Source organism: Chionomys nivalis, chromosome 3, assembly GCF_950005125.1.
Source record: "Chionomys nivalis chromosome 3, mChiNiv1.1, whole genome shotgun sequence".
Taxonomy (NCBI): Eukaryota; Metazoa; Chordata; class Mammalia; order Rodentia; family Cricetidae; genus Chionomys; species Chionomys nivalis.
Window position 1 is genome coordinate 114872563 of NC_080088.1, and position 288358 is coordinate 115160920.

At 47.2% G+C, this 288358-nt stretch overlaps 1 protein-coding gene across 2 annotated transcripts; it reads right to left on the bottom strand.

Moving 5' to 3' along the window:
• Nucleotides 1-39802: 39802 nt before the first annotated feature.
• Ccdc60 (coiled-coil domain containing 60) lies at nt 39803-222178 on the bottom strand. 2 transcript variants are annotated; one of them, XM_057765818.1, is made up of 15 exons: nt 222089-222178; nt 220702-220733; nt 138640-138690; nt 96007-96177; nt 89758-89865; nt 82925-83032; nt 69760-69850; nt 63450-63669; nt 59604-59688; nt 54910-54981; nt 52491-52553; nt 51758-51880; nt 49562-49693; nt 44981-45170; nt 39803-39978 (listed from the first exon to the last, which is right to left on the bottom strand). In XM_057765818.1, the coding sequence occupies exons 1-15, from the start codon at nt 222176-222178 to the stop codon at nt 39877-39879; spliced, it is 1638 nt and encodes a 545-aa protein (XP_057621801.1). In that variant the 3' UTR covers nt 39803-39876. The 2 variants fall into 2 exon arrangements, with proteins under 2 accessions (XP_057621801.1, XP_057621800.1); XM_057765817.1 differs by lacking the exon at nt 220702-220733 and having other exon boundaries at nt 138640-138722.
• Between the last annotated feature and the right edge of the window lie 66180 nt (nt 222179-288358).

Consider the following 288358-nt stretch of genomic DNA (forward strand, 5'->3'; position numbering starts at 1 on the left):
AGATGTGAATAGGATGCCAGAATACAAGAGAGCCTGTGCACACTAGCTAGTGAGAGGGAGGGGGAGGGGGGAGAGGACAAAGAGGGAGGGAGATAGCAGAGGGAGAAAGAGGGTGGAGCGGGAGGGCGGGCGAGAGAGCGCCCTATGAATCTGCTGATCTGTGAAATACGAGTGAGCGCAGATCTTTAGGAAATGGCATAAGAGGTCCAGTGTGTTTGTTGCCAGATCGCACATTAGTCTCAAGCACCAGTCTTTAGCAGTCGTAAAGTAACTGCTGTGGTCTCAGGGGTTTGCTCCAAGAGAACAGTGCCTTTTTGGCTAATATTATTAGAATACCTCCCCAGTTTCCAGCAGCTTTTCACGAGAGAGAAAAAGGCCAGGCCCAGAGAAAGGGCCTATGAAAGCAAAGAGACTCTTCCCGAGTTAATTCCTTAAACTGCGTGATTTAGTGAGGACCAGTTCAGGACAGTGGAGCCCCAAAACCAAACCCGCTAAAGCTTAAAGTGCAATTCCTCCTTCCTTAGCCTCTGCTGTACTCAATAATAAAGCGCCTGTCCATCCCATTGCTCTTCCTGCTGACTGGTATAAAGCCCTGCATCTTGGACCGCACTCTACAGAGCAGGATGAACCCCTGATAATAATCGGCCCAACAGAACAGTGGTGAGGGACCGTGCAACTACTCAGTGCTAGTCCAACGCCCAGGCATCGCCTCGCATCTAGAAGCACCTACTGTGTGCACTCTGGGTTCTCTGTGTGTTCTCCCTGGGTCCCCACCACAGCTTCTGTAAGCGAGACTGTGAGTGTCCCTCTTACAGATGGGACATCTAGTGTCAGGTCAGGTCCCAGAGGCAAGGAGAGGGGCCAAGCCTGGGGCTAGAGCTAAGACACTTGTTCAGGCTGCAGAAGCGGACAGACAGAAAACACACTTCAAAGACTCCAGCCATTGATACCTCCCACTATCATCCTTGCAATAAAACCATGTGCACGATTCTGTGTCTTGAGCTTTTACAGCTCAGTGCCTGTTTCCCACCTTATTCTCTACCTACACATCTAGGCATTTTAATGACTTTGGTGTTTCATGATGATTTGACTGTTTCTTTCCATCCTAAACAGTGTTGGAGAGTGTTCCCTTTCATGCCTGAAGTGAGGGTGTGGGGAGTTTCAGAGACTCTCATCTGCCCATTCCTTTTCTTTCTTCTCCTACCACTCTAACCACGATGCTGCCTTGCTTCCCTGGATGAAATGGCAGCTAAGAGCAGTTTTATTTATTTATTTTTCTGGTTAGCTACATTGGGAGGATGGGGGAGAGGCCCCACAAAAAATTATTTCAAAAACATTTGCACTCTAAACCACTTACAGCCTAAAAGGCTGAATGCTGACATGGGGAATTGCATCCTACAGTAATGGACAGTGGAGGTGCGGGAGTAGGGGATGGGCGAGCTTGGTGCAGAGAAGGCGTTTGGAAGATAGAAATGAAGTCAACGAGAATCGCGCTAAGTGTGGTCCAGGAAAGGAGAGAGTTAGGTGTCTGCATTAGGAGCCTATCACTTGGTGCATACAATTCAAGGTGACCAGATAGTCTGGGTTTTTGTCAACCTGTGTCATTTAAAGGTGTTTATTTGACTGCCAAGCACCAGGCACTTATTGGGAGCCATTCATAGAGTTAAGAGGACAAGACCCAGGATTCCTGTGCTTTTAGATAGATCAGATACTTATAACTTACGATCTAGGGTATGAAATAAGATAATGCGGTATTGTAGAAGGGAGTACTGTGTATCCTAGTCTAATTGTCAGCTTGACACAGCCTGGAGTCATCTGCGAAGGGAGCCCTAATTGGGCAACTACCAAGATCAGATTGGCCTGCAGACATCTGTGGGGGACTGTCTTGCTTATTAATCAATGGAAGGGGATCCATACCACTGTGGGTGGCACCATTCCCTTGGCAGGCTATTCTTGGCTATATAAGAAGACTAGCCAAGTGTGTGTGGGGGAGCAAGCCAGCAAGCAGGGTCTTCCACGGCTCCTGCTGTACTTCCTTGATTGTGAATGATGTCCCTGGTCGGAGGTAACACTTCACAGGACAGCGAGCAGCCTACCGTTAGGTCCCTGCCCTGACTTTTCCCAAGTATGGAGTGTGAGGTGGAGGTGTGAGATAAAACAAACCTTTCCTCAGTCGCATCTGGTCGGAGTGGTTTGTCACAGGAACAGAGAGAGTTGAAGCCCAGGGTTAGACAGGTTTCTGTCACGGTAACAGGACAATCAACCTGAAGTAGAAAAGCTTTGCCTCACAGATTTGGAGGTTTCAGGACAGGGTCTGTTGGCTCATGGGGACTGTGGTGGAGGGAACTCACGCTTCTCACAGATGTGGGCATAGAATGAGGAAGAAGAGGGCTGGGCATAACAGTCCTCTTTGGGTGCACATTCCATCTCCCTGAGCGCCTCCCGCCAGGTCCCTCCTCTTACAGGCTTTGCCATCTCTCCATAACGCAGCTGCACTGAGGACCAAGCCTTAACACATGGGCCTTTGGGAGACATTTAACATCCAAATTATAGCAAATGCTTTGGACAGGAAGTTTGGGGAAGCACGCTAGGTAGATTTAGCTCAACCCCACAGTCATTGCTTTCCTGTTTCTACCTTATCGTCCGCTCCAGAATATCACCGTTAATGTTCTACAATAAAGGCCTGAAAACTATGGCCTATTGTCTGTTTCCATAAATAAAGATTTGTCTGATAAAAGATATTTTATATTTTTATTTATTCTTTGAGAATTTCATACAGTATATTTTGCTAGTCTTTACTCCCTCTTCCTACTCCTTCCAGATCCTTTCCCCCCCTCCCTACCCACTCAACTTCATATTATTCCTTTCCCTCCTCCTCTTTCTTCTCCTTCTTGTTTACAAACAAATGATACCACCCAGATTGTGGTACTCTTTCTAGGCACAAGCCTGTCCCAGAGTGTGGTCGATGTGCGTGGTGTCGCTCCACTGAAGGACACTGACATTCCCCTTTCTGCTGTCAAGAGCGCCTTCCTTGGCTGGGGTGGGACTTCATGCTCCCCTCCCCTCTTCTATGCTGGGATTTTGTCTGCCTTGAGCCTTGTAGGGCCTGTGCACACTGTCACAATCTCCCTGAGTCCATAGGCATATTTATTGTTTCATCCAGAGAATACTATTTCCTTGAAGTCACCTACCACCTCTGGCTTTTATAAGCTTTCTGCCTCTTTTCTGCATATTTCCATTATTCTTCAAAATTCCATTCAATGCGTTTTGATCGTATTCACACCACTCTTCCCATAACACCTTCCAGATCCGCTCCCATCTCCCTCTGTGTCCTCTTTAAAGATAATCCACGGAGTTCAGTGTGCGGTGCCCATGTAGTCGTGGGTACGGAACTGTCCACTGGAATGGGGTTGAGCTATCAGGGACCACACCCTTAAAGAAATTTGGTTCTCTCTTTCCCAGAAGCTACTAACTGTTAATAACTCCTCGGTTAGCATGGGGTTTATGATTCTCTCTTTCCTCCACGCAGAATGGTGACTGGCTTGATCTTGTGTATGCAATCATTTGGGTGTAGAGGTTCCACCACGTCCAGGAGTTACTGTTTCAGTTCCGCTCTTCCGGATCTCTGGCTCCTGTAATATTTCTGTCCCCCATTCTGTGACAGTCCATGAGCCTTGGAAGATGCCGAGCACGCCGCACACACAATTCTCCGCATTTTGAATTGTGAGTTTCTGCATCAGCTGCCACCCACTGCACAGAGAGACCTCTCTGGCGAGACCTGAGCTGCACTTAGCCTATGGCCAAGGAGCTTAACTTAGTGATTTGATGCTCTTTTAACTTAAGAGAACAGTAGTAGTAGGCTATGCTTGGGACGTGTGAACTCCTCAACTTCAGGTTGTTGGCCATAGGTCCTCTTATGGAGTGTGCCTTAAATCCAATTAGGAAGCGGGTGGTGACTCCCATAACGTCCACACCACCATTGTGTAGTTGACTGTTGTTGATATTTTCCCCAGCATCGTCCAAGACACCATCTGGTACTCTGAAAGCTGCCTACCAGGAAGCCTGCTCTTGGTCAGCACCAACTTGACTTCTCCATGACCTGTGATAGAGAGCGTGATTCCTTCAGCAGTAGAGTCTTCCCATGAAGCTCTGGCGGGCAGCCAGGAAGTAAAGATTTGCTGGGACACAGTCACACTCTTACATTCATCCATTCGCCGCTGTTTCCCTCAGGGCCACAAAAACAGAGTTCAGTAGCTCTGATAGCGACAGACTCAAAAAGTGGCAAATGTTCGTAGGACACATCAGTCAGTTTCTAGTCTGTGACAGCAGCTCTCCTGACTTCTGGTTTCGCACGGACTGGGCAACAGGAAGTACTGGGGAGCGTGAATGGAGGAGGAGAGACGCTAGCATGTTTTCAGAGCTGGGTGAGTCTCTGGGTTAAAGACCCCTGAAGCAGCTTTCTCTGTGGAGTTCTCCCTTTGCGTCCCAGCGGCCCTGACCCCTTCTCTCCGGCTGTTGTTCCACGGCGGCTATCCATGGCCTTCAAATCATTTGCCGATGTTCCAAACGTGAATCTGCCAGTTGAGACCGGCTGGACCCATTGCTGACAGAGTGTTTCTCCGTAGCGGTGATATTTCCTGTGTGTGTGTATGTGTGCACGCGTGTGCGTGTGCATGTGCACATACCATGCATGGCATATATGTAGAGATTTGAAGTGGCCTCTTATTTTGCGTAGCTGGTCTGTGAACTTCTACTGATTCGCTAGGATTACAGAACTACACGACCCTGTCTGTCTTTGCACAAGTTCTATGGTCTAAAATCAGGCCCTTATATTCACATGACAAATGATTTACCCACTGAACTCATTCCCTATCCTAGAAGAGACATTTGAGTAGCGTCCTGATGACTAAGGAGAAGTCAGACACCTGAAGAATTACACAAAGAATATTCCAGGCAATGCACATGACACAGGCAAAGATCCTGAGATGAGCAAAAACTCAAAGTGCTTAAAGAGAGTGAGAAAAATCTGTAAATGTCCCAACACCAGCAAGAAGCCCTCTGAGGGAAAGAGATAGGTAGAAGAGATGAGGAGACTTGAGGCCAGGACATCAGGTAGGAGAGATGAGCATTGCCGCAACGGGTCAGGCCTTCCCGGATCTGGTGTAGGCTGGATTTTATTTAACATTTTAATGTTACCATCAGGGTAACATTAAAGTATTGTAAACTCTATTTGGAGATGAGTTAATTAATGTCCCTTTGTACTAATTACTGCATTAGTCAGCTGTCAGATCTGGAGAGAGATAGACAGGCAGATCCCAGGGCAGCAGACAGACTGCTTGACCAGTGGGTAAGCAGACAGAGCTATGGACCCACCAGGAGACTCGGCCCCTTCTCATCTGGCTCTCAGTGAAGAGCCTGTGTCTGTGGATCAAATTCCAACCCCTCAGGAGAGAGTTTGCCTTGACTCGGGGTGATTGTCTTGAGTCTGCTAATGAGCAGGTGGCCAACACAAGGAAGAGAAGAGCCGCCTCTTCCTGAGTTGCTTGTAAATGCTGCAAATGCCCTGAATAATGGTAGAGCTAGGGATGCGTGTCATGATAAAATAAGTTATATTTTGCTGCTAAGTAGGCACCTTTCTAAAATAAAAAATTATTTCAAGAAGCATGATCAAATCACTTCAAAATGCTTCTCAGCTCTGAGCTTTTATCTGGCCACAGATGTATGTTCAAAGCCTAATCCATGCCTGGCATATAGTAGATATTTGGTGAGGTTCGGTGAACTGATAACTGTCTGAGTTACCTTCAGTCGTCGACTTGACACAGTTGGGGAGGGGTAACCTCCCAAATGACCTCCATCAGATTGGTCTGTGAGCATATCTGGGGACATTTTCTTGATTACTAACTATGGTGATGTGAATAAGAATGGCCCCCATAGGCTCATGTACTCAAAGTTTAGCCTCCAGGGAGGGGCATTATTTGAAAGGATTAGAAGGATTAGGAGGTGCGGCCTTGTTGGAGAAAGTATGTTATTGGGGGTGGGCTCTGAGATTTCAGAAGCCCCTGCCACACCCAGTGTCTGTCTCTACCTGTGGATCAGCATGTAGCTCTCGGCTACTGCTCCAGCGCTGTGTGTGCTGCCACGCTCCTTACAGTGATGAGAATGGACTAAGCCTCTGAAACTGTAAGCAAGCCCCAATTAAGTGCTTTCTTTTACAAGAGTTGCCATGGTTATGGTGTCTCTTCCCAGCAATAGGGCAGTAACTAGGGCACTATGTGCTTTATCCCAGCAGCGGAAAATCAAATTAGAATGCCTCCTGAGACAGAGGATAGTAACAGGGTAAGGATTGCTCGGTGGTAGACTGCTTCACCTCACATTCCTCCGGTCTCAGGGTCCATTCCCCGGGTGACGAGAAAGCAAGGAAGTGGGAAGGTCTCGCCCAGATATTAACTAGCCATTTAAGCGAAGCCATGTAGTAGAGAAGAAGTAGGTGGGGAAAGAGGCAGGGTACCAGCCTGAGAGGCAGGAGAGATGGAAATGAGTAAGCAGAGGTGTTGATGTGTGGTGGACTTGGCTATGTGTCTCCCACGCACATATGCATGTGTACACATGTGTGAGCATGCATATGCACGTGCGCATGTGCGTACACACATATGAGCAAAGCTCACTGGACTTAATTAAGCTCTGTAAGCCTGAGTTGCTATGGAAACAGGAGATGAGACCTAGAGCGCAGGTTAGCAGTCCCTGGGGCAGCCCCAGACTCAGGTAGACCCCAATGCAACCAACTGTAAAGAGGCGGAATTGACTTATTAATGACTACATTGTTACAGTTATCCTAAAATGGAATTTGTACAACTGACTCTAGTGTTTCAGAGTTAAAGAAATGGGGTATTTCCCTCCTACACCCACTCAACCTTGTTTTTGAAATACACCAAAGCAAAGTTGCCTAAACTTGGGGTCCAGAAGTCTCAAGAGCCCTCTAGGACCACATCCCTGCTACCCTGCAGTCACAGCAAAGAGAGTGTTCCTTCCCCTGTTCTGGCTGTTATTCTTTGGTTCCCATGTCTTTGCTAACAGTTGAGGGGAGAGATATAAGTGCTATATAGGTGGTTAGTTACAGCAGCCCAGTTTCTCAGAACAAGGGCAGAGAAGGGAAGGGAGGCAGGGAGATAGGGAGAGAGATTTTACAACTTAATCTCAGAAGTGACTTCCATTGGTGTTGTGGTATCCTATTGCTATGAGCAAGTCATAAGTCTGTCACCGGCTCAAGTGGAGGGACTTAGCAGGGCCAAGACTTGGGTGGGAGTCTTGAGGTTACCGTAGAAGCTGACATGCACTTTAGCTCTTATTGTCCACTTCCACAGCGACTCAGACTCACGAAGTCACCTGCCCAACATCCCACCATTACTGAAGCACAGAATTGGGGGGTCTGTACCCAAAGGAGTTTATTGTCCAGGTTTGCCCACCCTGTCTTTACACCATCATTTTCCGGGTGTCCATGCATCCTGCCAGGAGGGTAGAAGATCATCCAGTCACAGCCTCAGATTGATGCTAATGCACCCTTGGCCATCCAACCCTCAATAACCTGCCCTCTAACTCAGAACTGACCTCAGATCCAACGTCTTGGGAAGAGCACATAATGGTAAACAGTAAGAACAAGTGTTAGCGTGTCCACATGTGTGCAATTCAGGGACAGAATTCAGATGATGATGTTTGCATGCCTCCTGAACCATCCAATCAACCCTTCCTTCACACTCTTTCTCCCCACGCTCACCTGCTCAGCCGCTCACCCTCCTAGTTTGCAACTTTACTGTGCTCTCCTTTGGGGGTTTCTCGGCTCTGTTGATGTGTTAGGGCAGGGCAGTTCTCTGGTTGTGGGGGCAGTGTTTTAGAGAACCCAGGGCAACAGCCCCTACCTCCTGCTTGCCAGGAGCTGTGACAATCAAGCATGCCCGGTGTCCCCTGGGAGACACAGTCATGCCAGTCACTGTGCTAAAATGGCATTTTGCACTTCTAGAACATTGCAGTTACCCCTGGTGTGTGGACCAGACATTGAACAACTCTGTTCCAAGCCCAATAAGATAGCCATTCCTTCTCTGCTTTTGGAGACTCCATGTCACAGTTACGATGTAAAATTGGTACATTTATGGACCAAGTTAGGTTTTGTGTGCAGAAGATGGGTTCGACCACCAACCTCTCAGAAATGAATTGTTCCTCAGGGATCAGGACCACACGTAGCGCAGCTTCTCTTCCTACACACGACATGTTAGAAATCAGCTGGATAATGAACAGGAAAGGCTTATGAGGAAAATGTTCACGTGCCTCACCTACACAGTGAGGGAGGGGTGCTGCCCAAGGAAATGGTGTCAGAGTGGAAACAGCTCTCAGATGTGCAGTCCACACAGAGGCTGGGAAGGGCTGAACCTCAGAATTAACTGTGTTAATTGCTGTAGAGAGGCACACGAGGGAGCCGTACATTAGCTGAAGGCTCCAAAGCCAATCCGTGTGGAAGCAGGAAAGGTTGTCAGGCCATCCTGAATGTATTCAATTATACATGATAAAGGGAGCTCGGACGCTCTTTGGGTGCTCCTAGGGAATTTTCTGCATTAAGGATTTGAACTTTCTTGCATCTTTTTTGGCCAATGGAAGAACAGCATGCTCTCACTACAGGAAGAATTTCTGTTGTTCATCTGAGCATCGTCAAAAGTGTTTTTTTTTTTTTCTTCCCCTGAAGTCAGCACTATGGTGGTCAGCAGAACCAATTTGACCTCCTCTCTGTTTTCTTCCTGTTTCTGTTGGTGGCCTCCTCCCCCATCTTCCCTCCTTCAACTTGCTCTCTCTGTCGGTACATCTGATTGCTTTATTTTTTTCCTGTAAAGTAAGTATAATGAGGATTGATATACACTTTTCCTATCTTATCATTTCACTCTGTCTGCTTTCTTCCTTCTTCCCTCCCTCCTTCTCCTTCTTCCCTCCCTCCCTCCCTCCCTCCCTCCCTCCCTCCCTCCCTCCCTCCCTCCCTCCCTCCCTCCCTTCTCCTCCTCCTCCTCCTCCTCCTCCTCCTCCTCTTCTTCTTCTCCTCCTCCTCCTCTTTGAGATAAAGTCTTTTACGTTCCTTATGTAGGCCTGGAATTCAGTAGTGTTCTAGGCTGGTCTTGAACTCCTGATATCCTGCCTCACCTATGCAGTTCTGGGGTGGCAGGTTTGTACCACCTGTTTCTCACGGTGCTTGTTTGTTTTTCTTATAAAACCCAAACAAGTCATCATGCAGATCGAAGGAGGGTGTGGAATCACCAACTGTAAGGCTGTCCCACCCAGCCACTGGTGACTTCTACATCTCCAGGGAGCAGAAGTTTGGGAACAGCAGAAATTCAGGTAGAAGAAAATAGTTTTCAACTCTTAGTATCAAAGTGGAAGCCCCTGGGGTTTTCCTGCGTCGGGTATGTGAGATGCTCATCCTCCTGGCCCCTCAGCCCAGTGCCCAGGAGGATCTTTCCCTGGCAGTGGATGTACTTTTCGCCTTGTGCCTGAGTCTTGGCATTTCTGGTTATTAAGATTCTCCTTAGGGACACAGGTGGAGTTCACCTGCCTCCGGTCTCAAAAGGCTTTGCGGGGGATGGTAAATGAGGACCCTTTCTTTCAGGGTTTCAGCAACTAGTTTAGGTCAAGTCTTGTAAACAACAGGAGGGATAGTGGTATAGGCTGCCCACTTGGCAGGGCATGCACGTGGATGAGTTGAAACCCTGGTCTCCCACGACTTGCTTGGGAGACTTGAATGAATCACTTTTCTTTTTTTTTGGTTTTTCGAAACAGGGTTTCTCTGTAGCTTTGGAGCCCGTCCTGGAACTAGCTCTTGTAAACCAGGCCGGTCTCGAACTCACAGAGATCCGCCTGCCTCTGCCTCCCGAGTGCTGGGATTAAAGGCATGCGCCACCACTGCCTGGCGAATCACTTTTCTTTAAGAACCTTGATCTTCTTGCCTAACATTGGCAGAGGCTGCTTGTTCATTCCTGGCTGCCCAGACCACGAAATAATCACACAAAAACTATATTATTTGCAGTACTATTTGGCCAATAGCTTAAGCATATTTCTGGCTAACTCTTGTATTTTCAATTAACCCATTTCTATTAATCTGTGTATCGCCACATGGCTGTGACTTACCCGGTAAAGTTCCCTCCAGCGTCTTTCTCTGGCGGGGCTACCTGACTTCTCTTCAACTCTGCCTCCTCTCGCCTCCTCTATCTGCTTGCAACTCCCGCCTTGCCCTATTCTTAAGCCACTGGCCAAAACAGATGTATTCATTAACCAATAAAACCAACACATAGACAGATGGACTTCCCATACCAAGTGACCGCTGTGATGGGGCCATTGTGGGGGCTAAAGGAGACACTGCCCAGGTAGTGGTCAGCAGGGTGCCAGATTCATGGAAATAATAGGGGCTCCAAAGGACAAAGTCATGTTGATCAGGAGGACGAGATGTGCCGTGGAGCCATCAGGGTGCTTCAAGCCAGAGGTCTGAACTGAGGTTAGTTGTGGTCAAAAAACTCGACAGGATAAGGGGTGGGGATGCTGCTTGTTTACGAGAATGAAGCTACTCCCTAGTGCCCGATTCAGGAGACTTGGTTTAAACTGAAAGAATATATTGTTCTGGATGCTTACTGACCTTTGATACCGGGAGCCTTTATCTTTTTATTTTATTTTATTTTATTTTTTTATTCTTTTTTAATTAAAATTTCCACCTGCTCCCCGTTTCCCATTTCCCTCCCCTCCTCCCAAATATTGCCCCCTCCCCCCATTCCCTTCCCCCTATCCCCACTCCTTTTCTCCTCCCCCCACACCATTCCCCCTCCCTCTCGATACTGAAGAGCAGTCCAAATTCTCTGCCCTGCGGGAAGACGAAGGTCTTCTATCTACATCCAGGAAGGTGAGCGTCTAAACAGGCTAAGCTCCCACAAAGCCAGTTCATGTATTAGGATCGAAACCTAGTGCCATTGTCCTTGGCTTCTCATCAGCCTTCATTGTCCGCCATGCTCAGAGAGTCCAGTTTCAACCCATGCTTATTCAGTCCCAGACCAGCTGGCCTTGGTGGGCTCCCAATAAATCAGTTCCACTGTCACAGTGGGTGGGTGCATCCCTCGTGGTCCTGATTTCCTTGCTCATGTTCTCCCTCCTTCTGCTCCTCATTTGGACCTTAAGAGCTCAGACCGTTGCTCCAAATTGAGTCTCTGTCTCTACCTCGATCCATCGCCAGATGAAGGTTCTAAGGTGATATGTAAGATATTCATCAGTATAGGATAGGGTCATTTCAGGTTCCCTCTCCTCAGTTGCCCAAGGTACCAGCTGGGGACATCTCCCTGGACACCTGAGAACCCCTCTAGAGTCAAGTCTCTTGCCAACGCTAAGATGGCTCCCTTAGTTAGGATATATACTTCGCTGCTCCCGAATCCACCCTTCCTATATCCCAACCATTCCAATCCTCCGAGCTCCTCCCATCTTCCCCTTCTCATGTTTCTCATCCCATTTCCCCTTTGCCCCTTGCCACCTCACCCGCAAGTTCCCAGTTTTTGCCCTGCAATCTTGTCTACTTCCCCTCTCCAGGCAGATGACTATACGATTTTCTTTGGATTCACTTTCTTATTTAGCTTCTCTAGGATCACAAATTATATGCTCAATGTTCTTTATTTATGGCTAGAAACTGATTATGAGTGAGTACATCCCATGTTCCTCTTTTTGGGTCTGGGATACCTCACTCAGGATAGTGTTTTCTATTTCCATCCATTTGCACGCAAAATTCGAGAAATCATTGTTTTTTACCGCTGAGTAAAAACTCTAATATGTATATATTCCACACTTTCTTCATCCATTCTTCCATTGAAGGGCATCTAGGTTGTTTCCAGGTTTTGGCTATTACAAACAATGCTGCTATGAACATAGTTGAACAGATACTTTTGTCATTTGATGGGGCATCTCTTGGGTATATTCCCAATAGTGGTATTTCTGGATCTTGGGGTAGGTTGATCCCAAATTTCCTGAGAAATCGCCACACTGATTTCCAAAGTGGTTGCACAAGTTTGCATTCCCACCAGCAATGAATGAGTGTGCCCCTTTCTCCACAACCTCTCCAGCAAAGGCTATCATTGGTGTTTCTGATTTTAGCCATTCTGACAGGTGTAAGATGGTATCTCAAAGTTGTTTTAATTTGCATTTCCCTTATCGCTAAGGAGGTTGAGCATGACCTTAAGTGTCTTTTGGCCATTTGAATTTCTTCTGTTGAGAATTCTCTGTTCAGTTCAGTGCCCCATTTTTTTATTGGGTTAATTAGCATTTTAAAGTCTAGTTTCTTGAGTTCTTTATATATTTTGGAGATCAGACCTTTGTCAGTTGCAGGGTTGGTGAAGATCTTCTCCCAGTCAGTGGGTTGCCTTTTTGTCTTAGTGACAGTGTCCTTTGCTTTACAGAAGCTACTCATTTTCAGGAGGTCCCATTTATTCAATGTTGTCCTTAATGTCTGTGCTGCTGGGGATAAACGTAGGAAGTGAATTTTTTTTTTTAAATTTTTAGATTTATTTATTTATTATGTGCATAGTGTTCTGCCTGCTTGTATGTTTGTAGGCCAGAAGACACCAGATCTCATTACAGATGGTTGTGAGCCACCATATGGTTGCTAGGAATTGAACTCAAGACCTCTGAAAGAGTAGCCAGTGCTCTTAACCTCTGAGCCATCTCTCCAGCCCTACCGGGAGCCTTTAAATAGCCTTTCGCACCCCAGGGCCTTAGCACATGCTGTTTTCTCCTCCTGAACTTTATATGACTGCCTCTCTTGAGGTTCAGACTTCAGCTAGCCGGCCGGCACATGAGTGATCTGTCTGCTCCCACATCCTCAGTTCTTTTGGAACTTTTACAACACCATCATCAGTTCCATAGTGTCTGTCTCCTTCGTTTATATGGAAGATTAATGGAACCAGAAAGTTCTGGGAAAGGGCCGCTCTCTTAATATTTAACATGTGCTTACTGTGTTTATTTAAATGTTTTTTTTTTTTTTCCTGACCAGGTTTTTCTGAACTCAAATAATCGTCATTGGCTCATTGCTTTCTTGTTAGATTTGTGTATAAAAGTCGACCTGACCCGAAGGGAGGCTGTGCACAGCATCACACTGTTTTACACTGCAGTCCGCCCCCTTCTTCCGGGTCCTCAGTCCAGGTCAGGCTGACAAGATCTGCACAGGTCGGCCATTAAGTCAACACCCCATGGGGAATCCTCTGGATCCTAGCACTAGCGTTGATGCCGTCAATAGTGCGGCCACATCCGTTTGCGCCTCTATTTCTTTCTTCGCAGAATCTTCAGTCTTGGTTCCTTTAAACCCACGATTGTCTTGGGCCCATAGAGTTCCCTTTATCTTTCTTTAGTATATCAGGCCTCTTGAGGCGAATCCTTCAGCATTTGCTTGTCTGACATATGACTATCTCACTTTTCTTATTTACACTGAATTTATTTTGAAATAATTTCAAACTTAGAAAAGAGCATCCATTTCTTGCTTAGCCAGAGTTCCAGTCTCTCTCATTTCACACCAGTGGTTCATTAACTTTCTTCCTGCTGTATCCAGTGTGTCTGTGTGATCTTGTCATGAGTGAGCCAGCGCTGTTCTTTGCTGTACATTTTTCCTAAAGGAGAACTCTCCCATGGGCTAGAGAGATCGCTCAGCTCCTAAGAGCACTGATTGCTCTTGCAGAGGACCTGAGTTTGAGTCCCAGCACCCACATAATGGCTCAGAGCTGCTCGCAACCCGAGTTCCAAGGAATCTGGTGCCCTCCACTGGCTTCATGGGCACCAGGCATGTACACAGGACACAGACATAGAGGGAGGTCAAATGCCCATACACATAAAAAAATTTAAAAAAATATAAAAAACTGTGTCGTATATGATTTGCCATCTTTTAAACACCAAGTTGTCTATGTCTTAAGTCTGAAGTAGCGTGTAGTTGGTTCTTGCTTTGTTATTCCCTTTTCAGTGTATTGAGTTATTTTAATTTTTTTTGGAACATTTATATTTACGGTAATTACTGCTATGCTAGAACTTAGTTTAACGCTTTATCAGCGGCCTTCTGGTGGGGCGCTTGAATACTTTTTAAAGATTCCATGTTAATTTACTTTCTGTGTTTTATAATCTGTTCTGTCTGTTGTTTGCAGTTGCTCTGTGCATTCCTCATACGCGCACATTGACTTATGATGGCTTCGTTGTTCTGCTAGACCCATAGTTGGCTGGAGGTATCACAAATTAAAAATACGTCTAGGGCAGTGGTGGTGGCGCATACCTTTAATCCCAGCACTTGGGAGGCAGAGGCAGGTGGATCACTTTGAGTTCGAGGCCAACCTGCTCTACAGAGTGAGTTCCAGGGCAGCCAGGTCTGTTGGACAGAGATATCCTGTCTTGAAAAATCAAAATAAAAAACAATGAAAATTTAAGTAGATCTAGAGTGTAAAGTTGAAAGGTTGGCTGGGTGTGAAGGGGTATGTTTAGAGTCCCGGGGCTCTGGAGAGGAGAAGGAAGGGTGAAGAGCTAGAGGCTAGCCTGCCTGAGGAGGGAGGACAAAGAGCTAGAGGCTAGCCTGCCTGAGGAGGGAGGACAAAGAGCTAGAGGATGATAGCCTTGGCAGCAAGGCAAGATTCCACCCCTGCATATACTCTAACGATTCCTTTTGTTGTTATTTTTGTCTGGTTTTGGCTTCAGTGGTTTCTTTTAGATTTAAAATATTTAGGATGAATTTCCTCTTGTTTCATTCTTTGGCAGAATTTGTATAAACTTGGAATCACCAGCCAGGCAGTGCACGCCTTTAATCCCAGCACTCAGGAGGCAGAGGCAAGTGGATCTCTGTGAGTTTGAGGCCAGCCTGGTCTACAGAGCAAGCCTTGCCTTGAAAACAAACAAACAAACCAAAACCAAAACAAAAACAAAAAAAAGCCAAAACAACTAAAACCAAAATGTAATATGTAATATTGTCAAGCTTTTCTTTAAGAATTTCATGCACATACACAGTGTATTTTGATCATATCAGCCAATGTTTTTAACACAATAATTGTAGGAATATACGTTATCCTCAAAGTACTTCATTAATTTCCTCTCAGCAAATTTAATCTGCAGCATTTTATCATTTTCGGGAGTATTTTAAAACTTCCGTTGCCATTTCCCTTTGTCTCGTGGCTCACACAGGAGCAAGGTCTTAAATGTCCAGCCCTTTTGTTTCCTCATGGCTGCTGACTTAATTGCATTATGACCTGAGATTGCAGTCTATATGGTATCGATTCTTTGAAAATTGTTAGAATATGCTTTACTGCCTGGAATGTAGTCAATTTTTAAAATAAATGTTTTATGTGCAATTGAGAAGAATCTAATTGTTAGATACTGGCTCTGTATACTCTGCCCATTAATTGAACTTTTAGATTGTGTTGTTCAAGACGCCATTACTCTGAAGCTGAAATCCTCCACTCTGGTTACAGCCTCCTCAGTTTCTCCTCATGTTAGCTCATTTTTTCTTTATGTATATCAATGCTATTTTATTAGCGTCCTATGAGTTTACAGCAGTTAAAGATTTTTGATGAATTAAATTCTTTATCATTAAATATTGTCCCCCAAATTGTTCTAGCAGACCCTGCGGTCTGTTTTGTGAGATAGCAGCTTAGACTCTGTTGTGTTCAGTCACTACATTTGTCTCAATCTTTCTCTGACCTCTTGTTTCTTACCCTTATTTTATTTTCATGTTTTTAGTTTTCTTTTTAACACACAAGGTTTATTTATTTTTATTTTTTCTGTGTATGGTTATCTTGTCTGAATGTCTGTCTGTGCATTGCCCAAGGAGGCCAGGAGAGGGTATCAGATTCCTTGGAAGTGGAGTCACACATGGTTGTGAGCCACCACGTGGGTGCTGGGAATTGAACCTGCATCTCCTTGAAGGGCAGCCTGTATTCTTAACCTCCAAACCATATTTTCAGCCTATCTCATTTAGCCCAGATTGGTCCCAGTCCTCTTGTCCAAGCCTCTTGAGTGCTGAGATTCCAGGTGAGTGACCACACCCATCATTTTAGACAGACTATAGCTAGTTACAATATCGTTTTATTTTTTAAATAATCTATGTACTTTGAAAAAAAGATTTATTTTTATTTTATGTGTATGGGCATTTTGCCTGCATGTATCTGTGCACCATGTGCATGTAGTGCCTGCAGAGGCCAGGAGAGGGCATCAGATCCCCTGGAACTGGAATTACAGATGGTTGTGAGCTGCCATGTGGGTGCTGGGAATTGAACCTGGGTCCTCTGGAAGAGCAGCCAGTGCTCTTAATCACTGAGCCACCTTTCAAGCCCCAACTTATATGTTTTATTGACTCTCTATTTGGACTATTTTTTATTTTCCATGTCTCCCCCATATTTTCTTTCCATAATTTTTTCTCTTTTGTTTTTGTTTTGTTTCCTTTTTATAACGATGCCTTGATGCTTGCACCAGACTAGAACGTGAACTCCCGAGGGCAGATGGCAGGCAGCTGGCTTGATATAGACTGGGAGCATCTTCAGAGATTTTTAGGCCTGACATTCTCTCCAGTTTTTTAGAGCCAGCAGCGGGCTTGGTACCCACGTGCCCTCCCCTCCCAGACCTCAGTGTTCCAGATCCTACACCATTCAAAGACCACCTCCTCACACTCATTCCCAAACACCGTAAGGTCCGCCCGGGAGGACCCTGCAGATAGTGACTTCTCAGTTCTGTCAGTCCAGGTGTGTGTCTCAGAGCTGGGACCTTTCATCTCTTAGAATTTGGGTCTTCATTTGGTAGTGTCTGCCCATATAGTCCCACATCTCTGTGTCTTCCTGGAGGACCATTTCTTGGACGAGGAGGTGAAATGCATCAAGAACACACACACACATACACACACACACACACACGAGCACACGCATACACACACAACAATTTAAAAAAGAAAGACTACAAATATGAAAGAGAGTGAGAGGGGGCATATATGGGAAAGTTTGGAGGGAGGAAAGGGAGAGACATGATGCAATCATTATTTCAAAAAGATAATTAAAAATAACAAAAAAGATAGGCAACCCACGACCTGCTGTGGGACAATGGTCTTGTACCCTTAAAGATTTGTCAGTTGTATTGATTTAATAAAATACTAATTGGCCAGTAGCCAAGCAGGAAGTATAGGCAGAGTGACCAGAATAGGAGAATTCTGGGAAAAGGAAAGGCTCAGTCTTCAGTCATCACCCAGATGCAGAGGAAGCAAGAGGAGAATGCCTTGCTGATAAAATGTACCAAGCCATGTGGCTAACACAGACAAGAATTATGGGTTAGTGTAGGACATAAGAGTTAATAAGAAGCCTGAGCTAATAGGCCAACCAGTTTATGATTAATGTAGAACTCTGTGTGTTTCGTTAGGGCTGAACGACTGTGGGACTGGGTGGGACAGACATCTCTGTCAACATTGACCAACCTCTGTAGTCCGGCTAGGCAGCCACCATGGTAGACTGGTACGTTGCTGGGCTAGCCTCCCTTTCAGAGGCTAGCCCTCAGCATGGCTAGGTGCCACTTCCAAGAAGCACCCCTCCTACCCACTGTATTCTATCCCAGACAGTCTCAGGACCTCTCCCTGAACCTCTCCAGGCACTAGGCAACTTTGTAGCTGCCCACTAGTCCCCTCCAAGCCTTGAGCCAAGTGAAGATAAAACTTTCTCAAAGAGGAAACAAAAGCATTCTTAGCAGTTTTCAAGAACGTAATAAATTGTTATAAACCACATTTATAAACCATGTTACAAACCACGTTACAAACCACGTTTATAAACCACATCATAAACCATAGCAGCCATGGTACAAAGCTCCTGACGTCATAACTGTTTAAGACAAGGTCTCACTGAATAGCCCAAGATAGCTTTGAATTCAAGGTCCTCCTGCCTCAGCCTCTCTATGCAGAAACGACAGGTGTGTTCTACTGTCTTCCTTGAAAGTATTTTTACTTTCCCATATTTGAAGTCCAGTTTTATAGCTCACGAATAAAACCTTTTTTATAGATAGAATTTGTTCACATTCACTGGTGTGCTAATATCTTTGCTACTGCACTTACAGTTGAGATTTTCTTTGTGGCACCATCTTTCTCCTTCTTGAACTCTCTTCAACGAGCTGTGCCAGAGAGCTCTGCTGGTAGCGATGATTCCAGGGTCTGCCTTTCTGAAATGCTTTATGTAGCTCATATTTCTGAACGATGTTTTTTTTCTGAGCACACATCACTGGCGTGACAGGTATTTTTCCTTCATACTTTAGAAACACTATTTCACTTGCAGCAGGCCGGTGTCCCTGGCGAGATGTGAGCTGTCTGTTTATTGACCGTTTCTTTAGAAGTGATCTGTGTTCTTCCTGACCGCCTTTAAGATACTTGTTTTGCTCGTTGTAATTTTATGATATATAACATTTTCATACTCTTATTTTTTATCTTTTTTTTTTTTTTACATGGTTAGTTGAACTTCCTAACCCAAGCATTTTTAAACCTGTTAAAGTCAGCGGAAATCCCATCATGGGCAGGGGAGGGGTTTATGAAGTCCCATCCCTAGTCCCTGGCAGAGAAGATCCCGACAGCTGCCAGCTACATAGGAGGGGAGCCAGTTTTCTACAGGGACAGGCCTCCCTACACCCCAGGAGATGGCCCTGTGGTCAGTCGTATACACACAGGTGGTATTATATGACTAAGTGGGCACAGTAGGTTTGAGAAAGGTTAGGAGAGAAAAGGTGTGGGGGATAGGGAAGGGATTGGAGAGGAGAGAATGGAAGGTGGATTAGATCAAACCCATTATATGCATGTATGGAATCATCAATGAAAAACTTTAAAAAAATTAATTCTGAAGGCTGGAGAGACGGTTCAGTAGTTAGGAGCACTTGCAACTTTTGCAGAGGGCCTGGGTTCCATTCCCAGCACCCAGATTGAGTGACTCACAACCTGTAACTACAGTTCCAGGGGGTCTGGCTTCTCCTTCTGGCCTCTGTAGGCACTCACATGCAGAGAGGAGGAAGGGGAGGAGGAAGAGAAGGAGAGAGGGGAGGGTTGTTAGTTTCCGTCCTTCTTATCCTCAGAGACAGTGTTACTACAGCTAAACAAACACACCTACAGACCTTGGAGAGTGGAGGAGGAAACACATACTGAGAACTAATTACCACCATACTTATTCCCAAGCAGAAGGTACAGGCCTGGCGTTGGAGCCTGGACTTTCTCCCTGAGTGTGCTGCTTAGCTTTCTGCCGCGGTGACGAAATACCTGAGATGGCCAAGTTAAAGGAGAAAAGTTCATTCTGGTCCAGGGTCACCTGGTTCAGTTGTCTCTGGATGTGTGATGACAGTGAAGGGTACATGGTAGAGTATACCAGCTTACCTCGTGACAGACACGCGGAGGGAGTAGAGAAAAGAGCCTGGGCACAGATATATCCTTCCAACACATACCCCATGGATTATGTCGTCCAACGAAGCTCCACTCGTAATAACACCACCATATGGGGATGAAGGGTTCCCCATGAACCTTTGGGGGAACATTCTAGATTTGAGATATAGCACAGGGGAAGGGCATCTCCCAAACAGATGAGACATTCCCCTGCTGGCATGGAAAATGTCTTGGACTGTTTCTCTGGTAGGTTTCTGCGGTGCTGACTTTTCCCCTGCCTGACTTCAGAACCCCACAGTTCCTCTTAGCAGACAACAGCTGCTGGAACGGGGGCTTGCCAAAAATCTCCAGAGGTCCCCAAAGAGCCCTTACTTTGGCAAATCATTGCCCATCAATAAACAGGGCCAAGCACCCTGCCCAGAAGCCTGTTAAGTTCGCCTCTTCTCTTGGCCAAGTGTTTCCTCATTGAAAAGGATGCCCTCCCAGTCTCTTGTCTTCCCTTTTGCCAATTTGTGCTCTGAAGCCATTGGAGGTGAGGGGAAATGGTGGCCAGTGGGGTCAAGAGAGGTGATGAGCTGTTGGCTTTGTGTAGAGTGCATTTCCTGGAACTCCCTCTGAGTGTTTTCCTTTCGTCAAATAGCAAGGTGGGACCCAGTTCCTTCCTGTTCGGCCTTGGGTGAGCCTGAAGCATGGTAGCCAGGGACACTTTTAAAAGTGTGCTATTATAATATCATTGTCGTTGTGTGTGTGCACCTGTGTGTGGATGTCAGAAGACAACCTCCGCAGTGGTTCCTCCGACGCCTCTCTCTGATCTTGAACTTAACTAGTCGAGGGATCTGCCTGTCTCTGTCTCCCCAGCATTGAGGTTACAAACACGTGTTTCCATGTCTAGCTTAAAAAAAAAAAAAGTGTTCCAGGGATCAAACTCGGGCCTTCATGCTTGCAAGGCAAATGTTTTACTGACAGTCATCTCCCCGTCCCTTAGGATTGCCTTTTAAAAGAGAAGGAAGTAATAGGTGGTGTTCACGAGGGTGACCACGCCCGCAGTTACGATCAGTTCTTGGAACAGTGGCCACAAATGCCCTTAGTTTTGTCTCACTTGACAAAGTGCATCAATCAGAGGGCTGAGCTTTACCCCGAATATTATCATAGTGAAATATACTTGCATGACACCAGGTACTTAGCAACGCTCAAAATCATAAGCTATTTTAAATTATTATTTATGTTTTAGGCTTAACCTTGAACCAGAGTAGCCAAACTACACTTCAAGGTCTAAATCCAGTCACCACCTGTTTTTCTGTGACCCGTGCGAACCACGGATGGCTTTTGCATTTGGAAGTAGTTGGAGAAATGCATGAAATGCAAATATTAAAAAGGCTTCACCAGAACACACAATGCCTTTTTTTTTTGCATTTTGTCTGTGATTTTTTTGTTTGTTTGTTTGTTTTGCACTGAAACAATTGAGTTGAGTTGCTGTAACAGAGACAAAATAACTCGTTTCAATTGTTTATCTGGATCCTTATAGGAAGAGCTTGCCAAAATGGTCACTAGATGTTCATATCTGTCGAAGCCCACAAGTATCACATATTTGAGTCTGTGTCATGCCTGTGATGTTTAAGATCATGTCTGTCTTTAATTTTTTAAAAAAATATTTATTTTTATGAGTATGTGTCTTGCCTGAGTATATGTGTATCATGCCCATGCAATACCCTTGGTGGCCAGAAGGGGCTGTTTTAGCTCCCTGGAGCTGGAGTTAGAGACTGTTGTAAGCAGCTGTGGCAGTGTTGGGCATCAAACCCAGGTCCTCTGCAAGAACTAAACATGCTCTTAACCATTGAACCATCTCTCCCTCCCCAGGATCATGTCTGTTTTGCTCACCATTGCCTTTCTGGTTCTTGGTATAGATTTTTGATAGTCAATTAGTTCTGCCAAGTTCCTTCTTTGTAACCCAGGTGTATGGGAGCCTTCAGCTTCCCTGCATGAATGCCTAACCACTGTTGGAGATCTCGTCCAAGATTTTCAGTCTTGAACCGGGCCATCCTCAGGAGGTTGGGACCGGGGATGGGGTACCATCCTCAGGAGGTTGGGCCAGGGATGGGGTACCTGAAGAGTTCTTCTGTGGACGCCTGATGGAGAATTCATGAAAATATATGGAGAATACAGATCCTTACTCCTGAAGTTCACACGTGTCAGAGTTCATAGGTCACACTCATGAGCACCCCGAAGTGGGTACTTTCCTCCCCTACCTATGTCCTGGGACTGAGTCAAGAAGTTTCCCATGCCTTTGAACCCCTCCCCTCCCATCAGACTTAAAGTCCTTGACTCCTATTTTGTTCTAGAGAGAGGAGAATTCTTTGTACCCAGTCACACAGATATAGCCTCCCATTCAAGTACCAACCAGGCCTGACTCTATTTAGATTGAGCATGTTTAGAGTGGTATGGCTGTAAACACAAGAGATATTCTTTCTTTGTTTGTTTCTCTTCTCACTCTCCCCTTCCTCCGTCCCTCCCTTCGTGTGTGTGTAGGTGTGTGTGTGTATGTGTGTGCGGGTGTGTGTGTATACGTGTATATATGTGTGTGTATGTAGGTGTATGTGTGTGCACGTGTGTATGTAGATATGTGTATGTGTGTGCATGCATATGTGTGTATGTAGGCGTGTGTGTAGATGTGTATATGTGTGTAGGTGTACGTGTGTATGTATGTAGGTATGTGTAGGTGCATGTGTGTGTGTGTGTGTGTAGGTGTGTGTGCGTGCACGCACGCCTGCAGGGCCCAGAGGAGGGCATCTATGTAGAAATAGGAGCAGCGGGCCGCTTCCTGCCACCCGGTTAGCTTTACCTGAAATAATTACACAGAAACTGTATTCTTTCAAACACTGCCTGACCCATTAGCTTTAGCCTCTTACTGGCTAATTCTCACATCTTGCTTTAACCCATATTTAGTAATCTGTGTAGCACCATGAGGTGGTGGCTTACCAGGAAGGATCTTAACCTGCATCCATCTTGGAGAGGAGAGCTATATCGTCTGTCTGAATCTGCTTCTTTCTCCCAGCATTCTTTTCTGTCTACTCTGCCTACCTAATTTTCTGTCCTATCAAAGGGCCAAGACAGTTTCTTTATTAACCAATGAAAGTAACACATAGACAGATGACCCTCCTCCATCATTTCCCCTTTTTCTGTTTAAACAAAAAAGAAAGGCTTTAACTTTAACATAGTAAAATTACATATAACAAAACAATTATCAAGCAAGAATTACAGTTACAATATTTATATCTATTTTATCTTTTATCATAACTAAGGAAAACTATAACTAATCATTCTTCAACTCCATCAAAGACTCCAGAAGGATATAATATTACCTAAGCAAACAAGAAATAAGCAACTTCCAAACTCTAGAAATGACAGAGACATCTCACTGCCTGGACAGTCACCCAAAGTTCCTCTGTACCGTTGGGGCATCCATCTTCAGCCTACAGACCCATAGTTTCTAGCAGACATTTCCATGAAGCAGGAAATTTCAAAGGCAGTTCAGTCACTTTCTGCTGTGTCCTGCAGAATGTCTCGCAGACTCTGTCATGAATCAGGAACCCTGAAAGACCATCTCACCTTTAGGCAAGTTCAGCAGTCCTCTCTCTGGGGCTTCTTTATGTCCAGTTTATGCATCAGTCCAGGCAAGGGCAGTTTCTTGCCCAAATGGATATCAAACTCCATAAGGAGCCTCTTCGATGCCCATCTTCCTCTTGAAGTAGATTGTGCTGCCAGGAGCAGATGTGTCTCATTGTCATGAAAAGCCCTAAGTTATTAAAACATTTAAAATGCCATATTCTGCAGTCTTTGAAAGATATGAAGAATGCCTATCTAACTGAAATATATCTCTATATATCTAGAAAATCTAACTAACATGACTACAAGCTTTACTATTATTGATGATTATCCATTAGCAACCTATATTTCCTAATTATACATTACATTTTTAAATGAACTACACAATCACAATACCTTAATCAAGATCAGAAATACATATACATAAAACAAAATTGACCTTAAAATCCATACCAATGTAAATTATTCATATCTATATCACATCTAATGCCCTGGTGCTGGGTTACAGGTGGTTGTGAGCTGCCTGACACAGGTGCTGGGAACCACACCTGCAAGAGCAGTAAATCGCCTTGACCACGGAGTCATCTCCCAGCGATAGGCGTGTTCTTAGAGAGCTGCACTCTGCTCTCAACGGAGACGTTCCCAGAAGAGCACTGACTACACTTTTCCTGAATTCAAAGCCTTCTAGCAGTGATTTTCCCAGAACCAAACACCTCCTTCACCTCCTTCCTCCTCAGATTTCCTATAATGAACCCGACCTTTCTCCAAAGAGCAGCTGAGAAATACTTTGATGGCTTGAAGAATCTATTTGCATCTCATGGTAAAAGTCTATTTGTTCCCCGTGATGAAAATCTATTTGCACCTCCTCCTTTAGTCTACAAAGTGGAATGAAATATCAGGGCCAAATTTTAAATCATAAAGCAATACATGAAGGTGGGTTGTGCCTCTTCTCTATATACTACACATGCATAAGGCTTAATAATCAGTGTGACTTTAATATATACATATACATACACTTTTCTATACATAGCTCATCAAGAAATAAAATGTATTTACCATGTAGTCAACTCTGTGCGAACTCACTGTAGGATCTTGAGTGATTTTAAATCATTGGTGCTTTTTGCCTGAGAAACCTCAGAGGGCTTCTGGCTCCAGGGTGGGTCATCTTTGGTTTAAAAATGCTGGGCTCAATGCTAGGTGCTAACACCCCAGACTGCAATGGCTTTCGGAGCATGCTACTTGTTGACTCCATTCTGCTTTTTCTAGAGACACAGCCTGGCATCCTTCTCTGGTATTAGCCCCCTGTGGTGTTTAAAGATAATGTCTATCTTGCCCCGGACTGGGGCAAGGAGGATGGGAAGTGAAGGTGGGAGACAACCTTCTGACTAATGGCTTCTTTCTGGAGAAGTCTCCCAGGTGCAGCTGTAGTGGTGGGCAGGTTGTCTGGGAGCCAGGTCTATGCGGGCATCAACAAGCTCTCCCAGGTGCAGCTGTAGGTGTGCAGGTTACCTGGGAGCCATGTCTATGAGGGCATCAACAAGTTCTTCCTATGTGGACTCTGCATAGAAGAAGTGGACACTTGGGGAGCTGGAGGAAGGGCACATTGGGAGGGCTCATAGAAGGAGAACATCTCAATGACATTTTACTAGTCATAGTTTCTGATGGTGGCCTGTGGACTTGAGGTTCTTTTTGGAGACACAAAAGAACAACCAAAAGAGCCCATTAGTGTTGGTGGAGGTGGTGATGGTGGTGGCAATAACAGCTGTTTGTCTCTCTTCTCTGCTACTTTTTCTTGTGACAAAACTCATAGACACATATGCACACTTAAAACTATAGATACGGGCTGGGCGGTGGTGGCGCACGCCTTTAATCCCAGCACTCAGGAGGCAGAGGCAGGCGGATCTCTGTGAGTTCGAGATCAGCCTGGTCTACAAGAGCTAGTTCCAGGACAGGCTCCAAAACCACAGAGAAACCCTGTCTCGAAAAACCAAAAACCAACCAAACAAACAAACAAAAAAAACCTATAGATACGGAAACAGAGTTCTGCTCCCCCCCCCCCCCGAGAGAGCCATCAGACAAATCTGGGAAATGTCTCCTGCTCGGGGATGGTCCCGGGAATGTGGAGAGAAGGCAGCACGAATCCAACGAGTGGAATGTTTTCAGGCAATGACAATGCTGATAAAGAAAATAAAATAGAACTCCCGAGTAACCTGATGGGAGGCGAGTTTAGCAAGACACGGCCATCCTTCACGGGGCAGGGCAGGCTGCTTTCAAGGTCCTCTACTCCTCCACACCCGCCCTCCTCTTCCATTCAGATCTAATTATGTGTCATCTGTCCTACGATGTGATTGTGATGGACGACCTGTGTTGTAACCTTATTTTTTTTCACTTAATATAGTGTGTGAAGCTTTCTGTTTCATGATTTATTCATCTGCATCATTAATTTTATAGCTGCAGAGCCATTTATCACACATAACATCCTTACGTGAGCCCCTGTGATTTCAGGTAGCTGCTGCAGTGTGTTGAGGGGACAATGCCTCTGAGGGTCTCTTTTGTTAGTGGTACTCTTGTCAGTTCACGCTTCAGTGGTCCCAAGCTTAGACCATCACAATGAATTGGCTCTCTGGCTCCATCTTACATACTTCTGCTAAGGTTTTCTTTCTTATCTCTGGTCATATCCTTCTCCGGCTTCCTGTACAACACAATCTTCTCAACTTAGTTTGATCACTTTGCCTGGGGCACCAATACCAAGGGGTGACTTGAGTAAATCCACACAGGAAAAATATTCAACGTCCCTAGTCACCACGGAAATGCAGATCAGAACCACAAAGGAATGCCACCTCCCGCTGGTTAGGATAGGTGTCCAGACCAACAACAATACAGAGGATAACACGTTGGTGAGGATGCAGAGAAACCGCTAGAAAGGTTGCTTTATGCTTCAGTGCTGGGGAAAGCAGTGTGGTGCTACCTCAACAGGCTAAACACAGAATTCTGCCACATCCATCAACTCCATTCCTGCCTGGACACCCCGCAAGAACTGAAAATTATTCTGATAGGTACGTGTTCACCACTGGTCCCTGACGCTTTGCTCAGAATAGCAGAGAGGTGTTGCAACTGCAGATAAATGGACGAGCAAGAGGTGGCTTACCTACATAAGGGGATACTGTTCAACAAAGAGATGGAGTTTGGTACAGTTCGTGAAAGCCCCGTGCCAAAGGATAGAAACCAGTTCAAGGAGGTGGAAACGAAACCAGGGGTTAACATGATCTTGGGGGTGGAAAGTCATTGCTCAATGGGTAGAGCTTCTGTTGATGTGATGGAAGAGATTGAGGAAGCAGGTGGTGGTGATGGCTATACAAAAACATGAACGTAATTAATGGCATCAAATTATGCACTTAACACGTATAAAAGGAAGCCTGGTATAGTGCTGCATGGTGGTAATTCTAGCACTCAGGAGGCAGAGGCAGGTAGAGCTCTGAGTTCAAAGGTAGCCTGGTCTACACAGTGAACTCCAGGTCAGTCGGGGCTATGTAGAGACCGTGTCTCAAAAGCAATGTTAAAAGGGAGAATTTTATGTTACAGATATTTTACAAGAAGAAAACTGGGTGGCTTGACCACTGTCTCTGTGGTTGGCTGGTGTGGCTTTTTTCACCCTGGTCCCTTCCAGGAAACTCCCCTCCCCTTCCTTTCCCTCCCCTTCCCTCCCCTTTTCTGTCCTCTCCCCTCCTTTCCTTCCTTCCTGCAGAGCCAGAGGGGAACAATTGGATAACCTGCTCTATAGCTCTCCACCTGTCCCCTTGAGGCGGGGTCCCTTCACTGAACCTGGAGCTAGGCTGGCAGCCAGTGAGCCCCAGTGATCCTCCCTCCTCCCTCTCCTCTCCCTCCTCCCCATCTCTTTTCCTCCCTCTGTTCCTCCTTCCTTCCTTTTAATAGGGTCTGCGCATTCAACCCAGGCTTGCCGTGAGCTACAATCCTTAAATCCTCCTGCTTCAGCCACGTGAGTGGTGGGTTTGTGGATTTGTGCCACTGTGCCTGGCCTTGTTTTTGTAGTGCTGTAGATGTCCAGAACTAGAGTCTTGCGCATCCAGAGCCAAGCAGTCTACCAGTGAGCCACGCCCATATCCTTGGTACCCGTCAGTCTTTCATTTCTTCTTACAAGTTGCATCTCCAGTGGCAACTCCTTCCTCAATGACTGTCCTGATTGCCACACTCAGTGTTCTTAGACACACAATCCTTCATTTGTCTGCCAGGGTCTGTGTTACTTGGACTGTTGGCTTGAGAGTGTTCAATGGACAGAAGGGCCTGACCTTACTCATTTCTACACGATGCATTCAACAGATATTTATTGAGAGTATATTAGATGTCATCCTGAAACACATACTGGTTCCTCATAACAGTGTGATTAAGTTAAGGGACTGGGGAGATGGTTCAGTGGTTAAAGCACTGGCTGAAAGAGTTTGAGGATTAGAGTTCAGCCCCCCAGAATCCACATACATTCCGAGTGGACATCACCATGTCTGCCTGTAATTCCTGAAAGATCTTGAAGATGGGATCCCCAGAGTGAGCTGGCTGAGGAAATGAGTCATATCAGTGAGCTCTGGATTTGGTTGAGAGACCCTGTATCAGTGACTAAGGTTGAAAACTGACAGAGGAAGATTCCCAGCATCATCCTTGGGCCTCCACACACATGCCCACCACACACACGTGTGCCCCCAAACATGAAAAAAATGCGTACCTACACACATGCGCATGATGAAAAGAGAGAGAGCGATGCAGCTCCGCAAGGGACTTCAGGTCTGTGTTATTCTCAGGAGAACTCCCTTCTTTTGTGCTTCCTGTGCTGAATTTTGGAAGCGGTGGGCTATGACAAGTACTTCTTCCTTCTTTCTGGGAAAAGATGGCCTCTGTGTTTGGGAAATAATTTCTAGCTTTAGTCCATGTGATTTGAACCACCTGACATGTTTGCATATGGTCTTTCCCTATTATTGACTGTTGATGGTGAAATACAGATGGCCTGAGCTGATCACCCAGATCTGCCCTGGGATATTTGAAATCAAATCAAACAGGAGCGGAGGGAACCTTCCCATCCGTGGCACTGAAGATCTATGAGCAGCATTGTCCTTTACTGTCTTCGTTCAGGTGATACAGTCTTGTCACACTCTCTTCTCTCTGAAATTGCCCCGAGTTAGGATTCTATTGCCAGCAGCCATGTCGCTGCATCTCTCGGAGCCACAGTCTCCTGGCTGGAAAGCGCCCATGCTGACTCCTCCCTCATAGGGTTGCTGGGGAGACAGAGCCTGGCAAGGCGCCTAACAAAGGTGGGTGCTGGTTGGCAGTTTGGTTTTTCATTATTTTACTGGAGTGGAGGGATTGGTCAACAGTTAGCACAAACTGCTCTTGCAGAGGGCCCAGGCCTGGTTCCCAGCACCCATGCAACCATGTGTGTGTGTGTGTGTGTCCATGTATGTCCATGTACATATGTGTGGAAGGCACATGGGACAGGATGTCCCACTTTCCATCTGTTTCCTTATGGCAGGGTCTCTTACTGAGCCTGGAGCAAGGCTTATGACCAGAAACTCTCCTTCCTGTTGGGACCCTCCTTTCTTCCCACAGCACTGGAGTTATCGGCCCATGTGCAGCCATACCTACAGAGGACAGATGGGGACATCAGTTCCCCCTTGGAGCTGAAGCCACGGGTTGCCGTTGAGCCAGCTGAAGTGAATTCTGAGATTTGAACTCTGGTCTTCTTCAAGAGCAATAAATGACTTTAACCACTGAGCCCTTGTTCCAGTCCCTCCATTCACTTTTTTTTTTTTCAGATGTCTTGCAGGCCAGGAACTCACCAAGTAGGCTGGTCTGGCTGGCCAGCAAGCCACAAGAATCCTCATAGCTCCACCTTCCCAGTACTGGGATTATAAGCACATGCCACTACACCAAGCTTTTATGTTTGTTTGTGGGTCTGGAGCTGGAACTCAGGTCGTCCTCCTGGCAGAGCAAGTACTTTACCAGCTGAGCTATTGCATCTCAGGTAGCCCAGGCTTGTTGTAATAAAAGCGGCGGGGCTGTGTTCCACCACCCGGCTAGCTTTACCCGAAATAATTACACGGAAACTGTATTCTTTTAAACACTGTCTGGCCCATTAGCTACAGCCTCTTATTGGCTAGCTCTTACATATTGATCTAACCCATTTCTAATATTCTGTGTAGTACCACGAGCTGGCTTACCAGGGAAGATCTTAACCTGCGTCTGTCTGGAGTGGGAGAATCATGGCGACTCCTCACTCGGCTTCTTTCTCCCAGCATCCTGTCTGTTTACTCCACCCACCTAAGGGCTGGCCTATAAATGGGCCAAGGCAGTTTCTTTATTAAATGAAAGTAACTCTCCATCACAGGCTAGCCTTGAACTATTAGCTAAGGATGGTCTTGAATTTCCAATCCTCCTGCATCTGCCCCCTGAGTGCTGGGGTTAGAAATATAATCTTCTATGGTGTAATATCGCTATTTATAGTCATTGTGCGGCGGCAGAGAACCAGGCCTCTCTCCACCTAACTACCTGCAATTTTGTGTTTTCTGACTGGCATCTCTTCCAGCCTTCCCTGATGTCTGCTGATCTTCCTTGAGCTTTTCTGATACTTTCCACAGAAGAGAGGAGAGGGATCAAGTGGAGTTTGTCCTTCTGAGCCTGGTTATGTCCCTTGACTCATGCATGTTATGGTATGGTAGGATTTCATCTTTTATGAGTGGATCATATTCCATCATGTATATTGGTTACCTGTTCATCTGTTGGCAGACACAGATGATATGATATGATGTCATATCTCGGCTGCTGGGGAACAACACTGTAATAAGCATGGATGTGCAGATGTGTTTTTGACATGCAGATTGCACTTCATTCAGATACATCTCTGTAATGTGCCTGGTGAATCCCTGAAGGAAGCAAGGAGTCGGTTTACGATTAGACAACATGACGCGGATACGGATACCCACTGAGCCTGCTGAAACAAGGCTGCACCAGATGTCTGCAGGACCATGGCAAGGTAATTATAGCCGGTATCAACTGTCCAAGGGAACCCAAGTAGTTAGTGATGGAACTGGTTCTATAACTGTTTCTGCCAACATCCCACTGTTGTGTGGGCTTTATATGATATGGTCCTGAGGTCAGAGAGGTGAGTACCCTTGCCTTCACTTTTATAGCTTAGGTGCCAGCTGGGGTGTCTGTGTGTGGCCCGTGTGTCAGTATGCGCCTGCATGGCTGTGTGTGTTGGCCTTCCTACCAGCCTGTGCTGGCAGATCAACCATGTTTTATCCGCCCATGTCTCCTCTTCTACCTCCTGACCGTCCATCACCATCCTTTGTTCCTGGGCTCAGAGCTAGGACCTCATACACACGATAATTTCTAATTTTTTGGGGAGCATCCGTTCTGTCTGCTGTAGTGGCGCACATTAGTTTACATCCTGGGTAACTGCAGGATCTGTACTGTTTTCTGTGATGGCTAATGTTAGCTTACATCTGACTAACCCTGCAGGGATCTGCTTTTCTCCACACTCATTCCTACCCTGGCTTTTTTTTTTTTTTTACACTAGCCATTTTGATAGTATCGTGATAACAGCTCCTCCCTGAATCAATGCCCATCGTGCACGAGACCATGTCTCTGGACTGTGGGACTCTAGTGCATGAAGTGACGGGTTGGCTCCCGTCAGCAGAGCTGAAAAGAGAGATACTATTTATGTCTTTTTGCTGGTGTCCCTATCGGGCCCGTACGTGTCTGTCTGATTGACGACAATCTGGGTTCTGAAGACCCCTCTCATTTTCAGTCACTTCTCATGCAGTGTCTCCACTGTGGGGGTCAAGACACAGATGGGCTTGCCCCTCTGGCCGCGTCCCCACTACTCCAGCTGCTAGGTTCTCAGTGCGTATCTCCAAGGCTTAATTGAATTCAGCTTCTCTGTTGCCAAATTCTGAAAACTAGTTGGGATGAAGTGTTCGGGGAAATGGGCTCTACTGTTTCGTCAGTCAAAATTTCAAGAAGTTGAAAGTACCGAGTGAGCTGCCAGGCCTGAACCTCATCTCTAGTTGGCCCACCCGTGCTCGCTGGAGAAGGCACGCTGATGTGTCTAGTAGGCACTCTGGAAATACACTTGGAAGAAGTCTTGCCCCTGCTACAGCATTTAGTGGCACCCTGTAGGTCTGGGTTGTGTATTTTAAATATACTGTGAAGTTTTCATGAGCATAAGAATAGCAAACGCTGACATTACAGTTACTGTGTGCCACATGCTGTTTGTCCTGAACAGTCTACTCGCTCCTAATGAAATGGTTAGACTCTCCCGAGCAGTTAAAATGAGTCTTGATGCTCAGACAACACTTGGCACCACTGGAATCAGAATCTCTGGACTTGGGAAGATTCTAAAGCTCTCTAAGGGATTCAAATGTGAAGTCATGTGCAAGAATCATTTAATCCTCACAGTGAGTTCATTAACCAAGTGTTCGCCATTCCCACTGCGCAGGTGTGGAAATTAACAGTGACTTGTGACTTGCCCAAGGTCACACAGATGTTAAATGTCAGAGGTATGATTGGAATCTGTCTGGTCCAAGGGCAAGCATTGGCAGAGCCCGAGCCTATGGGAGTACAAGGACATAAATGAGTCTTTCTCTATCTCTTTGTCCCTGTCTGTCCCTCTGTCTCTGTCTCCCCGTCTCTCATTAGGCTGGAGGAGCTGGAGCCTTGGGGCGGTGATCTACCTCAGGGTATCTCCAGTGTGAGAAGCAGAGAGCAGGTGTGAATACAGGTGAGAGTTCCTTCTTCAGGAGGAAGATTCAGTCTCCCTTATCTCCAGGAGCAAAGAATTCAAGCTGCCGGAGGTAAATTGCACCTGATTGGCTGTTGCTGGGGATTTTTCAGTCTCTGGTACACTGTTTTCCTAGGCAACACAGCGTCTGTTGGGAGATAAGCTGGGATGCCCAGGAGGAGACAAAGGAGGAATGTGACTAGGAAGCCAGTGAATGAAGGACAAGCCAGGATCCCCCATCTGGCTGCGCTGCTCTGGTACAGAGGGAAGAGGGTGACGCCCATAGGCACACTTTATGCTTTGGATAAACGGGAAAGGGACCTTAGAGGGATCGCAGACCTGTACAGTATCAATCCTGTTAGGATTAATACCAGCCAGTGGTTCTATTCTAAGTGCAGGATGAGTGGGGGCACCAGAATGCAAGGGTTTGAGTGGAAATGCTCCCCCACAGGCTCATGTGTTTGAACACTTGGTCTCCAGATGGGGACGCTGTTTTGAAAGACTGTGGAATCATTAAAAGGTTGAGCCTTGCTGGAGGAAGTACACTGTTGGGGGGGGGGGCAAGGGGAGGATCTTGATGTTTTAGAACCAGTTCCACGCTCTGTCTACACTGCTTCCTCACTGCCCAAGCAATGGGACCAACCACTACCACTGCCTTCCTAACCATGATGGACCGAATCCTTTTCAAACTGGGACAGAATCAACACCTCCTTCCTGACGTTGCTTTGGTCCAGTGTTTTGTCACAGTTGGGAAATGTCACTAATGCACAGAGTCCATCACATCCAAGCCAGAAAGGCTTAGACACCCTCTCACTAGGACAGCTGCGAATATGGTGTGGCATTTGCTTCTGCTCCCTAACGAGCCATCCTGGACGTCTCCTCTACTCCAGAGACCCTTCAGCTAGGAAACTCAGACGCTGGAGCAGATCTCTGCACAGCAGACACACAGGTTGACTTTGACGGCAACTCCTGCCTTATGTGGGTTTCATGCTCTTTTACATACAAATTGGCACTGTCACAGCTGCTGCAAGAGCGTGCAAGAGCGAGCAAAAGAATGTCCACATTCCTCTCTTTTCCCTTCTCTCTCGATTGATGTGGATTTAACTCAGGATTTTCTCTCAGCTTCACTTGCATGATCTGATGATGGCAGACTCCCCTCCTTCCTCAGGAGAGAGTCCTAGAATTCACCTGCGCCCCTACACAGGTTTGTTCTCTCTCTCTCTCTCTCTCTCTCTCTCTCTCTCTCTCTCTCTCTCTCTCTCTCTCTCTCCTATTGCACTTATTAGGCATCTTGTTGCGACTGAAGAAAAACAGGTTGGATCTGGTTTAAGCAGAGACCAGTTTGTTATTTCCTGTAGCTGAACAGTTTAAGGGTGTTCAAGGAAGCCCAGATTTGAAAATTTCTTGACTTTGTCTTTGATGGTGTCCTTGTGTGGTAGCTCCCAGAAGCCTTAGTAGAGTTTTATTTTTTGTTTTGTAGGGACAGGGTCTTTTTCTGTAGTCCAGGCCCATCTTGAATGAGAGATTCTCCCGTCTCTGCCTCCCGGGAGTGAGGACACCACCCCTGGCTTGCTCTGTCTGTGGTCAGCAGTTCCAGAAGAGAACAAGCAGCCTTCTGGATTCAGGAAGTCCAGGGACTGGCTTGCACTGGTCCTTTGAGTGATCGTCCCAGATGCACCCACTATGAGCAAAGAACTGTAATGCCTGGACTGACCAGGTCTGGGTCACATGACCACACCAAACCTGGGTTGGAAACACTTTCTGATTCACAGTGAAGGAGAGTCCAGAGGTGGGAGGTTTGATACCTTTGATGGCTAATCTTGGTTGTTAATTTGACTTAATTAACCCTCTGGAATTAACCAAAGAACACTTCTGGGCACTTCTTTGAGGGGTTTTCTTGATCGGTTTATCTGAAGTGGGAAGGCCTACCCTAAGTATGGGTGACTCCTTCCACTGACAACCCAGGCCACAGGAAGACTGCAGAAGAAAGCCTTGCTTTTTGCCTGCTTGCCTTCACTCTTGTTGACAAGTTCATCTATCCTGTTTGTGTGGCTGCCACATTTCTATACTGATATTAGATGCTTCTCCAGGCTTCTAACCAAAGACCAGTGGCTTTCCAAGACTCCTCCAGACCATTGATGTCATACTGGCACTGACACATCCAGTCTTGTGGACCTAACAGTGGATTCTCAACCTCTCCATTGTGAGTGAGCCATTGCTGGACTACCTAGGCCATATTGTGTAAGCCAGATTAATAAATCCCCATTAATATGCTGACATGTTTTAGTTCTGTTTCAACTAAAGAAGACATGCTAAGGTGGGGGCAAACTGTGCTCTTTCCTTTGGCTTACTTTTCTTGCCAGAGGCTCACGGGCAGAGTTGGAAGGGCATGAGCCTTTGAATGACAACTTTCTCCTGTCATCCACCTGTGTTGCTAAGTACCCAGAGGTAGGTTGTGCGTCACTGGCTTGTCCTCGAAATACAAGCTATGGCTTCAGGCATCCTTAGGCTACATACGCTTTTGCCCAACTTCGGGGATTCCCACTAGTTACCCTCAGGTCTAAAAACATTTATTAGAACAACTCGGAACACTCAGCAAAGCATGGCAGCTATGTTGGTGGTCTATTGTTGTTACAGTAATTACCATTATTATTATTATTATTATTATCATCATCATCATCGTCATTACCACCACCACCATTGTCATCGTCCTTGGCGTGAAGGGTTCTCTCCCTGAATGGACACGATGGACTGGATCATTGATTCTGTGACTGAACTTGGTCTTACATGACTATTTGATGGCTAGAAGTTCCAACCTTCTAACACATAGCTGATCTTTCTTGAGTGACTAGCCCTCAATATAAAAGTAGGAGCCCAGTGTGGATCGCCAATCTGCAGGAACTTAAGGGTGATTTCTGCAGCCTGTGAGGAACTAAGAAACATCACTTGAGGAGACTGAAAGTTTAGATGTTCCTCTCAGGGACTGGGAATAAAGATGAGATAAAGAGGTTATTCCTTACTCTCTTCTGTGCTGTATGCCAACTTCTCTCCAGGCCTGGAGGTCAACTCCTGGTCTCTGTTTGCTTTCCCTGTTGACGCCTCTGGGTGTAGACCCAACTCTAGCGTAGACTTCAGCCTCTTCACACACCTCATAAGGGCCTCCTCTGGGGTGCCCTCCTGAACACTACCCTCATTCCCAGCCGTGGTTCTTCCCATGTCTGTGACCTTGGAAACATTAGCTTTGCATGCCTCAGTTTCTTCATCAGTGAAACATGGGTGCTTTCAGCTCACCTAAGATGGTTCTTTGTCTAGGACGTCTTCTCTGGAGGGTGCTTTTGGGTATTTGTAACTGGGATTCCCATCCCTTCCTTTCCTTGGAAATATTTTACTCTGTGGGCTTAATTTTGTTCCCATCATAAAAGTGGTGCATATGAACTCTCAACATGTGGTTGCCTAAATAACACCAGCATAACCAGTATGCCCAGTATGCCAACATGGATGGGGGACATTTCACAAGGCCCCATCCCTAGGTGAAGAGCTATAGGCGATTGGTGGTTGCTGAGAGAGGAGAATCAGTCTTCTCCAGGGATGACAAACCCCTGCTGGGTTATCCAATCCAGTGGTCAGCCTTAAACACACTATAAGCAACACCTGCTGGACTTGACAGATTATCTGTCTATCTATCTATCTATCTATCTATCTATCTATCTATCTATCTATCTATCTATCTATCTATCTATCTATCATCTATCTATCATCTATCTATCTATCATCTATCTATCTATCTATCTATCTATCTATCTATCTATCTATCTCTATCTATCTATCTATCTATCTATCTATCTATCTATCTATCTATCTATCATCTATCTGTCTATCTATCTATTATCTATCTATCTATCTATCATCTATCTGTCTATCTATCTATTATCTATCTATCTATCTATCATCTATCTGTCTATCATCTATCTATCTATCTATCTATCTATCTATCTATCTATCATCTATCTATCTATCTATTGGAGGTCATGGATTTGAGAGGGAGTGGGTGCCGCAGAAGGTATTGGAGGGAGCAGAGGGATGGGTAAAAATAATGTAAATCCAGTACTCATGTGTGAAACTCTCAAAAAAATTTTTAAGGCCAGATAGATGTATTTTTGGTCTCTGGGTTGGGACCATGTGGCTTGAGCTTCATAATCAGTCTTTATGTTCTCAGAGGTAGTGACGGAGGATTCAGAATCAGACACTCGTGCAGGCATGTGAGGGCAGTGACTGGTGAATTGTCCTTGACATGCGAGACTGGGGATGTGGGACTGTGTGCTCTACCCACACCCCATTCCCTGTCTCCACTGCCACTGTTGCCATCTCTAGTGTGCACTGAGTTCTTACTATGAGCTGGATACTGCACACAGGCATCCTCATGGGCTCTAGAGTGTTCTCTGCACTTGTCAGATGAGATGCCCTTCAAGGCCATATAGGGAGTGGGAGCTGGAAGTTTAAGTAATAATGAAAACAGTTTTCTGGTTGGGGTCACCATGGCGTGAGGAACTGTATTAAAGGGCTGCAGAGTTATTGAGGTTGAGAACCGCTGGCTTAGGGCCATGCCTGGCATGTGGCACACAGAGACATCCTGCTCACTCCTTCGTTCATCACTGTCTCTTGCTGGTGCTCACACAGAATATCTCTGGGTTGACCCCAAGCTACTGGGTACAGTGTGGCTGCTACTGTCATTGAGGGTGGGCCCGTGAGGTGGAGGGGATGGTTACTACCTGGTTGGCACTGTGAGGTTTTACCCCGTGCACATGTTCTTTTCCCATTAAAGACAGTCAATGCCATCTAAACATCTAAGCAGATACTGAAATCATTCCAGTTTGTCAGTCCTCCCAGTGTGTTCTTTTGGAAACAATAGAAAGTGTGTCTTCTTTAAACTCACCCTGAAGCAGGGGTCCACAGACTATGACTTCTTGGCCTAAATCTGGCCTGTGGATTGCTTTGATGTGATTTTGTTTTAATGTCTTTTAAAGACATATATAGAACTGGGCATACTGGTACACACTTGGGATCCCAATGCTTGGGATGCAGAGGCAGGAGGGTCAGGGGTTCAAGGTCAGCTTCAGATATGTAAGCAAATTCAAGATCCCCATGGGCTTCATGAGACCCTGTCTCACAACCAAATGAAGAACTGTGTGTATAAACAGAAAATCCAGACAAAAGACGCAGTTTTAGAAGCTATAATAGCAGATACACAGATGGCTTGGGCAATCTAGGGGGACAGTGACTTTGGGGACCAGACTGTCACTGCTCTCTCAGATTCTGTTAAAGCTTTTCACTCCAAAGTTATTTCTCCCTGGGGCTCTTTGAGCCCGAGAGCTGGGGATATGATGCGTTGGCTGCTGTCCCTTGTTCCTGGCTATGTTTTAGTACCCCTTCCCCCTCATTCCTCTACGTGAGCATGTTACTCCTCGTCTGAGCTTGTAGGTCTCATAATTGCTAACAATGGCTGCCTTCCTTTTTGGCAAGACAGTTACGCTTTGCTTGAGGGCATAGTGAAAGCAATCCTAACGGCTGAGCAGCTACCACTAGATGGCGCTATAGCTCTGAGAACTAAGCTGAGAAGGCATCTAGCGTGGAGGAAGTTGGAAGTCCTGTGGTTTTAGGCTATTTCCTGTCGCAGACAGATCTCATTCTAGACTAGACTCTGGCACAAACTATGTGTCGGTCTTCATGTGCTTAATTATAAAAAAAATGGGTATTTTAGTGACTCCCTCGTTACCGCTGCGGAGTTGCCGTGAACGCCTGGGAAACGAGACTTTGAGGACTGCACGAGACAGAGCACCCGTGTGCTCGCTAAAGCCATTCCTTGGGCACACTTCTTCAGACACAGCAACCTTTGTGACCTCCTTGTATGACAACAATGAGAACCTGGGACAGGGGTGGCAGTGGGGAAACTGGGAGAATTAGCCAAGGACGAGCCTGACCAAAGGGGTTCGGGGGCACAGCTACGTAGAGGCAAGAAAGTCTAGGGTGCCATAGTGCACTCAGGACAGCTGCAGCTGCAAATGCTGCACTTTTATTTCAAAAGACCACGGGGAAGGATTTTGGGTTTTTTTTTTTTATTATAAATGATAATCATTTGAGGAGCAAGCTGATTGAACATGATAGGATGTATGCAAGTTATAAGAAAACCTCCTGGTATAACATGTACAGTTCTAATGTTTTTATGGAATTACGTGTCAGCTGCAAATAAGTTCAGAGGTTAGGGAGATGCTCCATCAGGGAGGCACTGCAAACCTGAGGCCCCACTCCAGACCTACAGTGCCCATGTCCAGAAGCCAGGCAGGGAAGCAGGTGCTTAGAATCCCTGTGTTGGGAGCAACTTGCCAGCCAGTCAGCCTAGGTGACTCAGCAAACCCCAGCTTCAGTGAGAGACCCTGCCTCAAAAATATAAACCTGAAGGATGTTGTGTTTGCCAACCTGACACAAACCTGGGCATAGCTGGGAAGAGAGACCGAGCTGAGGAACTGCCCTCACCACTTTAACCGGTGGGTGGTGGGCCAGTCTGCGGGGGATTTTCTTGATTACTACTTGATGTGGAGGGCCCGATCCACTGTGAGTGGTGCCACTCCAGGCAGCCGCAAGCAGTGCTCTTTGTGGCCTTTGCTTCAGTTCCTGCCTTGAGTCAATGTCTTGGACTTTCTTACTGATGGATGGTTCCTTGTAAACCAAATAAATCCTTTCCTTTCCAAGTGGCTTTTGGTCAGTGCTTTATTTATTATTAGTTTCTAATCTCTCTGGATGGCCTGGAACTAAAGGTGTGTGCCACCTGACCTGACAGAGTGTTTTATCTTAGCAATACAAAACAAACAAAGACAGAGAGTGCTGGAAAAACACACTCAGCTTTGACTTCTGGCCTATGTGTACGTACATACATGTGTGAATATATGTACACACACACACACACACACAAACCTATACAAGCAAAAATAAATTTAAATAAAAAAGAGTGCAAGAATTCTTGCGAGCCTCTGCCTCACTGTCTGCAGAATAGGAAGGATGAAAGAGCCAGTCTGTAGTGGCTGTGCAGACCCCCATGGTCCATGTCAGGTATTTGCACGCTGTGTAGAAGGAAGCAGCCCACTGGTAAATGGCACACTGTGAACAGTGGCTCTGTGCTTTTGTGATTCTGTCCTCAGGCCCCCCTCTCTCCCTCATCTCATCTCTCCTCTCACACCTTACTTATCTGTCTCTACCCATGGGACAGGACGACATCCTGACATCAAGCTCTGACTTCTATATGTGTCATGCACAGCTGCATACACATGGGCATGCATACATGCCACTTCTTTATGGACATTGCAGTTATCCATCCATCCTTCCATCTGTCCATCTGTCCATCCATCATCCATCCATCCATCCATCCATCCACCCATCCATCATCTACCCATCCATTTATCCATCTAGCCATTCATTCATTTATTCATCCATTTTCCATGCATTTATTCATCTCTTTACCTATCCATTTATTCATCTGCCTATATTTATATTTATTTCTTCATCCACCTATACAGCTACCTATTTATCCAGCTCTCTACCCATTCATTTATTCATCCGTTTGTCCATCTATCCAAAACAGTACAGGCGACCGAAATACTGAAAACAACATTCCAGCTCCAGTGGCATGGAATGGGTACATCATTTGTGTCTACTCAGGAAAGCTATCTTATATGCTAGTATACATAATTATATGAGACAGCACTGGGCTGCCAATACAAAACCTCAGCAAGTGATAACTTGTTCTCCTAAGATCTGACTGCCATAGCCTGAACTCTTCCATAGGCAGATATGAAATATCCAACTCGATTTTATTAAATAAGATTTTCAGGTGTGGTGAAAGAGCAGGCAGAGTCAGAGGGGGGCAGTGAGCAGAGGCAGGGGAGCTGGTGGGGGAGGGTCCGGTCGGGTCACGTGGCACCATCATCTCTTTTTAGACGTGTCTTCCGCCCCTCTCACTGCTCTGTGGTGGCCCAGGCTGGACTCAGGAACACGGCGCTGACTTGCCCCCCTCCACAGGGCCTGGCCCCGGCTATGTGGGGAGAATGTAATGCCGGAGAGGCGTGTTAACCCGGGTCTGGAGCCAGCTGATGTAGTCCTCTAGCGGCATATGGATGATGTGTTCGCGCACAAACTGCGGAGTAAACAGAGCGGTACTCAAGGTCTGGTTTGAAAACTAGACTAGACTTCCCCTCCGCCAGTCTCTGTTTGATGTAGGGGAGACCTAGTCAATCACCTTGCTTATAGGGCGAGGATATTTTTTACTTATAAAGATTGAGGGCATGCTCCCGGCCTGCCTTTCTGCTTTCCTGTTCTCTGCTTGAACTTTGGTTTCTGTGAGTCTTTCCCTAATTAAAACTAAATATTTTACTATAGTTTCCGTCTGTCGTTCATTTATGCCGCTACACTTGGCGCCCAACATGGGGCTTTTTGCTCCCCGCCCCTGAGCAGCCCTGGGGGCGCAGGCTTAAATTTTAGTTTGAGAGAGCTGCATGCCCCAATCTCGCAGCCCTCTGCCTGGGTCCTAACTACACAGCACGCTCCTGGCCCAGCTGCCAGGTGCCCCATAGTACGTGACTTGGGCCCCAGTGCGCTAGAGTCCGTGGTACAGCCGCAGCTCGGCAGATTGGCGGCGGTGACTCGGCCACGCACACCATAGCCTGCGGGCCCTGCCCCGCCCCGCTGTTTTTAAAAAAATTGTATTGGTGCTGATTCTTGTATATTGATATATTAAATATTAAATGTAAATGCTGCTACCTCTAATTTCTATATAAGAGTATGCTTATAACTTTGTCTATATTGTATTGATACATTTACCATATTACAATGTACATTTCTACCTCTGATATTATTTATATAATAACATTGTTTACACTTGATATGTAATGACATCGTTTACAGTTGGAGATCATTGTCTTCATATATTAAACAGTTGTTTATTCTCTTAGTCTTCAAGTTAGATAGGTATTAAAAATTATATGTTTGTCATATTTATTTTTAAGATAATCAGGTTTTTTAGATACATAAAGATTATATTTAATATAGATAGTATAATCTTCAGCCTCTTCGAAGACCTATAAAAAATGGCCTTTAATCTAACCTAAAATTCCGTGCCAACGAGACACAATCACTCCTGACAACACCACTCTACTCCTGACAGAACGTTGAGCACCAAAGATACTCCACTGGGAGTTTGTCTTTTTGACAGAACTGGCCTTTGGGTTAAAAAAACCCCATACCTCAACTACTGATAAAGATACAAAATATCCATAAATGGATAAAACAAGATTGTCTTATCTTGCCAAGACAGGGTAGGATAGTTCTAAAAAAGTTCTTTGCCTTTAATAATGGTATGTCAGTTATGTTAGTCCTTAGCCAAAGTTGGTTGACTCAATATTGCAAACGAAACTTTGGGTGATTGCCCAGGTAGTCAGTTGTCTCTGTCATTTGTTACACATTTTGGATATCTCTCATTTGTTAAGTAATATTAATTCCCTTCTCAGATCTTTAACGGAGTTAAAGATTAGATAATTGTAGTTACTCTCTACATTATTTAGACTCTTTAAAATAAAATGTTTAATATATTTATTATTTGTTCCTATTGTATATAGTTATATTTGGTTTGGCTCTGTCTTATTTAGACAAAAAGGGGAGATGTAGGGGAGACCCAGCCAATCACCTTGCTTATAGGGCAGGGTCCCCCAAGGATATTTTTTACTTATAAAGATTGCGGGCATGCTCCCCACCTGCCCTTCTGCTTTCCTGTTCTCCACTGGAACTTTGGTTTCTCTGAGTCTTTCCCTAATAAAGCTAAATATTTTACTATAATTTCCGTCTGTCATTCATTTACGCTGCTACAGTTTGACACTCCAGATGACTTCGTCATTGGAATCCAAGATGACCCTGATGATTCAGACATTCATAGTTAGGTTGCTGCAAAAGTAGTTGAGACTTTTGTGCTGTTGAAATTTATCATTTGACACGAATACATTCTTAAATAAATGTGGTTATGTCATATACCATTTGCTGCCTAGTTCTTCATTTAATTGACGATGATTTATTGTTTATTTTATACTACAGAAATGATGTTAGTCAGGACACAAACTTGAGTTATTTTCTTTTCTAAAAACATTATTATTTTATATGTATGAGTGGCATGTATGTGCCCATGAAGACCAGGTGAGGGCATCAGATTCCTAGGAACTGGAGTTACAGGTGGTTGTGGATGGCCATGTGGGGGCTGGCCATTGAACCCAGGCCCTTGGTGAGAGCAGCCAGGGATCTTAACTGCTGAGCCATCTCTGCAATCATTTGAGTGATGTTCTGATTTGAATTTAAAATAGGTCTTAAAGCAGCAGAGAGGAGGTATTTGGTCCAGGACCTTCTAATGAATGTCCAGCGTGGGGGTGGTTCAAGGAGACAAGGCAATGGCTGATTGAGGGCATTCATTGCAGCTGACTCTCTACAAACAAATCGAGAAGGTTCTTGTTTGAGTTGTTAATTTCTCTTATTGTGCCCAGCAACAACACCCATTTCTCAGTTGGATTGTGATAACAGCCAAAAACAGGACAGGATAGGACAACTATGACCTATAGGAAATGCTGACCATTTCCGTAATGTGACTAGAAAGACAGTCTGAAGAACGTCCCAAAGCCAGACTTGTCGTGGCCACTGTTTGTTGAGCTGCTGCCAGTCTGGCCCACAACAGAATTCTGAACCCATTACACTTGAGAACCTTCCAGGGGATCTGGTGCCTTCTTCTGATTCTTGCAGGATCGAACATTCTTGTGGTGCTCATAGATACACATACACAAAACACACGTGCACACAAGTAAAAATACATCTTGAACAAAGAGAACCACTGAACTTTGCTGGGATGCCTGTTCTTGGCTGCCAACTTGACTACACCTGGAATTAACTAAAAGCCGAGCAGCTGGGTATACATGTGAGGGTTTTTTCTTAATTAAAGCAGTTTAAGAGAGAAGACCCCCTTTTAATCTGGATCTTTTGAGGTGGTAAAATATATCTTTAATTCGGGCCACACCTTCTGCTGGCCGCCTGTGTAAAGGACATGGAGGAAGGAAGTACTCTGCCCGCTTGCTCTTGCTCTCACCGGCATTAGAGTCTACTTCTTGGAGATTTGAGCATATACTGGAAAACCAGCTGAGACACCCAGCCTCATGGACTGAGCAATGACTGGAATGTTGTGCCTTCCATGGGTAGACAGTCACTGTTGCATTGGCTGGACTACAGCATGTAAGTCATCCTAATCCCCCCCCCCCCTCTCTCTCTTTCTCTCTCTCTCTCTCTCTCTCTCTCTCTCTCTCTCTCTCTCTCTCTCTCTCTCTCTCTCTCTCTCACACACACACACACACACACACACACACACATACACACACGCACACACACACACACATTCTATAAATTAGGTTGTTCTGGAGAACCCTGGTTAATGCATTTGCTTTTTGCCAATAGGCCAATGCTTCAAAAGTTGAAGGAGGCTGGGTGGTGGTGGTGAACGCCTTTAATCCCAGCACTCGGGGGGGAGGCAGAGGCAGGTGGATCTTTGTGAGTTCAAGGCCATCCTGGTCTACAAGAGCTAGTTCCAGGACAGGTTCCAAAGCTACAGAGAAACCCCGTCTCAAAAAAAAAAAAAATGAATGAAGCGGGCTATGGAGTTTGGGGCTCTGGAGTTTGGGGGAACTGGAGTTTGGTCTATGGAGTTTGGGACTATTGAGTTTGGAGGAATTGGAGTTTGTGACTATGGGGTTTGGGGTTATGGAGTTTGGGGCTTGGGGTTTGAGCTATGGAGTTTGGGACTATGGGGTTTGGGCTATGGAGTTTGGGGCTATGGAGTTTGGAGCTATGGAGTTTGGGCTATGGAGTTTGGGCTATGGAGTTTGGGGCTATGGCACTATGGGGCATGTTCCCCCACCACATTTCCCTAACCTGCCAACTGATGACTGCTTCTTCAGTTGTCTGAAGAATCTTAGAATGAGACTGAGCGCTGCATCCTCCTGTTTTATAATGCTCTCTAGTTCTGGGATTAAGGGTGTGCACCACTACTGCCTGGTTTCTATGGCAAGCTATCATGGTTACTGAAATTAAAGGTGTGTGTCATCGCTGCTTGGTCTGCAAGGCTGGCCAGTGTAGCTGTTTTACTTTTCTGATCTTCAGACAAGCTTTACTTATTAAAATACAAATGAAATGGCACTACAGATATGGCTAAGCTGTCAGGGGTGACCTTGGGCTCGCCTGTAGCCCAGGCAGGCACTGGACTTGTCATCCTTCTGCCAGCCTCCAGAGCAGCTGGGATTACAGACCTGGACCACCTCTGGATCCATAAGTATCTTTAATCTTTTTTTGACATCCTACTGCTGTTATCTTAGACGCCCCGTGCCTTCAGGGATGGCGGTGATGGGAAAGCTTCTCAGCGCCCTTGAAAAGAGCCCTGAAGCTCTCCCTTGACCTGCACAGGTCTTCTTGGGCTGACAGTCACCTCCTTGATCACTTTCTGCCACACCCAATGACTTGCAATGCATTTCTCCAACAACTCAGGCCGTGTCTTGCTGGTGTGTGTGTGTGTGTGTGTGAGTGTGTGTTACATGTGCCATCTTCTCCTTACTCTGCTCTTTTGCCTTCTCTTCACGATTCTGACTTCTCAGTGTTCAAGTCCAAGATTAAACCTTAGCTTTTCCTTTTGCCCTGGTTAGTGAGATCTTCTATAAGTTAAAGCAGATTTCCTCAGTATCACCTCATTAAGATATCAATTCTGTGTTGGCAAATTTGGTCTGGTGCCTGAGGTTCCTCATTCCCCACAAACACCCAGTGAGGGCCACGCTGCTGGCCCAGGAACCGTCTGCAGTTTCAGAAGCACACTCTGAGAAGTTCATTTGGATGACCAACCCACCTGCATCCCTTCCTAACCTCCTAGTCTCCAGGGAGTACTGCTTACATTGACCCTGTTGAGCCTTGGAGCTGCCGCTGAACAACCAAATAGAGCAGAGCTCGCAGAGGGCAGGCTCTCGCTATCTCGGGATGGTTGGGTTCACTGCACTTAAGCAGTGCTTGGATGTTGGAAGATGACTGAAGGAAGGCACCTGAGGCATTGGGAGGGAAGGAGCAATGGTCATTACCTCGATGGCCACCGCAAGGTCTGGAGAGCACAGCTCCCAGATCCGCAGGTCCTGGAGCACCTTCAGGAGGACGTGCGGCCGGATCCTCAGGTCTAGGTTCTCTCCAAACTTCTGCAGTTTTGTCAGGACCTTCTTTGCAGGCCGGAAGTTCTTCAGATCCTCAGGGAGTTTGGATAACAGATCAAAGTACCTTCAAATCCAAGAGGAGAGAGCTGGTTAGAGAGGCCCTGGTATGTGGATGTGGGCCCCCATCACCTGTCCCCTCCAGTTAGAGAGACCCTAGGATGTAGATCTGGGCCCCCATCACCTTAGAGAGGCCCCGGGATGGGGTCTGAACCCCTTGGACCCTCCTTTATTTTCTTTTCTACTCTTGGGATTTTTTTGAGGCATCGTGACACTCCACGTGGGGCACTGTCCTCTATACCCAGCTTTTGTAGGGTCATCCACAAGGCAAGGATTTGTTTAAGGGTAGCCAGCTTCTGTTTCACTTGCATGCTTTAAAAGACTGCATTCCAGAGAGACACAGACAAGCACTGTGCTGAGCTCCCAGAGTCTTGCTGAAGAAAGGGAGGAGGGATTGTACCAATCGGGGGGGTCACAATGGGGGAACCCACCAACAGAGACAGCTGACCTGAGCTCGTGGGAGATCATAGACACTGGACCAACAGTTAGGGAGACTGCATGGAACTGACCTAGCCCTCTGAATGTGTGTGACAATTGTGTAGCTTGGCCTCTTAGTAAGGCTTCTAACAGTGAGAGCAGGATTTCTCCCTGGCACTTAGCTGACTTTTGGTAACCTATTTCCTGATGGAGGAGGGTCATCTGTCTATGTGTTACTCTCATTTGTTAATAAAGAAACTGCCTTGGCTTTTTGATAGGGCAGGATTTAGATAGGTAGAGTAGACAGAACAGAATGCTGGGAGAAAGAAAGCATAGTTGGTCAGATGCCATGGAGCCAGCCACCAGGTCAGACATGCTGAATATTTCCCAGTATGCCACCATCTCGTGGTGCTACACAGATTATTAGAAATGGGTTAATCAAGATGTGAGAATTAGCCAATAAGAGGCTGAAACTAATGGGCCAGGCAGTGTTTAAATGAATACAGTTTCTGTGTAATTATTCTGGGGCATAAGCTAGCCGGGCAGCAGGAATGCAGCCCGCTGTTCCTTCTACAATTTCCCATGCCAGATTACCTCATCCCACTTAGATATAAGGGGAGGAGCTTAGTCCTGCCTCAACTTGATGTGCCATGCTTATTGCAAGCCTGTGGGACTCCTGCCCCTTTCCGAATGGAAATGATGATGATGGAGATGAAGAAAATGATAGTGATGATGATGGTGGTGGTGCTGGAGCTAATGGTGGTGATGGACATGATCGTGGTGATGGAGATGATGGTGGTGGAGATGATGGTGCTGAAGATGATAGTAGTGATGGTGTTGATAGTGGTGATAGTGTTGATGGTGATGATAGAGTTGATGGAGTTGAAGGAGATGATAGAGTTGATGGAGTTGAAGGAGATGATAGTGATGATGATGATTGTGGTGATGGAGATAATGGTGGTGATAGAGATAATGATGGTCATGGTGGAGATGATGGAGATAATGGAGATGATGGTGGAGATGATGGAGATGATGGTGGAGATGATGGAGATGATGGTGGAGATGATGGAGATGATGATGGAGATGATGGAGATGATGGTGGAGATGATGGAGATGATGGTGGAGATGATGGCGATGATGGTGGAGATGATGGAGATGATGATGGAGATGATGGAGATGATGGTGGAGATGATGGAGATGATGGTGGAGATGATGGTGGTGATGATGGAGATGATGGAGATGATGGTGGAGATGATGGTGGTGATGATGGAGATGATGGTGGTGATGATAGAGATGATGGTGGAGATGATGGAGATGATGGAGATGATGGTGCAGATGATGGTGGTGATGGTGCAGATGATGGTGGTGATGGAGATAATGGCCTGTGCATTTCCCATCTCCATGATAACAAGCTCAGCTGACAGGCTGTGTGTTTCACGCTACCACTGGGAATGCATTGAGATGGTAGAGACAGTTGGGTCCTGGCCTATTTCTGTCTAACCTATTTACCCACCTTAGATCTATGAGCATGCTTTAACTGTGGTCAGGGCTTACATAAGACAAATGGTGGTATGTGTTTAGAAAGTGCTTGTCACACACGTCTGACAACCTGAGTTTGATCCCAGAGCCCACAAAAGGGTTGAAGGAGAGAACAGAACCCATAGAGTTGTTCCCTTAACTCCGCACGTGTCCCCATCTTTCTGTCTCTCTCAGTCTCCCACATGCACTAATAATAATAATAATAATTCAATTATAGAATTATGACATAATTTATAATAATGGTGATGAAAAGTGCCTTCTTCCACCTCATATGTACCACTGTACTTGTGTACTTATGTATTTGAAGACTAGCCTGACCCAGCAAACATTCTTGGATACTCATCTTTGTACTTGTGGTATGCATTTGTATATTTAATCATGTGTCTTTGTGTATCATGAGTCCCCATGAAAGCATGAACTTTGTCTGAGCTACTCAGCACATAGTGCTGAACTAACTGTGCCTGGCAGATAGTAGGCGTCCAATAGTTATTATCAGAAAGAGTGGATGAGTGAGAAGCCCAGCTGAGCACACTTGTTGGCAGGCTGTGGTTCATTTGACTTGATTTTAACGATGCTATGGAGGGCGCTTGTTTCCCCATAATGATACCAAAAGCCCCATCATTAGAGACGCTGGCTGAGCCCCACTGTGGGAGGTTCAACACTAACTTCCCACTCTAATATCTTCGTGGGGGTTGGTTTATTACCCTTCCACTTTCCTTCCCAAAGGGGAGGCTATAAACTCACTCTCCCTCCCCCTTACATAAGGCACCTTTGGGAGCCCATGTAACTCCGGGGACAGTTGCTACTCATGAGACGGCAAAGACCTGGGCGTGTGAGGCAGTGTGGGTGGTTCCCACATCTCCCCTACAGCTCAGGGTCCCTCTGGCAAGTTCCTACTTCATGTAAATAACAATGTGGGAGGGATTCTAGGTCCATCTTTCCATTTTCTCATCTTTTAAAAAAGATTTTGTTTTCCTCATCCTGGCAGAATGGGGTTCACGACACACAATGCGTCAGACTCTAGTTCAATATTACATGTGAATGTGCAGTTCTGAGACCAGACCGAGGTTCATGTCCTATGCTCACCACTTACAGACAGTATGGCCTGGGACAAGTGAGTCGACTGCGCTGAGACTCGGTTTCGTATGTATCTTTAAGGATTTGGGGGATAAAATATGAAACATTAAATTTTCTTAGGGCAACCTCTGCCATCCACCAGCCACACGGTTCATGGTGATTTCTTACAGTTGGTCAGTATTTCCTTTACATTTTGAAATATCTTATTTTAATTGAAGTCATCACTGAACCTTTTTCTAGGGTACTTGTGTAACATATCAGGACTTTTTTTATTTGCTCTTTTGTCTTTTTGAGACAGAGCCTCACTATGTAGCTGGGTTACCTGGAACTTATTGTGGAGACCAGACCGGTCTTGACGCCTTCTGAGTGCTGAGATTAAAGCAGTGTGGCACCATACCCAGCAAGTGTCAGAACTTCTATGCAGTGTATAGTGTCCCGACTGGATGCATTTGTGTGCAGCGCCTAACGTCCCAATGTAGATGCTTAGTACATCCACCAAGTATTCATTGCTTCTCCACAGGGAGCAACTCAACACCCTCCCTCCGGTCATTCTGAAATACTCAGGGCCATCACTGTGCCATGCAGCAGACCCCAGCCCTCCCCTGCTGCTATCTGTCTGTCTTCTCGCATGTGCTGGGGCACAGTGTTCCCAGGGGTATGCAGTGATAACCTCAGAGAACTAAGGCTCTGTTGCTTTCATTGGTTAACTAATAAAGAAAACTGCCTTAGCCCATTTGATAGGCCAACCCTTAGGTGGGTGGAGTAAACAGAACAGAATGCTGGGAGAAAGAAGCTGAGTCAGGGAGTCGCCATGATTCTCCCACTCCAGACAGATGCAGGTTAAGATCTTTCCAGGTAAGCCAGCTCATGGTACTACACAGAATATTAAAAATGGGTTAGATCAATATGTAAGAGCTAGCCAATAAGAGGCTGGAGCTAATGGGCCAGGCAGTGATTAAAAGAATACAGTTTCCGTGTAATTATTTTGGGTAAAGCTAACCTATTTCAACAAGGCTCTGTAGATATTTGGTTGACAGATGTGTGTGTGTGTGTGTGTGTGTGTGTGTGGGTGCACGTGTGTGTGTGTGTGCGCGCGCATGCGCACATGTGCATGGGAGGGGTGGCAAATGAGCTCTCCTTATTTCTAAGTCTGGGTCAAAATCTCAGTAACTATGAAGACCAGGACAGGTTTTATGACACATGGTTGTGAAGCTGACAGGTTCTTTCCTGATTGTGTTTAGATTTGGGGGACCCAATTGGGGCAGACAGTAGTTGGGAGGGAATACCTCTAGGCCTCTGAAGAACCCTGGAATTGACCGTGATGTGATGCTAAGGGGCCATCTTGTCTGGTCCTCAGGGTCTTACCAGTGGTCCGCAATCTCTTCTGCGTCCCCCTTCACCACCGGGACCTGGTGCCTCATCTTTGATACATCCTTTTGGAAATTCGAGGCAAGAACAAAAGAATGGAACTTCAGGAGACCCCGCTCTTCTTGGCGCCTATGGAGTGGTGTGAAGAAGTGGGAGAGGAATTAGAGACACCCCCCACCCCACTTTAGCTACAGGCGAGCCCTTTCAGAAGCCGTAGCTCTCTCCAATGTGCTGAAGTGATTTCACCGTCTCTCAGAGACGACAACTGAATTCTGTGTGCAGAGCACTGAGCGTTCTGCAGGGCACACAGGAGGTGCTGAACTCACGCTGGTTGTTCTCTTCCACATTTTCCTAATTTTGTACACAGCCCTCTCTCCAAAGAGAATCCAGGTTGTGATGATGCTCGAGCCTAATGCCCCTCATCCAGCATCCAGTGCTTTCCATCTCACTTGGAATAAGGAATTTAGAGGAACTTATTCCTAAAAGCCCCAGCTAATCCAGTTTCTATACTTTCCAACCGCACCATCATGCTCAGAATTCTGAGCCTCTTCCTCACAATCAGGGCCTTTGGGACAAAGTGTGATCTTCGCACTAGGAGGGGGCAGGCCAGCGAAGCTGTTTGGATCTGGACTCTGTCTAGCTCTCTGATCTCCCCGTAAGCATCCCAAGAGCCAGTCACAGCTGACGCCTGGCAGTTCCATTCCATGCTCTGGGACTGCTTTTCCTTGGAGTTCCTCTTAATTTTCTAGCCAGATTCTCTGGGTCTGGACCCTACCTTTATTGTTTTGTAGCAACACAATTCATTGTGTTGTCATGTACAGGGCCTTTGGTACAAGACTTCTCTGAGTGTGCTTATAGTATCTGTAGGGGGATTAAAGCCCCTCACCTGTGGGGCTGTTGGGAACCATAAATGGTGCAAAACTAACTGCAAAGATCTCCGCTCACTGAGTGGAGGACATTGCCTAACATGGTACCCTGGAGATGGCACTGTCATTAGTTAACCTGAGAACCTCTCCTTCATAAAGATGTTCAGGTCGCTTTCCCAAGTCAGCAAGTGTGTGAAATTCTCCTCTGTATGCTATGAATATGTTTTATTACCATTGGTTAATAAATAAGCTGATTTGGCCTATGGTAGGGCAGAATAGAGCTGCGTGCAGGGGTGGGGGGGGACTAAATTGAATGCAGGAAGAAAGAAGGCAGAGTCAGGGAGAAGCCACATAGCTGCCGAAGGAGAGACGCCAGAACCTTACTGGTAAGTCACTGCCTGGTGGTAATACACAGATTAATAGAAATCGGTTCATTTAAGATATAAGAGCTAGCTAGAAATATGTCTGAGCCATCAGTCAAGCAGTGTTGAAATTAATAAAGTTTTGTGTGATTATTTGGGTCTGGATGGCTGGCAAATGAATGTGCGGTCTTTGATTACAAGGAAGGACACCTGCTCTCCATGTTTCTGAGTCTTCTGCTCATCCCCATCATTGCTGGCCCTCACTGCCCTGTGTGGTGGATTTCCATGTACTCACCTGTCTCTGTAGATGGTGAGTTTTGAGCAGGAAGGGAGTGTGAAGGGTCACCTGGGAGTGTGAGCTCCCTGGGCCCATGGTCACCTTAGTTAGGGGAGGGCTTTCGTGGGGACGAGGAGGGTTCCTGTGGCCTGTTAATGTTGAACTCCACTGACGGCATTCTGACGGTGTGTGATGTGGTGGCTCCTATCAGAGTTCCCAGGGGCCTGCCACCCGGAACACTTCTCGTCCTAGTTTCTTCTCTTCTGGGTTCCTCTGCTTCCTTCATGGTCATCGTAAAGCCACTTCGTCAGAAAGGACTTCCCTGTTTACCCAACCTGAATCGGGGTCCCTAGTTTCTGGCCTTCTCCCTCTCTCCTCTCTCTTCCTCTTCCTCACCTTCCTCCTCATCCCCTCCTGCTTCCCTCTCCCTCTTTCTCTTTTGCTGTCCCCTCCCTGTCCATCCATCTTTCTCAGACATAACACCTGTTTTCTTCCCACGTGGGGTGAATCTAAGTTGTGTCTCTCTGCGGATGCAGTGATTTTGTTTCTGTTTCTCAAGAGGCAGAGTTCGCTCCCCAAGGGTGGCGAAGGTGTCTCCCTGTCACTCCAGCTCCAGCACTGGATACATGGTGAACATGCAGTACCAGGTACAAGCCTTGCAATGGGCTGGACATGTGTCTTCCCTTACTTCATGAGGATTTCCATCTTGTCTTGTAGGCAGAAGCCGGCCTCCTGGGCTACGCTGTAAAATTTGGCCCGCATAGTGCTACACACGCCACTCTTGCATTGGATGATGTCCCGGTTAGCACGGCTGTGGACAAGAGAAACCATTGAGAAATGGGGTCCAATGCACACTCCTGGTAGCCTCATGGGTCTCACTGGCCTCTATGAGCCCAATATACCCTCAAGTGGGAACTGCTAGTGTCCAACTGTGCGCTCTGTTTCCAATTGGCACCCCCACCAGCATCCTTTGGAGGTTGGAAGAATGAAAGGTGACTCAGGCCTTATACACAAGCCACAGTGAGCTAGCTTCATGCCAAGGATAGCGAGCCTCCAACTCCAGATTCTCCCCTTCTCAGCTGTGTGACCTCAATCGGGACGTTGCGTGTGGCCAACTCTCAACCTGTTACTCTGTAAAATGAGATGAGGCTGTGGCCAGGCAGGTTGGGCTTGGGGAATAAACGATGCTGCAAATGTAGGACGCAGCCCGGGGTGCTTGGTGCTGCAGAGGGATTTCATGTCATATTCCGCAGGGCTGCTCAGGATCTGGTCTGTGAGACCCTTGTTCCTCTTTCCTGTCTATGGATTTGGGGAACCTGGTCTGTACTGAGCTTTTCCCACACACCTGGGAGACCAAGGATGCAGTTACCATGGTGAAGTCTCCCTCCTGCCCATGACGTGCCGCTCCCCACCTGGCTTACCCCTTTGACTTCTTCTGCGTCACCAGGATGTGGCTTTCTCCACTGGTAGTGCTGGATCTCTCACTGAAACACCAAGGGACAATTTCCAATTGTTTTCCATCAGAGGTTCCTTTGAGGCCCTGCTGGCATGAGCTAGTCCCCCAGAACTCAGGTGCAGAGAAGACTCTTCCCTGGGGACCAGGACTCAGTGCCCCTCATTTCCAATCTTGGACTTCGCTTCTGTCATCTTTCTGCCTGGAGTGCCTTTCTTGTCTCTCTCCCACCATCCCTACTGCTATTTTGTCTCATGGTCCACAGTGAGTCCTATATCCTTAGACTCTTCCACTTTGACCTTTTGCGTCCGTGTAGTGTGGGGATCACATGCTATCTTCAATAGCGACAGGTGCATGCCAGGACAGGGGTAGCTGAGTCTTCCCGTGTTATGTTTGGTGTTCCTCACTCCAGACCGACACTTCATTCGAGGAGACACTTTGCTAAACTGGGTCCCTGTGGTGGCTAATTTTACTACACCTGGAACTAACTAAACCCAAGTGGCTGGGCACACCTGTGAGGGGGTTTTCTTAATTGCATCATTTAAGATGGGAAGACCCACACTAAATCTTGATTGTTTGAGGTGGGAAGACTCACCTTAAATCTGGGCCACTCCCTCTGCTGCCATCACACAGAGAAGGAAATGGAGGGAGGAAGTCTGCTTTCCCTCCCTCTTGCTCATCTATCCGGCTGCTGAGTCATTCCTTCACTGCTGTTAGAACCGCCTTCTTCGGGATGCCAACATAGGCTGAGGGTCAGCCAAGACGTCTGGCCTCGTGGACTGTACAAGTACTAGATTCCTGGCCTTTCCTTGGGGGGGCAGCTGCTGTTGGATGCGCCAGGCCACAGCCTTAGCCAGTCTACAAAACTCCCCTTTAGAGAAGCAGATTCTGCTCTCAGTTCTGTTCCTAGGACCTCTGACTGACATCCGCATTGAGCTGAAGACTCAGGTGATAAGAGTCCAGAGTCTAGATTTAGAGTCCGGCCTGGCTGTCAGTCACCTCTGGAATCACTCAGTTTATCACATCCTTGGAGCCTTTCTGGGGTATGGGCCAATTAGACCCCTTGCATGACTGTTCCACCCCGTGACTGCAGCCAGACCAGCTTCCACAAGGAGATGGCCACTCCACATCAGATCCAACACTCCATGCTACCTTTCTGCCTTTCTCCCAGGACATTTGAATATCAGTGTGTGTGTGTGTGTGTGTATGTCTGTGTTATAAACACATGCTGCCACACCCTGCTTTTAATGTGGGTCCAGGGATTAAGATTCAGGCCTTGATGCTTGCATGACAAGTGCTTTTTATCAACCAAGTCATGTCCTGACCCATGAGTACCAGTTTTGCTTTTGGAGCCAGGGCCCTGCTATGTAGCTCTGGCTGGCTTGGAACTCCCTATGTTAACCAGGCTGGCCTTGAGCTCACATATACCTGCCCATCTCTATCTCCTCAGCGTTAGGGTCAAAGGTGTGCGTCAACCACACCTGGCACACTGAGTGACATTTGTTTCATTAGCGCTTGCTTACTGTATTATCAATTCTCAAAAATGGGGATAATTCAGGAGACCCCTGGAGGCAAACAGAGGAAAACATCTTCATCTCTATTTTAACTGATTTCTAACTGAGATGGAAATGACGGGCATTTAGATGTCACATGGCAATCGTGGGATAGTCTCAAGAATCATTTGCACTCGATGCTAATCCAAAGTCACAGTGTTTGCCAGCCCTCCTGTGAAGTCTTACTCTGTAATGCATCAGTGAGCTTTTAGAAGACTATGCCTCAAACTGGGAAGTGATCTAGTGACCTCACCACTGTAGATGCCTTCAGAATCCTCACAGTTTATAACGTGCATTTATAACATCCTTCTGGAAGGCACCCAAGGGCTTCCTTGGACTATCTAAGGCCCCAAAGCACAAGGACGCTCCAGTCAGGTGTTTGGGTATGCAATGTATTTGTTTCATTTGCTTATTGAAGCTTCCGGACCAGGGCACAGCTCCTGGGCCACAGAGGGAACTGACTGCATGTCATATGACAGGCTACTCAAAGGGAAGGAGGGAAGCTGATTCAGAGTGAGGTCCTCCAGGCCCGTGCATATGTGGCCCACAGTGTCAGGCTGCGGATCTCAAACAGGCAAAAACGGAATTACACCTTAAAATGGACAAGAAGGGGGCCCTGGGCCATGTTTCGTCATGGATGGAAGAGCTTAGTGGAAAGCATGGAAGAGAAGTGTCTGGGTATTTGCTGCCAGCCCAGCATCAAAAGGATCTTACTTGTAGTGAGGTCAAAAGAAGCCCTTCTGTCCCAGCATCTGTGCGCTGGCCCTGGGTCAGGACCGGCTTCCCTGCCTCTCCACCCTGTTTCCAGTTGCTGGAGGTTTCAGAATTCCCTACCTGGACTTGTAGACGATCGGCCAGTCCTTCCAGGCAGAATCGCTCTTGATTTGCCTGACTACGTTCAGGATGCTACAAAACAAGAGGAGTCTTGTAACAAAGGCTCAGGTGCCAGGTATCCCTGCGGCAGCAGGTGTCTGTGCTAGGACCAGGTGTCTCCTCCCAGAATGAGTTACAGAGTCACAGTGGAGGGAACACCTGGGGAGTCTGCTGAGAACACAGATTCTGGGCCACATGTATGTTCAGAGACTTGGCTGTGCTGGGCGAAGTTGTGCTCACAAACCGTATGTAGAAGCCCTCATTTTCCTAGACTCAGACACACGGACAGATGCCAGCATGATCCACCTACTCTGGAGAATTGTAGAACCCCAGAATTGCACACAGACACTACAGAATTGTACCATACTCAAAAACTCACAATTTAATACACACATATACACACACACATGTACACACACACACGGGCACGCATATGCATGCGTGCACACACACCACAATTATATACACATTTTTAGAATTAAAAACACCCAGAATTTCACAGTACACAACAATTGCACACACACGTACGGACAGATGGGGAATCTGAAAAACATACCTAGAATCCACACTTGCCTAGAGTTACATCCTTCTCTAGAGTTCCACCCTCATCTAGAATTCCACCCTCACCTAGACTTCATCTACCATTTCACACCTCTAGAATCACAGTTCTCCTAGAATCCCCCATCACACTCCTCACAAAAGCCAGAACTACATACTCCGTGGAAATCTATACTCAGGAGTGTCCCCCAGACTCTGAGACAGCGCCCACTTGAAGCACTTATTAGAACCAGAGCTGCCATGGGGTCCGAGATGAGGTCTTGGCACCAGCGTCAGCAGTTCTGATTCCTGGGCTCGAGCACGAGCTTCACTGCATCTCACAATGATGCCATCTTCCTGCAGCCCGGAGGCTGAGGGTCGGGCTCAGAGGTCTCTCTCCATCAACCTCGCAGCCTGTCAGGGACCTCAGTGTGAGCTGGCATGGTGTGCGTCCCTGCCCGTCTCACATAAGCTCCGATATCTAATGCTTTACTTGATTGGGGAGATTTTATTTTTCCTAGAAAAAATTAACGAGAAAGGGAAATTTCTAGTTTCTCTGTACCTATGGTTATTGTTGAATTGAATGCAGAGTTTACACAGGACAGGGCTCCCCGAGCCATGGGCTCTATGTACCATATGGAAGTCATCATGGATTTTCTCCATCTGTGAGCGTCTGTGAGGTGTGCTGTGCTGGGTCATCTGTGAGAGTCTGTGAGGTGTGCTGTGCTGGGTCATCTGTGAGCATCTGTGAGGTGTTTTGCGCTGGGTCATCTGTGAGCGTCTGTGAGGTGTGCTGTGCTGGGTCATCTGTGAGAGTCTGTGAGGTGTGCTGTGCTGGGTCATCTGTGAGAGTCTGTGAGGTGTGCTGTGCTGGGTCATCTGTGAGAGTCTGTGAGGTGTGCTGTGCTGGGTCATCTGTGAGGTGTGCTGTGCTGGGTCATTTGTGAGCATCTGTGAGGTGTGTTGTGCTGGGTCATCTGTGAGCATCTGTGAGGTGTGTTGTGCTGGGTCATCTGTGAGAGTCTGTGAGGTGTGCTGTGCTGGGTCATCTGTGAGAGTCTGTGAGGTGTGCTGTGCTGGGTCATCTGTGAGTGTCTGTGAGGTGTGCTGTGCTGGGTCGTCTGTGAGCGTCTGTGAGGTGTGCTGTGCTGGGTCGTCTGTGAGCGTCTGTGAGGTGTGCTATGCTGGGTCATCTGTGAATGTCTGTGAGGTGTGCTGTGCTGGGTCGTCTGTGAGAGTCTGTGAGGTGTGCTGTGCTGGGTAGGTCTTTTCTTTCTTTTGTCTTTTTTTTTTTTTTGTCAATTTGACAGAGCTTAAAACATTTAGCAAGAGTTGAGTCTCAATTGAGAAAATGCCTCCCTCAGATTGGCCTGTAGGCATGTCTGAAGGGAATTTTATCGATTAATGACTGATGTGGGAGAGCCAACACCACGGCGGTGCCATCCTCCAGGCGGATGGTCCTGGGTGGTCTAAGAAAGCAAAGCAAGCAAGCCGTGGGAGCAAGCCAGTGGGCCGCGTTCTTCCTCGGCCTCTTCTTCAGCTTTAGCCTCCAGGTTCCTGCCCTGACTTCTCTCAGCACTGGGCTGTAGCCTGGGGTTGTAAGCTGATTTTGGTCAGTGTTTCATCATGGCAGGAGAAAGCCACCTAGAACATGTGACCGTGGTGACAGCTGATCCACCTGCCTCAGCAAATGCTGTAAAGGTTGTGAGTCCTGTATAAAGAGCAGAAGTCATGACTGCGCTCACTGCTCCTGCTGCAACTATTGGCTGCTAACTGAACGCCAGGAAGAAGCTGGAGTATTAATAAACACATTATATCCCTAGATGCTCTGAGGACTCATGGAGATAGACCCAACTTCTGGAAAATTCCTAGGATTTTGCAAGAACAGTATGACTTAATTCTCACCACAGCCATTTTGGGTAAGTTGCTGACAAGACTCAGGGGAAGCAACGTGATCCCACAGAAACTGAGTAATGGGATGGAGATGCTCGTTAGTCTATGGGATCCCAAAGCTGTGCCTTGGTGCTTAGGACTGAGACTTCGGTCCTCAGCATCAGGCTTCATTTGACTCAGAAGCTCTATTCAAGCCTTTGAGCTCGTCACCTTTGTCTGTCACTTCTGCTGACAGGGCCAGTGCCTTACAGGTCAACTGTCTCAGAATGCCTCCACATGCATTCTCAGGGGTGGGTCCGAGTTGAGGCTGCAGCGGACAGATTCATCATTAACACGCGGAGGTGGGGAGTGATGTATTCGAAAACACCGGAGAAGGGTAATTACAACACTAACGAGAACTAATAAGTCATGGCTGGTGTCCCAGTCGGCTGAGGCTCGTGATAAACCTCTTCTTGGGCTCCGTTTATTTTCTGTAAGTCATTTGCTTGCTTGGGGGGGTGGGGGGGATTTACACTGGAGACGGGATCTCTGACTCCACCCTGCACTATCTCTGGAGAATTTATAGAGGCCGCAGGTCCACGGGCAGGACTTTTCCCCAGAAGACGGACACCTCAGCTTCAAGTTCAACACTACTCTCTTATGAGCCAGCTGTTCTAGTAACTGTGGAGGCATCAAGGGTGCCCATGCTTTTTGGGGTGAGACTACAAATCCTCCAGGCGAGGGTTTCCAAGATGAGGCCCCTCACCAATGCATGCTTTCCTCTGCCCCCATTCTGGCCGTGTCCCGCTCCCTGATGCTGCTGCACACAGCTGACTGTGCATGGCTGACTGAATGTTCCGCCCTCCCTGCCACGTGGGTCTATCACCTTTGACAGGCAGGCCTTTCCGACTGACCTCATCTCAAATCTCAGCTTAAAGTTTCTCCCAGACAAAGAAGAAACTCTCATGAGTTTCTAGACCAATGACCCCTTTTGTGTTAGGGTCTTGCTGTGTAGCCCAGGCTGGCTTCAAACTCAAGATCTTCCCACCTCCCCCTTCTGAGTAATGAGATCACAGGCATGTGCCACCATGCTCGTATTATATTTTGTTTCTCTGTCTTTTTTGTTTTTTCTCCCTGCAGTGCTGGGGATGGAGCCCAAGGCTTTGCACACTGAGTGATTTCTAACTCAAAGCTCTTTTGCTTATTTTTGTCAACTCCATCCCTGGAGACAATTTATCTTGACCATATTCTTCCAAACTCCTTCCTCCTAACCCCCCTACTGGAACCCTCAACACATGCCTTCCAACCTCCATGTCCCCCCTCTCTTTATAAAGATTTATTTATTATGTATACAATGTTCTGTCTGCATACCAGAAGAGGACACCAGATCTTATTACAGGTGGTTGTGAGCCACCAAGTGGCTGCTGGGAATTGAACTCAGGACCTCTCTGTAAGAGCAGTCAGTGCTCTTAACCTCTAAGCCATCTCTCCAGCATTCCCTCTCTTTTTGTGTAACCCACTATGCCTATTTAATAATGCCAGCTGGAATGCTGACTGATCACGATGGCTTGATCTTGTTCAGATCTTATGCGTGTCACCATAGCTGCGGTACATTTATAAACCACAGCCATGCCTTTTCCTGAAGACTGCATTCCAGGGCACCCCTCCCCACCCTCCAGCTCTTACCCTCTTCCAACCCCCTCTTTTGTAATGTTCTGCGAGCCTTGTAGGAAGTTGATAGATGCGTCTCATTTAGAACCAAGCAATCCAAAGTACAATCACTTGTGCTCATCGCTGTGACTGGTTCTGAGTCTCTGGGTTAACTACTGCCCACTGCAGAAGCAGCTTCTCTGGCCAACACTGACAGCAGTATTGTTTTATGTCAAAACCCCAGTTTTTAAATCCTAAGTTTCCAAGTTCTTCCTTGCGCACATAGTTTATACATAGTCATACATACTCACGGGAAGGGTGAGTACCAGCCCACAGGATCCTGGACAGACAGAGCAGTCAAGGCATCAGAAATTTCTAGATTTACATCACCACCCACTAGCTGTGTAGCCATTAGAAAATAGTTTAGCCTCTCTGCCTCCTTTGTACAGATGGTTGCTTCCTCCTCTAGGGGTTGCTGTAAGAATCCAGGGCAGTCCACACATGCAAAGTTCACAGCTCAGTGGACTAGCTGGACCACGAGCTGGTGATAGTTACTGTGGCTGTCATGGCTATTTGACTGGATTAAGGGAACGTACCTGGGAACTTTCTTCTGCAGCTCAGTCATCAGCATGATCGCTCTTCGGGCATCTTCCCGGACCATCTCCAGGAGCTTCTGCAAGTCTGATGGAACAGGAGACAGTTGGGGGGTCAGACGGGGACCCCATTCTGCCCCAGAAGGGGCAGCTCATAGGGTCTAGGAGGTCACACTCCCTGACTTAAAACTATCCCACGATTCTTGGCTACAGAGATCTACCTGGTTTGATAGACTTTGAAGGGTTTTTTAAAATTAATTTATTTTTACTTGTGATGTGTACCTGTTTCTCTCTCTCCCTCCCTCCCCCCGTCTCTCTTTGTTATACATACTCACATGTGGGGGGCATGCATGAGGCCAGAGGCCAATATGGGGTGTCTTTGATCTCTACCCCATGTTTTGAGACAAGAATCTGTTACTAAACCTGGAGTTTCCTGACTGACTAGACCGCTTGGCCAGCAAAGCCTAGAGAGCCTCTTGTCTCTCTCTGCTGCGCACTGAAATTGCTGGTAGGCACCAGCACACCTGGCTTTTTCGGTGGCTGAGGGGAATGAACTGATATCCTCATGCTTGCTTGGCACGTGGTTAACTGACTGAGCGGTCTTTCCAGACCCTCTGCTGCAGCCAGAGAAAACTGTCTCAGATTCTGACAAGAAATATTGTTTGGGAAACCCCGACTATTTTCCAAACTGGCCGAATCCAGATCACAATTGTATTTTGCCTGCTTTGAGGAGAGTGTCAGCCTTTGAAAACAAAGTTTTTGTGTCAACATTCAGATCCCTACAGTTCTTTTGGAAAGAATCTAAGTCATGACCTCATTGTCCTCATTCCTGCCTCTCACTGGCTGATTTTTTCAGCAGGCTTGGGGCTTCCACACCCTTCCCCATGCCAGTGGACCCTTGTCACGATTTTGAAGTGAAATAACCCTCCGTGTGTTGAAGGCTTGGCTCCAGTGTATGGTGCTGTTGAGGACGGCAGGAGTCACGGGGGTGCAGGCGTTGCCAGTGTGCTAATCCAACAGCGACTCACGCTGAACGAGCTTCTAGGAGCCCGGGTGGAGTCTGAGGAAGTAGGTTAGTGGGAGCGTATATCTCACAGGACTCGCCTTGGTCCAGCCCCTTCCTTTCCGCTCACTCAGCTCCTGTCGCTGCGTGGTGGGAGCCTCTGAGTGATGCTCTCATTTGCCATATTCCTGAAGCAATGATGTCGGTGCCTGTGAAACGAAACCCTTGCAGCACAACAAACCCCACCTCTGTCAAGCAGTTCCTTCAGGTTTCTTAGTGATGGAAAGTGGTGGCAGCCCCATCTCTTCAGGCCTCAGCTCAATGATCGGGGTGCGAGACACTTCTGTGAACCATCCTAGCTGGGCTAGCACCACTCCAACCCCATGGGAAGACGGAGGCATCTCTCCAGCTCAGCCCTCACGGCCATCGTCCTCCTCTTACCTGTGACCTTAGTCATCCTGCTACTCAGAGCTTCCCTGTTTACTGCTGTCCTTGTTTTCCTTATGTGCACCACCACCCATTCCTTCCACATCCTGCGCTTGCAACACACAGACATTGAAGGAAGAAGGTTCCAGAAATTCAGAGGAATCAGTGTCTCACTCACTCCTATCCAGAGTGGCTCTGAGAGCTCTGAGTCTTCCTTGGGTCTTTGTTGACAGGTCCTGACTCTCTGAACTTCTGGAGTTTGCACTTTGGCTCTGATAAGCCAGGGACTGTCCAGACCCTAGGTCCACTCTGATCTCCTTGAATCCAAACAGCACCCAGTCTTTGCCAGTTCTTCCCAGGCCAGCCTGCTTCAGATGTCAAACTTCATCTTCCACCTGTTTGGGACAGGCTCTCTTTGCCATTTTCCTCCCGTGTGTATGAGGCAAGCTAGCCGATGAGGTCCCAGGAATAATGTTGCCTTGGCCTCCTGTCTTTCTGTGGGGATGCTGGGATTACAGAGACTTGAGCTATGCATCCGACTTTTGTATGGCTCTGGGGATTTGAACTCAGATCTTTGTTCTTGCAGGGATGGTACTTCTACCCACTTAGGGCCCTCTACATATCTGATTGAGCATATACTTGCTCAATGCAGGAAATCCTGAGGTCGGAGGTCTCCTTACCCTTGGATAGTATTCATGGTTTTGGATTTCTTCCTTAAATGAAGACCCATAGCTTTCAATAGACTCCTAAGGACTCTAAGTCCAAACGTGAATTACTAAAGATCATGGATATGAGAAAACACATCTCTGTGCAGATTTGTGGCCTCTGAGGTTTAGACTGAGGAGGGACAGGGACAATGGATGGGCATGTCTTCTGATGAGTTGATAGAAGCATTTTAAAGTTGTTGTAGAATATTATTTTAAGATGTGTTACATTTGTTTATGCTGTAGAATATTTGTTTAATGATGCAAAGATATGTGGCGTTCCTTTATGTTACATTTGTTTAATTCTGTGAAGCTGTGTTACTTTGACAGCCTAAAACACCTGATTGGTCTAATAAGAGTGGAAGAGCCAATAGGGAGAAAGGATAGGCGGAGCTGGCAGGCAGAGAGAATAAATAGAGAGAGAAATCTGGGAGGAGGGGAGGAAGGAGTAAGAAAAGAAGGGGCCAGCTCCCCAGCCCCCCAGTCACCCAGCCCCCCAGCTCCCCAGCCCCCCAGCCCCCCAGCTCCCCCAGCCCCCAGTCCCCCAGCCCTCCAGCCCCTCAGCTCCCCAGCCCCCCAGCTCCCCAGCCCCCCAGCCCCTCAGTTCCCCAGCCTCCCAGCCCCCCAGTTCCCTAGGCCCCAGCTCCCCAGCCCCTCAGTTCCCCAGCCTCCCAGCTCCCCAGCCCCCCAGCTCCCCAGCCCCCCAGCTCCCCAGCCCCCCAGCCCCTCAGCTCCCCAGCCCCCAGTCCCCCAGTCCCCAGTCCCCAGCCATCCACCCAGCCCTCTAGCCCCCCAATCCCCCAGACCCCCAGACCCCAGCCACACAGCCACACAGCCAGGCATGGGGCAGGAGTGAAAGGAAGATTACAGAAGTAAGAAAAGGGAAAGGCCTGGAGGCCAAAGATAGATGGGAGAATTTAAACCAAGAAAAACTGGTGAGAAACAAGTCAAGCGAGGCCAGGCATTTGTAAGTAAGAATTATGTCTCTCTGTATTTATTTGGGAGCTGGGTTGTGGGTCCCCCAAAAGAGCAAAAGCAAAGAACCAAAAGAGTAAAAAAGTAAAAACAAACCAACAAAAAGCAACGGCAAAAGTCAGACTGTGACGATGGATGCAGAGATGTTTTGTCAGCGTTGGGACATTGTTGGCGCGTACATCTGACAACGTATGACTAAGATGAGCAGTGTCTTTAGCCGGGCGGGGCGGCCTATATACACCTTTAATCCAGTGTCCGGGAGACTGAGGCCGGAGGACTGGGAGCCACAGCTCACCCTGGGCTTTGTAAGCAGTTGTTGTATCTCTCTGACACAAAAGGGCCCAAGCCAAGCAGAAAACAACACATCTGTAAACCTGTGGAAAACCAGGGGCTGAATGTGAAGAATGTGGGAAAATAATTTCTATACGTATGAAATGTGGAGAGAATAAAACTTTACAGAAAAACGAGATAAATAAGAATAGAGTTTCAAGTGTTATGAAAGCAAATGGTGATTGTGTCTGTGTCTGCGGGGGAACGGCTCAGTGTGACACAATTTAAAGGGGACATTTTCAGCCTTTTGGGGCAGGCAGGGCTGTCAAGGAAAGGGACTCAAAGATACTGAATAAGGTGGAGGCCTTTGACCTCTGTATCTCTGCTGAGAGGGGCTGTGGGTAAGGCAGGAGAGGTTCAAAGACTACAAATAAAAAGGCAGACAGTGGTGGGATCTTAGGTAGGACTTACGGACGTGGAGAGTTTCTTCGTCTTGCTTAGTTGACCATGACTCATTGTCTTCAATGTCTTTGCTGGCCACACTTGGGGGTTCATCAGAGCCGGGGTTCACAGACAACATGCTGCTCTGGGGAGAAGAACCCCCACTGGTCCGGGTCAGACTGAGAGTGGAGCCCCGCCGGCTGGGTTTGCGGCTGGCTGTGCGAATTGTGGGGATTTTGAATTTCTTGGTCTGAAGGAAAGAGAGAAAAGAGAGGATGTCAGAGAGGATGGGGGAATACAGGAAGGGGGAGGGGAAGGAAAGGGGGACAGGAAGGAGGAAGGAAGCAAGGAAAGAAAAGGAAAGTGGTATTTCTTTTTTTATATTTCATATTTTTATTGAGTTAATTATTTTTTTCACCTTTTTATTGATTTTATTGAGCTCTACATTTTTCTCTGCTCCCCTTCCTTTGTCTCCCCTCCCCTTCATCCCTGTCCCATGGTCCCCATGCTCACAGTTCACTCAGGAGATCTTGTCTTTTTCTACTTCCCATGTAGATTAGATCCATGTATGTCTCTCTTAGGGTCCTCATTGTTGTCTGGGTTCTCTGGGATTGTGGTTTGTCGGCTGGCTTTCTTTGCTTTATGTCTAAAAGCCACTTATGAGCCACTTTGTCTTTCTGGGTCTGGGTTACCTCACTCAAAATGATGTTTTCTAGCTCCATTCATTTTCCTGCAGATTTCAAGATGTCTTTTTTTTTTTTCCTGCTGTGTAGAACTCCGTTGTGTAAATGTGCCAAATTTTCCTTATCCATTCTTCAGTCGAGGGGCATTTAGGTTGTTTCCAGGTTCTGGCTATGACAAACAAAGCTGCTATGAACATAGTAGAGCACAACATAGTTGAGTATCCTTTGGATATATACCCAAACATGGTATTGCTGGGTCCTGAGTAAGGTTGTTTCCTAATTTTCTGAGAAATCGCCACACTGATATCCAAAGGGGCTGTCCCAGCTTGCATTCCCACCAGCAATGCAGGAGTGTTCCCTTTTCCCCACAACCTTTCTAGCATAAGTTGTCATCAGTGTTTTTGATCTTGGCCATTCTTACAGGTGTAAGATGGAATCTCAGAGTTGCTTTGATTTGCATTTCTCTGATGGCTAAGGATTTTGAGCATTTCCTTAAGTGTCTTTCAGCCATTTTAGAGTCCTCTGTTGAGAGTTCTCTGTTTAGGTCTGTACCCCATTTTTTAGGTCTGTACCCCATTTTTTATTGGATTATTATTATTATTTTTTTTGATGACCAGTTTCTTGAATTCTTTGTATATTTTGGAGATCAGACCTCTGTCTGATATGGGGTTAGTGAAGTTCTTTTCCCATTCTGTAGGCTGTCGTTTTGTCTTGTTGACCATGTCCTTTGCTTTAGAGAAGCTTTTCAGTTTCAGGAGGTTCCATTTATTAATTGTTTCTCCCAGTGTCTGTGCTGCTGGGGTTATTATTTAGAAAGTGGTTCCCTGTGCCAATGTGTTCAAGTGTACTTCCCACTTTCTCTTCTAATAGGTTCAGTGTGGCTGGCTTTATGTTGAGGTCTTTGATCCATTTGGACTTAAGTTTTGTGCATGGTGATAGATATGAATCTATTTGCATTCGTCTACATGTTGACATCCAGTTATGTCAGCACCATTTATTAAATACGCTTTCTTTTTTCCATTTTATATTTTTTGCTTCTTTGTCAAAAATTAGGTGTTCGTAGGTGTGTGGATTGATATCTGGGTCTTTGATTTGGTTCTATTGGTCCTCCTATCTGTTCTTATGCCAGTACCAGGCTGTGGGAAGTGGTATTTCTAATCCCTGATGAGGTCAAGGTGAGGGGGTCAAAGGACTCAATTCCTCCTGGCTCCTTGAAAACACCATGGACAGAGACTGGACCTGGAGTGACCGGTGTCACCAACCAAGATGATCAGAAGATGTTCTTTTCTGTGTGTGTCACTGCAAGTCCCCTTGACCCTGTACTAATGATTTTTTATGTCACCTAAGATGCCATGGAGATTGCAGAGAGGTGACAGAGCTTTAGTGTGTGTGTGTGCTTGTGTGTATGTGTGCATGTGTATGTGTGCATGTGTGTGTGTGTGCATGTGTGCTTGTGGGTATCTGTGCATGTGTGCATGTGTGTATGTATGTCTGTTAGTGAAAGAAGAGGGCAGAGAAAGACAAGCAGAGTCCTGCTCTATTGTCCTCCATCTTCTTCCCTTGAGGAAGGGTCTTTCCTTGGTCCTGGAGCCAAGCAGGCAGCCAGCAAGTCCCAGTGATCCTCCTGTCTCCATCACTCTCTCCACAGTGCTGGGGATGTAAGCACCATACCTGGTGGTTAATCTAAGTGTTGGGGATTCGAACTCAGGTAGTTACGCTTGTGCGTCATGCCTTCTTACTTAGCGAGCCATCTCCCCAGCCCCAGAAATAATTTTCCTTGAGAGCTTTTAAAATGAAAGTGCTTTGGAGAGTCAGGTTGGTGCCATATTTGTATGCAACTCCTAATATTTAATGTTCTGGGAATGAAGGCAGCAGGGAGCAGAGGGGATCCTGAAGGCCACACCAAGATTTAACACCATGACACTAGGTGAGAATTACACTCAACACGTTTGCTTCCAGCGATCAACTGCACTGAAACACAAGTGTTGTTGGTAACGTTTTAGGGCCTTGAATATAGGCGGAACTTCCCTGTATTAGAAGTGGGGAGGGACTTCTTGGTTGCACAGAGGAAGGGAAAAGGTGCGGGAAGAGGAGGGGGTAGGGTTGTGGGCATTCTCCTCCCATTTCTTCCTTTGCTTTGCTTCTTTCCCCATGTTTTCTGGCAAAAATTTGCACAGCCAAAAGGCAACTTCAGCATGCAACAGGCTGGGGGGGCTGGAGTTTGGACTGGCTTTATCCTGTTCTCCAAGTCAGTTTCAGGGTTACAAAATGATGGTGCTGGGGAATTCCACCTCGAGAGCTTCTGGCACTTAGGAGGCTTCCCTTGTCCTGACCCTGCAGCTTGACCAGGACCTGGTCAGCCTGACGGGACTCTCTACACCCCGCCACCCTGAGAGAGAGGATGTCAGAGCTCAGGAATAGCAGGGACATGCAGAGGTCACCTTCCTGCTTCAGCAGCCACTTCTGAGTCCCAGGCGCTGGGGGACAAGAATCTTTAGACCAACACCTTTGTGGAAGGTTTAACAGATTGTGTCTCCAGGGCAATCTGGGGTCTTGCAAGGAGCCCTGTACTCAGAGTCAAGGGACTAGATCACTCTGCCTCAGTTTCCTCATTGATAAAACAGTGGGGATGGACCGAGGTGGACACAAAGAGAACATGGTAACTTGATGGAGGAAGGTCATTGGTTAATTAATAAAGAAACTGCTTGGCCCTGATAGGTTAGAAAATAGGTGGGTGGAGTAAACAGAACAGAATGCTGGGAGGAAGAAGAAGTGAGGTAAGATGCCTCAGACAGACGCGATGCCGCTCTTCTCCAGGGCAGACACGATGAAGCAAGCCGCCAGGTCAGACATGCTGAATCTTTCCCGGTAAGACTGGTGCTACACAGATTATTAGGGACCCAAGTGAAGGGCTGACTCTTCTGACTGAGAGTGAGGGAAAGATAGAATGGTGGGGGGATGTGATGGGCTTCAGCCTGTCATTTGCCCTTTATCGAACTGACTTTCCCGGACTTCAGTCCCATGTGCTTTTCTGGCTTTCACAGTTTGCTCAGGAGTGATGTGACCCAGCTGCCACATTCTGTCTCAGGGGGAACTGGCTTTTTCTCTTCTCTTCTCTTCTCTTCTCTTCTCTTCTCTTCTCTTCTCTTCTCTTCTCTTCTCTTCTCTTCTCTTCTCTTCTCTTCTCTCTCCTCTCCTCTCCTCTCCTCTCCTCTCCTCTCCTCTCCTCTCCTCTCCTCTCCTCTCCTCTCCTCTCCTCTCCTCTCCTCTCTTCCCCTCCCCTCCCCTCCCCTCCCCTCCCTTCCTGCTCCCTCCCCTCCTGCTCCCTCCCCTCCCCTCCCCTCCCTTCCTGCTCCCTCCCCTCCTGCTCCCTCCCCTCCCCTCCCCTCCCTTCCTGCTCCCTCCCCTCCTGCTCCCTCCCCTCCCCTCCCCTCCCTTCCTGCTCCCTCCACTCCTGCTCCCTCCCCTCCCTTCCTGCTCCCTCCCCTCCTGCTCCCTCCCCTCCCCTCCCTTCCTGCTCCCTCCCCTCCTGCTCCCTCCCCTCCCCTCCCCTCCCTTCCTGCTCCCTCCCCTCCTGCTCCCTCCTCTCCCCTCCCCTCCCCTCCCCTCTCCTCTCCTCTTCTCTCTTCTCTTCACCTCATTCCCTCCCTCCCTCCCTCCCTTTTGGGGGAGGGTGTTTCTTTTTCTTTTTTTTTAAAGGGGAAGTTTCCCCTGAGTGAATTTCTATGCTTTCGAAGAAGCAGGGATTGGGTGTCATGGGGAGACATATTTAGCTATCCAAGGTTTTGTTTGTTTTTGTTTTGTTTTGTTTTACAAATTCGGAGACTTTTATAGAAAAAAAAACTTAGTGTTTGGCTTTTGTTGAAAATAATGCAGCCTGCCTGGGCTCCCGTTTGCACGCCCTGATGAGAGTCTCTCAGCCCTCCTTTTGGCTGGGTTTCATTTGGCCACAGACTTCACCCCCCCGCTGGTTCCACTTAGCTTGGTTTTTCCATCCACAAGATTTCCCTCAGGACACTGTCTGCTACTGATGAGGTCTAAACATGCCAAAAACCCAATGGGGGACTGCTGGCTAGGGTGTCTTTCCAGGGCTCCACTTTACAGAGGGATAAACGGAGGTCTGGTGAGGAGAAGAAAGGGCTTGTCCAAAGTCGCAAAGTGGGACGAGCCAGAGTAGGTGCTCCAGAGTCCTGCCACCCCCAGACTGAACTACACCACCACCAGGGCGTGACCCACACACTCTGCAGGAGACTTGATTGGGAGAATTCTACAGTAGCAGTACTGAACATTCTGGAAGGACACTTTTTAAATTTTTTTTTTTTTAATACAGAGGCTCATGGCGCCTGCTGCTTTGTGGTCTCTAGAGACAGATGCACACAGTGTCTCCATAGCAACTTTGTGTGAGAAAACAAAGGCTGGTGCTTTTCGGGTCCTCGAGGATGCTGATGACAGAGCAGGAAACAACGGAGCAGTCCTATTATGGGGAGTGTGACCCTGAAGAACCTTATGTTTAACACACAGGCCCGAGGTGACCCTCTCTAAGAGTGGGGCCCTCTGGGATGTTAGGACGGTAGCGTGGAGTAACATTTAAAGAAACTGGCCTTTTTGTCAGTATGCTGAGAAGTGTTTCCCAAAACATACACATATTAGGGGCATGTGTGTGTGTGTGTGTGTGTGTGTGTGCGTGCGCGTGGTCAGAAGGCAAACTTGCTGGAGTTGGTTCTTTTATTCCACCATGCAGGTCCTAGAGATCAAATTCAGGGCATCTGCCTTCACGGCAAGAGCCTCTACTTTTGAATCTTCTTGTCTGCTCCTTCTTCACACTTTCCAGTGAGTTTGCATATCCTTTCCCTGAGCTGCTCACTAACGCTGTGGTAGGTGGGGTGGGCACTGTGTGTTTGGTGAGGTGGGCACTGCATATGAGGTGGGGTGGGCTCTGTATGTTAGGTGGGGTGGGCACTGTGTGTGGTAGGTGGGGTGGGCTCTGTGTGTGGTAGGTGGGGTGGGCACTGTGTGTGGTAGGTGGGGTGGCACTGTATTGTTTCTGTGTGTGAGGGACAGGATCTGTATCCACCCCAGCTGCATAGCTGTGTTCTCCATAAGCAGACAAAGATCTATTTGTTGTCGCTACTATCTGGGTGTTCATTTGCTGGGTAGATGTCCTTAGGCATTGGGGATGGGCAAAGCTTGGGTTGAAGGTAACAGACTTCAAAATACCTTCTTAATAGTGAAGACATATGTGACTTGGAAGAATATCCTACATAGTGAGTTGATGGGGAGAGAGAACGAGAGAGACAGACAGACAGACAGAGAGAGAGAGACAGAGAAACAGAGAGAGACAGACAGACAGAAAGACAGAGAGACTATTGACTAAAAGATAGAGTTGAGTCCGTTTCTTTCTAGTAACAGGTGCCCATCCCCGCCTTTCCTCTCTTTTTCTAGTGTGTCTGGCCAAATGTCGTTTTTCCTATAATGCTCAGATAACTATTTTAATTAAAATTATATAAAAAAATCCAGTAGCATGTGGTTTTTCCTCTGCTTGGGAAATCACCTAGGCTTTTATAAAGAACCTTTCCCACGGTAGACTGTCTGTGGGATGCATGCTTCTCCCCCTGGCTGGGGCTTGGGCTCTCAAGGTCGGGTGGGCTCCTGGTTACCTTTGGCGCGGTGACAAAGTGATCCCACCTCTGCCCCATGGACTTGTCCTTGTTGATCTTCTTTATTGTGCTCTTGCTACCACCTGGGTCCCTGCGTGACAAACAGCTTTAATGAGTTTTCAGTTTACAGTCTTGGCTTATTACAAAGCCCCCCCCCCCCGCCCATCCTACAGGAACACAATAAATTCAGGCTGAACAAACGGTCTCTAGTATGATTTTTCTCCCCCTACTGCTTTGTTTTGGGAGGGGGAGCAGTTCTGCATCGGTGGGGTTTTTAGTCTGAGAGACCACCCTTTCCTGGGTGAGGACTGTGGGAGGCAAGGTATATTTGTATGAGTTCTGGACTTGGGCTCTTTTATGGAGTGAGTCCAGGGTGAGGCTGCGGTTATGGTGGTGGCGGACAGGAAAGTGTCCTCCTTTCTGCATCTGTGCCTTGTCCGCTCATCACTGGCACCAGCATCAGGAATACTTAGGAGCATCCGAGAGCGCAGTGTGACAGGATGTCCCGGGAGGATGGGTGTGGGCGTGCAGAGTCACACAGTGACCAGAGTCACTAGAGCACTCTGTACCAGATGCTTCTGGGCTCTCAGGGAATCATCCCCATCGCTGCCACCTTGAGCCAGAGTCATTAGCACCGCCCTCTGCAGCTCAGGGGAGGACCAGAACTCCAGGCCCCTCCCTCACCTAGGTCCCTGCCACGGGGTTCTGTACATCTCTTATTCTGTGATCTTGAATTATTTTTATTAGAGTGCCCTCCTCCTCAGCATCATATTCTTCCCTCATGGCCTGGGAACTTTCTGGATAAAGACTAAAGCTCAACAGGCTTTGTGGGTGACTCCCTTCCTCACAGAGTGCCACCAAATTTATCATGTTGGCATTTTTGAATGCGCTATGTTGCTTGTGTTTCTATAACCCCTCCAATGGTCAGATGAACTGAACTTAAGGTCGGGGTCTCATGATATGCAGCTCCGAGAAACAGACCCACAGGCTGTCACCAATCAGGAAAGGGACTCTTCTTAAGGAAAGGGACTCTTCTGCCCCTCGAGGCAGGGCCTGTTGGGTATGTAGCAGTTCACAACCATAACACAAGAAACAGACCCTAAGGTAGGAGCCAGGCTGGGGTGGGAGTAGGATGTGCCTCCAAGCTTTTTGTAAGACTTGGTGCTTGATTATACAATAAAAGCTCTGAATAATTAACAGAGAAGTTCATTTGAGTCGGTTCAGCTTGCTTGTCCCCTGAGTAATCAAATTAGGGAATATTTAAAATCCAGCCGGAGGAAGGAGCGGAGCTCCAGCCGTATACACAGTGTTTAAACAGTGCCGCTTCTGAAGCCCGATTTCAGGCTAACCAACAGGCAGCTTTGCTGTTCCATGGTATCTTTCATGACCACGGGGCTTTTGGCTTTCTCCTTTGCTAAGGCAGCCCCTGCTGAGCTGCCAATGCCTTCTTGAAGTTCAAAAGCAACCTCCTTCTCCTTTCAAAATTAAATCTGGGCCCAGACAAGCTTTGAAATCTTAAATATTCAGGTCCAATCAGGAAGATAGAAGCCTTCCGCTAATGCTGACTTCCAAGGCGACCTGAAGTCTATTGCGACTTCAAGCGGCAGGCTAAAGGAACTAAAGCGGCGTCCGGATCCCTGCAGACCTCGGAAGCCCTCATAAAGGAGAGGCCGGGTTAGGCAGGACCGGTCTCTCTGATGCTTCATTCTCAGTAGCAAATAAACCCCACCGGAGGATCAACAGGCGGGGAGGAAAGATCAAAGGCAGCTGGAGCAGGGAAGTACACCCTGCACCTTGCCCGGAGGCTAAAAGCGAGTTGATGAACCCTCCCTATGAGCGCTGTTCACCAAATGGAACCCCACTTCCCTGTCCCCTGAATTTGGGTGTCTCTCTGTGATTTGCTTTGTTAAAAAAAATACATGGCCATAGAGTGACAGTAACTCTTGAGGCAGATGGGTTCCTAGCCTGTCCTGAAGGAGCAGATTCATTGTTCTGCTGATGGTGGGAGCGGAGTTAGACAGGATCTCTATCTTCCGGTTCCCTGCGTGGTCATAATGAGAAAGGCCCTGGTGTCGGGTGTGGAGGCTGAGCCAAAAGCCAGTTTCAGAGATGAGGAGGACGAAGGGATGACTGCTCATTTAGCACATTTGACTGATTTGTTCCGGGACTTTGGGTGTCTGTCCTTGAGTATCAGAACCTGCTGTTCTGCTGGAGTTTACCTGACCCGGCCTTCTGCTGTGTGTGTGTGTGTGTGTGTGTGTGTGTGTGTGTGAGAGAGAGAGAGAGAGAGAGAGAGAGAGAGAGAGAGAGAGAGAGAGAGAGAGAGAGAGAGAGAGAGATTTGTGCAGGGTTATTTAGCTTCTCCAAGCCTCAGGCCCAATCTGTAAGATGGGGCTAAGGGCCAGAGCTGGGCCCATAGATCGTGTGGGTGTGAAAAGAAATGAGTCTCAAATGGGTGAATCCAGTTCAGCTATTACAAAGATTACACACTTTCATCAGAGGAGATCCTGGCATGGCTTTGAGAAGGAGCTGGCGATGGTGGGAAGCCAGGTGGGGCAGGCAGCTCTTAAGGGGAGAAAGCTATGATTTTCAGACCATCATTTTTCCCCTGCCGGTGCTTTCTGGGGGTGATCATTTCCCAGAAATCAAGGGGAGAGAGCCCTGGCTCATCTCTTTAAACGGTACCCTTCAAGCACATTTTGTTCTCAGAGGTCACTTGACGATGTCTATCTGTCGGGGCAATCAGAACAATTTTCGCACACACTTACTCTCACTTTCTCAGCTCCAATTTAGGGTAAAGTGTGTTCTTCTCAAGATGAAAATCTTGTGGGCTGGTTAGAATATGCTCCAGGCTCTGTGGCCAAGGGGAGGAAGTGCTGATTACATGCCAGGGAGGCTGCGGTGGTCCAACCTCTTGGAATCTTCCAGGCCTGGTAGCCCTGTCCTGCTTTCCTCCGAAATAAGATAACTGGATGACCGTGCTGTGTTCTTCCACTCCTGAGGTGTTGACTTGAGTATCAGAGCAAGGAGGGATGCTCTCGTGTTGGCTGGGAGGAGGAGAGTGGGAGGCAAAGCAGGTGTTTCACTCAGAATGCCTGTGCTAAGAGCATCTGCCTTGATGATCAAACTGAAAGCAAGCCTTTCCCCTCACTGAAATATCACCCACCAGATTCCTTGGGATTGTGCTTTTGCTATTGCAGATTTTTAAAAATTGCACTTATTTTATGTATATGAGTGTTTGCCTGTTGTCTGTGCACCACATGCTTGCCAGGTTCCCATAGAGGTCAGAAGCAGGCATGGATTCCCTGGAACTGGAGTTACAGATGGCTTTGAACCACCATGCGGTTGCTAGGAACCAAACTCTGGTCCTCTGCAAGGACAAGTGCTCTTCGTCTGTGGGTTGTCCCTCTAGACTGGCAGATTATCTTGGTCTTTGCATGTTTATTATTGATTGCATCCTTCAGTCCCTTCCCTGGGATGGAAGGTCCAATGGGCAGTGGTGTGGCCCACTTCCTTTACCGTGATAGTCCCAGCAGTGATTGGGAATGGCCCCACATGATAAAGAGCCTCATTTAAATATAGAAATAGTTAAATCAGAAAATTGCTTATTATGTGGGCTGTTCAGAATACTGCTGCTTGTTTTCACAGGGATGAAAACTTAATCTCTGGAGTATAGTCATTGATAACCTCCAAGGCAGGGAGGGTTCAGATGCAGAAGGGTTCTTCTTCTGTTAAGTCAAAGAGCACACATTTACACGCAGTCTGCAATTTCAAAATTGCATGTTCAGAACAGCTTCTGAAACTATTTTATAGGAGAAAACTTACTCTATATGTAAGGTTGGATCAGACCCAGCAGGGTCACATTCTGGAAGCCTGTCCCAGATGGTGGTGGTGTTTTAGATTTGGAACCTTTAGGAGGAGGCACTGCTGGTAGCAAGAGGTCCCTGGCCCTGAGTGTATGGACTCAAAGTTAGGATTAGCGGGAGCTTGCTAGAATGCAGATTCTCGGGCCCCACCCAGATCCACGAGCTCAGCAGTTTCACTGCACCAAGATCTTCAGTTACTTTGCTATACTGCATAGATCGAGAAGCCTTGCACTCACAGGAATGTTGTACCCAGTATAAAGCAAGCAGCATATACGTATCATTGACTCATAAAAGCCGGTCTTCCACCCACCTGGTTTTCTGACAAGGCCCATGCTGTCTGTCTGACTTAGATAACCACACTGCTTTTGTGTTCTTCCTGCATGGTAAACCAGTGACTGTTGACTGCCCTCTCTGCTCCTTGAGGCTTGCCACCATTGGTGAGAGCTGCCGTGACCTTGTTCCCCAGCCTTTAGTGTCTTGAGTTCCCAGTAACCATGGATATCATCTATTGGTAGTAGAACTCTCTTCATACCTCTTTCTTTCTCTCTCCTCTCTCTCTCTCTCTCTCTCTCTCTCTCTCTCTCTCTCTCTCTCTCTCTCTCTCTCTCTCTTTTTCTTTCTTTCTATTGCTGGGTCTTGAGGCAGATTGATTCCCAATTTTCTGAGAAACCGCCACATTGATTTCCAAAGTGGCTATATAAGATTGCACTCCCACCAGCAATGGAGGAGTATTTCCCTTACTCCACATCCTCAAGTTGTCATCAGTGTTTTTTATTTTGGCCATTCTTACAGGTGTAAGATGGTATCTCAGTGTTGTTTGATTTGCATTTCTTTGATAACTAAGGATGCTGAGCATTTCCTTGAGTGTCTTTCAGCCTTTTTAGATTCCTCTGTTGAAACTTCTCTGTTTAGATCTGTACCCCATTTTTTATTGGATTATTTGGTCTTTTGATGTTTAGTTTCTTTGTATAATCTGGAGATCAATTCTCTGTCTGATGTGGGGTTGGTGAAGATCTTTTCCCATTCTGTAAGTTGTCATTTTGTCTTGTTGACTGTATCCTTTGCTTTACAGAAGTTTTTCAGTTTCAAGAGGTCCCATTTATTGTTTCTCTAAGTGTCTGTGCTACCAGGATTATATTTAGGAAGTGGTCTTCTGAGCCAATGTATTCAAGGCCACTTCCCACTTTCTTTTTTATGAGGCTCAGTGTGGTTGATTTTATATTGAGATCTTTGATCCGTTTAGACTTGAGTTTTATGCATGGGGATAGCTATGGATCTATTTTCATTCTTCTACATGTTGACATCCAGTTATGCCAGCACCATTGGTTGAAGAAGCTTTCTTTTACCCACTTTATAGTCTTAGCTTCTTTGTAAAAAAAAAAATCAGGTGTTCATAGGTGTATTATAGGGTTGATATCAGGGCTTCAATTTGATTCCTTTGGTCCACCTGTCTGTTTTTAATGCCAATATCAAGTTGTTTTCATTACTATAGCGCTAGAGTAGAGCTTGAAGTCAGGAAGGTTGATGCCTCCAGAAACTCCTTTATTGTACAGGATTGTTTTGGCTGTTCTGAGTTTTTTTTTTGTTGTTGTTGTTTTGTTTTTAATTGTGAAGCTGAGTATTGACCTTTTGAGGACTGTGAACAATTTTGCTGGGATTTTGATGAGTATTGCATTGAATCTGTAGATTACTTTTGGTAAGATTGCCATTTTTCTGTGTTAATTCTACTTATTTAAGAGCATAGGAGTTTGTTCCATTTTTGATGAGTTCTTCATTTTCTTTCTTCAAAGACTTAAAGTTTTTGTCATACAGGTCTTTCACTTGTCTTATTAGAGTTACCCCAAGATATTTTATGTTATTCATGGTTATTGTAAAGGGCGATGTTTCTCTGATTTCTTTCTCAGCCCCTTTGTCATCTGTATATAGGAAGGCTACTGACTTTTTGAGTTAATCTTATATCCTGCTACTTTACTGATGGTGTTTATCAATTGTAGTAGTTCCCTGGTAGAATTTTTGGGGTCACTTATGTATACTATCATATCATCAGCAAATAGAGAAAGTTTGACTTCTTCTTTTCCAATTTGTATCCTCTTGGTCTCCTTTTGTTGTCTTGTTGCTCTAGCTAGAACTTCAAGTACCATATTGAATAGTTATGGAGAGAGTGGACAGCCTTTCCTTGTTCCTGATTTCAGTGGGATCACTTTGAGTTTCTCTCCATTTAGTTTGATGTTGGTTGTTGGCTTGCTGTATATTGCCTTTATTATGCTTAGGTGTGTTCCTTGTATCCCTGCTCTCTCCACAATCTTTATCATGAAGGAGTGTTGAATTTGTTGAAGACTTTTTCAGCATCTAATGAGATGATCATGTGGTTTATTTTCCTTCAGCTTGTTCATGTGATGAATTACTTTGACGGATTATTTTATGTTGAACCATCCCTGCATCTCTGGGATGAAGCCTACTCGATCATGGTGGATGATTTTTCTATGTTCTTGGATTTGGTTTGCCAGTATTTTATTGAGTATTTTTTGCATCAATGTTCATGAGTGAGATTGGCTTGTAATTATCTATCTTAGTTATTATGTCTTTGTGTGGTTTGGGTATCAGGTAACTATAGCCTCATAAAATGAGTTTGGCAATGTTCCTTTTGTTTCTATTGTGTGGAACAATCTGAGAAGTATTGGTGTTATCTCTTTCAAGTTCTAGTAGAATTCTGCACTGAAACCATCTGGCCATGGACTTTTTTTGCTTGGGAGACTTTTGATGGCTGTTTTTATTTCCATAAGGGTTATATGTCTATTTAATTTGTTTATCTGGTCTTGATTTAATTTTGGTATGTGGTACTTATCCAGAAAATCATCCATTTCCTTTAAATTTTTCAATTTTGTGGAGTACAAGTTTTAAAAGTATGATTTGATAATTCTCTGGATTTCTTCAATGTCTATAGTTATATATCTTTTTTCATTTCTGATTTTGTTAATTTGCATATTATCGGTCTTTTAGTTAGTTTGGATAAAGGTTTGTCTATCTTGTTGATTTTCTCACAGAACCAACTCTTTTGTTCATTGATTCTTTGTATTGTTTTCTTTGTTTCTATTTTATTGATTTCAGCTCTCAATTTGATTATTTCCTGTCATCTATTCCTCCTGGATGAGTCTGCTTCTTTTTGTTCTAGAGTTTTCAGTTTTTCTGTTAATTTGCTAGTGTGGGATTTTTCTAGTTTCTTCAAGTAGACACTTAGTGCTATGAACTTTCCTCTTAACACTGCTTTCATTGTGTCCCATAGATTTGGGCATGCTGAGCTGTCATTTTCATTGAATTTTAGGAAGTCTTTAATTTCTTTATTTCTTCCTTGACACAATAGTGATTCAGTTGAGCACTGTTCAATTTCTATAAGTTTATGGGCTTTCTGCAATTAGTGTTGTTGCTGAATTCTAACTTTAAGCCATGGTGAGCCCATAAGATACAGGAGGCTATTTAAATTTTTTTGTATCTGTTAAGGTTTGCTTTGTTACTGACTATGTGGTTGATTTTAGAGAAGATTCCATGGGGTGCTAAGAAGGTATATTCTTTTGCATTTGAGTGGAATGTCTTATAGATGTCTGTTAGGCTCATTTGAGTTAGGTCTTTTATCTCTCTGTTGATGGAGGAAGGTCATTGGTTAATTAATAAAGAAACTGCTTGGCCTCATAGGTTAGAACATAGGTGGGTAGAGTAAACAGAACAGAATGCTGGGAGGAAGAGGAAGTGAGCTCATATGCAGGGCAGCTCCTCTCAGAGCCAGGCGCGATGCAGCAGACACGATGCAGACAGCCGCCAGGTCAGACATGCTGAATCTTTCTCGGTAAGCGTACCTAGTGGTACTACACAGATTATTAGAAATGGGCTAAATTAATACGTGAGAATTAGCCTAGAAGAGGCTAGATATAATGGGCCAGGCAGTGTTTAAAAGAATACAGTTTCCGTGTAATTATTTCTGGTAAAGCTAGCCGGGTGGCGGGACGCAGCCCAGCCTGCAGCTCCTACAACACTCTGTTAGGTCTTTTATTTCTCTGTTAAGTTTCTGTCTGGAAGACCTGTCCAGTGGTGAGAGTGGGTGTTGAAGTCTCCCACTATTAGTGTGTAGTGCTTGATGTGTGATTTAAACTTTAGTATTTTTTTTACATATGAGGGTGCCCTTGTACTTAGGGCACAGATGATCAGAACTGCAACTTCATCTTGATAGATTTTTCCTGTGATGAATATGAAATGACCTTCTTCATCTCTTTTGATTGATTTTAGTTTGAAGTCCATTTTGTTAGATATTAGGATAGCGACAACAGCTTGTTTCTTAGGTCCATTTGACTGGAAAAATTTTTCCCAACCCTTTATTCTGAGGTAATGTCTATCTTTGTAGTTGAAGTGTGTTTCTTGCCTGCAGCAGAAGAATGGATTTTGTTTTTGCATCTAATCTGTTAGCCTATATCTTTTATAGGTGAATTGAGTCCATTATATTAAGGGATAATAATGACCAGTGATTGTTAGTTTGTGTTATTTTTGTTTTTGTTGTTGCTGGTGGTATTGCATGTCTGTGAGTGTGTGTTTCTCTTTTTAAGTATTTGCTTGTGTGGTATTATTTATTGCCTGTGTTTTTGTGAATGTAGCTAAACTAACTTCCTTGGGTTGGAGTTTACCTTCTAGTACTTTCTGTAGGACTGGATTTGTGGATAGGTATTGTTTAAATCTCATTGTTTCATGGAATATTTTGTTTTCTCTGTCTATGAATTGACAGCTTTGCTGTTATAGTAGTCTGGGCTGACATCCATGGTCTCTTAATGTCTGCATAATGCCTGACCAGGATCTTCTAGTTTTCATTGTTTCCATTGAGAAGTCAGATGTAATTCTAATCGGTCTGCCTTTATATGTTACTTGGCCTTTTTCCTTTGCAGCTTTTAATAATCTTTCTTTATTCTTTATGTTTAGTGTTTTGATTATTATGAGGCAAGGGGACTTTTTTTTGGCCAGTCTATTTGGTGTTCTGTAAGCTTCTTGTATTTTTAAAGCTAGGAAAATTTTCTTCTATGATTTTGTTGGGAAAGTTTTCTTCTATGATTTTGTTGAATATATTTTCTATGTTTTTGAACTGGGCTTCTTCTCTTTTCGTGAAGTCCCAGATTTTCTGGATATATTGTGTTAAAAATTTGTTGGATTTAACATTTTCTTTAACCGATGAATCTATTTCCTCTATCTACCTTCAACACCTGAGATTCTCTCTTCTCTCACTTATATCCTGTTATTTATGCTTGCATCTGTAGTTCCTAATCTTTTACCCAGATTTTCCATTTCCAGAGTTCCCTTGGTTTATGTGTTTTTAAAATTGCCTCTACTTTGGTTTTTAAGTCTTGAACTGTTTCCTTCATCTGTTCGTTTGTTTTTTCTTGGTTTTCTTTTTTTTTTGTTAAGGTTTTTTATTATTATTTTTATTCTTTTTTTATTAAAATTTCCACCTGTCCCCGTTTCCCATTTCCCTCCCCCTCCTCCCAAATGTTGCCCCCTCCCCCCACTCCCCTTTTCCTATCCCCACTCCTCTTCTCCTCCCCCCACTCCATTCCCCATCCCTCTCGATACTGAAGCGCAGTACAAATTCCCTGCCCTGCGGGAAGACCAAGGTCCTCCCACTTCTATCTAGGTCCAAACAGGCGATGGATCGAGATAGAGACAGAGACTCAATTAGGAACAACCGTCTGAGCTCTTAAGGTCCAAATGAGGAGCAGAAGGAGGGAGAACATGAGCAAGGAAGTCAGGACCACGAGGGGTGCACCCACCCACTGTGACAGGGGAACTGATTTATTGGGAGCCCACCAAGGCCAGCTGGACTGGGACTGAATAAGCATGGGTTGAAACTGGACTCTCTGAACATGGCAGACAATGAAGGCTGATGAGAAGCCAAGGACAATGGCACTAGGTTTCGATCCTAATACATTTTCTTGTTTTCTTTAAGAGATTTGTTGATCTCTTCCATTTTTTGTCTTTTCTTCCATTTCTTTAAGGGAATTTTTCATTTCCTCTTTAATGGACTTAATCATCTTCATATAGCCATATTTAGTGCCATTTTCTTCTGCTTCATCTGCGTTGGGGTGTTCAGGTCTTCTTGCTTCTGGGGTTGTATTGCTCTTTGTGTTGTTTAGTGTGTTCTTACCTTTTTGTCTACCCATCTCTTCCTCCGATCAGTATGGGTGGAGCCTGTGCTTCAGGGCATCCCTCTTCCTTCAATTGGTGTGGCTGGGGGCTGGGACTCCACTGAAAGGTCCTTCAGGTGCAGGCAGGGCTGAGCCTCTGGTGATCGCTTCTCCAGGTGCAGCTGGGCCCATGGCTCCAGTGGTCACTCCTCTAGGTGCAAGTAGTCTGGCTTTTTCGGTGATTGCTATTCTGGGTATAGGTGGGGCTGAGGCTGAGGCTGAGGTTTCTGTGGTTGGATAGTTTCTGGAGGCCTCTGCTGTTGCCAAGGCCCAAGGTGGGCAGGGATGCTCTCTCCCGGCATGGCCCTACTGGATTGAGGTCTCAGGGGCACTGACGAGCACAGCTCTGTCTGCTCTCTAGAAATTTTTATCTTCAATGACATCACAGAATGAACATTTACTGTACTTCTAGACATAAACTTGTCTGATCTTAGGAATAACTCTTTTGGGTCTGCAATGCATTTGGTAGGCGCTGAAACGCAGGCTAAGAGGACAAGTGACATGCCTGTGACCACACAGGTAGCAGGTGGCAGGGCGTGGACTTGTCTATGTGGAATCCCAACTCTCAACTTTCTCCTCCAGAATTGGATGTTGAAGCTAGGGCTTTTGCGCCAGGGTGTTACCCATGATTGACAAAGGCATTGGCAAAGATGAATACTCAAGGGCTCTTTCCAGTCTTCTGTTTTCAGACACAGTCATGTTAAGCTGCCCAGGCAGTCCTTGAACTTGAAATTCTCCTGCCTCAACTGCTCTAATTAGCTGTAGTAATGGGTCTAGGATAGAAGGTTGAACTGATGCCCAAACTCTTGATCCCAGTCACTCAGATCCACCTGGTTTTAGTCTTGGCTTCAGGGTGAGACCTCAGAGATGCACTAAGTATCCAAGAGAAGATGTTCTGCTTTCTGACTAACTCAAAAGATGTTTTCATGTACTTTCTAGGGAACTTAACCCCATAATTAACAAAAGTAACAACATCTGTATTTATGAATCCTATATGTTGGTGTGCTGGGGCCAGTTCATACTCGTTCTCACTGGCTATTAATAGTTCATGCACATGGCTTCTGTATTAGACAGGGTTCTCTAGAGTAACAGAACTTATAGAATGAATCCATCTCTCTCTATATAGAAAGGGGATTTATTAGAATGACTTAAGGCTATGCTCCAGCTAATTCAACTATGGCTTGTGAACAGGAAAGTCTAAGAATCCACAAGGCTGGATATATCAGCTGCTCTTCAGTATATTCTGGAATCCCAAAGAAGTAGTGTCAGTGAAGGAATGGACCTGCTAGCAGGAGTGAGGGCAAGCAGGCAAAGAACAAAAGCTCCCTTCTTCCATGTCCTCATATAGGCTTCCAGCAGAAGGTATGGCCCGGATTACAGACTGGTTTTCCCAGCTCAAAAGATCTGGATTAAAGGTGTGTCTTCCTGCCTCATAGATCCAGATTAGAAGTAGTACATCCCTCACAGGTGTGAACCTTCATTTTGGAGTTTTATTTAATTCCAGATGTAGCCATATTGACAACTAAGGATAGCCATCACAGAGCTTCTCAACTCCAAGTTCAACCACACACACCATATTCATGAGGTTGAGATCAGCCATGGTGGGGTCCTCACATATTTAAATTACAGAGATTGGCACTGTTATAAATCATGATCTCTGGGCCTTGAGAACAGGTAACTTAAGCCTTTAGAAGCATGTCTCCAACAACAAGTTAAAACATCCCCACACGGAGAGCAGGCTCTATCGGAATACACCAACTCTAGCAAATACCCTGACTTCTCGTGGAGATCTTCCTGGGTGGCATTGCTTCCTCTGGTGGCCAGGTCTGGTCCTGGTTCTGTCTGCCAGGAGCCAGGCACACTTATATCTTCAATGGATTCTGCCTGATGTGTCCTGGTAAAATATTGGCTCCTAGTGTGATCTTACTTTTTTTTTTTTTTTTTTTTTAAATTGAAATTAGCAGCTTGGGCCCCCATTCTGAGGCGTGGAGACAGATGGATCCCAGGGACTCAGTGCTGGGGAACTGTTCTATTCTACTTAGCCAGGGTCTTCAGGGTACAAATCCAATTCCTCAAGGCAGGGCTCTCTACCCTCTTTCTCTGCTGTTGTTTCATTCGGGCAAACAACTGGGCCTCCCAAAGATGGTGTCTCTACAAGCCGAAAGCTATCTCTACAGCTCCTGAAACAGTGACTTCAAAGCTCTGGTGTGAGCCATCCCTGTGATGGCACTGCTTACATTTTCATGGGTTGGTTAGTCAGCATTCTCTAGAGTTTCCATCCAGGTTTACCTAGCTGCTCCAGAACCTGGAACAAGTACCTTAGGTCTAAGTGAGGAAATAACCTTCAACATATATTTAAAAAACCAACAGAACAAAATTCAAGCCAGTCAGCCAAACAATGACCCAACCAACCCACCCACCAACCAATAACTAATTAACCAATTCACTTATTTAACCAGCCAATGAACCAACCCAACCAACCAACTTGCCCACCAATGAACCAATAAACCAACCAACAACCTACCCACCAACCAACCAGTGAACAAACCCAAACAGTCAACACACTCACTAATGAGCCAGTGAACCGAGGAACTAACTCAAGCAAGCAAACAAAATTCCGTTGGACTAAAGGAGGAAAAAAAAGAAAAAGAACAAAGAACAAAGGTGTATGTGTGGGAGGCAGTGGTAGCAGAGGTGGGGGACATTCAGAAACAAGGTTGAGGGGACACGGAGATCAGGAGGAGCCTGAAATCTGGTTGTTGGTCCACAGTATGCTGGTGTAGCTTGTCCAGTTCTGTGGTGAAAATTTTCCCTCTGTGCCCCATTTTAAGCTACTGGTGCATTGCCACACGGCATCAGGAAGATGCTTATAAAGAAGTGTGTACAATGGACTCTGGAGAAAGTGTAGGAGCTGGATCCAACTTACCTGGGTTTGGATTCATAGAGAGAGCATGCCAACTCCTAAAGCCAATCACCCACCAAAAGCACCAAAGTGAGGGAGCGGGTGGGAAGGGTGAGGTCCCCACCCTTTACCATCCAGGAGAATGCTAGTTTTACAGTAGGATGCAGGGCCGCTGGCCTTACTTGGGGTTCCAACAGGAAATCAAGGGCCTCATGGTATGGTGGGTGTGGTCGATAGTCAGGGCCTCGAGGAGCCAGTGGAGCGCACACAGCTGGCGGTAGAGGGAATCCCTGCAGAGACAAGGGAGGAACACACTATAGAGACTGCAGCTGTGCTCGCTTCAGTGAGCGCGCTGGCTTCAGTGAGCACGCTGGCACATGGGTAAGTGTTTGGCCACATTGCACACGAGGACCCTGGAGTTCAGGGGGCTTAGGGAAGCCACACAGTCATGGCTCGATGACTGAAGCAAATTCAGTTCCTCTGAATTTGTGTGTAGTGGGTAGCGTTTCTCCTGGCTGGAGACCATGACTCAGGCAAATAAAATGAGAATTGAAGGCAATTAATACTCCACTGATGTCCAGTTATTTATCTTATAAAAATGTAATAAGCCTGAGGGCATAAGAAAGCCTGGAAATGGGAAACAGTATTAGCTGGGTTGAAACATAGCTGGCTACTGGAGAAAAACACACTGAGTGCATTATTTGAAAATGAAACAAAACCACTGCCTAACAATATGTCTGATGGACATTTCTCACCGCTTGGAGACCTTACACTGTCCACAGCAAGCCAGATATCGACTGCTGTGCTTTTTCCATATTATTTAATGTTTCCAACAACCTGGTGGGGTATGAATTATTATCTCCATTTTAGAGAAGGGGTTTTAGAGTACAACCAATTTTGCTCAAGATCATACCATGCATTATGTTATGCAGAGATGGTGTTGAGGTGTTTGATTTAATGTTCAGGCAACCATTGTACCTGGGAGAGAGCTGAGACTCAGAGAGGGACAGTGAGTCACCTGAGGTCACACAGCCAGCATGGGTGAGGATCTGAACTGCAGAGTGATTGCCCTAGACACAGTGCCTTAGGGAGCTGAGCTCTGACTAGGAACTGATGAAACCAGTGTGTGGTGGTCCCTCTGCTGTGAGTGAGGCCAGGAGAGGGTTACCCCGCTGTCCGTGGTGTTCTCGGAAACAAGGTGCATTCCTGGAAGCTGTCTCTCCACCCCGCTTTTTCATCCTGCACTAATGGAAAGGAACCCTCTATTACCGAGCATCCTGGTAGCTCTTTCCTGAAAGTGTGCTGTGCCCAGATGCGGCTCTCCCCAGGGTTCCCAGGCCCCGCTGCTCTCAGGAGCAGGAAGGGATGGTTTCTCAGTGTTCAGGGAGATCTCCCCTCTCTTACGGTTTCCCCCGTCCATGGACCCAGATTGGATTAGAGCAGTGCCCCCCTCCAGCCTCTCCTGCTAGGGAGGGTGTAGCTACCATGTCTGAGCCACCTCACCCCATGTGTGTCTTCCACACACCCCTCGGGATGAAGGAAAAGATTTCCCTTCTCCTATTTCCTAGGTAGGACTCTCCCACCTTCGGTATTATCTTGGGTCCCACTGCAGGTGACAGCATCGGCTGGTAGCTCTGTGTCTGGCAGTTAAACAGTGAACTCCCTCCTTCCATGCTTCTCTGTTCTTCCCTCCTTTCCTTCTCCCTTCTTTCATCTCGTCATTTCTCAGTTCCTTTGACTTCTTCCTTCTATCCTCCTCCTTCCTTCCCTCCCTCCCTCCCTCCCTCCCTCCCTCCCTCCCTCCCTCCCTTTCTTCCCTTCCTTTTTCCACCCCCTTTCCTTCTCCTCCACCTACGGTCTCTCAATCCATCCCGTTTTATTTTTGCCACCTCCATCCTAGTGACTTCTGAAAGTGCCCCAAACAAGTCAAAGCTGACCGTCTCTACCCTTGCTCAAGCTCTCCAAACTCCCTAACCCACCTGTCACAGGCTTCATTGTGGGCCCAGCCTTTTTAAGCATGAGTGTATTTGGAGATGTGACCTCTGAAGAGGCACTTCATTTTAGATGAAGCCATTTTAGAAGGCTCTAACCCAGCGTGCCCGATGTTCTTAGTGCAAAGGGGAATATGGACACCTAAAGATTCTCCATGGCTACCACACAGAGAAAGGCACTGTGAAGACACAGAGAGAGGACTGCTGTGTGGCCATGGAGAGATCAACCTCTTAGACTTCCAGTCCCCAGAACTGGGGGACAGTAAACCCCATTGTGTAAGGGATCCCTCCAGATCTAGGTTAGGCTATTCACAGGTGTGCCTACATCGTGTCCCCTTGTCTCTACACCTCAGGTGCCTGGCTTTATCACTGCTGCCTGCTGGTTTACTGTCCCTGCATGCACACCAATGGGCTCAGCATCTTTCTGGTTACTGGATAGAAGCTGGTGGGAGTCAGTTGCTTCGGATCTGACATTCTCATGTTTGGGACGACTGAGACAATGTGTAGTGACAGCAGTCCCCCACAGGCACTGTAAGCACCCCAAAGAGCACTGCTCTGAATGCTCACTCTCTGTGGATCACCCTCGTCCTCATGAATCTGGGAGGAGGGCACCATTAGCATCCCTGTTTTGTAGATTAAAAAAAAAAAACCAAGGCACAAAGGACCATGAAACTCATCTACAGCCGGTCAGACGCCAGCAAACAGAGGGGCTGGAAACCGAGTCCAGCCTCCTGAATCCCTGCTGTAAATAAAACTGCTGACGTTTCCTGCTCGGGGGTAGAGTCATTTGGGGTGGGGTGTCAGGATCTGATAGGTCTAGATAACTTACATAGAGTCGCAAACTCGACACTCTCTCACCTAACCTTTAATGAACAAACTGGGAAATAAGCGAAAACAAAGCCTTGAAGCGCGCTTGATAGAAATCTGCTTTTCCTCTCCAGGTTACAGAACTATAGCTCAGAGAAAACACTTGAACGCAAGGCACAGTGGGTAAAAGCTCCATGCGGGCTTGCGCAAAGCTCACGTCTGTGTGCCCAGCGGTCACACACCTGAACAACTCCAGTAGGAACAGGTGCATGTGTGTGTGTGTATGTGTTTGTATATGTGTGTATGTGTGTGTATGTATATGTGTATATGTGTGTATATGTATGTATATATGTATCTGTGTGTATGTGTTTATGTGTGTATGTGTGTATATGTGTGTATGTGTGTATATGTGTGTATGTGTGTGTCTATGTGTGTATGTGTGTCTATGTGTGTATGTGTGTGTGTATGTGTTGTGTGTATGTGTGTATATGTATGTGTGTGTATATGTGTGTATGTGTGTGTATGTGTGTATGTGTGTATGTGTATGTGTGTGAACATCCCGGGCGGGGGGGTGGACAGGGAGACAATAGTTTCCTCTCACCGGCTGCCAGACCGCATGTACAGTGCCGTCACAGCCATCTATGCCAGTATTCAACGGCAGATCTGGACACGGGGTGTAGGCACGCTTTACTGAGCGGGTATTTAGAAAAGGCTGCTAGGGACAGCCTCGTCATTTTAAAGAGATGGCAGGAATCTGTGTCTCAGTCCTCTAGACTGCCCCTCCCATTGGAAAGATAAAAGCCAAGACTCCCCTGAGGTGCTGGGATTGCTCTCCACAGTTAATTCAGGAGTAGGAGCCAGCGTTGGCATCAGTTGTGCTGGGATGTGGGGCTAACCAGGCTCTGATCTACACCAGCTGATGCAGTGGCTGACAGCTGAAGAGACGACAGGCAGAGCCTGCCCTCGTGTTCCCCACGGGCTCAGGGCTTGAGCTGGCCTGGGAAGACTGTGAAACCTCTGGGACACGACTAGATGGCAGACAATGGGCCCTGCGAGCTGTACCTCGGCTTGGCTCAGCTCGCACTCTTTGTTTTGTGATCAGCTCAGACTTAAGCAGTCTGCACGACACACCTACTGCCCTGCCTTCCCCTCTAGGGTGGGCTGAATTCCTTCAGACTCAAGCAGAGTGATTTCTTCTTCCCTTCATTTTTTTATATTTTTACAATGTTTTAATTATTACATTAGAGAATAACTAAATAATTAATCACTTAAAAGTAATTAATTAAATCATTCTTACAATTATTTAATGTGCTGGGGAAGGGAACAAGAGTTGCATTTGTGGGGGTCAGAGGACAAACTGCGAAATCAATTCTCCCCTTCCACCTTGCAACTTGTAGGAGCCACACTCAGGCCATCAGACACGGCAGCAAGTGACTTTACCTGTGGGGTGCCTGTGTTACTTTTGGTTAAGTATTCTGTCACAGGGGGAAGAAAAACGAGTAATACAACTGATTACAAAAATGCTCTAGTTCATCGAGACGGGGCTCAGCGGTTAAGAGCACTGGCTGCTCTTCCAGAGGACCCAGGTTCGGTTCCCAGCACCCACAAGGGACTCCTGTAACTCCAGTTCCAGGGGATCTGCTGCCCTCTTCTGAGTCCTGAGGACAGTGCACTCATGCACATGCGTGCACACACGACCCACAGATACACATACGTTCACAGTTCAAGAGTAATAAAAATAAATCTTTAAAACAGTCCAGTTCCTCCCCACTCTTGACTTTCTGTATTGTGATTTTGCAGCTTTGTTTTTTCTTTCCCTCGCGCCTTGTGTCTGCTCTGGCCTTTTGACTGGCTTGGCCAACAGAATGGTAGAGGACCACTGTGTCTTTTGTGAGCTTCGGCCTTAGGAAGCCTTGTGTTTAGGACCTTGTTTTTAGACTTCCTCTCAGATACAGTGAGAACAAGTCTATACCAGCCTGTGCTAGATGCTGAGGGATGCATCTGTCATCCTAGTCACCAAGGCAACCAGTCAAACCGAAGACTGGTCCTGCCAAAGCCAGCCAGCCTCCAGTTTATCCAAGAAATGAATACAAACATGGAAGTAGAACCAGCCGGAAGCAGCCAAGGTGGGTTCACCCAGCAATCTGTAGACGTGGAATCAATGAGAGGGGGGTCCAAGTCACTCCAAGCTGAGAAATACATTTATGTCCTTTCTATTCAGTATGGCTAGAACATTTCACTAGTCAAGGAAAAGAAATGGCCATCTTTAGTTTAGGGCAAGAGATGCCAAGCTATAGCCCGGGAGTGGGTTTATCGCTTGTTTCTATAAAGCAAGCCTTATTGGAACACAAACTATACAATCCATCCTTTTGTCTTTCATACTCCAACTGTAAAGTAGTTCTGAGAGAGACCATGTGATGTGTAAAACCAAGACCTTTACTAGATACCTCATAGAATAACAATAAATGTATACGATAGCATCCACTGTGGGTTCACAGCCACATGGTAGTTTATCTAATATACCTGAGCTTGGAGCCAGGGAATCAGAGTCCTATTGTGAGACCTCTGGCAGGGTTCACCTACCCCTGAAGTTCACTTTCCCCATTTGGCATTGAAGGAAACTATTTCTGCTCACTATACTGAAGCCTCATTGTTCAGATCAGATGAATGGGGAGTGTGGCCCATTTCTCTAGGCATCTCTTCCCATCTCCGAATGTATCCGTGGGAGTGGTGGGGAGACGGGGGAATGCTTCCAACAGACACTGAGCAAGCGTCACAAGGCCTGCTTTCCCAAGGGGGATGCTTTAAGGGTTTCCAACTGAGGCTGCCACTTGGAGTGCTCATCATAGATAGAGCACCAAGAAACCAGATAATGTCAATCAAAGGTGGGCAGGGGGCCAGTGTGATAAGGTGGGGCTAACCTGGATATTGAGAAGGGATGAGGGTGTGTTCAGTGTGTGGTGCTGATGACAGTGGTGATGGGAAACGGTGATGATGATGATGATGATGATGACGGACGATGATGGTGATGGTGGTGGTGGTTAATGGCCGCCTGGATCTTCTACCCGTCAACTGAGTGCTTTTATTAATAATTTTAATATCTATCCCTGTGACTTTGTCCCTGGGTTACTCTGTGTGCAGAAGCCTTGACTTTCAAAATATGATGTGAACTCCCCAAAGGCAAGGCCTTGGGATTTCCTTCCTACAGTGCACATGAGGAGAACTCAGAGTGTGACATCAGACAGACCTGACCTAAAACCGCAGAGGGTGACATGCTGTGTGTGCTCCGTGAACAAAGAGGTGGTCCATCCCTTCGAGCTTCCCCTTTCTCTTCTGCAGGGAAGTGAGGAAACACCTACGCAGCAGGGATCCCGAGGGCTGAGTGCATGTGGTGTCTACAGAGTGGTAGTTACTGCTGCAAAGGTTGTGGGAGATGAATAAATCAGAGCGTGCTGCAGCGCTGCCAGTGCCTTACCCTGAGGCTTGGAGGGACCGTGTAGTTTTGGACCAAGGGGCCATCTGTTCGTGTCTGCAGACATCTGTGGTCGTCGCAGCTTGCGGGGTGAGGAGTGCTATTGACATCTGCCGGACATAGGCCCGGGACGCTGCTTTTAAACATCTGGAGAGCCCTTGACAGCAAGGAATTGGCAGTCTCCAGATGCCAATAGTGCTGAGGTAAGAAGGTCATGCCTCTGCCTGAACCTTTCCAAGTGGGAAGCTGTGGACTTGTACCTCTCAGAACAGACAGGAGAAGAACCAGATGAGGTTTCAGAAAGCGAGTGTGTGCTTTGGAAGTGTGACTAGTCTCCATGTGCTATAAGATGAGGAGGCCAGGCCTTTAGGCCTCAGACCACAGAGACTTTCCCGGGAAACAGCTCTCTGCGTCCTTGTGGGGGGGTGGGTGGGTGGTGGGATAATTGTGTCCCCCGAGCCTCAGCTGAGATGTGTTTTTGTGCAAGTTCTGCAGCGAGAGCTCAAGACGGATTTATATCAAGCTTTGCAAACTATTTGTCATTCAAGGGTCTGCCTGGTGAGGGAAGGGGTGACTCTGGCCACATCTGATTTGCCACTGGGGTCTAATCCACCCAATTTATGGTATCTGTTCTCTGTTATTTTTTATGAGCCAGGTTTGCTGGCTCCAGGTTCCTGGTCCCTTTCAAGAGGACAAAGGAGCAGCTAGGTGGCTCCTGACACGTTAACCCGTGGGGCCTGCTTACACGTGTGACTCAGGCAAGGAGGGAGCGATGATGCAGTTGTGGATGGGTGTGTACGGGCGGATAATGATGCCAGCCTCCAACTTCTTCAGCTTCTCACTCTCGTAGGCCCTGAGGGAGGAGCAGAGGGAGGAGTGGAGTGAGACAGAGGGAGCAGCTTTAGACGGCACCTAGCCAGAGCTTGTCACCTACAGTGTGCCTGGCAACCATGCCAGCTTTCTGGGTGACAATTCTAGAGGCAGTCCATGAACAGAGCACATTAAGAGAAAACTACGCTTGCCCCACCAGAGGAGCCAAGAAAATAAACAAGGAGGTGAATCCTTTGTTCCAGAAACACCATGCTAGGTGCTGGAAACGCTTCCTCAAGATTAAGACATGAAATACTTTTGTGTTGGTTCCCACTGTTGTGACAAAATACGCAAGCGAGGTAGATTGCTGGAGAAAGGATTTGCCTTGCTTGCCTCAGAGTTTCAGTCTATTGTGGCAGGGAGGGATGGCGCATCATCTTCCCCTGCAGAGGCCCAGGAAGGAGGAGGGAGAGGGAGAGAAACCTGTGGTGACTTGTTCTTTCAATCCCCCCCTTTTATTCCATCTGGGCCCCCGGCCTGTGGGATGGTGTGGCCCACACCCAGGGTAGATCTCTGGGGAAACCCCCCTACCAGACACACCCAGAGGTGGGCACTGCAAATCTCCTAGGCGTTTCTCAACTCAGTCACGCTGCTAGCTGCTAACCAGACTGACTGGCATGCTCTTTGGCCTTGTTCTAGGAAGGGTGTTTTGAAACCATGTTTCAGTGCTTTTTTTTCTTTGACCCTCACAGAACTGGTTATCTCAGTTATAGAAAATTGTTTTCTTTCAAATATTCCTGCATCACAGACATTTTTTTTCTTATAACTGAATTGAGCCTGCAGGTGTGTTTTAATCAGACTTACGTGTGTGTATGTGTGTGTGTGTGTGTACACATGCAACTTAACCAACCTTCCACATTTTAAATTTGAGAAACTTCATGTAAAACTTGTAAAGCTTTAGTTCTTAACACCTTACAAGAAGGCTTCACTCGGGGCCGTCACCACCCAGCATCAGCAGCAACGGAAGACTGGGGTGGGGGTCACTGCTTGTTTGGCTAGGGTCATGCACCCCAGGCTTGAGCATCACTGTTTTCCCATGAAGGGTTAATTGTTCAGGGTTCTTATCTGAGTATTTTCCTTACAGGATGGCTGATGGACTCCAGCTTCACTGCTAGCGATAGCTACTGACAGTCTTCTCTACGCAGGGGCAGGCAGCAGATGCAGCAACAAAAGAGCCTGACACACCCCTTGCCTCCTGAGGTTTAGAGTCTTGTGGGGGTGGGGGGAGTGGGAGTAACTCAGCACATAATGGGACTCAGGGTGAGTAGGGAGAGTACAACATTGGCTGTAGTGCCCTGAGGGAGTCATGACAGTTACAGAGAACACCACCCAGGTTCCTGGATAAACCTCCAATTGAGAGGTGGGTCCCCATGCTTTTCCCCTGTCCTTAGATCATGGCTCCGTGGTGGGTCAACTCAATAGAAGTTGCCAAGAGTGACTGTCATGTCTTCCCTGCATCCTGTTGTTAGCCTGCTCTGTGAGGAGGCCCACGGGGAGAGGCAGCAGGCCTGTGGGAGGGAGCCATCTCCTTGAGCCTAGCTCACCCTAGCTGGCGGCCAGTGAAGCAGCGACAGTCCTTTGACTGCAGACCTGTGAAAGTAGTATTTGTTGCCCTGAGTTGGTAAGTTCTGGAGCTGGTACTTCATAGCTACAGCAGTGGGAACAGAAATAAATACTGAACTGAGATCTGAGGTGGAACGGAATTAACTAGGTAAATAGAGGGGAGGATGGACTTGGACTGGGAGGCAGCAGCAGGGGGCACGTGGCCAGAGGGGCAGGAGGAGGCTGTGTGCCACTGAGGCAGAAGCAGCCATCCACCAACAAGATTGCCTGGGTGGGCCTGTAAGCTCCGCCCATACTTTTGCCTTTGTCCCCTGAGGAATGGACACCCTCCAGAGGGTGCTGTGAAGCTCAATTTCTCACTTCGTGTGAGGTCACACTGGCACACACGTGAGAACCGAGCACCTTCCTCTAGGGAATTTGAGGACAATCTTGGGGTCACATAGATAATTAAAAGAATCTAGGTGCCCCATTTTCCTTGTCCATTGACTTCTTGTTTGACCCTAGAGCTGGAAAACAAACAAACTAGAAAAAAAATCTCACTAGCAAATACATCGCCGTGTTCTGTTTTACCAGCCTAACCATGTCTCCCGGAGTAAACAGAAATTAAGCCAGCCCTCATAGTTCTGAATCTCTGGTTTGATGCCTTCTCTTGGCTCCAATGGTAGACAAATTCCACTCCCCCCCCACCTTTTCCAACTGAATCTACAGCTGAAAACCCAGGTCACTGAGCGCAGCGGAGCTGAGCTTGCAGGAAGTGCTTCATTCTCCCATCTCCTGGCTTACTTTGTCAGGCTTGAAACTTTTGAGGGGAATTGCTTAGATCCCAAAGTGTGTGTGTGTGGGGGGGGGGCAGGATGGGGCAAAAATAATCCCTTTTGCTTTGTAAAAGCAAAAGATCAAACACTTGGTTAGAAAACATTGAGGAAGGAACACTTGCATTCTTGAGACTCTGTATTGGAGTCATATTTGTAGAAGGGGGGAGGTCTTAGATGTAGGCTACCTTCATGGAAAATAAGATTTTTATGCAAAAATATAAGGTTATCAGAAGCCCAGAGAGATGAAAATCACTTTGTTGTATTAGAGTCGCTGACAGGCGCTGAGCAGTCTTCACACGCTGTGATCTGGGTTGAGCTGCGCATCATTTCATGTAATCCTTATAGGAATGTCTTTCAGAATATCACCATTAGTTGTACAGTAAGAATGCGTTAGATTTGTTTGAATGGGAAATGTCCCCTGCTCCCCAGGCTCACAGGTGAGAACACATGGTCTCCAGCAGGTGGCGCTGTTGGGGAAGGTTGTTGAAGGAGGCGGAGCCCTGCGGGAGGAAGTGCAACATTGTAGGTGGGCCTAGACCTTTCACAGACCCATTCCACTTCCTGTTCACTCCCTGCTTCCTGAGGGTAGGTGCTCTGTGAGCAGACAGTCTCCTGCTCCTGCCGCCATGTTTCCCCACCACTGTGGCCCCAATCCCTTTGGAACTTTAAACAAAGAGCCCAAACAAAACCTGTAAACTGCTCTTGGCAGGGTGTTTTATCACAGCCATAGAAGAGAATATGATCAAGACAGATTCTTTTTCCTGTTCTCAGTTTTACTTTGAACCTGGTCTGAGACCTGATAAATAACCGTTGATGTTTTACTTAAATCTTATGGTCTTACCTCACGCCATGAGGGTGCCCTCAGCTCTCCTCTCTTGGCTACTCTCAGTCTACTTCTGGAAGGCGGCTGTGCTCAACACTGTTCTACCAACGTCACCCACCTGGCCTGTTTCCTGGGTGTTCCCATCATGCTCTCCTCTGCACTGAGTGTGTCGAGTTCACTCAACTCTCCAGCACAAGTTCACCCCTGGGCGGCTACTCATTTAGATGAGGGATTGTGAATCATGAATATTGTCCTCTGTCTCAGAGTGAACGCATGTTTCATAACTGATGAATGAATGACAGCTAGCTTATTTTGAACAACCCATTGGATGAAAGAAATAAACATGCCGGACAAAATAGAGACAGACAGACAGGAAGGAAGGAAGGAAGGAAGGAAGGAAGGAAGGAAGGAAGGAAGGAAGGAAGGAAGGAAGAGGAACTTGAGGGTGGTATATAGCCTGGGATGTGGCAGGAGAACCGCTTGGGCCCTGATCAGAATGGAAACCCGAGCCTCTGCCCAGCAGGGGCGATGACTTCATCCCAGTGACACTGAGGATTATTTTCCCACAGCTTCGGAGGGCAAGGAGGACAGGAATGACAGACAGTTCAGGGTCTGCACCCAGGAGACACAAAGGAGGCTGGGATGCTGTGGGACTTACACAGAGAGAGGAAGGTGAATCTGTGCCCCCATCATAGGATCTGATAATCTAGGTTCTCCTTTATCACCTGGAATGTTGGGCTTTTAGGAAACACCTGACCCACAGGGCTACAGATTTCCCTCCTCTGGAGAAGAATAATTAATTATGAAGATGAGCTGAGGATATAGCTCAGTGGTACAGCATTTGCCTCAAACACGTAAACTCCAGGTTTATTCTCAGCACTGTGAGAAAGAAATGCTTTGTCATCATCACATGACAGAATCACCTACCTGTACTGGTCCTGCAGTGACTGAGGTCCTTCCACTCACCCAGGCCTCACTCTGACTCCATTTTGTGTCACACGGGAGACTTTCTCTAACCCTGACCAAGGTCCGGATGTGGAACCAGAACTACTGCTGTGTTGTTCCAAAACAGAAGCTCGGGGCCCTCCTGACCTACACGTGACAATGTCGTCGCTGTGGTTTTCGCCTTATAAACACTGTTCTCCTGAAACTCAGTGCTGAGAGCTCTTTGGGGCAAGACCCTGCCCTCAGTCCCCAGCTAGTGCAGACTCCGATTTGGCCTTATATTTGTGGTGGTTTGTAGCTTTCTCACCTGGACCACGACACCCCCATTCTGATGTATTTATTACATTTGATTTGTTGTGCAATCACCTCTTCTGTGTAGTTCCCAGCATTTCACCACCCAAAAGGAGACCCTCCAACTTCCCCTGCCCTGCTATCTTCCAACCCCTGGCTGCCACTCACCTTGTCCCACCTATAATGAACGCCAAACACACTGTGCTAAGTGAAGTAAGCCATAACTTTCTTTTCAATGTATAAAACATGTGTATCAGTCTATAAGTTAACACCATGGATGGCAGAATTTGGGTAATGGTGCAGAGGAAATGTGCTCAACCATGGCTTTTTTTGGAACCAGTGAGGGGAACTTAAAAATGCTATGAACATGTAACTCTCCCCAGCCCATGACAGAATCCATGTCACTGGCCTGGATGTAGCCTGGGCGCTGGTGGTTAAAAATCTCTCCGGGCCATTCTTGTTATTATTATTTTTGGCTGGGGTCTTCTGATCGCCTGCTTCAGCTTCCTTGGTAGCTGCAAATTACCAGCAGCTACCAGGTGATTCTGCTGGGCTGCTCGGGCGAGCATTGCTAACCGGTTACGGTTGCAGCCGGTTTCTATTGCGTGCCTCCCCTGTTTGCTGTAGCGTTCCCTTTTCATCCCCAGAGTGTGCTCTGTCTTCACAGGATAAGTTTCCTGGGGCATTGTCCATGATGACTGGTGAAGCCCATAGGCTTTGGAACCACTGGGTTTGTGGCTAAGGATGCTTCTAACCAGTGACGTTAGGGAAAACCTAACAGGTACCGTTCAGACCATGTTTCTATATCTCTCAAATGGCTAATGAATTCCCGTTTCATAGGAATGCTACACAGCAGACACTTGCCATGACTTCTGTGTTGGTGCTATGGTTCCTCTTACTGTCTTATCTATGTGAGCACCTCATCACAATGGAGCGGTCTGAGGATGGTCCTTCCTCCCCCAGCTGGGAGAAAGGCTTCCTGAAAGGGAAGGGGCTTTGCTCAGAAAACAGACCCTCTTCTGTGTACTGGATTTGTGTGAGACCAGGGGCTGTAGCTGGGGGTGTAGGGCAGAGATGCTGACGTGGGGTAAAGTGATAAACGCAGGTGCGCATTATGAGTGCCCGGAGAACAGACGGCACAGCAGGTGGTCGTCTGAAAGCTACAAGCACCAGGAGGAGCAGTACTGAAATGGGTGTTGAGCTGGGTGGTGGTGGCACAAGCGTTTAATGCCAGCACTCAGGAGGCAGAGGCAGGTGGATCTCTGTGAATTTGAGGCCAGCCTGGTCTACAGAGCTAGTTCCAGGACAGGTTCCAAAACTACAGAGAAACCCTGTCTTGAAAAATAAACAAAACAAACAACAATAAAACAAAACAAAAAAGGAAAAATAAGGAAAATGGGGAGTAATGAGCTTTGGTTGGAAGGGGATATGGGGTGGGATCAAGGAAGGAGATGGAAAAGATGGGGGAGGTGTACTTGGGAACAAGCAAGATTCTTCTGTCGCCCTTAGTATCATCAGATAGAAGGGTGGAAAGTGTGTTAGAAGATTCTGCACTTAATGTCAGAGAGTGAGGATGGCCAGGCGGGTTGGACAAGGCTGAAGAAGGAACTGAGTACCAGTCTAGGAAAGGGGAGCCACCCTGACTGAGCCATCACTGCTCATGGTTCCTGAGGCTGCGGTCACTTACGTCAGCAGAGTGTCCCTGCACTGGAGATCTGAGAACTTCTTGGCTGGTTGGAATTTATTTAATTCTTCCTCCTTCAGCTTCTGGAGTAGCTGTTGCCTCTTTTTCATGGCGCTTTCTTCTCGCAGTATGCTAAAATACCCACGGCCTATCTTCACACACTGGATCAGGAAGCTGGAGAAAGAAGCAGAGGTGGAGGTGGAGGTGGAGGAGGGAGGCAGAGTCAGACAGACATGCAGGTGGATATAAAATGAGGGAGAATAACAGGTGGATGGATAAACAGATGGACAGATAGATGGAGAGGTATACAGAGAGGAGGGGGATAGAAAAGACAAGCTCTTAAATATATTAGGACAACATCCTTCAGTCTTAGGATCAACCATCTCTGAGGTCCCCCTCATGCCCACAGAACAAGACCCTTATTAATGGATTGAATGTGACATGTTCCTCACAGGCTCTTGCTTTTAGTATTTAGCACTCTCCAGCTGGTGGTGCTACTTTGGAAGACTGTGGGGCTTTTGATATGTGGGGGAGTAGCTGGTAAAAGTGGAGTAGCTGGCAGAAGTGGATTGTGGAGGACCTTTGAAGGTCTTGGTTCAGGTTCCTCTCACTGTGCTTCTTGGTTGCCTGAGATGTGAGTGGACTCTCTCCCCTGCTCCTGCCACCAGCAACTGAGCTGCACTGTGTCCGGCCATCCCTGCCATGATGGATTGACACTGTGAGCCCAAGGAGACCTTTCCTTCCTCAGACGGTTCCTGTCAGCTGTTTGTCACGGCCACATGGAAGAAATGAAGATCCCCTCTGCATTTCCAGAGTCAGGCAGACCTCAGCTTGGGTGCTGCATCTGTCTTTTTCTAAGATCAGGGGCAGGGCATTTCATCCCCGGGAAGCTGTGTTCTGCCTCCCAACTGGTGTTTACGGGGTATGTTTCCTATAGTGAGCTGCTAACGGATGCTGTGAGGAGACATAGAGATCCACAGCCCAGGCCAGGAGGTGACTCAGTGGGCAAAATGCCCACCATGCAAGTGTGAGGACTGGAGTTCAGGTCTCTGGAACCATGTAAGAAGACCAGGGATGGCAGCATGCTCCCAGGAGTGGCAGAGACAGGCAGGGCCCTGAAGCTCACTGACCAGCTAGTCAAGCTGGATCGATACACACAGCTGCAGTGAGAGACCCTGCCTCAAAAACTAAAGATGAAGAATGACCAAAGAAGATACCCAATGTTGACCTCAGGCCTCCCCATGAATGGAAGTCACATGCACACACCCCAGCATGCATATGTGCAGAATGTGCACACACCCACAGTACCCATCACACACACACACACACACCAGCATGCAAATGTGCACACACCCACAGCACCCATCACACACACACACCAGCATGCAAATGTGCACACTCCCACAGTACCCATCACACACACACACCAGCATGCAAATGTGCACACACCCACAGTACCCATCACACACACACACACCAGCATGCAAATGTGCACACACCTACAGTACCCATCACACACATACCAGCATGCAAATGTGCACACACCCACAGTACCCATCACACACACACACACACCAGCATGCAAATGTGCACACACCCACAGTACCCATCACACACATACACACCAGCATGCAAATGTGCACACACCCACAGTATCCATCACACACACACACCAGCATGCAAATGTGCACACACCCACAGTACCCATCACACACACACACACCAGCATGTGAATGCACACACCCACAGTACCCATCACACACACACACCAGCATGCAAATGTGCACACACCCACAGTACCCATCACACACACACACACACACCAACATGCAAATGTGCACACACCCACAGTACCTATCACACACACACACACCAGCATGTGAATGTGCACACACCCACAGCACCCATCACACACACACACACACACCAGCATGCAAATGTGCACACACCCACAGTACCCATCACACACACACACCAGCATGCAAATGTGCACACACCCACAGTACCCATCACACACACACACACACCAGCATGCAAATGTGCACACACCTACAGTACCCATCACACACATACCAGCATGCAAATGTGCACACACCCACAGTACCCATCACACACACACACACACCAGCATGCAAATGTGCACACACCCACAGTACCCATCACACACATACACACCAGCATGCAAATGTGCACACACCCACAGTATCCATCACACACACACACCAGCATGCAAATGTGCACACACCCACAGTACCCATCACACACACACACACCAGCATGTGAATGCACACACCCACAGTACCCATCACACACACACACCAGCATGCAAATGTGCACACACCCACAGTACCCATCACACACACACACACACCAACATGCAAATGTGCACACACCCACAGTACCTATCACACACACACACACCAGCATGTGAATGTGCACACACCCACAGCACCCATCACACACACACACACACACCAGCATGCAAATGTGCACACACCCACAGTACCCATCACACACACACACCAGCATGCAAATGTGCACACACCCACAGTACCCATCACACACACACACACCAACATGCAAATGTGCACACACCCACAGTACCTATCACACACACACACACCAACATGCAAATGTGCACACACCCACAGTACCCATCACACACACACACACCAACATGCAAATGTGCACACACCCACAGTACCTATCACACACACACACACCAGCATGTGAATGTGCACACACCCACAGCACCCATCACACACACACACACACACCAGCATGCAAATGTGCACACACCCACAGTACCCATCACACACACACACCAGCATGCAAATGTGCACACACCCACAGTACCCATCACACACACACACACCAACATGCAAATGTGCACACACCCAAAGCACCCATCACACACACACACACCAGCATGCAAATGTGCACACACCCACAGTACCCATCACACACACACACCAGCATGCAAATGTGCACACACTCACAGTACCCATCACACACACACACCAGCATGTGAATGTACGCACACCCACAGTACCAATGACACACACACATTTCGCAAGCAACAGGATTAGAGACTTTCATATATCAGAAGAGCAGCGGGTATCAAGTCCTCAGAGGGACTTGTCCGTGATCATCGATGGCAGAGCAGGTAGCACTCAGGGTCTGGGAGCTGGCTAAGGCTTCCTTCTTTTCAATCTATATACATACTCATTTCTGTGAGATGCTTAGACATCTAAGTTGTTACATGTAGATGCCTGCTGTACTATGTGACCTGTGTTGACATTATCAACCACAGTCCCTTGATTACCCCTGATGCATATGGCTGCCCTCCTGTCTCTGACCCATCTTTACCAGAGGTAGAATTTGACAACAAAGAGCCGCGTAGGAAGGGGTACGTGGGTGTCGTCTGCCTGAGGTACTGTCGGGCAACACAGTGAACTACTGCCATGTCTCCTATATTTACATTTTGGGTGTGAAATTTAATTTGTTCTTCAAATCTTGAGAAGCAACCTATATGTGGTCACTTGGGGATACGGTGTGAACAAGACACTAGGGCCTTTTGTACTCATGGCCTCTTACGAGAAAGACACAGAAAGTCAACAATAGCCCAGAGTCACAGGGAGAGAAGATTCCGGGTTTTCAGGGAGGGGCACCTAATTCAGACTAGAGGGAAACCTCTTTCAGGAGAAAGTGATATTTGACTTTCTTTCTTCTTCCTGGTGTCTCACTGTGTAGACCACACTGGCTCCGAACTCAAAGTTCTCTTGCCTCAGCCTCTGAGTTCTGGGATCATAAGAATACACCACCATTCCCTGGAATTGTTTAATTTCAGATGGAAATCTCAAGCACTGTGTTACTTTTTGCTGTGACAAAGCACTGGGCAAAAGCAATTTTATTATTATTATTATTATTATTATTATTATTGTTTGGTTCTCTGAGACAGGGTTTCTCTGTGTGGCTCTGGCTGCCCTGGGACTCGCTCTGGAGACAGAGTATCTCAGGTGGCAGGCAGATGATAATTGGCATTTTGTCTGTGTCTCTGGCTGGCCTTGACTGAAAACCTATTTCAGACATCAGTGTTGGGGACGGGCTGCACCAAGTATCAAGCATTGGCGTACGGAAGGTTCAGATAGGTGGGAAAGAATTGCACACAAACAAACATGCTCCCCACAATTGCCAAAAGGCTGTTGGGGGGTTTACCTAGAGAAGGGAGGAGGGCCTTCCTGGAGGAGGTGACAGGTATGGTTAGCAGGAGCTCACCAGGAGGAAGTGGGATCGGAGAGCTGATGGTGAACTGGCCAGCTAACATGCAGAGCCCAGTCCGCAAATGGCTTGCTGTGGGGGAGCTGAAGCCCAGACCTTGAATGGCAGAGGCCAGGAGCCTTGCTTCCTGAAGTGAGCCTGGATTTCGGAGCTTCAGGGACTGTGCCTTCTAAAGATGTTTCGGGAATCTGCGAACATCTCACTGAGTGTTTGTGGGTGACTTTCTAAGCTAGTGAGTTCCACAGACAGGCTGAAGCTGGAAAACTTGAGGAAACGACTGAGTTTTCAGCCCTTCTCCAGCCAAGGCAGTCTGAATCCCAGATGCTCTGGCTTCTGGAAGGGCCCAAGAGACAGGTGAACAGGGTTGGTGCGGGGAGAGTCTAGACCGGATGCCAGACATCCCAGTCTATTCCGGGAACTTTAGACGGTGGGATCATTGAATGAGGTGTTCCCCAGATACCGCAGAGGCCCATTTAAAAATGCTTAATTTTATTTTGCAGATTCTCACTTAATTCCATGTATTCATTATTGCTGATTGCTGATTACTAGGCTGTAAGCAGGATGAGAGCTATTTGCGGGGAAGAACAGCTTTTGGCTTTAAATCCATTGGGGGGGGGCTTTTGCTCACTGCTTCACAGGGTGGAAAGCTCCCTTAGCTGACATCAAAGAGAAGTGACACGCAGGGGGTGATTGTCAGCACCAGGGAAGGAGGCAGCTTATAAAATGTAAAGTGTCCTCTGCCAGACACAACTTCCTCACTGTTGCATGGGGCGGTGTTTGCATTTTCAAGGGCCATATGTTCTCTGTAGGGGAGTTCAGGAGTCCATTGGAAGCCAATGGGAGGATGGCTTGCTGTGCTTAAGGAGGACTCTGCATGGCGCAGGAGGATGGGGCAGAGGAACAGAAGCATGCCATGAGAAGACAGAGGAAGGGATAGGTTCAAGTGCGAGTTTTGCTTTGTTACTTTTTGGGGTGGTGTGTGTTGTGTGCATATGTGTGTGCAGTGTATGCATGTGTGTGTGCACGTGCCTGTGTGCAGAGGCCAAGGGAGGATGCCATGTGTCCTGCTCTCTATCAATTTGCATCTTATTTCCTTGGCATAGATTCTCTCACTGACCCTGGAGCTGGCTGGTGACCAGGAAACCCCAGCAGCCCCCCTGCCTCGTCCACGATGGTGGTGTTACTGTCACAGGCAGGACACTACCCTGGCTCCTTACGTGGGTCCCTGGATTTTAATTTGGGCCCTCACACTTATGCGGCAAGCGACTGAACCTGCTGAGCCGTCTCTCCGTCCCTTGGATGGATTTCAAAATAGCATTTGTTTTTATTTTTAATTGACATAACGATTGCACATGGTTTTGGGGTGCAGTGTGGTATCTCTGCACAAGTATGAATGGGTAATGACGTTTCAGGGTAGGTGGCATGACCATCACCCCAGATGCTGCCTAGTTTTTGTGTTGGGAACATTCCAGCTCTCCTCTATGAGCTGTTTGCAAACACTGGTTGTCAATCAGCTACAGCCTTCAGTGCTGTGGACCCCCTGCAGTCCCACGGCACCCCTGCTTCATTAGCTGTCCTTTCCCCATCCTCCCTCGCTCATTCCCAGCCTCAAGTAATCACCATCTTGCTCCCTAATTCTAAGCCACTGACATTTTTAGCTTCTGCTTATTTTAGGGCACCCCGCATTTGCTGTCCTGCACCTGATCCACTGTGCCTAACACAAATCCCTGCGCTTTCCCTGGGATAATTATAAATAGTAAGTTCAGCACTTGGTTTAATTGTCAACTTGACCTTGTAGAATGACCTGGGAGCTGGCCCTCTGGGCATGCCTGCGGAGAATGATCTTGATTATGGTAACTGAGATGAGACAAGCCATCCTGATGATGGGTGAGATCATTTCATGGGCCGTGTCCTGTGCTGTATAAAAGTGGAGACATCTGGCTTAGTACTAGCATACTCAGTGTATGCAGTCAAGCTGTCTTTTTCCTGGCTGAGGGTGTGGTGTGGCCAACTGAAGACTTGTCACCGTAACTTCCCCGCTGTGACGGACTATAACCCGAAGCCGTGAGCTGAAATCAATCCCCTTTTCCCTTGCGTTGCTTTGGTCAGTGTATTTCATCACAGTCGCAGGGGAAGACTACAAGAGACACATGTGTACATATTAATTTGAAAGCATCTCACAGTGGAATCCTGGCTGGTCCCTCCATCTTGGGATCCTGCTGCATCCAATTCCCAAGTACTAGAATTACAGGCTTGGCCACCTCAGCTGGCTAATGGAGCAGATGAGCTTCAACTGCTTTAGTTCCAAATAGGACAGGCATTCATTAGCTCATGCCTCAAGGAGCTGTTGGGGGGATTCAGTGAGCCCTTGAAGGTAGTGAGTTTAGTTTAACACCTATGACGTAGGACCCAGTCATGGGGAGGGATGCTTTTTCTTTTTTTAAGATTTATTTATTTGTTTTATGCATGAGTGCTCTATCAGCACGCCTGACTTTATGCCAGATGGAGCATCAGATCCCACTAGAGATGGTTGTGAGCCACCATGTGGTTGCTGGGAATTGAACTCAGGACCTCTGGAAGACCAGGTGAGCCATCTCTCCAGCCCCGGGGAGGGATGCTTATTATGGTCAACCTGCTTAATGGTCCAGAGAGGCCAGTGTGATTGACAGATGAGAAAACAGAGGGGGAGGGTCATATCAGGTAAAAAGTACAAGAGAAGACATTAGAAAACCCAGGCCTTTAATGAAACCAGATCCCAAGCAGACAGGGTTGAGAGCAGGGTTGGAGCAACATCCACCCCAGCTGCCCTCTCATTGTCAACATAACTCGACTTTGGATACACAGTATCCAAGACTCACATCCTTACCCAGTGACCCTGTGGCCACTGCTACTTAGTCTAAAGTTATGCTCCCAGAACTCTGTCATGTGGCACAGGTCACACATGAACCAAGCTTGTTTCCTCGGGGTGCAGGACTGCTCCTTCCTCTGGGGGCTTTGAAGAATAAACACTTGCTTGGTCTCTTGTGTCTGAAATTCTCTGCTTCAGACCTCTTCTGTAGTCAGTGCTTTAAAGACCCTAAAAGGATGATCTGATTTCTTTGCTTCTCTCTCCCTCCTCCTCCCCTTCCCCCTCTCCTCTCCTCTCTCTCTGTCTCTCTGTCTCTCTCTCTCTCTGTCTCTCTCTCTCTGTCTCTCTCTCTGTCTCTCTCTCTCTGTCTCTCTCTCTCTGTCTCTCTGTCTCTGTCTCTGTCTCTCTCTCTCTCTCTCTCTCTCTCTCTCTCTCCAGTGCCAAATCTACAGAGAAAACAGTAGGATTGTTTCCTAAACACCATCTCCATCTCCAGGTTCCAGGCTCACATATTCAGTGGGAAGCGCTGGGTTTTTGTATCTCTCGCTGCTTGGTAAGCCCAGCTTACCCCTGGGTCTGTGCTGTAGAATATTATTTTAACACATGGTGCGTTTGTTTATGCTGCATTTGTTTAACTCTGTGAAGCTGTGATTCTTTGCCTGTCTAAAACATCTGATGGTCTAACAAAGAGCTGAACGGCCAATAGTGGGGTAGGAGAAAGGACAGGCAGGGCCAGCAGGCAGGCAGAGAGGGTAAATAGGAGGAGAAATCTAGGAGAGGAGGATGCCAGGGGCCAACCACCCAGCCAGCTAGAGAGTAAGAGTGGAAGTTAAGACATACAGAAGAAAGTTAATAAGCCCAGAGGCAAAAGATAGTCAGGATAATTCAAGAAAAGCTAGCCAAGAACAAGTCAAGCTAAGGCCAGGCATTCATAAGTAACAATAAGACTCCATGTGTGTGATTTATTTGGGAGGTGGGTGGTGGACCCGCAAAAGAGCCAAAAAAGTTCAAAGAGCAAAGAGCTAAGAGTAAAGCAACCAACACCAGGTGTACAGTCAGCCTTCCTCTCTTGGGGTCATGTTCTGCCTGTCTAAGACCAGGCCGTAGCTCAGCAAATGTTCTCCTTTTCCGTCCTGTGTATTCAGGGTGGGGTCTCCTTCCCAGTGGGGGCTCCTGGGCTGATTAGACATGAACACGGTGCTGTGCATGTGTGTGGAGGAAATCTTCTCACCCGGGCTCATGAGAAGAGTGATAGCCACAATTATCTCACTAGACCCAGAAGAATGAGAAAGGTGGGGAGCATGTGCACAGGATCCCAAGAACCCCAGCCGAGATCACCTGACCCCAGAAACCTACATCTTACAAAAAATATGTATTGAAGATACTGAATTTTGGGAAGGCAGCTTATTACACAGCCCCAGGGTGAAATGGATGATTAAAACATCTGCTGTAAAAACGAAATATTGTCTTATTGAAAAAAAAAAAAGAAAAAGAGATGATGTGGGAAGTCTTTCCGTGTATGTGTTGCTCTTATTGGTTAATGAATAAAGGTACTTTGGCCTATGGCAAGGCAGAATATAGCCAGGCTGGAAGAGATATAGAGAGAGTAGGCAGAGTCAGGGAGATCCCATTTGGCTGCTGAAGGAGGAGGACATGCTGGAACCTTACCGGCCACAGCCTCGTGGCATTACACAGATTCATAGAAGTGGGTTAATTTAAGATGTAAGAGTTAGTTAATAAGAAGCCTGAGCTAACAGACCAAACACTGTTGTAATTAATATAGTTTCTGTGTGGTTATTTGGGTCTGGGCTGCTGGGAACAAAAGAGCAGTCTCTGTTTACAAAGAGGAAAACATCTCAATTAGATTAAATATGATTATATGTTGATTCCATGTTAGAGGTGTTAAAATGTGGGGAAAATATGCTTTTTTTTTTTGACATGATAAGACATGTTAGGAAGAAAGCAGTTAACCTGGGCCATAGCAAAAGGGGGCCAGTAGTGAAGGGTGGGGCTATCAGGTAAAATGTCTGCTCTTCTCTGTAGGATAAAAGTCCTTCCACCCTGTGGTGTTGTGTTTATCAAACAGCTGGGTTGGGCATAGCAAGGGTATTGATTTCTGTTAGTTGCTTTGCTTTCAGGACACAGAGTCTCAGGTTTCCCAGGCTGGCCTTGAACTTGCTGTGTAGCTGAGGATGGCCTGGAACCTCTGACCTTTCTTCCTCCACCTCCTGAATGCTGGCTAGAGCACACACCACTATGTCCTGTTTCATGCTGTGCTGGTCATACCAACTAAGGTCACATGAGGTCATACCAACTAAGCTGCATCCCAGCCCATGGCTGCTAGCTTTTAACCAGCTTCACCTACTGGGAATGCTGCTGTTTGCTTTCCTGGTCCACAGAGTGTTCTGGTAGCATCAGCAGCTCCCAGGAACTAGTTAGGATGGAAGGCCTCCTCATAATGGTTTGACTCACCACAATTTCCCCTGGGCTGATGTTTTTTTGAATGCCTGGTCCCAAGCTGGTGGCACTATTTTGGAAGGTTCTAGAAACTTTGTGAGGTGAGGAGGCCCAGGTGGCAGGAAAATGCCAGGAGGTTAAACACACCCTGCTCCCTGGTCCACTGTGATGGGATCAGCCTCTGCCACACACTCCCACACCCTGCCAGGACGAAGTCAATCCACCAAGCCCCTCCTGCCACAACAGACTGGAACCTTCTGAGACGACGAAGCACGATAACCCTTTCTTCCTGTGTGTGATCTTCGTCAGGTCGCAGCAATACAACAGTGACACCTGAATTTTAGATGCACCCCTGGGTGATCAGTGAGCGCCCTGCAATTTTAGGAACCCCTGTCCAGCCATCCTCTTTTGCTTCTTACGAAAGAACTCTCTAAAAGGTAGTAGTCTGTCTGACTCATTGGTACCTGCTCTCCTTTCTCAGGTTTGAAAAGTAAGATTTTGACACACGCTGGCCATCTGGTCATCTTGGAAGCTCTTTCCGGGTCCTTGGATTGGACGGTTCCATCCTAGGAGGGCGCTCTGTGAGTTCTAAGCCTCCTGTGAGCTGAATCAGGCCCCAGCCCCAGAAGCACTTGATGTCTCTGTATTTCTTCTGTTCCTGCTGTGGGAGACCTGTGCTCCTGTAAACTAACTGCAGTCTGCATCCTACATCGAGTCTCTAAACTCACCGTCTGCCTGCAGAGGTGCACCCTTTTATGCGGCTATGCATTTCCGCTTTCTCCTTGTTCCTCACAGCCCCCCCATCCTGTCACCCCCGATTTCCCTTTAGATTCTGCATAGACATGGTATGATGCAACATTTTTTTGTGTCTGATTTAAGTCACTCCACACAAACACCTTCTGGAATTGAAGGAAACCAGGACTGGGAGCACCCGGCATGCAGCTGGTTCTTGTAGGAAGTTCCAGAGTGCTGTAGAGCTGAGGCAGAGTGTGTTGGGAACGAACGAGTGTGTGTGTGTGTGTGTGTGTGTGTGTGCCGCATGTGTACGTATGTGTCCAGTCTTTCTGTTAAGGAGGGAAGAAGACTAGCTGGGTCACTTTGTTGAGGGCTAACAGCCCAAATAAACCTCAAAAAAAAAAATCCAACTTTTAATGGTTTTTATGGCTCTGCACCCAGCCAGTTTTCCCTCATATTTCCCGTCTCCACCTACAAGAAATATGAGGCTATAAAGCCAAGAGTGCTTCGATGGGGAAGGCTGAATGACATTAAGATGGACAAACACTCCTGGCAATTGGATTTCAGGGTGTCCTGCTCTTGCAGAAGGTTATTGCCTACATGGGAAATTTTCACTTAACAAATTTTACTGTTTTCAAATAATAGCAGATAAATCAGTGTATTCCCAGCGTGCTGAGGCTGGAAGCTTAGAGAGCCTGCTTCATCTGGCTGGCTTACGCCTTGCTCTGTGGACCCACCCAGACGTATTGATTTCTGAGGAGAGCAGGGCAAGTGTGATGGAGAGTGGGCAGGATCTAAAACCACCATCCTCCGCTTCTTGACTACTCAGGCAAGCTCGATGGGGCGGATTAATAACGCAGACCTGGTTCGGAGATATCAGAGTATATATTTTACATTTAAATTCCCTCCATTAGAATGCCCTGTTTATACAATAACTTAATAAATCTAGCCTGGCTGCCAAATTGACAAGAAGGTGAGAATCATTCATTAAAATGCAAATGCAATTGAGATGAAATTTGGGATCTATTTATTACAGTAATTGAACCTCACTTGTCTGTAATCATAACAGAGGTGGAACTGCCTTTCCAACAAAGGGACGGTGTGTACTGAGCCCTTCCTGAGTTAACATCTTTGTCAGCGTGCACATTAAAGCCCTCTCCTGTGTGGTAATGCTTTGCAGGGCGGGATTGCCCTCTTCTCGCTAGGACAAGACCGCCCAGACACAGGTCAACAACACACACAAAGGGTTGCCCTGGCGGCATATTTGTGAACAGCAAATTGGCTAACAGCAAATCTGAGTGCTTATCACGACCCTCTTCTTATTAAGCCAAACCCCTGGGTCGTTTGCTGATCGTCGAACGCAAGCATGCAGGTGGGAGGTGCCAGGTGGGGGGTTCCTGGAGTCAGGACTTCGCCACTCAGACCACATCCAAGATGGATCTTCTTCCTGAATGACTGAATGATGGGCAAGTCCCCGTGAATGGGTTCTGGTAGAAGATAGGTCACATCATGGCTTCAGTATTGCTCTCTTCAGCTCTTCCGTGAAGAACATGAGGTGGTTCGTAGGTGGGGGCAGATGGCACTTCCGCGCCTTGCCAACTGCTGCTTGTTTGGTGTGGTCAGTGACTGGGATGGTGGGGGCAGGAGAGGTGGTGACTCCATGCCTGTGGCTGCCGCTGGCGTCAGGGATCTCCTGAGCTGGGAGTCTTGACTTTGCCATAGAAAAGAGTTTCAGAATAGTCAGTGTGGAGGGAAAGCTGTATTCAATGGCAACCACTTTCTTCGAGCTCAAGTCCTCCAGGTCTCACATGCCAACTGCTTGGTTAAAACCCTCCTAGACCTAACCCTCGATGCTGACAGAGGCCTGCCTATGTTTCTACGATTCCGAGCCTCTTTAGTTAGCTGAAAGGTGGAGAGGGAAGAAGGGAGGGATGGGAAGAGGGGCGGGTGGGAAGGAGGCAGGCAGTCACGGGTAAGGGGGGAGAGAGAGAAGGGGATTCATACGGTCTGTACCCAAATGTAGATTTGAGCCTCTCTAGAGAGTCACCGTAACAACATTGGCCACATATAGGATTTTGATGGCGTCTGAAGTTACACTGTCTAAGGGGTGTCTAAGAAACTTTCTTCTCTAGTGTGAGGTCACTGGGTAGAATTGCAGGCTGAGCCAACAGAAACAGAGGAGTCAAAGCGATCTTTGCTATACTCAGTGCCAAGGGTGCAGACATGCGAGCATGCCAGAGAGACGGGCAAAGCATATGGGGGAGGCTTTTCTATAAGCCCAGGATGGTATCTGATGCCAGTCTTAGTGAATGGTCTGCTAAGTTAATGCATTTTAAAAGGTTTTTACCTTTTCGTCATAAAACGTTAGTTCCGACACAGAGGCGGGTAAGGAATGGCTGGGCTAGGACTAGCCTGATTGCCTCTTAGCCTCTGGACCCACATCATCCCAACCTCTCCACCTTCCTGAATGCCCAACCGGCCCTTCAGTCTCTGCAGACACAGCTTCTTGCCGGGAGTTTCCACTCACTGCTCACCATAAGGAGGGTTCTCAGTCTTGTCTGTGAAGTCCTTGGAGGGTTTCAGGCTTACAGCTTGGCAATTTTTCAAAACCACATAGGCTGTAAGCATAGCTGTTTTTAGGGCTCTTATTCGAAACACCTCTACTATGAAAAGGAATGTGGTCTCTATGCAGGCAATCTTCGCAGCCAATCTTGTTAATTGTGTCAAAATTCCTCACTGTCAGCTGGTGGGTGGCGGGGTGGCAGGGTGAGTGACTTCTCTGACTCCTCATGTCCCCTGAGTTTCCAGAGGAAGACGTGGCCCAGAGAATTCCTCTGGCCAGTCTGTCCTGTCAGCCCTTCCTCCTCCCCAGAGCAGACAAATCCAGGGTACAGCTAAGGTGCTTCCATGTCCCCATGACTTCAGCAACAAGTGACGTCAACGCTTGATGTTACTGCACTTGCGTCATGCCAATGTCACTTCAGCCAAGAACCTCCCTTTGAGGCCCCGTTTGCCCAGGTTCTTCTTTATCTCTCACTGGAATCCCAGCTTGACCCCAAACTCACAGCTCTTCTGCCTTGGCCTTCAAAGTGCTGGGATTCCTGGTGTGTGCACAGGCCGGGTACAGGTCTCGTCACTATGATCGAAGAGTTATAGGTCACCCAGTGACCGCCCGATGTTCTTGGGATGATGTCCCCTGTCCTCCTCCTAGGCAGTCTTCTGGGACTTGGCCTCTAGCCACACACTCAAGCTCTGCAGGGCGTCTTTTTCTCCTCTGGAATCAGATGTGCCCTTCCTTCTTTCTGAGGCACCGTCTGCATCTCCATCTTCGCTTGGCTGATTTCTATTGGTCTCTCCTGGCTTAGCAGCTCAACACTCTCCTTCCTTTTCTGCTCATCACCTCCACGCTGAGTAAAGAGCACCTCCAGTTCCCCATCCTCCCACATCCTCTCTATCCTGCACTTGTTACATTGCTTGCCGGTGGCCCGTTCCCTTCCAGGATGTAGGGCCATTTGGTTTTATTCCTAATTAAAAACTTAAAAATTTTATGTGTACATCCATTCAGACAGAATGTGTTGTGCACTGCACAAGTGCTGGTGTTGGGAGAACCAGAGGGGAGCTGGAGTTACACACTACGGTGAGTTACCACTTGGGTACTAGAAGTCAATCTCAGGTCCTCTGGAAGACCAGTTAGTGCGCTTACGCGAAGCCAGCTCTCCAGCCCCAACTGTGGGCTTCATCAAGGATAGTTTGGCTTCCCCACCTTTCTCCTTGGTTTCCAAATACACATTTCCCAGCTTCCTTGGTGGTAGACACCATGATCTTGGGCATTAATGTGCCCAGACAGACAGAAAAACAGAAAAAAAAAAGAAAGAAAGAAAGAAAAAGAAATCAACATATCCCTCCATGTTTTCTGGCTGCCTTTTAAATTAGACATGCTAACGAGGTACAAGTAGTATTTGGAGAGGCTTCTGGGAAATTCTTGGATGGATTTTGATGTACCTGCACAGCATACATTGGCTGTAACAGTGTGGCCCCACCATACATGTTGTCTCTTGAAGAATCCTTGCAGCTGGAACACATATGAGCAGTGTGTTAGCACAGAGCTGGAAGCTGGATGCTGGTGACCACGGGGCCCCTCTGTCAGTACTGGATTGGCTTCCCCCAGAAGGTAGGCTTTATGTGAAGGAGGTTGTTACTGTTACTGTTGTTACTGGTTTTATCTGAGACAGAAGCTTTCCAAACTGATGCTCCGTCCACGTCGGTCTTCTGAAAGTTGAGATTACAGGCATGTGCCACATGCCTGGTAAGGGATGTGATTCCCACGGTCTCAGACTGGCTTCCAGTGAGGATGACTTAGCTTCCCTAAATGCTGGAACTACAGGCATGAGCTATCACACATTGCTTGAGGGGTTTAATTTCTCCCTTGAGACAGCCAGGTGATGTCAGGGCTCTGTTGTTATGCCACAGAATACAGTCCCAAGCAACTGATTTCTTTCAGCCTAACTGACACAATGCTGGTGTTGAACCCCAGCTAACTAAAGAGGCTCAGAATCGTAGAAGCATAGGCCTCTGTCTGCATCGAGGGTCAGGTCTGGGAGGGTTTTAACCAAGCAGTTGGCATGTGAGACCTGGAGGACTTGAGCTCCAAGGAGATGGTTGCCATTGGATACAAACAGGCACCTCTGCAGCAGCTGTAGGAGGTGCCTCATGATGGCTCTAGTGAGACCCTGATCCAGGCACAGCAGTCACCTCAGTGTCCCCTCCAGTGCCCTGTGATGTCACAGTTATCCATGCTCTGCTTACAAGGAAACAAAAAAACACAAAGAGGTCCAGTAGGTGAGGCACGGAGGGAGCAATCAGGGCAGTCTGAATTCAAACCCCCACAGCCTGACTCCAAGGAACGGCACGGAACAACACAAGGAAGTGGTGTTGGCTTTGGACCAGTCGCTTCCTTGTTACCAAAGCCTGTGACCTTAGGTGAGTCATCCCACCCCTTTGAGGTCTGTCTTTCTCACTGTAAAGCTGGGACTAATGGATACCAATCTCTTATGGTTTGAATGGGAGTTTCCCCTCCCCAGCCCCTGCCCCAGGCACATGAGTGAAGGCTTAGTCTCCAACTACTGTGCTATTTGGGGAGGGTTTGGAGGCCTTGGGAGATGGGACCTAGCAGGAGGAAGTATGGGGAGAGTTTTTGGTGGTTATACCAGAAGCCCCATGTCTCTGCTTCCTGTCAGCCTAGAAGTGAAGGACAGACTCTGGCTCACGCTGCTGCCTCCGAGGTGATCTGCTCAGTACACGAGGTCAAGAAGCCATGGGCATAACCCTCTGAGAATGTGACACAAGATTCGTCTCCCTGGCTGGGGGGTGACCCGACAGCAAAGTGTGTGCCATACAAGACTGAGGAACTGAGTTCAGATCCCTGGTAACTGGGTGAAAAGTCAACAAGGCATCATTCACCTTTAACTCAAGCTCTGGGGAAGCAAAGAGAGGTAGGATCCCTGTGGGGCTTGCTGGTCAGCTATTCTGTTCAAATTGGTGAGCTCCTGGTTCAGAGAGAGAGACAGAGAGAGACAGAGAGAGAGACAGAGAGACAGAGAGAGAGGAGAGACAGAGAGACAGAGAAGAGAGAGAGGAGAGAGAGAGACAGAGAGAGACAGAGAGAGAGGAGAGACAGAGAGAGACAGAGAAGAGAGAGAGAGAGAGAGAGAGAGAGAGAGAGAGAGAGAGAGAGGCCCTATATAAAAAAGAAGGTGGAGCCGGGCGATGGTGGCGCACGCCTTTAATCCCAGCACTCGGGAGGCAGAGGCAGGCTGATCTCTGTGAGTTCGAGACCAGCCTGGTCTACAGAGCTAGTTCCAGGACAGGCTCCAAAGCCACAGAGAAACCCTGTCTTGAAAAACCAAAAAAAAAAAAAAAAAAAAAAAAAAAGAAGGTGGAGAGAGACACCCAACATTGACCTCTGGCTTCAGCCTGTGTGTGTACATACATGGAACACCCCACAGTGCACATGGACACACACTTACACACTAAAATATCTTTCCTCCTCTAAGCTTTTTGGTCAAATATTCAGTCAACACACCATCCTAGGGTGTTGCTGAAGATTATATATGACAAGCAATTGTCAGACTGGATGGGTCTGATTGACAGCATCAGCTACTGCGTTTTTCTTCACCGCCCTCATTCATCGCCGACCGGCACAATCGTTGATGCCTTGGGCACTGTTAAGACTCTTGACTTGTTTGTCGCCAGGGCGATGGTCTGACTGCAAGCCCTGCAAGGCTTCTGGGAAGTGGCACTTGTGTCGAGTGGTAAGCTTAGGAGGTTGCCTTCCAGGAGGGGTGGCAGGAAAGGTCTAACCAGACCACAATAACTTGGGGATTTGGCGAATTGCGTTATGAAACAATCCACAAAGGTCTGTGAATCTGCTGTGTAGAGCAGTGGTGGGATTGAATGCTTGGTTCTCAAGTAGTAATGAAATTTATTAAACTAAAGGGCCGGGGAATTAACCCTGCTCCGCTGAAGAAGGAGCTGCATACAGGCGCCATCTCATTATTTTAAGTGGTTTTCTTTTCTGGGTTTTAATTTCATCTCAATCGCTGGCTGTTACTAAAGAAGATAAAGAAAGAGGGGAAGGAGGAGAAGAGAATAAGTGGTGAAAGGACGGAAGGAAGAGACTGAGAGGCTCGTGCCAGTGCCCAGGAGGTGTTTCACAGGGGGCCCAGATGATCAGCGACTCACACCTATTGGTTTAGACTGAGCAGACAGAGGTCACAGGTCACGGACTCTGTTAGACCTGGGAGTCCCACTTAAGGGGAGTTCATAGCCAGCCATGCATCATATCTGATTGTGCATTCAGCCCCTGTAAGTGTTTCTTGGTTTTCACTGGGGCAGCATAGGTGTCGAAGGCCCAGGGAACACTGCAGAAGAGGGATGGGAGGATGGCCATAACTGGAAGACAGAGAAGAGTCCTGTGAATTGTTGCCTTAGGGGCAAGACATGGTTTGCAATTGTGAACACACAAACAGCAGTTGTGGCTACCCACACTCATTTGTGCACAAGACACATGCACACATGCAAATACATACATATACACAATACACACATACACATATACAAATATATATGCACAAACACATACATACATATACATACATCACATACACACATACATGTACACATGTGCACATATACACATACATACACTTACACACACACACACACACACCAAGGAAGTTAGGAAGTAGCAAGGTGATTAGTAGGGAAGGAGGGATGAATATGAGTTGGGGATAAGAAAGACTAGCGGGGTGACTTTGATCCCAACACACACATAAACTGTCAAAATGATAAAGGAAAAACCTCCTGGCAAGTGAGGTTTTAGTGTTAAAGAGGCCGCCTACGATGTTGTTTGTAGGTATTCTGTAGTCTTTAGACCAGAAAAGTTCCTATAGGAGTTCTTTAAACAAAGCCAGATCAAAACTGCAAGTTAGAGGCTGGGGAGATAGCTCAGTGGTTAGGAGTGGCCCTGCTGCTCTTGCAGAGGACCCAAGTTCAATTCCCAGCACACATGTCTGGCATTCAGTTCCAGGGGATCTGAGAACCCTCTTCTGGCTTCCACAGGCATCTATACACTTGTGGCACACATTCGTGCACACACACACACACACCCCTTTACAAACCCTAAAATCAAGGGGGAATTTGAAATTTGAATCTCTGCCCCTGTTCTGTGACCGCTCAAAATCCACATTTACTGCACAACAGCCTCAGAGCCCACAAACTTCACCTGAAGGTCAGTCACCAAACCCAAGCACGTGTGAGGAGGCAGTACACACCCAGGGGAGGTCCAGCTGGGGTGTCCAGGCTCTGATTATAATTATCAACAACTGGCTGTGTGATAGACACAGAACTGATCACTCTGCTTTGCCAGCTGGGGATACATAACCATGACCACTAGTATCCCACACCACCACCGACAGCAGCTCTGCTTGCACACTGCACACATCAGCACCACCAGCATCCTCACCACACACATCAGCACCTGTATCATCACCTCCACCAGAGTCCTCACCATACACATCAACACCACCAGCAGCATCATCACACACATCACCTCCACCAGCATCTTCATCACACACCTCAGCACCACCGGCATCCTCACCACAGACATCACCACCTGCATCATCACCTGTATCAGCATCCTCATCACAGACATCACCACCTCCACCAGCATCCTCATCACAGACATCACCACCTGCATCATCACCTCCACCAGCATCCTCATCACAGACATCACCACCTCCACCAGCATCCTCATCACAGACATCACCACCTGCATCATCACCTCCACCAGCATCCTCATCACAGACATCACCACCTCCACCAGCAACCTCATCACAGACATCACCACCTGCATCATCACCTCCACCAGCATCCTCATCACAGACATCACCACCTCCACCAGCATCCTCATCACAGACATCACCACCTGTATTGGCTCCAAACCTGATTTCTTAGTGATTCTGCAAGACTGGCTTGTGAAAGATAGATACGGCACATTGGAAGGATTTTTTAAAACTACCAAATGAATCCAATGCAGAATTCTCAGTTGAATATTTAAGCACCTTTAGAAAGAGGAAGGATGGGTCCTTGCCACCTAAGCACTTTATGGCTAGTCATCGGGTCCACAGCAAGCCCACTCATCATGCAGGAGGCAAACCCTGATGAGGAGAGGGTGGGAAAATAAGATGCAAAAATTGTGAATGTCTATGAAAAACAGGAATCCTTTGGAGGCAGACGCACGCTTGACACCTCACACCAGCTTCTCCCTCATTGTCTGGTGCATAGTAGGAACCTCAGAGGAGACACACTCTAGACCCCTACATCCCCTTCTCCCTCACTGTCTGGCACACAGTGGGGACCTCAGAGGAGACACACTCTAGACCCCTACATCCCCTTCTCCCTCACTGTCTGGCACACAGTAGGGACCTCAGAGGAGACACATGCTAGACCCCTACGTCCCCTTCTCCCTCACTGTCTGGCACACAGTGGGGACCTCACATTATATTCATCACCAATGAACAGAACAACCAATTTACTAAGTGAAGAAAAGAAAGGAAGATTAGATCGGCAATTTCATTTCCTGTTTATGGTCTGTTTTATATTTCATTCGATTGTAGCCCCAAGGCTGAGTATCGACAGTTCTGTTATTATCTATTGCCATAATTAGAGGCCAGCACCTCTGGCCAGACTTCTCATGATTCACTGGTTCACACGAGACACCCGGCTTTCTCTGCGGATCGCAAAAATCTTTCCCCTTTTACAAATTTACTGTCACTGAGTAAACATGACCTAACCATTTGCCATTTGCATGCCTCCTGCCTGGTGCTGAGTGGAGTTCATCCCCCCCCCCCCGCCCCCCATCCTCCCTCCATCCCGGATAACTTTAGCAGACACAGCTACTTTGCACAACTCAGGACAGACACAAACACTGACACTGGTCCTTCCCTTCAAAACTGTCCACCGTAGATGGATGCTGTCTGGGCCTGGAGCCCTCACATCCCTCCCTCCGCGTGCCCCTGGCTTGGTGTTGGGCACTGCTGTCCCTGAACCACATCGGAGGCTGAACAGGATCTGTGGAAGACTCTGGGATTCAAAGGTGCAGAGAGGAGAGGCATCCTAGAGACAGAGACAGAACCTGGCCTGTTGTAAGGGGAGTGGGAAGTCCCTGGGTTCTCAACATCGTGTGCCAACGTAGGCACTGCTCAAGGACGTGTGTAGACTGGTACATTTACCTAGAGACCGACAGCTTTAAAAATGGCAGAGCGTAACCAGGATGGTCTTGGGTTGCTATTCTGTTCCACTGGTATGTAGTCTTTCTACCTTACACCAATGATAACTCCTAAACACAAGGATGCATGCACTGTGAAAAATGTGTCATGTGGCTTTCTCAGTGTTTCCAAGAATTCCTGCTTCCACGCTGGCTGGATCCCTTTGGCGTCAGTTCCCAAAGTGTCTCGCCCAGGTTTCTGTGCCACAACCTCAGCTGTTATCTCCTCTCCCTCCTAATAGACCTTCTTACCCCCTTTCTCTGTCCTCTCTCCTATCTCTCTGTGACTGGATTTGGACTCTCCTGAGAGATACACCTCTGGGCGTGTTTGTGAAGCGGTTTCTGGAGAGGCTTAACTAAGGGGTGGGGACACCTACCTTGAATGTGGGCACCACACCCTGTGAGACAGAGGAGGACACATGCTGAGCACTGGCACTCATGTCTCCTGACTGAGGACATAAAGCGACTCTTCAGATATGACCGCTTCCCTCACATTCTTGCTGTGTGTCCTACGTTCCCTCTTACACTGTGAGCCACCTCAAATTCTTGTTCCCTTAGGCTGCTCCTGTCACAGCAGTGAAACAGATGACAGGTTGCTTTCCTGTCTGCACAGTCCCTGTCTTCCAGTCTGCAGATCAGCCCAGTCCCACCTTAACCTCTTCATTGCCCCCGGCTTTCCTAGTACCAGCAAGTACTGTGCCCTGCAGCCCTGCCTTTCCCGTGCTTTGGTCATACCGTAACCTATGACACTCTTCCGGATTGTCGTCACCCCTCAGATTTTGCTTACTCACAAGCTCTACCACCCATGCTCACTAACAGTGGCCCAGTGGGGTGAGCTACCCCTGGGCCTGTGTACCTGTGGACTGCCAGCTGCCTTGCATGGCCACAGGGTCCCTCCTCCCACCCCAGGGCTAGAGTGAGCTCTTGGGTAACCAGCACTTTGTAAACTCTGCTCTGTGTGCTGGCGTGCGGATTTCCACGTGGGGTGTGCTTCACAGAACACTGCTGCATGGCTAATGAGGCCGCTTGGGATTCTTGAATTTATAATACCAATTAAGCACACGCCGACTTTGCCTGGCGTATAATGAGGGCATTTCTGGGCACAATCCCTTGCTCTTTGGGTGGAGCAGGCTGTGGAATTGTTTGTGCAGGAGCAGAGTGCTGGAAACAGTATTGAGAGGAATGGCTTATATACGTATATGTACATATATGTACACACACATAAACATATATAAGGTATAAAAACAAATATACAAATATATATACACATACACACATATATAATTTCTTTTCATTTACTGGAAATGATCAAATGGAATAGCCCACTTCATGACACTGAGGAACTTATTTCTTTACACCATGATACAGCCTCTGACCTACTGCCCCATGGTAGATGACCACATGTAGTGACTAAACCCCCAAAGGAAGGGCAGATCCAGTGTTGATACCAGGTCACACAGCAAGTGTGCATCCTCTCTCTGTCCACAGAGATACCACAGTCCCTGAAAGTACTCCACAGTGGTTGTAGTGGAAGAAACTTATGGTTATCTTGTTGGAGGAGGTTGCTGACCATGACTGCAACCTCCCTCCCTCCCCCCCCCCCCCCCCCCCCCCCGCCACCCAACACACTTCCCAGGTGAGCAGGTGCCTCGGCTCAGGGCTCCTCTTTAATTAATGTGAGTCAGCATTTGTACAAGAAGACCCGGATCTCTTCTGGAAGAAGAGGGGGAAAAAATGCGCTGAGCGTCAACAAACAGTTCTCTGCGCATCCCAATTAGGAAGATTGCTGGAAGGCAGCTGGAGCCCCACTGTGGCTCTGTTTCTAAGCAACTGCCACTAGAAGTTCTCAACCTCATCCGAGAGGGAGCATCACCAAGCCTAACTTGTTAACGAGCATATCGCATATCGTATCGTGCCTCTTCCTGCCCCCCCTTCCTCCCTACCTCTGTTCTTGTCTATTTTACCCTCATCACATTTAGAAACAGAGGATGGCTTCGGGAGGTGTGTGTTGATGAAGCTGAGTATCCTTGAGGGTAGAGGCCCTGGCAGAGAGCTCAGGCTCGCAGGGTCCCCTGATGAGAGCCATCATTTATGGTGCATGTTCTCTGTGTCCTGTGGGACTCCTGTCTTTTGTGTTAATCCACTGAATTCCCGCAATGACCTCATCATTTGCGGGTGCTATCATTTCAGAGAGGGCAGGAGGGAAGCCACTTGCCTAGCCTCACATAACGGGAAGATGGCCGTGCCAAGATTTCGACTCTGCCTGTCTGAATCCCAGAGCCACTTCCTCTCCCCATCCCTCTTCCTCTACTCCCCTTTCTTCTCCTCCTCCCATTGTATATATTTAAGATGAACAACTTCATGGCCCAATATTTGTACACAGGAAATAGTCACCATTGTCAAGATAATTAGACATTTCCCACCTCGCCTTCCCTTTAGTGGTGAGAACAGTTGAGATCTAACTGGTTAATCGATTTCAAGCATTCAAGGCAGCATAGGATCTGGACCACTGCACGTCCTGCAACCTGCCAGCATCCAGCTAGGCGCCTGCCACTGGCAAGCAGAAGTGTTGTATCGCAGGTGGAGGCAGAGTAGACATCACCTTTCAGCTCTGGGATGAGCTAGTGCCATGTATGAGCCATGCAGATAGGGATGCAAACCTCACCCCACAAGAGCCATCATTTCCCATTGGGTTCCAAGTGCCTAATGACTAAATGGAATGGGAGGGGTTGCTCTTCCCGGACCCACCAGGGTGGGCATTTAAAAATGCATTAGGAGAAGAGAGTGGCATTCCCCCGGGCACACAAAGTCTGAAGCACCACTGGTTTATAATTCCAGGACAGAAAACATAACAAGGCATGGGACCACCAGCCTGAGTTCTGCCTGGCTGACAGTTTGATGGCTGGCTGGAGACAGTCATGTCCTTAGGAATCTGCAGTGGCTTTCCCCTAAATAATATTCATAGAGGGGGGGAGTGGGAAGGGGTATGGTCGATTGCTTCTGTTAATAATTCACAATATCACTTTGTCACCACGAGAAAGCTTCTGATGGCCTCCAAAGCACAGGGTGGATACTGGTCACTCTTTGTCCTAGCCAGGGTTCATTTCTAGGGGACCCCAAAGAAAGCCACGCTTCTCCCCAGGACCACAGGCAGATCTCCCTGTTCACCTGGAGTCTGCTTGCCACTGTTCATCTGAAGGTGTTCCCTAACTTCCTGACCCAGACGACTGAGCTGCCATTTGTCATCTTCCTCTGAGTACTCATACATCAAGTCCTACCCCAGGGTCCAGCACAGAGCAGTGATGTACTAGAGCCACTCAGCCTCCCAGGGCCTTTCCTCAGCAGTCCTGAGAACGCTGCCTTCTCTGCCTGGGGTGTCTCTCCCACCTCCTCATGCCCCTTCACTTAGCCATGGCTTAGTATTAACTAGTCCAAGGGCAAATTTCCAAAAGGCAAATTGAAAATAAAAGACAAATTTACAGGGGCACCGGAGGAAGAAGTGAATGAGCCCAAACATGTGCCAGTGTGTGTATGTACATGCATACCTTCTCTGTAGTGTGCACACGGGTGTGCACGGGTGTGGAAGCTGGATAGCAGTCACCAGCTCAGGGTCAGGTGTCTTCCTTAGTCACTCTGCAATTCATCTGTTTGCTTTTAAAGTCGATCATTTAAAAGGCTCACGTGTGTGTGTGCGCACACGCGCGCACGTGTGTGTGCATGCATGTGTGTGCATGCTCATGCATGCATATGTTTGCATTTGGGTGCCACACAGATCAATACAGAATTCAGACAACTTATGGAATTAGTTCCCTCCTTCAACCATGTGGATCCTGGGGACCACCAGGCCGTCGGGTTTGCCAGCAGGTGCTTTTATCAATCTGGCTGGCCCTCTTAATGACCCTGGAATCAGTTCTATATTACAGGCATTTTAAAACATTGAATACTGAAGATTCAAACACAGGTCCTCTTGTTGTGTAGCTGGTATGCCAACCAACAGACGGAGCCACCTCCCAGGTCTCCCTTTGAGAGCTGTACCTAGTAACTTCCCCTTGCTCCCCATCTTTGTAAGCTCTCCTCTTCGGCACCTAGTGACTCCCCCTTGCTCCCCATCTTTGTAAGCTCTCCTCTTCTGCACTAGAGACTCCCATTTGCCCCCCCAGCTTTCCACACTCTTCCCTTGATCTTTCTATAACTGTTTGTTAGTAAAGTGATGTTCAAGTGTGCAGCCTCTTGGATCCCCTGACACTGTGTTCACTCTGTGACGCTTGCTCTGGCGCACACACTGTGAGTGACATCTCAGCACACAGGCTACACAGCCTGCTCAGCCCTTGGGCTTGGGTGATGGGAAGGCCTTCATGCACACCTCCTGGGCGCTCAGGGCTGCTTTGCAGTAAATGTACATCTTGAGATGTCTTGAGACAAGGATGAAGAGTTAAGTTCCTCGTTGGTGTGTAGCTACCACTTGGCTTTGTTAAAGTTCTTGGGAAACAGTTCTTATTCAAAGGCTATTGTATGAGACACCTCCTAGTTGGTGTCTTTATATTGCACCTACATTTCACCAGGAACTATTTTGGCAGCTACATGGGAGTCTGATGTGCTGCAGGGCTGTCTGTACGCTTCCCTTAAATTGGACCCCTGAGTCTGGCAGTCAGAATTTCTTGACCCTCAAGCTCAGCTTCTGATACAGCCTCGGGGACCCGCAGGGACCACTCGTCTCCATGCTTCTGGCTGTTTGACTTTACTGTCTTGTTTTTTTTTTCCTCATAGCAGAAAAAAAATGCTTCTCCAGACTTTCTGGCTTGTTTTATTCTTTTTTTTTTTGTGGGAAGTTTGGGGAGGATAAAGTTCATGGCTATTTCTAAGGGGTCCTCTTGATGCAGAGCTGAGGTACGAGTGGCTGGCAGTGAAGCGCTTGAGAGAGTTTTGGCCTTGGGGAAACATATCCTTCCACACCGCTGTACGTTCATTGACATGCTTTGTGTGATCCAGGTGACTCAGAAAATGGGCAAATTGTGCTCTTCATAAAAAATTTTCCAGCAAACAAAGGGCTAGGAAAATCTCAAGGCTGAGCCTTTCAGAGACCCGCAAGACCACCTTCCTTATGCTGTTGCCTGACTCTCTTTAAAAGCTATGGTGATATGACTCATCAAGATGTTGATCAAGAAGGGCCAGTATGGTCTTTAAGGTCAAGGTGGTGTATTTTCTGCAGTGACACCTTGTGGCCGGGAGGAGCAATGGCTGTGTAGCGCCAATATTGTTCTCTCTGCTGAGTGTTGAAACCAACCAAAAGTTGTTTGTTGGAAAGTCAAGTGGGGAAGGCGAAGCTCCTTGAGGGAGACACTCCATGCACAGCTCAAGGGGCTATCTCGAAAAAGTAAGAGGTGTGAATTGGTATTTGTGGTTCATACCATGAAAGAACCAGTCCTTATGCTGTAATTTTCTCACGGGCTCAAGGGTGAGGATGTAGGACATGGTCTGGCCACCTCTGGGGTGACCTTTGACCATCCCACTGATTCAAGCCATTGTCTCTGATAACAATAATATTGCTAAATCAAAGTAATGGCAAGAAAAGTGTTAACAATAATGGCGTCCAGCATGTGCTGTGGGGGCTACTGCCTTCCACGTTCTAGGGAGTGTCATAAAAATGATGTCCCCAAAGCATCTGCCTATTATCTGACAAGACTCAGTGCCTGGAACCCCTGAGCTGTGTGCTCTGGGCTACACCTTCTGACCATGCATCAGACAGGGATGGACAGCTCAGGGCCCCTGAATGAAAGATGAGAAAGTCCCAGCTAGATGATTATTATCACTCCCATTTTATGGATGAAGACAGTGATGCTCAGAGAGCGTGGGTGACCTGCCTGCCCACATTCAGACAGCTGGTGAATGGGTGATGAGCCAAGAGTCAGGCTGGCTCCTCCATTCTGTGGGCTTATACTGCCTGGCGATCACAGGACACAGGTGCCTAGGAGGCTAATGTGGGACTACGCTGGTTGCTGGGCACTTTGAGGGTAGAGCTGCAGGGGTGGATGCTGTCCCCCTGCACTCAGGTGGGGTATGGGTTGCATAAGTCACAGCAGTGTCACCTTTCTTGCCCCCCAGCTGTGAGACGAATGCGTATCCAACTTCCAAGCTTTGTACCCAGGTGCTGTACCAGCGTTCTCAGGCTAGCTTGGGAGCTTATTCACTGTCTGGCTTTCCCATGTAGCTTTATCTGACTTTGTATATATATATTTGTATGTGTGAGTGTGTGTTCACACGTGTGCAGAGCTAAGGGGTTTATGCTTAGGGTCTCCCCTCCACAGGGTTCTCACTGAACCTATAGCGTGCCATGAGGTCAGATGGCTTGCCGGTGAGTCCTAGGGGTTTTCTTGTTTCTGCCTTCACAGTGCTGAGGTTCCAGGTGCATGCTGCCATGCCTGGGGATTGAACTTGGGTCCTCTTGCTTATGCAGCAAGCACTTTACTGACTGAGCCGTGCCCCACTCCCCAGCCCTTACTTCATGCTTAAGTAAAATCAAAAGTGACAGGAAAATGTCAGCTAATATTACAGAGAAGACTGAGGCAAAAACGTGCTCAGAGATTGCCTGGGTTAGAGACACTGGCCGTGGCCCGTCTGAGCAAAAATCACTATAGCAACCAGTTGGACATGCTGGTGGCTGTAGGTATTAGAATGTTCAGCCTCTATCACGCTTTCAACGCTGAGTGTCCAGGCTGGCACCGTGGATGGTGGGAGTTTTAAGAGGTAGACCCTAGAGGGAGGCTTCTGGGGTGTGCCCTTGAGAGAGGGGCCCTGTGCTCTGTGTGCTTCCTGGCTGCTATGTGGTGAGAAGCAGTCTCTGCCGCATGCTTTCACAAGCTCCAAAGCAATGGAACCAAAATGAGCAGGGATTGAGGCATCTGAGACCATGAGCCAAGATACGCTTTATTTATTCTTTTATTTTAAAGACTGCTATCTCAGGTATTTTGTAATAGAAATGGAAAGATGTCCCCGCATTAAAGGGATTGTGGAGCCCATGATGTCATTGGGAAGACTATGTATGATTTTGGCTAAAGAGTTCAGGGGTGGAAATGGATACCTTACTTTGACTGAGGCCCAGCTAGGCATCACCAGGGAATTTCAAGGTTGGTTTTTTTTTCTTTCATGAATACTCTCTGCTTTCATTTGGATTCCACAATCCATTTGTTGATGTTGATGGCACTAAAGTGCAAGGGGCAAGCGGTCGTGATGGAAGTGTCTCCAGCCTCGCAAACGGTATCTATTACTTGCCTTTCATTTTTGATCAGTGGCTCATTTTGTTTCAAGCATTTCTTAATTAACTATTCTTCTTCAGCAGAAATACTGTACAAATCTTGAGGAATCCAGTTAAGAACTGCAGAGCTATGTATATTTAGGGATCGAAATATATCATGAAGTATCCTGAAGATGTCTATCTAAGCATTGCTTTTGCAATAGGAAGAAAATTAAAATAGCCAAGAAATCTAATGGTAAAAAATTGCTATATAAATTAGGCTCCACTTTCTTTTTTCTTTCTTTATTTTTTTAAATTTATTTATTTATTTAAGATTTCTGTCTCCTCCCCGCCACCGCCTCCCATTTCCCTCCCCCTCCCCCGACCAAGTCCCCCTCCCTCGTCAGCCTGAAGAGCAATCAGGGTTCCCTGCCCTGTGGGAAGTCCAAAGACCACCCACCTCCATCCAGGTCTAGGAAGGTGAACATCCAAACTGCCTAGGCTCCCACCAAGCCAGTACGTGCAGTAGGATCAAAAACCCATTGCCATTGTTCTTGAGTTCTCAGTAGTCCTCATTGTCTGCTATGTTCAGCGAGTCCGGTTTTATCCCATGCTTTTTCAGACCCAGACCAGCTGGCCTTGGTGAGTTCCCGATAGATCATCCCCATTGTCTCAGTGTGTGGGTGCACCCCTCGCCGTCCTGAGTTCCTTGCTCATGCTCTCTCTCCTTCTGCTCCTGATTTGGACCTTGAGATTTCAGTTCGGTGCTCCAATGTGGATCTCTGTCTCTGTCTCTGTCTCCTTTCATCGCCTGATGAAGGTTAATATTCAGGAGGATTAGGCTCCACTTTCGTGGTGAAATGTATAAGCATTGATATGGTCATGATGTTTTCATGGATAGATATTTGATATCAAATATTTTGGTATTTTAGGTATGATAATGTTATGGTGTATGTATCTTTAAAAAGAATTCTTATCTTTTTATATGACTGCCTAAATATTTATAGATAAAATATATAATGCTACAAAATAAGGAGGAAGAAGATTGTTGTGGTTTGAAAAACAATGAACCCCATAGGGAGTGGCACTAATAGGAGGTGCGGCCTTGTCAGAGTAGGTGTGGCCTTGTAGGAGAAAGTGTGTCACTGTGGGGGCTGGCTTTGAGGGCTCACATGCTCAAGCTACACTCAGTGTGACACACAGTCCCCTTCTGCTGCCTGCAGATTGAGATGTAGAACTCTCAGCTCCTTCTCCAGCACCGTGTCTGTCGGCATGCTTCCATGCTTCCTTCCATGACAATAATGGACTAAGCCTCTGAAACTGTAAGCCAGTCCTAATTAAACGATTTCCCTCATAAGAGCTGCTGTGGCCACGGTGTTGATTCACAGCAACAGAAGCCCTAACTGAGACAAGGATGCTGTTTAAGTGGAGCACGTTGGCTTAGTTGTATTTTTATATATGAGTGACATTTTCACAGGAGTTTGTTGTGTTTCTTATTTGCCTTTGTAGATATTTAAATGTATTTATACTAAAACTTTTTAAAAGATGAAACCATTTATGTACATTTGTTTAAACTATGGATGATATTAACAATAATTTTCTAAATTAAAGTCACATTACTAATAGTGTATTCAGAACCCTTCTTTTTATAAAAATATTTGTGTCTTTGTGTATGCACAGACAATCTCTGCATGTTGCCTTCTCAGCTGCGGTGGTTAACTTTCCTACATTCTACTATTTATATACTTTGAAAAGGCCTTTAAAACATAGGCCTGAGGGCTGGTGACATGGCTCAGTAGGTAAAAGAGCTTGCTGCCAAGCTCGACAACCCGAGTTCAATCCCTAGGTCCCACGTGGTGGGTGGAGAGGACCAACTCCTGAAAACTGTCTTCTGACCTTCACATATGAGCTGTGGCATGCGTGCCACTCACATAAAATAAATGATGTAAAAACCTGGGCTTGGTAAACTGATGTTATCTGCAAATGCCAAGCACATGCCAAACGGGTGAGCAGACAGCTTCACATCCCGATAGAAATGCCTACATACGCTTAGAAAACACCTTCTTAAGAACGTTCCCAACAGCTCTCATATTCCCAAAGTGCACATAAACCAAATGTCCACCAGCACCAGAGCAGGGAATGCTGTTGCATTCACACAGAGAACAACACTTGACACAGGCGGAATGAGCGTCAAGTAAGTGCCATGAGTTAGTCCCTGCATCAGAATGGTGAGTGCCAAGGAGACATGCCCATTCAAGGAGACACGCCCATTTTATAAAGCCCAAGTGGGAGGAGTCAGGGCAGGGGCTTTGGGGCATTGGTGACTGGGGGGTTGGCTTAGAAAGCCTGCAGGAGGTGTCTGTGTCTGTTCTTCCTATGGGTGCCAATTACACGTTCCCTTGGAAACAGCAGCTGCCTCAATGAGAGTCAAACCTTGGGGGAAGGTGCATCTCAGAACTGGTTCCCACGAGGATACAAAGGCCTGGTCACCTTATTTGAGATCAGGACATTTGTGAAACAAATCTGTGAGGTCACCAGAATGACCCAAAATTGCCTTTCAGCTCAATCTATTCTCCATACTACCTTACACTCTGCCAGGAGCACATCCCAATGAGCACCCCTTGCAGACACTGCTCCTGGGAGCACATCCCAATGAGCACCCCTTGCGGACACTGCTCCTGGGAGCACATCCCAATGAGCACCCCTAGCAGACACTGCTCCTGGGAGTACTTCCCAAGGAGCATCCCTTTCAGACACAGCTCCTGGGAGCACATCCCAATGAGCACCCCTTGCAGACACTGTTCCTGGGAGCACATCCCAATGAGCACCCCTTGCAGACACTGTTCCTGGGAGCACATCCCAGTGAGCACCCCCTTGCAGACACTGCTCCTGGGAGCACATCCCAGTGAGCACCCCTTGCAGACACTGCTCCTGGGAGCACATCCCAATGAGCACCCCTTGCGGACACTGCTCCTGGGAGCACATCCCAATGAGCACCCCTAGCAGACACTGCTCCTGGGAGTACTTCCCAAGGAGCATCCCTTTCAGACACTGTTCCTGGGAGCACATCCCAATGAGCACCCCTAGCAGACACTGCTCCTGGGAGTACTTCCCAAGGAGCATCCCTTTCAGACACAGCTCCTGGGAGCACATCCCAATGAGCACCCCTTGCAGACACTGTTCCTGGGAGCACATCCTAATGAGCACCCCTTGCAGACACTGTTCCTGGGAGCACATCCCAGTGAGCACCCCCTTGCAGACACTGCTCCTGGGAGCACATCCCAAGGAGCACCCCTTGCAGACACTGCTCCTGGGAGCACATCCCAAGGAGCACCCCTTGCAGACACTGCTCCTGGGAGCACATCCCAGTGAGCACCCCTTGCAGACACTGCGCCTGGGAGCACATCCCAATGAGCACCCCTTGCAGACGCTGCTCCTGGGAGCACATCCCAGTGAGCACCCCCTTGCAGACACTGCTCCTGGGAGCACAGCCCGAGGAGCATTAATGCTACAACAGTTGCTGTGAGAACTCTACTCAGAAACGAGAGTTTTGGAGCCAGACAGCCATCATTCAGGCTGCAATGGTATCTGACCGAGAAGTGCGCTGAGCCAACACAGCAGCTTGGGGGCCAGTTGTGCGCGCCCCTTTCCTGGTCTCTCTTCAGTGTCATCAGGCTGACGGTGGACCCCAGCATGGTGCCTGAGACATCAGCACACTCTATATAGCAAGACCTATCTACCCCACGGAGGGCTGCCTGGTGAATGCTGAGCAGTGTTCCATGGTGCCCCCTCCAGTGGTGGGTGGGGTGTTCAGTGCTGCACTTGACGCGCACGTCTTTTCAAATGGGGAGGGGCACCTGTGAGAGTTCAGGCGGCAGCAGGTCCCATCCCCCATGCATGTACTTGCGAGGCTAAGCTGGAGTGCAGACCTGGTGTGGGGCAGTGGTCTGTATTCTGTCAATTATATCTTAAATAAATGCTGATTGGAGAGTAGCCAGGCAGGAAGTATAGGCAGGACAACCAGACAGGAAGTAGAGGAGGGTCAATGAGAACAGGAGAATTCTGGGAAGGAGGAAGCCCATCCTCTGCAGTCCTGACCAGCCACAGAAGAAGCAAGATGTGACTGCCTTTCTGAAAAAGGTACTGAGCCACATGGCTAACACAGATAAGAATAATGGGCTAATAATGGGCTATATAAGTTATAAGAGTTAATAAGAAGCCTGAGCTAATGAACCAGTCAGTGTGTAGTTGATGTAGACCTCTGTGTGATTTTTTTGGGGACTTAACTGCGGGAACCGGGCAGGAAAGAAACCCCGACAACACAGACTGTACACATACTACCTCCCTCCAACCCTTGTTGGTAGGCTTCCCCAGGAAAAGGATTCCATGTAAATCCTGGAAGGACCTGTTCCCAGAGTAGGCTGAGCTGGCCATATCCAGCTGATGCCAGAAGGAGACGGGATGGCAGAAGCAGATGGGATGGTCGAAACTGGTGTGTTCCACTGTCCAAATCTCCCCCGCCCCCAGCCTGAAGCATCCAAGTCCCCTTCCAGGAGACTGTTGCCTGTGGAAGCCTCATGGCTGAGTTCCTCCCCAGACACTGCGTGGGTTCAGAGGGGTGACCCCTTGGGTTAATTTGGACACCTCTGAGGGAGCATTCCTAGCTTCAGAGCTCTTAATGAGAGCAACCAAGGCATCTTTAGGAGCAGACCCCGGTTCCACTTCCCCGTCTGTACCCCCACTGTCTCACTTATCTTCATCTGAAACCTTACCAAGAACCCACGCTGGGACTCAGGCAAAACCCGTGAGCTTTATATCAAAGTTTTAATGTGGGTTTTCCCCTCTTACCAGGAGTCACTTGAGATGCTCAGTCTTCCACATTGCTACAAATAGAAGTTCACAGTTAGTTGTCTCGATGTCCGGACACATACAGAGGCTCCTACGCTACAGGGTGTCACGGAGCTTTAAGATGCTGCTGCGTCTGGACATGGTGACACTCAACTGTGATCACACCTACTGCCTAGGCTGAGGCAGGAGGATGTCAAGTTCAGGTCAGACTGGGTGGCTTAGTGAAGTCCTATCTGAAAAAGATAAGAAAGAAAAAGATCTAGTATAGAGGTAAGGTAATTACCTAGGATGTGCAGGGCGGGGTGGGGCTGAGCTCAACACCTCAGAACCACAAAGCAAGCAAGCAAACTAGTACAGGGGGGGAACTGGCGGTGTTTCCCAAATATAATCTGTGGCTATGACGTCCTCACAGTATATACAGGGTGGGTGTTCTCAGCTGTAGTGGGACACTCTGGGCAAGAAGATCTGTTTCCTTATTATGTTTGTTCATTTACTATCTGTTTGTGCACATGCGTGTGTGTGTGTGTGTTACACAGTCTGTGTATTCAGGTCAGAGGACAACTTGCAGGAATCAGTTCTTTCCTTCTGCCATTTGGGTCCTAGGGACCAAGCTCAGGTCACAGGCTTTTCCTTACTGAGTGATCTTCCTAGCTGGTGATGCATTTTCTTGAGCAGCTAGAATGAAATAAGATTCTCTAAGACCGTTGGGTTATGTTGGGGAGACAGAGAGAAATGATATTATGATTCTGTTGAAAATGACAGAAGATTTAGCATCATCGATTGTCGGTATTTTATCTTCAGATTACTTTGCTGGTTGTAGCAGAAAGTACCATGACAAAAGAAGAATGGAAAGTAACTCAATCATAAATTGGCATATTTCCCTTCTCTCAGCTTTGGGTAACCTTCTTCTTTCTCTCTTCTGTCTGTCTGTCTGTCTGTCTGTCTGTCTGTCTGTCTCTGTTTTCCTCCCCACCCCCACTTTCCTAAAGTCCTGGTAGGAAGTGCAGGAACCAAGGGCTAAGTCAACTCATATTTTTTTGGGTGTCCAGCGAAGAGAAAAGCACACTTGTGCTCCACAGAGTTAGGGCCTATACTGAGTCTCTGGTACGGAGCAGGTGTTTGCCTGGCAAGGGTGAACTCCTCTGGCTGATCAGAGCAGGGCAGGGCTCGGGTTCCCGTCCCCTGGCCTCCCCGGTGTCTCAGAGCGCTGGAGGAACCAAGGAAAGAGGGGATTCCATGCAGGCTGTGTTATCTTGTCCTTTACTTCACAGAGGCACTTGAGGCAAGGGGTTGATTCCAGCCACTGGAGACATCAGAGAAATGGGACAGCTGGTCCAAGTTCCCGGAGCATATAGGAGACGGACCGGGCCACTTGCTCTTCAAACCGTGTGTCGTTTGTTGGATCTGGGAGTATTTTCAGATAGTCTCAGAAAACTCAGCACAAAAACAACAAAGCCGTCTTTGTTGGTCTGTTGCCCCTCTCCTGTTCCCATACATCTCAGCTTTATTCACCTTCTCTTCTCCTCCCCTGATAACCAGCCTGAGAGCGAGGGGATCGGGTGGATTCATACGGCCACCCAGCTAATGGCAGGCAGTGGTAGGATGTGGACCCCGTTCCAAATCCAGCCAACTTTTGACTACAGCACATGAACCCTCCAAGCCTCACTATAAAAATAGCCACACTGCTATTTATCTGAGAGAGAATTTCACAAACAACAACAAAGGAACAAAGGTCCCCGAGAGTTGGTGTTTTTGTTTGAACACTTGGTCCTCTGGCCCCGTTCTTTTTGGGACGTGAGATGCTGTGAGGAAAACAGCCTCGAGGAGAGGAATGAAAACAGATATTTACCCCCAGCGGACAGTGTTTCAAGGAAAAGCAGAGGAGAAACTTACCTGGGGACTCCGGTTGACTAGAGGCATCTGATACGCAGAGGCACTGAGACAGACAAGGAATGGGCAGGGTACCTGGGTCACAGCCATGATGGTAAAAATGCAATTAGCTTGAGCCAGGTTCCCTCAGCATGGGTGTGTGGCTGGGTTTATTAATTCTGAGTCAGGACACGGGCCAAATGTTTGTCCTCACAGAACATACAAGGGACTCATTAATAGCAACTTTGCTGGCTGTAGGGGCATGGGGAAGATGTGATTAGCATAGATCTGTCTTTGGGTACAATCCAGAAATTCTAACTAGGACTATACCCAATGCATCCACCGGCACACAAATCTCAGCTCCTAAACACTCCGGGGTTTTAAGACAAGACCTCAAGGGTGGCAGGAGAAGCAAAGGAAAGACTCAGGGTTGGACTTTGGGGCTATAGATGCAAGGCCCGAGGCATGGGATGGTAGGATGCAAAAGCCAGAGGTGGACGAGCTCAGCGGATGCCCAAGGTCAGCAATAACACTTCGCATGTTTAGATTCACTGATTAAAACCCAGTCTCATCCAGAGAGGGATTCTGATGAGGTGGGTCCCTCCTGCTGATCCATTTTACTCCAAACCCCAATTTCAATTAATAAAATGTTATTATCGGACCACAGTCTTCCCCTGCAGCTTCTGCTTTAGAGATGAGAAACCGAGACCCGTGCCTTGACAGCACCCGTGGTAAACGGCTGAGAACCCGAAACCAAACCAGCATTGTGATCCGTTAGCGATGTCTGTCATGGGCTCAAGGTACTTGGGCCATGTATCTATAATTCTGCACTTAACTGTTTTCAGTCCAGTGATGAACTTTATAGCGTATTTGGGGGGCGGGGAGATGGATGAGGTGGAAAGATGGCTTGCTGAGCAAGTCTGAAGACCTGAGTCTGGATCTTCAGCCCTCGTGTACAAAGTGAGGCAGGGTTGCATGCTTTCCTGTAACTCAGATGTACCAAAGGCCGAGACAGCAGGACCCTGGAGGCTTGCTGGCTTCCAGCTTCATTGAGAGGCTCTGTCTCAGAGAGCAAGGCTGTGAATGGAGGAGCAGGACACCTGGCACCTGCTCTAGCCTCTGCATGTGCGTGCACCCACTCCCAAAGGGACACACACTCACAACATACACAGGGGAGGGGGAGAGAATGCGTGCCACCTCACTCTACTTATAAACCCAGATTCAAATTCCAAGTGAATACCAATGACATATCAAACATCATTAACTTATAAAAATAGCCCAAGAAATGGTCTGGGGTAGTAAAAAGCACTACATTTCCTTCTGAATTTATGAGCTAGGAAGCTCATTTCATTCGGGCTCCTTGGTTGGCAAGTCAACCCCTAAAGAAGGGTATCTTCTAAGAGATCATGGGCAGGAGACCAGGGATATGGCAGCTCTCATGGAAAACCAAGGTCAGAGAGTTCCTAGACAGGCATTTAGACCACTCCTGGGGGGGGGGGTTTGTGGTCTCTTGGCTAAGCCAGCCACAGTGTAAGGGCCGCTCCTTCCTTACTCCCCTTCCTCCCTCCCCTCACCTTCTGTGTGTTCTTTTTCTTCTCTACTTCTTCCTAATTCACTTCTCCATTTCTGTGTTGGGCTTCTGCTCAGCACAGTAAACCTTCTCTACCCCTCAGCTTCACTGTGGTACCTCTGACTCTCCCGCCTTTTATATAATCTGGCACCTTTCTCTCCCACTGCTAGCTGCTTGGCTCTGACATGTTTTCTGTTGTGTAAGTGAGATGTGGCTATACCGTGAAGATAATCTTTAGTTTCTAGTTCATATTTCAAGTCTCAGGGTCACGTGTGTGACTGCAACAGACAGAAAAAGTGGTCCCCAAGTGTCTAGCCTCTTGCACGGAGCCTTTGCAGATCTTATTCACTGTGAGTGGGATCTCTACTCTCCCCTTAATCGGGGCTGGGATGAGGCTTACTTTGTCCACAGAATATGGCAGAAGTGATGCTTCACCACTTCCCAAACCAAATCTCAAGGTCTCGCTGAGGACCTCACTCACCACCCGGAGACAGGTCCAGTAAACCTTGAGAATGAGACAACATGGTGTTCTGAGCACGGCCATCCTTGGCTTGCCTGTACCTGCATGACCTCTGAACAGGTCAGGGTCATCCTCTCAATTCTCCAGTAGTTACAGATGCTCAGGGGAGCCCAGGAGAGTTCAGAGGTGTTCTGGTAGCCTCAACCGTCAACTTGACACATCCTAGAGTCATCTGAGAGCAAAGCCTTGGTCGAGAAATTGTCTGGCTCACTCGTCCCATGGGCCTGTCTGTGAGAGGCTGATTGTCTTGATTGCTAATGGATGTACCAGGATCCAGCCCACTGTAGGCGACACCATCCCTAGGCAGGTAGTCCTGGTCTGTATTAGAAAGCTAGGTACAAGGCTGGAGAGATGGCTCAGTGGTTAAGAGCACTGCTGACTCTTCCAGAGGACTCAGGTTATATTCACAACACCCACATGGTGGCTAACAGCAATCTAGTTCCAGGGGACCCAACACCTTCTTGTGGCCTCTGCAGGTACCAGACACACATGTTTATAGACATACATGCGGTCAAAACACACCCACCACACACAAAATAATAACAAAGTGTTAATTAAAAGAGAATGGGATATTAAACTTTGTTACCTTCTTCATACAGCAAATACAAATCTCACTGACATTGACCATGAAAATAAATGTAAGCATTTAAAATGTTCTTAAAACCATAGAAAAATTCTTTCCTTGTTTGACAGCACCCGTGGTAAACGGCTGAGAACACAAAACCAAACCTGCAGTCAAAGGAAAACAGCACTAACAGTCAGCTCCATCTCTTGCCTTGCCTGCCCTGTCTTTCCTGCTCCTCCACACAGGCCTTCCCGACCCACCAGCATGTCCGGCAGGATGACATCATCACCGACTCAACCCATGCTCTGAAGTACTCGGCCTGCCTCCCCTTGTGTGAATGGCTCTCTCTCATTAGATACCAGGCCCATGATCTCTCTGTGTAAGTCATTACAAAGCAGCCTCAGCACCACCTTGGTGTGTCCATCTCCAAGCCCGTTTGCTCGCTGACACGTGACTGTGTCCCGTTACAAAGCAGACCCCCACATCTCACCGAGGACGAGAGGCTCGAGTTTTGTTCACTGTTTTCAGGACGCCTCTGGTCCTGGCCACGTCTGCGAGGATGTTTGCAGAGCGCTTGACTGGGCAGTGGAGACCCACTCTGAATGTGGGATGGCACTATTTCTAGTCCGTGGAATGGAGTCCTGAAGTGAACAAAAAGAAAAGCAGAGGAAACGCCGGAGCGGCAGCATTTCTCCCTCTGCTTCCCCAGACCTCACATAGCGGCTAGCACATGGCTGCCTGACATGGCTGGCCTTATTCTCAATGTGAGCCTCCCTGGCATGGCGGGCTGTATGTGAGCCACAGCGGTTTTTCCTTCCTGGAGTTGTTCTTGTCAGGGATTTACTGCAGTAACAAGAAGACTAACAAATGGATACAGATCCGAAGGATGCGTGAGCGTCTTCCTGTCACCGTAATGAAACTCTCGAGGCAGTACCCTTAGAAAGGTTTATTTCACCTCTTGGTTTCAGAATTCCCACAAGTGAACAGGTCCACTCTCTGGGCCTTTGCTGAGATGTGATGGACAGGACTATCTGCTTTTTGAACTAGGGAGCAAAAGGGGTAGAAGAGGCGAGGTCTCAAATCCCCTCTGAGACAGCGCTACACCTCTAATGACCTAAGTACTTCCCACTAGTCTCCACCTCCCAAAAGTTCCACTGTTCCCAAAAAACACCGCACAGGGCACCAAGCGTGCGTGGCCGTGGAGTATCCAACCTGCAGGAGAGACGTATTTACCGCAATACAGAGAGCTTCTTCCTTTGCCCCCAGAGCTACCTCAGCTATTTCCATTTGCCTTGCTTTTGCTGTGTACTGAATGCCATTGGCAAAACAGTGCCTCAGAGCTCCTAAATATGTGCAGAATCTATGCCCTGCTGGGTCTACTGTGGGGCGGAGGGGCTGGGAATTCATCCCCATCTGTAGGCGCCTGGGCCCAGCTACATGGTGTCATGGGTAGAACATGGCTTTGGGTGGAGCATTTCTGTGACAGGGATGTTTGCTTTCCTCAAGGCACATGCCATCAAGAGTCAGTGGAGAAAGATACACTATTGGTTCCCAGGACGGACCGAGAACTGGGCCCACGAGCAGTGGTCAATTTGTGCTAGGAGAGAGGCAGCAATGCAGAGTAGCCCAGGCTGCTCTTCCCCACCCAAGACCTGGGGGAGCAGGCAAGGAGAAAGCAGTTAGGGCTCTATTCTTTTTTAGTATCATGTTAAACTGGCCACAAAGCCAGGGATGGTGTGACTGAATTATAAGAAGGCTGGGGCATTAAATAAAAATCCAAGATAAGGGGTGGAAGAGGCTGGCTCAAGTTGGCTCTATTCTAATAGGGGGCAATATGGGGTGAAGATACAGTAGAAGAGATAAAATCTCTTCTGCTAACAATTCACCTCACTTAATAATGGAGATGGACTCATTGTGTGTGCATGTGTGTGGACATGTGTGCACGTAAAAATGTGTGCGCTCTGTGTTGTAACTCTCTGCAAGGCAACTTTCCCTGGAAAATGGAACAACTCCCCCTGAAGGGGATTTCCCGGTTCCTTAACTGTCAGTGGTTCCCTGCCAGCGTGACCGGGTGGAACTTCTCAATGCCGTTTCTTAGTTTCTTGCGTGTGGCTCTTCTGTGTGTCCTTGCTTTCCTCTCTTGTTCATGGTCATCAGTCAAGCAGGCTGACCCTGTCATCTGATGAGGATGTTAAATCCTAGCTATTCTGGATCTGTGAGGATCGTGTCAGGCAGCAGTGACAGACTCCCTGTCAACCGAAGGATGTCGGAAGAACCATGCAGCACCTGCCCATCAAGTCCCAGTCTCTCCTCCCAAAATAGCGTCACCAACTGGGGACCACGTGTTCAGACATGTGTGCCTGTGGACATTTCTATTCAAACTGCAATGCTCCCTCCCTAGCATTTGCCACACAAATGTTTTAATCACCAGTAACCATGAGAAACTAGATAAGAATCAAAGTCTAAAGGCATCAAGAGGAGTGGGGGTGGGGAGGTGGGGTAAGTACACTTGCTGGGCAATCCTGAGCATCCGTGGAAAAAACTAGGAGTGGCTGCATGCCCAAGTAGAGACAGGGGGATTGCTAGAGGGGTGTCACTGACAACCAGCCCAGCTTTAGCTTCAGTGAGAGATCCTGTCTTGTGGAATAGGTAGGAAGTGCCAGAGCAGAACATCCAATGTCCTCCCTTGCCATCTATGTGTGTGCATGGGCATCAAATGTGCACACATCACACACACACACATACACATATGCACACACACACACACACACACTAGTCATGCACACATGCACACACAACACACACACACTCACAACACGCACACACATTCACATAACACTCACACACACAACTCACAAACACACACACATGCACACACAATCTCATACACACATGCACTCACACACACAACACACATACACACACTCACACATATGTACACACATGTGCACACACACGGGATGGCTCTTCAGCACTTATTTGTGTCTTAATATTTATTTAATTATAAATTTAAGTAATAGCTGTGTTTAATAAGCAACTTGCACATTTCCTGAAAATTTAATGATGCAAGTTGGTTCAGCCATGCTTGCCAGCCTTCTGAGCCTGGGTCACCCTGGTTTTGGCAGCGATCTTGGACTCACACAGATCCAGGCACCCACAGACATCTATGGCACTACCAGCTGCTACTAGGAAATGCACGGATGATTGTGGGGACCTCCCTTGGTCCTCTTCCAGCGGCCTGTGAGTTGTATCTGCTGCTGAGAACAGGCATGGCTGGGCTCAGCAATAGAGCATGCAGCTGCCCTTGCGGAGGACCTGAGTTTGGTTCCTTACACCCAAGTCACAAATGTTTGTAACTCCAGCTCCACGGGATCTGATGGCCCTCTACTGGCTCCTGAAGGCCCTGGACTCACAAGAACAAATGCACATATGCACATAATTGAAAATAAAAATAAAATCTTAAAAAATGGACATGGATATAATAGTGTCCACAGGATCAATCAATTCTGTGTTTGGGTCGTTTGGGACCCAGCATCCTGTTGGGCCCAGCATCTTGTGAAGCCTGGGATATCTTCCACGTGGCACCATGGAGGAACTTAGAGCAAGGCTCTTTGGGGATATTCCTCCTCAACCACAAAATCCTCCATATTTTCTCCCTGCTACAGCTTCTGCCAGGAAGTCTTGGCTTCTCTATCTTACCTCTCACTGGTCTCCAGAGCCTCATGGTTCCCAAAGGCACCAGCCACGAAAGCCCTCATAACATGACTTTAGACACGGCCAATATGTCTCAACCCTGGATTCAGAGAGTCGAGTTCACAGGCCACCTGTTGGTTGGCCCCGAGCTGGGGACATCACCTGCAGAACTGCAGCACCAATCGTGATGCTACTGAACTGCGGGGTTGCCTTCACAGAGTGCCAGGGGCTGTGTGTGCTGTTTTCCCACCTGCAGAACTGCAGCATCAATCGTGATGCTACTGAACTGCGGGGCTGCCTTCACAGAGCGCCAGGGGCTATGTGTGTAGTTTTCCCGCAGCTGTGGAGGCTGAAGTCCAAGAACACAGCATGGGCAGGCTGGGTTTGTCCTGGAAAAACTCTTCCTGGTTTGCGGGGTGACCTGCTTGCTTTGTCCTTATGTGGTTCTGCGCATGAATTTCCGACGTTTCCCGTCTTCTCTTAAGAACATAGACAGGATAAGGACACTCTTGACCTCATTTAACCTCAATTCCCTCTTTAGTGGCCCCTGTTTCAAATAAAGTCACACAGGGCTTCAACGCCAGAACTTTCTCTCCAGGGTAAGGGTGGGAGGAATAATTCATTCCCAGGGAAGACAGACACTGAAACCTGGCTGGTGCGCATTAGTGCTCTGTGCTTCAGCTGGGAGCCACACAGTGGCCTTCCAGTTGCTTCATTTCTCCACCTTCATCTTGTAGAATGTTCTAGTTTGCTCTTTGCAGCTGTAACAAAACACTAAATGAAAGCAACTTGGGGGAAGAAAGGGGTTATCAGGCTCCCAGCCCCAGGCTATAGTCCCTTGTTTTGGGAAAGTCGAGGCAGGGACTTGAAGCGACTGGTCGCATGCCATCCACAGTTGTAGGCAGACAGAAATGAATGCACGCATGCTTACTGTTCATCTTACTCTTTCCTTGTCGTTTAGTCCAGGGCCAGACCATCGAGTAATGCTACACACAGTCAGGGTGATCTCACCTCAGTTAACTCAAGAAAAACCCTTCACAGGCATCGTTACGGGATGACCTACTCTAGACAGATGAGACACTCTTGAGATCCTCTTCCTGGGTGATTCCACACTGAGTTAGCAGACAATCAAAGCAAAACATCACACTAACTTAGCTATGTCTCTAGCCCTAAATGCCATTTTTTTTAATTGAATACAATTTGAGTGATAGTATTTTGGGTTAAGTAAAACATTACTGGAATTGCTTCCATATGTTCCTTTTCTAGTGTGGATAGTCACAAACTTAAAGATTACATTATGGTATGGCCCCTAGAGAGCAGGCAGGGCCACCCCTCAGATGGAGAGGGAATGTTGCTCTTGGGGTCCTTTCTTGTTCCCCTGCTTAGCTCCATTACCTATTTGCCACCCCCTCCTTTCCATCCTGCACCTGGGCTCAGCATCAGTTCACACTGCAGGACAGAGGCAGGGAACCTTCCAGGTGATGAAGGGTGGAGGAAGGTGACTGTGACCTCCTCGTGGTCCAGCTTGGAGGGGCAGTGTCTGAGAACACCACCCTGTGCTCACATCATGAGTGTCTAGAACACCACCCTGTGCTCACACGTGAGTGTCTGAGACCACCAACCTGTGCTTACATCATGAGTGTCTAGAACACCACCCTGTGCTCACACGTGAGTGTCTGAGACCACCATCCTGTGCTCACATCATGAGTGTCTAGAACACCACCCTGTGCTCACACGTGAGTGTCTGAGACCACCACCCTGTGCTCACATCATGAGTGTTTTATGCCAAAGCAAACGGATGAAAGACACTACCACCTCTCACTCCACCCTGAGTTGTTAAACCCAAAGACCTATTTCACTCTCTTGCCAGTTCTCTGAAAAGAGCTAAGGGGAGGAGAGAGGAAAAAGGTTTATCTAGGGGCCAAGAAGATGGCTCAGTTGTTAAAGAGCTTGCCACCAAGTGTGAGGACCCCAGAAACCCACATAAATGCCAGTTGGACTTGATGGGGGCCTCTAATTCTCCCTGAGATGTAAAACCAAAACAGATCCCTGTCTCTGATCTTTCCAAGGTCACATCCTTGTAAGTATTCCAGCAGCTGTTTAGGGAAAGGCTTATCCCCCAGCCCTGCCCCATCCCCAGCCCTACTGCAGGGTCCGTTGGCGCACAAGTCATTCCTTACAGGGCTTACTCACCGGCTTCGAATAAGATCCTTTTTGAGGTTTACTATTTCCTTGTCTAAATACCTGATGTTCTTCACCACTGTCTTCTCTGTGACCTGATGGGAAGGCAGGAGATGAAAGGAAAGGGGACATTAACACAGTTGTTCCAGCTGGAGTCTGATAACAGAGCTTCTGAACCCCGAGGTAATCAATATGCAAAAAGTTCACCCCAGCTCGTGGTTTGGAAGGCTCTGGGCTGTGGCGCTTGGCCCTGTTTTGCTTTGAAATTGTGTCAGGGTCGGGGTGTGTGGTACGGTGGAATGGATCACTTCATGACTGGGACACAAAAGGGAGAAAGGTATGCACCCAGTGACCCAGAGACCTCCTACTGGACTTCACCTCTCCACAGTTCCACACTGAGGACCAGGTCATCCATCGTCAAAACTGTAGCACTGCCTGTCCAGGTTGGGAGAGTCCAGGCATCTGAGTTCATCTCTACATGGTAAGGGCCACTTGGCACAGAGGCATGGTGAGGGCTCTGAGGAACGTAACCCTGGCTAGTTGTGTGGATTGAAACAAATTGTTCCGACTCTCTGGGCTGTCAGCGTTATCAGGAGAACGGGGGAGTGGTCTCTAGTCCCAAGATTCCTGACATTTGACAGTAAATGGGAGGAACCAGAGAGCTCAGCAATTAAAGGAGCCAACCCTGATGGACTGAGTTGGAGCCCCAGAATCCCCATGCAGGGAGCAGAGAACAGACCCCTAACTATGCTCAGACCTCCATGTGTGTGCAGTGGTGTGTGTATGTCTCCCCCCAACCACAGATAAATAAATAAAAATATAACTTAAAATTGAGAAAAAAAAGAAAGAAGAAGGACTTTAAAAAATTATTACTATTTGTATCAATGGCAGTTGATTTTTAACTGAATTCCTTCCCTGCTAGTGGCTTTGACTCCTTTATGCTCACAGCAGGATCTTAGTGGTGGGGTATCCAGGGAATACAAATAGTGACTTTCTCTTTTACCTTTTTATTAGTCTTAACCAGACAATGGATAAATCATACAATCCACAACTTCATTAGACAGAAGTTGATACCAGGTCAACTTTTAAAAAGATGATTTAATTAATTATAGTTTATATAAAAGCTGCCTTTTTAAGGACCCGGTTTGGAGAAATACTCATCAGAATATTATCCTGCTTTGAAGTTAATTCCCCCTTAAGATCTTTTGTAAAGTAAAATGAAATGCTAAGAAATGACGAGAAAATGGGTCCCCTCGGATAAAGCTGGTGGGAAACCCATGGTAAAAGCCTTGCAGAAGAACTGTTCACCAAGGCCTTCCAGGTGCTCTAGGAGGGAGAATGCCCTTAGATCTAACATCTGCAGGTAAGCATCCTGCAAGAGAATATTCCTGACAGATGAGGAGATGCCTGGGCAAGATCATCTAGTTGCTTCTGAAGGCAAAGCCTGCACATCTCACGAGAGAAGACAGACTAAACAATTCTGGCCCATCTAGATGGCGGAGTACTATACAGCAATTAAAAGTGGTAAGAGTAACTTCATTGATTTGTGCTTGCATTCTTAGAGTAAGAGAACAAGTTAGGAATCACCATTTACAAGAGAGTTCTATTTTTACTTTAAAAAATGGAAATATGCTTTTCAAAGACATGGAAGGACATGGCTCCCAGACATAGTGTTTCCTCGTGGGGGTGGGGCTGTGGTAGGCTTTGTTCCTTTTTTCTTACCTGATGTAGATATCATGACTTTGCAGCAGATATGAGCTAGTTATATTATCAATGAGTAGAAGAGCTTCAAAAAGTGGCAAAATAGGGGCTAGCGAGATGACTTAAGAGCTCTAGCTGCTCTTGCAACCATACGGCATCTCACAACCATCTGAAACTCTAGTACCAGGGGACACATGTACATGCACGTAGGACATGTTAACCCATGAAAGCATACACAGACACACAGGAAAAAAGACAAAGTTTCACAAAGCCCTATGGGTAGTACTGTACTGGGAGGATTTTTCAAAGACACAGAGATAGATAGATAGATAGATAGATAGATAGATAGATAGATAGATAGATAGAGAAGGGGGAGCAGAGATAGACATACAGACACAGAACATTGTTGATGGGTGGGGAGAGGTGAGGTGTGTTTTCTGTGGTCACATCTCAGAATGGGGTTGTGATGCCCATTGCTCTGGAATCAGAGGGGAGGAGAGGAGAGAGGGGACAGAGGGAAGGAGAGGAGAGCAGAGGAGAGGAGAGAGGGGAGGAGAGGAGAGAGGGGACAGAGAGGAGGAGAGGAGAGCAGAGGAGAGGAGAGAGGGGAGGAGAGGAGAGAGGGACAGAGGAGAGGAGAGGAGAGCAGAGGAGAGGAGAGAGGGGACAGAGGGGAGGAGAGGAGAGCAGAGGAGAGGAGAGAGGGGAGGAGAGGAGAGAGGGACAGAGGGGAGGAGAGGAGAGCAGAGGACAGGAGAGAGGGGACAGAGGGGAGGAGAGCAGAAGAGAGGAGAGAGGGGAGGAGAGGAGAGAGGGACAGAGGGGAGGAGAGGAGAGCAGAGGAGAGGAGAGAGGGGACAGAGGGGAGGAGAGGAGAGCAGAGGAGAGGAGAGAGGGGAGGAGAGGAGAGAGGGGACAGAGGGGAGGAGAGAAGAGCAGAGGAGAGGAGAGAGGGACAGAGGAGAGGAGAGAGGGGACAGAGGGGAGGAGAGCAGAGGAGAGGAGAGAGGGACAGAGGAGAAGAAAGGAGAGCAGAGGAGAGGAGAGAGGGGGAGGAGAGAAGAGCCGGGACAGAGGGGAGGAAAGGAGAGCAGAGCAGAGGGGAAAGAGGGGAGGAGAGGAGAGGAAAGGGGGAAGGGGCAGAGAGGAGAGGGAAGGAGACTTGTGCCAGAGGAAGTAACCCTGGCAAGTGGATGGGCAATGGATGGTGGGAGTATGGGGAGAGGGCATAGGGCAGTTCTGGACCACACAACACTTGGCCATTTCCTCCTTCATTAGCCCATGCAAGGTGGCTCAGAAGGAGGAGGAAGAGTGCGTGCTAGTTCCCCAAGTGTTTGTGGTGGGGCTGCTTCTTGTCCGCTGAAGAGCAGGTGGGTGGTCCATGGCTCCCGATGCGTCAGTTAAACTCTGGACTTCGTGGAGGTACTGAGCTGCACCCAGCAGTCATTCTGCTTTTCAATTTGGCTGAAACTTTTAGTCCTGAGATGCATCAGGTGTCATTTCACCAGCAGTTGGGGTGCATGGGAGATGAGGCTCTACTGCAGGCTGTGAGAACATTCTGAACATGCATCAGGAGATGTGTCCTACGACAACTTCACACGTGTTTATAGTGCGCTCTGGAGACCACCCGTGCCCTTCGCTCCTCCCACCTCCACCAGCTGTCATTTCTACCAAGTCCCTTTCCTAGATTCATGACGTTTGCTTTCATTTTGTGATCCATTTTATTTAACTGGAACATCTGTGTGACTATTGGTATGGGGCTACCTATTGGAGCCTGATGGTGTCGCCATGGGTACTTGACTGAAGGCAGTGGAATCTATTAACAGAAGCTGTTCAGCCCTGAGGGAGAGGGTCCCTGCTCTCCTCTGCCCTTGTTTTGCTGGAGCTGAACCCATTTCCATGCATACTCATGGCTGTCATTCCCAGTTGTTGAGAATTTGTGACTGCGATGTGCCCAGAAGGTGGAATTTCCAAACCCTTCTCCCTGTCTACGAGATGGGCGTTCGAGGTGTAACTGCATTGTTGATTAAAGAGCATCTGTATCAGATATAAAAGGTGTGCGGAGCCATCTTGAACAAGCTCAACCGGGTATAAAATAATGGAGTCACAAAGTTTAGCTCTAGCCATGATCAGCAATCAATCAGATCCTGGGTGATGTAATTTACTCATTTCAGTACTCCAGAGTGCTTCAAACTTTGGCTGAGTATTGGTGGTAAACCCACCCCTGACCCTAGGGGACAGACAGTGAGCTGGCCCCGGCCAGCGTGTGAAGACGAGAACATTCTCAAACTGTTATCTAATAGTTATTTGTTCTTTTCTCACATGCCCAGTGTTTCCTTGCCATCTTTTTTTTTTTTTTAAATATTTACTTTATGTGTATGGATCTTTGGCCTGCTTGTGTGTGTGTGTACCACACCTGTGAAGTGTCCTCAGAGGCCAGAAGAGGGCACCTGGAACTGGAGCTGTGAGCTGGTATGTGGGTGCTGAGCCATCCCTCGGGCCCCCTCACCCTTTTGATATCAGTTCACCGCTTAGCAATTCCTCCCACTGCAGCATTGTGTATCTTAGGGCTCCCAACTGTACTAGCAGCAGGGATGATCCTGAACGGCTGGTGACAAATAGTGACAATGTGCCCCTAAAGTCAGTGGCTGACCTCAGGTGGTCATGCGAGCCAGTCTGAGCAAGTGAGATGCAAGTGGACGTTCCTACAGGTGTCTGGAGGGTGTGACTCATACTTCTTAACAAATCGCTGGCAGAGATGGTCCCTTTCCACACTGTCTATAAAGGAAAATGCAAAACAATCTTTCTGAGCTGTTGGCAGCCATTCTGGGGCCATGAGGAGACCCTGCTTGAGGCTAAGGAGAATTTGGTGGGAGGTGAAGATCAGAGTCGGGTCTTGGGTGTCACACTTACCACAACCACGGCTCCCATGACTGTCCCCTCTATTCCGTCACCAAGCATGGATGGGTTTTCCTGTCCCTACAACCATACATTCTCCACCTGAAGTCTGTTCCATCCTTGGGATGGCCCTTGCAGGCAGAAGACCGAGAATGACTTTAGCTACTGCTTCTCCATTGTCCCCTCTCAGAAGAGACCAAGATCAGGCAGGCTGGCTGCAGAAAGAGCAAATGTTCTGAGCCAGAGTTGCCTGAATCCTCTCCTTTTGAGCTCCCCACTGTTTCTCCCTCGAAGGACCATGTAACTTTCTTGAGATATATAATCAATATATCATGGCGTATGCATGAGCGAGGGAGAAACAAGCTCCCCTTGTCCTGGCGGGAAGGTCAGACATGTTTCATCTCTGTTGCTGGAACAGTTGTGTGCCTATGAACCTCTCAGATGCCTTACGTTATACCCTCCTTATGATGCCGAGGCTGTGTGTGTGCATGTTGTGTCTTTTGTGTGGGGGTGATGTGTGTATGTGCATGGGGGGTGATGTGTCTGTGTAATGTGTGGGTGGGTGCCATGTGTGTTTATGGGTGATATGTGTATGTGTGGGGGGTGATGTGTGTGCGCATGGGGGAGATGTGTTTGTGTGTGTTTTGTGTGTGTATGTGTTGTGTGTTTTGTGTTAGGGTGATGCATGTATGTGTGTGTGGGGTGATGTGTCTGTGTAATGTGTATGTGGGTGACATGTGTGTTTGTGGGTGATATGTGTATATGTGGGGGGTGATGTGTGTGTGCATGGGGGAGATGTGCTTGTGCGTATGTGTGTTTGTGTGTGTGTGTGAATCACTCCCATTGCTGAGAGGCAGCAGAGAGAAGCCGTGTAAAGGAAGAAGGGTTTGTCTGGGCTCCTGATCTCAGAGGTTTCTATCTGTGGCTGCTCTAGTAGAAAGCAGAGGAGTCAGTCACAGCAGAGGGGCCTGGGGGAGGGAGGTAAGGTGCTCCCCTCGAGGCAGCCTGAGAGAGGGAGGGGAGAGGTAGGGGAGGAAGAGAGAGAGGCGATAGGTAAGGGGAAGGGAGAGGGAAGGTATAGATAGAAGGAGGTAGTATAGGGAAAGGATAGAGGGAGGGGGCAAAGAGGGGGGCTTGGAATAAGGAATTGGCTTCAAGCCTCTGGTCTTTTACTCCAGGTACCACTTCCTAGTTTCCTCACCTCTCCCATGCCACCATCAAGTCATAGACCCATTGATGGATTTGATCCTGACTGAAGCATCACAATTCAGTTAGTGCCTAAGAGACCACCTCTGAACATGTCATAGGGGCTAGAGCTATCAGCACACAGTCTGCACATGCGTGTGTGCAAGTGTGTGCATCTGCTGTGTGCATATGCACATGTGTGTGGATGCAGGCATGTTGCATAAGCACATGCACACGTGGGTAGGTGCAGGTGTGTGTGTGTGTACACAAGTGCTGTGAGCTGCAAGCATCACACAGTAAAAGTACAGCCGACAGATCCGACAGAGTCACAGGAGTGTGACCTGGTGGGAAACCTGATTTGCAAAGCTTTGGGGACAGTTGTCTTCTGGATCCCTTCCATAATGGCAGTGTGTAAATCACTCTTTAAACCTGACTTTTCCTGTGCTAGCAACTGGATACATTTCCCACGCCGTGGATCCCTGGTGTGAGAGCAGTCCCTCAGCCACACCTTTGTTCTCATAGTCAAATCTACAAAGCCAGTCCTCCGCGATTATCCTTATTGACAAGAAAGGAGCAGGAGGTACTGAGCAGAGATACGGTGTGTCTGCTCTTACTGATAAACAGGTCTGGGTGGCTCTGAATTCTCTAGCAGCAGACTCAGGAAGGTGTAATTTACTGGCCTTTGCTCCACCATAACAAGCTATTAATATTCTGTGCTTCCCTTCACCTTCCATTTGACACAAGGACTTAGTCTAGGAAATTAACTGTTTGCACTTTTGCCCCTAAAATAGACAGGAAAAAACCTTGGGTGGCTAAACCAGCCCCAGAGAAGGAAATTCCTTCTCACCTGGTTGCCAGCAGGTACCCTGTTGGATCTGGAAGCAAAGTCTCCAAGGGAATTTTCTTTAACTCAGCTAGCAAGACACTCATGTAAATCAAGCACTTTCACCTGTGATTACCACAAGGCTGTGTTCCCAGCCACGGGGGAAGGAAGTGCAACAGCACGGCCGTGGTTTTCCACAGTTATTAACCACAAACTTCTAGTTTAACTAGTTATACATAAGAAATGTAGTTAGTGCACAAAACTTTTTCTTAGAACTTTGTATTGATTCTTAATTAATCCTCCTGGTATCTGCCAGGGAGCTTCACAGCCACGCCTCCTCCTCTGAGATGTAAGGCTCCTTGCACCTCTTTGTCAAATTTACTTGTTTTTGTGATTCTGTGAACTGCATGCTTGTTAACTATGTCTGTACGTGTATAGAAACAGAACACCTTGTGGGATGGGTGGAACAGCAAGGGACAGCGAGGAACACGAGGAGGAACATCGACAGGAAACATCAAGAGAGCATTAGAGAGAGCATAGAAAAAGAAATTGGACATGATAAAAGATGTAGGTGAGCTAATTTATTTTATTTACCCTCAGATATCATTAGCCAGTTTTCACCCGCTATAGCAATCCTTCTGAGTCCTGAGAGGCATAGTGGGGCTTAACCCCAACATAAACCTCGATACATAAGCACATGTGGGTGGGTGGAAGTGTGTACACAGGTGTGTGCATTGCTGTGTTGTAGGTAGGTGCAGGTGTGTGCATTGCTGTGATGTAGGTAGGTGCAGGTGTGTGCACAGGTGTGTGCATTGCTGTGATGTAGGTAGGCAGGTGTGTGCACAAGTGTGTGCATTGCTGTGATGTAAGTAGTGCAGGTGTGTGCACAAGTGTGTGCATTGCTGTGATGTAGGTAGGTGTAGGTGTGTGCACAAGTGTGTGCATATGCACATGCAGGTGGGTGCAGTGTGTGCACAAGTGTAGGTGTGTACCTGGGAGCTGTGTACCTGGAGGTCAGAGAACAACCTGGGGTGCTGGTCCTCAGGTGTATTCCACTTTTTTGGAAGCAGGGCCTGGGGTGTTACTAAGTAAGCTAGCCTGGCTAGCCAGCCAGCTTCCAGGGATCCCCCTAACCCTTGCCCAGCCACTCTACCATTGCTGGATTGTACGTGGTACTGGGCTTGGCTTTTTACGTAGGTTCTGGGATCAAACACAGGCCCTCATGCCTGCAAGGGAAGTGTTTTATTCACCGAGCCATCAGCTCAGCTACCACGTGAAAACCTTTTCAGAGGGATGCTTAGTAATCAAACCATGGCAAGGTTTAACCCTGAAGTATATTTTAGAATTTCTACTTTATTCTTAAATTATGTGCACACACAGCCTGTGCAGGTGAGTGGGGGTGCCCACTGAGACTGGAAAGAAGAGGATGTTGGGTCCCCTGGAGCTTGTGAGTTGTGAGTGAGCCAGGGTGGGTGCTGGGAACTGAATTAGGGTTCTGTGGAAGATCAGAGACGCTCCTAATCACGGATTCATTTGTCCAGCCTGTGAGTGAAACCTGCCCGTGTATCAGGGATCTACGCAGCCACACTAGAAACAATCTATACAGCTGTGTTAGAGGATCTGCAGCCATGTCCTTGGCCTGCCACCTCTAGGAGACAAGATGTGTCCATGGCTCTGCAACTCTGTCAGTGCTGCAGGCTCCTCAGAAGCCACTCAGCGTTCTGTTTTTAAATGACAGTCACAATCCACAAGTGATAATCATCTGGAAGACGGAGTCTTGGTTCTCGGGACACATGTGAGTATCATTTGATATGAACCAAGTCAAACGTTTACGAAGCCCTCAGAATTACCCTTCTCGAGGGACTCTTGCTTTGTAGTCCAGCAAATCCTCAAACACACAGTCCTCCTGCCTCAGCCTCCCAGGTGCAGACCCCACCCCGGGCCCCCAAATTACTTCTTTTTACAATTACTATAGAGGTCACTTAGCCTCAAAAGTATAACCCTAGTCTGAGGGCAGCACAGATGATGGTGTCTCGTGCGATGATAATGGGGCTGGGTTGTAACCCCCTGATAGCACACTTTGCCTGGCAGTGCAGAAACAGCAGCAATAGCAGCAGCAGCAAGAACGGCAAGTGAGACTGCAGTGGAGCTGCACAGTGACGTCATAGGGCAATGCAGTACTCCTGGGTGGTAATGCTGGAGTCAGGCAACCTCCAACTCCACCACTTATGTAAGAGTGCTCTAGGGGCCGGCTCTGTGGCTAACGGGCTTGCTGCACAAGCTTAAAGACCCAGGTTCAGATCCCCAGAACACACACAATTGCCAGCTAGGCATGGCAGACCTCCTGTAACGCCAGTCTGGGAAGGTGGAGGTGTGGGATCCCCAGGGCAGACTGGATAGCAAGACTAGCCACATCAGTGAGCTCTGGATTTGACTGAAAGTCCTTGCCCTATTGAATAAGGTGGGAGAACAATGGAGGGTGGGTGCCGACATCAGCCTCAGACCTCCACATGTGCACACACCCACGTGCATGTAACACCCATGTGCATGTACACAACATGCTCGTATACCTATGTGCACCCCAATATACAAGTAATCACACATACACAAAAGATATACATACATGCATACAATATATAAAAATGAAAATAAGATTAGAAAGTACAGTCAGTACAACTCCACAGGACACAGTCCACGTTACTGACTTATGTATTTGCCATATTGCATTTTCCTGATTTCGAGAATGCACTTCACTTATCTATGAAAGACCGTTCGCTCTAAGTCAGACTGCTGTGTGCCGGCAGCAGCCTTGGGTGTCCTGTGTTTAGCCAGCCTCTTGATTGTATTGTTTCCTCCTGTGATGGATTTAATTGAGGGTGATTTTGTTCATCAAGTCCTGAGCAACAGGGATCTCTTTCTCTCTCTCGCACACGTACACAGGCAGGCTGTACCACATAGGATTTTAAGAGTGCAATCTATGCTGCCTGTGCAGTGACTGTGGGACCCAACAATGCGTTCTTCAGATGTCACCATGGAGAGCAGGGCATAGCTGTGTGCACCCTGCCCCCAGCAATCCCACTGCCATCCGAAGATGTCTACCACAGCAGTGTCAATCACCCTGCAGGAACCTCGATGCCCAGCAAACAGGCACTGTGGGGCTAAGCCATGGTTTGCCCAGAAAATAAAATGGTTCAGTTCTGTTGCTAATGTTTCATGTTCTGGTAGATTTTGTTTATTGTCCTGAAAGAGTGGCAGTAGGCTATAATTTCAATGCAAATGTCACTGATATGACATAAAGAAATGAGACCCTAGAGAGTGCTCATATTTCCTTTGTCTAGAAATTTCTAACAATTTTCTACCATCTCATACAGATTTTTTTAATTAATGGCAAAGAATTTATGTCATAATAGAATAATCTGGAAGTAAACACAATAAATCAACAATGAGATGTCATATCAGGGTGTCTGAATTATAAGTTAATTAAACAATCATTTTGACTTGGGTTTTTCCTTTTCATAATTTTCTGTAATTTACATATATTAATTCTAATTAAATAATGGTGTCTTTCATGTTTGTAGAACAGTTTTTGACTGATTCTCTTGATGCAGAAAAACATAAATGTTTAATGCTGATTTCAGAGGCATTGTGGAAGGTCCTGGGATGATGGAGATTCTATGCATGGTATCAGGCAGGCTCTAGAAGGGACACCAAGGCTCATGGCATGCAGTTCCGCGGGCGGAGCGCAGTATTAGAGAGCAGCTACAGTGTCAGAAGACCTGGGAAGTCACCCAGGAACAGCAAAGAATCTCTGCAGATTGGCCACCCTTAGGGCAGGACTAGGGGCAGGGGTCCTGAGAAACCCTGGAGTTGGCCTGCCTGGACTCCTGGGAAGGTGGGTTCATTGCGGCTGCTAAGAGACAGATGGAGGAACCCTGTACCTTCCCTTCATCCTATCCTTCAATTTCCTACTATAACTTTTCATTGTTTGGACCTAGGGATCCTGGGGAATGCAGTTTTTAATGATGGACTCTAGGGATCCTGGGAAATATAGTTTTGTAATGATGGGCTCCTATGTCAAGAAATGGACATGAAGGCCCAAAGGAGATGCTTTTGAGGTTATGGCATGGGTTTAGGAATTGGGTCATAGCTGAGATTGGGTTTTAGCAAGGTAGAAGTGGCCTTGGCACCAGACTACGTTTGCACCGGAAAGCCAGTTCTCGCTTTGATTTAAGTGGGTCACCGCAGACCGTAACTTTAGATGGCCCTTGTCCTTTGATCCTAAGCCAGCACTCCCAGGGTTTCCCATAGCTTTGAGGAACACCCGGATCTTGAGCCCTTCCCTGTCATTTTCTCTGAAAGTCTTCATCAAGAGCCAATGTGTTAGTCAGCTTTCTGCCACTATGACCAACACCAGGAGTGGCAGTCATTTTATAAAGAGAAAAGGTTTATTTTGACTCACAGTCTTGGTCCATGATAGACTGGGCAGAACAAACGGTGGAAGAACACAGAAAAGCGAACGTCTTACCTCATGATGGCCAAGTGAAAGAGAGAGCGAGAGGGACACCTGGGGCCCCACATCTCCTTAAAGGGCATGCCCCAAAGACCTAAAGACCTCCTCGGGAGTGCTGGCCCCTTAAAGGTTCCATAAAACAGTAGTGTCAAACCTTTAACACACGAACCTCATGGGACATTTCAGATCCATGATTTGAGGGTACCTACAACCGTCTTCTGTGCCCCTTCCTTTCCTGGGAACTACTGAATATTTGTATCCTTATAGGCCTTCACCTCCTCCCTGAGAATGCATCTGAGCCAGGTCCCTCTTGCCTTGTGTCCTGGCCTTCCATATAAACATTGATACTGAGTCTTTCCACCCAGGGGACACAACTCCCAAACAAGTTCACACTGAAGAATTTATCCTCGTTACAAAGCTGGGAAACATCATAGAAAGTTAGGGAAAGATTTAAAAAATTAGGAGAGCAAGTATCATGCGAAGCCCATGCCCCTCTGTGCTTTTTGATTTGGGTTATGACAGCCTGGTTTCAGGAGACCCATATTAGGGACAGTTCACTTTGATTGCCGGTCCCTGCTCTCCTTGGATATGTCACTGGCCTTTGGAGCCTCTAGTTTTCCTGGTGCTCTCTAATTATGAGTGGCGGCATTGTTCTCTGTATCCTGGAACACAGAGTCATGTCTCTGCCCTGCGTGTGTCTGCCTTCGCAGGTGCTGACAGCACCCCACATCTGCTGGTGTGAGGTGTGCAGCAGAGGACTGTGAACGAGGCAGGGTGATGTCTGTGATGGAGCAGGCTAGCCCAGGCTGATGGGTGTGAGGAGGTGGCAAGTGTGTGGCCTCTTTAGACAGCCACCTTAGGAGAGAAGGGCTTCACTCTCAGCAGGAGGCCTGGCTCTGTGGTGTAGGATCTGACTGCTGCTGGCTGAGCCACATTCAGAGACTCAGTTTCCTCATCTGGTCAGCGGCGCTCATGTTAATCCTAACAAAACATCCACCTATTTGCTACCTGTCATTCTATCGACATTCTTCCTCAAATGTGTGATGTCATCTGCGCCACATTGCACTTCTGTGTTGTAAGGATTGGTGGAGCCTCAGGAAGGTGAAAAAGGCATGATGCCATCAAGTGGCAAAGCCTGGGTGTGGACATGGGCTCACGTGACATCACAGCATTCTCTCTTTGTGAAGGGCGTTCGTTACTGCAGCCCAGGCTTGACTTAAACTCATGATCCTCCTGCCTCAGCTTCCCAAGTGCTGGGAGTACACCATAGTCAGCAAGTGTGTATTTTTAGTAACAAGAGCATTCCTGCCCCATTAGTGTGCTCTTTTGCATGCAGGGACGAGCTGTCTGTTTGAAGATAGCTTATTCACCGAATGCTTGGTCGATTTCACCATAAAGATCTCTATAAGGCAGAAAAGCAGCGCGGTTTACTGAAGGTCATGGCCAGAGAGCTGGTCTTCTAAATCTCTGTTTTCTCTGTTTTGTGAAAGGGTGTTCCAAACGCATCTCCGTTAGACCTTAAAATATGATCTTCCTGGAGTCAGAGATAGATGGAAACGAATTCCCGTTAAACGTGCCTGGGTGGATGTAGACATCAGGGAAACAGCTGGGAGGGAAAGGGAGACTGTTTGAAAAGAGATCAGTGGTGAGCAAGCGAGAGACTGGGCAAATTCCAGACTGTTCTGGGGACAGACTGCAGGAGGCTGCTGGCAGGCTCCTGAGACTTCAGTTTGCTGTTGGTGGTAAGCATTTGATGGTGGCTTTGTGGTGGGGTGGGCGGTTTTCTTTGCAGAAATTTTATTTTATTATTTTAAAGATATTTATTATGTGTATTCTCAGTATTCTGTCTGCATGCGTGCCTGCAGGCCAGAAGAGGGCACCAGATCTCATTACAGATGGTTGTGAGCCACCATGTGGTTGCTGGGAATTGAACTCAGGACCTTTGGAAGAGCAGGCAGTACTCTTAACCGCTGAGCCGTTTCTCCAGCCCCGAGATTTTATTTTTTTTATTGTTGTCTGAGTCAGGGTCTCTAGTGCTGTGATGGAACACCATGACCAAACGCAAGTCGGGCTGGACAGGGTTTGTTCAAGTTACACTTCCACATCACTGTCCATCACGAGAGAAGTCAGGACAGGAACCTGGAGGGCAAGACCTGAAGCAGAGGCCACGGAGGATCTCTGCTGGCTGACTTGCTTTCCATGGCTTGCTCAACTTATTCAGGGGTGGTACCGCCCACAGGGGGCTGGACCTTTGCACAGCATTCGTTAATCAAGACAATGTCATGCCTACAGGCTAATTGTGGAGAGGCATTTTCTTAGTGAAGATTCCCCTCTTAGATAGGTTCAGGTTTGAGTCACATTGACAAGAGAAAATAAAAACTAACTATCACAGGCATATAAAGATACAAAGCAGGGAGCCAGGGATATACAAGATGGGCCTTGGCCACGGGCCAAGATAAGTGAAGTATGGAGTATGCTGATGTTCACCAAGAAGCTCTCTGCTGAGGCATGGTCCTCCCCTTCCCACACTTTCTTACGAACCCAAGGAACATGGAGTCAGGTCTAGATGTTGAAAGGGAAGTGATAGAGAAGGTGACTGTCTTCTCGGGTGGGGGGGGGTAAGGAAGTTCCTGCTAAGAACCTGGGGAGGAATTGGGGGGTGAAGGGAGCAGGTGACTCGCAGCCACAGTCCTGGGGAGAAGGCCCCAATGGGGAGAAGGCCCCAATGGGGAGAAGGCCCCTTCTCTCTTGGCTCTGTTTCACAACAAGTGAAGAGATGGCTGCACTGCAGGGTGATAACTGATGACAAAGGGGACAAGGTAGCTCTGATGTGGTAAGGCCTGTGGATCCTGCAGGACCTCTCTGGCTGTGCTGTGCCCCTGATGTGAGGACCTGCTTTGTGTTTGTGGAACATCCTTCCCTTACTGTACCAGCTCACACTGCTTCCTTTCACCTCCCAAGGAACCCTCCTAGGCATCCTTACGCCCATCTTGCTGAAAGGGCACCCCAGGACCCCAGACATAGACTGACTTCTTCAGGGTCACGAAGACACTTGTGTGGGGTGCAGCCCCTGCTCTCACCACCCTTCTCTGATGCAGAGGTCATCAAACTGTGACCTTCTGTATCGGGACATGGCCAAGCCCTTGTGGAACTGCTGTCCGTGGGTCTGTCCTGTTCCAACAGCAGCCTTGAGGAAACTAGTGTCTTCCCCAAAGACTTCTTCCTGTTGTCTTCTCTCCCAGCGTTGGTCTCAACCACTGCCGGCTGCAGACAACACACACAGTCTCCCTCTCTTTGCTCTTGTTTCTTTTGACCACCGATGCAGGCAGGTTATGGGGGCTGTGAGAAACTCAACTCTGTGCTTGGTACAGGGAGCTTAGCCAAGCTTACCAAGCGAACGTTCCTGCCACTGTCATGAGGACCTGTGGCTTTTACACATCGAGCACAGACCACAAGTTAAAAAGCAAATAATTCAAGAAAGTATATGAGAATGTTTCTAAACAACCTCATTACTGACTGTAGAGTAAAAGGGACAACCAGGAAAGCCACCAATCACTGAGCACCCCGACTCTGAACCTAGCATTAGAGAAAGAAATACACCCTGGGCAGACGGAAGCAGCGGACCCCGGCCCGCGCAGATGGAAGCAGCGGACCCCGGCCCACGCAGACGGAAGCGGCAGACTCCCGGTGCGCGCAGACGGAAGCGGCATGAAATAGTGAAGCCCACCCTGAGAGCAGATCGCCCCACTACAATTAAATCAAGTAGGTTTTTTGGGGGCTGGCCTGCAGAGAGGGAGGCCTTTTATTGGTGAGGTCCACGGGCCAACGGAGAGCCTGGTCCTGTCCCTTGAAGACCCTCCTGAGTAGGGAGAGTGTTCTAGGCCCGCACCGGGACACAGGAAACGAAGCGGGAGCATTCCCAGACCCCCTTCACCCCCTGGTTAGCCTGCGAGGGCTGATACCCTCTGCTGGGGCTGCTCCTCCTCTGCTGTGACCTCTCTCTTCCTGGCACATCCCAGCTTGTGCCCAGGGCCCTCCTTCACTCCCCCTCCCTTCTGCGGGCTGCGGGATCACCCAGTATAGCCTGTTTGGGCACTGGGTCGGGAGCTCGGGACAGAGGGCAGCGGGAGTTTCTCTGTTTTGGTGGCTGGCCTACAGAGGGGTAGGCCTTTTGTGGATGGAGGTCCCTAGCAAACGGGGAGCCTGGTCCTGGTCCTGAAGATCCTTCTGAGTGGTGAGAGAGATCTTGGCCCACAGCGGGAGCCAGGAAACTTTGTAAGCGGGGTTCTTGGTCAGCAGGGAAACCTGTTCCTGACTTAAAAGACCCATTAGATAGCATTGATAGGAGGAGATGGGCAGGCGCCAAGGCAAGAATTCACACAACAATCTGAAAAACAACAGGAAAACACCAGAACCCAATGATCTTACAACAGAAGGACTTGAGCACCCTAACACAGAAGAAGTGGAAAAAATTGACTTTATGAAAGCAATAGAGTCCCTTAAACAACATGTAAAAAGCACCCTCATAGAAATGGATGAGAAGTATAACAAAAAGTTTGATGAAATGAGTAAATATGTAAATGATACCCTGGGAAACCAAGAAAAAATGATCAAACAGGTAATAGAAACAGTTCAAGAATTGAAAACGGAAATCGAAGCAAGGAAGAAAACACAAAATGAGGACCAGCTGTATATGGAAAATCTAGGTCAACGAGCAGAGGCTACAGAAACAAGCATAATCAATAGAATACAAGAGATAGAAGAAAGAATCTCAGATTCTTAAGACTACATAGAGAAAATAAACACACTGATCAAAGAAAACAGCAAAGCCAACAAATTTTCATCACAAAACATTCAGGAAATATGGAACACAATAAAAAGACCAAACCTAAGAATAATAGGGATACAAGAAGGAGAAGAGTCACAACTCAAAGGCCCAGAAAATATTTTTAACAAAATTATAGAAGAAAACTTTCCCAACATAAAGAAAGATATTCCTTTGAATATTCAAGAAGATACAGAACACCAAACAGACTGGATCAAAAAAAAAATCCCCTCGCCATATTATAATCAAAACACAAAATATACAGATTAAAGAAAGAATATTGAGAGCTGCAAAGGAAAAAGGGCAAGTTACTTATAAAGGTAAACCGATCAGACTTACACCTGACTTCTCTATGGAAACCATGAAAGCCAGAAGGTTCTGGATAGAGGTACTGCAGAAATTAAGAGACGATGGATGCAAACCCAAACTACTATACACAGCCAAGCTATTGTTCACTATCAATGGAGAAAACAAGACATTCCAGGATAAGAACAAATTTAAACAATACATAGCCACAAATCCAGCCCTACAGAAAGTAATAGAAGGAAAATCACAACCCAAGGAATCCAACATTGCCAACACTGCCTACAATAACTCAGGCATCTAGCGACCCTTCACCAGCACGACTCAAAGAAGGGAGACACACAAACTCTACTACCAAAAACAATAGGAATAACCAGAGTAAACAACCACTGGTCATTAATATCACTTAATATTAATGGTCTCAATTCACCTATAAAAAGGCACAGGCTAAAAGATTGGATACGAAAACAGGATCCAACATTCTGCTGTTTGCAAGAAACACATCTCAACCACAAAATCAGGCATCTACTCAGAGTAAAGGGTTGGGAAAAGATTTTTCAAGCAAATGGTCCTAAGAAAAAAGCAGGTGTGGCCATACTAATTTCTAACAAAACGGACTTCAAACTAAAATCAATCAGAAGAGATCGAGAGGGACACTTTATACTCATAACAGGAACAATTCATCAAGTTGAAGTCTCAATCCTGAATATCTACGCCCCTAATATAAAAGCACCCACTTATGTAAAAGAAATATTACTAAAACTCAAGGCAGACATCAAACCACACACACACACTAGTAGTTGGAGACTTCAACACACCTCTCTCACCAATGGACAGGTCAATCAGACAGAAACCTAATAGAGAATTAGGAGAATTGTTGGAGGTAATGAATCAAATGGACTTAACCAACATCTATAGAACACTCCACCCTAATAGGAAAGAATATACCTTCTTCTCTGCAGCTCATGGAACCTTCTCAAAAATTGACCACACTCTGAAACAAAGGAAACCTCCACAGATACAAAAAAATATCAGTGTCCACCTGTGTCTTATCAGATCACCACGGATTAAAGTTAGAAGGCAACAACAATGCTACCCCCAGAAAGCCGACAAACTCATAGAAGCTGAACAGTCAACTACTAAACCACACCTGGGTCAAGGAAGAAATTAAGAAAGAAATTAAAGTCTTCCTTGAATTTAATGAAAACAAAGAGACAACATACTCAAACCTATGGGACACGATGAAAGCAGTGCTAAGAGGAAAGTTCATAGCACTAAGTGCCCACTTAAAGAAAACGGAGAAAGCATACATTGGGGACTTAACAGCACACCTGAAAGCTCTAGAAAAAAAAGAAGCAGACGCGCCCAGGAGGAGTAGAAGACTGGAAATAATCAAACTGAGGGCAGAAATCAACAAAATAGAAACACAGAAAACAGTCCAAAGAATCAATGAAACAAAAAGTGGGTTCTTGGGGGAAAATCAACAAGAGCGACAAACCCTTATCCAAACAAATTAAATGACAGAGAGAGAACACGCGAATAAATAAGATCAGAAATGAAAAGAGGGACATAACCACAGACACAGAGGAAATTCAGAGAATCATTAGATCTTACTACAAAAGCCTGTATGCCACAAAACTGGAAAAGGCAAAAGAAATGGACATTTTTTTTGGATAAGTACCATATACCAAAGCTAAACCAAGAACAGGTGAATGACTTAAATAGACCGGTTAGTCGCGAAGAATTAGAAACGGTTATCAAAAATCTCCCTTCCAAAAAAGCCCAGGACCAGATGGTTTCAATGCAGAATTCTACCAGAACTTCCAAGAAGAGCTAATACCTATACTTCTTGATGTATTCCACAATATAGAAACAGAAGAGTCATTGCCAAATTCCTTTTATGAAGCTACAGTTGCCCTGATACCAAAACCACACAAAGACCCAACCAAGAAAGAGAATTACAGGCCTATCTCACTCATGAATATCGATGCAAAAATTCTCAATAAAATACTGGCAAACCGAATCCAAGAACACATTAGAAAGATTATCCATTATGATCAAGTAGGCTTCATCCCAGAGACGCAGGGCTGGTTCAACATACGCAAATCTATCAATGTAATCCACCATATAAATAAACTGAGGAAAAAAACCATATGATCATTTCATTAGATGCTGAAAAAACATTCGAAAAAATTCAACACCCCTTTATGATAAAGGTCTTGGAGAGATTAGGGATTCAAGGGTCACACCTAAATATAATAAAAGCTATTTATAGCAAGCCGACAGCCAACATTAAATTAAATGGAGAAAAACTCAAAACCATCCCACTAAAATCAGGAACACGACAAGGATGTCCACTCTCTCCATACCTCTTCAATATAGTGCTTGAAGTTCTAGCAATAGCGATAAGACAACATAAGGGGATCAAGGGGATTCGTATTGGAAAGGAAGAAGTTAAGCTTTCGTTATTTGCAGATGATATGATAGTATACATAAGCGACCCCAAAAACTCTACCAAAGAACTCCTATAGCTGATAAACACCTTTGGGGATGTGGCAGGATACAAGATCAACTCCAAAAAATCAGTTGCCTTCCTATACACTAAGGATAAGGAAGCAGAGAGGGAAATCAGAGAAACATCACCTTTCACGATAGCCACAAATAGCATAAAATATCTTGGGGTAACTCTGACCAAGGAAGTGAAAGATCTATTTGACAAGAACTTTAAGTCTTTGAAGAAAGAAATCGATGAGGACACCAGAAAATGGAAGGATCTCCCTTGCTCTTGGATTGGGAGGATCAACATAGTAAAAATGGCAATTCTACCAAAAGCAATCTATAGATTCAATGCAATCCCCATCAAAATCCCATCAAAATTCTTCACAGATCTGGAGAAGACAATAATCAACATTATATGGAAAAACAAAAAACCCAGGATAGCCAAAACAATCTTATATAATAAAGGATCGTCTGGAGGCATTACCATCCCTGACTTCAAACTCTATTACAGATCTACAGTATTGAAAACAGTTTGGTATTGGCATAAAAACAGAGAAGTCGACCAATGGAATCGAATAGAAGACCCTGGCTTTAACCCACAAACCTATGAACACCTGATTTTCGATAAAGGAGCTAAAAGTATACAATGGAAAAAAGAGAGCATCTTCAACAAATGGTGCTGGCAAAACTGGATGTCAATCTGTAGAAGAATGAAAATAGATCTATATCTATCACCATGCTCAAAACTCAAGTCCAAATGGATTAAAGACCTCAATATCAGTCCGAACACACTGAACCTGATAGAAGAGAAAGTGGGAAGTACTCTACAATACATGGGCATAGGAGAAAACTTCCTACGTATAACCCCAGCAGCACAGACATTAAAGGCGTCATTGAATAAATGGGACCTCCTGAGACTGAGAAGCTTCTGTAAAGCAAAGGACACTGTCACTAAGACAAAAAGGCAACCCACTGACTGGAGAAGATCTTCACCAACCCCACAACTGACAAAGGTCTGATCTCCAAAATATATAAAGAACTCAAGAAACTAGACCGTAAAGGGCTAATCAACCCAATTAAAAAATGGGGCACTGAGATGAACAGAGAATTCTCAACAGAAGAAGTTTGAATGGCCAAAGACATTTAAGGTCATGCTCAACTTCCTTAACGATCAGGGAAATGCAAATCAAAACAACTTTAAGATACAATCTTACACCTGTCAGAATGGCTAAAATCAAAAACACCAATGATAGCCTTTGCTGGAGAGGTTGTGGAGAAAGGGGTACACTCATCCATTGCTGGTGGGAATGCAAACTTGTGCAACCACTTTGGAAAACAGTGTGGCAGTTTCTCAGGAATTTCGGGATCAACCTACCCCTGGACCCAGCAATACTACTCTTGGGAATATACCCAAGAAATGCCCTATCATACAACAAAAGTATATGCTCAACTATGTTCATAGCAGCATTGTTTGTAATAGCCAGAACCTGGAAACAACCTAGATGCCCTTCAATGGAAGAATGGATGAAGAAAGTATGGAATATATACATATTAGAGTACTACTCAGCAGTAAAAAACAATGACTTCCTGAATTTTGCAGACAAATGGACGGAAATAGAAAACACTATCCTGAGTGAGGTGAGCCAGACCCAAAAAGAGGAACAGGGGATGTACTCACTCATATTTGGTTTCTAGCCATAAATAAAGGACATTGAGCCTATAATACGTGATCCTAGAGAAGCTAAATAAGAAGGTGAACCCAAAGAAAAACATATAGGCATCCTCCTGAATATTAACCTTCATCAAGCGATGAAAGGAGACAGAGACAGAGACCCACATTGGAGCACTGGACTGAAATCTCAAGGTCCAAATCAGGAGCAGAAGGAGAGAGCACGAGCAAGGAACTCAGGACCGCGAGGGGTGCACCCACACACTGAGACAATGGGGATGTTCTATCTGGAACTCACCAAGGCCAGCTGGACTGGGTCTGAAAAAGCATGGGATAAAACATAGCGCAGAACATAGCGGACAATGAGGAATACTGAGAACTCAAGAACAATGGCAATGGGTTTTTGATCCTACTGTACGTACTGGCTCTGTGGGAGCCTAGGCAGTTTGGATGCTCACCTTACTAGACCTGGATGGAGGTGGGTGGTCCCTGGACTTCCCACAGGGCAGGGAACCCTGATTGCTCTTCGGGCTGATGAGGGAGGGGGACTTGATCGGGGGAGGGAGAGGGAAATGGGAGCGGGGAGAAGGCAGAAATCTTTAATAAAGAAAGAAAGAAAAATAAATAAATATTTCAGGACTGGAAAAAAAAAAAAGAAAAAGAAACACACCCTGGATTTGAGACCCGGGCCAGGGAGAGAAACATTTTTATCCCTGAACCCAGGACTGAACACATGTGCCCTGGCTCTGAAACTAGTGTCAAAGAAACACACTTTGTCCCCAGAATCAGAGCCAGTGAAAGAAATATGCCCTGCTCCTAAGATTAAAGCCAAAAAGCTAAAAAGGACCAGTGAGAGAAATACAGTTTGGCCATGAAGTAACAGCCATCTCTGCCCGTGACCAGCTAAAATGACCAATCCCTGAGCAGGGAAAAACTAACCAATCTCCCCTCTCCCTGGGAAAACTCCGCCTCTAAGAAGCCCTATATATGCCTCTCCACCCTTCAGTTAAAGGCTGCCACGGAGCTAAATCCCTTCTTGGCAGAGGCAGTCACTCTCCTGGATTCCTCTTTCCCAAATCTTCTCAAAAGAGTCTTGGATAACGACCTTCATTTGCCGGTGCAGACTAGAAGAACCTGGCTGGGATGTCCTTTAGGGTACTCAGCAAGGCGGAGCAGAACAGAAGAACCTTGCTACGATGCTCCTTAAGGGAGGCTGAGGAAGGCCAGTGGAGGGGGGCACGGCTAGTTTTCGCTGCAGCTGGAGTAGATCGCTTCATTTCTGCAGGGGACTTCCCTTTAGCAGAGTGTTAGCAAAAGAAGAAACGTCTTGGGCTGGAAGAAGCAGACAGTTCTGCGAGGTCGTTGGGAACAGAGCAGAACTCAGCTGTAGCGGATCTCCAGGACAAGAGCAGGATCCCTATATCCTGCGGGGAGACCATCCCATCCCAGCTTCTGGTAGCCTGGCTTCTCAATAGTCAGGACACCTTTCCTCCAGGGCTGAGCTGTCCTATTGCAGCTCCAGCCTCTAGAGCTGTCCTATTGAGACTCTAGGTAGCCTGGCTTCCCGAGAGTCAGGACTCCTGTACTCCAGGGCTGAGCTGTCCTATTGCGGCTCTAAGTATATCCTGGCTTCCTGATAAGTCAGGGTATCCCTGCAACGCTAGTGGAACACCTTCCCCTACACTGACAGCTGTATCAGGGCTTCTAGGTCAGCAAGGGCAGCAATGTGGAGATATATCGTTAGGTGGCGCTAGAAGCCATCACTTCCAACCAGTCCCCCTTTGATCCATCTGTCAGCTCTGAGTGTCTCAGCTCTCACTTGACTGAAATGGAAATTGGCTGCCAACATCCTTGAGGTGCCACCAGCCAAGGCACTAGATAAAATAATAATAATAATACAACAAGATAATCACACACAATTTTTTGAAAGACAAGCTATGGGGGTCAGTGGTACGGTTATCAGATACTGGTGACCTACCTACCCGAGTCCCCGTGAGTGGCTGGGGGATGCCCTTCATAACCCTGGATGAACGTAAGGACATAGGATCTGGAATAGTGCTCAGGTTCCGTGTGTCTGGGGATGCACGATGCTTCTTGGGAAACAAGGACTTTAGCTCCAGCACCAGCTCCCATCTACCTGCCAGCAGCCATGGCTTTCTGGAGCCCGTGCCCCATCCCGGCCCGAGGTCCAATCTCATCAGAAGAATTTCTGTAATTGACTAGCAATGTCTGCCATGGTCCCTGGAGGAATCAGCAGGAGCAAGGAAGCATGATTGCCAACCAGATCACTCCCAAAGTTGAGTGGCCTGCACCCGCAAGCTGCGAACCCAAATATACCCTTTTACCCTTGTGCTTCAGGCAGGAGCTAACTCAGCCTCCCATGGGTACCTGGCTTTTCAACCCCAGCTTTCCCATGGAAAGCATGCACTCTTCCATACTGGAACTGAGCTTAAGCTGCTGGCAAGACAGGAAAGAACTAAGGAACAAAAGAGCTGGCTGGAGTTGGCTGGGGCACGACCCTGGGCTCGTGGGGTGTGATTTCCACAGTGCCTTCCTCAGGATGCCCATTTCCATAGACCTCCATAGGAGAAAGAGATAGGCAAGGATAACTCAGTGCTTGCTTCTGTGGGTCCTGTTGGGTTGAGGCTGGCCTTGAACTTGTGATCCCCTTCCTCTACCTGCCGAGTACTGAGATAACAATACCTTGAGTTTGCAGCCGCCTGCGGATGTGGTGGAGGACTTGTGGTGTGAGCTGGGCAGCAGAAGCTAGGTGACTCACTCTCAGTGGGGTGGTGCCACACCGACACCAGACACAGCCGTGAAGTGTCTCTGAGCCCCCACTCTCAGTTCTGCTGTCCCTTCCCCTCCCTTTCCTGAAGTAGGTCATGGGAGCTGGAACTGGTCTCTAAGCCAGAAAATCTAGAGAAAGTGCCTCCCAAAGCCCCACCAAGGTCCTTCCTCATGTGACAAGTGTCTGCCCCATATCTGAGTGTGTGTTTGTGTGTGTGTGTGAGAGAGAGAGAGAGAGACAGAGAGAGAGAGACAGAGATAGAGAGATCTGAGCAGTCCTAGCTGAAACCTGAACACTAATTTATTAACATCTTTCTGCCCAGTCATTTTTCTCTGCCATGATCTATTTCCTTGATCAGACTTAGGATAAAAACACACAAGTCCTGGGTCTTCCGGCCATCGTCTCGAGGACTCCAGTGTCCTGTGGCGAACGCGCCCCATCTTTGTCCTGCCAGTCTGTTTTGCTACAGGCTATGGCCATGGTTCCGGAGCTGGGTGACAGGAGACATTACCTCTCTTCCCCTCGAGGCATTCTAGATGGAGGCATGCAGCTAGTGGGAGCCTGGGTAGAGAGTACGATTGGAGGTTGGGGTGAAAGGCGGGTCACGTAGGTTCTCCTGATGACAGAAGACAGGAAAGAATGTGCCTAAAGCTAGTGACGCCATGAAGAGGCCATGAACGTTTACTTAGCAAAATCAATTTAGAAGTGAGGACTCCGGCCAAGTACTGAAGATAAAGCAGTGAAGTCCATTTCATTAAAAAAATCAACGTAGTGTTTCTAAATGACTTAAAAACAGATGGAGAGGCAGCTAAGAACATGTCACTTCCGTCTGTCCAGTGAGCTGTTCACATTCTTCTCTGTAGATGACTAGGGTTACCAAGCTTTGTAGATCCTTCTAGAGTTTACATAAACATGCACACAAAACCACACCACAGACCACAGACACACCACACACACATACATACCTAACACATACCACATACACACACCTACCACACACAAATACACACACACCACATATACACACCTACCACACACAAATACACACACACCACATACACATGTACACACACCACACACACACCTACCACACACAAATACACAAACACCACATACACATACCTACCACACACAAATATACACACACCACATACACATACCTACCACACACAAATACACACACACCACATACACACACCTACCACACACAAATACACACACACCACATACACATGTACACACACCACACACACATACCTACCACACACAAATACACACACACCACATACACATATGTCCAGGTTTTGTTTTTCTCCTACATCTGTTTCTGGTATGCAGCTTCCAACATGTCTCCGGCAACCCGTTTCCACCTCCTTGTATAATCCTGCTCCTTGGAAGGTAGGCTGGGCCCAGCAGCTCTCTTGGAATCAGTAATGACAGAAATGGTGACTTCTGGAATTGGGCAGCAGAGCAAACATGGCTTCTACCTAGGCCATTGACTTTTGCTCTGGGAGAATCCAGCTTCCTGGTCGTGAGGCTTGGCTTTCAAAGAGATCCATGTGACAAGGAGTTGAAATCTCTGCTAAGGCCGGTGAGCACCTGCTACCTGCTAACGGCCATGTCAGTGAGCTCAGAAGCTCCGTCTCCACACAGTGAGCCTGAGGACCGGTTGCCTGAGACTATTGGGGTGGAGACAGCCCACGTCAGAGGCCTGTATCTGAGCACACCTGGATTCCCAGGCCGCAGCAGCTGGAGATGATAAATGTTTGTTGTCTTAAGACACCCATTTCTGGAGCAACCTTCAACACTGTAATACATCATGGAGATGCAATCGTGGGGCACTGGGCTCTCCCCAGAAGCAGGCAGTACTTGGGGTTGTATCAACTTATTTAATTCTCTTCAGGATTGAATCACGGCTTTAAAAGAACTTCTCGACAATGGCCGTCTCAAAGCTTTCCAAAGTGTGCCCTGGCCTGTCACTCCACTTACCACAGGGGACAGCCGACAGCAGACTGACTGTAATTATTAACGTGTTACTGGGACAGATTTGTGTGATTCACTGTGACTTTTCCATACATGTAAACATCTTTGCTCATTTCTACCCTACCTTCTACCCTTTCTTGATTTCTTCTTGCCTCCAACTTCCCTTCCACAATGGTCCATGATCTTCCTTCAGATCACCCTTTAAATTTTTTCATATATGACATTGGAAGCATATTTGTATGTCTTTTATATGTGTTATGTATATGAGTCTAAGACATATGCAGGCTCTGTTATGAATCTGGAGCTCAGATGGTGGCCAATGAGGTCCAGAGATCCTCCTCTGCCCAGTGCTGGTGTTAAAGGTGTGTGCATTACCCTGCCCAACTTTCTGGGTGCCAGGGATTTGAACTCATGCTGTCATGCCTATGCAGCAAGCACTCACACCCTCAGGGCCATCTCCCAGCCACTGCTATTTCTTTCTGTGTTTGGCTTATTACACTTAACATAATATCTTCTGGTTTCACTCCCTAAGAATGACCTAAATGCAGTCTTCTATTATAGATGTATTACTCAAACCAAGTCTATCATATACGTGAGTAATCTTTGCTTTGTCCACTCCTCTGTTGATTTGCATCTAGGGCTATTGGGAGCTGTGCCCCAGGAAGGGTGTACCCGGGTATCATTGTGGCATGCTGACTTCATTTCCTTCAGATGTAATATCAAGAAGGTACATAGCTGGAACACGAGGTAGTTCCAATTTCAGACATTTGAGGGACCTCTGTCCTGGTTGCCACAGTGGCTGCTCTAATTTATATCCCCCCAATAATGCATGATTTCCCTTTGCCCACACTTCCCATTCTTGTTAGACTTTGTTTTTGCTGTTGAGACTTAAATTGGTATTTATACTATATTTTGCATCTTATTTTAATTCCTCAGTGTACTTGGTCATACAGCTTCTCTATTGCCACGCTCCGTGTCCGTGTCTTTGTTAAGGAGTCCCTTCCGTCACTCCAGACATCCCTTGTGTGTTTCCTGCTGGCCCTGGTAGCATCACTGAGACTGGTCTGGCACGGTTTATGATGAACAGATGTGTGTCCTCAGCTGTACTCAGCCATATTTTGAGCCGGTGTGTTCTGGACAGCAAAGGGAACAAGGACAGTGATTGACGGGGGGTGGACAACCCAGCTGCAGCTGTGGTACTCTCACATCTCAGCTTCCGGAGGAAGAGTTTAACCCCTTGTATGTTGCTTCCGAAAGCTCCCCAGCTTCAGTCCGTGGTTCACAGGTGGGTCAAAGTTTGAGGTTCAAGATTTTGCTTATGTTTATAAAGTCAAAAGGGGAGTCGACAACTCCGGTTTAAAATCCCTTCACTGTATTAGGCTTAGCTCTCTTCCTTCTTGCATTCATATTTTAAACACAAGGCCTAAAGCCACCAATCTGAGTGGCTTTTCTTTTTCATGCTGCAGATTGGGTCTCCTCTCTCTCCTCTTGTCTCCAACCATGCATGTGTGCAGGGAACGTGACCTTGTCACACTGCATCTTTGGTCTAGGGAACAGTGCCAAGCACTGAGTGGTTTCTTGGCAGTAGTTGGTGCAGTGAGCGGATGAATGGACATGATCACTGATTCATTGATTTTTAACTCTTGGACTCAACCCAGGGATAAAGCCTGGGAGCCCAAGCCACAGTGAGGCACTAGGTAAGACTGCAGTTGAGCCTCGCAATGCAGAAGCAGTACAAGGTGTTCAGAGGCCTGGAAAGATGCTCATCCATGGGGAGAGGGGCCAGCGATGCTCTCTCTATGGTGGGCAGAGAAGGGAACATTTGTATGTGACATATTTTAAGAAGTTATAGGATTCGAGGCTGGAGAGACGACTTAGTGGTTAAGAACCCTGGCTGCTCTTGTGGAGGACCTGTGTTTGGTCCCCAGCACCTTCATGACAGCTCCCAACTGTCTCTAATTCCAGTTCCAGGGGAGCAGACTCCCTCTTCTGGTCTCTTAAGGTACCATGCATACGGTGTACATACATACATACCTACACTCAGGCAAAACACTTGTGTACACAAAATGAAAATAAAGCTTTTGAAAAATTTTAGAACCCAGAGAGGAACTAAAGGTGGCATAACCTTTGAGGGGATGGGCTCTGGGCTAGGAAGTGATGTAAGAACACAAAGGAGCTTGAACTCGTCTCTCACAGTGCGTCACCGAAGCCCTGAATGTACGTGAGCTGAGAAATGGAGGTAGAACTTGGGATCATGTGTGCGTATTGAATGCTTCTGTGTCTCTGGGATAGGATGCCTAGCAGAGATGAGCCAAGGGATGAAGATTCACCTTGACTCATGGTCTCAGTCCATCCCAGCCGTAGTGTGTGGTATACGCTGTTCGCCTCATGGTAGACAAGGAAGCAGAGAGCAGGGCGGGAGCTAGACCCCCCAGGGACCAATGCTTGCCATTAGACCCCACCAAGGGGAAGTATGAAAGATATAGCTTCTCCAACCAAGCGGGGAGCTCTAGGAATAGATTTTAACTGGCATGGCCAAAGGGTGGAAAGTGGTCTTCCTTTCCGGGTTCTTCCTCAGCACGAGAACGTGGAGGACACTTTCTTGAAGGTGGGCTCTTTGAGGGAGGTGTGTCTTGCACAAACTGTGACCCAACCAACATCTTTCTTCAAGCTAGTCAGACAGGAGGGAGGATGGGAAAGGCACACCCTGCTGTGGCTAGGTTTCCCCCTCAATATCCCAGCTCCCACTATGGGGTCTGCTTCTTTGCTTATGACGTTGGCTTTGAATAAACTTCAGCTCAGCTTGGCTTTCAAACTCCTTTTTGCCTTTTGGGTCCTTTAATTGGTGAGGAAAACAAACCCAGTCTTGTACCCCTAGATGTCCATACCACATCTGGAAGCTTCCATGGCCTCCCGAACACAGCACTGTTGGTTGAGGAGAAAATTTTCAAACCATGAACCCACAGGGGACAGTTCCACATTCAAAGTATGACAGAGTTGGCTAGCGGGGTGGAGGTGTGAAGGATGGGGGTGGGGGATGGGAGGGGCTCCTGTTCTTCAGAACATTTCCTGCGGCATGTTCAAGTTCGTTATGTTTTTATTAAAAAAATGAAAGAGTTTGAGAACCTTAGTTGGAATTAAAATACAGATCCCCAGTTTGTTCCCACAAATTCAACAAGCAGAGAGAGCCCCGGCAATATCCATCCTCATTTCAGAGTCAAGATGAAATTAATTTGGAAAAGAAAATACAGCCAGGGAGGAGAGTTACCAACGTCAAGAAATCCAGGGAAATGTAATTGAGTAAGAATTATCTCCTTAATTACTTCTGACCAAATCAATAACAAGGCTGGATGAGAAGCCACAGTGGCCCCAATGAGTATCAAGCTGCTGGGGAGCAAATTGGGGTTTGGACTTGTTTGACAAGCAGAGCGCCTTCCCTTCCACAGTTAGCAAACACTGTTCCCAGGGGTGGGGTAAGGCAGGACAGGACAAGACTGCGGCTTGCAGTCACCAGCGCATTGTTATTAGATGTGAAATGCTGAACCAAGGAGAGCCCTTCAAAGAAGGGGGATGGGGTGCCTTTGATAGCATCAAATCCTCACTTCTATGCCTTCCTGGGGGCAAATCGAGGCAGGTTCACCATGCAAATTAGAGAGAGGTGACCAAGCACCAGAGAAGCAGGGAAGCTGCTCCATTATTGTGCACAGCCTCCAGGCTGGGCTGCAAAGACTTCTTAACTCTATCTTGGATACCTAGAGGGAGGAGGCGGAGAAGATCTGGGCTGGGAGAGGCCTGCTGGGGGCCACTTCTCAGACCTCCAGGACAAGAACACTTCTCAGATCTGAGTTAGGTTTTATCTGGAACTGACTCAAAGCCGACCCACTCTGCCTAACCCCACACCTCCCTCATCTCCACGGCACTGGAGTCTCCTTGCTCTTCTCCTACACTCGGCACCTTATTCTGTGCTCTCCCAAGTCTTAGACTTGTCAACAAATCATCCTCACTGCCCAAAACATTGGATTCAATTCAAAAAGAAAAAGGGGAAAAAAAAAAGACAACAAAAAACAAAAACAGAAACTCAGACCAATAACAAACAACAACAAAACAAAAAGACTTTCAGCTGGGCATGGTCGCTGACACCTACAGAGCACAGGAGGCAGAGACAGGAGGATGTCTATCCGTTTGCAGCCAGCCTGGCTTACATAGTGAGTTTCAACCTAGCCAAGGCTATGTAATGAGACCTTGATTCAAATCCCTGACCCCCCCCAATAAAAAAGCTCAAGCCCCCCCCCTTTCCCACCACCACTACACACACCTTCCCTTAGAGCTGCCTCAGAGAGTGTCATGGGTGGGAAAGACAGCTGTGGCAGTGCCGTGCCATGTGGGCTCTGGACAAGGAGGATCAGCAAGGAGGAAGGGCAGTCAGGGTTAAAGGAAGTGACTCCCAAATCTGAGCAGGCTCTGGAGGTACTGGCAATGAGAAGATGTGAGACAACGGATATGCTGATGAGCCCGATTTCATCCCTGCACAGTGGAGTCACACAATAGAACATCCGCTATATCCCAGCAATAGGCACACTTTTCATTCATCATTTACATGTAAGATAGGCAAGAGGGAGGGGGATCGTGTGCCAACAGCATGTGCAGAGGTGAGCCAGAACTGAAGGAGGTTCAACCCAAAAGCAGCACTCAGACAGGGCTGGGGAGGGGAGAGCGTTGACCGATGAGAAGGGAGGTCTGGTATCTCTCCTGGGGAGCTGTAGCCTTCTTCATATAAAGCCACTAATACCATCACATACTCAGAACGTCACCCCAATTCTAAGCATTTCCCAGAGGCCCTGCCTCCATTACCATGAATCTAGGACTTTGTGAGTTGACTTTGCAGTACATGGTTTTTGGGAGACACACGCAAGCCACGGCAGGCTCAGACCCAGCCTGCGTACGGGAGATGCGGTCTCTGTTCTTCCTTCTTCTGTAACAGAATGTTCACAAGGACACACAGCTGGAGACAAGACAACATAGAGCCTCGCCGGCCTGCACGCCACCTAGTAGGTGCGCCAAGTCAAAGAGGAGGGTGTGGGATGGAACTCTCTGTGCCCACTGCCCAGAGTCCCTGACAGAGGGAACAACACTGTGAGTTAAAGTTCCCTGGGGTGCAGAACAGAAATAGTTACAGGGCCACCTCACAGGGCCATGGTAGAGATTCAGCCAGCTGATACATAAGGAACGTTTTCAGGACGGACCTAAGTTTATGGCAGGCGGGGGGGGGGGGGGTTGGGGAGCGCAAGAAATGCCAGCTGTTAATGTAATTGTTGTAATTAATAAGATGTACTGTTAATAAAGCAATAAAGTACAGGTGAGCCGCCACAGGACCTCGGGCTAGGAACGGAATTACAGTGGCTGTTGGTCTGTTGGGTCCGTCAGTGAGGTAGGGTTATTATCTGCCCTCCGCTCCTGACACCAGAGCTTTATGAGGATTAATTAGAAGTTTTACAATGTGCTGTGCACTTTGATGATCTATAAGCAGAGAAGGGTGGTGGTGGAATAGTTCTATAATCCCCGTTACCGAGGGTCTTGGGTTGCTTTACTCGTGTTTAAGGGAAAGGAAGCCCAATCTTCCGCAGGCGTGCACATCCCTCTGAGGTGAATGAAAGAAGGCTAAGCATTTATTGTCCACCATCACTTTAGAAATTCCCAGGCAGGGTGTCTGGACATCGTTGGATGACCTCCGAGCCCAAATAAGGGGGAATATGGAAGGAGAGCCCGAGATTTGGGGGGCATTTGAGCTCCCTCATGGCCAAGGCCCCATCAGGTTTGCTAGTGGATCTCCAGCCTTGAGACGGGGTTTGACATGCAGTAAGTACTAAATAAATGCTTGGCGGATGGACACAGGGGTAGACAGAGGAAAGGGTAGGGGCCAGACAGATGGGTAGAAGGATGAGTGGATGGATAAACAGGAAAGAGACGGGTAGACAGGTGGAGATAATGACAGATGATGAGAAGAAGAAACGACGAAGAGAGAGTAGGAGGCAAGTGGGTAGAGAGACAGGCGGATGAGCAGACGGGTGGATACGTGAGCTGAGGAAAGGATGGGTGGACAGGGATGGGCAAACATAGGGCTGCAGAGATAGAGGGATAGACACAGGAGTGGGCGGATGGAATGTTCAACCCATGGAGAAAGGGCAGATTTGAACTCATAGACTTGGGTCATAAGTAGAAAGAGAGTCACAACAGGGATTGGAAAAGAAGTATCACAACCCCGAGGGACACTTGACCTCACGAAGACACACAGACTTACTTGGGTTAACAGCTGAGTGATCAGTGGTCTTTAGTTCTCTTTCCTAGTCTAGTGATGTATAAATATAGTTTCCCTCTTAATCACTCCATCTGAGAGCCACATAGATTCCTGGTACCTTGAGCTATGAAAACCAACTTGTAGACTAATTTCCACTAAGATGGGAATGGCGGGAGGCATTATTCAACTGTGAAAATGGAGTGTGGGCAGCGCTTGACACAAACAGAGGTGTGGCGAGGAGTGTGACTTCGGGTGTGTATGAGGTGTCAGAGTCTCGTCCTCGGGTCAGCAACTGTAGCCTCTGATTCTAAGCAGGCGGGAGGGACCTGCTGGCTGAGGAGGATGCCAGTCGCATCTGCATGGGAAGAGGCAGGTGGCCACAGGGAGGATGGGGGACAGCTGAGGCTGGACAGGCTGTGCCAGCCTTGCCTGCCCAGCTACATCTTCAGAGTCTCACTGTGGGGTTGTTAGGGGGAACAGGGTCCCTCTTGATACCCTGATCTTTTCTCCTTAGTTTCCGGATTCCCCCTTAAGTATAATTGTAGTTAAAATGGGAAACAAAAACCCTCCAAGTATTTAAAAAGGAAAACCTGGAGTCTATCACTGAACTGGGAATCCACTGATTTAGCTAGACTGGCTGGCCAGCGAGCCCCAAGGAGCCTCCTGTCTCTACCTCCCCAGAGCTAAGATTAGAGTCCACTGCCATGCCTGGCTTTTTGACTTAGGTTCTAGGGATCTTAAGCCAGGTCCCCAAGATCTTTAAAAACTCAGCCACCTCAATAGTCTTGTATTCCCTCACCAATTTTCTAACTCCTTCTCTGAGGAGCTTCCTTGGGTATCATACAGCTGTGGATCCCAGTTCAGCTTCACCCTTCCGTGACCCTGGGTAGATGATAATCCTCCCATCCATAAAAGCAGAGATGTTAGAAATATCGCCTTTCTCTTTTGAGGTGTGGGGAGATTTGCAGATAATGAGTTTGAGGCGCCTCGCACAGCACCTGGCATTTAGTGTGTGCTTAATAAATGCTGGCTGCTAAGGCAATTATGAGCTCTGCTAATGGGCTCCTCCGTCCTGAAGGCCCTTCCTAGATGAAACCTCCCTAGAAAAGGCCAGTATGCATTGCGACAAGCGTAAGACTCAAAGAATCCTTGGGGTGGGCAGGCGGTTACTGTGGTGAACAGCATCTGTGACTGTGTTGTTCAGAAAATGGAGGGATAGCAAGTGTCTGGACCAAGCTCCCTTCCAACCACCTTCGTGGATTACCAGTTCCCTCGTCTTGGGGACAGGCCCTCACGGAAGTCCTTGGTAGGGTACCACACCCTTCTTCTGCAGCACCCATGGCTCCTTCCTTTTCTGCCTGGCTTTCCTCAACACCCTGGTGTTGTTGGAGGCTGCTCATTCATTTCCCGGCTGACCAGACTCCCAAAATAATCACACAGAAATCTATACTAATTAAAGCACTGCTTGGCCCATCACTTAGGCATACTGCTAGTTAGCTCTTATATCTTAAATTAACCCATTTCTGTTAATCTGTGTATTGCTATGTGGCTATGGCCTACCGGTAAAGTTCCATCCGGCATCCAGCATCTGTCTCTTGCGGCTGCTCCATGGCTTCTCTCTCTATATATATATATCTGAATTTCCCACCTGGATTTATTCTGTTAAGCTATTGGCTGAAAGCAGCTTTATTCATTAACCAATAAAAGCAACATAGAAACAGAAGGACTTCCCACACCACCCTGATCTTTTCATAGTCCATGTGGGTTGACCAGTGTTCCTCAGTATTCATATTCCTATTTCTGAGATCTGGGACTGGGATGGCATCTTAGATAGGGTTTCTATTGCTGTGAAGAGACACCATGACCATGGCAACTCTTTTAAGGAAAACATTTTTTTTCTTTCTGATTTTTATTAATTAATTAATTAATTTAATTATTAAAGATTTCTGCCTCTTCCCCGCCACCACCTCCCATTCCCTCCCCCTCCCCCAATCAAGTCTTCCTTCCTCCTCAGCCCAAAGAGTAAGCAGGTTTCTCTGCCCTGTGGGAGGTCTAAGGACCACCCACCTCCATCCAGGTCTATTAAGGTGAGCATCCAAACTACCTGGGCTCCCACAAAGCCATTACATGCAATAGGATCAAGAACCCATTGCCATTGTTCTTCAGTTCTCAGTAGTCCTCATTGTCCATTATGTTCAGCGAGACCGGTTTTGTCCCATGCTTTTTCAGACCCCGGCCAGCTGGCCTTGGTGAGTTCCCGATAGATCATCCCCATTACCTCAGTGTGTGGGTGCACCCCTCGCCGTCCTGAGTTCCTTGCTCGTGCTCACTCTCCTTCTGCTCCTCCTTTGGATCGTGAGACTTCAGTCCAGTGCTCCAATGTTGGTCTCTGTCTCTGTCTTCTTTCATCGCCTGATGAAGGTTAATATTCAGGGGGATGCTTATATGTTTTTCTTTGGGTTCACCTTCTTATTTAGCTTCTCTAGAGTCACGAATTATAGTCTCAATGTCCTTTATTTATGGCTAGAAACCAAATATGAGTGAGTACATCCCATGTTCCTCTTTTTGGGTCTGGCTTACCTCACTCAGGATAGTGTTTTCAATTTCCGTCCATTTGTATGCAAAATTCAAGAAGTCATTGTTTTTTACTGCTGAGTAGTACTCTAATATGTATATATTCCATACTTTCTTCATCCATTCTTCCATTGAAGGACATCTAGGTTGTTTCCAGGTTCTGGCAATTACAAACAATGCTGCTATGAACATAGTTGAGCATATACTTTTGTTGTATGTTTGGGCATCTCTTGGGTATATTCCCAATAGTGGTATTGCTGGGTCAAGAGGTAGGTTGAACCCGACTTTCCTGAGAAACCGCCACACTGCTTTCCAAAGTGGTTGCACAAGTTTGCATTCCCACCAGCAATGGATGAGAGTGCCCCTTTCTCCACAACCTCTCCAGCAGAGGCTATCATTGGTGTTTTTGATTTTAGCCATTCTGACCGGTGTAAGATGGTATCTTAATGTTGTCTTGATTTGCATTTCCCTGATTGCTAAGGAAGTTGAGCATGATCTTAAGTGACTTTTGGCCATTTGAACTTCTTCTGTTGAAAAGTCTCTGTTCAGCTCAGTGCCCCATTTTATAATTGGATTGATTAACCTTTTACGGTCTAATTTCTTGAGTTCTTTGTATATTTTGGATATCAGACCTTTGTCAGTTGCGGGGTTGGTGAAGATCTTCTCCCAGTCAGTGGGTTGCCTTTCTGTCTTAGTGACAGTGTCCTTTGCTTTACAGAAGCTTCTCAGTCTCAGGAGGTCCCATTTATTCAATGATGTCCTTAGTGTTTGTGCTGCTGGGGTTGTACGTAGGAAGTGTTCTCCTGTGCCCATGTGTTGTAGAGTACTTCCCACTTTCTCTTCTATCAGGTTCAGTGTGTTTGGACTGATATTGAGGTCTTTAATCCATTTGGACTTGAGTTTTGTGCATGGTGATATATATGGATCTATTTTCATTCTTCTACAGATTGACTTCCAGTTTTGCCAGCACAATTTGTTGAAGATGCTCTCTTTTTTCCATTGTATACTTTTAGCTCCTTTATCGAAAATCAGGTGTTCATAGGTTTGTGGGCTAAAGTCAGGGTCTTCTATTCTATTCCATTGGTCGACTTCTCTGTTTTTATGCCAGTACCAAGCCGTTTTCAGTACTGTAGCTCTGTAATAGAGTTTGAAGTCAGGGATGGTAATGCCTCCAGACAATCCTTTATTGTATAAGATTGTTTTGGCTATCCTGGGTTTTTTGTTTTTCCATATAAAGTTGATTATTGTCTTCTCCAGATCTGTGAAGAATTTTGATGGGATTTTGATGGGGATTGCGTTGAATCTATAGATTGCTTTTGGTAGAATTGCCATTTTTACTATGTTGATCCTCCCAATCCAAGAGCAAGGGAGGTCCTTCCATTTTCTGGTGTCCTCTTCAATTTCTTTCTTCAAAGACTTAAAGTTCTTGCCAAATAGATCTTTCACTTCCTTGGTCAGAGTTACCCCAAGGTATTTTATGCTATTTGTGGCTATCGTGAAAGGTGATGCTTCTCTGATTTCCCTCTCTGCTTCCTTATCCTTAGTGTATAGGAAGGCAACTGATTTTTTGGAGTTGATCTTGTATCCTGCCACATTACCAAAGGTGTTTATCAGCTGTAGGAGTTCTTTGGTAGAGTTTTTGGGGTCGGTTATGTATACTATCATATCATCTGCAAATAATGAAAGCTTAACTTCTTCCTTTCCAATATGGATCCCCTTGATCCCCTTATGTTGTCTTATTGCTATTGCTAGAACTTCAAGCACTATATTGAAGAGGTATGGAGAGAGTGGACATCCTTGTCGTGTTCCTGATTTTAGTGGGATGGCTTTGAGTTTTTCTCCATTTAATTTAATGTTAGCTGTCGGCTTGCTGTAAATAGCTTTTATTATATTTAGGTATGCCCCTTGTATCCCTAATCTCTCCAAGACCTTTATCATAAAGGAGTGTTGAATTTTTTCGAATGCTTTTTCAGCATCTAATGAAATGATCATATGGTTTTTTTCTTTCAGTTTATTTATATGGTTGATTACATTGATAGATTTGCGTATGTTGAACCAGCCCTGCATCTCTGGGATGAAGCCTACTTGATCATAATGGATAACTTTTCTAATGTGTTCTTGGATTCGGTTTGCCAGTATTTTATTGAGAATTTTTGCGTCGATGTTCATGAGTGAGATAGGCCTGTAATTCTCTTTCTTGGTTGGGTCTTTGTGTGGTTTTGGTATCAGGGCAACTGTAGCTTCATAAAAGGAATTTGGCAATGACTCTTCTGTTTCTATATTGTGAAATACATTAAGAAGTATAGGTATTAGCTCTTCTTGGAAGTTCTGGTAGAATTCTGCATTGAAACCATCTGGCCCTGGGCTTTTTTTGGAAGGGAGATTTTTGATAACTGTTTCTAATTCTTCGCGACTAACAGGTCTATTTAGATCGTTCACCTGGTCTTGGTTTAGGTTTGGTATATGGTACTTATCTAAAAAAGTGTCCATTTCTTTTGCCTTTTCCAGTTTTGTGGCATACAGGCTTTTGTAGTAAGATCTAATGATTCTCTGAATTTCCTCTGTGTCTGTGGTTATGTCCCCCTTTTCATTTCTGATCTTATTTATTTGCGTGTTCTCTCTCTGTCGTTTAATTAGTTTGGATAGGGGTTTGTCAATCTTGTTGATTTTCTCCAAGAACCAACTTTTTGTTTCATTGATTCTTTGGACTGTTTTCTGTGTTTCTATTTTGTTGATTTCTGCCCTCAGTTTGATTATTTCCAGTCTTCTACTCCTCCTGGGCGCGTCTGCTTCTTTTTTTTCTAGAGCTTTCAGGTGTGCTGTTAAGTCCCCAATGTATGCTTTCTCCGTTTTCTTTAAGTGGGCACTTAGTGCTATGAACTTTCCTCTTAGCACTGCTTTCATCGTGTCCCATAGGTTTGAGTATGTTGTCTCTTTGTTTTCATTAAATTCAAGGAAGACTTTAATTTCTTTCTTAATTTCTTCCTTGACCCAGGTGTGGTTCAGTAGTTGACTGTTCAGTTTCCATGAGTTTGTCAGCTTTCTGGGGGTAGCTTTGTTGGTGGCTTCTAACTTTAATCCGTGGTGATCTGATAAGACACAGGTGGACACTGATATTTTTTTGTATCTGTGGAGGTTTCCTTTGTTTCCAAGTATGTGGTCAATTTTCGAGAAGGTTCCATGAGCTGCAGAGAAGAAGGTGTATTCTTTCCTATTTGGGTGGAGTGTTCTATAGATGTCTGTTAAGTCCATTTGATTCATTACCTCCAACAATTCTCTTAATTCTCTATTAGTTTTCTGTCTGATTGACCTGTCCATTGGTGAGAGAGGTGTGTTGAAGTCTCCTACTACTAGTGTGTGTGATTTGATGTCTGCCTTGAGTTTTAGCAATATTTCTTTTACATAAGTGGGTGCTTTTATATTAGGGGCATAGATATTCAGGATTGAGACTTCATCCTGCTGAATCGTTCCTGTTATGAGTATAAAGTGTCCCTGTCGAGCTCTTCTGATTGATTTTAGTTTGAAGTCAGTTTTGTTAGAAATTAGTATGGCCACACCTGCTTTTTTCTTAGGACCATTTGCTTGAAAAACCTTTTCCCAACTAAGGAAAACATTTAATCAGGGTGGTGGCTTACAGTTTCAGAGGTTCAGTCCATTATCGTCATGGCCGGGAGCATGGCGGCATGCAGGCAGCCGTGGTGCTGGAGGAGTAGCTGAGAGTCCTATATCTTGCAGGCATTAGGAGATGGATTGAGACACTAGCGGTGTCCTGAGCATAGGAAACCTCAAAGCCCACCCCCATAGTGACTCACTTCCTCCAACAAAGCCACACTTCCTCCAACAAAGCCACACCTACTCCAACAAAGCCACACCACTCCAACAAAGCCACACCTACTCCAACAAAGCCACACCTCCTAATAGTGCCACTCCTTATGAGCTTATGGGAGTCAACTACATTCAAACTACCACAGATGGAATTTTATTTTTCTTAATGACAATACCCGAGGAAAGCAGGAAAAGCAGGGTTTACTCTGCCTTGCAGGCTGAGGGTTACAGTCCAATGTGGTGGCTAATGTGTGGGCAGCGGGCTACACTGCATTGGTGGCCAGGAAGCAGAGATGGGTGCCAGCACTCAGCTCATTTCTGCCTCCTACCCCTTTTTATTCAGTCCAGGACCACAGCCTGTAGTTTGGTGCTGCCTACATTCAGGGAGAGTCCATCCACCTCATTTAATCCTGTCTGGAAAGGCTCAGAGGTGTGCTTCCATGGCGGTTCTAAACCTGGTCGAGTTGATGGTGAAGATGAACGAATCATCAGAGGGATCTTATCTGGACAGTGGGTCTTTGAAGATACAATGAGGCAAGTGCGGTGGGATGGGGGGTGCTGTGTAATCACCGGAAGCCCTAACTGGGAGGAAGGTCGGGAGCACAGTCTCCCTCTAGAGAAGATCGATCCTGTTGACTCACGCTTAGGACCTCCAGCTTCCTCAACTGTCAGTGGTGAGATTTCTGCTGCTTGAATGACCTCACTGTAGATAACTGATCGTAGTAGCCACGGAGAAGGAATGCATCATCTTTCTATGTACAGACTTTGTTTGCCTTACTTAGAACCCTTCAATAACTCCCTGCTGGCCTCAGAATAAAGTTTCATTCCTCTACTCCCACACACACTGTTCTGAAGCCACTGAGTTCCCTGAAACATGCTGGGCTCCAGGAAGCACATTAGGTCCCCTGGAGGCAATGCCTTTCTCTGTCTTCTCTTTCTACCTCATTGCTTTCACTTCCACTACTCACCCTTTAACACTCAACTTGAATTCCACTATCACGACACCTTCCTAAGCATGCTGTCCTTCAGTTCTTTCTTGAGTGGTTGGGTTCTTTGTGGCCAAGCCCCCACAGCACCCAGCCCAATATCTCTTCTTGGGACACCAAGTTCATCCATCACAGACCTTGTTGCTGGTGAATGCTTCCTAGACAAGCTGGGAACAGAGCTTTCCTTGACTTCTCAAGGGGTCAGTGCATGCTTTGGGGTGGGGGGGTGCTGAATGACTGTGGAATGTATAATAAATACAGAGCTAAGTGAATCACTTGATGTGAGACGTGACAGCTGGGGGTGGCTGCCTCAACTTCCATGATCAGTCTTGGGGAGAACCATCAGCCATGTGACTATTTCTATCTATGACCACCTAGCACATGCCTCTGCCACCTGTGAGAACCACTGCTTTCTGTGCTCCTGTGAGCTGTCCTCTCCTAGTGTTCTTATGGCTATGAAGAGGCAACACGACCAAGGCAACTGATAGAATAGAGAGTTTACGGGGGGAGGGGGGAGGCTTGCTTTCAGTTTCAGAGAGTTAGTCTATGGCCGGCAGGAGGGAAACATGGCACTGGAGCCGTAGCTAAGAGCTCACATTTTGAGACACAGCCCTGAGGAACAGAGAGACAGAGAGAGAGAGAGAGACAGAGAGAGAGAAAGAGAGAGAGAGACAGAGAGACAGACAGAGACAGAGAGACAGACAGAGAGAGAGTCAGAGACTAGGAATGGTGAGGGCTTTGGAACCTCAAAGCCCAACCCCAGTCACCCAACTCCTCCAATAAGATCATACCTCCCGATCCTTCTCAAGCAGTTTGAACAAGGAGGGGACTAGCTATTTTAACACGTGAGCCTGTGGGGGTCATTGTTACCTAAATCAGCACCTACTCCATTCTGGGAGGATTCAGAGGGTTCACCTGAGGTTTGAGAGAATGTTTGGGAGCAGTAAGAGATGCCCAGACTCAGTAAGACCCAGAGAGTGGCCCCTGCATGTTGTGTGACAATGTAAACACGGGATCCCATGTGCCATGAATTACACGCACTTCCTCCACAGACAACAAAAGGAACTGCAGGAAATGGTCTGAAGCTAAAGGAATGGGCAACAGAGCAAGAATGAGTGCAGGCTTCAAACCCTTGACCTCTTCTTTCTGGTGGCATGACCTTGGTCGGGTCCTTTATTCGCTTTGAGTCTCGGTGTCTTTGCGTCTACACTGAGTTTGCTGAGTCCGATCTGCCCTGTGGTATGGCTGTGACACCTCGAGTGCCTAGCCTGCCTGACACGAAGCAAGCTGTCAGCAAACAGTATTTACTGTATTTTCAAAGTCTAGCAGGGATGTGATTAGTTCAACAAACATTTCATGCGGCGTATGAAGGACCTGCTGGTGGAGAGGGATCTTGGGATTTGAGAATGCATATGCTTAACATGCCAACGGTGGAAATATGGGCATAAGAAATGAAGTTGCTGGAGAAAGAACTGAAGGAGTGTGTGCTTAATAGTGATGCCATTTAAGTTGTCTCTACAAGAGCACACACACACACACACACACAGAATGTTTGCGTATGCATACGTGTGTGCAAGTGTGCTTGCTTTCAGAATCTTCTAGAAGGTTCTCCTTAAAGTTTGATGGCTTCAGTGTAAGCCCAATGAGCCACAGAAGGCCACCTGACCTTCTGTGATTCTGCCCCGCCGCCAAGGCGAGCTCCATCAAACGCATGCACGCTTCCTTGCTGCCTGTTCTCTGCTGAGAATGTCACACAGGAGTAGGAAGCTCAGACAGCTGACATTTCCCTTCCTCTTGAAACCCGTCTACTTGTGGGAATAGGGATGCCACTTTGGGGCTTCTTTCTAAGCCACTGGCAGAGAAATGTCATTTACACACGCTCCCCGTCGCTGGCTGGCCGAGTTGCTGTGAACTCACTGCACACCCCAAAGGCTGTTTACAGAGGCTATTTAAGTCACATAAACACCCTCACTGCTTAATGGAGGCACAGGTCCCTGCGATGCACAGGTTTGGACATTTAGTATAAGTGGAGATGCAGGAAAAATACTGTGTTCACAGGATCCCAAAAGGCGAAGCGGAAGACTACAGGAAGGATGAAGTGAAAGATGGATGTACGAACTCTTCCTCGCTACAGCCCGTGCACTCCTGCCCCTCCCTCCCCACCCCTGCCTCTGAAGCTGTGTTTGCAGCAGTAGGCACCTCATCTCGGAAATGGCCCAGATCTCATTTTAACGAGTGCACATGATTGAGTTTGTCTAGCTAGAGATTTAATGACCTGTAAAATGTGCCCTGAGCACCTGGCAACCCTCAAATGCTCTTATATGCAGTGCTTGCACCTTGCAAACTCCAGGTCTAGGCTGGGAATGTTGCACTTGGCTTGGTTTAGAGGGCAGAGTTTAATGCCCCAGAGAGAAAACATTGCACCAGTCTGTGGCCCGTGTGTTGTAACTGAACAGCAAATAGCACGTGGGGGTCCTGACGCAATCATTCATTCCCTCACTCGTTCATCCCATAGATATTTACTGAGCATCCGTGTTGCTAGGCTTTGCAGTGTTGGGACTCACGACAGTGTGTTTGACCGGATGTGTAGTCTGCGCCTTGTGGTTCAGTGAGACATCAACGTGGGCGCTCTCATCTGATCTCGGCTACTGCCCTCCAAGGTCCATGCACTCCCCACTAAACAGCACTTTCCTTTGAGTGGAAACATCCCCCCAGGAGAGCCTGGGGAGAAACAAGATGTCAAGTGTCTGGGAGAGTGGAGACTGCAGGACCCTGGAAGGCCCCTCCTCGGCTTTGCTAACAGAGCTAATAGCTGCTGGTGGAGAGGGTCAAAGTCGGGGTCGGGATTGGGGTGAAGCTGGGGTGGACAGGTAGCTCTGACCTGCTAGACCGAAGAGGGGAGACGTCTCGCCTTGGCTGAGCTGCCTGCAAGCTGTGCAGAGATCTCCACGACGGCAATGTTAGGGTGGACTTCTTTGGAGATGTAACTGATTTTCTGAGTCACCCCTGCCCCTGAAAGCGGTCCCTCACCCACTCAAGTTAGGACGGGTCACTCAGTTGGACTTCAGGGTGCTCATTGCTTTGGTCTATCATGTGTTCCCTTTCTGGGTTGGGTAGGCATGTGGCAAAGTCTGTCACACAACACTTAACATTGCTGCTTTTAATTCTTGGGTTTTTTTGAGGGAAGTCAGGTCCTCATTCATATGAAGAGTATCCTCAAGAGGGCTGTTGGGACAGCTTAATCAGGAAAAGTGCTTTGCCTTGCAAGCATGAATTTTGAGTTTGAACCCCCCGCCCCCCCGAGATGGTTGAGCATGATGGTGTGTTCTTGTCATTTCCGTGTTGGTGATGTGGGGACAGGAGGGTCCCTGTACTTACTGGTCAGCCAGCCTAGCCTGATCCATGAGTTCTGGGCTAATGACATGATCCCATCTCCAGGAAATGGAGAATTGCTTCCCTGAAGGGGCTCTCTGGTCCCTACACTCACACACGTCCATACCCACGCTGTCCCCCCCACTCACACACATGTCCATGCCATCTCCCCACTCATCTACATGCACAGATGTGTGTAGGACAGAGAGTATGACTAGTGTTGAGCTGCACGCTTGGGCTCAAGTCTCAGTTGTACAGATGAAAAAAATTGCCAAGGTTGGTGGGCCTCACCATGAGATTCTCAAGGAAGAAGCTGGGTTAAGAGTCCTTTGCTCCTGTAAGGTAAAGCAAGCTGAGCTGCTGTAGGTTGCAAAGTAGTGGACAATCTCACAAGAGGAAGTTAGGGGGGCAGGAAGCGGGGTTCCTCTGAGGGGGGGCAGCCACACACATTAAAGATGAATACAGGAGAGGGAGGGAGGGAGGGAGGGAGGGAGGGAGGGAGGGAGGGAGGGAGGGAGAGAGAGAGTCAGAACAGAAAGCAATACCATTAGTTTCCTGTCCTTAGACCGCTGCTTCGAGAAGTCCCATTTTGTCTTCTACCCCAGAACTCCTCAGACCTTTTGTACTGGGGCAAAGTCCTCTTTTAGGTCTCTGGAAAGGTTTGTGCTCTTTATGTCTGAGGAGACCAGGGGTGCCTGGCTTTAGAATTGCAGCGCTGGCGGGGTCCTGTCCTGTGTTTTGGCCTTTGCCCTTTGCAGTATTGTGGAGAGAACTGCACAGGAGTGAAGGAACAGAATGCACGGGGCCCTGAGCACGCGTTCATCCCTAGCATGCCACTTGCAGGCTGCAGGTCCCTGCTGCAGAAGGCAACCAGAAGGTGGCAACCCCAGGCAAGCATTTCTGCAGGACTCAGAAGGAGAAAGGCAGGGGACCTTTACTGATTAAACACAGGAAATCTCTTTCAACCTATCCATCAAAATTCTCTAAGCTGTCTTTAGTTGTGTGCCCACTGCTGAGCACACCAGGCTCCAACAGATAGTTCCAAACCCATGGTCACAAAGACAGCACTGGTTAGTCTCAGTGGTCACAAAATCAAATGCATAGTCATGAACATGAGAGATTTGTGGGGAGGAGTGGGGTCATGACTGGGGTGGTAGGGAGGTTGGGGGTGAGCGTGCTTGATGTATATTTTGTACATATGTAGAACTGTCTAAAATCAAATTTAGTTAAAAATTTTCTCAGGCTGGAGAAACGGCTCAGCGGTCAAGTCTATGTCATGCAAGTGTGCGGACGAGAGAGCAGATGCCCAGGACCCATGAAAATGTCTGTGTCGTTTTTCAACGTAGGAAGGATGAGACGGGGACTCTCCAGAGCAAGCTTGCTAGCTAGAGCATCCATATTGGAGAACTCTGAGTTTGATGGGGAGAACCTGTGCTGTTGAATAAGGTGGAATAGTGATTGGGATGACGCCTGACATCACCTCAGGCACACACGTGCACCCATGCAAGCACAAAAGAAAACACACACATAAACACACACACACGCACACACACACACACACGTAACTTAACCGTTCTGGTTGGGATTATTACTGCCACCGTACAAAGGCAGAAACTGAGGTTCAGGATGGCTAAGTACCCTGCTCAAAGTCTCCCAGCTATGACGCACATGAGGTGGCATTCTGAGGCTAGGGCTCAAGCTTTCACCTTCTGTTCGCACCTACAGCACGACCTCTGTCTGGAAGCCAAATGTATCCATGGTTCCTTTGGAAGCCCTTAGTATCTGCAGCTCAGAGGGTCCTCTGTAAGTCTCCCAAAGCACCAAGATGTAGATGGCATTTAAGAGAAAAAAACAGAGGTATATACACACGCACTGCATACATGTGCAGACATTTATCTAGATATGTGACTTACATGTGTGTTCTGGTTTACAGATCTATCTATGCATTCCCCTATGTCTGTCTGTACATGTGTCTTTCCTCTATGTCTATCTGTCTGCATGTGTGCTTTCTGAGTAAGTCTCCAGTGTCTTGGAGATGCTGAGAGAAGGAGCTGAGACATTTGAGTGTTTTCTGATGCTTCTTGAATCTGTTGGCAGCTTAACATCTTCCCTTCACAGGGACCACATGGGGCTAGGCTCCTCAGTGAAGCAAAGAGTTAGGAGCCCTGGCCAGTCAGGAAATTGAGTGAGCCAGTATTTAGCAGGACATGCTCCTGTGCCCTGAGATTAAATCCCAGGGGATGAAGAGGGGTTAGGGCTGCTCATCTGGAGGCATGACTGCTTTGGGGAGTTTGTGAAAGCTGAAGTTGATGAAAACCCAAGAGTAAACACATTGCAAAGAAATCCACTGTCAGTGTTGTCTGTCATGATCACCCACATCCTTGGTGCCCCAAGTGCAGCTGGGAGCACGGAGCATCTGTGTGGCCTGGGCACCTGTCAGAAGTGTGGCGTCTACATCCCAGTCTGGCTGCAGAACCAGAACCTGCATTTTGACAAGGTCTTGAGAGAGCTCATGTGCACCCTAGAGTGGAGAAGGAAAAGGCCCTAGCAACCCTTGGGTGACTCGGGTTGGTACTGCACACCCAGAGGATGTCACCGGCTTCCTTGGTGACTGCATCCGTAATTCATTCCTTCACACATTCATTCAGCTGTTTTATTTGAAGATTTTTAAAACGTACATGTATGTGTGTGGGACTGCTTGTATGTATGTGTACCATGTGAGTGTAGTTGCCTGAAGTGTCAAAGAGGGCATCGGAGTCCCTGGACCTGGAGTTACAGGTGGTTATGAGCTGTCTCCTGTGGGTTCTGGAACCAAACCCAGCTCCTCTGCAAGAGCAGCAAGAACTCCTGACCACTGAGCCACCTCTCCAGCCACTTAAATCACTTATTTATATTGTGTGCATGTGTGTGTGTGTGTGTGTGTGAGAGAGAGAGAGACAAAGAGAGACAGAGAGAGAGAGACAGAGAGAGAGAGACAGAGAGAGAGAGACAGAGAGAGAGAGAGAGAGAGAGAGAGAGAGAGAGAGAGCTATTCCTCTATGTGGGTCCTGAGGTTTGAACTGGTTGTTGTCTTATTAGACACCTTTTAGCCAATAAGTCAGTCATCTTGATGGTAGTCCTCGCTCATCTATTAAAAAAAAAATACTAAAAATCTGTTGACTTCCAGACTTCAAGGATCTGGCTCTAAAGGAGAGAGGTGAGGTTCCTGACTTCATGAAGCATGTTGCTGATGGGAGAAGGCCTGAAGCAAGCATTGAATTACTGTACATAGCACGATGAACAAACACAGCAGCCGAGGCTAAGGAAGGCCCTTGGATTGCTTCTGTGAGGATGGTGTACTGGGCAGAAGGAACAACTTGATTGAATAAAACTTTATTCATAGAAACAAGTGGTGGGCCACATGTGGCTGGTGGGTGGGTGGGTGCTGTTGGCTCTGGTGCAGAACATGTTCTAGAGGTGTTGTGTCTGAAGGGCAAGCGTCCATGGTACTTATGAACCTCTGACAAGAATGAAGTGGTGCTCCTATGAGAACTGCCTTCCTGCCCTTTCTAGAGAGCTTCAGATCACAGCTCTGGAGCAAGGAGGGCTGCTGTGGGAGGCTGTGGGTGTGTGTGCCACGGTAAGAGTCTAGGAGGATGCACACGGAAGATGGGTGCAGTCAGGACACCCTCTGACAACCCAGAGAGGGCAGTGAGGGTCAGAGAGCGCATGGACAAGCAGGGTCTGTGCTGCTTGTGCGCTGTGAACTCTAAAGGAGTGGTGTCTCTCATGAGATTCCTTTATTGCATTTGAATACCTGGCAAGGGGCTGGGAACCTAAGGCACAGGGCTTAGAAACTGGGTCACCATGACCCTGAGTGAAGGGTGTTTGTGTTTGCTTTCTGAATGGTTCCAGGACACTAAAGGATCCAAGTGAAAACAAAGAGGGATGATTCAAGTTATTTTTAAGAACCTTCTTATGTTTTTGAGACAGAACTTTTAAAGACATCAACAAAGCACAACAAGTCATCCAGTAGAAACAAAGGTATGACACACACTTAATTCTTATACGTGAAAAGTCAAACTGATGATAAATACATAGCCACTCCCTCCCTAGTCTGTTAGTCACCAGGGCAGCACAGGAACAAAGAGGTGGTTTTTCTGCTACTATGCTTGTAAACATTTAAATGTCTTTAGTTTTTTTTTTTATTTCCAATTAGGTAGATAGATGTGTGGATCTGTGCAGAGAGTGTAGGTGCCCTCCAAGACCAAAAGTGGACATCAGATTCCTGGAGCTGGAGTTAAAGATGGTTGTGTACATGCTGAAAACCAAACACTGGTCCTCTACAAGAGCAGCAAGAGATACTGAGCTATCTCTCCAGCCTCCTGTGTTTCTTTTGAGGCAGGATCTCCATATATGACTCATAACAGCTTGAAATCTGTGATCCTCTAGGCTCCTGGGAGTTTGGACTACCATGTTTTATTTAGTAAAAGTAGTTATATTCTGGTTCCAACATGGAAAGTTCTTTGAGACATTTAAAATCATGCAAAAATAAATGCACATAACGTAACTCATAACTCCATTAGTGAAGAAGAAAATAGGTGTGTGTGTGTGTGCCTGCACACTCATGCATGCTGTATGCACGTGTGTGTGTACATCTAGGCATCAAAGGTCAACTTGGGATTACTTCTATCACTTTTCATTAATTAATTAATTGAGACGGTCTCTTGTTGGACGTGAACCTTGTCATTTCAGCAAGGCTGGCAGGCCAGAGAGCCCCAGAGAGCCCCAGAGAGCCTCCTGTCTCCACTTGACATGGCCAGCACTGGGGTTAAAGGCCGGCACCACTGTGCTCAACTTTGTTGTGGTTGCTGAGGGTCCAGACTCAGGTGACCATGCACGCTCAGCAAACACTTTACCCATTGGACCATCTTCCCAGTTCCCGGAAGAAAACAGTTCTAAAAGTAAAACCCGTGGAGGTCCTCACCCATGTATCCATACACTCGTGTACCCATGCACCCATGTATGCCATGCACCTAATGCACTCATGCACCCACGTGTGCCATGCACCTATGCATCCATGCACTCATGTACACATGCACCCACGTACCTATGTATCCATGCACCTCTGCATCTGTGCATTCATGCACCCATGCACCTATGCATTCATACACCCATGCACCCATGCATTCATGCACCTGTGTATCCATGCACCCATACACCCATGAACCCATGCACCCATGCATTCATGCACCCACGCTGAGGAGCTTTATCACATACACACATGAATGTGCTTCCTGTGGAGAAGGGAGATGGACAGAAAACTCTAGTTAAGGGTTTTTCTTTTCCTTTTCTTTTCTTTTCTTTTGAATAGCACTTTATCTTCTAGGCAGACAAATGGATGAATTTATGACTTCTGTCACAAAAAAGTTCAGCAAGTTTCCTGCCTGCTCATTACAGAAAATACAGCAAGTGTCAGAAGGCATGAATGTATGTTTTATTCAAACTGTGCAAGGCAGGGACTTTTTTGGGGGGGGGACCTCTATTGCAGGCCTCTGGGAAGCACAGAGCTCCCTAGCCTCTCACATGTCTTCTTGCATGTAGTGTGATGAACTTGAGAGGTGTGAGAGCAACAGCATTAGCAGTGGAGAGAGGGGACGGTTGAGAAAAGAAAGGGAACTGGAGGAGGTAGGGGGACAGGAGTACGTGGGGGGTGGGTCTTAAAAGTGTGTCCTGTGCTTGAATGGCTGTCTTAGGAACCTGTCCCTTAGTGCACTGCATACACACCAGTAAAATGATAGAATGCTTTAAACAGTTAACAGAATCGGGCTGGAATATAGCTCAGTTGGTAAAATGTTTGTCTAGTAAGCCTGCAGCCCCGTATTTCCCCAACACCTCTTATCAGCTCACCTGGTGGCACAAGCTTATAATCCCAGCACCCAGACGGCAAAGGAAGGGGCAGTGGGCACTTAAGATTACTCCAGAGCAGAGCCAGTTCAAATTTTATCAGACCCCATCTCAAAACAAGAAAAAATCTGAGAGAGGAAGAACAGGAAGGAAGGGAGAGAAAGAAAAAGCAGACAAAAGACAGATTAGAGAGGAAGAAGGAGAGGGGAGTGGAGAGAGGATGGTGGGTTCCCCTTGCACAGAACTCTGGTGATTTCTCCAGAGCAATATCAACCCCTGATTCTTTTTCCTCAAAGAGTTGGCACCATACGGACTTGACCTTCCAAAGGAGAGAGGCTTCTTCGAGATGCTTGGCTGGCAATGACAGCAGTGGGCATGGACTGCGGCGTAACTGTGTTCCAGTTGTCACCTACATTTTTCTGGGTTGGGTACCATTTGTTTCCAAGCTCCTGTCGTGTGGTCATTAAATCACCGTTTGCTCTGACAGGGCCACTTCTGAAACACCCTGGAGGGAGCACGCGGCACTGTCTCCGGATCTGGAAGGCAGCCACTTGGTCATTATGCACAATAGCCCTCGGATGCTGTCCCCAAAGACACTCCTTGGATGTGGCTGTGCAATCAATGTCCCCCAGATAACAGCTCCTGGAGCCCACCAGCGCTCTGTGCATTTGCAAAGAGGAATTATCTCGGCTGGTGAGAGCATCCACTAGCAGTAAGGAGAGCAGGTCTGGCGGACTGGTGAAAAGAAAACAAGGAGGCAGGAAAAAATATGTTTCTTCCACCCCACCCTCCCTCCCCCTCCGAAAAAATCAGAATAGATGTTCCCTCCTTGGTGAGAGATGGAAACAAAAAATTTTCAGACAGGGTCTAATTGTCATCTGCAAAGAATGGTTGAGAAGAGGGAAATTGGAGAGCAGCAGAGAGCTGGGAAATGCGGTGGGAGGGACAGTGCTCTAGATGGATTTCTTACAGCCCCACTATGGGGCTGAGATGAGCCAGAGAGTATTGGATGAAGCACAAGGCTTGACCCTTTGAGCCCATTCATTCATTCAGCAAACACTGGTGGTCAAACTGTGTTGGGCTCCCTGCAGGAGGACCAACAATGAACAAGTAGGTTCAAATTGGGAATTCGAGGAGAATGGAACCAGGGGTTGTTTACAGAGGTGTGGGCGAGGCATGAGGACCCCTTCGACAACAGAGCCTTTCCCAACCTCAGGCCTACAGGAGACAGGGACCATAGCAGCTGAGACCTAAGGCTGGAGCTGCAAGGAGAACACTGTGAGAACAAGGTGACCAGGAACCCATGGTCTAACCTTCAGCCTCTCTCTTCCGCCTTTCACTTCTCTATGGTGTTTCCTGCTGGCTGAATCCAGCTGGAATCAGAAGAACAAGGTGGAGAGGAGGTTAACTTTCCAAACACACACCCCAGCCACCAAGCAGGGCAAAGAATGACACGGGAACATGGAGGAGGCAGATGGAATTTTTCTAGAACCTTCTTAGCTCTCACTGGAGCTTGCATTCTGAGCCAAGCAAGCACTTTTATGCAAATTAGAAAGGACAGGCTATGACCCTGGTCCAAGGAGTCAGGACACACGGGCAAGCTGGGAGCAGTGTGCCCACTTAGATGTTTGGGTTAGTGGCTCATGCAGGACTCCGCCTATAAATGTGACATCCCTGACTACAAATGTCACTTAGCTAAAGTGTCATGAGGCAGAGAGGAAACTGGAGTGGGGGTGATAGAGAACTCAGGCAAGAGGCAGCAGGGAGAGTGGGGGTGTCTCTGTTTGAGTTCTCATTGTTCTAGGACCCCTCTTCCTGTCAGTCTTGCTGCCAGAGGGGCACCACCATGACCCAGAATAAGCAGGTAACAGGCTTACACGCACACACACACACACACACACACACACACACACACACACACACTGCCTTTTCAGAACCTCAGGCATCATGACAGTGACATAGTTTGTAACCTTTGTAAGGTGGCCAACAAGGGGCTTCAGTGAAATCTGAGTGGGCCGTTCCAGTAGACCCAGGCCCCTGCGAACCTCACAGGCAGGCAGGGACCAGGGTGGGTCCTCTGTGCACATCTGCCGCTGGTGGGAGCAGCCTGGAGTTTGCCAGGGACCGCACTGCTCTCTCCTCCCGGCCCTGGCTCCCTGAACTGTAATGAGCAATTTGTCTCTCAGCCTTGATCTGCTGTCAGCAGGGCTGACACTGACTCCGAGTATTAATTTCTCCTCAAGCTGTCTCACACTGCAGTCAGCAGAGGGACGGAAAATGAAGTTGATTTGCAGGGTCTGGAAGCCTGTCACCTTGCTGCTTTGATTCGTGGTGAAGCTGTGGGAAGAGATGAGACCTGAGCTGTGGTTGCTTCTTAGGCAAATGCTGAACCCCAAATGGAACTTTTGTACTTTGCAGCCCTGAGTCCAGCACCCTCCTCCAGTCACTCCCCTCCCTGCAGAGGGCCTCCACCCTGTCTCTTTAAAGCAACCAGGCAGAGGCATCACAGAGAGACCCAGGGACACCCAGCATCCCTTTGTCTATCTTTGAGATGCTCACGCATGTCTGATATCTTGAGGACTTTTCAGACTTCTATTTTATTTGGGGAATTGTGGTCCACAGGAAAGGAAACGCGTTTACCCAACTCGAGTTTGAGAAGAAGTAGAATGTTTCATAGGATCCGACGGTGGGAAACCTCAGCAAAGTCTGCCCCCCCTTTCCTCTTCCACGAATCCTTTGTTTCTTCATACAACCCATCATGACTGTGCCAAAATGGCAGTTATGATCTTGGGGTTTCTTGGACTCTCCATCCTTGACACTGTCTCTGTCAATCTCCCAGAACCCGAAATCCAAATTTCCAGCTTTGGACATCTTGTATCGTATGTTTCTCTCTGGTTCAGTTGTCCAAGGCCCAGAGTACGGAACATTTTCCCTACCACCTGCTTCAGCTTCCCTCTGGAAGGCTGGAAATGAAGAGCCCTTGACGTGGGTTTCTGATTTGGGGTCCAGGCTCTGCTGCTTCCTGGCCCAGTTTTCTTTTCCTTAGAATGGGGTGTAGGTGGGAGTGAGAGGGTGCAAGGGGTGTTAGTTGCTTCTCTGCCTCTATGCTAACACGCCACGACCAGGGACAACTTGTTTCTTCTTACAGGTGGTACTCCATCGTCGAGAAGCCAGGGCAGGGACTTAAGCGAGAACCTGGAGGTAGGAACTGAAGCACAGTCCGTGGAGGAACCACCACTTGCTGGCTTGTCCCTCACAGTTTGCTCAGTTTGCCTTCCTGTACAACCTAGGGTCACCTGCACCCACTCAGGGATAGCAGCTCCCACAGAGGACTGGAGCAAACCACATCAGGAAGATGATCCACAGACACGCCCATAGGCCAATAAGATGGAGACAATTCCTCCACCGAGGTTCCTACTTCCCGGGTGACTCTACCTTGTGGCACATTGACAAAAACCAAGCAGCACACATGGGAAGCTGTCAGCTTGGTTCCTGGTGCAGGGGTCGGCCACAAACGTTGGCAGTCGTAAGATCAACCACCACGGATCTGAACACTGGGACATCCCACCTCTGTGGGATTAGGTGTTGGTTTTTCCAAGGTAGAAAGCTACATAGGCGTCCTCATATAGGGTACAGAGAAGTAACTTGTGGTGCTGGCTTGGCTTGTTGGCTATAAGCTCTGGTTCCTTCTGTGGAGAGGGCAGCCTCCTGAGGAGAGATGTATGCAGCCTAAGAGTCCGACCTTCAAAACCATTATGGCTTGCTTCCTCATGAAGGTCAACAGCTAAGAAAAAGTGGGAGTCTTGAGAGAAACAGAAGGCTTTAGGGGTGAGTATTTTTGGTCTAGCAATGGAAGTATTATAGGAGGATGCACTTTATATTAAAATTGAGATGGGGGAGAGGAAAATAAAATGAGCCTTTTGATTTGAAAGGGAAGTGCCACTGATTTCAATAATGGGGACGGGGTACCTCTTTGCTGGGTGCAACCAAACCAAATTCACCTGTTCCAGGGCAAATCATTCACAAACCACCATGGGATCTTCCTCGAGTCTTTTGCCATTCGTGCGACTAATTACTTTGTATTTGTCTTTAAGTGGAGTCATTTAAAACCACAAAGAACAAAATCCTGTCATTTTCAGGAAAATAGATATAACTGCAGTGTCATCTTAAGCAAAATAATCCAGATCCAGAAAAAACAACCATGTTTTCTCTCACATGTGGAACCTAGAATTTGCACACATGCATGTGCATGCACACACATAAACATGCATGCGCGCGCGCACACACACACACCATGAAGCAAGAGGACCACTGAGGAGACTAGAGAGGAAGCTAGAGAACACCCATGTCAGGTCGCTACAACTGCCTGTTAACTCCAGCTCCAGAGGATCTGATGCCCCCTTCTGGTGACCATGGGCACCTGCACTTATGTGCCCAAACCCATACACAGATACACATAAGAATTTCTAAAATTCCTCTTTTAAAATAAAGAAGACTGTTTAGGATGAGGAGCTGGAGAGGGGACTGGGGGTTGTATACAGCCAAAACCTTGATATACTTGAGTTAACACATCATTATGAAATCCATAAAAATAATTTAAAAACCGAGAGAAGGAAAACAATGCCACTGCTGCATGGCTGTGAAGAAAGCCATTGTTGGCAGGAATAGAAAGTAATATAAAAGAAACCAAAACAGTAGAGACAAAGAACGCCCTTCACGTGCAGCCAGACACTGGCTCAAGGCCTGCTGGTGCATTGTTGAGAGACAAGGGGAAAAGGGTTTTGAAGATCAAACTGACCGCAAGCAGAGATGCTCTGTTTTGTATCATGAAAGGGACAGAAGAGAATTTAAAGTCAAATACGTACGTGTTTAGCCACTGTGAGATCCATGCTATAAATCTGTAGCACTGAAAATTTCCATGCCCACAAATATTGACTGTGCTGGGGATCCCTTGGCCCTGAGAAGAATACCACCACCCAGTTCCATCCTGGGTGAGGGAAGACCTGAAATTCTTGCCATTTCTTGAAGTTTAGACCTCAAATTTTTGATGCATTTTTATTGCCAGGAGTTGCTCAACCAATAAATCCTAGTAAGTGTTCAACAACCTGCTTTCTGGTGGAGAAGAAAAAAAACCGCTTCCTAGTGTTTGCCAATCCTCATGGTGTAAACGCTCTCTTCTGGGCAGCTCTTGCTGTACCAGCTGAATGGATATTGTGGGCTTGTGAGAGTCAGGGGAGCGGGTTCCCTGACAGGCCTGCCCCAACAGTTCTGGTTATTCCCTTCAGGGCAGAAAACAAATCTGGCATCTCTCAAGACAGAGTACTTGAAACATCTCCAGAAAACTCCTGAAGTCTTCAGCTATCTCTAGAAAATCTATGTGCCTAAGGAATGACCTAGAAAACTGGCGATCTCAGCCCTTGACCACATTCTCTTCAGCCCATTTCAGAGTGGAGATGTTGACTTTGTGGCAGTTTGAATGCAGTTGGTCCCCAATCTCACAGGGAGTGGCACTCTTAGGAGGTGTGGCTTTGTTGGAAGAAGTGTCTCGCTGTGGGGTGAGCTTTGAGCTTTCCTATGTTCTGGATACTGCCCAGTGTCTCAGTCAATGTCCTGTTGCCTGTAAGATGTAGGGCCCCCAGCTTCCTCTCCAGTACCATGTCTGCCTGCATGTTGCCATGCTCCATGCCATGATGACAATGCAGTAAGCCTCTGAACTGTAAGCTGCCACCACAATGAAATGTTTTTATTTTAAGAGTTGTTGTGGTCATGGCCTTTTCACAGCAATAAAAACCCTGACTAAAACAACATCCCTTCTTACATGTTGGCGGTCACTGGGATGGAGCCCCTACTTTTGCTCTACGCAGGGAATTAGACTCCCAAGGAGCCTGCTTGGTTTCAAAGTCAAGATACAAGTTCCCCACTCTGGTAGCTTTCCTGGGTTGGTTCAGATCAGTTATTCTCCTGCAAGCGTCAGCAATCTCCACAAACCAATGGGCATGCGTCTCTGTGCCTGGCTGTGGTAGGTCGATCTCCATCAGGACTGTTTGCACAATTCAGCCCGCGTCTTTTCTAGAAAACTCTGTCTTAACATGATTTCACTGAGGTCCCACTATATGTCAACAATTTAATGCTGGGCGCAGCATCCATTTCATGAAACCATGGTAAGAACTAAGTAAGACTTGCAATCACACTGGCATGCCAGTTCACGCTCACTCTTTGTTCATGGAACCCAGCAAAGCCCATGACGGTTCTCTGCACCTGCTGGTCCCTCAGTCAATTCTTTGGTGGCCATCTCTAGATAGAGACCATGGCTATTCTTCAGTCCAGCCCGGCCCTCTTCAGACCTCCTAGGTACCTGAAGCACAAAGCATCTGGGTGTGCTCCACTTGGAGAATAATGTTCACTTAACACTAATTGTGAATGACTTTCAGGACACACTCATGGGGCGACTTACACAAGACTGTAATGCCGGCATATGCGTTTCGTCATCTGTGGCCACATGCAACAGCTATTTTTAGCATCCTAGCAAAGGTTTGGCACGAGCTCTCATTGTGTATATGCGTGTGTTTTTATTTCCTTTCCTCTCCTGAATCCTGAAATTGGCACCCATCTAAAACAACCAAGCTGGGCTGAGGAGGGGAGGAACTGTTCTAGAAAAGTGAGGAACTGCTGATCATTTAATGATCCTACTTCCTGGTCTGTGCTCACCAAAACGTGTTGGCTTTGGGCTATTGGTGTTACCAACATCCCAGATCTGTGGCTTGCCAGGACTGTGCAGAGCCAAGATTCTACACATGGGTCTGGCAGTCTGCACATGCCCAGCAGGGCTATGACCTCCTGTACGCTGTGAAGAGTTGTCACTCATACTGGTCTAATAAAACACGGATTGGCCAGTAGCCAGGCAGGAAGTATTGGCAGGGTAACCAGACTAGGAGAATTCTAGGAAGAGGAAAGGCAGAGACACAGTCACCAGAAAGACATAGAGGAAGCAAGATGAGAATGCCTTACTGAGAAAAGGTACCAACCACATGGCTAAACATAGACAAGAATTATGGGTTGATTTAAGTTGTAAGAGCTAGATAATAAGAAGCCTGAGCTATAGGCCAAATATTTTATAATCAATATAAGCCTCTGTGTGTTTCTTTGGGACTGAATGGCTGCAGAACCAGGCAGGACAAATCTTCTGTCTACAACTACCTTCTTTCTGGAAAAACCTGTGCTGAGCTTGGCCTGAGCAGAAGGCTCTGCAGGTCATGTGATCTAGCTTTGTGCCTTGAGGACTTGGGCAGATGACATCAGTTTCAGCACCCCTCCTGTCACTGGTTGGAGCAGAGCAAAGGTGGGCTTTGTCCTGGGAGGCTGCCACCATGTTTGATAAGAGCACAAGAAAGCATCTTGATGCCAATTGGGCTTATGGTTATGGAATAGTTTTGAGTTGCAGTGCGTGTGTCTGAAGAACAGGATGGAAGACAATGCCCTCAGAGACTCGTGTTGAGGTCAACGTGCATTTGCACAGTTCTGGCGCAATGCAGGCTCTCAATGCTTCCTGGCGACATGCCTCGGAGCCATAGTAACAGTTAGTGTGGGAGAAAATGGGGAGAGATAAAAATGGAGAGGCTTTGGAACTGAACTGTCCTGGGTTTGATCCCAAGCTCTCTTGTTGTGAATAAAAGCCAGGGTGCAGAGGGAGCCTCGCTGAGTAGTCAAGATCATCACATCTATTTTGGGGGTGAGGGAGGGTTGGGATGATCTTGATGTTGCAGTATGCTTAGTTTTTACAGGGCCAATGTATTTGTTATTATTTGTGTATGTTGATGTGTGTCTGTGTGTATGCACATGTATGGCTTTTTGCGTTTTTTTACATGTGGAGGACAGAGGTTGATGCCCCTCACCTTATTTTTTGAGAAAGGGTCTTTCACTGAATCTGGAGGGTACCAATTCACCTAAGCTGACTGGAGAACAAGCCCCAAGGATCCCTTCCCCATTTCCCTCCTAGTGCTGGGAATACAGGTGTGTGCTGCCATACCCGACCTTTGCATGACTGCTGAGGGATCTGAACTCAGGGTCTCAAGCTTGTACAACAAACATTTTATCGACTGCGCCATTTCCTCAGCTCTTACGTTATGACTTGTGTGAGAATAAGAAGAGAATAGAACTGGTTATTTAGTGAAGTTTAGATAATAAGTGTCCTCCAAAGCCCTGTGTTAGAGAGTTGGTCACCAGCCGGTGGCACTCCTGGGAGGTGGTGCCCAGTAGAAGGCCCCTTCACCATGGCTCACAGTTCAGGGCACAGCCCACAGTGGTGGGGAAGGGAGGGAGAGATGCTTGGAGCAGTTGTCACACCTGCTCCAGTCAGGGCCAGAGAGTGAGGAACTCACACTTATCAATTGTGTCCCTTCCCGTGCAGTCTAGAACCATGCCCCAGGGGAAGGGATGTCACCCAGTTTAGTGAGGGTCTTGCCATCAAAGCACACAGTCCTCACAGGCGTGCCCAGAGGCCTGGCCCCTGGACGGCTCCGGACCCTGTCACAGTGACAGTTACCAGTGACCATCACGCTATGCCGCGTATTGTAAGCGTCAGTCTTCTATCAGCAGCCGTCACGGCGGCACACACTTCTCGTCAAGGTTTTCTTCCCATCAGCACTAGGCTGAAAGCAACAGCGTGCCTCACACTGCGCCATTCCGAGTTCTCACTGGAGTTTCTCTGGTGTGCCATGAAACTGATGCACAGTGACAGCGTGAGGAAGAGTGGTGGTCCACCGAACTGTCATGTGTCACCCGTGGTTCCTGTTGTGTGCTCTGTGGCTCAGAAGTTGCGTGGAATTTTTCCTGTTCTGTGGAAAGGTGGGGAAGGGGCCTGAGCCTCATGATCTCTGTGTGAGGAATCTTAAGACTACAGCACTTCGAAAGATGGTGGGACCCAAGGCACTGCCTAACTTCTGCAATATGGGACCTCCTCCAGATGGCAACCAGCTTGCTTCTCTTCTCATGTTCACCTCTGCCTCTATTCCGCGGTCCATTCGGCCCTCAGAGTCATAGTTACAGGAGGGCAGCTGCTGGTCACCTCGGTCCTACTCAACAACTCCAAACCTTATTGGTTCATCAGAAAATGGATGTTCTATTCCATTTTCCAGGAGAGGGCTCAGAGAGACAAACAGGATGCAAGCAGGGGAGCCTGCTTCAAGCACAGGTTAACTCACATCAAAGCCCTAAAGAGGACACCTCAGCAATCCCACCCTGACTCCTGTCCTGGTGCCACCTCTTGCCTCTGACCCCAGAACAGGACTGAGGGATAGGGTCACTTGGGGAACGCAGAAGAGTTTCTTTGAATAGTGGATGTGAGCCGTGGCAGATGGCGTCTTCCCAGGGGATTTCCAGATGCTATGGAATTCCAGAGTACTCTCTGACTCTCTGGTGATGGTCTGGTATTTTAGTGTGTGTGTGCACGTGCACGCGCGCGTGCGTGCACATACATGTACAGTCACACGAAAACCTTCTCAATCTTTCTCCACCTTATTTTCTGAGACAGGCCCTCTTGCTGAACCAGGAGCTCACTGATTTGGCCTAGACTGGCTGGCCTACAAGCCTGCAGCATCGTCCTGCCTCCTCATCGCTGGCTTAACTGACACATGCCACTATGCCTAGCTTTTTATCTGGGTGCTGGGAGTCCAAACTCATGTCCCTATGCTTGCAAAGCAAACACTTTACCTACTGAGCCATCTACACAGCCTTCTGTTGGCCTTGATCCCCTAACACTCCTGCCTCAGACTCCTGGTGTACATGCACCAACACTCCTAGCACTGAGGCCTCTCTTCAGAAAAACTTATTCCCCGAGGAAGGTGCAACCCTGGGGCTGGAGTCACAGTGCTCATGGATGTGGGCACTTGCTGAGGTTTTTTCACAGTCTGAACAATAGTAAGGAGAACCTCTGAGATCCAGGTGGGAAAACCTACAGGCTCAGGAGGAACTGACCACCTGCTGGTACACATGGGATTCTAAGTAGCTCTGACTATAAGGGCATCTGTGAGGCTGATATACAGACAGGTGGTTGATTCATCCATCTGTCTATCCTCCACCCTCTCACCTCTTCTTAACTCTCTCCCTCCCACCATCCATGCTCCATCCACCCATCCCTCCCCCCTCCCTCCATCTAACCATCCCTCCCCCCTCCCTCCACCCACCCATCCCTCCCCCCTCCCTCCATCCACCCATCTCTCCCTTCCTCCTTCCATACTCCATCCATCCATCCCTCCCTCCCTCCATCCATCCCATGCTCCATCCACCCATCACTCCACCCATCCCTCCATCCCTCCCTCCCTCCATCCATCCCATGCTCCATCCACCCATCACTCCACCCATCCTTCCCTCCCTCCCTCCCTCCATGCTCCATCCACCCATCCCTCCCTCCCTCCATCCATCCCATGCTCCATCCACCCATCCCTCCACCCATCCTTCCCTCCCTCCTCCATCCATGCTCCATCCACCCATCCCTCCACCCATCCCTCCCTCCCTCTCTCCCTCCCTCCTTCCCTCCCTCCATCCATCCATGCCCCATCCACCCACGCCTCCTCCCTCCCTCCATCTATGCCCCATCCACCCATCCCTCACCACCTAGAGCTCCTGTATGGTTTTTACGTGAAGTATCTTTAGTATTTCATTCCCACATAGAAAAGAATCAGCTTGGCTACAATGGCCGCCCATGAACAAGCATAAGGATACATAACTTAAGGACTGGAATCAGGTAGGGAGAGTTGGTGTGCCCCAAGGCTGAGAATAAAGGGTTCCATGGCTCACAGCAACAACACCGCTTACATGTTCCAAACCAGATCTCAAAGGAGCGCTTTTGGCAAAAGTTCCTGCCCCTTGCAGACTGCAGTTGTTCTTGTTGGTAAGTGCATGCCGCCTTTAGAGCCCTTGCTTGCTGGTGCAGGCTCCTCCCACTCACCCTCCAGTGCTGTCTGCAGAGCCATGAGAGGGACTCATCCGACTGTGACATGTGTTTGGGGATTGCTGCCTTGTAAATGAGGCAGGAGGTGTCACTGCTGTGAGGTACATCTCCTCTCTAGCCAATGTGGCGCTCTGTGCCCTTTCCTAAGCCTGAGTGAGCTTGGCAATTCATTATGGTGACAACCCGAGCTCTGTCCCAGATACCCAGTGTGTCACAGGCAGCGGACGACTTTGCCGAGAATTTAGTATCGAGGTGATTTTATTTGATATGTTTTCCTTAACTCATTATGGATTCTGTGGCTTGGCAAGGCATTGAACTTGAAAAATTGATTGTGTTATTTGTGACGAACTGAGAGCAGGGGTGACCTGGGGGCTGAGTCGGATGTCCGACAGGCCCCAGCAGGCTGAAACGGGTCGAATGACTGCTTTTTCCAACTGGCTTCAAAGCTGCTCTAGGGGTTGACAAGCACCTTTGTGGCCTTGTCCCCTTCACTGACTGTGCTCGTTCACAGCATTTCCCGACTGAATCTTACAGATATTTAAATCTGAAATTCTTGCATTTGGGAACCTGGTTCTAGATGACTCACACACTTCCTACCCCCGTTTAATCACACTCATTCACTCAACAACTTGTCCTGAGCTACCACTGTGCTGGCAGTCAGGATAGGCAGACATTACCCATCAACCCTGTGATGGCTACCACATGCTCCATCTAACCCCATGACAATGCCACAGGAAAGTATTATTCCTGCTCTCAGCTTATGGATGGGAACAATGGGGTGCAGAGAGGCAGAGAACCAGCCTGTGGTCACACAGTGAGTGGAAACTCACCCAAGGACTTTAAAAAATTTTAGATTTATGTGTTTTGTCTCCTGTGTGTGTGTGTCTGTTGGGTACATGTCTGTACCACCTGAGGGCCTGGTGCCCATGGAGGTCAGAAAAGGGCATCACATCCCCAGAACAGGAGTTACAGGTAATTGGAGCTGCCATGTGGGTGGGTACTGGAAACTCCATCCAGGTCCTCTGCAAGAACAAGTCTCTTAACTGCTGAGCCATCTTCCCAGCCCTTCCCCCGTGTTCTTAACACCACACACATCAGTTTTTGTCTGGCAAGGTTGATTCCCAGTTTGCAAGGATTGGGCTTTAAGTTCCCGTAGCCTCGGAGTCTCTCCCACTGTTTAGATTTAAGAAATGAAGTGAGTATTTAGTTACATAAGTGTGTGAGAATGTGTGTGTGAGTGTGTGTGTATGAGATTATGTATGTGAGCATGTGTGTATGAGTGTGTGTGAGCATGTGTGTATTGTGTGTGCATGCACGAACAAGAGAGGGTATGTGTGAGTACATTTGTGTGCAAGTGTGTGTGTGTTAGAGTGTGTGTACATGCATGAGAGTGTGTAAGAATGTGTGTGTTTTCAACACAACAGGACCGGAAGGCTTCTTCCTGCTCCCCCAGAACTCCAGATGCCAAATCTTTGCCTGCAATTTCCCCCTTTCTAGGTGACAAGGGGACACACTAGGAGACAGCGTCAGTCCTCTGTGCCCTGTAAATCTCTCTGGAAGTCTCCATGCCAAGCCCTTTCTCTCCAAATATGGTGACTTCTCAGACCCAGCTTTAGTCCTCAGCCCTCCTTCTAGGCGAGGAGCGCCCCATATATGGTCAGGCTTGTGGCTTTCATCCTGTGCCAACCTGCCCGGCTGGGTTTCCTCTCTGGTGTCCCTGCTCTGTAGTGTCCATGGGCCCAGGAACTCCGTGTAGGAACAGCACCAGTCCCATTACCTAGCTCCCCAAGGAAACAGGCCACTCCTTCCCCACCCTCTTCCCTTCCTCCTGGGATGAGAAGCAAGGAGGAGGAAGAGGCTGAAAGTGATTAGAGGAACACCAGAGGAGGCACGATTATTGCCAATTAAATTTGGGGCATTAAAAGTAAGATGGTGGGGAGCCTATGTTCAACCGCTATACCCAGGGGCTGTGTTCATTACATGCGGGAGTCTCCATGGAAACCTAAGTTGCGTACATCTTTAAACTCCTGGTAATTATGTGGAAAGCTCCCCGGTACTGGAAAGGGGCAGGAGGGACTAGGCTCTGCAGACTCGGCTGGAGTTCAAAGTCAAGGCGGCCGATGCCGTCTGCCTTAGTTAATGAGGACAGACCTGATTCCAGGTGCACTTGCATGGCTACAGGCCCAGAGTCCGGAAGCCTGAAGGTGTGTGCTGTAGTTGAACATGAGTACTGCCCTCTGCCAGGCTCATGTGTTTGGAGAGAGGTCCCTAGTCAGCTATGCTGGGTAGTTTTTGTCAACTTGATGCAAACTGGAGTCACCGGGGAAGAGGGAACCTCTGGAGAGAATGTCTCCCTCAGACTGGCCTGTGGGCGAGTGTGTCATGGAACTTTCTTAACAATTGATGTGTGAGTGTGTGAGGGTCCAGTCCACCATGGGTGGTGCCACCCCCGGGCAGGTGACCCTAGGGTAGATACGCAAGCAAGTTGATCAGGACACGGGGAGCGAGCCGGTAAACGTGCCATTCCTCCATCCGGCTTCTGTTCCCACTTCCAAGTTCCTGCCATGCCCTCCTCGGCAACAGCGATGAACCCTTTCCTCCAGGGTTCAGCACAGCTGTAGAAAGCAGATTGGACACTGGTGGGGGTGGGGATGCTTCTGAAGGCTTTGGAAGCTTTAGTATGTGGAATATCACTGAAGCAAGAGGCTCCCTGGGAGTGGGCCCCGAGCTTCTTAAGTTGGGCCCACTTCCTGCCACCTCTCAGCTTCCTATTCCTGGAACATGTGAGGGGACAGAGACCCTGCTGCACACGGCAGTAGCTATGGAGTTGCGCATGCGTGCACGCATGCATTTGTGTGTGTGTGTGTGTGTGTACACACGTGTGTGCATGCTCACGTGTGTGCAGGTGTACTCAGGAGCCATTCACTTTGAGTTTTAGACAGGATCTCTCACTAGGACTGGGTGGGAGCTAGCTGACTCTGCTAACCAGCGAGCCCCAGGGATCTTTCTGCCTGAGCCACCGCAGCTCTGGGATTTTGAACCTGTGCAGGGACCTGAACTCAGGTCCTAAGACTTGTTACTGGCTGAGCCATTTCCCCAGTCCTCTGATTCTACTTTCGTTTAACCCTTGCCTTTGCCCGTGAGATGAAAGCAAACCCAGCAAAAGCTGCATGCTACATTTGCAGGTGTCGATTGCTGCATGCTACATTTGCAGGTGTCGATTGCTGCATGCTACATTTGCAGGTGTCGATTGCTGCATGCTACATTTGCAGGTGTCGACTGCTGACGGGCCAGTGCCCGTCTCTTTAGTTTCACTTCCAATGACTTAACTGCAAGTGAGAACATATCGACGCTCTGCTGAGGTGTTTTCTTGGCTGTTACTAGTTAATCCAGCAAATGCTGTCTGTATATTTGTGGGTTCAATCATAATTCAGGGCCTGCTACTCTGCCTCTATGCCACTGCTGCACCCCAGCCCCAATCGGCCTACTCAGGATTGGCCTCTGGTCAGAGAGAAAGCATGAACACGGGACACAGAAAGTTTGAATCCTGCTGTTACTACCCAGGGCATCACCTGGGATGCGCCGCCTCATCTTCCCGAGTCTGACTCCTTGATTATCAAATGAAGCTTAATACGGTTCTCACAATTGTTCTGCGGATTAAATGAAATAGTATGCTTAGATCTGTCCGTCACCATGCCTGCCTCGCCGTGGGACACTCTGCGAACTGTCAGCTCCCATCTGTCTTCCGCAGCGGCAGAGCTTTCGACGCACCCCGGGGCCTGCCTTCGTCTTCACCTCATTCTCCCCACGTCATCCCTGATTCTCATCTCCAGGCTCCTCCCCAGCCCTTCCTGAGCCACTGGCTGGAGTCACTCCTGCAGCTGTTTGCTCCCCTGGCAGCCTGTGCCTGCTCTTTCTGCCAGGTTCATTTATACGACAGGAGTCCCCGCCCCCGGGCTTCTGGTTTACATCAGGGCTGAGACCATGCTCTGCTCACCAGCGTGAGTGTCCTGTATAGGATGTGCCAACAAATGGCTCTGAGCAATTCTGGATTCTTTTTAAAAGGAAGGGCACAGGAAGGAACTCAAAGCCAATCAACAGGCAAGGGGAGGAAGGCTAGAGCATCCGTGACACTGAAAATGACTCAGAAACAGAAGCGAGCATATTCTGACACTCTTGGTCATGTGGATAAGGTCCAAACACTTGTGGGATCAGAGAGGGAGGCAGCCACAGAAATGCATGAACTATAACAATCTTGCCACCAGAAGTAACCAGCCTACAACCACATGGCATGGATGGAGTCTGGCTGGGGGCCAGGGGAAGGGCCTGGAGGTTTACAGGTGCTCTGTGTTGAGTTCGCTGGCAGTCACATGGTACAAGGTGGCACATGTGTTTGCCATCCCATAGTAAGCTGCAGAACTCAGGTGTATGGGTTGTATTGTGTATATGAGCATTGAATGAAAGATGGTTAAAAATGAATGGATCGGGGCTGGGGAGATGGCCCAGTGGGAAAAGTGCCTGCTGCACAGGTGTGGAGACCTGGAGTAAGATCCCAACACCCACATGAGAGCCGTGCGTGGCAGCACAAGCCTGCAATCTCACCGTGATGGGGAGGAGGTGGACGAGCCATGGGATTTGCTGGTCAGTCCATGTCTTGCCAAACCAGGGAGTTTAGAGTCAAGTGATAGACCCTGTCCTCTTCCCCCAATTTAGAAGGATGAAAAGTGATAGAGAAAGACACTTGGTGGTGACTTCTGGCCTCCACACAGGCATGTGCACCTGTGCATATGAGCACATACACACAAACACATGAATAACACACATGTATGTGCACCTGTGTGCAGACAAGCATATACATGTAAACATGTGCATTGCACACAAGCATACACACATGAATATGTACACTCCCCCCGATGAAACAGACTAATAAAACAGCAGGTAAGGAACTATTGGGAGACAGGGAGACAGGGGGATGAACTCATATGAAATCCCTGGCAGTTAAGCACTGCCAGTTTCTAAGGAAGAGGGGTGTGTGTGTGTGCGGGGGGAGCTTGTTTTCCTTGTAAGACAGAAGAAAAAAGGATTAATAGCAAAGAGTGTAATTTCAAAGTTTTTGGAGAGTCATGGAGCCAAAAGACCAAAGGAGAGAAAATTCCAGAATGAAGAGTATTTATGGGAACTCTAAGATGCAAAAGACAACAGAATGGCGCCATTAAAGAAACGCTAACAAACAACAACACTAATCACACAGCAAAACCCACCCTTTGTAGTCCAGCAGCAGTGAAAATGCTCCTTGCAGCTGCGAGCAAAGGGGCACCATTTTCAGACAGGCCACACACACACACACACACACACACCACACACACAAGGGCCGAGGGGACTTTCTCAACATTGTACTAAAGGGGACACACACGCACACATGGTTCTGGTTAGCAGAGCTGGCCAGGGCTGGTGGGTTCCAGAGCCTGTCAGGGCTCTGACTGACCTCTCTGCTTCCTGGTCGACTGCCAGGTGTGAATAAGCGCTGTTCATTCACGCTGTCACCACACTGTCCCTGCCTCTGTGGACACTACGGTCCCTCCATGCGCTGATAGGTCCGTCTCCACCAGCTGCTCTGTGGATATTTTGCCCTAACCACCGACACAGCTAGTGGTCAGCACCTGTGATACGGCCACTGTGGATGACCAGAAGCACCTACCAGAGGGGGACATGGGTGTGTCTTTGAGAAACCAAATGCCTAAACCACCTTTAGCAATTTTTGTGATTGCTTTACCACCTCCACGCAACACCAGGAGCCTCAAAGTCCTTTAACGGGAAACGAACGAACTCACAGTGGCACATTCTTGCAGTCCAAAACCAAACAGCAACAACAAGGAGCGGGAATCATTACACCCGAGCTCCCCCAGTGAGCCCCACAGACAAAGCATCACACAAATGAAATGCCTCCAGGATGGCTTAGGTGGACGAAATTCACAGCCAGGAAAACCTATTAATAACAGAGGGGTGGGGCAGTGACTGAGAAGAAGAGGGTTCAGCTCTCAGAGTCTGAGAGTTCTGGGGGCTCAGGTGATTCTCTGTATCTTGGTTTTGTGTGTTTGCTGCAAAAAAAAAAATCCCTATGAGTATACATTGCTCGGTGTCTATTTTTCTACCTACATGATATTTACTTCAATAAAATTGATGTAATTTCAGAGAGCATTTGGAGGAAAATAAGGTGATTTGGGGAAAACTTTCAAGGGGGAAGGTTTCAGAACACAGGCAAGTGCAAGAAATTGCGGAATTGTTCCTGATGTGAGAGATGGCCACAAAGAAAGGCTGGCTCTCCGGCCATGGCTGTGAATCTGATGAGGATCTCTTTTGCTTACATTTCTGGAGAAATGTTGGTCTCTGGATAGACACCGGAATAAAGCAAGACAGGTAATGGACAGAGCAGAGCCGAGTCCAAGGACCCCCCAGCTTGCTGCAAAGACGGCACAGTGCCCATGCTGGAAACCACACCTGGCGTTTAGGGACCATCCTGTCCTAGACCTGTGAGGGAAATGGTCTAAAAATCAGCGAGACTGTAACAGGAGTTCACAGCCAGGGTCTCAAAAAGGAAATCTAGCTTTACAAAGACTCTAGACATGAAATTCTGAATGGAACAAATCTGTGTACAGATGTGAATCTGAAAGAAAACAGAACAAAAGAAACAAATGTCTATGCAGCGTTTGAACAACAAAGCAAAAGAGACATGTCTAAGGAAACTTTGGCTCCTTCGGAAGTCCGTTGTGTTCACCATCTATGGCTGGGAGGGCATGGCCAAAGTGAATGGATCTCTAGAATATTCTAGAACAATCCATGTTGCCTAGAAGGTAAGAATAAATGGAAACATTAAAAAAAAAATCATCCCCCAAAAGGGATTGTACAACTTTAGAGACAGGGAGGTCACAGGCCCACTAGTTGGGGAAGATGAAGGACTTATTGATCCAGCATTCACTGTGTCTCTTTCACGAAGCTTTTCCAACATAGTGACGGGCGTCCAGGTTATGGTCTGAATTTCCAGTGTCCTCTACAGGGTCAGGCTTTGAACGCTTGTTTCTTGACTGTTGCTCCTGTCTGGGGAGGCTTTGGCAAGCACCCTAAGCCAGTGCTGGTCCTCTTGCTCTTTCTGGTCCACCACGATGCCAAGTTTCTCCTCCTTATGCTCCCACTGTCACAGGTGGGGCTTCTCCACTCTGCCCTCTGCCTTGATTAGAATCCATGCCCTCCCAAAGCCACCAGTCCAAGCGAAGCCCTCCTCTCAGAAGCCATGTCTGTCAGTGTTCAACTAGAGCAACAGGAAGGTAGCCAACTAACATGGTGAGTAGCCAAGAGATGGCTGTGGAAAGATGGTCATCAGCGGCAGAGTCTATTCCGGGGATCCGCTGGTGGCTACAGCAGACAGGAAGGCAGTGTGTGGTGAGGTCCTCGACTAGAGAATCCCAAAGAGCTGGAGAGAGAGAAGACAGTGATAGCCCCTTCAAGATGATTTGCATTGGGTGTGGTGGCACACTCCTTTAATCCCAGGTCTCAGGAGCCAGAGGCAGGTGGATTTATGTGACTTCAAGGCCAGCCTGGTCTACACAGTGAGCTCCAGGACAGTCAGGGCTACATAGTGACATCCTGTCTTGAAAAAGAAAATGAAAGAAAAGAACTTGCTGATCTATCTTGTTTCTGGACCCAACAAAATAACCCGGAGCTCAGAGTATACACAAATACCAACCAGTCCTTAGCCCGAACACCCACTCTGAATCCTCAGAAGGACCAGGGTGTCCTGGCTACCCTAGGAGCAAGGCTACCTCAGGTTGGGACTAACTTTAGCTCCATTTTGCAGGTAAGGAGACTGAGATTCTCAGAGGTGATTTATTCATTGGAGAGATGGCACAGGCAGGACTCCTGGTGTGCCAAACTCATGCCCTTAATTCCTTCTGTGTTAGGTAGAAAGCAGGTCAAGTGCCCTTTAAGGTTGTTTTATGGCTTTAAGGTTGTTTTATGGGTTAGAATCAAACTGTCCCCATACCATCTCAGCTCCTGTTTTGAATGCTGGACACCACCGCCCCCCAAAGAAGCTGGTAAATCTGCTTTAGGGACTGTGGAGCCTTTAGGAAGTAGGGCCTGGCTGGTGGGAGCATTTTACTGGGGGTGGGCACAGGTGGCTATGCAGACCCAGTTCTGAGGGCACCCCTCTGTTGTCTTTCCACCATGCCTTCCCTGCTGTGGTGGGCAAAATCCTTCTGAAACTGTGAGCCAAAATCTTTCCATCCCCTTACATTGATTCTGTCTGGGATTAGGCCAAAACAAAATGCTAAAGTAACTCAATCCCCACTGAAGTGAGACTCGGCAGAACCAGGGGAACCGACCAGTTTAGATTGCTTTCATAACTCATTAACCCATGAAAAAATTCTTTACCTTGGTCTCTGTTGGCTTCTATTCTGCCTCTACCTGAACCCAGAGCTAGAGTCTGCAAACATCCTGACCCTGAGGAGAAGCACAGAGGCCCCTGGGTGAGCTCCTACCCAACCCCAAGAGTTTAAGTTTTGCTTTGAACCCACTGGGGCTGTGGTGCATATGCTCCCATCCACAAAGTCAGTAATCTGCTTTGCTGGGAACCAGGCTGTAGAAACTGAAGAAATTATGTGCAGTAACATTGCCTGTGCTCCTTTAATGCCTTGTAACCCCAGCCCATCCCAGGCAGGTAGTATGGTGGGGAGTCCTGTGCTCTCTGTGGGCTCAGAAGCAATTCTTTCCTTTTGTCCTTTGTAAAAGCAGAAAGGGCAAATCTTCAGCAAAGGGTCACGGATGCGGAGAAACAGGCCAGGCTCTCCCTGAGATCACAGGACTTATGGTCCTGCCATTCACCACTGAGGCAACCCTCAAGGTCTGCTGCATTTGGTTTAAATCATCATCTGGGCCGCTGTTATCAATCTTACCTAATGATCTATTTACCGGACATACATAGTTACAGACAGATGCACACCACAGCCCACCACAGCCCACCACAACCCTGGGCAGACATTCACATATCTGAGAAATGGGGCAGAATTGCTTAGCAGTTGGTCTGAAAGCCATTTCCTTTGTCCAAGCATCAAGCATGACTTTTGTCTTTCCTCTTTTTAAGCATATGAAATTGGTGGAATCATTAATTAAGCTAATTAAGTGAAAAGAAGGAAAGGAATAATTAACGTATTGTTCTTCAGTGTTACAATGACAAAGGAAGAGTACGGAGGGAGGAAAGGAGAGAGGGAGGGAGAAAGGAAGGAGAGAGAAAGAGAGAGAGAGATTGATTTAAGATTGATTGAAGGCACAGTTCTCACAGTCTAGGGAAATAAACACTGCTTTTTGCCTTCTGAGAAGCAGCTTTTTCCTTTTCCTCTGGCTCGAGGCTGCCTGCTTAGCTGGCACTTGACCTTGGCCCAGCATCCCCACTCTCCCATCCAGACCCCTACTGTGGATTAAACTCAGGCCCTTTAAGCCCCAGAAGAGGCTGTTATCCTTCACCAGCAGACAAAAGCCAGACGAAGATCCAGAGGGGAGGGAAGGGGTCAATGCATGAGCAGCCACAACCTGGCCACCTATGGAGTGAGTTCTGTGGACAGGGTGGCTTCTTTCTACACTCCTGCCACTTGTCAGGAGGACGACGCAGGCCATGTAAGCAAAGTGGAAAACTGAATTTGGAGAAACTCGACAAAATGAAGCCAAGCCTCCACCCCCAAAAGGACCAGTGACCATGAGCATCACTGGGCATGGGCATGGTCAGGTGGACCCTTGGGGGCAGATAGGCCTGGTTTTCAGGGTCATTTCTCCATGAGTGGTAAGTCTTAGTCAGTGTTCTATTGCTGTGAAGAGACTCCATGGCCACAGCAATCCTTATATATGAAAGCATTTAACTGGGGTTGGCTTACAGTTTCAGAGGTTGAGTCCACTGTCATCATGGTGGGGAGCATGGTGGCACACAGGCAGACATGGTGCTGGAGAAGCAACTGTGAGTTCATCTGGACCCACAGGGAGAGAGAGGCACTGGGCCTGACTTGGGCTTTTGAAACCTCAAAGCCCACTCCCAATGACACGCTTCCTCCACCAAGGCCACACCTCCTAATCCTTCTCAAATAGTGCCACTCCCTGGTGACTAAGCCTTCTAATACAGGAGCCTATGGGGTCTTTCTTATTCAAACCCCCAATCCTTCCATTTAGGTCCCCTTTTATTCTATCTACAAAATAGAAGTGACACTATCTCCCGCCTAGCATTATCCTGCGGCCTGGAGGCAATGTCTGTTAATCTCATGGTCTACTGCAATATCTTATGCACAGGAAGATTAAGGACAGGCTCTGGTACAGACTACAGTGTCGGGTGCCACAGACACAATGAGACAGACTCGCTTAACAGCAGTCTCCAGTGTTGCTGCAGAAGAATGCGCCCAAGGACCTAAGCCGAGAGGGAGGGAGGGAGGGATTTGTGAATTGATTGCCTCCACACCAGCTTCCGTGATGTGGGGCTGTGACCACAAAAGGAAGGAGGCAGGGACTGCATAGGAGGAGCATCGCAACTGGGGACCAGTGGGGTCTCCCAACACCTCCCTGGAAAGCTTAGGGGACAGAGAGGCTCGAGAGTCTTCTGGGGCAAGGTAGGGAATGAAGAGTGGACGCTGTTGGGCCATAGAGTGGCACTTGTCTTCAGTGGTATATGTCAGTGAGTGTGTACCAATATGTTTCCTCACGGCCAAGGGTTTCTCTATAGGGATGTGCACCTTACCAAAGGCACATACTGAGGAAAATGTCTCTACCACCCACATCAATGATTAACTCTATAAATCTCCCAGGTGAGGGAGTACTTCATCACCAGTTTCCCTTACTAAGGTGTTGATGGGCTCAGTCTTGTGGTAATCATGTACAGTTAGTTCCCTGGGACACACACACATGCACACACACACATGCATGCACACACACATGCACACGCACACACTACTACATGAAAGTAGAAGTGGTGGAGAGAACTCTTCAGCGAGAGGAAGGGGACTCAACAAGACAGAGTAATATGGATGAACATGGATGAAATACATTACGTGTATATATGAATATGTCATAATGAAGCCCATTATTATATATACTTAACATATGCTAATAAAACATTAGAAATAAGGAGGATCAAGACTTCATGTTTCTGTTCCCACAAGTCCTTCAGACTGTTCCCCAACTCCCACCATCCTTCCGCTTCACCACGAGGAAGTCAGGTTGGTATCCCCTCAAATTTCATGGCTCCTTTCCTGAACCTCGACACGTCTCCTTGATAAGGTCTAAAAATAGCAGAGAGTGACTTGATTAGCAGGCAACAAGATCTGCTAATAAGCAAGGGACCATAGGGGACAATCATGTGCTAATTGCCTTTTGGGCATTTGCTTCAAGGGCTCTTGGGAAGGAAACATTGCGACTGCATTACCCTTTTGGCGCCTTCCCCTGAATACATATAAAATAATCAGCTGGAGAGCCATCATTTATGGAAATGTCAGCATTTAAATGTTTTAATTCTTGAGATTTGGGGCCACTGGCTTTGGTCCCTACACGGCAATAGAAAGATGATTATCCTCAATGAGTACTTCCTGTATAGCAGGGACACTTCCGGACATTGTGCCACCAATCCTTCTGACAACCTGATCAAGCAGGAACTGTTATTGTTTACACAGGAGAGAGAAGGAAACTGAGGCACAGAGAGTAGCTCATCCATGGTTACCGGTCTGGTAAGTGTAGGGTGGTAATGGTTCACCTTGACTGGAATCACCTGGGAGACACACTTCCTGGTGTTCTATGAGAGTGTCTCCTGAGAGGAGCAACAGAGGAAGGAAGGCCTCTCTTCACAGTGAGTGGTACTGTTAGTGGTCTGAGCTACATTAAAGGCCTGGGCAGGGTTACAGAGAGGGTGGAGTTTGCCTCACATCAATGAGGCCTTGGGTTTCATCCCCAGCACCCCCTCCCCCCCAAAAAAAAGAGGTCCAAGGAAAAAGCAGTGTCCCTTGCCTGCCTTTGCTTCCTCCTGAGTGAGGGCCTCCCTCACACTTGGCTACTATCACACTTGTTTCTTCGGCCTTTTAACATGGGAGGAATACCAGCAGCACCCCCACCCCCACAGACGGATTGGGGCTGTTGAAGCACCCAGCTGTGTGGTCAGAACGGAACTGGGTGCTTGCTTCTCCAGCATGCAGATAGTCATCCTGGGTTTGCTGGACCCTGTTTGGTAAAAGCTACTTGAATAAATCCCTTTTTATAGTCATTATCCTGGGCCCTGAGAGATGGTTCAGCTGTTAAGAGCACTTACTGCTCTTGTAGAGAACCTGCGCTCAGTTCCTGGTACCCACAGCTGCTTATAGGGGACTCGATGTCCTCTTCTGCTCTCGAAGAACTCCTGCATATACGTGGTACACATTAATACACAGGCACAGAAACACACAGATACAACAGCCAGTCTTAGACTCCACACCCCTCCTATTGGTTCTGTTTCTCTAGAGAATCCTGCCAGTACACTGGGTACCCACCTCTGTGGAAGACTCAGGTAGGTTGGGGTACAGATGGTCAGGACACTGTGAGAAAGACAACTGTCTGAGGAAGAGTGTGCAGATGTGGAGCTCTCCCTGGTTCCCCCAAACAGGCTCTGGGGGTTCTGCCCCTGTGCACAGACACTTTCGGAACATTCTGATAAGTGCTCAGATAACGGGAAAATGAGAAAATTTACAATGCAGAGTGTATCTTTTTTTTTTTTAAGAAAACAAACAGAAATCCTACAGGTCAGAGCTTAGATTCAGAGGGAATCCATTTAATGGGATATACCTAAATTATTCAACCCAATTAAGCAGTTTAAATGACCAACATTTCTGCTCTCCCTCCCAACCCTAGTCTTCATTAACTGGGCCTATTACCCCCGCCCCCCCCCCCTTAGCTAGCAGGCCTTGGCCGTGCATTGATCTGGAATCAAAACATGCCTTTCTTAGAAACGTGGCGCTAATTAGAAACAGTGTCTATGCCTTGCGTGGAAAGGACTCTGTTTGGGAAGTTGTGGCTAAGCCATGCTTGTCCCTTCTTTTCTTGCTTCCTTCCCCATCTTTAGTTCCGCTCTGTGTCAGGAGCCTGACAGCATAGTTTAGCAACATCGCAAGAGAATGCGAATGTCCTTGCCTGTGGTCACGGGCACAGCCAGATTCTCACGCGTGCCCCCTAAAGCTAAAATTGGCATTCTCCCTTTTCCTGTCAAGACTTTCTGAATATCCCCCTTGGAAACTTGCTCCAACAGACAGACACCTCTCTGAGAGAGGTGGTTGCTTCCTGCTCGGCACTACCACAGCCTGTAGGCTCCGCTTAGCAACACGGGCTCTCTCTGAAGTTATTTATTTTGGGATTAAAACCTCAACTCCATCAACTGCTTATCCGTGTGATGAATATTGTCAATGTGACAGAATGGAGGATCACCTAGGAGGCAAACCTCTGGGCACATCTGTGAGGGATTATCTAGAGTGGATTGACAGAGGTGGGAAGACACACTGCGAATGTGAGTGGCACCATTCCCTGGCTGGGGTCCTGGGCTGACTAGGAAGGAAAAAGTGGAGTGAGCCCCAGAATGCATCACTCTCTGCTTTCTGATTGGAGATCCAGTGAGCCAATAACGTCTCCACACCCTGCAACTGTGAGTTGAGATAAACTCTTCCTTTCTTGAGCTTTTGTCTGAACATTTATCATGACAACAGGAAAAGTAGCTAGTCCATCTGGTCTACCTAAGCAGGACCTCTCTAAGGTTCAGGCTTCTGTCTCTGCGCAAAGCAGGTTATGACCTCATCTGTTCCACAGGAGTAAGGCGTTTGTGTCAGTCACACATGCAGACCAGCTGCTGTGTGATGATAAACAGAAGTGAGTTGTTTCTCTCTCTGTGGTCATGTTACAACAACAGAGGCCAGGAAATTCCAATTAGATTCTCAGGTAATTCCAGGTTAGAAGCTCAATGAAGAAGGAGGAACTGGAGGGCCGTGTGGTTCCCCCAGAGTCATCCTGATGGGCAGCAAGAGAACTGGGGATTCGAACTCTGGTCTTCATGCTTACACAGAAAATGCTTTACCCACTGTGTCCTCTCCGCAATCCACTCAAACTGTTTTCACCAGGGGAAGAACAGTATTGTGTATTCATGGAAATGAGTGAGCTGGAAGGGGGCCGCATGGAGGGTGAATAGTGAAGGAAAGGCCCGACTGCTGCCAGGCAGGTGATGAGTCTGTGAGGCACTGACTGGATAGGAGGTGGTATCTACACAGCACATCCTCTGGGCCAGTGATTGGTGTATAAAGTGGTGGACAGGGAGAGTTCAGAGACGCAGAGCTGGTACACAATGGTGTCATTCATTCAGATAGGAGAAGATTCTTAAGGCTTTGGGGGACTTCTTCTAGTGTAGCTCACTTCGAGTGGCTCTGCCTCCTGATGACACTGGGCAGCACTTAAACCTTCGTGGTTGCTGTAACTGGACAGTTCTTACTGGCATCTACTGAGTAGGGATGGAGCTGCTGCTCGGCAGCCTACAGCATACAGGTTGGTCCAATTGATCCCAAGAGCCAATGGTGCTAAGTTTGAGAGACGGTCATGCTGAGATGTAGATGAAGTGTAACCTTAGACCACTGTAGCCACTGGAGGCCTTGCTGACGATTTGTGGAGTGAAATCCCACCTAACTTGACAACCCTTTGGGACAGAACTTGTTGTTGGGGGATTTTAGAGTGTGTGTATAATAACATATTTTCATATGCACACACATTTATGGAGGAAGGAGGCCATCCTTCTGGAAGACAAGAAAGAAGAGAATCTGTAACTCTTGGGAAGGGGAGGATTGACCCACGAGGCAGGGTACTATGAAGGAATTTGTTCCTTAGAACATAGCAGTAATTGATGTCCCTGCTCGACTCCTGTGTATGTGGAAATCAGTCTTGGCTTTGTCCCAGTGTCTCATGTCACCCAAGTCTGTATCCAGCCAACATTCAAGATTCGGATCACTAAAAGCCTCCTTTCTGAGAACTAACTTATGGTACCCGAAGGCATCATGCAAGCTTCCAAAAGAGGGAAGCAACCAATAGTCCTGCCAGAGATGATGCCTCTGAGCCACAGCAATGACCAGCGTGGTGTTATGGCAAGGGCGCAGTGGTGGCACACATACCCTGGTGGTAACAATTAGACCTAAGACCCAGTCAGCAAGAGCAAGGCTGTGACTGGTTCTAGAAACCTAGCTGACTGCCCAGCACTAATGAAGTCACGGTTTTTAGAGGTGAGTCTACAGCCACTAATTCACTAAACCAGCACAATCCCTAGCAACAGTCTGTGAACATCTATCCTTAGACCCACAAAGAAGTGTGGTCTTCAGCCTGCAACAAAGATGGAGACCATTACGGAAAACTACAACCCATCAAAATGCAGAGTTGTGGAGGCCAGTCACAGTGGAGACATCTACAAAACACTCCTGCAGAGGAAGCTCAGGAATCATTACAGAAGAGGGGCAGGACAATTCTGAGAGGCAGAGGATCAGGGAGTTTACTGTGAGATCATGTCTCCTAGTAAGATTAGAAGATACACCTGCAAGTCCCATCAATGTGTTCAGCTCAAATGTGAGCACAGCAAGGAGGACAGCAAGGAACAGACCAAACTGGATGGAGAGAAGCCCACGAGGCCTTAACCGTTAACAGAGAAGCACAGGCAACTGAGGGAGGCTGGGGATGGGGAGGACAACCAACTGGTGGTACACTTTCAAATGATTAGACCCAAAGGCAAGCACACAGGAAGTGTTACAGTAGCTGAAGAGGTTACAGTTATGGATATATATAAAAGTATATATACATCTATGCATGAGCTAACAATTAGTTTAAAAAACAGAGGCCATGCATTTGAAGATGAGCATGGAGGGGCTACCATATGGGAGGGTTTAGAGGGAAGAAAGGGAAACGAAGGAAAAACATTTGAGTAAATTATAATCTCAAAAATTAAAAAAAAAAAAAGAAACTACATGCTTCTCGATTTAGCCGGCCCTCAGTAGCAATGGCTTCCACTTCCAGGCATTCCACCAACCAGGGAGTATCGGAAACATTTCAAACACTTCCACTACTACTGAGCATGCAACTGTCCCCCAAACGACACGGTAGGCGGTGACTCCCACAGTTTGCATTGTGTTGGGTGTTCATAAAGGTCCCGTGAAGATGAATCAGAGCACGCAGGAGGGTGTATCCAGGTTCTGTGCAGACACCGTCCAATCACTTATGTAAGGGATGTGGGTAGTTAGTTGTGGGTTTGCATTGTGAAGCAGCTCTGGTAACATCCCTCACGGTTACTGGGGGACAAATTTGTTATTAGCCCCTTTGATTAATAGTCATTTGCGTTTCTCTCCAACAGAACTGTGGGATCCTTCCGAGAAGACCCTGGGTTTGGCTCATTTGAGTATCCTTCAAATATCTGTCACAGGGTAAGTAGGTGTCTGGTGTAACCTCAAAAGGTGATGCTGACAATGCCCCAGATGACAGTGCGGGCAGGCTGCCTGGCCTTCCTGCACATAAACCCTTGGTAACCTTGCACTTGTCCATCGAAACATCCCAGCTCCGCAGTCTTCGGAGAACGCTCAGGCCATCTCCAGCCTGGCAGTGTGTGCCACCAGGCACAGCTGCCTTGCGAGTTATTACATAAGCCACCGACTGCATACATTCCAGTTTGGGTAGAAACTTTTGAGATCTGAATCAAGCCCCGAAAGATATCCTCAGCGAAGTTTGAAAACAGGAATTTAGAATGGGAAAATGCCACTCTCTCATGATAGACACTGTCCCATTACTGGCGATTATGGTTTTGAATTTAGCTGTCAGGAAGATCTCTGAGGGGAAAAAAATGTTGGTTTGTTCAGCCTGAGAAACATTTAATTGGCTTCTTCCAGATTTTATGTACGTGCCCCTTACTGCTGAAGCCCATACGCATTTATGCAACATTTGGATTCAGCAGCAATGACTGGGTTTGGAGAATGTGCATATGTAGGGAAGAGGTCCAGACGGGGTGCCCTACAGCTGTGAGCTGGGCCAGCTAAGCAGCCCCTGAATTTCCCACAGTTCTGGCTCTCCCCTTAAGCTGTGAGTGCACTCCTCGGCTTTCAGAATGACACTGCCATTGGCAGCCAGCATTCACCGCCACTGGGACACACTTGGGGTCCTGTATTAGCTGAGCAGTACCTGCTCCACCAGGGAGACTCTTTTCCTCCCCTGTGCATTACTTTATCTTTCTGTCGCCGTGCCTGCAGTATCTGATGGTGATGACTTGGGAAGGACAGCTTTACCGTGGCTCACAGGTTCCAAGGGTTTGACTCGACATGGTGGGGGAATGTCCTCAGATCTCATCATGGTGGCCAGGAAGCCAAGGGAAACAGAAGTTCAGATCTAGGTGGCTTTCTCCCTTTTCTCTGTGTGTGCTATCTAGGCCCTTGGCCCCTGGAATGGCGCAAACCACACCCAGAGTGCATCTTCCCGACTCAGTTCATCCCCTGGGAATGCACTCACACTCGCAGCGGTCTCCGCGGTGATCCTAAACTCAGGCAAGTCAACAACAAAGACTGAAGATCACCGGGGCCTTCTGATGGGTTCCTAAGACACCCATCTGAGCGAGTACAGTTGTTGGGTAGGGTTAGGAGGCCTCAACCTGTGAGTTGACACCCCTTTGACAAATCTCTATCTCCAAAAATATTTACATTACAATTAATAACAGCAGTAAAATTACAGTTATGAAATAGCAACAAAAAATTTTATATTTGGGGGTCACCACAACATGAGGAACTATATTAAAGGGTCACAGCGTTAGGAAGGTTGAGAATCACTGGGTTAAGACAAGAATGCCTTTCTTTTTAAGATCCACCTGTCAGTGCCTGCCTCGGGACTCCTGGTGTTGAAAGTTTTGTGAGTTGTCAACCCAGCGCAATCGCCATCCCCAACACCAACACAGACGCCACCCCAAGCACAACCCTCTGCCCCTTGCCCTGCCTTTCTGTGTGAGTGTTAGTGAAGCCTCAGTCGCCCTTACCCTAGCAAAGAGTGGCGGCAACAACACTACCCGGCAAGTGAGACTCTGGTGGACAGAAGCAGGGGAGGGTCCTTTGGCGTGTTTCATCCGAGGGACACAGAAAGATCTTGGAGACCTGGAGTTGGGGTGGCCGTTTTGTAGCCATGAGAAGAAGCTGTGGCATTCTAGAGTGATCGAATCAATACAGCAACTGCCCATCTCCAGACTTCTTACCGCTAGAAAAACAAATTCATGTTTATGTCACTGGATTGTTGGTTTCCTTTCGTGTTTGCAGCCTGCAAGGGTCCTGATCGATACACAGTGTTTCCTTTTTCTTTTTCTCAATAACTTCTGGTCCTCCATGGGATATCAGTGTGAGTGGTGGGACCAGACTGAGAATTAACTCCAAGGAACCTGAACTACACTCATGGGCACTCTTTTTTTTTTTAATTAACTAATTAATTAAAATAATTATTTTGAGACAGAGTCTGGCTATATAGCCCAGGCTGGCCTCAAATTCATGATCTTTCTAGCCACAGCTTCCAAGAAGCTGGAAATACAGACCTGGGTCACCTGCCATGCTGTTCCCGCCTCTACAACCTTAGGGCTTCAATAGGTTGGGAGTTTCTGCCGCCAGGTGAACTCTTTTTTTTTGGGGGGGGGGATTTTCGAGACAGGGTTTCTCTGTAGCTTTTGGTTCCTGTCCTGGAACTAGCTCTGTAGACCAGGCTGGTCTCGAACTCACAGAGATCCGCCTGCCTCTGCCTCCCGAGTGCTGGGATTAAAGGCGTACGCCACCACCGCCCAGCACGCCAGGTGAACTCTTAAAAGGCATTTCCGCTTCTGTGTAAATCTAAAACGGGCCCAAACCTGCTTTCTGTGCCTTTCCCTGAGCTGGGATCTGGCCTTGCTCCTGATGGGGCCCCAGCCCGCTGGGAGCTCTCCTAGACTTTGCACTGATGAGTGTAGCCTCAGACTGCTGGTGACATTCATGGGCAGTTAGAGGAGAGCGAGACCCAGAACTGTCTCAGCCCCTCCTAGGCATCACTTTATCTCACCCCTTAAGACATTCACCTCATGGACCTGGGGTCGTTCAGTTCCGTTCACAGATCTGCACCTAGATAGGTCCAAAGGGGGAAGCTGAACTCGGATTTGTCTGGCTTCAAAGGCAGGGCTCCTCATGGTGTAGGGGGGCTCTATTGCTTATGTCATTACAGGAAGGTTCTGCTCTGTCTCTCCCATCCTCCCACTGCCCCCTCCTCACAATGCACAGCTGCTTCCTTGCAGAGGGACAAAGAACTGCCTCGTTTTGTTCAGCTCAGAGCATGCCTATCACTCTTCCTGCACCGGGAGGTAATGGAGCAGCGCCTTCCTGCCTGCTGATTGATCGTGGAGCCGAGTCGCTGTCACGGGGTCTGCAATTAGACGCAGTGAAGGTTCATGCTGGCGAGTAGTACTGGCTCAGAGCTTTAGGACATGAGGACAGAAAGAGAGGAAGGAAGGAAGGAAGGAAGGAAGGAAGGAAGGAAGGAAGGAAGGAAGGAAGGAAGGAAGGAAGGAAGGAAGGACATTTATAAAGCAAAACCAAGCCCGTGAATTGCAACTGTTCCGTGCAGTCGCCACAGGGCCCCTTGGAGCGAGAAATGGCTCCCTGCTATTTTCTGGTCCAAATCACGCCTGGCACACAGGGCTCTGGCTGCCTACATTCCCCCCGCCCCAGCATTAAATCACAAGTGGTCATTAGATAATTTACTACTTTTTCAGTGTAATCAGTGATCCAGCGCAGGGGGTGTGGCATCCTTGATTAGAGGTCTGGAGAGCGCCTGGCTCCAGGTTTGCTTCCAACCAAACTGCAGTGACTCATCTGGCCTTTTCCTCTCCAGGGGCAGCTCCTACTCCTGTCTGCCACAGTGAAGCCGGCTGTCCTGCTAGGGGGCTTCCTCTGGCAGAAGAGAATCTAAGACATCTTTTTAGATTCCAGGCACCTGAATACAGAGTGAGCCGAGGCTCTGCAGACTCCTGGCCATGAATGCTTAGGTGTGTTCAGTATCAGGCGTCCTACCTGGCTTCCCTTTTCCTTCCCTCATCACCCGCCTGCCCAGTTCTCAGCAGAGAACTGGACCTCGGGGCTCCACGGGCCCCAGTGTACCCAACAATAAGACCTTAACCCTCTGGTCATTAATGAGATTTGACACCACCATCATGGTAGCTGATGCTCAGTTGACTTACAGTATGTCAAGCTCAGTTTTAATTTTACCCCCCCACACACACACCCATCTGTTTCTAGAAGCCATATTATCAGGGAGCCGTTCAGTCAAACTTCCTCTGCAGTAAGATGCAGCTGATGGTTTACATTTTAACCTCTCTGGAGCAGGGTACCTCCCAGCACCCCCTTAACTTGTACAGCTTATTGTTATAGTGACTCAAAATAAATAAATAAATCAAATCAAAAGCCATCATAAAACAGACGCTGCATCATGAAAGAGAAGAGGTTCTGGTTTTCAAAACAAATGGGGATTGCGGAGGTTGCTCAGCAGGTAAAGGGGCTTGCTGCAAAAATCTGCTGACCTGAGTCCTGGTCCCAGAACCCATGTTAAAGGTGGAAGGAGAGGATTTCCTCAGACCTCACTGTGGGTACTGAGGGACACGTGTCCTCTGACTTTGCCCCCCCCCAATAATAATAATAATAGTAGATATAAACTTAAAAGTGATGTGCATATTTCGCAGAATTGCAAAGTGGGGCATGGAGAGGAAGTGATCTGCCTAAGGTCACCGGACCTCTTGGGTGGAAACCTACTTGGCCTATTGGAGAATCTGCTCACTATTTGGGCCACTTGTTGAGTCAGAAGAGACTCCTCTAGTCTCTTCTGTCATTCTGAAAGTTTTAGGATCTGGCCAAGTTAAGGCCATTCTTTTCTATCTTGGGGTTTAATGACGGCAAGGTAGGAAGTCCAGGCACTGAGAGCCAACGTCATCACTTTTCTAGACTATGGAGGGGATGTTTGTTTGATAAGGCCCCTAGTCTTTTCTGAATCAGAAACTGTGGGTTACCTGCAATCCCCCACAGGAACCCTCCCTCTACTGTGATTGCTGTTAGGTTCCCTCCAGCTTCCTGTGGGGGACAAAAGAAAACAGAATCACTAAACAGATTAGGGAGCAGGAAGGTTATATGGAATATTCCTTTACACTGTGTGAATAGATGTTGCTTGATTGGTTTAGTAAAGAAGCTGACTGCTCAATAACTGGACAGGATAAGGTTAGGCGGGAAAGCCAAACTAAGGAAACTAGGAAGACGAGGGGCAGAGTGAGAGGGTCATCAGCCAGAGGAAGAGGAGGTGAGTATGCCATGCTAATACCACCACATGACAAAGGGTATGTAATAGATATGGGTTAACTTCAAATGTAAGGGCTTGTTAGTAATAAGCCTGAGCTATTGGCCAAATGTTTATAATTAATAACAAAACTCTGGTTATTTGAGAGTAATCTGGCAGGAAAAGAAAACTCCATCTACAAGGTTGCTTCAACAACAGATTCCAACCAGGGGATTTACATGCTTATATTCCTTCTGTTGGGAGAAAGAAAACTAAACAAAAAACGCACACAAAACCCAGCAGAACATAGTCGCATGAAGAGGCTGCACACGAAAGCCATCTGTGTAACACTAATTCTGACCTCACAGCCTTTCTCTCTGTGAGAAGGAGAAATGGCGAGCCTCAGAGACTTTGGAGTCATCTGTGGCTGTGCCAGCATCTCGCAATTATGGCCAAGTGATGGATGCAGGATGGCCCCATCTTCCTCCTGGGGATGCTAATCACTCATGGGCGCTATCCCTCCTACACTCCTCCTCCAGTATGGCATTTTGAAATTCTCTTTTTATACATCATTCCCTTCCCTCTCCAAAACAGGCCTAGAAAACCATCTGACTGGTTCTGTGCCCCTTATATGCTGGGCACCAAGCAGGACAACCTCTGAGTCAGCATAGGGATACAGAGAAGGACTGAACTTTGGAGTGAGCGGGATTCCAGTTCGAATCCCAGCTCTGCCCCTTGCCTGGGTCCTGTCCTCTCTGAGCCTCGGTACTTCTTGCATCTACAGGTCTTGACAGACTGTAGAAGGCTATGGGAATTTCACACCTGCCGACACTTTGGCTCTGAATGTGACATCCAGCAGATGCTCAGTACAGGGTAGGCATCACCATGGTGGTGGCAACTGACATTATTATTAGTTTTATTGGCCCCAGGATCTGTCTTTAGAGCCACATATTTCCCTTTAGTTTGTCATAGCCAAGGTGGGGTTAATCAGTGCATTCCAGTGGCTCTAAAATGTTGATGTTCAGAAGGTATGATCTTCTGAATGATGGTCAGAGGTACCCTGAGGCCATCATATGGCTTAGGAAGAGGAACAGCAGTGAAGAGATGTCTTTAAAAAAATACATTAAATTTTACTTATTTATTTTATGTGTGTGCCATGGTGTGTATGAGGAGGTCATACGAGAAATGCAAGCAAAATGTATTGCCTTTCCTAGCAAAGTTAAATAAGACAAACTCCATCAAAAAAAATTGTAAAGCATCCACTTAATAGAAACTCAAATTCCTCCAGGGTCAGCACTTGTTAGGATCAAAAATATGTGCACAGCTCTCCTTTCTTCCTAGAAACGGATGCTCTGTATTAGCCAATGGCATGAGAACTTGATGCGGAGCTCACATCACTCAAGAGTGAGACACAGGGCTGGAGAGATGGCTCATCAGTTAAGAGCCCTGACTGTTCTTTCAGAGGACCCAGGTTCAGTTCCCAACACCCACATAGCAGCTCACAACTGTCTGTAACTCCAGTTCCAGGGGATCTGGTACACTCACACCAATGCACATAAAATAAAATTTAATAATAATAATAAAAGGAATGAGACACAGGACCCCTTTGCATTAGGAAAAAAACCTCAAATGGACCCCCACTGGGTATGTTTGCTTGTTTGTCTGCTTGCTTGCTAGGCATCCTCTGGAAAAAGTGAGGCTATTTATCTTTCCAAAATTCTTTGGACTGTGTGATCATCTTCTTGAGACCCACTTCCTATAGTCAGAGAACACCTTATGGGAGTCGGGCAGCCATGTTGGGGGGGGCGGTCCCTTGAACCAGCTCCTGTGACAAGCATCTCACAACGGTCCCCCTTCCTTCCCTTACTGCTCTACCTTGAAGTTTGATTCCAGGGAGGAAGCTCTGGGTCAAATGTCCTCAGTGAAGCAATTAGAGATGGCAGGAGAAACACACACACGGCTGGGCCTCATCCCCAGTGGGCAGAGCAAGGCGGCGTGAGTAAAGATGCATCACCGTTTCAAGAACAGCAGCCTTGGGGCTGGAGAGACGGCTCAGAGGGTAAGAGCACTCGCTATTCTTGCCGGGGACCAGGGTTTGAGTCCTTGTACATACACAGCAACTCGGTCATCCTTAGCTCCAGTTCTGGGGTATCAGGTACACAGTAGCAAAACACTCATAAGCATAATACAAAAATAATAAAATCTTAAAAAAACAAAACAAAAACAGAAGAAGCTGCCTTGGAACTTTCTGAATCATGTGTAAAGTCCTAGAGAGTTTAAAGATTCCTTTACCACAGGTCATCTTTCCTGGGGCATGACTCTGAGCCCTCTTGAATCCCTGTGGGTGGACCAGAGTGGGCTGGCAACCACTCTCCCTACTGCCCTCCATTAGCTAACTGTGGCGGAGTAAGACATTTAAGACATCAAAGTTAAACTGCTTAAAACATCATCTACCCAGCTCTGACATTTGCATATAAGAGCTCTGGATGCAGCACCAAAGACAGGATAGCCTGTCCCAGACCCACCTCACACACACATGGAGATAGACCAGCTACCATCTTGGTCCTGATTTAGGCCTAGCTGACATGCCCACCGCAGCAGGCAGGAGGAGAGGAAGGCTCAGAGATGCCGAGAAACTCACCTGATGACCACAGCAGGCGCTGCAACCAGCCAGCCCAACCTTCGACCCCAAGAGTGATACCTCACAGCCAAAGTAAGAGGGAGGGCCTGTCTCTTGCCCGGCAGATCTCTGGAGCTAAGTTCTGCGATCCCAGCCTACAATACATCTTCATTTCCCCCTGATGCTCTACAGTCTCTGTCGATTTAGCCCATCATTTTGGAATTACTGGCTAATGGGATGGGCCCAGCTCACAGTTCTGATCCATGTTTTCATTCTCTGTGAGAAACCAACCGTCCAGAACGACGGGGATATCTGGACAATTTAATTATACCTAGGCCCTCATCCCTTCCCCCCTCCCAGGCAGGCGAACCTGATCCATTTCTCTGGTTCAGCAGAGAGGCGACTCACCTGGGTCTGTTGATCTGAGGCATAAGAAGGCCAAAGGGCTTTCTTGTTGGCGACACTCTGTAACTTTTTGGTGGCTGGCACTTTGGTCATTTTTAAAATACTTCGGGCTTAACTCGTGCCTCCACGAGAACGATTTGGTTGCCCTTTCCAGAATCTTTGACTTCAGCATTCACTGGTGTGAAAATATCCAGAAGAGTCTCCCAGCCCTCCAAGTCCAAGTCCGGGGACAGTAAGGAGGTCTCTCCAGGGACTAGTTAGAAAGCTGACCATCCGGTGTCTCCGGCAGGGGGAGTCCGGTAAGGTCTAACAGGCAAGCCGGGACCGTTCGTGTGCACAAACTCACTTTGAAGTCTCCTCTCTTTCTAAGGCATGAATAACTTTCTTTATAAGCAAAATAAAACGTGAGCTGAAAAATATAAAACTCTACAGACAAAAGCCCCACCCTCGCCGCCCGGCCAGCGAGCCAGGGGAGCAAGGCAGCCCCACCTCCGGGCTCAGCCTTGAGGCCTAACTGCCAGGTAGGGCTAGCTTGGTTACCTGGCAACGGGACGCCCCGAGAGCTTCCTCCTTAGCTGGGATTGGTGGAGGTGAGGGCAGAACCACTTCCTGGTTGCTGGAAGTGGGCTGTGGAGCAGGTGGCTGGCCAGGAGCCAAGAAGTCCAAACTCATTTTGGGGGGTAGGGATGGAGGAGGTGTTGTTTGTTTGTTTCTGGTCAGGCCCGAGGATTCCCGCCTTCTCTCTACTCACCTATGAGATTTCTTCCTTTCAAAGTCAGTTTCCTCCTGTTTCCCTCATCTAAGAGAATTTTCTCAGGCTTTGTATTGAATGCTCAAATGTGTGTCTCTGCAGTTATCACCTACAGGTGCTCATTGCCCTTCGCACATGAAAACTCCCGCATGTCCTTTAAAACGCATGTACAGATATAGATTTATACGTGTGTGTGTGTGTGTGTGTGTGTGTATACACGTGTGCAGGTATGCCATTTACTGGGAGCCTACGATATACAATGTGCTGTTTGTATGAACTGGCTAACATTTCAGCCCCAAACTGTTTGGTTCTAAACCCCAAGGTTTTACTTACTGAGGTAAGAAACCTAACTTTGTGAGTTTTGGATTTCTGGGTCTTTAAATTGGGGACTGCAGAATTACTACCAGCAGCTAAGGATTAAAGAAATAACACACGTGGCTAGCCCAGGTGGAGAGGTGCTGCTAGGGACGCTGGGAAGCGTCAACAGCCGAGCAGATGTTAATGCGGGCCGATATTTATTGATCCCCTGCTCCGTGCCAGCCCGCAGCAATTTAACCCGTATATTTAGATTCGCACGCACTCCTTCTCCTTGGCTGTATTTTATTCTGCGTCCGCTGTGAGGGTTCTGATCTCACCATGGCTCCATCTTCCTTCGGGCCCCCTCCCAAGGCAGGACGACTCTCTACGGAATGCAAACTGCCTTTCCCCCCAACAGCGCTATTTTCTCTCCGTTGTCTGAAGACCGAATCTGACCTTCCTCTCCACAGGAAGTCTGGGTCTGCCTGCTTCCTCCGCATTCAGCAACCACGGAGTGTTTTCTGAAGGTTGAAGATAAACAAAGCCATGTTTAGAGGACCTGGCTGGGCACGAGAAAGCAGAGTAGGCTAGGAACTGTTCAGCCCGGAGGAGCAGATGCGGGGCGGCTTCCAGGGCATTGTGGGTCAGGGTGGTGAGGTGGACACGACTGCAGGTGTCCTGCCGGAGGGGGGGGGGAATGTTTGAGCTCAGCTGGAGGAAATCCACACACAAGCGTAGCATCACTGTTTGCTAGTGTTAATGGTGCTTTGTACTGGGTTCCATTAGAGTATTTCCACGTGTGTGTATAATGTAGTTCAATCAGTTCACTTCTTGTGCCTCCCTCCCCTCCCCCTTCTCCGCTTCCACAACTTCTAATATTTTCTTCCCCTTGATTCCAACATAGAAGAGAAAACTGGTCTGCCTTATTTCACCTAGCACAACAGTTTCCATTTCTAACCATTCCCTTGAAACTGAGTAATTTCATTTGATTCATACAGGTGACTAGCGACAAAGAAATGAGTGCTGGTCTCATTGAGCACTTCCTTTGTCTAGACGTCTAACCCTCCCCCCCCATGTTGCGTGAACTGGTCCCTTGGTTTCAGTTTATGCCAGCCAACCAGATTATCACCACTGAGGCTGTTCAGTGACCCAGCTGAGGACAGAGCCTGGGTCATTTCCCATCACTGTCCACAGCACCTGGTCATAGAATCTCCTCAAGGGCTCTCAGCAAATGAACCGAGAAAGAAAACATGACCTCAAGGCTGGAGAGATGGCTCCATGCTTAAGACTGCCTGCTAATTTGGTTCTCAGGACCCACACAGGGCAGCTCACAATGGGAAATCAGAAAGGCTTTGGAATAAGACCTGTGTTCAAATCCTGGTTCTGCTGTTGACTGGTCATAAGACTTAAGTGAAGTTCTTCCAATTTCCCCAACGTTAGTTTTTAATCACATGTGTGACGGTCACGTGCACTGGGAGTTCATTCATTTTATCCCTGTCATTGAGAGCTAAGAGACAAGTACACAAGAGCTCTGGTCCCAAGTGATTGGTGTCATCTCCCTTCTCTGGTCAAGGTTTATACAGCTAGCTTAAAGCAACACGTGCACTCCCCAGTACTGAAGGCGCACAAGCAAATGCTATTTCGTTTCTTCACAGGCATGCGGTTCATGAATTACAGCAGTGTTTAAATCCCAACCCACAATTACCAGCTGTGCAACACTACCCAAATAATTTCTCCTAGAGCCTTAATTTTCTCCTTAGAGAGTGGGGGAAATTGTACACTCATGAAAACGATATAATGTCCAGAAAGCACCTAGTCCACTGGCTGGCGTGCAATAAACACATCAAATGTTAGCTGTTTTTATTTTATAGCCATATGAGCCAAAGCACTTCTGAGATCAACTTGTTAATTTGGGGATCAAATGCTTAAGGAAGAAAAGTTCCCCAATCTTTTTTTCCAGGTTTTATAATGATATAATTTCAAATAGCATAAATGTGCCATTTTGTTGATTTCAGCTCTCAATTTGATTATTTTTTGCTATCTAGTCTTCCTGGGTGGGTTTGCTTCTTTTTGTTCTAGAGTTTTCAGGTGTTCTGTTAACTCACTAGTGTGGGATTTTTCCAGCTTCTTTATGTAGGCATTTAGTGCTATGAATTTTCCTCTTAACACTGCTTTCATTGTGCCCCATAAATTTGGGTGTGTTGTGTGGTCATTTTTGTTGAAATTTAGGAAGTCTTTAATTTTTTTTTCATTTCTTTCTTCCCTGACTCATTGATGATTTAAGTGAGCATTTTTTAATTTCCCTGAGTTTGTAGACTTTCTGAAATTAGTGTTGCTGTCGAATTCTAATTTTAAGCCGTGGTGATCCGATAAGATACATGAGGTTATTCCAATTTTTTGTATCTATAGATGTTTGCTTTGTTACCTAGTATGTGTTCAGTTTTTTTGAAGGTTCCATGAGGTGCTAAGAAGAAGGTATATTCTTTTATGTTTGTGGGAGTTGTTCTGGTCTGCTTCCACTGAGGTCGCTGCCTTGGGCCTGCTCTGGCAGAGGTTGCTGGCTCAGGCCTGCTCCAGCAGAGGTTGCTGGAGCTTGGAGGTCGCTGATTTGCACTGGGTCCTGCAGAGGTCTGTGCCTTGGGCCTGCTCCCATGGAGGTTTCTGGTGTGAGCCCAGTTCCACAGAGGTCTCTATCTCAGGCCTGCTCCCTCAGAGGTCCCTGACTTGTGCCTGGTCCACAGAGGTCTCTGACTTGGGCCTGCTCCCTTGGCAGTTGTTCCCTTGTACCTGCTTCTGTGAAGGTCACTGTCTAGGGTTTCTGGCTGAGGATTCTGACTCAGGCCTGCTCTGAGTACCTCTGAATCTACGTAGCTGGGGAGCATACACAACACACATGCGCACATGCAAGCACACCCACACGCTCACATGCCCACACACACCTATAATCTCACATAGACATGCACACATACGCACACATATTCATACACTCACACATGCTTGCACACAACCCCCCCATACATACCCACACACCCACTCACACACACATGCACACGTAGACACACTGATGAGAGAGACACAGAAACAGAGAGACAGAGAGAGAACATGCAAGTTTTCATTTCAATTGAGATCTTTCAAGAATAATACTCCCGTATGAGTTCTATGTGTGCTATTCTATTGTCTTTGTATGTTTTAAGTATGTCTCCCAACATTTTGTATTTGGGAAGCTTGGTCCTCAGTGTGGTGACATAGAAGAGGTGGGACTTTAAGAGGCAGAGTCTATTTGGTAGTAGTTGGGTCATCAAGAGTGTTTCCCTGGGAGGAATTTAATGCAGTACTCTCGGGATCGTGGTTGGTTCTATGAGAGAAGATTATTACACATAACGCGCCTCCCCAATCCTCTATTTCCCTGCCTCTGTATGTGATCTTGCTTTCTCTGGTACTCTTCTACCATGATGTCATCTGCCATGATGCAGCTAGTGGGCCCTCACTAGAGCCTACACCATGCTGTTTGGACTTCCAACCTCCCAAACTATAAGCCAAGTAAACCTCTTTTCTTCAAAAGTTATGTGGTCTCAGGCATCCTGTTATGTAAATGGAGACAAGTGTAGCCAGCTACTGTTCTTTCGTTCCCAGCCACGCAGACCCTAATAATCACACGGCTATATTAATTGTAACACTGCTGGCCAATTATCTCAGGCTTCTTATTAGCTAACTGTTACATTAACCCATTCCTATTAATCTATGTATCACCACAAAGTTGTGGCCTACCAGTAAGATTCTAGTGTCCTTCTTCTTTGGCAGCTACATGGTGTCTCCTTGACTCTGCCTACTCTCTCTATATATCTCTTTTCGGATTTCCTACCTGGTTTTACTCTGCTAAACCATTGGCCAGAACACCTTTATTAGTAACCAATAAAAGCAACACATATACAAAAGGACATCCCACATCATCTCCCCTTTTGTGTCTAAATAAAAAGGAAGCTTTTAATACAGTAAAATTACATATAACAAAACAGATATCAGGCAAGAATCGCAATATTTCTTTGTGTGTCTAAAGTTTCATATCTAATTTATCTCTTATGATAACTAAGGACTTTAGTCACACATGGCTGCCTTTTCTCTGTGTGTCTTCGCATGGTCTTCCCTTGGCTCTCTGTGTCCACATTTCTCAAGATGACATTGGCTATAGCATATTAGTGTATGCCCTTACTTAATCACCTCTACAAAGAACCTGCTGTCAAAGAGGGTCACACCCTGAGACACAGAGAGTTAGGACTTCCATGTAAGTCTTTGAGGTCAGGGCTTGAAACTCAAATTTTCAGCTAACCAACTAAATTCAAAATTTTAAACTAACATATGAAGTTAGGACTTCCATATAAGTCTTTGAGGACAGAGGTTTGTAGCACAAATTCTAATTATTCTTACCAAAAACCCAGAGTCAGATATTAGTGCTGCAGGAAGGTTTACAGCTAGTAATTGCCTGCCTACTGGAATGTGGCCTCTAACACTATATACCTGGACTCCGCTGCGGAGTCCGCCCCTTCTCTCCTCCCCCCGGTTCCCGTTGGCTCGTTCAGATTGTTTTGGATCCCATCTCCATCCATCGTTCAAGCAGAGAATCCTGATTTGTACGTTTTCCCCCTAAATAAATAAATAAATATCTATCTCTCAGTTCTGAGCTAGTGTGGGATTTCTTTTAAGCGTCTGATCTCTCCACCATCATATTAGGAGGTCAAAGCTGGAGGATCAGAGAAGCAGTGCAGCCAGCCTCTAGAGAGACCTTTTACGTCTACAAATGCTCATACTGAGGGAGCAATCCTGCCCTCAGATTGCTACTGTCTCCACCAAACCTCAGACTGCAGGGACGATCCTCACAGACTGCTTGCTCAGACTGCACTCCAGACTGCACCTGTCTCCGCCAAACTTAGACTTCCTGAGAGCCTGTCTTTTCCCACCTTATATTCCTCTCTCCACCCAACCATATCATTCCTGTCTCCACCTCCCTAGTTCTGGGATTAAAGGCATGGGATCCCAAGTGCTGGGATCACCTTCGCGTGAGCTCTATTTCTCTTTAAGACAGAGTCAGTCTTGTGTAGCCCAGGGTGGCCTTGAACTAATCCCTCTCTCTCAGAGCCCTGGGGTTAAAGGTGTGTGCCGCCACTCCCTGGCGTCTAGTGGTTTAGCTCTGCCCTCTGATCTTCAGGCAAGCTTTAGTTCTTAAAACACAAACAAAATATCACTACAGAGGTTGAAAATTTAATTTTTATGACAAGGTTTAGCATTGAACTCATAATTTGCATGAGTTCAATAGATGTCTTTGGGTTTTCCTGTCATATTAAAGACAGTCCCCACCTGTTCTGTGCATTTGTGGTGACTCCCAAGGCATCTTTGTGTGCACTCTGGGAACTGGGCTGTAGGAACATATTCTGACTTGATGCTGAGCAAACTCTTGAGTGCAAGAATTGAGCACCCATTACGAATAGCTTCAAGGCAATGACCAAAGGGAGCTGGTGGGTAAAGGCCCACCCTTTCTTCCTCTCAGTTATTGTAGCCCCTGTTCACCAGTGTAGGTACCCCCAGACTGGCTTATGTACTTTTCTCCTCTTTTCTCCCCTGCTGGTGCTTCCTTGGGTGACCTCTCAGACCAACTACATATTCCCAAGCTCCCCTCTTGGGTTTTGAGGAACCTAGTCTGGGTAAATGTCAATGGTGCCCTCATGGAGGCGAGACTTGAGTCAAACCCTGATATCAAACCACAGTTCGTCGTCTGGGCAGCTCCTGTGCCTCTCCTCACTCATTTCATTCCATGAGATTCCTGCCGTCTTGATCAGCTGTCCCCTTCATCTCCTTTGACTCACGGCCTCACTTGAAGGAAGCCGTTGTTCTTCCATAGATCCCTCGAACACTGGGAGACCAACATGTTTTCTGCTATGTGAGCACATCTCACATAGGAAATATTTGACAACTGTGATACAAAGTGATACTTTAACTCTTAATTCCTTTTTGGCTTATGCAAAATATGAACTGAAGGGCATCGAGTGGTGGCGGGCATCTTTTCCTCCCCCTTTGCCAATAGGAAAAGGCATCCAGAAGGATTAAAAATAGATGTATCAAGTAGAATGAAAATTTCAGAAATGTGTCAGACACCAGCTGGGTGAGCTGAATTGAAATCTCAAGATCTGGTAAACACTTGGATTTCCGTGACTAATACATATGTTTGGCATTAAAACCTGTTTTAAAAAAGCCATCATTTTGGTAGGCAATACCTTTAATATGCTTACTGTGTTGAATCTAGTGCCACTGTGAACTCCTTCTGGGTGTTTTTACTGAAATGTCAGCACAGGAGTTACAAATTATGGGGCCCAGGGCAAGAATAAAACTTGGGTCTCCCTTGACACCTGGAGGCTGGCAATCTGTTGATGTAGAGCCTCCGGGATAAATACCACTGGATAATGTGTATTTGGGCCCCTTCCATGAATCCTGGGACTTCCTTAGATTAGAGGAGGATTACATCATGCTCCCTTGCCCCTTGAGGGCTCGCTGATGCTAGCTCGTTGCTGCCCTGTTCTCCAAACTGCAGCTGAAGGGGGATGGCAACTTGGATCTTAGCACAGAAGAGAAGAAAACCAAACACTAGCTCTGTTTCCCTCTCGGTTACATGGAACTCATCAGCGCACACTCACAGCTGAGATGAGGCAAGAAAGGATGCTCCCTTTTAGCCCACAGGGAGTACTTGGGGGTTAGTCTTGCTGATGCCTTGGTTTTGGGCCTTCTAGTTCCAGGGACAAGACAACACATATCTACAGCTTGTAGTTATTTACTGCAGAACATCCTAGAAACAACACACCATCCATCTTGGCTGGGCTTTTGTTTTTCTCTCTCTATCTCAAGTTGTGAGTGAGCCCGGCATGCTGTCTGCTGCAGGCTACCCACCGCCGGGTTTCACTGGAGGTTTGGGATCATAGAGACGACCAAAACTTTCCAGAGTCAGTGACTTGAAATTAAATGTGAGGCATCACTGGTTTTTCAATTAAATAAAAAATAAAGGTCCCAGGTGGTTTAGTAATAACACACAAGAAGGCCAGGAATCCCCATGATCTCTCCTGCTCATCAGCCATTTCTTCAAACAATATGTCATGAACATTCTTTATTTTATAGGTACATTTTAATGTGACTTTAAAATGAAAGTTTGCTAACGTGAAATTCCAGAGCATGGTTTTTCAGCAGTGTTGCTGAGCCATTTCTTCAGTGTTAGAAAATGACCCATTCCTGTCCTGAGTCTACAAGCGGGCGGTAGCTCAAGGGTGCCAAGGTGTTCTGTTGATTGCAGAGTCTGAGAGCAAAGCCCTTAGTGAGCATCCTTGTCTCATTGGGGGCACAGGGTCAGGAAGCAGAGCTGAGGCCTGATGCAGTGTCATTTCCTGTCCCCCTGTCTAGCATCTTCGCTGTTAGCTTCCTGGAAACTGAGGGCATGTCTGGCAAAATGAGTGGGGAGGGAAGGTGTGTTCTGGCTGAAGATTTCAGGGCCTTTGGTCTGTGGTTGCTTGGCTCCATGCACTTTGGTAGAGCGTCACTGTGGCAAGGGCACATGAAGAGGGAGGTTGCGTGCCTCTTAGAATGGAGGAAGGAGAGAAAAAGACAGAAAGGGGCCTGGGAGAAGATACAGGCTCCAGGGACATATTCCTGGTTATTGTTCTAGCAAGAACAATGAGACAATGAAAGGAGATCAAGGGGATACAAATCAGAAAAAAAGAAGTCAAACTCTCCCTCTTTGCAGATGATATGGTAGTATACATAAGTGACCCCCAGAATTCTATCAGGGAACTCCTACAGCTCTTAAACATCTTCAGTAATGTAGCAGGATACAAGATTAACTTAAAAAATCAGTAGTCCTCCTTTATACAGATGATAAATGGGCTGAGGAAGAAATCAGAGAAACATCGCCCTTCATGATAGCCACAAGTAACATAAAATGTCTTGGAGGTGACTCTAACCAAACAAATAAAAGACCTGTATGACAAGAATTTTAAATCTTTGAAGAAAGAAATTGAAGAAGACACAAGAAAATGAAAATATCTCCCATGCTCTTGGGTAGGTAGAATTAACATAGTAAAAATGGCAATCTTACTAAAAGCAATCTACAGATTCAATGCAATGCTCATCAAAATCCCAGCAAAATTCTTTACAGACCTCGAAAGAACAACACTCAACTTCATATGTAAAAACAAAAAACCCAGGATAGCCCAAACAATCCTGTACAATAAAGGAACTTCTGGAGGCATCACAATACCTGACTTCAAACTCTACTACAGAGCTACAGTACTGAAAACAGCCTGGTATTGGCATAAAAACAGACAGGAGGACCAATGGAAATGAATTGAAGACCCAGATATTCATCCACATACCTACGAACACCTGATTTTTGACAAAGAAGCAAAAATTATAAAATGGAAAAAAGAAATCATATTTAACAAATGGTGCTGGCATAACTGGATATCAACATGCAGAAGAATGTAAATATATCCTTATCCATTGCCATGCACAAAACTCAAGTCCAAATGGATCAAAGACAACAACATAAAACCAACCACACTGAACCTCATAGAAGAGAAAGTGAGAAGTACACTTGAACACATTGGCACAGGAGACCACTTCCTAAATATAACCCTAGTAGCACAGACACAGAGAGAAACAATTGATAAATGGGACCTTCTGAAACTGAGAAGCTTCTGTAAAGCAAAAGACATGGTCAACAAGACAAAACAGCAGTTTATAGAATGGGAAAAGATCTTCACCAACCCTACATTGGACAGAGAGTTGATCTCCAAAATATATAAAGAACTCAAGAAACATGACATCAAAAGAACAAATAATCCAATTAAAAAATGGGGTAGAGACCTAAAAACAGAGAACACTCAACAGATGAATCTCAAATGGCTGAAAGACACTTAAGGAAATACTCAACATCTTTAGCCATCAGAGAAATGCAAATCGAAACAACTCCGAGATTTCATATTACACCTGTGAGAATGGCCAAGATCAAAACACTAATCAAAATCACTGATGACAGCTTATGCTGGAGAGGATTTGGCGTAAGGGGAGCACTCCTCCGTTGCTGGCAGGAGTGCAAACTTATATAGCTGCCTTGGAAATCAGTGTGGCAATGTTTCAGAAAATTAGGAAACAACCTAGCAGTACCACCCTTGGGTATATACTCAATGGATGCTCAATCACACCACAAAGATATGTGCTCATCTATGTTAATAACAGCATTATTCATAATAGCCAGAACCTGGAAGCAACCTAGATATCCTTCAACCAAAGAATAGATAAAGAAAATGTGGTACATTTACAAAATGGAGTACTACAAAGTGGTATATATATATATATATATATATATATATATATATATATATATATATCATTTTGAAATTTGGAGGCAAATGGATGGATCTGGACAAAACCATGTTGAGTGAGGAAACCCAGAGCCAGAAAGACAAATATGTACTCACTCATAAGTGGCTTTTAGACATAAAGCAAAGAAAACCCAGCCTACAGTCCACAACCCCAGAGAACCTAGACAACAAAGAGGACCCTAAGAAAGACATACATGGATCTAATCTACATGGGAAGTAGAAAAAGGCAAGATCTCCCGAGTAAATTGGGATCATGGGGCTCATAGGAGAGAGCTGAAGAGGGGAGGGGAGCCGAGAAAATGTATTGTGCAATAAAAACAAAAAATTAAGTTTTAACCATCATTATTAGCTCTACAGTCCTTTGTTTTTCTGGAACTTCATACTCCCCTTTCCCCTCCTCTCTCTCCCCATTTCTCCCCCTTTACTTCCTAGTTTTCTTCTTTCCAATTGGAATTGGAATAAGCAATAAGGCGTGCTCTAGGGATTATGACCAACACAGAGTTATGCCAATTTCTTCTTTGACTTCCAGGTTGCCTTCTGCCTATAATTGACTATCAGAAATCACAAGTATTCAAATTTTCAGAATAAACATTTTCCTATATACTACTTTAAAACCTTCCCAGAAGGCCAGGAGATGGGTTCAGATAACAGAAAACCAAGAGAAAACAGAAACAGCAAAAACAGACTCAAAGAAATTCAGATACTGACGTCATCGTGTGAGGGCTTTAGGAGCTGGACAGATCAGCTCAGCGGTTTAGAGAGCTTGCTGCTTTTGTAGAGAAACGAAGTTCAAACTGGAAGGCTGACGACTGCCTCTAACTCCAGCATCAGGTTTTCTGAGACCTTCTTCTGGCCTCTGAGCGCCCCCACACACATTCACATACCCGTACACAGACACAGGCAATAAGTAACTAATAAGGTTAATCCGAAAAAGACTTCAAAACATCAGTGGAGAATGTATCCAATAAACTGTGCTGGTCTGTGCTCTTGAAGTTTTTCCTTCTTCAATGCCTGCTTTTCTCATCCAGCGTAGTTGTAGCCCTGTGCCTGAATTTGAGCCTTCCCCCATCTTCTGTAGTCACTGACTAACATGTTCAATCTCTACTGATGATGGTTTTATGTCCTTACCTGTGAACAAGTGTGATTTCTGAGCCCGTTTCAGTGCATTGATTTTTATATCGTTTCGGTTCAGATTTTCCCACTTTTTTTTTTTTTGCATGTATGATAATTTCCACAGGCTATCAGACATTATAACCTTTATCTTCTTAGGTCCTAGATAATTGTCTGAATGCTCCTGAGCTTGAACGCAGTTAAATCTGAGCCCTTCCAGACTTGCTTTTCAATCTTTTAGAGTCAACATGGAGACAAACTTTTCTGAGAATTTTATTTGGTATTCCAAAGTTAGGAGTTTTCCCAGTCTCCTGAGTCAAATTTGATGTTATACTTGTCTCTCTGTAAGGTTTGGATGTTGCTCCTCCTCTTCCTCCTCCTCCTCTTCCTCCTCCTCCTCCTCTTCCTCCTCCTCCTCTTCCTCCTCCTCCACTTCCTAGTCTTCCTTCTTTTCTTCTAAGATAGAGTTTCTCTGTGTATCCCTGGCTGTCCTGGAACTCACTCTATAAAACAGGCTGGCATCGAACTCACAGAGATTCACCTATCTCTGCTTCACACCTGCTGGGATTAAAGGCGTGCACCACCACCTGATAGCTCCTTCTTATTTTTGATGGTTCTTTCAGAGTTACACTCATGTTGAAATCAGTGCCTGGTAGAACATTGGAGGGGGACCTTTGACAGACATCATGAGTTCTTTTGTAGCGAGGCTCTATTTTGAGTACTCGTTCTGTGAATCCTAGATGCCTGGATCTCTGTGGATCTCTGCATCGTCCTACCCCAGGGACCAACTGTGGATCTCTGCATCATCCTACCCAGGGACAAACTGTGGATCTCTGCATCATCCTACCCCAGGGACCAACTGTGGATCTCTGCATCGTCCTACCCCAGGGACTAACTGTGGATCTCTGCATCATCCTACCCAGGGACTAACTGTGGATCTCTGCATCGTCCTACCCAGGGACCAATGTGTCCATTTGTCTCCAGTATTCAAGACACTCTCCATTCCATGAAAACTGGGGCTGTCTGTGAGTTTATCTCCTGGCCCTTGAAGGTTATGTCCTCATAGACTGATATCTTAAATACCTTTGTTTCATATTGTTTGACTTTTTATAGTACTTTCAGACAGAATTCATTCTGGTTTTATCCATCATAGCCAGAGAGTCTATAAATACACAGTGCACACAATATCATTAATGCACACAAGAGACAGCTTCAGTACCACAGTTACAGAAGATGGAGAAGAAATGAGAAGAGAGTGTGACTGGGCAAGAGCTGGGGACAGTAAGTGGAGGAGGCCAGGGCGCTTATGCTGCTGATAACATCCCACCTCTTTATCCAACCAGGGGTTCTCTGGGCACGCTCACTGTTCAAATGTTAACCTCTATACATTATTAATTGTGTATTTTTTCTGTGCAAATGTTACAGTTGAGTACACCTCAGCAGATAGCCTTATTTTATTTTTAGATATATTAAAGTCGCAATGACGTTGTAACGGTTCAACATGTGTTACTGAGAGCTGATCTTTAGAGTCATACTGAGACCTAATATGCCTTGAGGTTTGGAGCAATGTGGAGCTGGATTAGAATTTCTATATCTGTATTTACTTCCTATGCAACCTTGGCCTCTACCATTCTCTCTCTCTCTCTCTCTCTCTCTCTCTCTCTCTCTCTCTCTCTCTCTCTCTCTCTCTCTCTCTCTCTCTCTCTGTCAGAAACAGCTGTAACAGTGGTAACAGCCTCATAGTCTGGATGTGAGGATGGAATGAGAGATGCTATATAAAGAGATGCCAGGGAACAGAGTAGATTGTGAATGAGAATGTTTCAAGCTATGCATGTATTGCTAGGAAATTAGATCAACAAATTATGTGACATTGCCGCAATGAGATTCTACTCAGCTGCTGGAATATGAATGAGATTGTGTTGTTTATATGGCTAAACCATGATCTAGAAGTCTCTTAGGATTATAACCCTGGACTTGAAGGGAAAAAAAAAAGAGAGGAAAGAATCAGCTGAATGAGAAAAAAAAACTGCTCAGCAAGATTGAGTCCTGACGATGAAATCAGCCAGCCTTCATGACCTGGGAGCGAGGACTGTGAAGGGGGAGGACTCCCAGCTCACTTCCCCCCAGCTTCCCACTAAGTGTCAATACCTTCAGCGAGAAGTTGACCTCCGAGCATGGAAGCCCAGCTATAACTCCACAGGACATGGGAGCCCACAGTCACTGCAAAAGCAGGTTACCCCCCAAGAAGCTTGAGCAGAGTATGGGGGGACAGTGGGCTGGGTAACAGACTGGGGCAGACTGGGAACTGGGTAGACGCCTCAGTGGGTGAAATGCTCGTCATGCAAGCATGAGGCCTGCGTTCAGATCATACACACCCGTACAAACAGTCAGCCATGGCAGCGAGCCGCTGTAACTCCGGTACAGGGGGACAGAGACAAGCGGATACCAGGAGGTCACTGCAGGTGAACTCCAGCCTCAGTGAAAGGCCCTGTGTCAAAGACAAAGGAGACTAAAATAGGTAAACAGCTGACACTGACACGGATTTCACACGCACATGCCCGGGCAAGCCGTGGGGACGGAGCACGCCCTCTGCCATGACCTCTGCTTCAGCTCCTGCCTCCAGTTTCCTACCTTGAGTTCCTGCCCTGATTTTCCTTCATGATGGGCTGCAACTTTAAGCTGAAATAGACCCTTTCGTCCCCGAGTTGCTCTAGTTGTGATGTTTACCACAGCAATACAAAGTGATCTAAGACATACAGATTATCTGTAAGACCTCCTCACAAGAGTCTGCCTGTTAACAGTGCTTTCCAGAAGGAGCCACAAGGGTCCTTAGATCTGCTGGGTGCTATCCGATCTGGCTGCATGTGATCTTTGGGGGTGCTGGGATATATATGAGGGGGAGGGGGAAACTTCTTCGTACTGGAGTGGGACTCTTCAGTAATTCGTGAGACTCTTCCTGGGGAGTCTCCCACATGTCTGCTTAACCTAGATAGGGAGCCCAAGGAAGACCAAAGGAATGATTACTCCAAAGTCCAACTTGCCGAACTGAATTGGGTTACTAGCAGGACTATGGGAAGAGGCTACTTCAGGAACAGGGATGGCCCAAATGCCACGGTGTCACCCAGCAGCCCAGCCCAGCACACCTGGTACAAAAGCCAGTCCTCTGCCGGTGACTCATGAAAGCGCAACCCTGGCGCACCCTGTCTCTCTGTGGGAGACTCCCCTTGTGTCTTGGAGGGGTGTCTTCCCCAGGAGCTGCCTACAGTCTCTAGAACCCTGGGGAAGGACCCTAGGCAATCTTGTACACCTCAGCCCTCCTAGACATGCGATGTTTACCTCTTGAGCCTTATTCCCGCTCCTGGAGGGGGTAAGGTTCCAACTCAAAAGGAATTGCTCTACAAGGCAACGAGCCTATTTGGGACTCGACCAGTTTACCATCAGTGCTCTCTCTGGGATGGAGAGAATTCTGTTCATGTCTGGCCAAAGAAAGCAGTGCAACAAAACGGGAGCGGGGTTCAGCGCCCCGGAGGTGACAGGTGAGTGCCAGGTTAAGAGGAAGGTGTCTCGAATGCAAATGACGCGACGCCTGCTTGTCTTTTGTGCAGGCTTCAAAGCTTTCAGCACTTAGCTGCTTGCATGATTTTCCCAGACACAGCAATGAAAATAAATATCAATTCTGTCCTCCACGCTGAACACAGAAGCTAAGAAAGAAAAATATGACCTTCTGCAAAGAAAAGGGAAACAAATGGCTTCCTCTTCCAGGTTCAGAAAGATTCCCTGGAGGGCTGTCTCTGAGTGTCTGCCCTCCAGTGAGCCTCCTTCTCCCATGCAGGTTTTCTCTCCATTTTATTGGAGAGGGCCCGGGGGGGGGGGGGGGGACCACAAAAGCTACAGATAGGAATTTCATTCCCTTATTTTTCCTATCTCTCTTTCCTCTCCGTCCGTTTCTCTGTAATTCCTTTCTCAGAGCTTAGAATTTCAAGCCCACAGTTTGTCTGTGCATTCCGGGCTTTGTTTTCTTTTTCAGGATGTTCAGATGGACTTGATGGAAATGCCCGATTTTTCTATTCCCAAAAGTATTTTTTTAAAACTTTATCTTCTCCCTGTGTTCTGTCTCTTGGTTTTGTCCTGTCACTGTGGCGTCAAACCGAGGACAGCTCTGAGGCACGCCCGTCTCCTGTCTGCTGCCACCTGACTCCTGGCACTCGTAGGCACCGTCTCCCCTTTCCTTAGCTCCAGTGACACATCATACTCAATAAATTATGGTCTTTCAAACAGATGTGGAAGGATTTGACGTCTGGAAAACAAACAACTGCACCTTAGCATGCACACAGCAGGAGAAGGGAGAACATGAACTCAGTGATATGAAAAATCAGTGCATGGGATTTACGCATCCTACCAGACTGTCTGCTCACACTCAGACATTCTTCCCCATGGCTGCATTAGAATTTTCAGAGTTTTGTTCATAAGCATCTTCCTCCCACCAGACAGACCCATGGGCTTAAAATAGAATATTCAAGCATTTTCCCTCAAGTTCCAGGCATGAGAAGCTCCTAATGAGTTATTGGCTAGGGTCCAGCCTGAAGCAACACAGGCTACTTCCGCTGCTCTTGGTCATCCACCAGAACTAGACGGTAAGGCGTATTGCTGAAGTCGCCATACACCTTAGTTGCTGGACATAGAATAATTATTCTGGGGTACTTTTCCCTGCTGGCTAGGTTTCATAGTGTTGTAAGGCTAGGCTGCTGGAGGAGAAAAGTCGCTGGTCTTCCTCAGTACTAGACCCTGCATGCTGTAGTATAGACTTGTCGTACAAGGTGTGTGCATTGCTGTATGGCTGTTGTGGGTAACCAAAGACTTCCTGATTGGACTTGAGACCTGGTCCATAGAAGGGCATTCATGTCTAGTACTGTAACCCTGATCAAAAGCTCAGGCCCTGTTAGGAAACCCATTACCAATGTTTGCTTAATGGTCACGTTGTAAAACTCTTTTCTAAATATTTATGTTTATACCCATGGATTGCCACTACTCTCAACCTAGGTCAGAGAAGCCTCTTTCCACAATGGGCACCAATTAACGTAGAGATTCATAACAAGTTCGGGTGCTGAGAAAACACTACTACTGAATGCTCAGCCTTAAATGGGACATCTATATGAACTCTCACCCCAAGGTTCGGAGCGGGAAGAAAGGATGCAGAGTCTGGGGAATGGGGAAGAGTGTTGTGAGACGCTGTTTCCAGGTATGACATTGACATTGCACTCAGGAACTTATTGCAGCTGTGGCTACGTGTGCAAGATCAAGCCAACAAGAGCAGCTGATTTTCCAGCAAACAACACTAATTGGAAGGCTATAGATATAAAAGGGAGAAAACATAAAGATTAGAAGGGGATGTGTTGGGGTGTCAAAGAGGAGGTAGAGATGATCGAGATAAATTGGGTAGGTGCGTGAAACTGTCAAAAATAATTAAACTAGCCGGGCGGTGGTGGCGCACGCCTTTAATCCCAGCACTCGGGAGGCAGAGGCAGGCGGATCTCTGTGAGTTCGAGACCAGCCTGGTCTACAAGAGCTAGTTCCAGGACAGGCTCCAAAACCACAGAGAAACCCTGTCTCGAAAAACCAAAAAAAAAAAATAAAAAATAAAAAAAAAATAATTAAACTATTTTAAGAGGCATAAAATACCTTCCCTCTTACTCTTGTTTATTAAGGTAATACACAAGATGCAGAAGAGTGGACAAGCGATGGACATCAAAGAAAGCAGCAACGTTGCCTTACAAGTGACTTGTAACACGCATTCATGAGTCAGAGGCTGGGACTTCCATGTGGTGGTGCTGCGGTGGAGGGACCCTTAAGAAGTGGAGCCTAGCAGGAGGCAGCTAGGTCAACGGCATTGCTGTGCTCTGCACAGATTTAGGTCAGCAGTTCTCAATCTGTGGCTCGCCACCCCAGTGGAGGGTCAAACAACCCTTTCAAAGGGGTTGTGTATTATATCTTTACATTATAATTCACAATAGTAGCAAAATTACAGTTATGAAGTAGCAACGAAAATAACTTTATGGTTGGAGATCACCACACCATGAGGAACTGTGTTAAAGAGTCGCAGCGTTAGGAAGGTTGAGAGCCACCGATTTAGGCAGTTCTTCATCTTTCTAGCTTTCTGTCACAGAAAGAGCTCCCTCCCTCACACACATCCACCATGACGCCACACACTCACTGAGGGCTCTCCCCAGAGGGTGCAATTCTGTTTAAACTTTCTGCTTCCGGCTCTGCAAGCTCAAGAAACCTCTTCCGTTTATAAAGCACCCATCCACAGGTGCTTTGTTTTAACAACAGAAAATAAACTATTGCTACTGGCACTATTGCATTGGGCACATTTATTGTACTTTTCTTAGGTTTTTGGAAGTCTGGTGTCTTTTAAAATAAATTATCCTTTGTCTTACTTTTAAATAAAAATTTAGTTCATTTCCAGCTTTCTGAAAACTTCCCCTTTGCTGCACACTTATTTTTACCATTGGCTTTCAAAATTTTTGTGCCACGATAGCCAATGAGAAATGGATTTAAACTATGAAACAGAGCAGCATGTGTACAGCACATGTATGTTTATAAAAGAGCTTTCCTGAGCCCTACATGTGTATAGTACATGTATGTTTATAAAAGAGCTTTCCTGAGCCCTACATGTATGTAGTCCATGTATGTTTATAATGGAGGTTTCCTGAGCCACAACACATGTGTAGTACATATCTGTCTATATTTGAGGTTTCCTGAACCCAGACTCGCCTCTATTATATATGATACACCCTACTATTTTCTATTTTGTTCCCTTTCATTTTTTAAAAATATTGGTTATGAGCCGGTAAATTGTTCCCAGGACCCTCTAATGGGTTATGAAGTGCGTTTTGAAAAGCATTCTCCTACGCCGCGACTTTAATAGCTCTCCTATATTTGGCTCTCCACGGATTTTAAATTGCATGGGATCACAGAGGAGGGTTTGCCCAGCCTCCTGATTTCATATCCCGAGGAATGAGATTTTTGTTTATTCAATAGCTGGAACGTAATTTCCCGTAAGGAAGGGGTTTTCTCTTCAGAAACACCATCGTAAATGCTTATGGGGAGGTTTGAGTTGGGCAGGGAGTGGCAAAAGCACTCTACACGGGAGTAAACAGCTGTGTAGGACCGAGAACACTGAGAAGGGAAGGGAGCAGGGGCAGGCAGAGCCCTAGTGAGCTGAACCAACAGGAAAAGCTCTAGAAGCAAGAACACGAGGCTGCACTCCCGCCACTTGGCTTTCTGTGCTGTGAAGGAAGGGTTAAATCCAGTCAGGTTTCTCTCTCCAACAAATAATAGAAATCCAACTAAAATTGGATTAAGGTAAAACAAGCCAGGAGTATTTGTTTGCTTATGAAATTGAATACACTAGGCACAGTGTATTCTGTGTTAGATCTGGGCCTTTAATAATGTCATTCTAACCTGGGCATCCCTTCACGTCGCTTCTGTCTGGTTTGGATTTGTTCTCAAGTTATTACACCCAAGTTATTACCTCCCTCATTTGACTTGCTAGGATCCTAGGACTGGCTTGGATCCGGTCACTGTGTGGGGAAATGACACAAAGCTCTGGGATTGGTCCAGACTGCATTGTCCGCCCACCCTTGGAACTAGTGATGGGGCCAAAGGCATTTCCTTTGGAGTGCAAGTGACAAGAAAGGGTGTTTCCCCCAGAAACTGCATTAGCATGAGGACACTCGGTGGTGGGCAGCGAATACAAACACCGTCACAGCGTACAAACACTGTGTGAGCCTGGAGACTAAGGCAAGGCTGAACCTGCGTGCCTGGTGTGGACTATGAAGACGGAACCGCGAGCAAAACCTTTGCCATTCACAGATCGGGGAAGGCATCAGATTTTCTACAAATTGTGCAAAAGGTGTCTATTGATTTTTTATCAAGTCTTAAAGAGAAAGTCTCTTTGATGATGTGTGGAATACATAAATGGGGAAACTGAGGCCCAGAGGTTCAGAGGCTTCCTCAACATTATATAGCTGCTTTTGCACTACTGCCAGGACTCAATACAGCCTCTTTCCTAGCTCAGACCCTGTTTCCTCTGCGTCACTGGGTGCCCTTCCCTTTCTGTTCCTTCCACATAAACTGGAAATGACCACGTGTCTTGTTCCTCAGTACATGACTTTGTGTGTCTTTGTCCAGTCCTGAAGGCCACCTGGATGGTGTCCTGTGAGAAGCCAGAGGAAGGAGTATATAGGCCATTTTCCCAACTCCTTTAGGTGTCTGGAAGGATGCAGGGGTCAACCAAAGTAGCCGACGGATGCCGTTTGCAGAACAAGAAGGACCTGTGAACAGAACACAGCTGCAAAGGCATTGGAGTTTCCCCTAGCTCCTTATTCATTGTGGATTTGTAAATATTATTTTTTAATCAATACAAACGTTATAGTCTGAGGAAAAACAGCAGGTCGTGTTCTGAGCTTCTGCAGGTGTTGTGCTCCTGGAGACCCCAGGGCGGTTCTCCGGTGTCCTGGCCAGTCTCCCATGAGTAGCCGGAGCTGCTTCCCATACCTTGAATCTGGGACCAATGACAGCATATGATTTTTAAGGCTGGTCATGTGGGCTGTGTCATTTCACCTTCTTTGCTCAAATATTGATCCATCTGACCTGAGTTCCTAGCTGAACCGACTTTCTCAGTTATCATCCCACAATGACAGGTGAGTGACAAAACCGCCTGGATCTGCACCCCAGTCCTCAGCCCATGCTGCAGTCACCCAAGGCCTCCTGGGTGAAATCTCTGATATTGTCAAACAGGCAAATAGCCCCTAAGCATCCTGACTTAATTTAAGATCCAGGCTGCAAGACCACGACAAAGAATTTGGCATGTGTGTGTGTGTATGCGTGTTTTTTTTTTTTTTTTTTTTTGGTTTTTCGAGACAGGGTTTCTCTGTGGCTTTGGAGCCTGTCCTGAACTAGTTCTGTAGACCAGGCTGGTCTCGAACTCACAGAGATCCGCCTGCCTCTGCCTCCCAAGTGCTGGGATTAAAGGCGTGCACCACCATCGCCCGGCTAGTGTGTGTGTATGCGTGTTTACATGGGTGTGTGCACATGTGTGTAACCATGCATTACAGGACAGGGATTGACTAGATTTCTTCCTTAATCAGCCTTAACTTTATTTTTTAGATTATTTTAAAATTATTCATATCTGTTGCTTTCATTGGTTAATTAATAAAGAAACTGCTTGGCCTGATAGGTCAGAACATAGGTGGGTGGAGTAGACAGAATAGAATGCTGGGAAGAAGGGAAGTGAGGCAGACGCCATGCCTCTCCTCTCTGGGTCAGACGCGATGAAGCTCCAGCCCAAGATGGACGTATGCTAGAATCTTCCTGGTAAGCCACCACCTCCTGGTGCTACACAGATTGTTGAATATGGGTTAAGCAAAATGCGAGAGTCAGCCAGTAAGAGACTTGAGCTAATGGGCCAAGCAGTGTTTAAAAGAATACAATTTGTGTGTTGTTATTTCAGGGCATAAGCTAGCCAAGCAGCTAGGAGCCGGGTGGCAGGAATGCAGCCTGCTGCTCCTTCAACAATTTATTTTATGTGTTTATGTCAGAGTGACTGTATGTGCACCATGTGAGTGCAGGAGCCAGCAGAGGCCAGTGGGGGGAGCTAGATCCCTTGACGATGAAGTAACAAGCAGTTGTGAACTGCAGTGAAGATGTTGGAAAGTGAACACGGCCCTCTGCAAGAGAAGTGGATACTCTTAACCACCCAGCTGTCTTTCCAACCCCTCTACTTTATTTTTGGAGGCAGATTTTCTCACTAAACCTGGAACTCACAGATTAACTAAGTTAGCTGGCCGACAAGCATCAGGGATCCTATTGTCTCTGATTTCCGGACCCTGAGAATGAAACTGTTCCCCCAGCTTTTACATGGGTGCTGGGGATTCAAACCTGGGGCATCATGCTTGCCCAGCAGGTGCCTTACCATCGGAACCATCTCACCAGCCCTGAGAAGGTTCTTTAAAAACAGGAAGTGTAGGCTGTGCATTCATCAGTTGTCTTCTGAAATACAGAGCAATAGGATGTGTGTGTAGTACATGCACTGAGTTGTATTCAATAATTACAAACTTGAAGTTTACATAGGATACACATTATACAGGATATGTATGATGTATATGTGTTTGTTTGTATGTATATACCTACTTTCCTACCTATCCATCTATTGCCTAATGATTGGTTACTCTGGAGAATGCCCCATATTTATGTATAAAGAGTCCTAGCCTGAGTTCTTAGCCGATTGCCTAGCCAATAAGTGAGTTCTAGGTTCAGTGAGAGACCCTGTCTAAAAGCATAATATGTGGATATATTATGTAATGTGCATATGATGTAATCCTGGAAATGCTCAGCCCTCCACATCCGTCTGTACTGGGCATGTCGAGTCTTTTCTCTTGTTGTCGTTCCCTAAGTGATATGGTAGAACAACCATTTACATAGCGTTTCCGTGATTCTAGAGATAGTTTAAAAGTGCCCGGAAGATGTGACTAGATTGTGTGTGAATACTACACCCTATTACACACAGACACTTGAATGTCATAGATTTTGATGTCTGCAAGAGGTCTCTGAACTAATTCCCTGTGGGTTTTGAGTCTGACTGCATCTGAACAGACTTAATTCACAGAACTGGTTCGTGTGACCATGGAAACTGCAAAGTCCAAACTCTGTAGAGAGGGCTGGAGCCTGGCGATACAGAGGAGAGCTGGCATTGCGCTTGCACTCTGAGGAAGACGCCAGTCATTTCTCTCTTCAAGTCTTTAGCAGATTGGATGGAACTGACCTGTATTATGGGCGGTGAATCTGCTGTATGCAAAGTCTGCAGATTGGACTGTCAGGCTTACCTAAACACACACTTCACAGTAGTATTTAGACTGGTGTCTGATCTAACACCTGGGCACTGTGCCCTCGTCTACGGGAATATATAATTAACTAACACAGGCTGGTTTGTTGTATAACTAACTGAATCATGGACACAGCCTCTCGCAGCTGGATGATCTGTGTTGGGACCTTCTGAGTGGGTAACAGTATGTGATATGTTCCAGTTCTAATTGATCAAACAGTCTCTCCACACCTTTTCATGCATTATTTATTTATCTTGTGTATGTACATGTGCACGTGTCTGCAGGTGTGTGCACTTGGGTGCACATGTGTGGAGGCCAGAAAAGGGCACTGGGTATTCTCCATTACCCTCTCTGAATACTCTTAAGGCAAGGTCTCTCCCTGACCTGAGGCTGGTATTTTTTCAACTGAGCTGGAAGCCAGCAAGCCCCAGTGACCATCTTGCCTCTGTCCTCCTTTGAGGCCTTCCTTGGATGCCCAGCTTGTTACATAGGTGCTGGGTCTGGATTCTGGTCCTGATGAGAGTGTAGCTGTGCCTCTTAGTCACTGAGTTATCTTTCCAGCTGCTTCCCCTTTTTGCAGTAGAGATCTTTAGGGGTCTGGCATCCCGTGGAATACCATAAAAGGCTCAAATACTTATTTTTGAGTCAGACAGAAGCAAGTTTAACTCTTGACTCTACCGGCTCCTAGCTGCAGGGCCTTAAGCAATGCATTTAAACTCTGAGCTGCCATCTTCTCATCTGTAACATTAAAGAACTCTCCTGGTCTCAATGCTGCTGTGAAGTGTAAGTTAAAGCAGCCACAGAAATTTTCAGCCTAGTACCTAAGCATACAATTTTAATTTTTATTTTACTTATTTATTTTATTTACTTATTTATCAGTCAGTCCCAGACTTTGCTCTTCCCTAGTGCCACCCACGTGTGCGTTCCCTTCAAGTCAGGCTTTGTGGTGTCCAGGCTCCCACCTCCGTCAGCCTCTAAAAACAGAGCTCCCTCTTTCCCTTTCTTCCTCTGGTTCATTTTTTTTCCTCTTTCATTTTTCTTTGTAAAGTCAGGTCTGCCGCATGGGGAAGCACAACGTGTCCCCCATATCCATCTCATTTGTCACTTCAGCCACAGTTCTCTGGACCACTGCCTCCCATTCCCCACCAGACACTGCTCTCTGGGCTTCACCTCCCCCTTCTGCCTCCAGCTGTTGTGGCCCTGCCCAGGCTGCTTCCCCACAGCTCAGAATGGAGCCTTCTTGGTCTCCCATGACAGCAGTCAGAATAAGTCTGAGTCCTCTATGGTTGAAAGAAAGCAGATGTAGAGAGCTGCTTCCAGCTGTTGCTAGCTGTAACTGCTTGGGACCCCCGGATCCAACTGTGTGGTTTCCTATGGAACTTTCCTACTGTGATACCATCTGTCTTGCCTTAGTGCTCCTATGAACCTGTCATTACCCAGTCTAAGGCTTCTGTACAGCCTCAGTATCTAGCCTTAGTCCAGGGTACCTGGCAGTGGAAACTACCTGTGTATTTAGAGAATCCAGCTCCATTAACAGGAAGGTCATGTTGCCCTGTGGCCTTCTATATCAGCCAGGGTGCATCAGAGAAACAGACCAACTTTGTGTGTGTGTGTGTGTGTGTGTGTGCATAGATGCACATGTCTGTGTATGATGTTTATGATGTGTATTTCTCATAAGAAATTGGCTTATATGACTGTGGAGCTGAGTTTAGACCCAGGAGAATTATTATAGCTCTAGTCTGAATCTATCTTGGTCCATATGGTGCTGCTGAAGCAGAAGACCTTGATGCTGGTTGGTTTATAACAAGCAGAAAGGAGTTGTTTACAGCCCTGGTGACTGGGAAGACCTATATCGTGGAGCCATATCTGCCAAGTGTCTATGTGCTACATCTTCACATGGTGGAAGGCAGAAAGGCAAAGGAGGGGATGAGGGGGGAGCCATACTGGCCTTTAAGTGATGACATCAGTCCTGGAGCCTTCCTGCCTACTCTCCACTTAAACGTCCCATCTATTAACACCATTATGGTGACAAATAAAATCTCAGCATTAAAAAAAAAAAATTAGGGAGAAAAAACATTCAAACCATTGTTCCTAGAGACAGGAACCCAGAAGCAGGAACCTGAAAATAAGAACATACAGATAGAAACCTAGAGTCACGAACCTGGAGACAGAGACATTGTTAAGTCAAAGCCTTGAAGAGCAGCAAGGCTGATAATGTTTATGCCTAAGCCTAAGTGTGGAGGGAGAGAAGATAAGGAGGAAGGGAAGAGGGAGAGAGAGGAATGGGGGAGAGATAGGATTATTCAGGCCTTCAGTGGACAAGACCCACCACATTTGTAGGGTAGCTTTCTTTGGGTAATATGCCCACATTAGTCTCCCCCCTATATATCCTATATATACACTTATAAACAATGTTTAACCAAATATCTGGGCAATTCATGGCCCAGTCCTGTTAGCCATAAAATTAAATATCCTGCTCTCATTTAGAATCTGGAAAGTCACTGTCATGGACAGTTGTACCTCTCAGTCATTTTCTTTCCTTCCAGCAAAAGTCCCACCTTCATCTCTAAGAGGAATTTCCTGATCTCTCCCTTCCCAGATTTAAACAAGTCAATAACCCAGAGGTAAAAACCCTGAGGCAGGGACCTGGAAACAGAAACCCAGAAGCAGGGACCTGGAGACAGGAATCCAGGGGCAGGGACCTGGAGACAGAAATCCAGAGGCAGGGACCTGGAGACAGGATCAAGAGACAAGAACCTGGAGACAGGAACCTGGAGGTAGGAACCTAGAGGCAGGAATCAAGAGACAAGAACCTGGAGACAGGAACTCAGAGGCAGGAACCTAGAGACAGAAACCTGGAAGCAGGAACCTGAAGATAAGAAGGAACTCAGAGGCAGGAACCTAGAGACAGAAACCTGGAAGCAGGAACCTGAAGATAAGAATATGCAGATAGAAACCTAGAGTCATGGACCTGAAGACAGGGACCTGGAGGCAGAAACCTGAAGATAAGAACTTGGAGATAGAAACCTAAAGTCATGAACCCTGAGACAGTGACCTGGAGGCAGGAACCTGGAGACAGGAACCCAGGGGCAGGAACTTGGAGACAGGAACTCAGAGGCAGGAACCTGGAGATAAGAACTCAGAGGCAGGTATCTGAAGGCAAGAATCCAGAGTCATGAATCTGTAGATAGGACCCCAGAGACAGGAACCTGGAGACAGAAACACAGAGATAGGGACCTGGAGACAGGAACCCAGAGGCAGGAACTTGGAAACAAAAACTCAGAGGCAGGAACCTGGAGACAGGAATCAAGAGAGAAGATCCTAAAGACAGGAACCCAGAGGCAAGGACCTGGAGACAGGAACTCAGAGGCAGGATCCTGGAGGCAGGAACCTGGAAACAGGAACTGGAGGCAGAAACCTGAAGATATGAACTTGTAGATAGGATCCTAAAGTCATGAACCTGGAGACAGGAACCTGGAGACAGGAACTAGGAGGCAGGAACCTGGAGACAGGAACCCAGAGACAGGAACTTGGAGGTAGGAACCTGGAAATAGGAACTCAGAGGCATGGATCTGGAGACAGGAATTCAGAAACAAGAATCTGGAGGCAGGAACCTGGAGACAGGAACTCAGAGGCAGGAACCTGAAGATAAGAACCTGGAGATAGGAACCTAGAGTCATGAACCTGGAGACAGGAACCCAGAGGCAAGAACTTGGAGACAGAAACTCAGAGGCAGGAACCTGGAGATAGGAACCCAGAGGCAGAAACTTGGAGACAGGAACCCAGTGACAGAAACCTGAAGATAAGAACCTAGAGATAGGAATTCAGAGGCAGGAACCTGGAGAAAGGAACTCAGAGGCAGGGATCTGGAGACAGAAATCAAGAGACAAGAACCTGGAGACAGGAACCCAGAGGCAGGAAATTGGAGACAGGAACCCAGTGGCAGGAATCTGGAGATAAAAACCTAGAGTCATGAACCTGCAGACAGGAACCTGCAGATAGGAACCCAGAAACAGGAACCTAGAGATAGGAAGAGAAGCAGAGACCATGGAAGAATTCTGTTTACTGGCTTGCTCCTCATGGCTTGCTCAGTTTTCTTTTTGTATAATTTGAAACCACCTGCCTGGGATGGCACCACCAATAGTGGTCTGGGGGCCCTTCTACATCAATCATCAACCAAGAGAATGCTCCCACTGACTTGTCCACAGGCCAATCTGACGGAGGAATAAAATTCCCTCTTCCTATACAGCTTAGTTCATGTCAAATTGACAAACCAGCACATCTCCTTTAGCTTGATTACCTCTTTGAAGACTTTACTTTTTAGGTGAGTTCACATTCTGAGTTGCTAGGAGATGAGAAGTCCATGTATCACATTTGGGAGGTACACAATGACCCCAGACACTAAGATATGGCTTTCAAATGGTCTTTGAGAGGCCATGGAATGTTGTTACGCCAGAAGAACACTGTCTTAGTTACTTTTCTGCTGCTATAACAGAACACCCAACAGAAGCAACTCAAGGAATAGTGTATTTTCGCTCACAGTTTGAGGGTTTCTTGGACCATGGCAAGGAAAGTGTTGTGGTGACAGCAGCTCCAGCTGGGGTAGCAGCAGTGTGAGGTAGCTGATCACACTGCAAGTGTGTCCAGAGACAGACTAGTGGCTCACACTTTCTCCTTTCTTCCTTTTCTTAAGACCATGGCCTTGTGCTGTCTACATTCAGGCCACATCTTCCCTCTTCAGTCAACTTCTCTGGAAATGCCCTCATAGGTACTCAGAGATTTGTTTATCACATAGGGAATTCTAAATGTAGTCAAGTTGACATCCATTCATTTTTGCTTGGACAGGGTTTCCCTATATAGACAAGTGTGGCCTCCAGTTCATAATCCTCCTGCCTCAGCTGATTGTCAGTGTCACCCTGCCCAGCTGGAAGCCACTGGTTTTGTCTTCTCAGCTCTAGATGGGAGCTCCGTTTTTCCTTTTTGATAGTTACCCCATGGTATCCTCAGTCCACAAGGTATAGGTAGGATGGGCTTCACAACCCAGATACACGCAATGTTTCACATAGAACCTTAGTCCAGCCAGTGGGTGGGTTTCACCTATCCTTCACCATGATTGGTCTAAGTATGGGCATGTGACCAGTGCTGCTCCAATGAGACTCTAGGAGCTTGTAAATTGGGAGCTTGGAATTCTGAGGAAAACCAGGTGAGGGGTGCAGGAGGAAACTGATGCTTGCTAGGATGATTATGGTTTAAACCCTCCACACAGAGCCAGTTTGAAGTCAATGTAAACTGCAGGCCCTCCAACTCCAATACTCTTTTTGGTTTAATACCAGTGTGGTGGTGGGTGTTTTACATCCCAATGTCCCCCACCTCTGCCTCCTTTACCTATCTTTGTAGTTCTAGAAGCCTCCATCCCTCTGCTCCCCTCACAGAAAAGCTTCACTAGGAAAGGAGAATTTCTCTCCAGTTCCTTCCTTGTTTTCAAAGAGCCCTGCTTAAAGCCCCAGTGGAGTGGTTTGTAATTGGCCTGTGTGAGCGAAGGGGCCGGCTGGTGAATGTACGCCAACAAATAACTCAAGCAGGCAAAACGCCTGGGGACTCAATAATGATGTGGAAAGACCTAAGATTTCTGTAAAGGCAGGGGTCAGTGAATTAAAATTCTCCCAGGAGCTAAGGGCTTCTGAATGCTTATTTCTGATAATCTTGTTTACATCCTGGGGTAAATAAATCTGTCTTTTGTTTGGTATTGTTCAACTCTCAGCATGTTTGCAATTAAAGGGGTGAGGAGCAGAGATAAATGAATTCCTTAATTGGGTCTGTTCTGGGTGACTCTGAGTCAGAAGAAAAGGGCTGGGGGGGGGGGGGTGCTGCTCTGGGGCAGCTCCGGATCAAGTAGATGGAAATACAGTGTGATCAGTGGGCACAAGCTGGGCCCTTGTGTGAGGTCTTCCTGGGACACAGCGAGACACAGAATAAACGACTGGTTGCAGAATCACCCCCTGTCAAGGATTTCCTGGAGGAAAGATCACTTGCTCACTGTGTTCCCTCAACCATGGTCTTGGGAATTAGGGAGAGGATAAAACAAAGCCAAAGGCAATACTGCAACTGCCCATATCTCCCTCACTTAGGACGAGATATGGCAGAATGAGGTTCCTGTATACAAACAAAAACATCAGAAGCTCACATACAACCAGTGCTTTCTGTAGGACTACATGCTGTGTGTCTGTGTGGGGGTGTGATACATGCCGGTGCAGGTGCTTCTGGAAGCCAGGAGAGGGAGCCAGATCCCTGGAGCTAGAGTTACAGGTGGTTGTAACCTGCTTAGTGTGGGCGCTGGGAACTGAACTCAGGTCCTCCAGGAGAGCAAGATGTTCTCTTTATTGCTGAGCACCACATTCAGCTGTTGTAAATGTTTGCAAGAACCTAGAACTGATATAGCTCAACCAGTAAGTATATATACTGCGTTTTCAGAGGACCAGAGTCCAGAGCTTAGCCTGAGCACAGGGCTGGAGGTCAGTTCCCAGCACCCACATCTGGCAGCTCACAACTGTTGCCTTAACTGCAATTCCATAGAGGCCAGAAGACGGTGCTGGGTTCCCTGGAGTTGGTTGAGCAGTTACATGCTCACGTATGTACACGTAATTAAAAAATAAAATCTTAAAAATAAGTAGCATTTGCAGGAAGCCCATCTGGTAGGCACATCTACCTGAACTTTGCAGATGATAATATGGTGACCCCGAGAGAGGTTTAGTAGTTTATAGGAAACATAGCAGTCCACCAATGACATCCATGCCCAAGTCATCCACTGCATAACCATGCATTGTTCCTTAGCTGCACCCTCCCACCTTCATGCATCTAGGTTTGCCCTGTTCTCTGTAGCTTTTTTACTCTGTCACCAAACCTTTTATCTCCTAGTCATTCCGGCTGTATAAGATGAGGACCACAACAACGCCATGTAACAGAATCTTTGGATGCAGTCAAAAGACACCCAGAGTCTGGTTAATTTAATCTCAAGATGGAATGTAGAAGTTAGCCATGAGGATGTATGGAGGAAAGTGCACAGGATTAGGTGGAGAAACCCATGTGGACAGATTCGCACTCTGTGATTCTAGCTAAGTGCGGGAGGCTGTCAAAGGATCTGTGGTTGCCCATGGCTGGGGTAGGGAGGAGAATAGGCAGAGCCCTGGAGGATGTCCAGGGTGGGGAGACTATTAGCCATGATGGATGTGTGTCCTCATCGACAAATCCTAATGTGAGCTGCAGATGTATGATGAGGTTGACCATGACGTGCCCATCCATTGGTTCTGGAGAATGTCCTGCCATGGATAAAGGGTGCTAGACTGGGGGAGTCCATCCTGTGAATAAAGGAGTATCTGGGAAATCTCTGGACCATTCACTTGGCATTACTACAAACCTAAAACGGCTCTAAAAAAAGGAGCCTTTGAAAAATAAAATGTTCTAGAAGTGTAATGAAATATTAAGACTCCCCATGGGCATGTTAACTCTTCTGCTCTGTGTGTGCACGCGCGTGTGTGCATATGGGCATATGCATGTGTGTGTGAGTGTGCATGTGTGTGTGCGTGCATGTGTGTGTGCACATGGGTTCAATCTCAGATATTACTCCTCAGGCACCAGCCACCTTGTTTTTGAGACAGGTCTCTCAGTTTACCAGGGCTGACCATTCAGCCAGGAGGGTTGGAAGTAAGCCCCACGGGCCCAGGTGTTTCTACCTCCCTCCCCAGGGCTAGAATTACAAATGTGTACCTCCATGCCCTAGTTTTTTACATAGGTGCCAATGCTAGAATAATAGATCCTCATGCCTGAGAGACAAGCACGTCACTGACCGAGTCATCCTTCTGGTCTCCCCTCTTTCACTTTGACCAGGAACCACCTAATGGGGATTTACTCAAAGCAGAAGAAAGTTTGGGTGATCAGCACCCCAAACAGCCCTTCATCTGATTCCTAACAAGACAGCACTTGTGGATATAGCCAACACCAGGTCTGACACACAGTCGGTGCCCAGAAAACGGTGGTTGTTGCTCTCCTTGTGAACAATACCACCCAGGAAGTGGCAGCCTGGGCGCGCCCCACACCTGCTGCAGAGATATTCCAGGCTGTTCTTCCTGTGGGCTGATTTAAGCTTCCTTTATGAACAGAGACATAAAGCAAACTAACACATCCTCCAGACAGAAGGAGGCTGGCGTGTCTTCAAATTGGTCACTAAAGCGTGTCCTAAATTGGGAAGAAATCAAAACAGATTGCATCTAATTTCTCACTGTTCCAAGCAAGAAATTACCTTTTTAAGTGAAACGCCATGGCTCTCAACTGTTTGCAAACAGGTTGTGTGCGTGCGTGCGTGTGTGTGTGTGTGTGTGTGTGTGTGTGCGATCTGTCTTGTCTTCCGCTGGGCTTAGCTATCTGAAGTAGGCTGTTTGGTTCCATGAGCTAACTGGGTATTCAGGGAGGAGAGATATAAGGAATCCATTTATCCCCTTCTCCATGTTATGAGCTTGGTGAGCTCCGTCAACCCACAGATAGATGAGTGGACTTTTAAATGCAAAGCCAGAGGTTTTTGGTCAGGCGAACCCGGGTTCAGATCCTGACTCTACTGATGTGTCCTTTACCTCTGTCTTTACATCTTGGAAACAAAGCAAAGCATTATTTAATTCTTAGACTCAGCAGAGGCCCCCAGAAGTTGTTGATTCTGTTTGGTGCTGCTGTAGCCCGTGAGATTCCTTTGTATACATTAGGAACCGCACCCCTCCTTGGGAAGATGTCCTGGGCCTGTGGGTTATGGTTGCTGGCTATGGTGCAGATGCTGGCAGGGATTTTATTTTATTTTTTTTACATTGTCCTTTTGAGGCTCTTGTGCAGTGTGCAGCCTGCAAAACTGCTCCCAGGTCCCTGGTTATTTATCTGGGCACTCCTTTCTTTTCTTCTCTCCCCCACCCCCTCTCTCTCTCCTTTGGCACTTGTGCCCATGTGTGTGGCGAGTACATGTCACACAGAGACCAGAGGAGGACATCAAGTATTCTGCCTTTCACTCTGCCTTATTCCCTGAAGATGGGGACTTAAGAAAATCTGAACTAAAAATAAATGTCTAGGGCGATAGGGAGATGGCTCAGTGAGTAGGAGAGCTTGTTGACAAGCATGAGGACCCGAGTTCAGACCCCAACACCCACCTAGCAGGCTGTGATGTGTAATCCCTTCCCTGAGGAGGCATGGACTGGAGAGTCACGCTGAGGCTCACTGATTGATAACCTAATTAACTATCACACACACACACACACAGTGTATGATATGCAATTTAATACAGCATTTTTATTCTCATAGCCATACTTCTGTGAGTGAGGTGCTTACAAAACAGACTGATGGCTAGCAAGTTGGAGGGACCCTCCTGCCTTCGCACTCCTGTGCTGAGATGAAAGAAGTATGTCACCACGCCCGGTTTCACACGGGTTTTGGGAACTGAACTGATCTCCCCTGCCCTCAGATATGTTACTCCTAGTCCTTACAGCACACAGCACAGGGCAACATTTTAATCCCCATTTTATTTATTTATTTATTTATTTATTTATTTATTTATTTATTTATTTATTTTTGGTTTTTCGAGACAGGGTTTCTCTGTGGTTTTGGAGCCTGTCCTGGAACTAGCTCTTGTAGACCAGGCTGGTCTCAAACTCACAGAGATCCGCCTGCCTCTGCCTCCCGAGTGCTGGGATTAAAGGCGTGCGCCACCACCGCCTGGCAAATCCCTATTTTATTAGTGAGAAAACAGAGACACAGAGATATTGCTCAGTGTCCAATCCAGTTATTTTTGCTTTAATGTCTACACAGTTTATTTTTTCTTTCCGTAGAATATTATAAAATAGCTAGGCATGGCAAGTCATGCCCATAACTCTCTGCTTGGAAGGCTCAGGCAGGAGACACTGGAGTCCTGGGCCAGGCTGGACTATGAAATGAAACTCTGCCCCAACTCTTCCTTTACCCAAGTTAGAAAATATACACAAGAATGATGTGTTCATTTAAAACCTAACATTTACGTTAGCACACAATGTGATGGATTTCATTGTGGCATTTGCACATATGATTTTTCTTCTTCATCTCCATTCCCACCGCTGTCCACATCCCCTGACCTGACCTTTTGGGTCCCTTCTTCCACCCAGTAGAAGCCCCATTCTGTCTCCATGCTTCCTGTACCCTATCATCGGCTCTCTGGTTCCTATTCAGCCCCCCCCCCCCCCCGGCTGCAAGAGTTCTTCCACCTACACGGTCTATTATAGTTAGGGATTTTGTATATCTAGAATATTCCTCAATAACTATCCTTTCCACCCCCATCACAGTGGTAGCTCGCAATGCCAGTGTGTATGTGTTTGTGTGTTTCCGTAGTCTCAGTGACACATGTAACACAGGATAGGAAACCATGGACATGAGACTAAGGAGTCACATAGCAGAGAGAACCCTGAACAACATGCTACTGTGTTTCCTTCCTGCCGAGTTGTCTGTCCATGTATGTGTATGTGCGTGTGTGTTCATGCATGTGGGTGTATGTGAGTATATGTAAATATAAGTGTGAATGTGTGTATCTGTGTCCATGCATGGGTATATGTGTGATTGTGCCCATGAGTATGTGTATATGTGTGTGTATACGTGAACGTGCATACTTGTATGTATCTCTGAAAATGACTCTGTGGGTCTATGGGTGTGTGTGTATACTTGTGTGAATGTGATACTTGTATGTACCTATACATTTATGCAAGTACCTGTGTGTGTGCCCTTGAGTGTATGTGTACATGTGTACTTGTGTGTATCTCTGTGTGTGCATGTGTGTCCATGAGTGTGCATATATATGTGTATATATGTGTGAATGACTGGCACTAGTTCGCTGAACCCCTGGGGGAATGCAAAGCTTGACCCTTCACCTTACAGGCTTCTTGCTATGACAATGTGACTGGAGAGGAGAGGAGATGAGGGGAACTTTCTCTTGGGGTAAAGTTTAGGTGTCTCTTGGTTCCCTGACATTCTGAGTGTTCTTTTAGGTTTTAGAGGCTTCCTGCTTCTGGCTCCACACTCTGTTTGCCTGCAGATACCCAGACTCTCTTTCTGTGTCCTGAGTTTGAACCCCCTTAGTGCCTGGCACAGGCTTAAGAGAAAAGAATGGTCAGATGCGGGATAGACGGTGGAGCTGTGGGCCTGGAGATGGGGACAGAGGGCCAAAGAAGATGTTTTCAGCTCTGTGAAAGAAGAATAGCCGAGTACTCAGGTTACTGTGAGGATCAACACAATAACTGACATGGGGCACCTACCACAGCGCTCTGTGAGTGACAGCTGTCATCATAATCCCCTCTCAACTCACCTCCTTTGGAGACTTCCATGCCAGAAATGTTCTGTCCACATGCAGCCATTTGCTGGGGCTGGACAAGAAGGAGGCTTCTGCTGCTGCTGCTCTGATTTCCCCCACACTGTGAAGCCCAGGGGACAGTTTGTAGACACCCTGTGGTCGCCACTTCACCTCTGCACATTTTATCTGTTTCCTTCCAGCCTCCCCCTCACCTCCCCACTCTCCCCTTTCCATGAAGGCTTCTGCCCTTCCTGTAATGGTTCAACAGTGACAACATCATGGTGGCACAGGTACACGTGATGGCATCCCTGAATGGGTCCGTCTTACCAGTTCCATCCCGTGGACTGGGGCACAGATTCCCTTCATTGCTGTCAAAGGGAGTCATGCAAATGACTGTGGACGAGACAAGGCCTGTGGCTGTGCATCTTCAGAGCAGTCCCGTGAATAAGGAGAGCCATGCACACACGGACCAGCTTGCAGTCCCACTTCACAGACGGGGCAGACTGAGACGAATTACTGAGCAGAAAGTCAATTTGGAGGAACCTGACTTGAAACAGAAGGTGTAATTATGGTCTCGGACATTTTTTGGTAACTGTGAAAACATCACACCTGCCCTGTTGAAGACCTGGATGTTAACTTTGTCATGTGTTGTATATGACTGCATTCCCCAAGGACTCACTTGGTACAGAATGGGAGCACGAGACAGAAAAGACAGGAAAGAATCTTCTCTGATAATAAAAAGCACCATTTTTCAGCCCTGACAATGTCTACATTGCATAACTCAGGCTTTGTATAAAAACAGGAGCTGTCTTCACTTGATAAATGATGCGGACGCATTTTAGCAAATTCTCTAAGAGAACAACAACTGTCTAAACTCAACCTCAAGGAAATGACAGAATGCCAAAGGTGATGGTGGTGGTGGTAGTGATAAAAACGTTGATGTTGTTGCTGGTGATAATGGTGATGGTGATGATGGTGGTGTTGATGATAGTTGGTGATACTGGTGATGGTAATGGTGATGATGATGCTAATGATGTTGTTGGTGCTGATGGCAGTGAAGAAGATGGTAATATGATGGTGGTGGTGGTGGTGATGATGGTGGTGGTGGTGGTGATGGTTGGTGGTGGTGGAGGGTGATGATAATGCTGCTGATGGTGGTGGTGATAGTGGCGATGCTAATGGTGATGATGATGCTAATGATGTTGGTGGTGGTGATGATGTTGGTGTCGTGATAGCAGTGGTGATGATGATGATGATGATGGTGATGGTGGTGGTAGTGATGATGATGATAATGATGTTGTTGGTGGCAATGATGTTAGTGGTGGTGATGGCAGTGATGATAATGATGGTGGTAGTGGTAGTGATGGTGACGATGATGATGATGTTGGTGGTGGTGATGATGTTAGTGGTGGTGATGGCAGTGATGATGATGATAATGATGGTAGTGGTGGTGGTAGCGACAATGGTGATGATGATTATGATAACTACTTTTTCCCCTAGAGGACAGTCGTAATTAACATAATATAGTTCAGCTTCACCCAAACTCAGATATTGATAATTTTTGCTTCGTGTTTCAGATGAGGAAACCAAACCTCAGAGAAGAAGCATGACCTTCCTGATGTCACACAGCTGTTACGAGGCAGAGTTGAGATCTAACATGTGGAAGTGCAAAGCTCACTATCCCTGTGCTATGCTCTCGGGTCCTGGCCTAGTTCCCAGGGATCTAAAGAGGTATTGAGCACAAGATCTTCCTCTAGGAAGCTCCCCTACTGAACTGTGGGTCATGCACAAGTCAACAGTACAGGCATGCCCAGAGCTCTCCAGTAAGAGAAGGATGCATAGTTCTTGAGTAGACATCACTTTGTCTTAGATCTCTCTTTAGTTTCTCAGCACCCAACTGAGATCTCCACGTGTGCTTTCCTTAACCCGAATGGTGTAGAACGCTCTACCAATGATAGCATCATGGCTGAGACTTGAGCTCAAATGAACAACTCTCTGCACTTTGAGGTTGATGCAGTCACAGATGGTTCTCAGCTCTACCGGCTTCCCCAAGCCACTCTGAAGTTTAGATTCAGGAAGAATAAGGAACAGGCCCCTTCTCCCATCACTACCCACCTCAAATGAGCAAGCTGAATGAAGCAGATGTGACCTTCCTGGAGATCCCAGTCAGATCCTGCCATCCTGCTGTCTTTCACTTACTCTCTGGGCTGGGCGCTGTCCAGCACTGAGTTGACCTTGGGCAGACACCTTAAGAATTACCTCTGAACTTGTTCCCTCCTCAACTGAATGTGCCAAGCTTTGTGACTCCCATGGGAGGCTTTAGCCTTTCTGAGGAGTGGATGGGCGATTGGGTAGAAGGGAGGGGAGGGGAGGCAAGAGGAGGAGATGAGGGAGGGGAAACTGTGGTTGGTATGTAAAATAACAAAAGATTTAAATAAAAAAAGAGTTACCTCTGAAATTCTAGTTTAACCCTCTTTTGCACAAGCAGTTCAAGGCAGGGACTAGCTTGTCAGGTGCCTTATAGACGCTGCTACACATGACCCTTTCTCCGAATAATTTGTATGTGGCATTAGCTATTCTCGTTCCCACATCCATGGCACTTAGAGAACCATCGGGCAGATTCTTCCACATTCAGAGCGAATGTCGGACGGTCTATTTTTCTCACTTGTTTATTTGTAGGTAAGAAAAATGTCTTTGACATCTATTACAGTTTTAATCTAAAAATGTCCCTGAAAGACTCGTGGGTTAAGGCTCCACTGCCAGCTCCCGAGCCTTTGAAAGGGAACTGAATGACGAGGGTGCTAGCTTCTAACTTCATCAACAGATCAATCAGTTGTTGAGTTCATAGATGAATGAACTGTTGTGAGATGGGGCCTGCTTGGAGGAAGCCAGTTACAGGGATGCAGCTTTGAAGGGGATATCTTATTCTTGGACTCCGTTTCCTGCTTCCTGACCATCACAAGGTGAGCAGCCTTGTTGTCTATGCCCTAAACTACACCCAGTCCACCATGATGCTCTACCTTAGCACAGATTCACGGAGCAATGAAGTCAGCCAATCATGGACATGAACGCTCTAAAACCGTGAGGCAAAGTGAACCTTCTTTCTCTTTAGAGGATCACAGACGTCTTTGTGCAGCTCGAAAAAGGCTGCCTTACAGGAACCTGTGCACTGCCACACAGTTGCTATTGAGTGCTGAGCATGCCCTGCCCCCTGTAACAGCCCAAACAACTCCAATGGTGCAGTTGTGCAGATTCGCTGCAGGCAGAAGCTGCAGTGAGAGTGCATGTGGCCACTGTCTTGCATTTCCCGAGTGAATCCCCACACATGTCGTCAAGGGCACCTAGAAAGACAAAGGGGACAGAAAGTGCCTGTTTGTGGAGACTGTGGGAGGCGGGTGCTGCGGGCTGTTTATCACTCTCTCAGAGAATTTTTCTGAATGTTGGTACTTTTTTTCCGTCATCTGTGGAACATGATAAAACCTTTGTAGGAACTGGGGTAGGATTTGGGTCCCCTCACCTTCACGATTGCTAAGGTGGCATGCTCCATGATGCTGTCTTTTACATGTTAGAGAAGAGGCTTTCCTCTGGGATTTTTGCAAACCCGCACAGAGGTGCATACCCCCAAACAGTATGTGGTTGTATTTTTGCAACACCCCAAGGTCACTGCATGGAATACACACTTGTCATTGCATTGGGATGCATTAATCCCTCCTCTGTGGTTCACTGACAAGACAGTATTCCTCTCCCTTCATCTCTCTCTTCCTCTTTCCATATCTCCAGAGCTAGGTATTGAATCCAGGACCCTGTGCGTGCTAGGTAAATGTCTTTGCCATTGACTCATGTCCTCTCTCTAATAGCTATCTGTGATGCATTTGGCCATGGTTCTTCATTGCCCATATACACTGACTCTCTTCTCCCCTCCAGAATATTAGTTAGGGTCTCTTACATATCTCCAGCTCTGCTTTCCTGTTTATGCTCTCTATCCCCTCTGACCTCCTTTTTCTCACAGAGAACACTAGCTCTTGCTGATGACAACCTGCTTCAGCTAGTTGTGTAACCCTGATATCTTGGGCAGGAGTGTAAACTCAATCCACAGACCTCTTCAGTCTTCAGGGACACAGCATCCCTCAAAGCAACCCCCCCACTAGGCTTCAGGTGAGTGTTGTACACCCTGCTGCTACCTCTTAGGACTGGGGATAGACATTGTCAGGACTGTGGGAAACCCTCCCCTCATTTCTTGTCCCATATTTCAACTTGGAATCTTGTATACTTTCAGTAAGGTGAGATGAAAAGGATTCCAACCGCCTTCTTTGTCAATCATCTTGGGAGTAAACACCAGAAGACTTGATATTTGAAGCTATTTCATTCTTGGTTTTCTTAGGGAACCCAGCCCAATGGTGACACCATGTCTCATTTTAGCATGGGCAGTAGAGATGGCCTGTCCTGCCGGGGCTCACACACCAGTGCTGGAAGTGCCAGCATCCATCTCCTCTCTCTGTCCCTGCGTACCTGAGGTTTTCCTCTGATGAGAGAGACATGCACGCCACTCCCCAAATGAAATTAACACACACACACACACACACACACACCACATCCTCTGAGCAACCACCCACCAAGAACTTATGGGAGTGTGTGGATGAAATTCCCAGCTTCTATTGCCCAAATTAGAACACTGCCTGTTTCTCCAGAACGTCTTTGGGGTTAAGTCCTGCACTTGCAGTGGTAAGTCGCTCAGTAACAACCCCTTAGTTGACTTAACACCTTACTTCTCCTGTATCTCTTTTTATCCTGTTGCAAATATACAGCAATCCTTACACCTTCTGGAGAAACCAGACTGAGACCCAACCTTGTTTATTCGTGTAATGCCTCTGGTCCCTTGAAAGCCCTCTGTCTTCCCCTAACCTTGGTGGAGAGTTTTCATGTCTTCTCCATGAAGAAGCAGGGTCAGAAGATGATGTAGTTTAACCATCACGCATGTGAGATTAGGACTCAGCTTCAGAGTTCCTATCAGGCCCAGTCTGTGCCCTTTCTTTCATCCATATAACCCTCCTCCCACACAGCTGTCAGTCAGTCATTCCAGGCAGTAAGTGGTCACCTCTGGCTTCAAAACACATTCTTGTGTCCTTCTCTTCATGTTGATGATCATAGCTCTGGGGCTATGGTCACTGCTATCTCCACTGTCCAATCTTTGTTTCCAAAATTCCCCTCTTCTACCCTTAGCTGATTCAATCCTCGGTGCTGTTTTCTTGGCTCTTGTTTTTCAAACACTCTTTCTGTTGTGGATGATATTCTGGTTGGTCGGTACCATGTCTGTCTCAGTACATCTTTTTGCGTCCTTAGCTAGAGTACGATGCATTTTTATCCACCGGTCAAAATTTGGAAGCACTTGCCTGCGCTAGCTGAGCAAGCCCAACTGTCTGTCAGAAGGAGTTGATGGCTGCCGGGAATCTGCTAAGTGAGAAGGTTTTAATTGTTCCCAGGCTTGTCGCCTCCACCTAATTTCCTCTAATGAGCGCACTCAGAGCAGCGAGGAGAGGTGTGGGATTGGATGGCAATTCAATCCCTCGTGATGTCAGACGAATGGCAATGCTCGCTCCCTGCTGTTCCTTTTGCCCATGTCTGGGAGCCGGTCTCCATGGATGTTAATTCAATTACACAGAAACACAGAAGGAAATTGTCAGCCAAACTGCCGCCACACAGCCCAGCTGTACCCAGCCCACATCCCCAGTGTGGCTTCCTGCTGACTCGGCAGCGCACGGCTCTTGCGGCCGGAGAATGACCGGGGGCTCTGCTCCATTTGGCACAGGCTCCTTGTTTATCCATGGAACTTCCCACCTTAGATCCCTGAACGATAAAGAGACTAAAATTCTTTTCTTGATTGCTTTTTCTCCCCCAAATACTTTTTGATACTTTTGATTCATCACAACCAACAAAAAATACATGAGCTGTTTAAAAGAAACTGTAGTTTCCTGCTTCTAGTCTTGTTTGGACACCGACCCAGGCAGTACGCTAAGCAATGAGACTCTGTCATTGAGTGAAATAGGAAATAAAAATCCATGCCTTTGGCAGTTTATTATCTGGGCTCATTGTTTTGAAATTTAGTTTTTTATTAGACTTATTTATTTAGTGTGGGGCGTAGTATGTGCTATGCCACATGTGTGGAGGTCTGAGGGCAACAACAACAAAAACCTGATAGTCAGGGATTCACACTGACTGACTGCAGATGAAATAGCATGTCTGAGATTTGCTTTTCAATAATTAATGGCTTGAATGGAGGAGATGTTGGGCACAAATGAAGCAAGAATTTCTATGTTTATTATTTTATATTCTTATTCCCCCTACCTCTGCAAAATTCTTAAAAGCTTCTACAAATACGCCTTTGGGAAAGATGCCGAAGTGTCTCTCCAAGGCAACCATGTATGAATGGCAGGTTGGATGCCACCCAAGACTAGTGAGTATTATCACATTATAGCTGCTATTGATCTAACAGTCCTTTGGCTGATGGCAGTGGTGTGTTGTTTTAATAAAATTAATTGTACCAGTAGGCGATTTTTGTGTTGATCTCCGCCACGCCCGTTATCTTTCTTCTGGAGGTACTCATAGCCTCTGTCACCACTGCCTTGTGAACAAAACACACTGCCCATGATGGGATGTCACTTCTAACGTTAAAGTATGAAAAGACCAGCTTCCTCATGGCTCTGGGTGGTCCTTCCCTCTCCCTCACTCTAACAAAACAAACTGCCATGATGATCGCGTGGATAGGGAGCTAGAAGCATGTCCTCCAGCCAGCAGCCCCTGAGGAAGTGGATCTTCCTGAAAACCACAGGAAGAAGCTGGGAAGATCATCCACCTCATGTCAAACCCTCAGATGAGACCACAGCCTGAATGATGCCTTGATCACAGCCTGGTCGGAGACCCTGTGCCAGGGGACCAGAGTTAACCCGTACCTAGATGGCCAACTCACAGAGTGTATGAGAGAACGAAGGCTGTTGCTTTAAACCATGAGGTTCTGAGGGAAATCTGCTGTGCTTTGGAAGGCAATTAGTATACTTGACCAACTTCAGACCAGTAGGAGCAAAGTTCTTACAGATGGACAGGTTTCCTAGTTCGGCGGTGCGGCGCTGGTGTGAATTCTCGCTCTCCCTGCATTGCCTCTCTCTCACTTTAGACATCTGGAGAAGGGGCTGGGGTTGACTTTCATATGCCCCTCTCACTGCATGCTTTTTGCTCCTGAGTTCTTCAGGCAAACCAACTCAATTCTTTGAGGTTCATCTTGGGTCATTTGTACCTGCACAGTCTCCTGGAGTGGTGGATTCAGCAGTTCTGGTTTGGCACTTTCTTCCCAGATCCATAGCAACAGTAGATGCCGGTGTCTCTGTTATCTGTGGGGTGTTCTTTCATATCATGGCCCCCAAGCAGTTTCCACACACATATGAGTTAGGGCAGGACTGCCCATGTACCTTTGGTCCCTGACATGGACTATCATGTTTCTTCTGCTCTCTTTGCTCCTTTTCTGAGGTTTCCATAGCCTCCAGTCTGATAATTCATGCTGTTTTCAGGCTGTGGTTACCCAGACATGAGGAAAATCATAGAAAAGCAGAGAGAGCTGCTTGGAACCCTCCTCACAAGACTGTGGTCAATGGAAACAATCTCTATCCTCCTCTAGGGGGACAGAGCCTCTCACTAGGACCAAAGCCCGGTACAAAACTGGAACCTTTGTATACTCTGAAGATGGGTGTGGGACCATGGGTCCCAAGTTATTTTAACCCTTTGCCAGACCACTATTTTGCCTCTCTGAATAATCCATCACTCTTCAGTGAGGCTTCAGTTGAAAACAAGATCCATAGTATCTCATTCCTGCTGTGCACAAAACCTCAAGCATGCACTCACTGTTCAAGACATGGCGCTGGCTACATTCATGTTGTCCTGGGAGATTGCCCTGGTAGGCTTAGGTTAGTCTTCCGTTTGCTCAGATCAATAGACTATGTAAGAAGTACCTCGAACCTGTTCTAAGTTGGGGTACCAGTAATCCCCGCATGATTTCAAAGATCTTTCTCGTGGGAGCTTCCTGCTGACCTGAGAACAAACCTGCAAGGAGCATTAAAGACTACGTGGAAAATGCTGAGTCATCTCAGGTGCGCTTGAGAAGTGGAAAAAGTCAACCAAGATCAGCAGAGTCATGTGGCTGACCAGAAATATGCACCAACTCCACCAAGCTCCATTCAGATGGTCAAAGCCACCCACTGGACTAAGCATAAACAGAAGAGTTATTGTGTACTACTGAGGGTTTTGTTACACAGCGTTAGAGTGGCTTGGGATAGCTGATACACTCGGGCTGGAATTGCAAATGAGGAAGCGGTCTTCGAGCAGAAAACCCTCTGAGATACCAGATGAGTACTGTGTAGAGTGTTGACTTGGGTTGATCCACCTGCCCCTCTGATAGGAAGATCATTTTCTTTCTTGGGCACACTCAGCTTCCTTCTGGGCACATTCTTCCTGGGTCTGTCAAAGCCATCCAGAACACAGAACAGCAATCAAGGACTTCCTCTGTCAGCTCATTAAGATAATTGAAATGTGGGTGGAAAGCTTGTCAGGCGCTCCCTCCTCCACACCCTTCCTTCCAGACCTGGAGAAATGCAGACTTCTGTCACTCCCTTTTAGCGCCGTGTCTGCGTGGTTTCCACACGTGTCTGGGCAAATCAAACCCAAAGGCTGCCAGTACAACGGAGAAGTAGAAGTATCTCACAGGGAGTGATGTGTTTGTGGAAGCCAGATGAATATGCAGACATCAGGCCCAGCTTGTTGAGGAGAGCGAGAAGGATAAGGCTGCTCCAAGTAGTAAAAATCTAGCATTTGCTGTCTGCTCTTGCCAATCCCACTCTCCTTTCTTTACCGATCTCTGTCTTTGCTGAAAGGATTCTGGAGTCAAAACAACTTCTGTTCAAATCCCAATCGACTCATAATAACAATAATAGCGATAACCAAGCTACTTTTTAGTGAGTGATTTTTATCGGCTAAACTCTGTTCTAAGACATTTAGGAAAACAATCTCATTTAATCCTAGACAGGAAATGCTCTGCTGCCGGAGACAATGCCCATCTGAGTTTCTGGCAAATATTGAGTGGGCATCGTAGTTCTGACACGTTTGGTGGGCAGAGGAGTGGGTGACTGTCCTGTGAGGTCGGGCTATTGTTTGTCATCTTCCCGATGAAGAAATGGAGGATTTGTAGTTCACCCAGATTCCTGTGAGCACCACTGATGGGAGGAGCCTTGTCTCAGAATGTTAGTTTCCAAGGCCCTTATTTTCTTCAGTCCTAATATATCCGGGGTTTCTGGGAGACGTTTAGATATTTGTAGGTCAGACTTCAGCCAGGGCCGAGTAACTCTGTGATTGTGTGATTGACATATACAAAGCCCCAGGTTCAACTCACAGCACAGAAGAAATAAAATCCTGATAGTCTTAGCGTCATGGGCAGCTGTGGTAATTACGCAAAGCAGAAAAGGTAAGCAAATACAGTGCCTGGCATCAACCGACAGTGGGAAGGCCAGGCTTGGGTTCCTGATCTGAATTCTGGTTGTGTGTCTTCTAATAACGTTTACACGTGGCACAGGGAGCAGAGGTGCCACACAAAAAGACCAGAAGAAGCCTCGTGCCACCAGGAACCAAAGCAACGCAGATTCAAATCTCGATTTTACCACTTGATTTCCGTGTCACTTGTTCCGAGTCCTGTGAAGTCAAGGTCACGCCATTTATCACACGGAGTTCTCACCACTTGGGGCTCAGGCTGCCAAGGAAGCAAGTGTGGGCACAGGAACCAGCTCATCATGAGAAACTTTGAATCAACAAACACCATATGCTTATGCAAATCAATCAATATCAGTTAGGTTAAAAAAAAACTCTAGGAGCACACACTGTACCTCCCTGGATTGTTTCTGAGACACAAGATAATGTGCAGCTCAGTATTTGGAAGATGACTAACAAAAGTGGACCGGAATCATCTCATTGAATGCCCCCACCCCCTTGAGGCAGGAACTGTTAGAATTCCCTCATTTTACAGTTAAGAAAGTTGGGGTACTGAGGAACTGGTCCTTCAGTAACACGCCCACAAAGGATTTCATAACTTTCATATATAATTTCATATAGGGAGGAAATTCTCCTTCTCTTGGCAGTCATCAACGCCTGTATCTCTTTGTCTGGGGGTCGGGCCCTGTGAGGTTTTCTCTACCCACACTGGCATGTCATCCTGTGCTGTTACTCAGGTCAGCCATATTGCTGAGATTTCATGGGCGTGGCTTCCCTGTTGTATGTAGAAGACACAATCTCACAGCTACTTCCTGGTAGTCTGGTTCATACAATGGTCCTCCTCCATCTTCCGCCGTGCTCCCTGAGTCTTAGGTGCAGAAGTCCTGTTGTAGATGTACCAAATGTGACCGTGCACCCTTCTCTGTGTTTTAACCAGCGATGACTTTCTGTCATGGTCTCCATTCACTGCAGAAGAGACTTCTCTGATGAGAGGTGGTAGCTGCAGTTAGCTGTGTGTGCAGTCTGGGTGTCAGTACAGTATCAGGCGTGGCAGAAGCAATAAGCGGCGACCCCATGCCCAAGGAACCTGCAGACACATTTCCTCCCCCTTCCCTGTCATGCCTCAGAGATAACTCCAAATATTCTGGGAAGGAAAAAAGGGCTACTGCATTTCTATCTGATTGCGGAGCACTAGAGGGGAGATTGCCTTTGTGTTTTGATTGCGGCGCCATTGGATGCGGTGAATTTGTCCAAGATCATCAGTCCGTAGGCACTGGGGGAACAGCCACTGTAGGCTGCTGATCCAGAAAAGGGGAAATGGGGTCTCCCCAGCAGTGCCGTGACGGGTTTCATGGCAGTCTTGAGGCTCGGAGTCTGGAGGAAACCAGAGTTCCCTCTGGAACGTTTTCCCCCTTAAGCAATTACATTCAATTTGTGTCTTAGTAACCACAGCAAGGGAGAGTTAAGAAAACCTAATAAGAGTCCTTTGGGAAAGTTAAAAGTTTGGTGCACAAACAAAATAATGGGATGGCGATGTGGGAAATTCCCACCGTGTGTGCAGTAAATCTCTTCTATGTGCTTAGCTCCCTGAGCGCCTTCAAACCGAGCTCGCCACTGTAAACGGGGAGGCTGATGGCGAGAGAGAGAGTCTCCAGGAAGTGAGAAAATGTGCCCGAGGTCTGAGCTGGGGCCAGAGGATGCTGGCACAGACCTCCTTCATCACAGGTACATCACTGAGTCAGTGGTGCAAGAAGACAGTGAGGAGGGCTTTCTATGGAAGTGAACGCTTTGGTTTGTCTGTTTGTGAGTGACTAGAATGACTGAGCAGGATAATGGGTAAACAATCTCCCACAAATTCTTTGGGAGACAATTTTGCCAAGAATGTCAAAAACTTTTAAAAAACACAAATTTCCTTAAAACCTATTCATTCTCCTCAGAATTTACCTCAAGGAAATAATCTGCCGATTCAGTATCTGGACATTTGTGCTCTGGTTTGCAATGTTTATTTATTGTGTGTGTGTGTGTGTGTACACGTGCTCATTCTTTTGCGTGCATGTATGTATTCGAGTGTAGAGGCCAGAGGCCCATACCCCATGTCTTCCTCCGTCACTCTTCCTGAACTCGGGGTGTACTGATCGTGTAGCCGGGCTGGTTCGTGTGTTCTGGGGATTGGCCTGTCTCTACACCCTTACAGCCAGGCTTACAGATACACACCCTGCCCACCTCTGCTTTCACGTGAGCTCCTCCTGCTTGTGTGGCACACAGCTGTCCCCTCCTACCCGGCCCCTGCCATCTCCCCAGCCTCTCCTTCTTTTTCACAGGAACTAAAAGTCGTGTGTAATTAAAAGGCTCAGTAGAAGCATATTCAATTAAACAAATTAGTAGATAAATAAACCGTGTCATTACAAAAGTGTCTTTGATGACCTCTCATGCTTTTCCCGCTAAGGCTGTATCGGGAGAATGCTCGCGGGGCTCACCTTTGCCTGGTAGACGAGTGCTCTTAGATGGTAATGATTGGCATGGTCCTCGGCTAGGCGGTGCCATGGACTGTGTTATTACTATTACTTGTGTGACTGTATTGAACTCACAGACAGAAAGTCATTCTGAGCACCGAGGAGCTGCAAAAGGCCAATCAATGTCACTGTGTGAAGATCCCAAGGAGCGCACACATGGGGCTGAGTTGAGAACTGTGGAGCAAGAACTTGGGGTGCTGACCTTTCGTAAGCACACACCCTGTGCTAGGCGCCTTTTAGGCAGCATCGCACTGAATCTTGCACTAATTACTCAGAGTACATAAGCCTGCCCCCAGAGCTCAGAGAGGGTGGGTCACTGGGGCAAGAGCACACAGCTTGCAAGTTATCAGAAAACACACCCCACCTTGTTCTGCTTCTCAGAACAGCAGGATCGGGAGCAGGCCCCAGTAAGGAGAGGCCATGGGACTTCAGAGCTTCTTGGGATGGTGCTGGAGTCAGCGACCAGCATGCAGTCTTCCTGTCCTTGCTTCCGTCTCAGTTTGCAGCCTCTGGGGCGGACAGTGGTGCGTTGGAGAGCCCCAGCTTTGCCTCGCTTTGGAGATGGACTCAGGAAAGCACGGCACACTACCCGGTCTATTTCCTTTGCTGTAATGGCCTACTTAACGGGAAACTTTACCTGGAGTGACCTCAGGTAGCTGCCTCCTACATAACACGGTGGAGGAGCAGGATGAGGGAACAATCATGGCAGAGATTAAACACAAGCCTCACTTTGCAATAGCCAGCTGTTGCAGAGACTAACCCAGTCCTCAAGGAACTGCCCAAGCTCCTCCTGACACGTCACCACACTGGAACCCTTAGGAGCAATGGTACCCAGCAGAGAAACCCATTCCTGCACTGCATTCTGCTGGGCGTGCTGACTGGTACCCGTTGTCATTAAACCAGCAGCAGGAAAAGTGAGCCATCCCACGGACTGTGATCCCATAATGAATGAAAAGGGAACACTCTCAGAAGACCTTCGCTGCTCGCTACCCTGACTGCGAATGCGCCACGCCCAGCTGCCTCCTCAAGCTCCTGCCATCCCATCCTGCATCCTCGCCATGATGGAGTGCACTCTTGAACCGCGAGCGCGAGCAAACGCTTCCTCCCTTTGGGTTGCTCTCATCAGGTATTTTGTTATGGCATCCACGGGGTCACCTCACCTTCCCAGGGTTCCTTTCCGCGTTTGGAAGGTGGAGTTATCAATTAGTGGCCATCTCTATAAGTACCTTATGGCATTTTTAAGCATCTGACAGTCGTTATTTAGAGTTAAAAGATGATTTTAAAGGCACAGGTGTGGTAAGACAGTAGGAGCACCCACCGACCCTGGAGCAAGAGCACGTGCCAGGCAGAAATGTGTGCGCACTGGAGATCCATGGGGAAGTACTTCATGTTTTCCGTGCCAGATTAAAATCAGTTTCACCTTAAAATTGCCCCGCGAGAGTGTTTGAAAAGGTGGGATTTAATTGATCATAACATCCTCGGACTCTCCGGCAGCCTCGCTCTTCCTCTTGCTCATCACCGCTGATTGCTTAAGATATTTTTATGTAAACAGAAGATGGCTCCTGCATAATTAGAGCCATCCGCCCTCACACCCCGCCCCCTGCTTCCCTCTAGTGCCCCTTCACCCACCTCTCAGTGCGAATCAGTTGCCAGTCTACGCCTTTGCTGAGCTCCTGAGATGCCAAGGATGCTGGGCCGGAACCACAGAGGACACTGGAGAAGTTTCATCCGGGGCTGTGGAGGTGGCAAAGGTGGAGACAAAATTCTGCAGCATTCATTGTCCTCTCTTGCTTCCATCTTTCCACCTCCTCATTCCCCGTGCCCCAGGTTACCTGGCTGCATCCATCAAGAGAGGCCCTCCTTCCAAACCCAGCAGGCCTGTGTCCCATCCCTGATGTTAGGTAAGTCCAGGAGAGAGAGGGCTGTGCTTACGATAAGGACAGCTCTGATATCTGTGGATGTGGTAAAGCCTTCCTGCCGTGGTAGCTTCCTGGACAGAGGCAAGGTGGAAATCTTTTGTTTCCACCTTGGCCCGGCAGCCCTGTATCCCTCCTAGGCTGCATTAGGACCTCAGTGATGCAACCGATAATGGTTGAGAGATCGGACGCTTCTAAAAGGAATCCCACGCTAGCTCAGAACTAAGAAATAGACATTTATTAATGGGTAAAACTTACAGATCAGGATTCTCTGCTTGAACGATGGATGAAGATGAGATCCAAAGAAAACTGAACAGCAAAACGGAGCGCAGGGGGAGGAGAGAAGGGCCGGACGCGCTTCAGCATCCGGGTAAATAGTCTTTGAGGCCACGCCCCAGTAGGCGGGTAGTTACTAGCTATAAACCTTCCCGCAGCAACAGAGAACAGAGAAAACACTGGATCGTCATCTCCGTTTGTAGTCTATCTTTGGCACTGTGCTGGACTTGAGATGCCCTGTTTGGGGATGCTCTAACAGATCATGAGTTTCATGAGGATCCACTCTGTCCAGCAGAGAAATAAGTCCTTTGAGACGTGGAGCCCAGAACACTTCCCACCCAAGTCTTAGCTTCCTGAATCCTTGAGAAACCTTGGTACATCTCACCTCTGTTCCAGAATGAGATGTTTTTTTTTTTGGTTTTTTCGAGACAGGGTTTCTCTGTGGTTTTGTACCCTGTCCTGGAACTAGCTCTTGTAGACCAGGCTGGTCTCAAACTCACAGAGATTGACCTGCCTCTGCCTCCCAAGTGCTTGGATTAAAGGCGTGTGCCACCACCACCTGGCTGGAAGGAGATGTTCTTGTCACCGTCATCATGCCTTCCCCATCTTGATGGACCAAGGTCCCTCTGAAACCATGTGCACAAATAAATCTCTCCTCCCTTAAGCGGCTTCTCTCTGTTTTCCCCCATAGTATAAAATTAATATACAACACAAGACACTGAAAGATAGAAAGCATGTGTTTGCCCAGGCTATGAATAGGAGGTGATGGTAGTTGATGGGAGACCTACATTCCTGGGTGCTGCTAACGGCTAGCTTTGCTTCAAGCTGCTATCAGAAGTGAGACAGTTATACAGCAACCAAAGCTTACTGCAAAGAGAGAGGCCGACATCATTACCACAGTCACTTGCTTTAATGAGAAGGCCACCACAAAATAGGTCCAATGACAATAATCAAATGTTATTGCATATCGGGAGAGAGCAGGTGAGACTTCCATTTGCCGGTTATAAACTGAGATTTAGCCAAAATAATATTCCTCAAAGAGTGGCCAGGAAGATACGTTGTGTGTAACGGCAATGATCGGTGTTTGTATATAAAGAGAACATTAAATAACAAAGCAATACTTGGTGAGAGATTGGCTTCTGATTTCAGTTTTCCTTCAATCCCTCTAAACAAGGAAGGGCCTCAGTTTCTGCACTAACATGTCCTAAGCACACTCGAACCCTTGCGATTTCCCCTTTCACGGAAGACAGAGGCGTTGACAGGATCAAGGCCCCTTTGCAGGTCGCAGTATCTGAATTTGGTAACACAGAATTACCTCCCTTGCAACTGCTTTCTGTTCATGTATGTGGCTCTAGCTTTCCCACTTTATTTATTAATACTTTCCTCAGACTCACCACCTTTGTGTCTGTCACCTGGGGGAAGGGAATGTGTTAGCATCTGAAGAAGCAGGTGATCATGGAGAAGAGAGTATGTTAGTCCCTGCACACCATTCCCATTGGGCCCTTCTGGGTCACACATCAACACTGAAAACAGAAGGATGGAATTCACTGACTTCTCTTTAGTCACATGACCTACGTCTGCAGCCATCCGAGACTGTTTCTCTCATATTGTTCACTACTTCGTCTGACTCGTACAATCTTTTCACGCTTCTTCTGTGGTGTTCATTCAGGGATGCATGTCTGGTGTGTGTGGATAGGTGTACATGGAGGCCAGAAGTGGGCATTAGGCGCCTTTGGCATCATGGGTGTTCGTGAAGTGCCTCATGGGTGTGTTGGGATCTGAACACCAGTAGAGCAGGAAGTGCTGTTAGCCACTGAGCCATCTCTGCAGCCCTCCTCTGTCACGTGGAATCCACACAGAAGCTTCTGTGAAGACTCACTCTGCCTAGCGGTAGCTCCTCCACAGCAGTGCCTGCGAGCTGCATGTTGGCAGGCAGAAAGAGAATGCATCGCTCCTGTTTTATGCTTGTGGGATTGGGAGTCCAAATTTCACTCTAAGAGTCTGTTCTACACTCACTTTCATTTCAGAATTGTGTGTTAGACAGCCTGAACTAAAATGTCCAAGGCTTCCTCAGCACTGCCTAGGTACAGGACATTGAGAGCTTGGAACTGGCACGATGTCAAGATGTGAGGAAGACCTGACTCATCCGGCGGCGATGGCTGCAGACAGTAGCCCGTGGGTGTAATGAGCCATGAGAGGCTGCGACTCTGCAGGAAGAACACCAAGGAGTTGGGAGTGATCAGAGGAGAGTCTTGTTCTTTCCAGCTTCCTGTCTTTCCTGACAATGTCCTTACTGCTTATTATGGGATGTGGTTACTATAGTGACAGGAGAGGTAAAGGGGGTTGTATATGATGGCATTGCGAATTATGCACCATAAATCTTGGTTTCAGTCCCTCTGGGAGTTTAGCTATAAACATCTCACTGCCCGTAGACACAGCAGCAGAGGTTTTCCCAGGAATGAAGACGGTCCTTTGTCCTCATTCCTCAAGGAGAAATACCTGGTAAAGACAAGCCTTGGTTCACATAAATTCATCATTATTTCTCTGACGATAATATTTCATAGACTGTTCTATGAGTTGGGCCCGGGAGCTACTGGAAGGAGTATTACCGACTGAGGAGAGGAGTATTGTAGATTCTGCTGAAGAGAGGGTCACTGGAGATTGACGCTCACGCTCACATCAGGGACACTCCCAGTAATGTGCTGATGGAAAGGTTCACAAATGGCCATCTCCAGATGTGACGTGACACCAGGGATTTACCCAGAAACACCCCAGTGATGGAATTCTGAGTGGACAAGCTTGGCCCCGTGTGGTGGGGGTGTGACAGCCATTGTACTCCTCTCTATTTGACATTTCCATGGCAAAATGTTCGAGAAGGGGTTGAGTTCCCGCTCTTCACAGTTGTAAAGTGCATCAGTCAGACATCTCACGCCTGTGAGGAAACACCCGAGGAGACAGCTCTGAGAGGGAGGTTGTGTCTGGGCTCATGGTTTCCACGGTTTGACCCTTGGTCAGGTGGGCCGAGGTAAGGCTGACCATCATGGAGGCTGGAGTACATGTGGGAGGAGACTGTTTCCTTGTGACAACAAGGAAGCAGAGAGCGGAGTTAGCAGGTCACCGGTGACCTACTTCCTCCCAGCAGACTCCACCTTTTCATTTCCACCCCTCCCCAAGATGGTGTCAACTTACGAATCTCTCAGAGAAATGACCTATTAGGGAAGTCAGAATTGTGATGATTGAATCAGTTTCCCCGGCCTCCCTCCAGCTAGAAGCACTGTCCTCATGAGGGCCTATGCCTTCAACACTTGAGTCCTTTGAGGGGGGCAGGGGGTGGGGTGTTATTACCAAACCAGAGCGTCATATGCTGTAAAGAGTGTACATAGTTCAATGGATGCTTGTTGACCATCTGTAGTGCTACAGGGTTCTTCCTGGTGACCTGCAGGCTAACTGTCTCTCTAGGACAGTGGGACAGACTTCCATCAGGTCACCTTCCATACCATCCTTCAGTTCACAGAGCCTTTTCAAAACTAAAAAAAGGAAAATTACAATTAGATTTTTTGAATTTTAACTTCTAATTCTGTTTTGACATATGTTTGGCCGACGTTTAAGATAGCTCTCCTGTGCATGGTTCAGTGGCTAAGGTGTTTGCCATACACACACGAGGACTTGAATTTGGATCCCAGAACCCAGTTAAAAGCTGAGTGTAGAGCTGGAGTTACACACAGTTGTGGGCCATAGTGTGGGTGGTCAGGATTGAACCGTGTCCTGCGCAAGGGCAGTCAGTGTTTTTAACCAATAAGCCATCTCTCCAGCCCCCTGTGTGACCCATGTCATACAGTGGAGAAATATCTGCATTAGGACACACTATCACGGTTTTTAAAAACAGACAGGATTAGATAAAGATCATGAAAGCATTCAGGAAAGAAGAAAAGTGGAAATAAGAAAAGCACGTGCCACACACCACTAAAGAAGAATCTGATTGATAGCAATAGGCCAATAACAACAACAAAGACAAGTAAACGTGTGGATGCCTTCAAAATCCACAGCTATTGCAATCGTGAATAAGTACCAAGAAAACAATCGGGTTTGATAAATAAACCAAAAGAACACGTTCAGAGATACAAATGATCTGGTGTTCCCCCAATGACCCTTCTCAGAGCGTTACTAAGGGAAGTATTCCAGCAAAATCAATGTGCAATCTCGAAAAGATACAGGGAGCCCAGGGAGGATGCAGAGAAGGGAAAGACCCAGCATCCTTTACAAGACAACTCCCAAGACACAGCCATGTGTCGAACTGCAAGAGAAATAGTTCCGTTTGGAGACAGGGTGGGGAGAGCTTAAGAGGAGAAAGAGGTAAGAGGTTGAGAGGAGGAGGAAGGGAAGAAATGGTGGTGGGGGGAGAAGAAAGGAGGAAGAGGTGAGAGTCAGAGGCAGACAGGGACAGAGACAGAGAGGCACAGAGAGAGACGCGGTGTGGCTGGGAAGTCATGATGTCAAGGATCACTGTGACAACTTCAAGTACGCAACTGAACGAGCCTGGGGAGGGAAGGTGACGTTATATGAAAGGGTCCAAGGATTTCTATGTAAAATTAGAAAAATGTTTAACGATGAACATTTAACACTTTAGTAAAACAAGTATTAATTAAATGTTTAAATATCCAGGATCACGGAGCAGAGTAACCGAGGCCATCATTCTGAGTCTGTCACCAGGCCCATAGAAACACACAGGCTTACTCTTTTTTGTGATGGACACCTCAGGACTTCTGTAGAGTCATACCCATCTGCACAGCATCTTGCCCCCTTGGCTGACTCTGGGATCTGGGCATCATTTAATCCTCTCTTCTCCTATCCTTTTCTCCAATTCAGGCAGATACCTGTGACCTGCGTGCAGAGAAGAAATTGAAATTCCAACCACGTCTCTCCTCGGTTCCGTCTGATTTCCAGAAATTGCAGTAAATCAGTGGCACTGAAAATTGGCCCTCTTTTTTTTTCTGGGGCTGAAGGGGGGGTGTCGGTTTGATGAAAAAGCAAACACAAACGGAGTTTATAAATGTAACTAATCAGGAAGTTAAAGGGAGGCTAAACCTAACGGATTCATCAAGTTCCCCTGGGAGGTGTGGAGCAAAGGTGGGAGGGAGGGGAGCCAGCAGCGGCGGGACAGGCTGCGTCCAGACTGATTTAATGAGCCCTGTGCCCTTGTCAGCTCTTAGAGTGTCTGACCACCCTCCCGTTCCTGTCTGTCTTTCCCCTGAGGACAGAGAGAACAGCCCCACCTGAGCAACCTGGAGCCAAAGAGTGAATGCCAAGATCCCAGCTCTGATTTCTGATTCTGCCTCTCTCTGCTCAGGTGACTTCAGCTGGGCCTCCTCGCTCTTTGAGATGATATTGCATAAAATTAGTGTGAGTGTTTCCAGTTTTTCACCATTTAGAGGTTTGTGAAGGCCGACAGAGGTGATGTCCCCAAAGTGAAGAGCTGGAGGGGAGGATAGAGAGGGGTGGTGAGACAATGCTGCTAAGGTCTCAGAGAGGATCAAGGGTGAGGAAGACTCCAGAGGGGGTCTGTGTGCAGGGATCAGAATATGGCTACCTGAAGAGCTCCCTCCCTCTGAGGGCCCTGTAGCCTCATCTTGAAGTTTGAGAGCGTGGGATATTTAAAAAGATGACACGGAGGACTGAGAACTGCTTTGTGTTCTCAGTTCGTTCCTCTGAAGACAATGTCTAGGCTACACCTATCCTTTATGTCTGGGCAGATACCAGATCTACTGCTCTGGTCCATACCTGTTTCTGGGTTTCAATGTCTGCTGGGCGATTCAGATCCACATTTTCCGATCTGGACGCCCTCGTCTCTGTTTTGAGCCAGGTTGGCCTCAGCTTTACAGCATAGTCAAGGATGATCTTGAACTAATGGTAATCCTGCCTCTACCTCCCCACACTGGGGTCACAAGTGTGCATAACCACACCCAGTTTTATGTGGTACTGAGGACTGCACACACGGCCTGTGCGTACTAGGCAGGCACTCTCTCAGCTGAGCTGTGGACCACGCCTTCCCTCCACTGTTCCCTCTCTTCCTTTTCTTTCTTCTGATGGGATTTCTGGTCACACAGTCTGGCTTCCAACTCTTTCATCTTCAGTTGCTCCTGACCTTATCCCTTGAGGCAGAGTCTCCCTAGCAATCTCAGAGCTCACGGACATGGTTAGTCTTGCTAGCCAGTTTGTTCTGGTGAGGCTGGGATCACAGGCCACACCCACCAGACATTAACTCAAACTCTGGAAGTCCAACTGTGGTCCTCACAAATGATGGGTCGTGAGGGCTTGCACTGCTGAACGTGCCCCCAGCCCCTGCCCCATTCTCTCTGTGCTTCTTTGGAAACAAGAGATGCTGTTGATTTCTTCCCGCATCCTTGAAGTCTTAGACAGCATGCCTAGCCAGCTACCGGGCTCCTCTTCCCAGTTTCTCTTACAGCTGACGAAACTAAGTGGAAGGTGTGCTCTAGGTCCGTCTGGTAAGGGGGCTTCACTTTGCACCTTGAATCTTCTCATACCTTGAAGCACAGGTGTAATGGCTGCAACTCTTATAGCCATCTTGAACCGTAAGGCTAAAACTCAGTTGTCAGTGTGGTTGAACAGAGAGAAAGCACCCACCTCTCCAAATACTGAGGGGTTTCTGAACAGCCTTGGCTATCTATGTCCCAAGCAGACAGGGCCATTCATTGAGTCTGTTGTTACTCATGATTGAACTTGTAGTTCATAGTCAGAACCCTGGAAACTTTGTGGTGTGTGTGTGTGTGTGTGTGTGTGTGTGTGTGTGAATGTATATGTGTGTGTGACAGAGAGAGAGACAGAGACAGAGAGACAAATAGACAGAAATGTGTACCTCTTCATGTATGGATAGATATACATTCACTTAACCACAGTACTCAGGGGCAGAGGGTGGGTAGAGACAGAGGCCTTGCTGGGGTTTAATGGCTTCCAGCCTAATTCCAGATTCTGTGAGAGACTGTGTGTCAAGGGAATAAGGTAGTGGGAGACAGAGTAAGGCACAGAATGTCCTCCTTTGGTCTATGGACAGACAGACAGACACACACACAAACACATACACACACATACACACATCTGGGAGATCTAACCTTGCTGTTTAAATGAAGACTATGAGGCTTGGGGCAGATAAGGGATGCAGCTACGCTTACCCTTCGGTGGCAGAACTGGAACAGGCTACAGCACTCTTTTTCAAACAAATGATAGGCAGCCAATGAAGATTCCCAAGGCCTGGTCTTCTCTTCTGGCAGACCAGGTGTCTCCTTTCTCTCTCACTATCCAGGTTGGAGTCACACTGATTAGAGCTGGATTGTAATTAACACCAACGAATCCACGGAGCCTTATCAGAGTTGTTAATTTCATACATTTCTGTTTATAGGAATATAATACCGGTGGCTTCATTAGGCACCATTATCAATGTACGATCTAATATTTTCAACGTAATGAAACTAATACATTTCAGAAGAATAGAAGGAAACATCCCGCGTCTGGGGCAAATTGGATTATTCCAGGTCAGGAAGTCTTGGATATAGCACTTGTTCTCAGGAGCAGCCCATGTAATTAGGATGCTGCTTTCTGGTCTCTGTCTGATTTTCACGTCTGGATTGCCCTGCTGCATTCTTCCTGACAGTTAAGGTGCAGGAGAAAATGAAATGTACTAGTGAGCAGTGTTTTGGACGCGGGCAAAGGAAATCCAACCCAAGAGCTGAGTATATGGCCCATACCTGTAACTCCAGCACTCAAGAGGCAGAGCCTTTGAGGCTCTCGGTACAAGCTGGTTCTACAAGCTGAAAGTGTTGCAGGGGGTAGGGGGGATGCATCCTTATTGACCATGTCCAGACTTCTATCTTTTCCTAAGCAGTAGAGTATGACATCCATCTATGGAGAACTTGTCCATTAAATTCAGCATACTATCTGGAGGTGATTGGCTTGTGTAAGATGATAGGCATGCATTACATGCAAATATGCAATTCATGGGGGAGAGGGAATGTATAAAGGGTTGGAGCACATGGAAACATTGGTGTCTGTGGAAGACTCTGGAATGAATCCTCAGTGGGCCCTGAGGAACAACTCTCTGGTGGTTTAAATAAGAATGGCCCCAATTAGGCTCATATATACATGAGAGGAATTAGGAGGTGTGACCTTGTTGGAGGAAGTGTGTCACAGGAAATGGGCTTTGAGGTTTCAAAAACCCAAGCCAGACCCTGTGTCTCTCTCCTCCTGCTGCCGGAAAATCCAGATATAGAACTCCCAACTACCTCTCGAGCACCATGTCTGCCTGCATGCTGCTGTTCTCCCTGTCATGATGACAATGGACCAAACCTCCAAAACTGTAAGCCAGCCCCAATTATCTTTGCCATGGTCATGGGCCCTTTACAGCAACAGCACATTGACTAAGACAAACTCCATCTAGCTACCACATGAGGCAGGGTTCACCAACACTATCTTCCAGCCGCGGTGACACGTCCAACTTCAAGGCTGTGGGGCCGGGGACGATCTCTGTATTGAGCTATCACTGCTTAACTAGACTGAACTCATGGGGACTCTATTCAATCAAAATCTGAATTTATTGATCAAACAGGTGTGATTCCAGTGCAAGATAGTTATCAAAACAAGAACAATGACACACTGGGAAGTTCCTGGGTGCTAAAAGGGTTTTATGGGTGTCGAGTGATTTGTTTGTCCTTCTCCCCCATTCTATGAGGTAGGTGACATCTACATCGTTGTTTTCTTTTCTGTGTGTTCACGCGCATGTGTGCATGGATGTGGAGGCCAGAGGTCAGCATCAAGTGTCTCCCTTAGCTTCTTACCATCTTAGTTTTTAAGGCAGAGTCTCTCACTGAAGAGCTAGACTGGCTCCAGGCAGCCTGAGGGGTCCTCCTGTGGTCTGCCTTTGCAGATACATACAGCCGCCCTCAGTTTTCATATCGGTGCTGGGGCTCTCTTAGTTCTCCATGCTCGTGCAGCTGGTGGGGCCATATCTCCAGCATTGCTGTCCCTAATTCCTAAGTGAGGATGCTGTGACTCAGAAAACTACAGGAGCTCCTTCAAGGTCACTCTATAGAAGTTTCGTCAAGGTCACTCTATAGAAGCTCCTTCAAGGTCATTCTTTAGAAGCTCCTTCAAGGTCACTCAGCCAGTAAGTACTGAAAGTGGGATTTGCATCCGTGTCTATCACTTCTATGTGCCACAGAATCACATAGCCTGGTTCTGGTGATATGAAGATGGACCCCAAGCTTGCTGTTACCCCAAGAACTCAGGGTGAGAGGACACATCCTGGTCTCATTTGGAAGCCCACGGAGGACAGTAGATTGCTTCCTCCCTGGGGTCTGATATGGGTACTCCCTTCCCTGATGCCCACCACTCTTATTCAGGAACTAAAGCCTAGGTGGGCAGTCTTGTCCAACAGTGTGGCTTTCACAAGACTGCTTGCCCAAGGCGTGGTAAATACTGATAGGAAAAATCTCCCTTGGAGACACTGGGGCTTCTGTTAATTAAAATGCAATCAGGTCAGAGGATCTCCGAGCTGAAGAGATGATGGGTGTATGATCCATCACCTGTAGAAATGGAACCTGGGAACCACAGGGCAGTGAGGATCTGACCTTCTGGGAAAACCAGGTTCCTGTTAGTTACGAGAGCAACTAGTCACCTCTAAACAGCACTCTGTGAAGAAACTCAGAGGAGGCCCTGGGCTCTTTTGTCAAATGGCAGCACTGAATCCACACTGGAATGGAGCAAGAATGACTTTGTTCACCCCACTTTGGATGTATGTGTGTATACGTGTGTGTTGTGTGTGGGTGTAGGTGTGTGCACCTGTGTATGTGCCTATGTGTGTACGTGTGTGTGTGTATTGTAGTGATTACACATGTGTACTGAATCACGCCTTAGGAAGACTGCCTACTCAATGTAGCAATTTATCTCAAAGATCTCCCAAACTTTGGCCTTCAAAGAGAATTTGGGGTACAAAATCAACTCTGGTCAATTAGTTTGCATATTAGTTATATATACTGGGAGAACTTGGCCTCCCACTTCCTTCTGTCTCCCGTTTTCTTCTCTTCCTTGTTCTCTCCTCTGTTCCACCTAGCTAGCTTTACCTGCACACCTGCTCATGGAAACCGTGTTGCGTGCTCTGCAGAACCAGAGATAAAGAAGCTCCTGCTGTGGATGGGTCAACATCCCTGATGGAAGCTTCTAGGTGGCGGTGGCTCCCTTTTACCCTTGGGGGTTACCTGCAGATATTCTGGTGTCACGTTTGGGGGAAGGCGACAATTCCTGTTGGAAGCTAGTTGTTACAGGTCAGAGGTGGTATTTCTGAACGTCCCATGTTGTTTAGGACAGCCTCTCCTGCCTGTCCCCACAAAGGGATTATCTGGCCCCAAACACCCATCGGCTAAGGCTGAGAAATGGGATGTGTGAGGCTGTCTGAAGAACCGGACATGACTCTGATCAGTCATGGCTCACCTTGTCACTGCAGACCTTGGAAAGCCCCCTGGCCTTTCTGAATCAGTTGTCAGTCTTTCCAAAGGGCAAAAGTTGTTTTCTCTTCTGCCATGATGGAAGAAAACAGACCATGAACCTGCCCTCAGTATATGTAGAGTTGCTTTTCTGATGCTGTGAGAGACACCATGACCTATAGGCAGCTTATAGAAGAAAGAGTTTATTTTGGCTTGAGGTTTAAGAGAGAGAAAAATCTGTCCCAGCGGGGAGGTGTGGCAGCAGGCAGGTGTGGGGGTGGGAACAGGAAACTGAGCGTTTATAGCTCAACCACAGGTACCAAAAAGCAAAGAAAAACTGCATGCAGAGAAAGCAAACTGGAAGTGAGTGAGGCATAGCTCACCCCCTGCAAGGCTGCCCCTCCAAAGCCTCTCCAAGCAATGCCACCAAAGGGGGACCACGTGTCCAAATGCCGGAGCCTATGGGGGACATTCTCACTCAAACCACTGCACCACCCAGCTGTCAGTGGACACTCAAGTGGGGGGCTTCTCTACCCCCCACTTCCTGGGATTCAAAAAACCACCAGCAGGTCCCAGTAAAGGTCAATTCTAAGCACACCGTTTGTAGTTAAGGGACAGTCCAGAGCAGTCTTTAGACTTACCCCCTCCTGGCAACATCACTCGTGGTAGCTACAGATTTAATTGTGTATTTGATTGTGCTGCCTTCTTCCCGCCCAGCAGACCACAGACTCCTCCAGGGTGGGCACTGGAGTTCCTGTATTCCCAGCACCCAGCACAGTGTCTGGATAGATCTCATCTGTTCAATAATTAGAGCCAGACTGCCTGAGCTTAATTCTCAGTTTCTCTACTTGCTGGCTGTCCTTGAGCAAGTGACAAGTCTTCTGAACTTTATTTCCCTCCGCTATAAAGCGGGGACTGTGATTCCTCGCAAGGAGTTACTGGGGGTGTTGAATATGCTGTTCTGTCTGGCTCCCTGGATTCTGAAACTTGCTGGGAGCTTTGAAGCCGCAGCTGTTAATGCCACCATGACTTTCTCATTTCGACTTAATTAATGGATGCTTCTCTACGGCGGGAAGCTTGTTCCTGGATGAATCTGCTTCTGTCTTTGTTTCTGAGAATTTTTTTTTTTTTTTTTGGAGGAAAGTTTGAGTTTGCAGAGGGGCTGGCAGCTCATCTAAGCAGAAAAGTGGAAGCCAAGTGATTTCTTGCGAGAGACTCGTGGGACTCCTGGGTCACTGCACAGCCTTTCTCTCTCACCTGGAAAACATGAGAATTGATTTGAAGCTTCTCTCATCTGCAAAGGCCAGTGGGTGCCAGAGTAGCCGAATGTCCCTAAGGATGCTTTGGTATTTGGTCCAGGGGGAAGTGATTCATGATGATCTGGGAATGAGGGAGGGCCAGGAGAGATACAGGCAGGGTCTCAGACTGTACCGAGTGGCAGGAAGCCAGGAAAGTCCCAACTGATGCACATGGAGTGAAGAGCCAAGACATGAACCAACAGTAGACAGTCTCTGTTAAAACACTACATACCTGTGCTCACCTTGAATCTGGGTATTGACATCCTGACCCTATGGCAAGACCCTTGGGAAGTGATCATGTGAGGAGAACAGACCCTTCACAAAGTAGTGGGATTAGTGTCTGTTAAAAGAGGCTGAGGAAAAGTCCCGGGTCATGTGGATACACGGAAGAAGAGACCCATCATGAACCATGGTGTGTATTCTTATCCAACCAACCCCAACTTGACCAGGATCTTGGCCTTGGAGCTGCAGCAGTGAAAGGGAAGCACCTGGGTTTTGTTTTGTGCGTGTGTGCGTGTGTGTGTTTGAGACAAGGTCTCACTATGTAGACCAGGCTAGCCTTGAGCTCACAGAGATCTGCTGCCATGAAAGCTGGGATTAAAGGTGTGCGCCACCATACCTGACTTAGCCACACATGCAATGGTAATTTGTTACTGTGGTCTGAAGACTGAGATACATACCTACTGTATATAGAACACTTTATCAGTTTATCTGGTACTTAGGATGCGTCTATAGGGAAACTTAACTTTTACATGCCAGACCACGATGACCCATGGATGACAAAGCTCATGTTTTCTTTATTTTGTTGATCACCAAGTACATGGCAGGTTCTGTGTTAGTCAATGGGGAAACTGAAGCCAAGCAAACCACAAGGCCGTGCTCCTTCCACTTAGCGAACCACCTGCCACTCTAGTAGGCTGGAGCAGGGAGTAGCACAAGAGATAAGTAACCTGATGTGGAGTACCAGAGGGTGGCATGTACTGAGAGAAAATGGGGTGGGGAAATCAATTTTCAGGACAAAAAGGCTATTTCTGAAAAAGGCAAAGCCATTTGCATACTGTGGAGCAGAAAAAGCCAGCAAGTGCTAAAAACCAGAGGCTTGTCCAAATGTGTGTGTGTAGTGTGGTGTGTGTATATGTGTGTGTTCAAGTGTGTGTATGTATATATGTGTATATGTGTGGTGTGTGTATATGTGTGTATGTATATGTGTTTATGTATATATATGTGTGTGTAGTATATATATTGTGTTGTATATGCATTGTGGTATGTATATATGTGTGTATGGGGTGTGTATATGTGTGTATGGGGTGTGTATATGTGTGTATGTGTATGCATGTGTGGTATGTGTATATATGTGTATGGTGAGTGTGTATGTGTGTGTATGTATATGCATGTGTGGTGTGTGTATATATGTATGTGTATGGTGTGTGTGAATGTGTGTGAGGTGGTGTTTGTCAACAGAGGGAAGAAGGAAGGAGGGCAACTAGAGAGGAGGGTAGACATCTGAGGTGTTAGATCACATGGGCCATCCCATGGGACATGATTTTTATGAATGAATGCAGAATCCACTGCAGAATCTTGGGCAGGGAAGTGTTGCCATCCTACATTACCTGTGTTCACCTCTGACTGAGCTCACTGATTTGGCTACATTGTCTGGCCAGTGATTCCCAGGAATGCTGCTGCCAGCCACTGTGGCCGGCTTTTACGTGGTTCTGGGGATCCAACTCAGGTCCTCACGCTCGGGCAGCGGTACTTTGCCGTCTGAACATCTCCTCAACACTCTCACAGATGTTTCTTTAGGAGTTGTGGGAGGGGGGTGTAAAGGAGACCCACCCAGAGCTGGTATATCATCCCTGAATATTCTGATTTTATATGCAACACGAAGACCCAAGACATGCCATAGCCACTCTCTTTAAAATCCAGAATGATTGGATCATAGCAAAGAAATTTCAGAGTAGAAGTACTCCTATTTAAAAGTCTTAGACAGACCATGATGGTAACTGTAGCAGTCATTCAATCAGTCATTCAACAAACATTGAAGAGGGCCTAATAGATACCAGGCCAAAGAAATCCAAGGCATGCCGTGGGCCATGTTTGGGAGAATCCTGGAGTACTCTTTAAGAAGAAAGGCAGAAGAGGCTTAACAACTGCATCTTTGGTTCACGATCAAAAATATAAGCCCAAAGATCTGAGGGGCACCCCATAAATTATTTGGGACATCTGGAACCATGATCCGAGAGTCTGATCCCCATTGCGGTGGGAGGAACTCCGTTATCCAGGATCCTCGGGGCACACAGCCATAATTTTAGGCCGGAGCCCACAAATCCAGTAGTGCCATTGTAATCCCTCTCTCGGGAGTACCTAACTATCCTAATCCTCTTTAGGGACTTCCTGAACTCAGTCCTGAGGGCCCAAGGCTGCACACTAGGAAAGTATGTAAGGTTGGCCGGGATTCAAATTCCATGGTCACCAGTGACCACCACCTGTTGACACTCCAGTCCTTGGTCCCTTTAGTGTGAGGTACATGAATTGAGTATTTAACAAGGAGAAAACACCCCAGTGTCACCACTGCTGCTAGGTGAAACAGGATTACAGGGACAGACTGCCAACTTATGTCTGGGTCCCTCTGCCTGTAGCATCAGTTTTATGGGAGACAGTCCACCTGTAAGCTGGCTGTGGAATGGACAGCTGTAATTCCCCAAGCCACCTGCTCCCTTAAGCCCCATGGAAGCTTTTCTGGCTGTAGGATGTAAAAATCTTTCCTGTTTACTAAAGACTGACAGCTACGTCTCTCTGTGGTCTCAAGCAAGAGAAGAGCCTGATCAACATGGCTGGCAGCTGACGAAGTCATATCCCACAGATACTGTCTTACTGTCTAGGTAAGTACAAGAGTTACAGTCTCCAAAGTAGAGAATTGAAACCATGGTGCCAACAGGGAGGGCATGTTTAATGATGGGTGGATTCATGTTTAAGGTCCCAGAAAGTTAAAAGGGCGAGGGGCATTGGTCATTAGCCTTTTGGCCAACTATATGAGTCAAGGTTCTCTAGAACTCATAGAATGAGCCCCTCTATAGAGACAGAGAGAGGATTTGTTAGAATGGCTTGCAGGCTGTGGTCCACCTAATCTAACAATGATGACCTGTGAACAGCAGGTCCACAGCTGGATGTCTCAGCTTCTCTTTAGTATACGCTGGAATACTGAAGAAGTAGGCTCTAATGCCAGTGAAGGAATGGGCTTATTAATAAGGTTAGAGCAAGCAGGCAGAAAGAAAAAGCTTCCTTCTTCCATGGCCTTAAATAGGCTTCCAGGAGAGGATGAGGCCTGGATTAGAAATGGGTCTTCCTACCCCAAAGGATCAAGACTAAAGATGTGTGTTCTCACATCAAAGATGGCTGGAGTGTGTATTTCCACATCAAAAGATTTAATTAAGAAAAAGAAAATCTCCTCACAGGTGTGCCGAGTCATTTTTGAGTTTTAGTTAATTCCAGATGTAGTTGAATTGACAATATAGCCAACATACCACCTAACAGAAAACTTTCTGGGAAAATTAGAAATCTTGATCAATTATCTTTTACAAATATTATTTTTGGGTCCTTGAGACATACTCTGTGGTGACTTTAATGAAAAATTTCCCCCATAGGCTCATGCATTTGAACACTTTGTCCCCAGTAACTAATGCTGGGTCTCATGGAGCCCCGGCTGGCTTCAAACTTGCTAGAGTCCTGAACCTCCCGCCTCCACCCACAAAGGGCCCGGATTACACGGTGTGTGCCACCATGCTGGGCTCTGATCCATTCGTGTTAACAGTCTATTAACTCCCCGAGCATGAGCACGGTTCCTTGACACCATGCCTCACTCTACGTCGTAGAAATCAGAAGCTTCCTACAGGGCACATGTGTTTGCCAGCACTAACAGCCAACGTGCCACAAGAACTTGACCTTGCTAAGTGCTTGACGATTGTGCTGCTCGGCTTTTCGCCATGGCAAACGCCTGAGATAAGTCAACTTAAAAGAGCAGGAGGGATTGTTTCGGCTTATGGTTTCAGAGACTGTGAGCCACGGTCAGTCAGCCCTATTGCTCTTGTTGTAAAGGATATGGTAGAGGAAGCTGTTTGTCTCCTGGCAACCGGGAAGCAATGAGAGACAGGAAATAGCTGTTCCAGCATCTCCTCTGAGGCCATGTCCTCAGTGACTTCTCCTTCCACTAGGCCCTGCCCTGAACAGGTCCCATGATATTCCACCAGCACCATATGCTGGCAACTGAGCTGGCAACACACTGACTTTTGAGAGAACACTTACTTGAGCCATAGCAATAATTCATATTTTCATGAATCTTCAATGATAAAATCGATAATTTATGGTAGCATTTTTATTTCATTTATTTTTTGGGTTTTTTTTTCAAGACAGAGTTTCTCTGTGTAGCCCTGGCTGTCCTTCAACTGACCTAGAACACAGAAATTTACCTGCCCCTGCAGGGATAAAAGGTGTGCACTATCACCAGCTGACATTTTTATTTATTATTATCAGTGTATAATTTAACCAAGGAATGTCCCCCATAGCTTACGTCTATAAGGCTTGTCCCCAACAAGAGGGAGGAAAGAACCTCGCTGGAGGAAGCAGTGTTAATCCCATCAAAGGTGAGTAAAGACTGTTAACCTAAATTCTTGTGGTTGGGTCAAACAAACTTTACTTTCTGTCAGAGACATCCCCCTAAAACTGGGTTTGAAAGAGCAGCATTGAATGCAGGAGAAAGTGGGGTTTATATAGCTCAAAACTTTAGGAGTAGGGTGTTCTAAAGGGTTTGGGTATTTCTAGAGGAGTTTTGGTTATATAGGAACTTGAAGAACATTTCAAAATTATTTTGAATCTTCATTTTTAAGGAAGATAAATTTGAGGCTCAAAGAAGTTTAATATTAAGCCCAACACCATAGAACTCTGAACTAATGGGAGTATGTGTTCAATATCAGGAGCGTGTGTCTCCATTCTTCTGTGCTGACCTTTGAGATCACTGGGTTTGAGTCAGAGCAGTTTTCTTCTGGCAGTTGTGTGGCTTTGAGCAAGTCTAAGAGCCTCTTTTTGCCTTAGTCCCCTTGTCTGTGAACTAGGAATAAGGAAGAGGAAACCCCTCATAGAGTATGTCCTGCTTTCATTCTTGCGACCTTGATAAAACACTCTGACAAAAACTCAGGGAGAAAAGGATTTATTTCACCTGACCATTAAAAAGTAAAGTCTACCATTATGGTGAGGTCACAAGCAGCTGCTGGTCACATCACACACACACACTTAAGAACAGAGAGAAATTAATACACACATGCTCACTTGCTCGCTTGCTTGTGTTCAGTTCCATTTCTCCAGTTCAGGGCCCCTTGCCTAGGGAATGGTGCCGCCCACACCATTCTGGTGGTGGTGGTCTGGGTCTTCTCACAGCAACTGACTTAATTAAAATAGTTCTCCACAGAGGTGCCCACAGACCAACCTGATGCAGACATTCCCTCATTGAGACTTTCCCCAGGTAACTCTAGGTCATGTCAAGTTAAAGTTAATCTCCACAGAACTATTATGAGATTTAAAGAGAAAGACAAAAGTGTCCCAGGCGTGATGTGAGCAAAATAACTATTTAAAAATACAGTGTTCTTAACTTTAACTTTTCCTAAAGATGTGTTGAAGGAGTAAAATTTCCCCTTCCGCCTAAGTCTGCAGAGAGTTAATGGTGGAATCTCTGGCTGTCAGCATTTTTCTGATCTTGGCACTAATTATGCAGTGATCATTTTGCTTCTGCCTATATAATGAAAATGATTTTACAGAAATGGAATTTATCGTGCAATATGCTATGAAAGAATGTGTTTTTCTAAAAAGACTACCTTACTTTCCCCCTCTTTTCTTTATTCCTCCCTCTTCTTGCTAGATAATCAAATACAAAAGTCATATTAACCTCCCAACCACTTCAATTAAATTGCTCATCCAAAATTTGAAAACAATTAAAAAACCCATTATCCCAAGATTTAACATTCTTGGGGGTTGTGTCTAATTTTTGCCACCATGTAAGTGGCAGGTAGCATTATCACAGTAGGCACCTTCTAGAAGGTGATGTCTTCGTCTCCGCCTGTGGGTCTCATGGCTGCTCTCTCAGGCTACGTCCTATTAAAATCCGCACATCCTGGTGTGGTGTTCAAATGCACTGAAATAATTGATCGTTGTAATGAGCTCTCCATCTGTCTCCTTTTCATCTCTCTTTCCCTGCTCAGTAGTTGGCATATGGGTGAGGAACAAGAACAGATTCTTCCCTTAGGAGGTCACGGACTCGAGGATGGGAGAGGTTCCATCTTGGATCTGCTGAGCAAGGGTTCTGCGTCCCCAGAGGCAGTTATAACCAACATTCCCCAAAGAAGAGCATGCAGGGAGTTCGCTAGGGGTCAAGGAAGTTGAATGGAGCATAGACCTCTTGGCTTACCACAAA

What these genes read in the sequence shown, in the direction of transcription:
- Ccdc60 (XM_057765817.1), bottom strand. Translation starts at nt 222,178, where the DNA reads ATGACCAAAGTGCCAGCCACCAAAAAGTTACAGAGTGTCGCCAACAAG. An exon ending in CCTCAGATCAACAGACCCAG is followed by an intron (nt 138,723 to 222,088) that starts GTGAGTCGCCTC and finishes CCTTCCCATCAG; the next exon opens with GTCACAGAGAAGACAGTGGT. An exon ending in GAAGAGATTGCGGACCACTG is followed by an intron (nt 45,171 to 49,561) that starts GTAAGACCCTGA and finishes TTGGATTTGAAG; the next exon opens with GTACTTTGATCTGTTATCCA.